The sequence below is a fragment of the Hetaerina americana genome, unplaced genomic scaffold (genome assembly GCF_022747635.1).
Source record: "Hetaerina americana unplaced genomic scaffold, ioHetAmer1.1.p SCAF_64, whole genome shotgun sequence".
In the NCBI taxonomy this organism is placed as follows: domain Eukaryota; kingdom Metazoa; phylum Arthropoda; class Insecta; order Odonata; family Calopterygidae; genus Hetaerina; species Hetaerina americana.
In genome coordinates, this window is record NW_027287250.1 from 2,047,639 (window position 1) to 2,335,186 (window position 287,548).

Sequence of the window (287,548 nt, forward strand, 5' to 3'; positions counted from 1 at the left end):
ACAAATTGTTTCCTCCAGAGCATAATGTCAGCTCTCCGTTGCAATGAAAGTTTACAAATTCCAAATCTGTCAAGCGCTCGATTACGCCACTCTTTCTGTTCGTTCGCGCATCATTCTCAACTTGGAAGGAAATGAAATTGGTTACTTCTTTGCTCTTAGACTTTCATATTTGTTGTTAGTAATTTAAAAGACATTTTGAAACACATAAGGACCGATAATATTTTTTAAAAATATAATAACACAAAAAAGAAAAGGGAACTCGGGTACATTAATCGAGAGCCACGGAGAATCCTTCGAAGAGCCGCAGGTTGCCCCCCCTAATATAGAAAATCAAAATTTTACTTTATACGAATAAGCCTGAGAGTAAGCGCCAATATACGAAAATATTATGAGAAATATTCATGACTTTTTCTTAGAGCGAAACTCAGCGGAGTATGAATTTATCTTTTTTCACAATGCCAGATGAAGATGGGTATGCACTGCGCATCAAGTATTTCGTAGGCTATAACTACATGGAAATGAAATAGGTGAACCACTGCCTATTCTGATAAGAGGCAAATGACTTTTAACGGCATGATTATGTGGGTATATCAGGGTGAGGACATTCATACAGAAAAGATCATGTACAGGATAATGAGTACAACATTTTATGACACAATCGTAAGTTTTGTTCTGCTGCATTGTTTTTTAAAGGTGTGCGTACACCTATGTAGTCATTAAGTGTGCTTCGATGCTACAAAATGACTCCTTTTCTGTCGGAGCTTTTAGCTACTAATTTCGAGTAATCTTACATTGGCTTCCGTGATTTTGTGTGGCAATAATGACCAAGAGCAATGCAGTCTCAGAATACAGACACAATCCTCAAAAGCTTATTTCAGCTCCAATCTTTTTGGTTGTAATATTCAATGCACTGTTTGGCAGTGATACTGCAGTAATATTACTTTTATGCACTTTTCAACTATGCAAAAAGTATAAATACATCTCTTCTTGTGCTCTTCATTAAATGAGGAACACAATGTATACTTCTATATTCTACTATTTCAGGCTTCACTTCGTGGAAGTATTTCATAGCCATACTGAAAAGGCTTGGTATTTTTCCAAAGATTTGAATTAGTAGTAGTATTTAGGGGGAGGCGACCGACAGCTCAGGTCATTTGCACCATAGTAGATGGGCAGGAAAGGATGAAGGTTGGAGAGAAACCCAGCGTCGGCATTAGCCTGCTCTTTACGAAAGACACCAAGGGTCCGCAGCTTAACGTCCCATCTGACGGACGTTGTGCTCAAAGTGCCCTCCACAAAGCACCTCAAGTAGGGATCGAGATACCTCTGAAAAATATTCAACACTGCCGGGATTTGAACCCGGACCCTCTGGGTGGGAAGCCAGTACGTTAGCCCCCGCACCATCTCGACCCCCCACAGATTTAATTTTTTGTAAGGAAATGTTAATTGAGACATAGTAAATTGTAGCCACCATTTTTAGCAACTGCTTATGTCTCAGATATCTTATTCCGTCTTACATTTTGACAAAATGTATTGATATAAATTCCAAATCAAAAGGATGAGTTTTGAAATTCCTATTTTGGGGTGGCTTACAGGCTTAACCTATTAGCACATTTCCATAGCATTCTTGTGGGCACTTCATGATTTTTCAAAAAGAAGGAGTTCCACTCAATTACTATAGCAGCTGCACCTTTTGGGAATGCGCTCTTTCTCTTCCTGTGTTGAAGACAGTTTCTGTGGTTTGTAATGGTAAAATTTTCCCACTTTCCCCTCCACTGGCCAAATGTCATCTTTCAGAGGAAGCTGTCTTAGGCCAATTGGTGCAGTGAGTCTAAAGGCACCAGACATTTCGCCAACTCTCAAGCTCCAACACTTGGAATCACTCCCAGGAAATATTAGAACAGATGAATCATAATGCCATCTTTATGTTACTTAGTCCTGAGCATTTATATTGATATGCACACATGCAAATATGACAATTAACAGGACACTTTTAGTCTTGTTTCCAAGAGCCACAGCATGGCACACCAAGGTAAAACCTTTTCGTCAAGATATTAAAATGGAAAACAATTGTCAGATGACCTCATAATATGGTATAATTTAAGCATTCTATAAATTAGGCGATGGGTAGAGGTGGATGATGCAAAGAGAAAGGCAAGAGAACACAAAACAGAAGTTGATGGAGGGAGTCATCCTCCTGCTGGGGACTTTGCTGCAGAGAAAGATTCAATTGGTGAACTATTAATCTAAGATGTCCTGACAAGATGGAAAGAATACATATGGAGCTATGTAATAAAAATATTAGGCCTGAAAGGTGGGACATTGGAATGGCATTAAATGCTGATAATGTTGACTTATGGACTAGGAATCAGGATTATGAGATACAAAAAGGATTAAGGAAATGTAATTGAAGTTGGTTGTAGGAATGGATAATACTATATGCCCACTAAGCTACGCAGGAATCTAGGAAAACAGATTTCCAAAGAAACTGCGGGAGATGCCAAAACAGTAACTTTTAACGGAGTCATCCGCAAATTGAAATTGTTGCACTGAAATGCTAGGAAAACAGGTTAGGACGAGTTTATATGGGTTAATTTGTGGCATTTATGAGGGAGGAATTTTGCTGAAAGACTTGTTCAATCAGTATTCATTCCATCACAAAAAGCAGCAATAAGTGAGGACTATGTATAGGACTTTTAAGTTTGATTCCACTCAAGAGAAAGGATTCTAAAGGACCATCAACAAAAGAATTTGGAGGAGAGCAAATGAGTAATAATTTAAAGATCCAGATTGAGAGGGGAAAAGTAAAGGCGATGCCACAGCAAGAATGAGGTCACTGGTAGAAAGGAGGGTAAAGAGGAACCAGGATGTATTCGTATGCCCTTTGGATTTTGAGAAGACCTCCGTCAGAATAAACCGGGCACAATTAATAAATGTTTTGCAGAGGGTAGGAGTGAATTGGCAGAGTGGATGGGACTTGCCGGGGATCTGCATGTGCTTCGGGTAAGCAGGGGGAGGAGTGGGGATGGGCAGTGCTAGTCAGGGAAGTCGGACAGGAATGTCCATTATCATCTGTTGTTTTCAACAAACGAGGGCTCTCAAGAGAGTAACTCATGTTTTGGCCCAGTCTTGTTGCCCAACTGTCCCCACGCTCAGTACTACGCGTCCTCCTGTGGCAGTGGGTTTGCAGACTGTGGCTCTTCTACTTTGCTCTCATTGTGAACTGTTCAAACGTGGGCTGCGATAGAAATCCCCACGAGTTGCGAGGTGCAATTGTGGTTAGGATTGCACTGGCAATAAACCGCAAGCTAATTGTAATGCAAAGGCGACTTTGTGAATGATGCATGAAGTGTGGCGGAATAACGAGTGAAGGCAGAGTGAGGCAGTGGTGCTTTCTCAGTTTAAAAATTGCCACAGCACCAATTTTCATGATGAGGACTGCGATGGTTGGCCAAACCTTGTGACTGATGAACTGACTAAAGGCCAGTTTTCTGACATCATGGGCATAATTCCATTCACTCTTAAACTAACAACACCACTGATGCACAACACTGTCGCTCATCACCTAGTCGGTGGTGCACAACACACATTTCCCCATGAATGTCAGCAGCTTTGAAATTTATTGCCAGTAAAAACCTTATCACTTCACGGATTTGACATTTGGCGGTATTTCCAATTGCGATGTTCATTTTGATTCACCATTATATTAACGAACGACAAGTGGTGCATCCTTCCAAACACCGCAGTTCAAGGTGAGTACAGCAAACATTTGGCTCCCCCCAATTCTAAACATAAGTTACTTTCTGGCCACCCCTCATAAATGCAAAAGAGGCATGGGAAGGGCTGAATTGAAAGTAGAAGGGGAAATCTTCAAGTCAGTTAGAGTTAAGACCGATGCACTACCAAGCTAACCTCTGCGACCAACTGAAGCAAAAGATACAGGAAAAAGGTCAGGCTTGGCATTCAAGAAAGTCAAATTTTAAACAAGACAATGCACGCTTACACACCAGTGCTGTTGCCATAGCAAAAATACATGAACTAACAAATGAACTGTTGCCATAGCTGTCTTATTTGCCTGATTCCGATCCATCAGATTTCCATTCATTACCCAAGCTCAAAATTTTCCCCAATGAATGGAGATTCTCCTCAAACAATGAACTAACAGCCAAAGCAGATGGGTCTCTTGCAGGCCCGAAGGAATCTAATTTCTGAGATGGGATCAAGACACTGGACCAGGTCCATTTGAGCACAGGAGGACTAGATTGACAAATAAAAAAGTTTCACAGTGTATGTATTTTATTGCATTCCATTCCAAGAACTTTTCTATTTACCCTCGTATTAGGATATCGGTGGGTCAAGGAAGAGGGAGTGAGAGCTGCATATTGATACATTTGCAATATTACATTCATTTTAGGATAGAAACTTTATCATTGCAAATTGTTCAAGATCTTCCAACCTGGATCCTTTCTTTTCCAGGTGGTGTATTTGTGGGTAAAACTGCTGGAGTGATCTTCCTCGATCTATGCAAGTTTTCCCTGGGCAAGGATTTACTTTTGAAAAACAAAAGAGGCAGTAATTTTATTCCATCAGCACAGGAAGACTATAAAATGATGTTTTCTTATATCCACAAATTTTAACAATTTCACTTTTAGAATCAACATTTTGTTTGAAAACATCAGTGGAACCTCATCCAAGCTTCCTGTTTGTGAAAGTTGAAAATTTTCTCTTTTTCTCAAATTAATGACAAATTTATGTAACTCAATGAAGTCTTTATATTCTGTTGACACCTTTTATGTTATTTCTTAGCAGCACTCACTCATAGTTCATTGACTGGTACGCTAGCAATTGGTCATCAATTGGTACACATGTGCATTATGTACACACATATACATATATATATGTGTACGTATTATGTAAACACAATTTAATACAGGGTGCGTTCCAAAATTAATGCAATCGAATTGCCCGCACCGCTCCTATTGGTCAGAGAGGGAGCGAACCACTTGGAGTAGGTGGGAGGGGGGAGGCGCTAAGCTTTGCCGCGCAACCGATCTCAGCGGTCTTCAAAGTGTGGAACGCGCAGGACGTCAGTGATTGCAAACCTCTGCGTGCCGACCGTGTCACCAAAATAATGGAATCCACGATCGAGCAATGTTAGGCGTTTACTAATTTTTCTGCTAAACTGAAAAAATCTCTTGAAGTGACAAACAAAATGATTCGCGAGGATTACGGGGACTCTGCACTGTCCTACTCTCAGGAGTTTCGAGGAGGTTTTTTTAAGGCCTTCAAAGGAGGGCCGAGGGAAGAGGTCCACGGCGAACCACGCTGACTGGGCGGCCGTCAACCAGCAAAACTGGCAACAATGTGGCTCGTGTCCGACAATTGTTGGACTCTGACCGTCGATTGAGTGTCAAGATGGCTGCCAATGAACTGGACTTGTCGTCTACTGCTGTGATTTGCATCAATACTGAAGATTTAGTAATGGCAAAAGTGTGCGCCAAGCTCGCGCCCAAGGTGTTGTCAGACGACCAAAGGACCAACCAAGCGGAAATTTCAAATGATCTTTGGCAAGGTATTGAAAATGAACCAGATTATTTTGACAACGTCATCACTGGTGATGAAGCCTGGGTTTATTAATACCACCCAGAAACAAAAAGCCAAAGCTCTGAGTGGCACACTGAACAACGCCAAAAAGGCAAGAATGAGCAAATCAAAAGTAAAAAAAATGCTTATCGTCTTTTTCGACAGTAAAGGAGTGGTCCATAAGGAGTTTGTTCCTCACGAACAGATAGTTAACGCTGCCTACTACGTGGATGTGTTAGAAAGACTCTGAAAAAGGGTCATAAGGGCGAGAGGAGACACCTCCGCTACCTTGCAACTCCATCACAATGCGCCTTGCAACAAAGCGCTTCGAGTCCACGACTTCCTGGCCAAACACTAGGGGCCAATGCAGCCCACCCCCCTTTTAGTCCTGACATCGCCCCAGCAGACTTCTTTTTGTTCCCTCGGGTAAAGGCAGCCCTGAAAGGAACCCGTTTGTCGTCCATAGAAGAGATGATCCAATCGGCCGTGATGAAAACCTCGCGAGAGGTCCCCGAAGACGCCTTCCAGGGTGCGTACCGGTCATGGTAGAGGCACTGGAAAAATGTGTAGAGGCCCAAGGATAGCACTTTGAAGAATTTTAAGTGTTTCTGCAAATCTGTCCCACCAATTCTGTTTCACCATGAAGAAATACGGAAAAAAAAGGAAAGGAATTTTAATGCACGACTTGACTGTTGTCTTTATTTTTTCAGCCCGCGGAGCCGTCCTCGTTCTGTAAGTGTCCTGTGATGTGCTCCACGTAGCAGTCCCGCGACCATTACCTGACGGCTTGTCTAAAGAAATAGATAGATGTGACAGAAGAGAATATTTGACACCCATTAAATGATAGATATCAAAGCAGTCACCAATAGCATTGGCATCAACTTTTTGCAATTTACCCCTCAGTCAACTCCAATAATTTCAAATAACAGGGGTCGTGTGCATAAATTGTACTTTATTATTAGGTTTCACAAATTATACATATTCAGAGTTCCACTCGGTAAAAGATCCCAAGCCATACAAGTACGCTACACAACATGCACCATATTGCGCGTGCATACACACACACACATGAATTAAAGTGGCAAGCAACAACATTAGGGTGTTTGTTTACTGACCTGTGATTGGCATGAATTCTCGATGTAAATGAAAGGCTTCCATCTAACCAGTCAAAATATTCCGTCCCACCTGTCATATAACAGTATAAATCAGACAACAAGTGAAACATTTCATCACATTGACCACAGGCAAGTGGCAAATGCAGGAGAAGCCATTACGTATGGTGACGGTGCTTCAATGCCATCATTCATTGCCCTGCTTCAAAGGGGGGAATGGCGCACCTCCCTCTTCAGTCTTTTGGCGCCTCACCTGCCGCACTGCTGCCGGCCACAACCCCCAGCTGGGGGAGGTCATCCCCCCTCAGGACACCCTTGGGCAGGAAGCCAATCAACTTGGCAGCGTGCTCGCGGAGCATCTGCAACCTCTCGTGCTCGATGGCCAGGCGACTGTGGGGGAGGGAGAGGCCGGGGAGGCTATGCTACAGCCGTGCAGACTCAACGGGGTTTCCTGTACCACATGCATTGTACAGCAACGCGCCAAGTGAGGAACGTCTGGCGCTCAGCCTCACTACTCATCAGATCGACATTGACCTAAGCTACATTTTCAGGATAAGGTTTCACACGTTGGTAGTTGATGAAAAAAGGATTCCCGACACAAAGAGAGGCAGAGCTACATCAAACATGAATTGGTTTAGCACAGAGAATAACAGCTAGTAGTAGAGAATAACAGCTATAAATAATCCACTGCAACTGGAAAATCAAGATATTACCGTCGCATTGTAATTTCTTTGTGCTGTCTTCATGCACTGAGTCTGGGAAACTACTTTCTTTGGGCGATAAAGACTGCTCTATGATTTCAATTGATGTAGAAATGCAAGAGCAATACTCACACATTTTGAGATCCTTTAAATAGTTTCCGACTTATTTCCTCCATAGGTAATGTCTGAGAATGTACACAATTTAGTGGTAGCAATTACTAACAAAATTTATTCCAAATAGAATGAATAGGTTTTATCTAAAATATATTGTTAATTCTGATCAGTGTGCATGAATCCTCAAAAATAGAACTACTCACAACTTTTCCTAAATGTTATGCATAAATATCCCATTAAAACCCATTATTAGGAAATATGTTGAAGTAACAGTACCTATAACTTTTTGTAAAAATATGACTTCAATTTTTTTACATTTTTGCTGATTTCAAGCGCATTGGCTTCCAAAGAAATTCCATTTGAGATAGAAATCGTGAAAGTTTTTTTAGCAGACAGAATTTTACTCATTGCTTGCCGTAATATCACAGCGGAGATTTCAGAACAATATTGTCCTAATGGTCAGGATAAGAGATCTAGGTGAACCTGGTGACCAGAGTCAATGTGGGAACGGCTGAAGTTACTTCAACAGTGCAAATGGGGTCAATGGGAAGTGAGCGGAAGAAGTTGCCGAGTTAAACATCAGCAAGGTCACTTTGAAAACATCGAGAGAAGGCTCAAAGGAATCGCATGGATACAGAGTTGGAGGAGGAGCGGGGGCTTCTCTCCCGAGGCAGGCACTCCTGGTGTCGATGGTGCTGGTCAGGGAGGGAAATAGCATAAGACCTTCAGATACTGCCTTGACGGACACCATACTAAAAACTTGACAAATGCCCTCCATGTTTGCCAGTCTTATACCATTTTCTATTATAATATTACAACTAAAGGGCATAAACTTTCCAGTAATATCAAAAGTTGAAAGAAAAATAAGCTAATAAGATAAATAAAGAGGGTTTATGCAGCAACGGGACACACTAGGCCCATCAATTCCGAGTAAGAGATGACTTGATACAACATCAAGAAATATTAAAATTTTACATGCATTGTAATTTTTTAAATATTTACTATTAAATTTTAATTAAATAGTAAATTAGTAATATTTTAATTCTATTAATTTTTAAATATTAATTTACTAAATTTACCCCATTGGGGTTAAAACTATTTACATCATAGAAAGAAAAGCCTTAAGAAGTAAAAAAAATGATTGCTGTGAGTGGATGACATGTTAATCAGATCTGTTGAGCCTCTAAGTAAAAAATAAGACAAACCAGAGGCATTGCAGTCATTAGTTGTTTTGATTAGTTGGCGTAACAAAGCTGTCTCAAGGATATGTTGGGGCAATTGAGACAACTCTCACCATGCCACCCACCCAACACAACGTGAGAAATTCCACCAGGGACAGATATTACTAACGTGAGGCCCAGTTCCTTTCCCTGTGCTGCATGCAGTTTCCCACAATGATCCGGGACCCAAAATATCAGTGCTTTGCATTTGGCTGAAGGGTCACCGCAATTTGAACCTGGGCCAAAGCCAAACACAGCCCGTCTGCTCTGGGGTGACAACACTGCCACCTTCCATTCATTAATGTGGCCATTTTAAAAATCACGCCCATGCTTAATAAGAATTTGCAATGTGAGAACTCTTGAGAGAGAGAATTCAAGGTTTGTGGCATGCCAGGCACACACGGCCCCCGAGGGGGGTCATACCGTGCTTCCTCCTCCCCCTGCGCCTTCTCCTGCTCCTCCCTGGCAGCTGCCATCTGGCACTCCCTGAGCTGGCGCCTCTGCTCCAGCAGCTGCCCCACCGCCCTCCTGTGCTCGGCCTTCCTCAGACGCCGGCGCTCCTCGCTCATTTGCTCCAGTCGGTCCGCCTCCGCCATACGCTCCAGCAACTGCGGGAACGAGGCTCTCATCTCAGTCGGGGGAGAGGTTAAATGGGAGGCACGCAAAATTCAACAGAGGATGGCACAGAGACAGGGGCACATAGAAAAAGATGCATCAGAGCGACACAACACACATTACAGAACTAATATCTGATGCTCACGAAGTCGCTCATGTATTTCCAGCACAAAAAAACAGTAAACACGACATACAATATTTCACAAGTGTTCATCACAAGTCAATCTTTCTTTTAGCATTTACTTCATCTAAATAACTTATCATGATTTTCACACAGAGAAAAATATTTTGCAACTTTTAAGTCAAATTACTTTAATAAGTAAGAGTAAGAGTTTTTAACATTTTCCATTTACAAAGTGCAGTAAAACGTCTTATTTGCACTTTCCTGGGGACCCCAAACAAACGTAAAATGTGGAAAATTGCAAAAAGCAGGAAAAGAAGAATTTTCACTTTAATTACTGAAGTCATTGCCCAAAGGATCATCATCATCATCATTGATCACTTCGATTGGAATTTTTTCATCACAATCAAAATAAAATCCTGCCTTCTTTAAGCAGAGGCACATTGAAGAATCCTTTACACACGATATGATCCAAAAAACTAAATATTGATTAAATCGATACAGCCCTTCTTGAGTTATAAATGGTGTATATAACGCAATTTATGACTTTGTTTTATACATATATACTAGCTGACCCGGTGAACTTCCTACCGCCAAACAATCAATGAACAGTTTAGTTATAACATTTATCAATCAAGAAAGGTTGTACCAATTTTAATAATTTTCGACTTGTTATAATTACATAAGAAAAAAATTCAATAAAACTACAAAAATAAGTATTACAATGGCTTGTCAGAAAGTCATTTTCTTTGTTCAATATATACATATATACATTCAGGCTTATTCTCTTGAGTCAAGCACCTTCAGATATCCAAAAAATTTTATTTTGTTATCAGGTGCAAGACAAATGAAGTGGATGGTTTACCAACACTTGAACATGCCACATATAATTGACCATGAGAAAAACATGGGTTTTCTAGATTCAGACCACAAACACTCAACGAATGGCCTTTTAGTGTGGGTTTCTCGGAAGCCCCCACTATCAGTTGACTCTCCCAAGGAGTGCCCCCCCCCCCCCAGCATACCAGACAATGTACGGTGATGTAGCGTTGGTTTCTCGGAAAACAAGGCAAGACAATGCCCTCTACCCAATTCCCTTGTCGCTACAATGTTGCTACTATGTAGCTACTTTGAAGTCCCTCCCCCCGAAGGCGCGATGCTATATAAAGTGAGGCGGCTCCTGGAGCAGGGACCCATTCCTTTCCCTCGATTCCTCACTTGCTACCCTGTCTATGAGTCCGTCGGTCGTAGGCTCCTACGACCACACCAGAGATGCCCAGCCTTGCCCCACTCCCTACACCCCGGTGCCCGAGCCCCATTGCTTGTTAAGGGTTAAATAAAAGACTCATTAACCGAATACTACTCACTCATTCTGTGCTGCGCTCCCACCAATGATGTCGCGGCCCCCAACCACCCGACATTATTCTGGTGCCAGGTGTGGGGTGGCACAGGAATTTTGAGTCTCGAACCCGTAACGTAAAACGCAATCTTTAGTGGTTGATTAACATTCTAAGATTATTTTTCAATTCCTCATCAGAATGCTGGAATCTTATCTAACGATAATTTTGTTTTACACTTTTGTGTACGTAGTCTGAACCTAAAGCTCTGGCAAAACTAGTTTAACCCTTATTCATTTTCACATTTCGGTGTCACGTGCTACTGTTTACCGTCATGGCTGGGCCTGGTTATTCCCCGTTAAACCCTTTCTCTCCCCATTTTGTGTCGCCTTCCACCAACCTAGATAACTTTTCTGCACTCAATGGAGTGCTGCCACCTCAGCCCATCCTCCAGGGAATAATCCACTCCACAAGCAACACTTCCAGGGGGATCCATGCCTCTTTCATTCCAAATTTTAGCGGTGGCGATGATGTGATGGTCGAGACAGTTTTGTAATACTTACAAACACGAGCCACTTTAGCTCTTGGAATGAAACTCAAAATCTTTGCGTAGCCTTCACTTTTGAAAAATTAGAAATAGCCCCGTACAACCGCATGGTGAGAAGCGCCTCAAGTCATGCATTGCTGACTAATGGTCAGAGTTGCGTACCTATCTGTATGGACAATCGTGTTTACCCTCATGATGCTTCAGTAATAAATCTATGGGACACACACTATGAGGGCATAATTGGCTAGGATTTTATGAATAAGTATCGTAGCAAGATTTCTTTTGAGAACAACACCATTAAATTTGAACCTGATCACATTATGTCTTTAGAATCCGTATGCAGTAGGGGTGAGGAAGTAGATTCAATTTCATATGAGAATCCCCCGTCAGGACCCTGCGAAGAGTCCAAGAGGCCGACACGGTGTTGTGTTTCATAACTTGAATTACTTCGTGGAAAATAGCGATGGGATGGGTTTAAGGACTTCCCATGAGTCCGGGTTAGCTTGGAGCGAGGACGCTGGGGCAAACATTGCTTGCATCCCATAACTTGAATGGCTTCGTGAACCAAGGCAAACCCGACGATCTCCTTGGTACTATAAATGAGCATAATGAAGGAATGGACCAAATCTTAGAGCCTGAACGTAAAGAAGAGAGCCAAAGTGAAGAACTGAGTGAGAGTTTTGTGTGTATCAAGAGAAAAGAAAAGATTCCTCCGCTCTCGTGCGTCATGGCAGATGCTTGTAAGAAAGATTTGGCAGGTAAAGCCGCGGTGATAGAATGGGAAGATAGGAATGTTTTGGTACCCCCAATGTTAACACGAGTTGAAGAAGACGGAACGATTCCTCTTTTGCTATGCAATACAGGTAAAGGCAAGCAGGTTGTCAAGAAAGAAACAGAAATACCAGTAGGGATGATAGAAAAGTGTATAAATGAAACTCTACATGAAAATTTGGTCGAAGAGGTAGAATTATGGCCCGGAAAATGTCCGCAAAGTGACTTGTTGTCTCTATTTATTTTCGAAGACTTGTCTGTTGGAAGCATTAACATCCTCGCAGGGTTTATTAATTGAATTCTCAGATATCTTTGTACATGGACCCACTTCATTAGGCTGCACTAATCTAGTCCGGCATACGATAAATGTTGGCGACGCCAAGCCGATGAAAAACGACCACATCGCATCCCATTCTCACGGAGAGCCTTTCTCGATCGAGCCATCAAAGAAATACTGAAGGCAGGAATAATATCTAGGTCAACAAGCCCTTGGTCGGCACCGCTAATACTAGTCAGGAAGAAGTCCATTGACGGAGGACCTCCAGAATATCGCCCTCGTATCGACTACCGTGCCTTAAATAGTGTGACTAAGAAAGAGGTGTTTCCCATGCCAAATACAGACGAAATATTAGATGAGCTGGGTGGTGCTCGATATTTCTCATCTATGGATCTCTGTAATGGCTATTGGCAGGTCCAGATGGATGAGGAAAGCCGAGAGTACACGGCCTTCAGCACTCCAGACGCCCATTTCCAGTGCAACCAGTGGGGCTTTTGGCTTAGCAAAAGCTCCCTCCGCAGCGCCTGATGTCGAAGGTGTTAGATGGATTGATTCACCATGGTTGCATATGTTATTTAGACGACATCCTTCGGTATGATGCCACACTTAATGGTCACATTTTGGGTCTTCGCGAGATTTTTTCTCGACAAAGAAGCGTGAAGCTACGGTTAAAACCACAAAAATGCAGTTTTTTCAACAGCGAGTTAAGTTTTTGGGACACCTTGTTACAGCCAAGGGCATTAGTCCGGACAAAGTAAAAGTGGCTGCTATTAAGAACTTTCCACCACCTGGGAATGTAAAGTCTGTGCAGTCGTTTCTTGGGCTGGTTAGGTATTATAGAAGATTAATTCCAAATTTCGCAATGAAGGCTAGCGGACTCACACAGCTGACAAAAAAGGAAACGGAATTCGATTGGAAAGCAGAGCAGAAAAAATCATTTGAAGAGCTACGGCCTCGTCTAATAACGCAGCCTGTACTAAAATTCCCTGATTTTATGAGACCGTTCATCCTTTTGACAGATGCATCACTGATAGCTGTAGGTGGTATTCTTGCCCAAGAAATTGAGGACGGTGAACATCCGATTGCCTGTGCCAGCCGACAGTTAAGGAAAGCCCAAAAATCCTATTCAGCTACGGAGCTTGAATGTCTAGCCGTGGTAGAGATGACGAAAAAATTCCGCAATTACCTTTTAGGGGGGCCATTTGTTTTGTACACACACCGTAAACCCTTGAAATGGCTACTTACCCTCAAGGGACCTAAGCCCAGGCTCGCAAGGTGGATCATGGAACTGAGCGAATATACATTCACCATCGAGCACAAACCTGGGCCGAAAGTGTCACATGCCGATTGTCTCTCCCGAGTGCCTTCCACCGTTAATTCGCTTCACACTGAATCGGTAGCATATGAACCCTCGTGGGATAAAGAGAAAATAGCCAAGGAACAGGTTGATTGCCCTCACCTCCAGCCACTGCATGCTTTGGCCCGACAGAATGACCCGCTCTACTTTTCTGCTCTGCTATATAAAGTTGAACCTTCGGAGATTGAGCCAAAATTTACAATGTGTGCACCCAAAAATTTGTGGAAATTCATTTTGATTCGTTGCCACGATAATCCCCTATCAGGACATTGCGGAATCGAGAAAACGCTGGAAATTGTCCAGAGACACTTCAACTGGAAAGGCTGTTATTCGGATACCCTCCAGTACGTCCAGTGTTGCATCGAATGCCAAAAGAGCAAATAACGCGCGAATAAGATTCCATTACGGCCAGTGGTTGAAGCCACCTACCCAATTGAAAAATTAGCTGTGGATGTTGTTCGACCACCACCGCTACCCTCCCGAGGTAATCGATATATTTTAACTTGCCAAGATTACTTCACAAGATATCCTGAAGCCTTTGCGATCCCAGATCAATCGGCAAAAACAGTAGCAGGATTTTTTGTCGAGCACATAATTTGCCCTCACGGTGTGCCTAAATATTTACTGACAGATAGAGGTGCGAACTTCACTTCGGAACTAATGAAAAACATTTGTCGGAAACTGAAAATAAAATCTATCTTCACTTCTCCATAGAACCCCGCCCCGAATGGTCGTCAAGAGCGTGCTCACCATTCCTTTGCTTCCATGATTTCCCACTATGCAGCCCAAGACCACTCTGATGGGGACGAACAACTGGGCTTCCCATTGCTCACTTATCGGAACAGCAAGCACCGCATCACGGGATTCTCTCCAGCTTACTTAATGCACGGTAGAGAACTTAATATGCCATGGGATTCCATTTTATCTCCGATTCCAACATCTTACACGGAGGACCCTCCCCATGATTACAAAATGCAGAGAAGGTTACAGTTTGCGCATGAACACACCATCGAGTCAAACAAGCAATTCACTGAGTTGGAACATCAAAAGTACAACTCAGGTTTGACACTCCCAATTATAGCCAAAGGACAACTTGTCTTCTTGCAAAATAACACGCTCGCACGTGGTCAAGCACGGAAGTTAGTCTCCCGTTGGAAAGGTCCCTACAAAATAGCTAGAAGCTCCGTTACCGCAGACATAGAGGACCTGAAAGACGGAAGACGTCTCCTAGCTCATATGCGTAACCTTTCACCCTTACCGCCAGATCCTGAACCTAATCCCTTACCCCTGTTTTTGGCTGACAGCACGGCACCACAACACGCCGGAAAACCTCCAGCCTCCCCCCCTCCAAAAGAACCCGCTCGTGTCACCTTATCACCATCCAACACCAAAGGCCCTGAAGAGTATATTGCCACTCCAAGTCCTCCCTCCAAGCCCCCTTTCCTCTATAACCTCCGACCCCCACCTAGTAGAACACTTTCCTCTGATCCTAAAATCCATTCTCAACCAGCAACGGGATTGAGCCTGCCTGGTGCAATGGTACCCCAGAGAAGCAAATTGGTGGCCATTTTCGGAAGTGATGTGTCCGACAAGGACTCGCAGAGGCGGAGATGCAGTTCGGACGCCAATGCAGAATGGAGTATTCCAGTCACCCCTGGGAAGGATCTGCACTTGGTGCCATCCCTGACCAGCCCTTGATGACCATGGCCGCCTCCACATGGGAAGAAGATGCCCCATGCACAGAAGACGATGGACGCAATGTTGCCGTCGCGACCACAACCACCTGGCTGCCTCGACACCTGGGAAGGACATCGATCGGCCCCTTTTGCGCACACCCAATTTGGTGATGCAACAAGTTACCCGCAACAGTTACTCCCTTCCTATCGAGAGGCCCCTTGCCGCACTCCCTCAGCACCCAGGAAATTCCCCGAGAGCCAGAAAACCTCTCCGCCACGCCCACCGCAAGCACAATCACAGGCGAAGAGCCACAAACGCCGCCCTGAGAGCTGAAATTCAGAAGTGCCTATAACTGTCTCACTAGTTAGCTAGTCCTTCCAACTTTCTGACCTTCTTCTACGGCTGCACCGAGGAGTCAACGTGGTTCGTGGAGGACAAGACCGGCTGGACAAGCGGACTCGGCATGCTCCTCGATCTATTATTCCAGACGGTGTGATAAGTGCTCACGTGAATATTGGCTTCGAGGAAAGAGGAGAGGGCGTACAAGTAACAAATTTCCCAGGCACAAAGGAGGTGCCACATAAGAAAGACTCAATACGACTGAAAATTTCGCCGACTTCTTAATTAATTTCAAGTGCCGTTTTGTGAAACATTTCTAACGACGGAGTGCTTCTACATTTTAATCTTAGTGATATGTACTTATATTTTAGTGTTTGCTGTATTTCTACGATTTTTTCTACGAACACATCGTAATCTCTCCGTGAAACCCTTTCTCTCCCCATTTTGAGTCGCCCTCCCTAAGGGGTTCCACTAACCTAGATGATTTCGATCCTTGTGATTTTTCACTATGTATTCAGTGTTGCAGCCTGCAATCATGGTTGTTTCGCCAGATCAATACAGAGAATCAATTTGCTCAAAATTTCATTTAGCCCTCAAATGAAAATGCTCTTTTTTTGCCGCACCTTTCCATTAATAAGAACAAAAAATTTACGTCCCAGAGTAACGGAGGAAAACTAAACACATGAGAATCTATGATACCTTGCTGTTCGACTAAGACAAACAGTATTCCAACTTCACACTTGTTTGAAGAAAATGAAATTAGTTTAAACACGCTTCATATTTAGTTCAAAGTCATTTTCCTTCCTCCTAATCGCAACTTATGAGGGAAATGCATCATCTCCTGCAGATGTTCTTCCGAAGTATAAATTACCTTATTTATAATAATCATAACCATTTCATTGCATGACTCTCTTCCTGGCTGGCTGAGAATACGAAGCAAAGTAGCTCACCTTTCCATCACTAGTGTCGCTTGTGCTATCCTGCCCCACTTGAATTATTCCCTAAAACCATTCACATTATTGTTCTCTCTCATCTCTTCTGAGTGAATGTACATGCAACTAAGTCAAAAAGGTTGTTTTTGATAAAGACTTACGTACAAGAACAACAGTTTTATCATTTGAAATTTTTCACTTAAACACATAGTGATGCAAATCGGAGGAAAACTAAAATGAAATCATATAAATACAGGGTTCCGGATATGCTGGAAAAAAATTCCATGTCAGCTAACACCAAGGATGAAATCAAAACACAACAAAAACTGCATGCAAAATAAAATTATTCCCTTTTCAATGTTTCAAAGTTCATGTGTGGGAGGGGGGGGCTTCTTTAATTTGGCATTCTTGCATATTATATCTATGTTATTGGCGTACACTCATGTTGGAACACACACGGCCTTCCATCATATTTCAGGCATATGCACCTGAATCCAGAGATGGGTTCACAGCAACACCTATTCCTTCACTCCTCCTCCAATGACAACTTTAATGCAACCACTCCAAAAAGCTGCTCCACCTCCCCTTTCCCACCTATTGCCCATTAATTTTATTGCCCCTCGAACCTTATTACAATCTATTACATGTATTTCTAAGTCTACATTTTTTTAAATTATTAACATGCAGAGAATTATTTTTTTGTATTCCGGGGTTGGTATGTTTTTTTTCTTTTGTGCACCTGTCGTAATTTGAGTTCCACCATTTCCTCCAAAATTCAAAGCCAATCTGTTTTCTACGTGATGTTAGGGTGTCCTTGGTTTAAATTAAATTTCAATTCCTGCAGCATCAATTCAAGCTATTGCAACAGCTGAAGTAAATTGGAGAAAATAATTATTTACCAAATATTTCACTATAACACTATTTCTAATTTAAATGTGATGGCTGCTAACTTCAATGCCCACTTCCTTATCTCAAATGAAAAAAAGATTGCCTCTTCAACCGGCATGCTTCACTTTAACCTGATAAACTCAGTATCCAACGGCAATCCTACTGACCCCACCAGTGAGAAGGATATCCGTTCAATCAAGTTGACTCCCTTTATCAGGGAGCAAGACACTCACGCATTAGCCTCCATCACCTACTTACTGCTAGTTAAAGTTTCTTTGCTTTCCAGAATTGTCCCAGATTAGCCACATAATTGTCCATTTACTTCTTTACGCTGGAAGGTTATATGCCAATATCTAAAAGGTCAGTTTTCTCATAAATATTAGACAATGCACTTGCATACAACAATAAAATCTTACCTTATCTTATTTTGGAATCTAGGATCTTAAGCACCATTTGAACTGAATAAATTATTGATGCAGTTTTGGGATGCGACATTTCTGCTGCCAAATTTTCAGCTCAATCCATCACATGGTTCCCTTTTCATAGTAGACTGAAGCAACAAACTTTTGTTTATTCAGAAAAATGTAAAGAAATGAGTAGCATGCAGTGATCAAACACTTCTGGTTAAAAGACCTTATGCCGAAAGAAATCAAAGCTGAGTTTGAATGAAGTTTATGGCTTGTCTGCTCCCATGTTTGCAACTGTTAACAATCAAGTAAATGATTTAAATGAGGGATTGCATCCAAAAAGGGGATGAACACCCCCTGGGACTTCTAGCGGAAGTCACTTCCACCAAAATGATTGACAAACTCCATGATATGGTTTTGAGTAAACAATGAATCAAAGTTCATGCAATAGTTTAAGCCACAGGCATATCACAAAGGTATGCACAGCATTTCCAATATTGCATGAGGACTTGGATGCGAAAAAAGTCTCAGTAATAGGGGTGCCATGTTTGCTCTCAAGGGAGAATGAACACAATTATTACATAGGTAATCTAAAGTAGGCTTCAGGACGGACGCAACTACCAAATAAATATTTTGCTTCTCCTAACAAAACACAACCCAACATCTTACTCTAAAACAAGTCCCTCTTCATCTCTGAGTACTTCCTTCCTCCCTTCATCCCATCCAACATCCCTATCCTGTTCCTGCCCTTTCCTCGTTTGCATAACATTCTCCCCTCTATTACAGTCTTCAACATCCCACTGGCGATCAATATGCCCTTCATCCATTTTTCCTGCCTCCTTAGGATTTCTCCCAACAAACCCTCTCCTTGCCTGCCATACTAGCACTTCCTCGTTTGTTTCCCTTTCAGTCCATTTCAACTTTTCCATCCTTCTCCACACCCACATTTTAAAAGCCTCCAATCTACGTCTATCATCCTGCTTCAATGACCATGCTTCTGTGCCATACAATGACACACTCCATGTCAGTTTTAACAAGCCTTTTCTTAACACTTATAAGATAGTTGAACCTCTCCACCTGCTCTAGTTTTGCCCTTCTTTTATTTACATTCATTCTCATTCCATTTCTATTGCACTGAATTTCCAATTCACTCAGCAAAGCCTCTTGGCTGACTGAGAGACTAAAGCTTGGACATCAGCAAATCCAACTGATTTAATGAATTCCCCTCCGACTTTCATTCCTATCTCCATTCCTCCTCATGCCTCTTTAATCATTTGCCCCACACATACATCACCAGTGACAATGGACACTCCTGCCTTACCCCTCTCCCTAGCACAGCCTTCATGGACTCCCCGTCCCCCACTCGCACCTGAGCGGTCTGAGACATGCACAGTTTACGGATTAGTCTCTTGTCCCTCCAATCTGTTCCTGTTTTCTGCAATATACTCATTAGTTTATCCCAATTTACTCTATGAATTTACATTTTGAAATCTCCAAAACAGGCAAAGACATCCTGAATTTATTCTACATTCCTTTGTATTAGTGATCTTATTACTTCAATGGCATCACGTTTACCTCTCCACTTCCTGCCATCAAAAAAATGATTCACACCAAACAAAGAGGTCATCGCCAATAGGTCGAGGATCCATCAAACAAGAAGGTCAATGCCTATTCTTAGTGCCTTCCGAAATCTTAATTATTGAACGGTTAAAAAAAAAGTTGAGCATAACTGGGAAATGTGGTGTAAAAAAATTTACACCATATAATTTGTTTTTATATTTTTTCTAACTTATTGAATAACCTGTGTGTCTCCTTAGCCTTGCAGTATACACTGCCAGGTTGTTTTAGTGTATTAAGTGCTTCATTTGGCGGTCCATTCTTATTTCTCATGATATATTTGATTTGTTTTGAGTGGTTTCTTTCCGTGTACTGTGTCATTTATCCTATATATTTTGCTATTACTTCTCCTCTACTTTCCAGTCTCATTCGCAATTCAGGTTTTGTTTTAATCTTTCATGGGTCAGTTGGTCAGGCATATTTTGCTTGCTTTGAATAATAACTTTTGAGGCAGCTACATAGAGGCAGCTGCAGATGCACGTCCCATGTCAGTGTCATTATTATCATCTTTGCCACCACACTCCCGTGGCAAACTCAGCTGCAAGGCATTAATTATATATATATAATGAACTTGAGGCATCTTTTTGACACAAAATGATGGTCACTAAATACCACGTACAAACAGACTAATGTCTATGCATACCACGCACAGTATACCATTTCTAAGGATAAATTAAGATGCCTTGAATGCTGGTGACTGACTCTTGACCTTATAAAAATATTGTAACTGGTAAAAATGAATCGTCAGAACCAAATATAAAAAAACTCATTTCATGTCTTAACACGACAGGTGTATCTCTACAAGCACCCCACACACACACACACACACGCATACATATACATATGAAGATACTCATAAATGCATCCCCATGGGCTCAAACTTGGACATTCTTGATGAGGCTCCACAATCCAGTGGCCCCTGGAGCCCCATTGGTTGGATTCCGATCACACAGGGCATTAGATTGACCTCTGCTTCACCTCCTTGCTGTCGCTTCAGCTTGTGCATATGTCTGCGTGCCCCGCGAGGTGACGCAGCGAGGGAATTGGAGGGGGGCAACAATGGCAGGGCCCACTTACCTCTTGCCTCTCCTCTGCCTCCTCCCTAGCCTCCTTGGCCAGCCTCTCCATTTGGCGGTGGCGTTCCCATTCCTGTGCCATCCTCTCCTCCTGCTTGCGCAACAGCGCCTCCCGCACACGCAGCTGCACCTCCCCCTCCTCCTTCACACGCATCTCCTCCTCCAGGAGTGACTGGTGGGCTTCCTCCCGCTCCCGCCTCTTGTCCTTCCGAGGGCAGATAAAGGAAACGCGTGCAGTCATACTCCGCAAACGCGCACACACACACACACGGGCAATTCCACTGTGCATGCAAAGCCCTCGGCCCACAAAATGCCTCCCCGTCAAAATGGCCAGCCCCATCGTCATATCTGCTGGCTACGACGTATATTGAGCACATCGCATGTGACCTTATGAGAAAGGAATGACTACCAGAAGGTTTGGAGCACCTGTATGTGCAGCCAAAATTATTAACATTTTACATGACATTCATCATACCCTCACCACATTAGTGTAATGCCCCTCAAGATTTCCCCAGAGAGTAAAATAATTCTTGGAATCTTGCAAAAAATACAGCGGAAAAGAGAACATTTAAACATGTGAAATGGAAAAATGTTAAGAAGAAATACACATAGATTAGATGCATGTTAGATACTATCAGTGGCTACATTCTGCAAGCACACATACTTCCTGTTCCTTGATGATGTCCATGAGTGCCTTGGTGACCACAGCCTTGGCCTCGTCCCTTTTCTTCGCCGCGGCGTGTATTTTGCATTCAAAGTCCTCCTTGTCCCTCAGGAATTGGATTATACGCCTGCAATTCCAAATGGACTTTAGCAATCAATGCTCTCGGAAAGAGGGAAATGAGAAAATCAACAAACTTTCCAGTCATTTGCCGTTGGAAATGTTCCAAATGCATATTATTACTAATTCCTTTGATGATAACCGTTGTTACTCCATGAACCAACCAACCTCAATTGGTGATCAAGCTTCAGCACTTCCCTGCTTTGTGCACGCTCAGATTCCCTGCACAGAAGAAGGCATCGCTATCGTTGCCAAGTGCTTCTTTAACTCTTATTGCACCAAGCAGTCCCCCTTGTATGCACCAGCACACGCCCTCATCAACACGCACCAGCACACCACCAACCATCCTAATCTTCCCATTCCCTCATTTGCCTTCATCCACGCCCTTGCCACAGCTTGCAGGGTATTACATGGATGTAGATGAATCCACAAGTTTCACTACAAGATTGTTCTACGAGGGTCATCCGGAAAGTAGTACCCGTTCGTGAAATAAAGACACGAAAGTAAATATTAACAAACATAAAAAATTTTATTTGAAAGAGGATACTTTAAACTACTTCTCAACATAATCTCCAAGCAAATTAAGGCATTTGTCATAACGTGTGACAAGTTTCTGTATTCCTGCTGCATAGTCCTTCGCCGCCAGCTCATTGAGATACGCGAGGGACCCATCTTGCACAAATTTTTGCATAATGCAGATGGTGTTTAACAATTTCATGAACAATTGTTCGAGAAACATTGGGAAAATGCTCACAGATGTCATCAATTGTGACGCGCCGATCGTTCCTCACGAATTCGTCAACTGAGCTCACCAGTTGGTCTGTAATGACAGACGGTCTCCCCGAACGCTCATCGTCGTGTGTGTTCCCCCTCCCCATGTTGAAGTTGCGACACCACCGCCGAACAGACGACTCGTCCATTACATTGTCTCCATACACCTCCTTTAATTGGCGATGAATATCACATGGGCGAACGTTTCTTGCATTGAGGAATTTAATCACTGCCCTCACTTCACAACTGGCGGCGTTCTCAATTTTTTTAAACATTGTAAACAATCACAGAAACAACACAAGCAATGCTAGCGTCACGCAACTTGGCTCAGAGAAGGCAGACAAGCCACTGAAGCTATCTGACCTCGTCCAGCGGCTACTCGCGTCGTCAGCACTTCATGCGGCACGAACGGGTACTACTTTCCGGATGACCCTCGTAATTAGCAAGCACGAGAGGACATGAGTTGGCCAATAGTTCCCCAAATGCCTCACTTCACTCAATCTGAGCATCTCATCTCTCGTTTCAGGCTCGATCTTGCCAAGAGAACACAAAACTCACAGGGAGGATTTGTATTTTTTAGTACTCTGTAAGTCACTGCTAGGGTGCGTGGCAGGGGGTGAAGACACACCCAATAATTTTGACTTGAATATGACCCTACTGTGGTCAGACAATGTTATCCTGATCCCTTATCGTTCGTCCAAAAAATGACATCTTAAATCTATCTCTCCTACACTAAATCCATCTAAGTTTACAGACAAGGTCTCACCGATCAGAAATTGATGGAGGTAACAATACATTTTCCACATCATAGCGATATGGCTGTACAGCGAGGCTGTACTTCATCATCTTACCATTCTAAGCACACGCTTATTTAAATCTCTTCATCATCCCCTCATCAATTAGGCGACACTGCAATGGTGGGGATTTCTTATGTAACATTGAAGGCATGATATTTTCTTTTTATTTAACAATTAATTATTCAAAGAGGGCATTCATTCTTTAGGCAACTACTTCCGATAACATTTGTGAAACCAAAATAAAATAACATGAATCTGTAGAAATTTCCTATGCCGCTGTCATCGGTGCGCGAGTCGCTGCCGTGAATATTTTCACGAGATGGTGCACACAACGCTCAATCACGGAGAGCCTCCACCGCACCTTACAGCCACCCGCATTGGGTTGCATGACCAAGCGTGCATGTGCCATTTCTAAGAGGATAACCACATGGCATGAACTATGCCTGCTTTTCATCTTTCGTCCAACAGACGTGATTGGCTGGCATTGCCCTCTACAATCTCCCAGAGTCAAGCTACATTGTTCGGCGGGAAAACAAAGCCATGCTTCCTTTTCGTGTCTCACTAAATGCACCTTGTTGACATGCTGCGTCTGCGTAATCCTATTTCTGCACATCACCTATGATGGGTGCTGTAGACATATTGACACTGTCATAATGTCCACATTGAGGACATTACAGACATGCACTGAAGATTGCATTGCTAGTCCTCTTTTGATTCGAAATATGTAAGTTTTTTTAATGAGGTGACCAATCCCAAAAGATGATGCCATGTACTAATGGCTCCGCACTTTAGAAAAATATAGCATTAGCCAAATAGTTCTCACCTAGGTATTCCCTTTTTGCAATAGCTTGCTGCACTGAAGCACAAGGTGATGGCAAGAATAAATAAAGTGACCCACTGGGCAAGCGATACAGACAGAGTAATGCAATTAGCAAAATTAATGGGAATGGTGGAACAATATTCGAAATCTATTTCCATGCTCTTAGTTATCAAAAACAGAAAATAATCTGGTACTGCAGTATAGGATAAATCCTCACTCCCACCTCAATTGAATAGTTCCCTTATTTTTGTTCAAAATCACCAAAAGACATAGAGCTCATCAGTATTGGACTGATTACACACAAAGCCACAAAGGAAAAACAAATGGAATAAGAAAATAACAAAATGACACATCGAGATAATAAACAGCATTAGAGATGCTGATAGCTGAAATTCCACATTATGAGTTTGTCATCCAAGAACTCATCCACACTGTAATACAACTTACTTTGTAACAATTTATACACTTTTCTTTTGAAAATAGTGGGGAAAATAAAAAATTTCATTGATTATGAAAGATTATCATAAATTTAGCAATCAGAATGAAGAGCGCCTCTGATTTCAAGCTAGCTTTCCACCATAGCACAAAACAGGTTTTGTTACTATTTACTGTCCGATTGTTTTCTTGAGACAAAGGGGACGTGCTCTAGTAGTGTTTTTTAATGGTGTAGATGGAATATCATCACAATTTAGGGTGGATGTGATGACAGTATGCAAAATTTCACAGCTATTGGCAGAGAAAGAGGTAGGCCATTGTTAGATAGAATATAAGAGGCATTGATTCCTATTGATGACTCCGGCAGAATGATGACTAATCCCGGTGTGACACTGCAACTAACTTCAACAAGGAACTAATCTCAAGGCACTTGCTGCCATGTGGAACCTCACGCTCTCACTCGACTCATGCATCATCGTCAGGGTCATCTACCCCGAGGAGACGATGCTCGAGTCGAGCTATGAAACATCCGCCAATATGGAACCCCTGACCCAGTGGAAGGCCCAAGAAAACTTCGTCAAGCCGATATGCCGGGAAAGCACCAGATCATGTTAGAACTTAATCACCATTTAAATGTCAAGACATCATTTCTGGGGAGTGCGCGTGTGGTCAATAGAGTATGATTGAAAAACACATAACCCATAAATACAGTAATCAACCCGAAGGTCAGTTTGGCAGGCAATGGTAGAGTTCGCATAGTACTAAGCCAAATGATGTCCATACATTAGCAAGGTAGGAGGGCCAGTGCCTTTCCTTGTGCTGCTTATGGTTTCCCAGGAAGATCTGGTACCTGAAAAATCACACGGCTTGGGTGGAGCAGAGGGTGTCCATACGGACTCGCCCGGGTATCGAACCCAGGTTCTCCAGTCGGTAGTCCAACAATACCCCTGGTCTACCACATCTCCATAGCATAAGAATGGTATGAAATTATTGAGAGATAAAAAAAGGAAAAATTACCCCACATTACATAAAAAGTAATAGACTGTATAATAAGCATTACAGTTTCAGGCTTGACTCTGTGGAATTCCTTCATTGTGAGGGTAAAAAAGAAACTTTAAACTTCCACAATAAAGTCTTTATTGTGGAAGTGTAAAATTATAATGGCAGAGGTGGACAGAAGAGTTTCACCCTTCAACAGATCTATAATTAAAAATTCACAGAAGCAAAAAGATCCATGGCATGAAGCATCCAATGGAAGCAAAATGGCTGATGAGAGATCAAGTGGAGTCATGGTCCGTTGATCTCATTGTACCTGTTTTCCTCCTCCAATGCATGCCGCTCTTTCTCCTTCCAGATCTCCTGGCATCTTTGGAACTCTGCCATTTCATGTTTCGTTCTCTTCTTCTTCCGCATCACCTCCTCCTGCTCCCTGAGGATATCAACAAACAGTCACATGCCGCTTCAATATTTGCCCGGACGAGGCATTCTCACTGCATTGAATACCGCATTAGACTGCACACAAGTACTGCACTGAATAAAGCATGTTCACTTGCTTCCATCCATCACTTTAAAGAGAGGAGGACACCTTAAACAGATTTTAACATAATCAGGAAGGGCATACACACACCAACTACACATGCACGTAGGTGTATGAATGAAAATTTCTTTGAATGGTTCCGCCCTTAAGTCAAATAATCCTGCCAGAGATAGATACAGTCAGATAATTTCACAAAAAATCCCAACAGCCTCGTACTCAATGAAACATGTTAGGAAAAATGTACACATGCTCCATGCTCTCTCAGAAGATATAGAAGTGCTTCGAGTCCAAATAATCCTTTTGAAGTAGGAAACGGTGCCCTGACTCACACACATTAATTGCCATGCTTCTCAGTTTGAAGTTAAAGTAATATGTTGAATATAGACTGCCAAAGAACCAATGAGCATTTTTTATGGAAACACAAGGCAAAAGATACATGTTTAGAACTAACCCCTGATAAATGTTATATCAATGCCTTGACCCACAGAATCAGGTGTCTACATTAGTATTCCAATCAATGCCTTACTATGCCAGGTTTACTTCATGATTTTCACAGATTATTGAAGTTTTAGCAACATCAAGTAGGAGATTAAAGTTGCGGTTAAAGGCAAACGTAATACTGGGGAGCACAGTGCTGCAAATCCCTTCAAATAAAAAAAGTTTTTCCAATGCTATTAAGGCAGGCATCTCCGTAGAGGATGCTAGGAAGAGAATAATATGAAGAATGATTTGTAACAAAAAAATTACATGTTTCTTCCTGACCCTGATTAAAACATTAAAAATAAAAGACCCACTTACTAACGCATGCCTATGCCACTGCATGAGATGCTGAAGGGATATGCTCCATAATGGTAATCCAGACTTTATAGAATTGGAAGTGAATGTAGTTCTTAGGGGGCAGCCTTGAACCATTGGGACTTTACCAACAGGAATTGAAATGATCATTGTTGAAGGGATAAATAATAAGTATAGCACTCTGAATAAAAAAATTAGCTAGCATTAATCCTCATTAATATATTTTTACCAAAAGAGGGAAATAGTTGAATGCATAAAAAAAATTTGGCAATCTAAAATGACATCTAAAGTAAGATGACCTATTAATGGGCAAGAGGAATCACAATTTGTACTGGGGAAGCACCCTTTCCCTCTTCTAAGGGTTGTTTCAAGGTTCAACAGATCACAGGTATGGGCATTGAAGTTCTACAGGTTGTAGTCACTATCAGGCGAGCACTTTTAAGAGCAGCAGCATTCAAGACGCAAGGATTTCTTTCACCCTGCAGATGACACCCTGAGGGCAAAAAGGACAAACCTTTGGTCCTCCTCGTGAATGTGCTGCATGACCTCATCAATGAACAGCTTCTCTCGGAGGAAGTCCTCGTATGCGGCACGCCTCTTCTCCGCACCCTCCCTCTTCTCTTGCTCCCACAATTCTGCGCGGTAGAGCACCTTGCCCTGCGCCTGGTGCCTTTCCCACTCCTTGGCCTCCTCCTCCTCCTCTGACCACTTCCTGCGCATCAACTCCACTGCCACCTCCTCTCGATACTGGGCACAAACAAAGGGGGCGTGTGCAGCAGTGGCGTCCCAAATCGGCACTGGCCCTCGCCACCGTTCCACGCATACATCCTCCGACCAACGCAAGAATCTCACGGCAGTGCAAAAATCAATCTCCTGCACCAAGATTCAAACCTGCTCTTGGCAAATAATTTTTGCACTGCTGTGAAAGTCTTGCATTTCCTCTCATGCACACAAAAAAATACTATTCAATTAATCTATCAGAGCTACTTAATAATAGTCTAACCAGTAATGATATCAATCTGTCAAATAATAATAATACTGCTTTTATTTGTCCGGTGATTTGCTGCATATTCACATACACAAATATAGGACACGTCAAATATATAAATCACAAGTTTGAAAAAATGAAACGTATACATACATACATACACACAAACATCCAATTTCTATGTTCCAAGTCTTAGTGCATGTATTTTTATCAGAGAAAGATCAAATGTGGAGCGTAAACTGTAATTTGATGACTCTCGCCTATTCTTCATTACATCTGTCAGCTCTCAGTTCCTCAAAAACAATTTCGTGCCACTGGATAAAGTCTTCTTGTGAAAGGAGTTCTTCATTGTTGTATTATGACTCCGAATGAGCCCTCGACAGCCAAGATTGGGCATTACTTATCCAAAAACTTGGATGCAGAAATATTTTTGAAATCCACTGGACTGGGTGATCCCTTTTCACAGTCTCCCCACAAGTAGCAAGATACTTTCAAACAAGCCAAGGGGATACTATCCAATAGGGGAGAGCTAATCAATGACTTCAATTCTCATTTGAGGATATGGTTAGGTAGCCCTTACTAAATAATTTACATATAAATAACTCAGCATATCTTCAATTTCATACAAAATCCTCTCTACACACTGAAAGGGGAGAAGCCATTAAAATTCCTTAATCTTGATAAAAGTTATGATCTGAGCTGAGAATTTCTCATAAATATTATTCTTAAAAACAAATGTGCTTAGCTCCACCATCTACATAAGCTATGTAGTCAGGTCATTTTAAAAGTATTCTATTTGACTACAGCAGTCATTCACATGGAATTATATTTGGATTCAACTAGCCAATGGTAAAAATGGAGCATGAATGCCAAATCTTGGTCTGAAAGGCAACCATTTATTCAGTCTCTAATTATCCTATCATTCCTAGTTCATTTATAATTATGCAATTTGAGAATTTTGTAACAAATTAATCATATTCAATAAGTATGAGATAATTGTAGATATGACTGCAACACTGTTTCATCCTCCCCAAGTTTTAATCTTTAAAAAAGACTAATATCTCACCCCTTGAAAAAAATCTTCAAAATCTGAAAGAATATGATGTGCAATGACACAATATTGACAAAGACTAGCCCCTTCTTCGTGCTTATCATGACAATGACTTGCCCAATGTCAAAGGTTTGACTAAAAGATTAAATCGAGATACCATTATTACAAATTCCCCGGCTAAGACCACCCCAATGAATCAGACTCTTTCTCCAAATGCTACATGCATGATTTGATATGCACACTTAAAGCCATGTCTCGTGGGATTTCTTCACACACATGCCAGTACCTTCAACACACACCACACCTCCAAGTCTTCACAAAGAACATGATATGCACAATAATCAATTATCATCATCTCTTCCCAAGGGGTCAATTGTAATTATAATCCTCCCCCTTTCTCTTTCCTTTTCAGGAAAAATTTAGACATTTCAGGGGATCTATATAATCTCCAACTACTTGGTCTATCCTTTGGCCAGGAGCCTGGCTTATGACCCGACCCACATACTAAATTCACCATCAACAAGGCATACATTATTTGATACTTTCTTTGCATAAATGGTTCATTTGCTACTACTAATCATACTTGATGCTAATAACTTCACTTTAATCTATACCTAAGTTTTGCAAATTTTGCGACCCATTTCATGAATACTTCCCATTTATACATACAAAACACAAATAAATGTTGTGAGTACAATTAATAAATAAAAGTGTCATTCATTTGTTCCAATAGTATCGCAAACCCACACTTGAAAAAGCTTTTTCCACTGTATGTCTTCCCTGATATCCTGAAAATCATTCTCAAGCTGACTAATCCTCAATTCAACCCAAAATACATCTGAGAAGGGAAAAGGAATGGTTAGCACCCACCTGCTGGGCTAGCTTTTGCGCTTCCTTCTCCGCTAACTGCGCATGCAACTCCTTGTTGACATACGCAGTCCTCAGCTTGCTTTCCAGTTCCCTCAGCTCCACGCTCTCCTCACGAAGTCTTTGCCTGGCAACAAAGTCATACAGGTGACAGTTTAAGAAAAAGAAATCCATAGAATCACCTCAGTTCCCATGCAGTTATGCAATAGATGAAGCATCAAGGACATTGTCAAAAGGCAGCAGGTTAACACATTATGAGCAAATATGCAAAGGAGCAATATGATTATGAAGATGGCAAAAGAAATCCTGAACTTTCCAACACCTCCTTGGGTGGTTCATACCTAGTTATTTTGATCGGCCGAATGGGCCCGTGAATGGTACACTACCATGAATCCCAATGCAGAAGTACAAGGCTGATCTGAAAAGTTCTCAGCTTGATGATGAAATGACATTTTATGATTTCAAAAAGTTTTATTTTCAACATTCCTTTAACATGTATAACATTCATCCCACATTATTCCCGTGTCAATATCCCATCTCTATAGTGTTCTTCCGAGAGGTTGTGCAAAGAACTTGTCTACATCCACGATTGCCTCTTTTTGTTTGGATTGGATGGAAGACATTGACCAGGGAGGAAACTTTTGCATTTTAAGAAGAGGTGGAACCAAATCCGGGCAATAGGCTGGAGGCTCCAGCCCTTCATAGCAGAGCAATTCCCTAAAAAATGTACCATGGTTGGAATAGCTACTGTTTTACCTTTCACAAGATAATCGATCTACAGAATTCCTTCCGCATCTCTAAAAACCGATATCGTGACCTATCCCAACAATGGCACCATCTTCGCCTTCTTTGAAGCTTAAGAATCAGCTTCTATCCTCTGCATGGATTGTTGTTGATTATAAAATTAAATGATACTGCAAATCACACTTTTTTGTTCTAAATGTAAGGGAATGATATCCAAGGGAAAGAAACTCAATCTTTAAGCGCATCACCCCTGCTAAATACCTACTTTCAACAGGGTTTCCCCAATTACACTGCTTAAAATGAATAACCACTGGGCCTCTCTTGAGACTTTGAGCCCATCTTTGTATTCAGTTGACGAAATGGAACATTAGAGGATAAACTCCTAATGAAATTATGGTTTGTGTCCATACTTGTATTCTGACAAGTTCTATGTCGTGTATACGTGACCTAAAGGATTTATAAACATCACTATCATTAGTATTGCAACCCAACTGGGTCATAGATTCCTTGGGGCAAACTATATATGTTGGTGGACAAGTAGACATTTGAAGAGTACGGAGTTCAAGGACACTGCATTCTGAAAAACTTTGTAATTAATGTTTTTGTTATTAATATCCTAAGCTATATTTTTCTCATTCATAAAATAAAGGAGAATAAAGTGAGCCGTGGTTTTTTAAAAAAAATGGCAAAACTCAGAGAACTACGTACACTACATATTTATTTATCGCGGTTTCCAAATCAGTATATAATTCAACTCATTGTACTTTCCTATACCTAACTCTGTTCACACTTATTCATTTCCTTCTCATGTCTACCTTTCTAATCATCTCATCCATTGTTACCTTGCCTTTTTCCCATTTTTTTCTATCGTACCCAGCTCCTTTTCCTCACTCATGATTTTCCCTGAAGCTTGGTGATATTCCTTTCTAGTCAAAGCAGGTAATGTTTCTGTATTCCATTTCCTCAACCATCTTCCCTCTTTCATCCTCCTGAATCTGACATTACCCTTCAATAGTAGTAAATTATACTCTGGATCGACATCAACTCCCAGGAAACTGTGTCAATTAATCACATTTGCCTAAATCTGTGCCTGAACATAATATAGTCTGTTATCTTCTTGAATCGTTGGGTTTTATCCATGTATACCATCACCTTTTGTGGCATCTAAGCCAAGTGTTGGTGATGATTAAACCCTAACTCCTGCAGATCTCAACTGCTTTCTCCCCGCGGTCATTCCTCGAGCCTAAACCGTAGTCCCCGACCTCGTCACCATCTCTTCCTTCGCCTACCGTCACATTCCAATCCCCCATCACTATCAAATGTTTCCCTGCAGGAACACACGCGATTATGCCCACTTGCTGGCCATATATCCTGTCGACGTCTTCCTCCCTATTATTGCTTGGTGGCATGTAGACCTGAACGATGACCAAGTTCGTCGGTTCTGCTTTTGCCTCTATTAGTAACATTCCATCCATTCCTTGCTCTATGTTCTTACTACCATTTTGTTTGGTATTACGGCCACCCCTCATTCGCTTTCTTCCCCTCCACTGTACAATACTCTTATAAATACCACTCCGGTAATCTCTGCTATACTTCTATCTCACTTCACACAGCCCTAAAATACCTCACAAAATCCTGTCTCTCTCACTCACCCTTGAGACAATGTCATACTAAGCATTCAAATTGTCAGGGCTGACCAACATCGCAATCTAGAAGGAACGCCCTTATTCTTCCTCCAGTCTATTCAGTAGGTCATTGGAAAAACCACATATCCTTCAGTAACTTGCATATGCTCACAGTGTTATAGCCTGTATATTCAGGGGCCTTCTGTGAAGGCTCGGGGGAAACCTGAAAGTCTCATTTATATAGCAAATACATAAATACAGTATTATTTTTCTTAAGAACAACATTGAAAATAGCAGCTGGTTTAGTAATTATACCTTACCAAAAAAATAAGTAACTTTTAATACATTACTGTGCATCATGTTTATCACACAGGGGTGTTTGGAGGGACCTGAATTGTAGGATTTTGCGTTCTCTAGTCACACCTCTACAATGAAGAGTTCCCCTCCTAAAGTGAAATTACACTCAGCAAAAAGTCGATGAAATAGGGACATATAAAACAATTTCTGGCTTGACTTGGTGGAAAATCTTCATATTGCAATTGAAAAATAAACAACTTGAATTTTCAGACCTGAAGATGTTATACCATAATGAAACCTAGGTTGTAAATAAAAATTTCCTACGTGGAAAAGCCAAGTTTTTTTATTTTTCAATTTCAAATAGGTATACGATTATTTATTGCTTGCATACAAAGCTGAAATACATAAGTGAAATCTTCCCCAACACTGGCTGAGAAAGATGGCACCAATGAATTGGGATTTCTTGTCTCATCCAAAATTCATTAAGAATAATTTTGCAAATAGCAATGAGTGGATTTGTTGGTACACAGAAATAAAATGTGAAGCTTAAACCAACCTCAATTTTAATTCCACATATTCTGACTGTTGACTGGATTCCGATCGATTGCCAACCAGCTCATCACTGAAATCCATGCCACCCCTCCTAGCTTGCATCCTCTATAAATAAATACAAAGAGACATAAATGACCAGTAAAATAATCATTCTGCAAAAACTCCAGTCATGTGTGGTGATGACCAGAATACTCTATGCTTAGCATGCAGTTACAGTGATTAGCAAATAGAATTTATACACTATCTCATATTGGTAATAATAATAATAATATACTTTATTCATCTTATAATCATATTCACATATGGTAGATGTCGTCATTTAGGAACATACAGTTGTTCCTAGATAATTTAGTATACAGCACAATATACAATCACATAAAATACTTATTTGAAAATATTTGCATACATACACCTAGTATTCTACTCACGCTAGACCTTATAATTTTAGGCTAGTAAAGTCGAGCTCATAATACTCCTCTATTGAGTATAAAGGATTGGAGGTAAGGCAATCACGGAGCACCCTGCGGAACACCACATTGCGGGCTGACTTTACAGATTTTGGAAGCATATTAAACAATTTGATAGGTAGACCAACTTTGTAAGTCCTGTCTAGCCTAGAGTATGGAAAATCCATATTAGACTCTGCTCTGGTGCTATGGCTGTGAACGTCAGCCCTAGTGGAGTACACACTCGTATTTTCTTTTACATGAACTAATGAATAGAATATGTATAAATTGTAGACAGTAATAATTTTTAAATTTAAAAAGAGAGGTCTACAGTGTTCAAGTGGACATGAATTGGATAAGGTACGGACTGCCTTTTTCTGCATCACAAAGATTAGCTTAATATCAGATGCAGGCCCACAAAGTCTAATGCCATAAGTAATATGTGAGTGAAAGAATGCATAGTAGGCATTAATTAAGTAGTCCTTACTAACATATAATTTCCATTTCCTGAGCAGAAATAAGGCTCGGGCAAGTTTCTTCCTAATGTATAGAATATGAGCACTCCATGTTAACTTGGAGTCTATATAAAATCCCAGCAGTTTCACAGGGACAGTATCCGGTGTAGCACATTTTAGAGTACATATAAGATGCTGAGTTTCATTGGGATTCATATGGAGATGGTTGGCAGAAAACCAGTCCACTGCCTTTTTAAGTATAATAGGAACTCTATTCATCGCATCAGAATGATGGGGGGAACTATGTAGGAAAGTAGTATCATCCGCATAGAGGACACAGTCAGTAATCATATTGGGGCACAAGTCATTAATCATGACCAGACATAAAAGAGGTCCAAGCACAGAGCCCTGAGGCACACCATATTTAATATTTAATGGTTTTGACTGTTTACCATTTACATAAACTGACTGCTTACGATCAGATAAGTAGGAAGAAATAAATTTTAGTTCAGTATCCTTAAAACCATAATATTTCAACTTATTTATGAGAATTGTGTGATTAACACAGTCAAAAGCCGAAGAGAGATCACATAATGAGAGAGCCAAACATTGATTACCTTCAAAATGATTTGCTTTATAACATATTCAACAGCTTGGGTTGTACATTTGTTGGGTCTGAAACCAAACTGAGTCGGTGTAAATAGATTTAAAGATTCAAAATAGTCCAGGATTTGGGTAAATACAACTGATTCAATGATTTTTGCAAGTGGAGAAATAATTGTAATAGGACGATAATTGTTTGGAGAACTGATATCACCACGTTTGTGAATAGGAATGACCTTGGAAAACTTCAACTGATCAGGAAAATAACCAGACTGGAGACAAGAGTTAATGACAATAGCAAGAGGGTATGCTAACCAGTCAATTACAGATTTGATTGAGGTAGGTAATGATTAGTGGGAAACATTAAATTTGTGACGTAATGACCTTGAGAAAAGAATCATAACTGGACCACAAGGGCCTCCTTATGGTTAGATTCAATTCAACGCAGAGATACTACTTTTGCTGATCTCTTTCATTTCACATATTTTGCCTCTTTCCTTTCGCAAATTGTTCACACTCATCATCCATGCTATCCTATTCTTGGAGCGTTGAAAATGCCTTGTCGCAAGACCATCTTCATCTCTTATCTGAATATGCCTCTTAGTATAATTACAGTAAGTGGATTCATATGCAGACAGTTTTAAAAATTACACCAACAATGTATAACGGAGAATAAAATATGTTCAAGGGGCCCAGTAATCATAAATTATTTCCAACATAGCACACACATGTTACACGAACAATTGCTACAAAAATAAATATTCAAATGTTGGACAGTGGCAGAAACCAATGTGGCACTATGGAGCAAAAATTACAATTATTAAATATTGTTAAGGATAGAACTGTGGTGCATTCTTGAGCACTCCTCCTGTCATCGCACTAGCATTGGCAATAACAGAAAAAAGCTAGTTCGTTAATTACCATAGTATTCTTTTTTCACAGCATGGCATCCTCACTCCGGCAGGAAAAAACAACGCAAGGAAAACCTTTAATTGGTACACACTTTACAGTTTTACAGCGCTTATTCAGTTGCAGTTGAATTTCACTTTAGTTTGTTTAACTATTAATCTGATATGAAAGGAACCGTTTCACTGTGCCAGTTCATCTTAACTTAAGTCTACAGCAATGTTTCAGTAATTAATTCAATTTTGAAATCGCTACACTAACATTATTCGAAGAATATTAACCTTAATATTTTCTGTGACGGCCAATCTTTTTCGCTACGTACTATTTATTGAATTCCACGTTAAAGATCTACAATTGTGCCGACACAAGTGTGTATTTCCCAACAGGCGATTCTCACTAACGACCACTCCGTGGCCAGAAGCCTTAGGGTATTAAGCGTTGCTCCTTTATGTATGGGCATATACAAATTGTGCCGTGTTAATATTTACCGTCCAATCGACATGCATCACAAACATTGTGGCTCACCTTTTAAGAACTTGTCTTTCTCCCTGGAATTCAAATGTCTAGTAGTTAGCTGCCTATACAGGCATATTTCTAGGAAAAACAACTTCCCCGATAGCTCTGATGCATTTCACACCGGTCATTCAAGATCCCGCTCCCTGAATTTGAAGTTAGTCTAGTAGGTAACCCAGTGAACAAATACTTGCCCATAAATATGACGTGAAATCTGAAAGGCAACAGCGGCAAGGTAACCCGTTTTACAACGTTAAAATTGGGTGGGATAGCTATCTTAACCACCAATTAGTGTGTGAAACAAGGGTGGCTACCGACAGTTATGGACAAGACAACTGCCGATCACGTCCAAAGTTGTTTGCAAACACATCATTACATAAAACGGGGCGCCATCCTCTGGAGTCACTTTTAAAGGAGACTTCGCGAAAGTAGTATACTCATTCAATTATCCAGTAATAACTTTTTTCTTTCCTTGCGTGTTCATTCGCCCAGTAAAATCAGGTAGGAATCTTATAGCAACAAATTATTACGATTTCGGTTATTCGTAGCGATTTTGCATCTAGCAGGAGTTAACTGAACTTGGCCCACGACTATTTACCGGCCATTGGAGCTCTGGACTTTTCAGTCATACCAACGTAAATATTTTTGCACGAAGTAGCGAAGTTAATCCCCTAAACCATTGCAGTAATCTCACTTCAACGGACATATTATACTCAGTGATATTCCCTGTAATCACTTGAAATTGTAAGACCGGGATGAGTTATGTAGTATATGATATACGGCCCTAGAAAGAATCTACACTGAAGTTAGCCCAAGCGGGAGGTCGTCTTTTACAGCGAAAACTAAGAGGTGGTAACGAAGACTTTTTCGACAATATCTGCTCAACTAGAAAAGTACTTTTCTTGAAAATCACCAAAAACACTCGGCACTCCCTCCGACGACGTAGGCATAAAACCCACATCCATAGCCTAATTTAGCATCCAGGGCCCAGTGCAGTAACCACAGTCGCCCTTTCACACGAAAAAATAAGAAAGTACTTAGCAATATCTCCTAAACTAGAACATTTTTTTTCTAAAATATGGCAAAAAACAATTAACCCTCTTTCCTCTATGAGCAACCTTTCGCTTACCCCATGCTCATGGCCTAGTTTAGGACCGAGGGCCCACTATCGTCACCAGCGTTGTCCTTTAACACGAAAAAAAACAAAGTACTTCACAATATCTCCTGAACTAAAACATTTTTTTTCAAAAATTTGGCGTAAACATTAAACTCACTATAGTTTATCTGCTGCCTTTCGCTTACCCCATGCTCATGCACTACTTTAGTAACCAGGGCCCAATAACGTCAGCAGAGTCGAACTTTCACACCAAAAATAAAGAAGTACTTCACAATATCTCCTAAACGAGAACATTTTTTCCTCTAAATTTTACAATACACACTAGGCTACACATATAATTTCGGCAGTCTTTCGCTTACCCCATGCTCCTGGCTAGTTTAGTAGCCAGGGCCCACCAAAAGTGACTACGACACGACACTGAACTTGACCCATAGAGATAGGTTTTTTTCAAGTTTGTTCTTATATGTACTCAATATTCTCTCAAATACGACCGTTTTTTTCTTCCTCAATGTCACTTAATAGTAATGTTTTCATGAAAAACATACCATTTCAGCAATCTGTTTCTTCATTTATTACTTACAGGTGTTTTTTTCATTTTTGCACCATTTTCCGGCCACGGATTCCTCATTTTCACAGTTCCCCCTGATTCTTCACTTCTCTCCATTTTCTTTCTCTGGCGTCTTGAGCTGCGAAGATGGGATTTGATGAAAAGTTTTTAGGAGGTATGTATGGATAACTTTTTTGTATTATTAGTAGTATTCATTAATACATCACGGTTTTAGTATATCTGCAAGTTATTCCACATCACCCGAAGAGGCTACTCGCTAGATGCGTTTCTCTTTGTGCTTGGAGAAGAAACGAGCGAAAAAGAGATCCCCGGGAGGCATATGAGAAACCGCTTGCCCTTTCCCTTAATGAAAAAGGGAGCATCTCCCGAAACCTACGGTAAAATAGAGGAATTTTTCCAACATTTGCTTTTAGTTTTTTTCCTTTATGTAATCCTTTAATATTTCAGTAGCATGAAATTGTCTTGTTGTAAATTAGCATATTTAATCTTCCCAAGTCATTCCGTCCCCCGCTTCCTCAGATAGACGGAATGGACCGCAGATCCTATATCATCATTGCCGCCTACCTTTTCCTATTTTTAATTGTTCCTACGCTATCTCTTCTGAGGCTTTCCGTCCCCCGCTTCTTCAGATAGACGGCAAGCACCTCAGTGCCTGTGATAGTAGGTTAACGTATATACTGTTGGTTAACCTTTGTATTGGAGGAAATTCAACAAAATATAATCGCCTGTCAACTTATAATGTGCGTTCAAAGCTAAAACGACGTACAACCAAGGTATAGCCACAAGGCCAATTAATCAGCTGTCTGCCATATCTAGTAATTGAATGTCTAGTGTTCTCCATTGAGTGCACAGTATACACGACCAAGCCATATTTTCGTAATCGGAAGCGGTGGCAGTTTTGTCTACGCAAGAAAGATGATACCATCGGGAACACACATCGCACGCGACCCACGTTGTAATTCCACGGATTTTACCCCGATCGCACAAAGGGCATATTTCGTTAACTTTACGGAGGGACTGTAATATATTTGTTTTAATTTGGTTCCGGTACTCGTCGGCATCAAACTTTTATTCAGTTCCCATTTTTTTCGCTATCTGATTTATGAAAAAACACGAATGTTCTCCACAGTTATAGCTATCTCTCTGTTTCTTGAATGGCACCCTTATTACTCTCAGTTTACTTGGACGTATTTTTTCCTTACTTAACGCATTCCGCTTCTTTAAGAAAGTCGTGAATAAATTGTAATGTCTGGCATAATCCATATCCGTGCTGCCCAATGGATCGAAACAACGGGGATCGAGATGGTGCGGGGGCTAACGTACTGGCTTCCCACCCTGAGGGCGCGGGTTCAAATCCCGGCGGTGTTGAATATTTTTCAGAGGTTTCTCGATCCCTACTTGAGGTGCTTTGTGGAGGGCACTTTGAGTGAGTACGCCGTCCGTCGGATGGGACGTTAAGCCGCGGACCCCTTGGCGCCTTTCGTAAAGAGTAGGCTAATGCCGACGCCGGGTTTCTCTCCACCCTTCATCCTTTCCTGTCCTTCCCCTATGGCGCAAATGACCTTAGCTGTCGGTCGCCTCCCCTCAAAACTACTACTACTACTATCGAAACAACTGAATAAAAAACTCCCGGAAGTTTACGACAAATAGGCACCAGTGATTTTGATCTTTCTTGAACGGCATTAATATAATTTTCTCTTTGAACTTAAGCTTGGCGACTAAACCCTCGGACGTGAAGTTCCCTCGTAGGGCATAACTGGAATTTTCGCAAGGGATATAAATAATGTCCCTTTTGTTTTTTTCAAGAACTACGGTGGCGAAGATATCTATAATGAAATTACAAAGCCATTGTTTTGGGGACAGCCAAAGAAAGTCTTCCAAGTACACGCGGGTATCTTTGCCAGCGTATCCCAAAACGTATGACCTTCCTAATTCCGAACCGTTATCGAAGTAACTATTATCAGAAACTATGCTATTGTTGTGGAAAGTAAGAGGCCGATGATTTATGGCTACCCTGTCACTCTTCTTAACCCAATAACTGGAATCACTTGCCTCCTCCATTGGTCCCCCTTGATCTACAAAGATTTCGGGCTGCTTCACGGTCTCCACTTTGAAATCAGTGATCCCTTCTCCAGTAAAAGAAGTTACCCTTAATATTCCCGTTCTTTGTTTCCGTTTTCCCCAAGGCTCCTCCGCCATAAAATTATCGAGACTTTCAAATTTACTGGCATTGCGGCGTTTACTTTGTGCGGGGGGGATTTGTTAAAAAATTTCCTTTGTTCGAGAGAAGACATGGGGTTGGATTGCCCTCAAAAATCTACCGCACGGCAAATGTAAATTATAATCCAGAATCGTGTTTTTCACGATTCCGAACCACCTTTCCACGCTTGCGTTACTATATCGTGGTCCAAATAAAGATAATTCATCTCTGCCCTTCAAAATGTTCGACCAAAGAGGTACAAACGGTAAGAAATGCTTCAAAAAAGTAGATAAAAATTTAGGACTGAAAAAGGGATTCGGATCCCCACAGCACTCAACGTTTGCATTTTCCGCAATGACAGTGAAAAGGAGATAAAAAGGACTACTCTCATAAAGGCGGCTTTTACGGACCCGAGGAATGGAAAACTCACGTAAAATCAGGGAAAAAGATTGTAGATTTAATAAATAGAAAAAGATAGATGGATTTAAAGTATCTTTTTTCCTTGGGCCAATGAAGATAAAAATAGATATTATCGCAAGGGCGTAGACAAATACCATTGGCTGTGCATATATTTCCCTAACTACCTGAATGTTTTTGTATTTCATAGACCCATCTTCATTACTATTCTCCCGCATGATTTTATTATACGTATCCTGTTATTGAATTTTTATCCATGTAAGTCCCTTCTTTCGCGCGATGAACTTGTTCCAGTGCACGATAAAACAAATCTCTGTGTTCAGGTGTGACCATCGGGAATGTTCTTATGCGTCTGATGACGTCACACCCGCCGCCGTACGTCCTCGCGGCGGCTAGCGGGGAATTCTTTGCATGCGTACACTTGTGTTTAGATGAAAACGAAGTTTTCAGGAAATCGGAAGATTGGTGTCATTAATGCATTAAAGGAACAATGTTGGCATGACGACTGCTGCAAAAGCTTTTTCTATTCCAATTAATTGAAGAATGGCACTGGAATCACCTCCGGGAAAACCGATACGCGAAGAAAGAATTCGTCCCCGAGTACGCACCAACCTTGAACCCAAAGGCATGCTCCCCGCTGCGAGGGGGTTCGCCTCGAGAGCGATGGCCATTGTTGATGTCCTCGGCAGTATTTCCCCTTTCACATGATTTTTGACGCAGTGGGACCTCTCCTACAGGGTCGCACCCTAAAGTGGTAGGACTGATTTTTTACAAGAATTTTATTGACGATATACTTACATCGACTTAATAATCTTCAAAGTATGCTCCTTGATCTGCTACACACTTAGTATAACGTTGCTCCCATTCCCCGTACGCCCGCTGGAAATTTTCTTTGGGGATGCCGTTGATGACCCTCGTCGAAGCCTCTTGAACGGCGTTTATCGAGTGAAAACGTCGTCCCTTGAGCTGTCTTTTCATCAGGGGGAAGAAGAAGAAGTTCGGTGGTGCCAGATCGGGAGAATAGGGCGGGTGCGGTAACGTGGCAACGCCGTATTTGGCCAGGAGCTGTCTGACGACGAGCGCGCCATGGCAGAATTTTCGGCACCATCTTGGCGCACACCTTGCGCATGGCCAAATCCTGTGAAATAATGCGTTGGACGTTGGATGCAGATAGACCCAACTTTGGTCTGCAATTTCTTCAGTGGTTAAGGGTCGGTCTGTGTTCAGCAGTGTCCTCACTCTGTCCACATTCGTGTCGGTTCTTGCCGTCGACGGCCGTCCGGAGCGATGGTCGTCTTCAACGAGCTCCCTACCCTATTTAAACGACTAGTGCCACTCAAATACTGTGGAAGGGCTTAAGCCAGTGTCCCCATAAGCCTGCTTGATCATATCGAGGGTCTCAGTTGCCGTCTCCCCGAGTTTCGCACAAAACTTCACGGAATAACGTTGCTCTAAATTCAGATTCATTTTGTTTTTCGACGCGAACAAAAAACCTGCTTCACTAAAAACGGTGTCCTCACTCAAAGACAGCCCGCAGGTGACTGAGGTTGGTGTCGGTCTGTTGCTAAGAGCCCCTCCACCTTACCCTGCCAGGCAGACCCCCCTCCACCGCTCCGTTCGCGCCAGAGAAAACCAGTCCTACCACTTTTGGGTGCTACCCTGTATTTGGGTTTAACCAGGATTTACCCTTATCCGATGGTCACCCAACACCCTTCACCTCCCAATTCGTTTTCGTCCGTCGTTCAAGCCAATAGGGATTGTCCACCCATGAATCCTCTCCACGAATAAAGAAACACGTTACGTTTTTTGTCTAGGCGCGTTCGTCAACTTTCAAAGAGATGTGAACATTTTCCTTCAGTTACAGCAATGATTTCCGTGATAAGTGACCTGCACATTTCATCTTCTCACGTACTTTATCCAATCTTAAAAATGTGTCCCGGTTATACGAATTACATTTTTTTGTGTCATCAAATTTTTCACTTTCTACACTTCAGGTACTTTCTATGTTGTTTCCTTCGTTTCAGAATGAGAGACCAAAAGTGTTCGGGGCGGAGATGTTGGGTGACTCCTTCTTTGTTAGGGTCGCCTCAAAGATTGGGTATAGGCTGCAAGATGGTGCGTAGGATTTTATGAGGATTACTCTTTCATACGGTAATTTTGCTTATTTCTAATATCATTTACTTCGTGGTTTTATATTTAATCCTGCCCGTATCGGAATGTGTGTTTCAGGACAGACAACCGAGGAGTTGAAGAGGAGGACCCAAATTGTTAACGCGATAAACGAAAAAGTCATTGTATTGATTGGTTGCAATGACTTCACTAAGGTATAATGTTCACCCATTTAAACTTGAGAGACGATAACATTAATTAATATGCCCACCATTGCTGACTGATTTCACCACAGGGGACTAAGTTTCACTCATTAAGGGGTAGCTACTGCTCCGTAGTGAGAACTTTATGGAACAGGGGATGCAGAAAAACATTGTTAACCGCGATACCAGCACCTAGGTTTTGGCATTGTTCCAAATATAGGGCGCTTACTGGAGGCATTAAACTATCACCCCTTTATGGGCCTCTTCAGTTTTGGGAACAAGAAAAAGTCACTGGGGGCCAGATCTGGGGAATACGGAACTGCGGCATCATTAATAGTTTTATTGTTAAAAATATGTGCTTGAGTAACAATGTGTGAGCACGTGCGTGGTCATGGTGAAAAAGCCCAATTCCACAAATCAAGCCGTTTGTGATGGAAGGCTTGGTGCATATTGGACATTACTTGCAGGTAATATTCCTTGATTACCGTTCTATCCATTGTCAAAGAACTTATGTTGCTCCATGCCGCTGCAATTGAAGAAAAACTTACACATTCAACCAAACTTCGTGCGCTTTCTTTGGTCTTGGTGCATGCTACAGCTTCCATTGGGATGATTGAGCTTTAATTACCACGTCATAACCGTAAACCCATGATTGGTCACCAGTTTTGACCCTCTGGGGCAAATTTGGACCATTGCGGACAGAGTCATTAGCAATGTGGAATGTGCTTTGCTGTTTTTGGTCGAAATTGAGCACTTTTGGTACAAATTTTGCGGCAACCCGTGTCACGCCAAAATCATTGGTAAAAACCGAATGGCACGAGCCAATTGACACGTTTAGGTCCTCAGTAACTTCTCTAATGGTGATTTGACGGTTGGCCGATACTATTTTCTTTACTTCAACTATGTTTTCGTCTGTTGTTGATGTGCTTGGGCGTCCGGCATACTCTTCTTCGTTCACATATTTTCAGCCCTCTGAGAACATTTCGCACCACCGATAAATGTCTCCATGTTGGTCCAAGGTAGCTTCTTCATATGCCACAGTCAAAATTTGGTATGTCCGCGCTCTCAATTTCATTTTTCCCACAAAATTTGATACAGATTCTTTGACCCATTTTTTGGAAGGGGCAAAAATCGAAGATAAGCCAAAACACGTCGAAGCAAAATAGCTGTCAAAAAGTAACGGAACATTCAAAGTGGCGGAATGTTGCGGAATGATTGAGAGACATAAGTGCCAACATAATGCCACAAAAAAATCAAAGATCAAAAATTAAGGTAACCCTGCGGAAATTAAAAATTCCCGATACTTTTTGAACAGACCTTGTATGTCTAATTTTATATTGCTGTGTTTCCTTGAATCTCTTTGATCGTAGGCTATTAACCTTGGTGTTCAAGGTTAATCTCCTGCTATTTTACAGGCACCTGCTTTGAAATCTATTATTTATTTCCACATTACATTAATAATGTGCATTATATTAAATTATTTCAATGTCTGTTCACATAAAGTTTCTCGTTTTATAGTGATTGAAATTTCATTTATTTTTAGATCGCAGTTTCAATTGATTCTTCCAGGTCTTAATAAAACTTCACAAAAGTAATGTCTTTTATTAATGGACAGTACTAAAACCTTCCAAAGAAGCCTACATATAGTATATTCCTATAGCTGGCTCTGCAATAAAGAATGCATACATTTTTACGTTGACAGAGCAGAGCTGAGAGTGTAGTGTTTATTTAAATATTCAATTGTTGCCGGCTCAACCTTGTGGAAGTTAATTTTAATAAAATTAAGAATACAAAGCATCTTTCCACTGTCCTTTATTTGCGTAAAACCGGTTTCAACGCTCAAGCGTCTTCATCAGGTACCTAATGATGACGCTTGAGCGTTGAAACCGGTTGTACGCAAATAAATGACAGTGGAAAGATACATTGTATTCTTCATTTAATCAGTGTAGTGTTTAATTAGCCAGGAGTGTAACACGCAGACGAAGCAATTGAGGCCCTCGAGGCGATTAGAGATATATGGTTACTCGCCGATAACTCAGCCATGGCGATAAAAACTTCTTAAATAATGAGGCAAGGCATTGGGGTGCCCAAGGAAGGAAATACTACCTCCAAACTGAAGAGGGACGATGAATAAGATTCAATGAGTTGATATACAAGTGGGGCCCGATAATAAATAAAACGGTCTTGGGATTAATTCCCAAACATTGTAACCAGCTGCTTTTTGCTTAAGAATAACATCCACGTGAATTGGCTCTGTGAAATGACACTGGAAGTTATTTCTTTAAAGACACCATTGATGCCATTTCATGGATGCCATTTGAGTGTCTGGCTGCAGATGCCGTGGCATTATGGCATCGCAGAAATAGCATCGACAAACGCATTGCTTTGTGATAAATCATTGCCAAAATTATCTCACAAAACAATGTAAACATGATATTTGGAGTGTTAATTCAGGGAGTTTTAAAGCACTGGATTTTTTTGCTGTGCCTAAAGACTGTGAAAATATAAGTTTTAATAATCCCAAGGTTAAGCCTACGGGATAAATCAAATTATTTTGCAGCCTGCAACGAAGATTGTCCATTGTATTTGAGTTCTCTTTAGAATATTGAAGACAGTGATTGATGGGAGATTTTTAAGTAAGCATGGAATGGGAAAGAAAAGCATTAGGATTATATGAAATAAGTTCGAATTATGGACGAGACAAAGTGCAACGTTGTCACTACATAAGATTATTATTGCTGCTCAAGTAGATAAATGATTCAATGTCATTCCACTAGTTTCACTCCTCGAATCGCGATATCTCTGATTTCAGCTTCTCTCTTTCATACACAAGGATTTTTGTGTTCTTCTTTTTTATGTTTATATTATATTCCCAAAGTACTTGGTCTGTTGTAATCAGATTTGCTTGCAGGTCCTCTTGCATCTTTGCTACTCCTGCGATCTTCGTCTTCGAACCACAGCATGTTAATTTCTTTGCCATTCACCTTGACTCCTTTGATGCCCAATTCTTTTGCTTCCTTCATCGACTCTTCTACATATATGTTGAATAGTGCAGGCGATTGGCATCCTCGTCAAACTCCTTTGTTTATTATGGCTTCTATTTTCCTTCAGCTTCACATTTGCATGGTGGTTATTATTAGTGGTAGTAGTTGCTTATCTGATTACCTTTAAAATTGTGTTTTAGCAAGTCTTATTCACCTAATTTCTGTTACATATTCAGTCGTTCTTGGGTTAAATTATTCCTAAAGACATGGCCTTATTTGTTTTCCTCTGATAATTTATATGCCTATCTTTTCATGAAGAATGTCAACCTACTTTTTATCATCATGATTAATGAATTGCCTTGTTATGTGAAACGTACATCTGTTCTGTATGCTGATGACACCACTTCAGTCTAAAAATATCAACACCTTGGAGATGCAAAGGTCTAGCATGCCAAGACAGGCTAAGGATGGTAATGGTTTGTTATCATTCATTTACATATAAATATTCACAAAACTAAACATTTTGTATGCAGCTTTATATGAAAAATTACTGATGTTTAAACTGCTAAAATATAATGAATTTATATTTTAACAAAATTAAAATGGGAGACCCACATCAGTCAGATCTGTAATTGACTGAGTAGAGCTCTTTATATGTTACGGAAGCTGAACTTTCTCATTCCAAATGAATATTGTTAAACACTTTGCCATGCCTTCTTTCAATGTCGTTTGAATTATGGTGTCGTGTTTTGAGGACATTCCCCCGAAATGTCATAAAAATTTGCTAATACGACAGAGCTATTTGCTCTTTTGCTTATGTACCACAACATGATACCAGCAACCTTTTTTTATTAGGTAAGGAATCATGACTGTATATAGTTTTATCTTTAAGGCTCTGATTCATGTTAAAGTTAATCTATAAACTTAACATTTAAAATCTGACATCCATAGCAACACCCCAAGAGATAAAGCAAATCTAAGTGTTACTTGTTGTAGATTGTCATTTATTTCCAACACATTTCATAATGTGAGCATACGACTGCATAAATATCTGCCCACTCAGTTGAAATTGGACCGTATCCAGAGTTTCAAGAATCGGGCATATAACTGGTTACTTGCTCACTCATCCATTTTACTCATTTGATGAATTCTTTCATGACAATCTCCATATGTTACACACTATGCTTGCTATCTCAATCCAGTAACCTTTCTTAGGAAGAGATATCTATAATTTCAAAAGAGACGCAGGACAAAGTGAAGAAACACCAGTGCCTACAATTCTCACGGGCTTTTTCATTATTAAATGCCCTGATGAGACATTAAATAGTATGCCGTCGAATGCCTGCAACGAATACAATGAGTTGTTTAAATTAAGCGTCAACATCCATTCTGACATTTGTAACCATACAAGCCTTTTTCGTGTTCCTTTTCCATTTCAGGCATTCTCTAAGATTATCAACCTGAAACACCATATCCTTGTTTAAGCCAATAAAAAGCCATACCGTTAAGAATTTCCACCATGTAATTCAGTTGGAAAGCCTATAACCTGTGTGTGTGGAAGAAATGTTGTTTCTGAAGCACGCCATATTGTTTGTTATGATTCACGCATTCGGCAATGGCAATAATACCAAACAAGTGATGAACGAAAGCTATGGTATTAAAGAAGAAACACCTGTAATTCCATTAATGAAATTAAGTATGCTCTTAATATACTCTGTTCTCGTTTATAAGGTAAAAGGATCAAATACTGATAAGGAAAGTCAAATTTTTGGACGCACACTTGAGACATAACGACGCATTAGTTTCTCCGTTCAATAATTCTACGATGGTCAATGCAGATGTGTTTCTTTCCTTTGAGCATCGCTCAAGTCGTTTCTGCTGTACGGGGCTACGTTTTGGTAATAAAATAAATAATTGATAACACTTTTGGGATAATATATGAAATAGGAAAGATATTAATGTATAAGAAAGGATACGAGCCACGGCGCATTAGTGCACACGCCTGGGTTACGTTTCCAAAAATGCATGTTAATACTTAGTTTAGTGTTGGTTTAGATAGCTTATTGCTTGCTCGATTTCCTCTTAACTTCCAAAATTCCGCGTGCTTTGATCGTTCGTGGAATCACTGCAATATGGGTAAATAATAATATGGGTACAGTATACCACAATGCAAATGCTCACTAATGTAAATGGGGGGATTGGATGAATAAAAAAGAGAAAGAACAAAATCTTAACTCAAACACGGAAAGTGAAGTAATATGAATACCAAAACACCATTGATTCAATATTCAAAAAGTTGGTCTCATGTCTCGCATGGCCACACATTATTCTAGGAACGAACGTGAATGTCATGTAAATAATTCTTAATTCATGTGAATCAAGGTCTTCCCCCGATAGATTTGCACGTTCTTTGATAGTTTTTCAACAAATATTTTTCACTTCTCCCTTCCTCTGCCTTATTCTCCCTTATATCACTCACCCTTCCCAACCTGTTGCTTGCACCCCCTGCCACAAGACGTTCTGGTGGAATGCGGGGTATTTATTTCGATTCCAATTGTGAGTAACAGATGAAACTATTGCAGTGCCTCCGTGTTATGATTCGACCTGCCTTGCGAAACCATTTACGCAGCAGCAATCATCCCGTAAGAAGGTTTGGCAGGTTGTATTAGATTTTCACTCATTAATACGAGGGTCATCCGGAAAGTAGTACCCGTTCGTGCCGCATGAAGTGCTGCCGACGCGAGTAGCCGCTGGACGAGGTCAGATAGCTTCAGTGGCTTGTCTGCCTTCTCTGAGCCAAGTTGCGTGACGCTAGCATTGCTTGTGTTGTTTCTGTGATTGTTTACAATGTTTAAAAAAATTGAGAACGCCGCCAGTTGTGAAGTGAGGGCAGTGATTAAATTCCTCAATGCAAGAAACGTTCGCCCATGTGATATTCATCGCCAATTAAAGGAGGTGTATGGAGACAATGTAATGGACGAGTCGTCTGTTCGGCGGTGGTGTCGCAACTTCAACATGGGGAGGGGGAACACACACGACGATGAGCGTTCGGGGAGACCGTCTGTCATTACAGACCAACTGGTGAGCTCAGTTGACGAATTCGTGAGGAACGATCGGCGCGTCACAATTGATGACATCTGTGAGCATTTTCCCAATGTTTCTCGAACAATTGTTCATGAAATTGTTAAACACCATCTGCATTATGCAAAAATTTGTGCAAGATGGGTCCCTCGCGTATCTCAATGAGCTGGCGGCGAAGGACTATGCAGCAGGAATACAGAAACTTGTCACACGTTATGACAAATGCCTTAATTTGCTTGGAGATTATGTTGAGAAGTAGTTTAAAGTATCCTCTTTCAAATAAAATTTTTTATGTTTGTTAATATTTACTTTTGTGTCTTTATTTCACGAACGGGTACTACTTTCCGGATGACCCTCGTAGTATAAACCCTATTTATGGCATATCACATTACAAAATCCAATGTCAGTCCATAAGACCGCTGCTGTGTCTTATATGCACGTAAATTACAGATTATATTTTGAAATGGCGGCCTTTAAACTCACTGGATGTACTTAATATTAACTAAATATCGCGTTTATGAAATCAATTAAATGCTTTATGACTACGCAAGCCTTTCATGGGGGCCGTGTTCAAAGAATACAATATGAAAGAATGCTGTTTAATACATTTTTTTATTTTTCAAAATGGTTTTATTTTATTCAAATCATTTGAAGTGAGTTTCATTAATATTTTAATGACTATTTCATTTAACATTTATATTCGTATTTGGAGCTTCGTCGACGTAGTTCGTTCTGCATTCCCAAGCGCTAAATTACAGTGATTTTACAAGAGGGAGCCGATTATGCTCCCACTTGTGGAGTATTTTAGTACTCCGTGGTCAACCCATTGAGTCGACAGGTAGCTAGCTCGTCGATGCCGTCATGACGTCGGTCGCTTGATGGTAATTGCTATTATATCGTCTTTTTCAGCCAAAGACAACTAAATACCTTTAATTTGACTAGGGCGACAACACAGGGCTCGTTCCAAAAGTATCGCAGTTATTTTTTTAAAGTAAATGATAGAAAATATCTGCACAAAAACTGTATTTTCCCTTCGATAGAGCGCGCGTTATCTATAACGAAACTGTTCGAATTATCGAATGAATAGACGATACGCGTTATGTTAAATGAATATTGAAAATATCCATACCATAACATACTTATTTACCCAATAATTCAAAGAAGAGTTTCGCAAAAATTAATTGCGAGTGCGAGCATGCCTTTTTAATTGCATTCTATTTTATACTATCTCTTACTGCTACAGTGATTTCACCTCATGAATCCATGAGAAATAAAAGAAACATTTTCAGTACCTCATTAATTCTAATACGTAGTATTCTTTGTTCTAATATATAGTACTTCTTTGTTCCAATACATAGTACTTCACGTATAAGTAGAGTACGTTGTATTAAGTACACTTATGTATAAATATATTATAGGATAGGTTGATTACTCCAATCAAAGACATTCGTCCCATGAATCACACTTAAATGAATTAGGTGCATTTTTTATCTCTTCAGGCAAATCACCGAGCTCACTCTTCGATGATAACTCTTCCTAATCATCTAGCACTGGCGCTGAAATATTGCTTAAAGAATTTTCACAACCATTTTCACTCTGACAACGCATTAAGATCCACCGGCAGGGTTTGATTTGCCTGGGTTGGGTCGGTCGGGTCAACTTTGTAAAAATCGCTAAATTTGACTTTCTATTTTAAACCAAAAAAGTATAGCGCCCGCGCGAAAAATTGCAAGTTATTTGAAACAGAAATAAACGCAAATGGGGAAATCAAACTGTCTGTGTCGAGAGAAAATATGTTAAAAATATAAAATTAATAAACTATCATTTATGATCCATCACGAGATTCCATAAAAAATGATGTCTTGATTACTTTTGCATTGCGACGGAAAACAACTTAATTGAAATTGGCCCACAGAGAGCAAGCGCACGACTATCTACCAGTCGTTGAAGCTCTGGATTTTTCAGTCTAACCAACATATATATTTTTCTACTTAGTTACTTCGTGCAAGAATATGTACGCTGGTATGACTGAAAAATCCAGAGCTCAACGGCCGGTTGATAGGCGTGGGCCAATTTTTAGTTAAGTATCCGAGTTAACTGAACTTGGCCTACGAAGAGCTATCCTGCGACTATTTATCGTCCGTTGGAGCTCTGGATTTTTCAGTCATACCAACGTAAATATTTCTGCACGAAGTAAATCCCCTAAACCATTGCAGTAATCTCACTACAACGGACATATTATACTCAGTGATACTCCCTGTATTCACTTGCAATTATGAGACCGGGATGAGTTATGTAGTATATGATACGCGCCCCTAAAAAGACAACTACACTGAAGTTAGCCCAAGCGGGAGGTCGTCTTTTATAGCGAAAACTAAGAGATCGTAACAAAAACGTTTTCGACAATAACTGCTCAACTAGAAAAGTACTTTTCTTGAAAATCACCAAAAACACTCGGCACTCCCTCCGACGACGTAGGCATAAAACCCACATCCATAGCCTAATTTTGCATCCAGGGCCCAGTGCAGTAACCACAGTCGCCCTTTCCCCCGAAATAATAAGAAAGTACTTAACAATATCTCCTAAACTAGAACATATTTTTTTCTAAAATATGGAAAAAACACTAAACCCTCTTTTTTTCTATGAGCAACCTCTCGCTTACCCCATGCTCATGGCCTAGTTTAGTAACCAGGGCCCAAAAACGTCACCAGGGTCGTCATCTCACACGGAAAAAACAAAGTACTTCACAATATCTCCTAAACCAGAACATTTTTTTCTCATTTTTTCCTCTCTTTTTGAAGGAAATGGATAGTTTTGTGCCGGCATAAGTAGCAAACTGTTCGCTAAGTCAAATTGATAAAGGTTGGCTATGAGCGAGGGGATTTCATATGCATCAGTCAAAGTCCATCTTACATCAGGTACAAGAAAAAGCAGACACTGTAGGGCTACTTCAAGTTAACTTCTGTCCAACAACTTTGAAAACATTCAAAAAAACTCAGAATATTCTCCATGACTTCATAAATCTGGTGCAGTGAACAAATGATTGTATATAATTGCTCCATAATAATAATTTTATTTCCCCAATTGACAAGTACATAGTATGGTACAGAATATCATACAATTATGTAATCGTATAGGGTACGTCAAGAAGTACAGTAACTGGATTACTAGTCAGAGAAAAGAAAAATAAAATAAAATTACACCTACACACATAGTTAAGATTTTACACAATATAAAATTCAGAATTACCCAGAATTGAAGTAGTCGTTCACACTGTAAAAACATTTTTCATTAAAGTACATAAATAACTTATTTTTAAAAATAGAGAGTGATTTCTCATTTTTTAAACTAATGGGAAGCCTGTTGAATATTTTGATGCACAGAGAGCGAGGTCCCTTGGACATCATTGTCATGCTAGCAGTCACTAGTCACTACTAATTTTTTACTTGGATTTGTGATGTGCAGGTCCCATTTCAGGTATTTATCAAAATATATTCCCAAAAATTTATACTCGCTAATAATTTTACAGTTATTTGACATTGGCTGAGAAGTACTTTTATCAGAATGGCAGGTTTTTGCAGAGAAAATCATGGCCTGAGTTTTTGTTTAATTGAGAATAAGGTTATTCCCATAGCACCACATGCCCATGTCTTGAATAATGGTTTTACTTAGAGTCATCTAATCTTCAAAGGATTTCTGATACAGCACAAAGCTCACATCATCTGCAAATAAGACACAGTTACCAGGAGGATTTACATGTAATTTTTTGGGTAGGTCATTTATATAAATGAGAAATAAAGTTGGACCCAACACTGACCCTTGAGGAACACCTTTTTCAACACCTAATGGTGAAGAGAGGAAGGTATTCCCATTCTTCTGGACAGCTACCCTCTGTTGCCAATTTTTGAGGTATGTTCCCAACCATTGCTGTGCTTTGCCTCTAATACCCATTTGGTCACATTTGAACAATAGTTTATCATGCTCAACCATATCAAATGCTCTGGACAAGTCAAAGAATACACCCATTACTTTTTGCTTGGAGTTAATTTGTTGTATGATGGTGTCAACTGCATTGAAAATTGCCTGCTCTGTTGACTTCCCTTTTCTGATTCCTAATTGTTTTGGGGATAGCAGGTTATTACCTTCAAGGAATTCTATTAGCCTTTTATTAAACACATACTCAAATATTTTTCCTAGCTGGGGGATTATAGATATGGGCCGATAATTTCCCACATCATTTTTTTCCCCTTTGTTTTTATAAATTGGTATTATCTTGGATACTTTGAGGGCATCAGGATATGTGCCTTCTCTCAGACTCTGATTTACAAGTAAGGGTAAGGGACTTAAAATGCCATCTATACAATTATGAATTATTTTTCCTGATATACCATTTATATCAGTTAAGGCTTTCTTTCCTACCTTGGTAATGTGTGAGCAAAGCTCTGAAATGCCGCATGGTTGAAGAAAAATAGACTTGTAAGACGTAGCAAAGGAGATATTGATATCATGAGGAGGATCTTGTACATTAACCATCGGTAGCTCTAAGAAGGAACTATTGAATTCGTTTGCCAGTTTTATTGGATCCGCTGGTTTATTTTTATCATTCCTAAATTTGTCTGGTAACTCCACTACATTAGATCTAGAATTTTGTTTAATAATATGCCGTGCCATTTTTGTGTTATTGGTTGCATTTAAGATTAGTTTATCATTATATTCTTTCTTTGATTTCTTTATCATAATACGGTACAGCTTTTTTAAGTTAGAATATTCATGGTGCAGTGTGTTATCTGCAGAGGACATATTATATTGTGATTTTGTCCTTAATGCCCTGGACAAATGACTAATTTCTGGTGTGATCCAGTTTTTTTGAATGGGTTTAGGGTGCTTAAATGGTACAAGGGGGAAGGCTGATTCAAAGTGAAACAAAAACGTTCTGTAGAACAGGTCAAAGTTGCTGTTCAGGAGTTATTCTCATTGAACAACTTCCAATTCTCTTGACTCAAGAGAAGTTGAAAGTGGCTGACATTAGAGTCACTAAAGACCCTCTTTAATATGGTAGGGGCAACAGCAGATTTGCTAATTTCAGACACATTGAAAACTGACATAATTGCCCTGTGATCAGACAGAGCTGGGTTAAAAACAACAGTTTTAACTTGGGATTCTGGTTAGTCTGTGAAGATGTTATCCAAGAGGGTTTTAGAACTAGCTGTAACTCTTGTAGGATTATTCACCAAGGATTTTAAGTTATAGGAGGCTAGCCGAGACAGCAGTTCTCTTTGATTATTACCATCAGTAAGGAGGTTACAATTGAAGTCTCCTGTGAGAATTATTTTAGGCCTCTTAGAATAAGTTGTCATATTATAGAGCAAATTGTCCAATTTATCAACGAATTCCCTAAAGGGTCCTACTGGTGATCGATGCAGTGCAAATATAATATGAATTTGCTCATTGACAGTGAGTTTTACCACTGAACATTCAAATACCTGTTCAGTGTTCAAGGACTGCAGATTTATCTTTGGTTTTTCATGCACGATAGTGTTTTTTACATAGATCACCACTCCACCATGGCGTTTCACTTTTGGACAATAGCAGTCCCATATCACATACCCTGGAATTGTGACATCCAGTACACTCATCCAATGCTCACAAAGGCAGATTGCGTCCGGTTTGTCTATTAAAGTTAAGGCTTTAAGTTCTTGTAACTTATTATATAGACACTGTATGTTGAGAACTAGGATCCTGATCTTACTCTCCCCACTGGAATGAGATTTATTATCTTTGCCACTTCGTATTAATTCAGTTCCACTGCAGTCCGGCGCTTGAATAAAAAATGCCTCAGGGTCAGGTCACTTGGCCACTTATCGCTGTACAGCACTTCATCTCGAGTATGAAAAGGCACTCCAATTTTAAAGCTTGCATTTACACCCTTTGACTCAAGCTTAATCACCGTTATAGGGATATTAGGAAAGTTCTTTCTCAGGAAGCAGTCTACAGTATTTTCCTTAGTCGCACCTGCCAGTTTGCCAAGATGTAACCACGCTCTTTTTACGCCAACAAGATCCGTTGACGACGTATTTTTTCCCACTACCAGTATGCGATAGCACTTGCCAGGTTTTTCGTGGTACTCAACCTTGTGGTGGGCACGATGTGTAGCCGTCATTTTGTTGGATTGAGAGACGGAGATACTGTTGTCTACCTTTTCACTATCCACCATCGATAACTTAACTGATTTTCTTTTACCATTTTTGTTACCGTTACCCAGTCATCAGTTTGTTTGTCGCCAATCACACCACTGCCCCCCGGACTCGTGATTACGTCTAAACGTTCGTCAACGAGAGATGCATCTCTCGAGACAATGCTGGATTCTGCGCAATTTTCACTCGTGGGTTTGCAAGATGAATCATAATCGATTCGAACCATTGATATAGCCTTGGAATCAACCTTGGGCATGCAGCTTTCAGTGGAAATACTATTCACAGTATGGCCTTCAAGCGTCAGTTTGATGTGAGTGGGCCCACGATCATTTCTTCCTGGTTTCCCTGCACGTACATCACACTTGAGAGAATTAATTTCACTTTTTTGGGATTTTATCAGTTGTACACAGTCCGTAAGTTTAGATTTCAGATCTAAAACTGTACATCATGAGACTAGGGCTCGACTGGATGTCTCTTTTGTGACTGGTATGGTTTTAGGATGTACAAGGGTCATCCGGAAAGTAGTACCCGTTCGTGCCGCATGAAGTGCTGCCGACGCGAGTAGCCGCTGGACGAGGTCAGATAGCTTCAGTGGCTTGTCTGCCTTCTCTGAGCCAAGTTGCGTGACGCTAGCATTGCTTGTGTTGTTTCTGTGATTGTTTACAATGTTTAAAAAAATTGAGAACGCCGCCAGTTGTGAAGTGAGGGCAGTGATTAAATTCCTCAATGCAAGAAACGTTCGCCCATGTGATATTCATCGCCAATTAAAGGAGGTGTATGGAGACAATGTAATGGACGAGTCGTCTGTTCGGCGGTGGTGTCGCAACTTCAACATGGGGAGGGGGAACACACACGACGATGAGCGTTCGGGGAGACCGTCTGTCATTACAGACCAACTGGTGAGCTCAGTTGACGAATTCGTGAGGAACGATCGGCGCGTCACAATTGATGACATCTGTGAGCATTTTCCCAATGTTTCTCGAACAATTGTTCATGAAATTGTTAAACACCATCTGCATTATGCAAAAATTTGTGCAAGATGGGTCCCTCGCGTATCTCAATGAGCTGGCGGCGAAGGACTATGCAGCAGGAATACAGAAACTTGTCACACGTTATGACAAATGCCTTAATTTGCTTGGAGATTATGTTGAGAAGTAGTTTAAAGTATCCTCTTTCAAATAAAATTTTTTATGTTTGTTAATATTTACTTTTGTGTCTTTATTTCACGAACGGGTACTACTTTCCGGATGACCCTCGTAGTATAAACCCTATTTATGGCATATCACATTACAAAATCCAATGTCAGTCCATAAGACCGCTGCTGTGTCTTATATGCACGTAAATTACAGATTATATTTTGAAATGGCGGCCTTTAAACTCACTGGATGTACTTAATATTAACTAAATATCGCGTTTATGAAATCAATTAAATGCTTTATGACTACGCAAGCCTTTCATGGGGGCCGTGTTCAAAGAATACAATATGAAAGAATGCTGTTTAATACATTTTTTTATTTTTCAAAATGGTTTTATTTTATTCAAATCATTTGAAGTGAGTTTCATTAATATTTTAATGACTATTTCATTTAACATTTATATTCGTATTTGGAGCTTCGTCGACGTAGTTCGTTCTGCATTCCCAAGCGCTAAATTACAGTGATTTTACAAGAGGGAGCCGATTATGCTCCCACTTGTGGAGTATTTTAGTACTCCGTGGTCAACCCATTGAGTCGACAGGTAGCTAGCTCGTCGATGCCGTCATGACGTCGGTCGCTTGATGGTAATTGCTATTATATCGTCTTTTTCAGCCAAAGACAACTAAATACCTTTAATTTGACTAGGGCGACAACACAGGGCTCGTTCCAAAAGTATCGCAGTTATTTTTTTAAAGTAAATGATAGAAAATATCTGCACAAAAACTGTATTTTCCCTTCGATAGAGCGCGCGTTATCTATAACGAAACTGTTCGAATTATCGAATGAATAGACGATACGCGTTATGTTAAATGAATATTGAAAATATCCATACCATAACATACTTATTTACCCAATAATTCAAAGAAGAGTTTCGCAAAAATTAATTGCGAGTGCGAGCATGCCTTTTTAATTGCATTCTATTTTATACTATCTCTTACTGCTACAGTGATTTCACCTCATGAATCCATGAGAAATAAAAGAAACATTTTCAGTACCTCATTAATTCTAATACGTAGTATTCTTTGTTCTAATATATAGTACTTCTTTGTTCCAATACATAGTACTTCACGTATAAGTAGAGTACGTTGTATTAAGTACACTTATGTATAAATATATTATAGGATAGGTTGATTACTCCAATCAAAGACATTCGTCCCATGAATCACACTTAAATGAATTAGGTGCATTTTTTATCTCTTCAGGCAAATCACCGAGCTCACTCTTCGATGATAACTCTTCCTAATCATCTAGCACTGGCGCTGAAATATTGCTTAAAGAATTTTCACAACCATTTTCACTCTGACAACGCATTAAGATCCACCGGCAGGGTTTGATTTGCCTGGGTTGGGTCGGTCGGGTCAACTTTGTAAAAATCGCTAAATTTGACTTTCTATTTTAAACCAAAAAAGTATAGCGCCCGCGCGAAAAATTGCAAGTTATTTGAAACAGAAATAAACGCAAATGGGGAAATCAAACTGTCTGTGTCGAGAGAAAATATGTTAAAAATATAAAATTAATAAACTATCATTTATGATCCATCACGAGATTCCATAAAAAATGATGTCTTGATTACTTTTGCATTGCGACGGAAAACAACTTAATTGAAATTGGCCCACAGAGAGCAAGCGCACGACTATCTACCAGTCGTTGAAGCTCTGGATTTTTCAGTCTAACCAACATATATATTTTTCTACTTAGTTACTTCGTGCAAGAATATGTACGCTGGTATGACTGAAAAATCCAGAGCTCAACGGCCGGTTGATAGGCGTGGGCCAATTTTTAGTTAAGTATCCGAGTTAACTGAACTTGGCCTACGAAGAGCTATCCTGCGACTATTTATCGTCCGTTGGAGCTCTGGATTTTTCAGTCATACCAACGTAAATATTTCTGCACGAAGTAAATCCCCTAAACCATTGCAGTAATCTCACTACAACGGACATATTATACTCAGTGATACTCCCTGTATTCACTTGCAATTATGAGACCGGGATGAGTTATGTAGTATATGATACGCGCCCCTAAAAAGACAACTACACTGAAGTTAGCCCAAGCGGGAGGTCGTCTTTTATAGCGAAAACTAAGAGATCGTAACAAAAACGTTTTCGACAATAACTGCTCAACTAGAAAAGTACTTTTCTTGAAAATCACCAAAAACACTCGGCACTCCCTCCGACGACGTAGGCATAAAACCCACATCCATAGCCTAATTTTGCATCCAGGGCCCAGTGCAGTAACCACAGTCGCCCTTTCCCCCGAAATAATAAGAAAGTACTTAACAATATCTCCTAAACTAGAACATATTTTTTTCTAAAATATGGAAAAAACACTAAACCCTCTTTTTTTCTATGAGCAACCTCTCGCTTACCCCATGCTCATGGCCTAGTTTAGTAACCAGGGCCCAAAAACGTCACCAGGGTCGTCATCTCACACGGAAAAAACAAAGTACTTCACAATATCTCCTAAACCAGAACATTTTTTTCTCATTTTTTCCTCTCTTTTTGAAGGAAATGGATAGTTTTGTGCCGGCATAAGTAGCAAACTGTTCGCTAAGTCAAATTGATAAAGGTTGGCTATGAGCGAGGGGATTTCATATGCATCAGTCAAAGTCCATCTTACATCAGGTACAAGAAAAAGCAGACACTGTAGGGCTACTTCAAGTTAACTTCTGTCCAACAACTTTGAAAACATTCAAAAAAACTCAGAATATTCTCCATGACTTCATAAATCTGGTGCAGTGAACAAATGATTGTATATAATTGCTCCATAATAATAATTTTATTTCCCCAATTGACAAGTACATAGTATGGTACAGAATATCATACAATTATGTAATCGTATAGGGTACGTCAAGAAGTACAGTAACTGGATTACTAGTCAGAGAAAAGAAAAATAAAATAAAATTACACCTACACACATAGTTAAGATTTTACACAATATAAAATTCAGAATTACCCAGAATTGAAGTAGTCGTTCACACTGTAAAAACATTTTTCATTAAAGTACATAAATAACTTATTTTTAAAAATAGAGAGTGATTTCTCATTTTTTAAACTAATGGGAAGCCTGTTGAATATTTTGATGCACAGAGAGCGAGGTCCCTTGGACATCATTGTCATGCTAGCAGTCACTAGTCACTACTAATTTTTTACTTGGATTTGTGATGTGCAGGTCCCATTTCAGGTATTTATCAAAATATATTCCCAAAAATTTATACTCGCTAATAATTTTACAGTTATTTGACATTGGCTGAGAAGTACTTTTATCAGAATGGCAGGTTTTTGCAGAGAAAATCATGGCCTGAGTTTTTGTTTAATTGAGAATAAGGTTATTCCCATAGCACCACATGCCCATGTCTTGAATAATGGTTTTACTTAGAGTCATCTAATCTTCAAAGGATTTCTGATACAGCACAAAGCTCACATCATCTGCAAATAAGACACAGTTACCAGGAGGATTTACATGTAATTTTTTGGGTAGGTCATTTATATAAATGAGAAATAAAGTTGGACCCAACACTGACCCTTGAGGAACACCTTTTTCAACACCTAATGGTGAAGAGAGGAAGGTATTCCCATTCTTCTGGACAGCTACCCTCTGTTGCCAATTTTTGAGGTATGTTCCCAACCATTGCTGTGCTTTGCCTCTAATACCCATTTGGTCACATTTGAACAATAGTTTATCATGCTCAACCATATCAAATGCTCTGGACAAGTCAAAGAATACACCCATTACTTTTTGCTTGGAGTTAATTTGTTGTATGATGGTGTCAACTGCATTGAAAATTGCCTGCTCTGTTGACTTCCCTTTTCTGATTCCTAATTGTTTTGGGGATAGCAGGTTATTACCTTCAAGGAATTCTATTAGCCTTTTATTAAACACATACTCAAATATTTTTCCTAGCTGGGGGATTATAGATATGGGCCGATAATTTCCCACATCATTTTTTTCCCCTTTGTTTTTATAAATTGGTATTATCTTGGATACTTTGAGGGCATCAGGATATGTGCCTTCTCTCAGACTCTGATTTACAAGTAAGGGTAAGGGACTTAAAATGCCATCTATACAATTATGAATTATTTTTCCTGATATACCATTTATATCAGTTAAGGCTTTCTTTCCTACCTTGGTAATGTGTGAGCAAAGCTCTGAAATGCCGCATGGTTGAAGAAAAATAGACTTGTAAGACGTAGCAAAGGAGATATTGATATCATGAGGAGGATCTTGTACATTAACCATCGGTAGCTCTAAGAAGGAACTATTGAATTCGTTTGCCAGTTTTATTGGATCCGCTGGTTTATTTTTATCATTCCTAAATTCGTCTGGTAACTCCACTGCATTAGATCTAGAATTTTGTTTAATAATATGCCATGCCATTTTTGTGTTATTGGTTGCATTTAAGATTAGTTTATCATTATATTCTTTCTTTGATTTCTTTATCATAATACGGTACAGCTTTTTTAAGTTAGAATATTCATGGTGCAGTGTGTTATCTGCAGAGGACATATTATATTGTGATTTTGTCCTTAATACCCTGGACAAATGACTAATTTCTGGTAATCAATAGCACAACTTGCTCCCTCAAACTCAAAAGCACAATCTAAATATAATCATGCACCCAGCCCCCTCTCCAATTGCCTTCACTGCCACTCCCCTCAGTGAACGTCCTTTCACACATTTACCCAATGAACACCATTCCCAGCAATTCCCAATTTGGTATTTTGTCCAGATAAAATTGTCCCTTAGCACACTCGCAAGTTGGTAACTTATTTCAAACAAATGTTTTCAAATACAAATGCTCAGTATTTGAGTCATTCCAAGGTCATCTGAGATCAGTTTGTCTCCTCTGCCCCTTCTCCAATCCTATCCTCCTGACTGCATTATTAATAGCACTCTTGTCATTTAACAATTCTTATTCATCCAAAAAATCCATAAATAGTGTAATATCCTTTCAAATAGCCTCAGTTCTAGTCTTGTTTCATCTTATATTGCCAATTGATGAATTCTATCTATTCAGCATTTTTATTTGTCATCTTATTATGGCTTGTCCGTGTGTCTCAGCTGTCGAAATTAGTCACATTGACATCTTTTGGGCCTGGATCTTGGAAGTCTTCAGCCAGCTCTTTACATGCATTGTCTTCTTACAGTTTCGGGTTCCTATTTGCCTCTCCCATCGTCAGTATCCTCCTAATATGCCAACACTCTTCCATCTCCTCTTCATATATGCCTTTGGTCTTCAGACTGAATGTAATAGCAATATTTACTCATTGAACATGATGAAAAACTAATAGGTTGGATAATGAGTATAATATCATAAATGCTAAAATATTTGTCGAATCGTAGGTCCCTGGATTTAAAAGCATAAAATAACACTAGGTTAATCTAATGACATAGGAAACAGTTTTGACATCATTAAAAGATAATACTTTTTGATAATCCAGGAAATTTAAGCTCCCTGAATGTAATTATAAACTTTATTTATTACACGGACTGAAGCAGTAAATGGTTGCACTATGATTACAATATCATTATTTAAAAATATAAGACAATTTGCAACTCCCTGCGTTTAATGTCATATGATAATAGTATGCCACTGGCTAAGTTGAAGAGTGATCCAAAAATTGAATTATAAGAGAATTCAAGCTTCATGAGTTCCACAGATATATGAATTCTACAATCTTGCAGAAAACGTTTATGTACTTTTTATGTAATTTGTTGGCCTTACTAAAGATCAGCACAACCGATTGAGAGTCGTGGGCCAAGTTCAGTTTAGTAATTCAAACCTCGTTGGCTGTCTTCTCCCAAGAAGAGATATTTTTAGAAAACACTTCCTGTGATTTTTTGCACCATGACAAGCTGCAGCATCTTTTTGAGATCTTTTGCCATGGCTAATGTGTTAGCGCAAGTCACCGCACCACCGACCCCTTGCAGTACTACTCAAATGTGACGTTCGGCGCATTGTGAAGTGTTCTTTGAAGGCCGGTCGGTGGTCGGCCCTTTTTCAAGGGCCATCTACGAGTGGGGGCGAGAACTCAGAGACAGACAGACCTCACCCCTTCCTCCAAAACTGAGGAGGCGGGGAGGGGAGCATCTTCCCAGGAAAGGATGAAATTTCGCTTCCAACGGAATCTCACTAGCTGAGAATTAAGTTGAGCTTTCTGTGATCTTTCCCTGTTGAATATTCTACAATTCAGCAATGGCACGTAGAAGATGTTACGTGTTTGGCTGTGACTAAGGAGGAGGAAAATAATTTACTTTTCGAGGGTAATTTTGAGAGGTAAGTAAATTGACTAATACGATTCATACCCAACGAGATCACGGTAACATGTCCCGAGTTAATAATGGAGTCACTTTTAGCTTTAATAATCGTCAAAAGTTATTTCATGTGCTGGGCTACTATATTTTACTCGGTTGGAAGTCGATTAATGAAGAATTGATTCTGCTAGCCTGAATTAGTGAAGCACTGGGTCTGCCTGCAGTACGCTTGGATTGGCACCATACCTTTACAATTCCATTGTAATGCATGTATTATGCGCAACATGTTGGCTCAGTTGGTGATATTGATCGGGATGTCGAAGGAAATGTTTGAATTTCTCTAAATTTTAGTTGCTTTGCACAAGGTTGACTTGGCAGGCCAATTGCCGTTTCGGTGTTGTCAATGTGCCGTGGTGTAATCCTGATATTCACACTTAGAATTCAGTGTTGTTATTTGCAATATTTATAACTCAACCTTACTTAAAATAGCTTATGTGTAGTATTTATTCTCCCGTGTGGTCCGTTTTTCGATCGAGTGCTTTCAAGTGAACAATGACAATGTCTGTGTAGATAAACTGAGATATCACAAAAATATAGGAAGCGATCAAGAGGGAATAATGGTTTGTTGCGGGTGTATGATTGATAATTTTCAGTGGCCACCAAATTATAGCTGTTCTGGAGCATTGCTTATCTTTTATCAGTCAACCATGTGATTTAAATAAGTTTGGAAAAAGTTAATCACTTCACCCTGCAACCTTTTGTTACAATATCATGTTTAAAAATTGATATTTTAGGTTACCAGTTTTAGTTGTTCGTATAATCTGATTGGTAATAATAACGCTGTGTCTGATGTATTTAGTAACTCTTATCGTGTTTCATTTATGTAGGCTCTTTAAACAAACAGGTTCATTCTTCCCCGACATCATTCCAGAAAATGCATGTAAAATTGGCTGCTCAAGTTTTCAGTAATCATGTTGCCGCAAGAGTACATGCATTAGTTGGAACATGTGAGATATGAGAATTGTTTTCCTTTTGAAATGGGAAGGTATTGTTTGCAAGCCTCGTGCACCTCTTTCTTTTGTTCATGCAGGTGTTTTGGGCATGGGTCGGCTCGCTACACCATGATCTCGATGGAAGTGGATTGTATTTTTGACCTCTTCAATGGAAAAAGGGATAACCAATACAAAACCCCATGAGTCGGCTGCCAGGAATGTGAGGCCTCATATGTATCATTGGCAATCAGCCCTTGCAAGAATCAGGTCTTGGGAGTTCCTGAGATAGAAAACGTTAATCCACCCTCCTTTGCGGGATGGGTTGTTAATAACCATTATAGTGGTAATGTTGCTGTGGGCTGAACTGAAAACTAAGCCATTCTGGCACCTCAACACAAGAAACCTTAATTAGATGCAGTAGAACATTTTTTCAATATTACTTGGTAAAACTGGGGATAATCACAACCCCAATGCACACCTTTTTCCTGACAGCATTGAAAATTGCATTATTTAATGGTTTGCCCTCCAACCAGACACAAAGAAATAGCATGGATGATGGCTGTGATCTTATGACTGGCTTATCCTCTCTTTTTCATGAGCATATTCATTGGATTACATGAGAACCAGCTGACGACAAAGAAAAGTTGATGTTGAGTAACAGAGAGATATGCTCAATGGCATATGTGGGTGCTATGTGGTGTGGGCAATTCTCAAGGTTCATCCTTGAGACCAATGTAGACCACCCCTTACAGCTGAATCTAACTTATTACAGGATACCTTATTATATTCTCTTTTAATGATGGCAAAAAATACAAAACCTGTCCCGCTGAAGAACTTCTTTCTGCTATTGGCCAAGGCATCACTGCAGCTAAGCATACATTAACACTATTAGGTCACAGGAAAATGCTGTCCTATTTAATAGCCTCAATACTGTCTGAAACAGTTGATTTTTCATTATTTAGGTGGCACTCAGTGACTTGATTTTGGAAAAATATTCCTTTCAGTTATCACTGAATAATATTGGCTTAATTTGTTTGCAGTTGATACATATTTTATCTTGTACCCTGTCTTTCACGTTATTCAGACAGTGCACAATATGCTGGCAATACTTATTGGTGGTTTTGAATTTGCTTCCTGGGGATCTCTCCCCCACATGGGTTTCCCAATTGAATATGGGAAATGCTGCCAAGCTGATAACCTCTTGGGTGGCAGTGGATTATTCTACCTTAATATTTGTTTTATTGTGATGCAATGTCTTAAATTATTTCATGGTGATTGCAGCAGTTATAGTAGTCATTCCGTTAGTAAAGGATGGTAAAGAAAGCTTTCCTCTCAATGCTACTTGATCAGATTTCATGTGCATTTCTCATGAGTGCCATTGCCTCGCACAATGCCACAGTTCATATAAAATTCTTTTTCTTTACTGCAGAGCCGGGTACCAGTAAATAAGGAAGCATCGTTGTGAGATTTTAGTGCTGCCTATCGAAAATTGGCATTCCTTCACCATCCATTCCCTGTAAAGATTTGTTGTAAAAATATGTATTTCTATGTAAGGTCCAATTTTTAAGTTATAATTATCGGTTTTAGAGTTGAACTTGTATGCGTTTCTCCGCTCAATAAATATTTTACATATAGGTCTATGCAGATGACTTCCTTTACCGCAAACGTCACCCAATTCATTTCCTAATACCGGGGCTTCGTAAGAACATCTAATAAATATTGAAATTAAATTTAAAATACTTCGCCTTTCCACATAAACCACTTTTATTACGACCTAGGTCATAATTAAAGTGGTCTATGTGGAAAGGCGAAGTATTTTAATTTCAATATGAAGAATTTCCACCAAGTGCCGCCAGAAACTTTCACTCATCTAATAAATACCCAATTGAAGATATTAGCGCCATCTCTCAACCAAGAAGGTAAACACGTCGTAGGTTCATTGTATAACAACTCCCTCTTTGAGCGGGGATTGTAAAGAAAACGGAGATGAGCGTTTTAACAGGTGGTGGAAGATTTGTATTCTTTGATTATTAGGTGGGTTTTGTTTGGGTTGTAATGGCTAGTATTTTAAGTGAAGGTAAACTGACAACTTCGTGCTCTGTGCAAGGCATACAAGTTACGCAGCGTGTACAATTTTTAAATTAAGATTACATTTTGTAAGAAATTTACGTAAATATGAATGAATATACGTACAAAACGCTCGGACGCGGTCAGGCTTTGCAAAGAGTAATGGATCATTCGAGTTCTGAAAGTAATGTTGTGAATGTGAGTCATTTTGTAGTATTATTTGTACAACTCATTTAATTTAGTTGTTTAGTACAATATATTAAATACCTTGATTTCAGATACGCATGGACAACTACACAAATGAAAAAATCATGGAGTACGTTGAGAAAATGACAGTGGCTAACGAAGTAGGTTCGTATAATTTTCTGTAGTAATAACTCCATCCCATGCTCATCACGACTCTACATCATAGGAGACTTAGTGATGGATGTTTGTGTAATCTGGGTCGAGGGAGAAAGGGAATGGGCCTCTTGGCAGAAAGCCCAGTCAGGGAAATGGCGGAAGTCGTGTCTCCGAAAGAGACCGAGAAAATGTTTACCTTCTTTTAACCATGAACATGAAGGAGAGTACGAAATGTAGAATTGAAGAAGGAAATAATTTATGCAGGGAACAAATCCTCTTTAGAAGGCGATGAATAAAGTTGGAAAGGGCTACTCAAAACTTACCTTTAATTGACTGACCAATTGGAATGATGAATACCACTAAATTATTAATGGACATTTCCACATTAAGAAACAGAATTAGGCCGTGACCTGTCCATTTGATGCACCCTTGGTGACAATAATAAAAAAATGTCCCAGGTGTGTGTCAATATAAAACCTAGCATTTGAAAGCCGGTTTTAAAAATTGACTTGAGAAAGGGGTCCCTGGTGCATAGTGAATCGGGCTCACTTGAGGGATAATGAGATGCTACGGGAACCTATATCATTTCGGTATTGAAATTTTATTCCCATTAGTCTACCTTTAATCATTTTTATCTATGTTCGCAATGAGGAGAAAGGAAACTAAAAGATTAAGTTTTAGGCAAATTGGGGATTGAGAGTAGAAACTCTGAGGTAGGAAAGCTTAATCAAATAATATTATTGACTTTTTAATTCCACACACAGTGTGGAATTGCAAAGTCAATAATTTCAATATGTTGTACAAATTCCATAACGTTACGTTGGAGACAAGAAATTTTATGAGGCATAATAGGTTGGTGAAGTGTTTCGATCGCCCGCGGGATGTTGAAGACTGTGATCAAGGGGGGCACCTAACGCGAGGATGGGGTAAGGGCAGGATAGCCATGTCAGGTTTTGCTAGGAGATACAATGACATTTATCATTGCTCCTTCTGTGACTACACTAACCGGTAGAATACAAAAACATCATCTTAAACTACCACTCAAAGGATGAATCTGAGGATGAATACACCCTGGTCAAGGTATTAAACATTACGAAGAACACAGCAACACCAGTTTATGATGGCAAAAATAAGTTTATCATTCCTCTGATAAGCCTTCTTAAATGTATGTATTCTAAATGTAGCCCTGTAAAAAGTGTTATTCCCAAAAGAAGAATGAAAATAGGCTATTAGGATATTCTAAGCACAAAGCTTTCATGTGGCCTCTGTGGTGTAAGAACGTCCACAGAGTTATGGCTGATGCACCCAAGAGTATAACACGTTAATATTTCACCCCAATGAACTCACAACCAGGTATAAATGTAATTTGCCGAGGATGATTTGCGAAACTATTTATATGATTTTAACAAGGTTTTCTTCAATCAAACAGGTACTCTTGCAAAAAGTCAGCCTTCCAAAAACGTCCCACTTCCATTAGAGAGTGCAGAATCAGAAGTGGTTGGTACAATTTGCAAAACTGAAAGAGACAGGAAAATTACCGAGCAATGCACACCAACCAAATCCGGGAGGATGCATCACAGTACTGCTATAGTACCACCGAAAATTATCCCTAATCATGAGTTCATCTTCAAAGAAGAAGATTTCCCTTCATTGTAAAATTTAAATAAATATTGAAACAGTAATAGCCTGTTGACTTTGGCGTTCATCTCCCTCTTTCCATGCATTAAATTGGATATTGTTCAAAATACTTACATATCCAACTATCCATGGTGCACTTTTCTGGAATGAATTTGTACAATTCATCAGGCATACTAATTTTTATACACTCAACATGAATCGATATTTACTGACCAGCGAAAGCCTTTAATTTACATTATTTAAAGCCTTTTGATTGCATTGAACATGATACATGGAAATGGTATAGTTCACATGTTGAGACAAAAGTCAGTAGTTATAAAATGGAAAAGTGCATTGGTTTCCCTCTACATCCAAACTTACTAACAGTAGTAAAGAAAGTCTTAGCATCATGATAAAGGCATTGAAATGGTACACTCATTTCTTATCTGCTGCACATTTTGGTGCTCTCAAGGAAATGTTTCAATAGTTCTAGGTGGGCGGCGAGTCAGAAAATGGAATGTAGAAGCATGAAATGGATTGAAAAGGAAGGAATAAAAACAGGCGGTAGAGGAAATAATGGAGGATGGTAAAGGGCTAAGTACTATCGAAAAAAAGGGAAAGTATCAAGAAAGGGTTATCGAAAGCTGCAAAAGACACTATTGGAACCGTTAACACGAAAAGGACTTGGAAACCATAGATCACAGATGAGATGATTGCAAAGATAGATGAGAGGAGAAAATTGAAGAATGTATACACAGAGTTAGGCAAAATGAAGTACAAAGAGTTATACAATAAATTGAGGTGGGTAACAAATAAAGCAAAAGAAGCATGGTGGAAGACGCAGTGTGAGGATATGGAAAGTCTGCAGAGGAAGGGTGAAATCGGTGCACTGTACAGCAACGTTAAATCTTTATTGGGAAGTAAGAAAGGGAGATCTATAGTAACAGTTGGAGATAAGGCGGGTAAGGTAATAGTCGACACAGGAAAGACCCAAGAGAGATGGAAGGAATATATATAAGAACTTCGACCAACAAAGTTGGACATTGAAAAAGAACATGACATAGAGCAAGATAGCTTAGGTCCAGGCATACTAGCCGATGAGATAGAAAGGGCATTAAGGTAGATGAAACTAAATAAGGCTGTGGGGGTTGATAACATTCCCGCAGAACTATTGAAATATTTACGAAAATGTGGGAGGAAGAGGCTAAATGGGCTCATTCGTAGTATCTATGAGGAAGGAATCTGGCCGGAAGACTTTGTGAGATCAGCGTTAATTCCTATTCCGAAAAAGCTAAAGGCTACATCATGTAAGGACTACAGGACAATAAGTTTGATATCTCACGCAGCTAAAGTTGTTCTAAGGATCATAAACAAAAGAATAGAGAGTAGGGCAAATGATTTCTTAGGGGATGACCAGTTTGGGTTTAGGAAGGGGAGAGGTAGGCGTGATGCCATTGCAGTATAGAGATCATTAATCGAGAGGAATATAGAACACAACCAGGAGGTATTTGCCTGTTTCATATATTTCGAAAAAACGTTTGATAGAGTGAATTGGGAAAAAATAATGAGTATATTGCAGAAAATAGGAATAGATTGGAGGGAAAGGAGGCTGGTCCACAGCCTGTGCATGTCTCGGACTGCTCAGGTGCGGGTGGGGAACGGGGAGTCCGGATGGGCAGTGTTAGGAAGAGGTGTAAGGCAGGGTTGCCCATTATCACCGTTGCTGTTCAACCTGTATGCAGAGGAAATGATTAAAGAGGCATGGGAAGAACTGGAGGTAGGAATGAAAGTGGGCGGGGAATTCGTAAAATCAGTTAGGTTCGCTGATGACCAAGCATTAGTTTGTCAGTCAGCCAAGGAGTTGCAAGCATTGCTGAGTGAATTGGAAATTCAGTGCGACAGGTATGGGATGAGAATCAATATTCATAAAACAAAGGTAATGCGATTTTCTAGAAATAATAAGGCTAAGCTAAACATTAAAATAGAAGGGCAAAAACTAGAGCAGGTAGAACAGTTTACGTATCTCGGTAGTGTTTTGGACCAACACGGTCAAAGAAATAGGGACGTAAGGAGAAGAATTGCGCTAGGCAAAGAGGCTTTCACTAGGCGGAGGGAGTTGATGACTGGGAAGTTGAGTTAGGATGTTAAGAAAAGACTCTTAAAAACTTTGATATGGAGCATAGCTATCTACAGCACGGAAACGTGGTCATTGAAGTAAGAGGATGGACATAGATTGGAGGCTTTTAAAATGTGGGTGTGAAGAAGAATGGAGAAGGTGATTTGGACAGAGAAGAAAACAAATGAGGAAGTACTTGGTATGGTGGGCGAAGAGAGGGGTTTGTTGAGAGAAATCCTATGGAGGTAGGAAAAGTGGATGAAGGGAGTGTTGACCGGCAGTGGGATGTTGAAGACTGCAATAGAGGGGAGAATGTTATGCAAACGAGGAAAGTGAAGGAACAGGATAGGGATGTCGGACTGGATGAACAGAGGAAGAAAGTACTCAAGAGATGAAGAGGGACCTGATTAAGAGTAGGATATTGGATTTTGTGTTTTGTTAGGAGTAATAAAATATTTATTTGGTAGTTGTGTACATCCAAAAACCTACCCTAACCGGTAGATTACCTAATAATAATTGATATTAGCTTATTCTTGTTCCTAAAGTATACTAAGCTTTATCCACATTGAGGTTTGCTTGCACCATTGAAATAGCAGAGGTGTAATTGCATGGATTGGCTTAGACGGCAGGTCATCCATGGAAGAGGCTGACACTAAAACATCGGTGTCACCAGCATAGAGCACTGGGAGTATGCGAGTCAAGGGATTTAGTGTACCTGGGAGGTCATCAATGAGCAAAAGGAAAAGAACTGGTCCCAGGACAGAGGCTTACCTCAGTGTTCTCACTCACTCTCTCGCCCAAATCCTCGCCTCGTGGACACTGTGCATCTACTGGTTGGGAGGGCAGCGTGACATTCAGTCGTGGTGTACGCTATACGCGGATCACTTTCATTGCCTGTAAAATATGCCACCCACGCATAGTTCACATTGCAAAGCAAAACATTAAGAAACTGCTGACCAAAAGGGCAATTTATGTTGCAGTGTTAATGCATGTGAGAAATAAAAAAACAAAATCTCATAACTACTATACTAGTACATGTATACCACACTATAACAGTATTAACACAAGCAGAAGGGATTATGGAATTTGCATCCAAATTGAATCTTTTGACAGGCCACTTATATGTATAATAAGCCCGAGTAGTGAGCGGTATAAAATTTCAAGATGAAGTACATATTGAAATCATTATTGAGTGATAACAATATTTCCTTTCTCTGCCCATGTTATTATGCTTACGTGGCAATTCACATCAGGAATATTCTGATGTGAGTTGAACAAATTATTAATTTGAAAGTTCAATTAGTTTCCAGGTCTCGCACTACTGGTGACAGCACTTATAAGAGGGCATTCCTCAGGCCCTGGTAGACTCCTAACTTGTTGAAGTTATTACTGTGTTACGCAGACAGTTTTAATTCAGGGATCAAACTAATTTTATGATTAAATCAAGTGACTCAATGACATACTTACACATCAAGTGACCATAAAGATATATTTTCAATTCATGAAAGTCACAAATATTCGTACGTAATCAACAGATATTTCATGTGGATGCATGCGGTGAGACTGGTAATATCAGGGCAATTACAAACATAGCGCAAGTGAAACTATTATGTACTGTGTGAGAACATTCTATCAGAGCTCTCTGCTCAGCAAAATGCCTCCCAGACAAACAAATTCTTACTCAAAAGAGTTAATATTCCTTCTTGTGTCTTAAAAAGTCTGTTTGACCCCACCACCTGATTGGGCACGGCTTCTTGTGGCAGTCAACTCAAAATGACTCATGGAATAGCATTTTCATGAGTTGTCACTTAGTTTTTGCAGAACAAAGTGCGATCAAAGAAATACTGATTTTATTCTGTGCAAACCGTTCAACGGATCGAAACGAGACACAGTGCACCATCTGCCAACGCATCTGCTGACTAAAACGAGAAGTGTTGCGTTTGTTTACATTGATTAGTTATGCAGCAGCAGTGGTACGTGTCTTAACCTGTTGGTCGCCGCGTGCAACGGCAGCAATGGAGGAGCTAGAGGAACAGCATGTGTGCGTGAAATTTTGTTTCAAACTTGGCAAAAATGGTACGGAGACATTTGGAATTATTCAGCAAGCCTTTGTTAATGAAGCTATGAGTTGAAGCCAGTGTTTTGAGTGGTACAGTCATTTTGAACCGGGTAGAACCTCGACAGATGAAGATTCGCGAATGGGGCAGCCTCCCACATCAACAAACCCCAACCATGACAATTTGGTGTGGGCAAATCGCCGTTTAACTGTTAGGGAGATAGCCGAGGAAGTGAACAGAAGTTTTGGATCCTGTCAGACAATTTTGACAGGTTTTTTGGGCATGATGCACGTCGCAACAAAATTCGTCCCGCAGGTGCTGACTGGTGGACAGAGACGTGTGGACATTTGCCAGGAACGCCTGGATCGAGCCAATGCCGACCCAGAGTTTCTTAAACCTTCTTTTTGTTTCCAAAGTTAAAATCAACCTTGAAAAGGCGCTGATTCGACTCTATTGCGGACATGAAAACTAATTGTACGGCGGACCTGAAGATAATCCCTACGGCGGCTTACCAGGCAGGGTGCGAGAGCTGGAAGAAACGTAGGCAAAGGTGTGTCATCAGCCAAGGCATGTACTTTGAGGGCGACAAGTTCGATTAACCTTTATCCGTCGAAATAAACAAGTTATAAAATCAGTCCTGTCTTTTTTTGATCACACCTGGTATATTTGTTGCAGTTTATAGCAAGATATTCTTTCTGGTATTGCTTTCCTGCAATACCATTTAAAAATTAATAATTTAATCAAAAGTTACAACTATCCAATTATTATGAGTTATTTTTTACATCAAATCATTTTTTATTGAGACTGTTAATAATAAACACCAAATAAATGGTGCAGCAGCATAATTTGCAGATTTGAATGATAAATTCTATGCAAATCCACGAATTATACTGCAGCACACTGTATTACTTTGCTGCATGGGCCGTAAGCCACTTTCTAGCAAATATATAATGACCAAGGGATAGGCATAACTATGGGCGAATGGCAACAAAGAAGCATGGACATTTATGTCTCACTAAGCATAAAGAATGCTGAGCATTGTTAAAGATTCGGAAGTAGAATTCAAACGTAACATTTTCAGGTTCACTTTGTGGAATTCCTTCATGATGTGGGTAAAAAAGAAACTACACTTCCCCAATAAAGATTTAATATTTCACGATCATGGTTTCGATGCTGCGCATCGTCATTTTACTGTGGAAGTGTAAAGTTTCTTTTTAACCCTCAGTAGAATTTGAAGGCAGAGCACAGACAAAGCAAAGAGTCAAATTTATAAGTGGTCAAATGCACTCAAACCCGTGCAGTCTACCCTTCAACACTTGGGAAGGAAACAAACAACACCTCTCTCGGCCTTTCCCTCACAAGAAACACGTAAACAGCAACCAAACCACCACTCGCATCTAGCTGAATGCATGAGGCACATTGCGGTGCTCTTGACTCCGTATTCCAGTGGTGTGGTGTCCACAGTGCGACCCATTGAGAGGTGTACGTACTCCCACTGGCTGGGAGCGACCTCAAAGCCTCTTCCTTCCTCTCTCTAGTGTTTAAAAAGGCAAAATGGTGGTTTTACTCAAAGCCACTGATTACTCACAATATCAAGTGCTTCTTTTCTAAGTATTGCAAAAATAGAATGGAAAACTAGCCTTGTCAATTCTACTACACTTGTAAGGAACATGTGAAATAACATTGCAACTTTACTGGTCCAAAATGGAACTAAGGGAAATTTTTTCATCCGTTGATTTTGAGAATAATGACTTCGTACTCCATTCAGTGTTCTCTTAATTCCTGCATTTATAATGGATGTATTGAAAGTATTAATTTCTGAAACTGATGTTTTTTCCCAATCTCACTTGATTTTGGGGACGGGGGGATATGAGAAAATTCCATGAACCCATTAGTTTGTTACAATTAGTTTCACCAACAAAAATATTTGAAGTAAACAATACACGCAGTTGGAATCAGGTGATAAGAGCATGCTACAGGTATGAAACTTCACCATACTGCTGCGGAGACATCAATAACTATCCTCCACGGCAGAGCCTCCCACTTCCCCGTCACTGATGCCACTTCCAGATTAAGCGGATGGTGTCACTACAACGTCAATCACATTGCCTTCAGACGAACATCTATCCCCTCAACTAATTTGGTAGAAGTCATCACTCAATAGAGATTAAATTTCTAATGGTTTCAGTATTTTCCTCTTTTTGCTCATGGCGGAATCATTCCTAAAAACAAAATTTATGCAATGGAAAACTTCTCACCAATTATATACGATACCTATATGCACTAGGAAAGGTACACAAACTGTGACATAACGCATTTGTAATACATATATGTTCACATAAAACACCTTTATGCATTAGAAATCAGTTCTGGAACATTCCTCAGATGCAGTCTGACCATTGAGTGTGTTCAAAGCTAGAAAGGGATAAGAAACCAAGAGAACTGATACAGCATGCAGTCAGGAAGATAACAGCTACTCTACATCTGCTCAACGAAGGATTCACATCATCAATTCAGATGAGGTAGGTGAACCTCATGGAGACAGCATCTCCTATTAACTTTACTAGCGCACCAACGTGCACAGCAAGATATTTAAAATGAAATAAGTACCTTTGTGATTCGACACGAACATCACTTAGTGCAGACTTGAAAAATTACTTATTTCATTTTTAATATGCTGCGTATATTCCATTAAGTTATGCCTGTGGTGACAAACTGTACCACAAAGTTCCCTAACAAACTTGCTTGTATGGACTCGCAAGCTTAGCCGTTTGAAAAGTGCCCAGCAATTTATTCCTTGGCACTCATAAGGTTGTTACTAATTCTTTGTAAACCCATTTTTGAGATGAGTAACATTATACAGACCATTTGACAAATAAGCCGTTTATTTGGAGGAAAAACTTAATGGTCAAAATTTAAACAAGTATAAAATTACAAAACTAAGACTTCATTAGCAAAGCATAGGCAAGGATTGAAGAAGCATAGTTTTAAGCTTGCAACAACAAATGTATTATAAATAAAATTAGCCCATCAAAGTTAGAAAATAGTAAATCACAGGGATCAACAGAGGCACTTTCAGCCAAGACTACAGGCATTGTTGAGGGCAACAGCGGAAAGAAGCAAACGGTTAAAATGCAGGCTCAGAAGATGTCTGGGATTAGATGATGCACACGGCTCAAACAAAATCATAAAATCCTCATTCAACGCACCACTCTTGGCTTGACCTTTACATATTGTACTTCTCAAGTATATCACCAAAGTTGTCCCAAAAAGTAATGCAGCAATGTATTAGATATTTATTAAAAATTAATATGAAAAACAAATTACTCTATAAAATCTTTGAGTACTGTTTTGTAAAATGGGCAGTAGTAAGTGGCAAAATACACACATCCTTATTTACAATTTATGGAGTTGTATTCAGCCTCTGTGATATAAAAGACAACTCAACGAAGTGAACTTTACGATTGAATTCCCCTCAGACTCGGCTTTATCACCTGTAAAGGAGAAACACAAAAATATTAAAAGTGCACATTGATTGGCATTCATTGACAACACATTAACAGTCTTTCCAGTCAATGCCAGCAGCATTCACTGTGTCTCTGGTGTCCTAGAATGATCTTAATCAATTGCACTACTCATTCCAATCGAAGTTTTAAAGATGTGCCAAAAGTCATCACAGTATATTAATCAACTCGGCTATGGAGCTCCATTCAAAATGTGAAGAGGGAAAGTTTGAGGATACCAAATGTCATGGATTCCTTGCTTAAACTGACAATCACCCTTTAGCTTCCTATCAATTTTCAATGACACCCGAAGAAAATGCTTCACACCACATTAATAGGTACTTTTCTAACTGCCTAATTCAGTGCAAAGGGTGTATAAGACTCCCAAATGTATGCCGACAAATTTAATGGGAAATATAAACTATATTGGGAAACTAATTAAATCATTTAGATAGCATGTGGTTAAGCTTCGGTTAGCCAGTCAGCCATTGCTGAGGGCATTGCAAAATTAGTGTGATAGGCACGGGATGAGAATCAATGCACCAAAACTAAGGTTATGAAGTTCTCGAGAAAGAGGAAGGCTACATTGAATGCTAAAATGAGTTCATACACTGGAGCAGGTGGAACAGCCAGCCCATCTCCAAAGTACTACGGACTGAGAAAGTCTAGTATTATTGACAAAAGAAAAATTATTGCATTGGGTAAATGAGCTTTCCCAAGGAGGAGAGGGACATGGAATAAGAATGTTAAGAAACGGCTCATCAAAACTTTGATATGAAGTCTGGTTTTGTTCCACTCAGAAACTTGGTCATTGAAGTAGGATGATAGACGTAAATAGGAAGTTCCATTACTTTTACAGTTATGAGAAACTTAGCGTTGGCGCTACAAAAATATTTCAATTTGGAGGATAGATGGCACCATATACACTGATCAATCACAAAAGTCATACATTGTCTCATTTGGTCTAGTTAAGAAAACACCCCATTTCAATTGGAGACCATTTGTAGAGGTCTAATCAAGCTCCTATTGCAGGCAAGGCAGGCCCTCTAATTTGTCTGGGCACATTCCCAGGACATTTCAGGCCCTGAAAAAAATGGGGGCACCCACATGGGAATGTTGGAGACTTTTGATTTGTTATTCAGTTCACCTATTAGAACACCAGAGCAAACATTTAGCTTTACCTAATTTTTCTGCATCCTTAGGCCAAAAATGAGCTAAAATTCTTGGGATATAAGGAAAATGAAAAGAAACAAGCCTATGTTTACAAGTAACATCCCTGCAAAATAATCAAGGGTTTATGAGAACTCAGAAAGAAAAATCTTCAGTTTCATTCTTAGCATGTACATATTAGGGAGGAAGTTGAGCAGAAGACTTGGGTGAGATCAGCTTTAATCCCTATCCCAAAAAAGGGAAAGTCATCCATATGCAATGACTTGAGTCATCTTAAGGGACTGTAAGTTTCATCTTGCCAAGTTAAGGTAGTGCTTCGGATCAATAACAACAGGATGGATCAGGAAAATGATTAGTTAGGCTAATTACAGCTTTGGTTTAGAAAGGAGAGGGGTATGCATGATGCCATTGCAGTATTGAGGCACTGACAGAAAAGAATATAGGAAAAAATCAGTACTGGTCAGCAGATTTTGAGAAGGCATTTGACAGAGTGTATTGGGTAGAATTAATTAATGTATTACAGAAGATCAGATTAGATTTTAGGGATAGAATATTTATCTGCAACCTGTACACGTCTCAGACCACGCGAGCACTGGTAGCAAAACACCCGAGTCAGGATGGGAAGAGCTATGCAGGGAGGTAAGACCACGAAGCATGCTTTTCAACGTGCATGCGGAGGAAATGGTAAGAGAAGCATGGGAGGGGCTGGAGGGTGGACGGTGGAAGGAACTCATCCAATGATATCTGCAGATAACCAAGCCTTGGGGCCAGTCAACTGGGGGACCGCAGTTACTGCAGAGTCCATTAAAGAATCACAGAGATAGGTTTGAAATAAGAAAAAATGGATGACAATGAGGTTCTCAAGAAATATAGGAAGGCTAAGGGGGACATACTATGGAAGGTAAAACAGTTTGCCTATTTAGGAAGTGTTTCAGAAGACTAGGTAATAAGGATGTTAAAATAAGAACTGCCCGAGACAATTAAAATTTGCAAAGAGGCAGAAGTTGACGACAGGTACCTTGAGTAAAAATTCAAAGAAAAGACAAGTGCATACTTGAGTGTGGAGAATAGTATTTTAGGGCTTGGAAACTGGGAATCAGTGAGGCGAGAGGCAAAGTGGTCGTTGGAGGCTGCTCAGGTGTGGAGGGGGACGGAACGAGTGAATGGATGGAAAGGAAATCAAATGATGAAATTCTAGGCGTGGGAATGGGGTGCATGGTGGCGTATGGGGTAAGGTTATCGGGAGAATTCAAAGGAGATAGGAAAAATGGTGGCAAAGAATATTGAGTGCCAATGGGATATCAGACTGTGATCGAGAGAGGAGAATGTTGCCCAAGCGTAGAAGTAGGAAAAGAATACGTGTGTTGGGTGTTATGAAAAAATTTGGAGCTGAAGTGGAGGGCCTCATTATCCAGATTTTAGAGCACTTATTTGGTTTAATGTTTGGGGTAGGAAAAAACCTTGTTTGTCACCTCAATTACATGTACATAGGCTACTTTCATGCAAGCTTTGTGAACTTTGCTAACACTCCATAATTATATATTTGAAATACAGTGGAACCATGCTTAAAAAGCCGGCCTCGGTGATGGCGGGGTAACGTCATTGTCTACAAATCCATGGGTCGCGGGTTCGATTCCTACCTGGATGGGATCGATACCACCCATGCAGGTTCGTTTCCTCCACCTAGGGCTGGGGTGTTTGCGATCATCTCCATTGTTATCACTCTTAATATTCCGATGTAAAGGCCAAAGAGTGCTGTTTTTGAACTAAGGCTAAATAAATAAATAAATTTGCACAACGAGCTAAAAATATTTTTTTTAATGACTCTTAATGAGCGATGTTTTGCATAGTGAGTGATGAGGAACGGTGATGTCCCAGATTGATAGCATACCTGCTACTTCAATTACTATTGAGTACTTCTTCCGCTAGCATTTCAGTGCAGCTAATGTTCACATATTTTTACTAACTTGTGTTCAGACATGTTATTCGTGATTTTTCTGTGCAAATATTAATAATCGTTGTAAATATGTCCCCGAAAGAGAAGCCGCAAGAAGACAGCCATAAGAGAATAGAAATAACCTTAGAAATAAAATGTAAAACCAAAGGAGAGAAATAACGAGGCTGGCTGCTGTAGCACGCACAGACATTTGGGCTGCATCAGCCATTTGCAACATCCTCAAAATCTAGGACAAGATCAACGAGACAGACGCTTGAAAAGGAATGACAAGAATATCTACACAACTGTTGCGTATGTATTCTCAATGATGTTGAAAGGTTCGATTCGGGTGTGGATAAACTAAAAACAATTACAATTTGAAATAAAAGAGAGTATCATTTGTGAGAAATGATTTTTGCCGAATTTATCAAAGAGATGACAGGATCATCGACGGCCGAAGAAGAAATAAGCTTCAGCAAAGAGACAGCAGAGAACTTCATTGGTAATTTCAAGACGCTTGTAGATTCGGAGGGTTTTCTGCTGACACTGGTTCTTAATTGTCACAAAACGGGTCACATCATTTTCTCATGGAGGTGCTATCCCTCATTCATTCACTTGATCTTCGAATATCGTAGTTAACCCCATGTCTCAGTCTAATGGAATGTCAGATAATCTAAGTCTGTAATGAACCTGGATAAAATTAGTCTCATCCATTGCTACGAAACATATAAAGAGTACACCTCACCTTTGTCATTTATCTCAGGAGGAAATAGCCCGTCAGTATTTTTATGGAATATGGTTACTGTTTTCCTATCACTTTCAACCGTTGACATTTTGAAACTCCATGATTCCGGATTACACCTTTAAAAAACGTTTCTACATTAAATGCATAACCAAAAATAAATTAGAAATAAATAAACTATAGTTAAACGTTAATAATTAATTAAAACATATGTCTAAAGTTAAGTAGTCAAATTCAATAATTCTTAGAACAAAGAGATTTTCTGGGAGTTAAAATAACATTAGCACAACAGAATCCAAAATAGATTATCTAGGATAACCAAGGGGTTGAACTTTGAGCATCTTCACTGTTCCAATAATACAAAGTTTCTTCTAACAGTTGTTGCATTATGAAAATGATTAAGGGCATGGTGATGAACATGCTAAATAAGTCCCGCTTAAGCTTTTGAAGTGCATTAATGTAAAATATAATTGAAAAAATTTCTTCATAAATACTGAAATAGGTAACTAAATACAAACATTGTATTAATTTGAAACTAAGTAAATGAATGGCACTATCATTTATTCAGTGAGAGGCAATTAAAAATCCTCCAAAAACTGGATGTGGATTGTAACATGTTGATTTATACTTGAGAACAAGTGTGTTCAAGTGTAAGTCAAAGGGAATGTTTCAGCATAAAATAGTTATCGGTATCCTTGACTCAGTGATATGTATTAAGCAAAAGGGCAAATTTTAATGTTGTAATTTTAAATAAAAATGAATCAATATTGAGAAATGCAACAATAATTGTCAAATCAATAGGGCTATTACAAAAGCAACACAAATCAAATAATATGGGCTAAGGAGGGTTTCAACGTTATGACATTTATCGACCTGAAGTATAAATTCAGCATTAAACAGCTTCGTTTCACACATATGGTAAGTTTTTAATGTAAAATCGGTCAATCTATTTTATATCTTCACTTTGAGATGAAGATAGTATTTTATCTGGCTCAAGAATAAAGAAATTTCTTGACTTATATTAAAAGCCGATGTGTAAAAACATTTGAATGAACAACATATAGTGTGCAGGTATTGCCTCCTTATCATTAATACATACACCTACCCCTTAATTAATGGAATTGATATTTTGGTCTGAAGAGGGACTGACAAGTCCACTTTCTGAAGCCCTGAATCCACATAGCTGCTGTCTGGACTCTTGGCAGTTGAAGACTTTGCAAATTCCAGCACCGACGATGTGATCTTTGAGACTGCAGACAATACCAGCAGAGATAATGATTCATTATCAATGCTCAACTGTGACTTGAGCAGTATTAAAATCTCAATGAAACAGTGGGCGGCCACTAGATGCTCAATTCCTTCCTCTCTTTGCTGTTTTGTTATCTTGGGAGATGACTTTTGCTCATTGAAGGCATCACTCAGCTCGGGAGGCATTAGCTCCAATCCTGCAGTAATTAAATTCTCAAATAAGAATAAAAGAGCAAAACTAGATCTGTTGGGTGATTGCATTGAATCAATATTTCATTTGGATCAAGCACGAAACATTGGTGCAACCTTGGACCTGGCAGCTTGGCCATTTGGACTCCAGTTACCCTGCAAAAATGGAGGCATGTCTTTCGTGCCAACTGTCATTTAATGCCGCAGGAGTCCAGTGCCAATGGCCAACCGAGGGGGACCATTATGCATCTGCATCACTTCTACTTTTCTCAAATACCCTTTCACCACCAATAATGAAAAATAGCAAATATTGATGACAAGAGAAATGTATTCATCTTAGTTGCTTCTCCCCGTAAATTATTTGCGACAAATATTTTGATGACTTTTTAGTTTTATGGCTTTATTAATATTTTTGTTTTAATTTAAAACAAACTGAATAATTTAACAAGAGGCCATAAATTTGAGTAACTATAAAATAGCTAAAACATTACTCTTTGTCTCTACATAGCTAAATCTTATTCTAATAAAATTTGTAACAAAGTACTAATTTTTCAATCCAATCACCTTCTTGATACGTAATGAGCTTGTAATGTACTGGAAGAGCAACTGGTCCAAAATTCAGATTACCATACATGTTGGTGCTTAAGTGAACACGGGAAATGAAAAACAAGGGAAAAATTCTTGAACAATAAGAAAATAATGAGACCACATCAAAATTAAGCTTTAAAAAATTAAGTTAACTCTCTTGCATTGGCAGGCATTCACATGTGAATTTATGGACTGAAGTGAACATGTCCAAGGGCCAGCTTTGAGGCACTGAAAATTTAAACTAAATGCAGTAATCAACAATAAAAAGGTACGCCATATGATATGAATGTATAATTTCAGCATCAAATTACTTTCATGTGTTTGTGAAAATACTAAAAATGTAAAATTAATCAAAAGCATTCAATGGGAGAGTGCAAATGTTCAAAGGAGGATTGACTCCAGAAAAATTCTAAAGACTAAGTTCATGAAATATGAAGTTTGGAAAATATTCATAATAAAAACTATGAGAAAAAGGCAAAGGATACAAACTGTTTAAACCTACCATAAGGCTGTGATAGCAAATGATAGTCTTAATGAGTAATCAATATTTGAGGTGATGATAATTATAAGAGGGGGAGCTTTCAGCTCAGTCACCAGCCGGGTCTGGGTGGTCAAATCGAGTTGAATTGATATTGTAACATAATGAAAAAGCAAACAAAGGAAGGAAACTTACTCTGCAACATATACTTGTAATCTCTTTGCAATTTCAGCAGTCCAAGTTCCCACATAAATCGTATTGCTTCACTGCCTCTAAGTTTTATACTCATAGTCTGCAAAATATCCTGTGCTCCTTTTATAATTTTTGCAATAGATGTCTTGTTGTCTGGGAGTATCTTAAATTTTAATGAAAGAGAACCAAATTAAAAATAAAGATCACACAAATTTTTAGCATTATAACTATATCTAAAGGACACGGTAGTCAAGGGGTAGAACATTGGACTGCTGATTGAAGGCCCGGGTTTGATTCCTGGGCACGCCTCTGGGCACCCTCAGCTTCACCTGAGCTGGGTTATTTTTTGGGTCCCAAAATCCCTTCCTGGGAAACCATAACCGGCACAGGGAAGGGAACCGACCTGCCTACCCTGCTAATGCAAGCATTTCCAAGCCATTGTTGGACTTAGTATTATGTGAACTCTGCCATCACCTATCAAGCCAACCTTTGGATTGATACCCGAGTTTGTGGTTTTTATCCATATATTTTAGAGCATGCAGAAGCAATATACCTACTTTTCTCTGATTATTGGTTACACATCTGTGGTAAATTTTAAATTATCTGGAAAAGCAATATAACAGTACTGGGAATAAATTGGAACTGAGAGTACTTGTTATTGTGGAGAACAAGACAATGTAGCAGTTCTAAAGAACACTAACTATTTTCAAATTTAACCATTTTTCACCATAAAATTCACAGTTGCATCAAATTAAATCACACTTCATCACTGAAACTAAACAATGTAGCATTGTCAGCCCAACAAATTAAATATCAAGATAAGGGTATGTTAAAAAATGAATTTACTATGCATTTGATGATGAAAATATTGAAATAAAAAATATTAAATTTTGAAACAACAATTCTTTAGCTATTCATTGCCATCATACATATACATATGAACGACACAGATTTGCCCGGTAAATTCCAAGAATATGTTCTCAAATCTCCATCAAGAGCAATCTTTTTAATTTCTAGATTTTACAGGTGGCCTGGAATGAGTGTTAGAGTTCACAGAGCATGGTAGCAGGGTAACTGGATGACAAGGAAAGGACACAGTGGATTGGGCAGAACTCCAGGATAAGCAGAAAAACAATTTTATTTATTTATTTAACAACTGGGAATCGAACCCACTACCTCTGGGTTGGCAGGCAAGCAAGTTACCAACCCTCCCCATCTACCCACCACTGAGGCCGGCGAAACGTCGACTTCAATGGGGAAGGAGAATGGAATTAGGATACCAAGCAAGAGGAATTCCTGAACCAGCCACTGAACCAAGGACCTTCAGTAACTAAGTTTCATTATCCCTGATTCAGGAACCCTCTTCTGCTTCAAACTCAATTCCTCCTTCCTCCTCCCCTAACCTTGTACTCATGGGTTAAATGGAAGAAGGGACCATTAGTCTCAATTTTGCCCAAATAAAGACTTTTATCTATCTAACTGTCCTTTTATGTCTTCCAGCTCCCTCCCCTTATCCTACATTCCTGAGAATAAAAATAATGCTAAGGAACACTTTCACCTCTGATCATATTTTGTTCAAAAGGATAATTTAAAAGCTTGCCTTAGGACACCATCTGATTTCAGCATGCAGCAGTATTTTTCCAAGATCATCACTTCCCATCTCTTGGCATAATATTGAGACCATTCTCAAATCGAGAGAATAACAATTTATATTAACAATCTTTACTGGTTGATCAAGAAATATATTTTCCAACTTTTAGGCATAACTTAATAATCCAATGCCATTATCTCCAGCCTCGTTGTAAATACTTCTCCAAGCAATGCAATTCTTCTTTTAAATTCCCTACTACTTTAACAATTTCCTCATCTCCTCATTCCACACCAATTACAAAATGGCCTAGGTAATGATTGCTAACTTTTCGCTAACTGCCTAACCAAGGATTGACCCTCCAGCATATCAAATACACGCAATTAGTTCCCCCCCTACTTTCACTCCAACCTCTGGGCTTTCTCCTTCCTTCCTTACCATTTCTTCTAAATATATTTAGACAAGAACGGGTGATGCTGGGCATCCCTGTCTCACTGCCCTGCCTAGCATCACTCCCCCAACTCTCCATTTTGTATTTGTACCTGGGCTGTCAGGCACATCTTTTATCTCTCCACTCAACTTGTCTCCAACAAAATGCTCATTAATTGTGCCCAGTTTACTCTGATCAGTGCCGGACGGGTGCCAATACCAAGTCTCCTCGCCAAATCCCTCCCTCCCTCCTAAATGCTACCAATGAGCCCATGAAAATATTCAATTGCCCTGGCACTACTTTGCTAAACAAAACATAACGCCATTACATGTACTTGGTTTTCCTAAATTCTGAAGTTGTTCAGCAGGGATATTATACATTTTGTCAGCCTTCTTCGATTTTGCTTCCTTTAATGCTATTCATACTTAGCAGTCAAATATTCCTGGTCCTAAGCTATCCTCATCGACATTTAATTTCCTTCTACACTCAAACTACCTTATGCATTTTATTTATCTTATAGTTCATCTACACAGTCTTTCATCTTGCCAGAACCTCTTCCGATACATTTAATATTTAACCTGTTAACCCTTTAATAGCATGAATGGATTTTCCTTTCTTACATCCAGACAGTTCCTTCACCTTCCTTATCTTCATCTTTTGTTGGCTGCTTTGTTACTTGTTTGAGAAATTCCCATCTTTCTTCCCCTGGACCCATCACCTCATCCTCCCTAAGAATTTTGACAGCTGCCTCCAGGTACCCCTCCCCTTCTTCAAGCCCTTCAATTTAACCTTTGCACTAAATTGTCATCAAAATCTGCAGCTGCTCCAAGAAAACTATGTGAGCTGATCACGCTTTTTCTAAATCTATGCCTAACCATACACATTCCAACTTATAACTTCCTGTATCCTTAGACATTTTCCACGTGTACATTTGCCCACTTTGGTGGTTAAATAAGGTGTTAGCTATACTTATGAAAGTGATTACTCACGCTTCTGCATGAGTAATTCCTCTTTGGTGTTATCTCTGAGGTAATTCCTTTCTTCAAAACCATACTCTCCTTCCTCACCCTTGGCCCACCACTACATTCCAATTCCCCACCTCCATCTTGCGTTTTCTTCCAGGTATATTCCCAAGCATTTCGCCTCGCTGATCATATACACCAACTATTTTATCCTTCTTCCTATGACTTCTCGTCCATACATACTCCACTAGATTGATCAGGTCTGCTCTTATTTCAATTTCTAAAATAGTCTTGTCATTTACCTGTTGCACCTTCACTTGCCTTCTGCCCAGTTACCTGTTCAGTGCCATGGCTGCCCCATACATATTGACCCTGCCCCTCGGCTGTATATTACTCTGCAAATATCACTTCAATAATCCTTGCTACCTCTCCATCTCACCTCACACAGCCCCAACATGTCTACATGTATTTCCCCTCTCCACTTCTCGCTTAACGTCTTCCAACTTCTCTGTCCTCAGCGTTGTCCTAACATTCCTAATCCTTATTTGAAGATATTCTTCCTCTCCTCCACCTTCCTCTCTAGTGCTAGCTTCAAGGATTCCACGAGATGATGGCCCCGGAGGCCTAGCCTCCTCTGCCACTTGGCCGGGTGGGCCAAGTTCTCAAAGTGCCAGGGCTCATTTTCATATTTGGCTCCATCATCATTTCTGGGGATAAATTATTGAGGTGGGCACCGCCACTCAACGGCCGCCCCACTGGAGTCAGATGCCTTTGCAGCCACCTCACTGAGGAACAGATGCTGTGTGGACTATACTTTGTCCTACCCTTCAACCCTTTAGGTTGACCCTACTAGGAGACATCATCAGAGTTCCCTCAAGTACAGTTTTACAAGCCTTAATTACGAAAATCAAATAATTCAAAATTAAACTTTAATGAGAACCTAATGATAATAATGCTAATTAATATAGTGGAAATTAGAATGTTTATATCGCTACTTTGGAATGTTTTTAGCAGTGAAGCAAAGCATCAATTTCCATTTAATTCCTGGTGAATCATATTTTTCCTAACTTCTATTGACCAAGCATTTAAGTTCTGATTTTAGTTATATACCCTCACCTCATTCAGTTTGCCAACAAGAAAACCTCCAGGGAACTACATTATTGCACCACCTTTCCATTTTAGTGTTCACTACAAGGTGAAACAGAGTGCTTTACATTCACCCGCACTTATGCAGTTGAGTAATCATCCTCTGATTTCAATACCCATTGAAATCAGAGGATGTGCAAGATTTGACTGGAAAGTCAAACAAGTAATTGAATCATACCTTAGGCGTGAATCTTCCAGAGGCAGCCTCACGAATGATCATCTTGAAACATGAATTTAACTCAACAAGATCATTACAATCTGAAAAAGGAACTCTACTTTAGTGACAAGAAAATACCCAATGCTCATTGAGCATAAGCTCTAAAACTGTCCCAGACCTTTGCCACTTTATGAATATATTATCTAAAATACCATTGATGTTCAACAGGAGATATCATGATGAACAGAGTTAATTGTTATAATTATAAATTATTAATTTTTGTGCAACAGCAATTTATTTGAAAACTGATTTGATTTCATTATGGATGAAAATTTTTAAATGGTCATCATCAAATACCTAGGTATTAAGCAATCCAATAAAGTGCTGTAAGTATATAGGCACTTGCCTTTAATATACATTTTCCAATATATTCTCTTTACTTTCTGTTGATTAATACTAGTTTATTTTACATGGCTGGTATAGTGTTTCTTTCATAACCATTTTGTACCTATTTCACAATTTTTTAATGGGTTTTAAAAATTCCCTGGCCATCAGATTTCTCTGCCAGCATTTAGATCAAACACTCCATCTATCCTTCACCTTAGCCTCTTAATTACTTCTCAAGCACACAATCCCCTCTCTCCAGGGATCTATCATGCATCCATTTTCCATCACAAAGATTTCAAGAGCTCTCTCCAAATCTTTGCTCCATCTTCAAATAGAATTCCTCCTAGAAATTACACATTGATAGCAAGCTGTCATGGGATCATCATATTTTTTGCCTTATCAAAGAAACTTTCCAAGCTCTTTTTATGCTGAAAAAACTTTGAATTCTACCAGCCATTTTAAAGCAATCTACTACTGTTTCATTTCCATAACACCCACAGACTAGCACTATGGGACAATGCCCTTAATGTGAGGCATGTCTTTTTCCTCAAGAAAAAGGACATAGGAATTAATGCTTTAACTTCAACAAGAGAACCCTGTAGACCTCTCTTTATAAAGCTAGGCATGAGAACAGCATGAAGTACCTACATATATGCATTTGATTCTTATGTACATCAAGAATAATCTATTTAAATACTCTTCTGGATTTGAGTAGAGCACTTTTATAATACAAGGAGGAAAGACATTGTCATCACAATGGAAAGGCATTCAGTCATCAATAAGAAGGTTCACCAAACTACGAGGGTCATCCGGAAAGTAGTACCCGTTCGTGAAATAAAGACACAAAAGTAAATATTAACAAACATAAAAAATTTTATTTGAAAGAGGATACTTTAAACTACTTCTCAACATAATCTCCAAGCAAATTAAGGCATTTGTCATAACGTGTGACAAGTTTCTGTATTCCTGCTGCATAGTCCTTCGCCGCCAGCTCATTGAGATACGCGAGGGACCCATCTTGCACAAATTTTTGCATAATGCAGATGGTGTTTAACAATTTCATGAACAATTGTTCGAGAAACATTGGGAAAATGCTCACAGATGTCATCAATTGTGACGCGCCGATCGTTCCTCACGAATTCGTCAACTGAGCTCACCAGTTGGTCTGTAATGACAGACGGTCTCCCCGAACGCTCATCGTCGTGTGTGTTCCCCCTCCCCATGTTGAAGTTGCGACACCACCGCCGAACAGACGACTCGTCCATTACATTGTCTCCATACACCTCCTTTAATTGGCGATGAATATCACATGGGCGAACGTTTCTTGCATTGAGGAATTTAATCACTGCCCTCACTTCACAACTGGCGGCGTTCTCAATTTTTTTAAACATTGTAAACAATCACAGAAACAACACAGGCAATGCTAGCGTCACGCAACTTGGCTCAGAGAAGGCAGACAAGCCACTGAAGCTATCTGACCTCGTCCAGCGGCTACTCGCGTCGGCAGCACTTCATGCGGCACGAACGGGTACTACTTTCCGGATGACCCTTGTACATCCTAAAACCATACCAGTCACAAAAGAGACATCCAGTCGAGCCCTAGTCTCATGATGTACAGTTTTAGATCTGAAATCTAAACTTACGGACTGTGTACAACTGATAAAATCCCAAAAAAGTGAAATTAATTCTCTCAAGTGTGATGTACGTGCAGGGAAACCAGGAAGAAATGATCGTGGGCCCACTCACATCAAACTGACGCTTGAAGGCCATACTGTGAATAGTATTTCCACTGAAAGCTGCATGCCCAAGGTTGATTCCAAGGCTATATCAATGGTTCGAATCGATTATGATTCATCTTGCAAACCCACGAGTGAAAATTGCGCAGAATCCAGCATTGTCTCGAGAGATGCATCTCTCGTTGACGAACGTTTAGACGTAATCACGAGTCCGGGGGGCAGTGGTGTGATTGGCGACAAACAAACTGATGACTGGGTAACGGTAACAAAAATGGTAAAAGAAAATCAGTTAAGTTATCGATGGTGGATAGTGAAAAGGTAGACAACAGTATCTCCGTCTCTCAATCCAACAAAATGACGGCTACACATCGTGCCCACCACAAGGTTGAGTACCACGAAAAACCTGGCAAGTGCTATCGCATACTGGTAGTGGGAAAAAATACGTCGTCAACGGATCTTGTTGGCGTAAAAAGAGCGTGGTTACATCTTGGCAAACTGGCAGGTGCGACTAAGGAAAATACTGTAGACTGCTTCCTGAGAAAGAACTTTCCTAATATCCCTATAACGGTGATTAAGCTTGAGTCAAAGGGTGTAAATGCAAGCTTTAAAATTGGAGTGCCTTTTCATACTCGAGATGAAGTGCTGTACAGCGATAAGTGGCCAAGTGACCTGACCCTGAGGCATTTTTTATTCAAGCGCCGGACTGCAGTGGAACTGAATTAATACGAAGTGGCAAAGATAATAAATCTCATTCCAGTGGGGAGAGTAAGATCAGGATCCTAGTTCTCAACATACAGTGTCTATATAATAAGTTACAAGAACTTAAAGCCTTAACTTTAATAGACAAACCGGACGCAATCTGCCTTTGTGAGCATTGGATGAGTGTACTGGATGTCACAATTCCAGGGTATGTGATATGGGACTGCTATTGTCCAAAAGTGAAACGCCATGGTGGAGTGGTGATCTATGTAAAAAACACTATCGTGCATGAAAAACCAAAGATAAATCTGCAGTCCTTGAACACTGAACAGGTATTTGAATGTTCAGTGGTAAAACTCACTGTCAATGAGCAAATTCATATTATATTTGCACTGCATCGATCACCAGTAGGACCCTTTAGGGAATTCGTTGATAAATTGGACAATTTGCTCTATAATATGACAACTTATTCTAAGAGGCCTAAAATAATTCTCACAGGAGACTTCAATTGTAACCTCCTTACTGATGGTAATAATCAAAGAGAACTGCTGTCTCGGCTAGCCTCCTATAACTTAAAATCCTTGGTGAATAATCCTACAAGAGTTACAGCTAGTTCTAAAACCCTCTTGGATAACATCTTCACAGACTAACCAGAATCCCAAGTTAAAACTGTTGTTTTTAACCCAGCTCTGTCTGATCACAGGGCAATTATGTCAGTTTTCAATGTGTCTGAAATTAGCAAATCTGCTGTTGCCCCTACCATATTAAAGAGGGTCTTTAGTGACTCTAATGTCAGCCACTTTCAACTTCTCTTGAGTCAAGAGAATTGGAAGTTGTTCAATGAGAATAACTCCTGAACAGCAACTTTGACCTGTTCTACAGAACGTTTTTGTTTCACTTTGAATCAGCCTTCCCCCTTGTACCATTTAAGCACCCTAAACCCATTCAAAAAAACTGGATCACACCAGAAATTAGTCATTTGTCCAGGGCATTAAGGACAAAATCACAATATAATATGTCCTCTGCAGATAACACACTGCACCATGAATATTCTAACTTAAAAAAGCTGTACCGTATTATGATAAAGAAATCAAAGAAAGAATATAATGATAAACTAATCTTAAATGCAACCAATAACACAAAAATGGCACGGCATATTATTAAACAAAATTCTAGATCTAATGTAGTGGAGTTACCAGACAAATTTAGGAATGATAAAAATAAACCAGCGGATCCAATAAAACTGGCAAACGAATTCAATAGTTCCTTCTTAGAGCTACCGATGGTTAATGTACAAGATCCTCCTCATGATATCAATATCTCCTTTGCTACGTCTTACAAGTCTATTTTTCTTCAACCATGCGGCATTTCAGAGCTTTGCTCACACATTACCAAGGTAGGAAAGAAAGCCTTAACTGATATAAATGGTATATCAGGAAAAATAATTCATAATTGTATAGATGGCATTTTAAGTCCCTTACCCTTACTTGTAAATCAGAGTCTGAGAGAAGGCACATATCCTGATGCCCTCAAAGTATCCAAGATAATACCAATTTATAAAAACAAAGGGGAAAAAAATGATGTGGGAAATTATCGGCCCATATCTATAATCCCCCAGCTAGGAAAAATATTTGAGTATGTGTTTAATAAAAGGCTAATAGAATTCCTTGAAGGTAATAACCTGCTATCCCCAAAACAATTAGGAATCAGAAAAGGGAAGTCAACAGAGCAGGCAATTTTCAATGCAGTTGACACCATCATACAACAAATTAACTCCAAGCAAAAAGTAATGGGTGTATTCTTTGACTTGTCCAGAGCATTTGATATGGTTGAGCATGATAAACTATTGTTCAAATGTGACCAAATGGGTATTAGAGGCAAAGCACAGCAATGGTTGGGAACATACCTCAAAAATTGGCAACAGAGGGTAGCTGTCCAGAAGAATGGGAATACCTTCCTCTCTTCACCATTAGGTGTTGAAAAAGGTGTTCCTCAAGGGTCAGTGTTGGGTCCAACTTTATTTCTCATTTATATAAATGACCTACCCAAAAAATTACATGTAAATCCTCCTGGTAACTGTGTCTTATTTGCAGATGATGTGAGCTTTGTGCTGTATCAGAAATCCTTTGAAGATTAGATGACTCTAAGTAAAACCATTATTCAAGACATGGGCATGTGGTGCTATGGGAATAACCTTATTCTCAATTAAACAAAAACTCAGGCCATGATTTTCTCTGCAAAAACCTGCCATTCTGATAAAAGTACTTCTCAGCCAATGTCAAATAACTGTAAAATTATTAACGAGTATAAATTTTTGGGAATATATTTTGATAAATACCTGAAATGGGACCTGCACATCACAAATCCAAGTAAAAAATTAAATTCTGTGGACTATCTTCTTTCAATTCTGAAACATACTGTTAGTATGGACGTTTTAAAAACGCTCTACTATGGTCTATTTTATTCTCTTGTATCATACGGTATCATAATCTGAATATCAGTTAAGTAAAGTATTTATTATTCAAAAGAAATTACTTAGGTCCATGTGCAATAAACCCTATAGAGCCCACTGCAGACCTCTCTTTCTAAGCCTTGGCATCTTAACAGTCCCTAGTGTTTTTATTTATAATTCAATAATTTTTGTAAAAAAGAACATGCATCTATTCCCATCAAATAATGGCACACACGCCTATGGGACAAGGACAAGAAATCATCTGTGTGTAGTGACTGCTAGCATGACAATGATGTCCAAGGGACCTCGCTCTCTGTGCATCAAAATATTCAACAGGCTTCCCATTAGTTTAAAAAATGAGAAATCACTCTCTATTTTTAAAAATAAGTTATTTATGTACTTTAATGAAAAATGTTTTTACAGTGTGAACGACTACTTCAATTCTGGGTAATTCTGAATTTTATATTGTGTAAAATCTTAACTATGTGTGTAGGTGTAATTTTATTTTATTTTTCTTTTCTCTGACTAGTAATCCAGTTACTGAACTTCTTGACGTGCCCCATACAATTACATAATTGTATGATATTCTGTACCATACTATGTACTTGTCAATTGGGGAAATAAAATTATTATTATTATTACAGCCAAAGCCCTATACTCTGTAGCTGAATTTCTTACATTTATTTGTTTACTGCTCCACACCAAATGTTTGGCTGCCCAACGATAAGTTTTCTGTATTTTTTGTCCCTTGAGGTATTACTTGTTGAGCAATTTTAACTTGATCTATGTTGTTATGTATTGTCTTATCTATGTTGTTCAACAAAATGATTTAATGAATGTCATTATTATTATTAGGTTCGGTGCTTCATTTGTGATCTATGATCGCTGCGGTTTTCACCTACATTCACCTCGGCTCCCTCGTCCAGATTAATTAGGTGGCTCACTGTTTGACAACGGTCGCATGATAGGTTACAGTGCCTTTGTAGGATTTTGCACATTTTTCAAGGCCTCTCACTTAAGGACGGACTCCCACATTTTTCAAGTTCCACCACTTATTATCCATCACCATTGATTTGTTGAGTGCATTCACTGATCTTGAATTTAATCTCCATGCACACGGCAGAATTCCACCCACTGTCCACAACCCAGTGGATGCATTCAGAAGATCAAAGCTCAGACCTAATTATCATTATTGTTAATGGTAGTCAACCAGCTAAGATAAGTTTTAGATGGACACACCAACTAACCACTACAACATTCTAAAACCTCAACTAACACAAAACAATGTGACCCAAGTTACAATAAATCCTCCTTCTTTTCTACATACTCTCTACCTCCCTACATTCCATTATATATGCCTATCCTTTCCCACTCCCTACCTCACCGGCCAAACGTTTTCCCTTCCATCACAGTCTTCAGATTTCCATCACCAATCAAAATTCTCAGCATACACTTTTCTCAATTCCTTTAGATTTATTCCAACAATGCTCTCTCCTCTTCCACTATGCCTAATGCTTCCTTGTTTGACTTCCTCCCCATCCATTTCACCATTTTCATCCTTCCCCATGGCCACATAATCTTCTGAACTCGCATCAACGACCAAATTTCCATGCCGCACAAAACCATGCTCCATGCGAAAGTTTCCGCTGCCCATTCTTTTACATCATTACTCAAGGTCCTTGCAACCAACTCCCTCCTCTTTGTAAAAGCATTTTTGCGTAATCTAACCTTCTTTCAATGCCCCAACATCTGGTCACATTTTTAAAACACTCCCTAGATATATGAACCTCTCTACCCATTCTAGTTAACCGCCTCCCATTTTAATGTTTGATTGACTCGTCAAAACGGGACCATATTTAGCACATTGACAGTTAAAAGTGAAATGGCATTGGTTGAGGAACCTGAAAATACACAGGCAAATGTTGGCTCACAGCAGCAGTGAAATCAACTGTTCCTTGCCTTTTAGAATGCTCCACAGCACTTCTGTCAAATCCATGTTATGCCTCCTCCCTTCAGCTACCTCTTCACAGATATCAAGCACATGGCCAACCCCTGAAATGCATCCAGCACAAATTACAACATTATTCAACAACCATTCAAACCTCCATGAACCAATTTGCGAAAGAACCAAGCTCACCATTCTTGGGAGCACTCGGAGGCTTTGATGAGTTGAATGATGGAGGAAGTTTCCCAGCACAGACATATGAATGAACTTGGCTTCGGAGAGAAGAAGTCATGACAGTCAAGTTCACTGTGGCCATCGACAAGAGCGAATGATTTTCTCTCGCTACAGGGTTACTATCCATTAAGACATTTATCTCCTGAAGCTTCTCAATTTCTTGCCACAGTGCGCTGCATTCATAGCCAACTGTGACACTCACTTCCTGTTGAATTAACAAACTTTAATACAAAATATTGAGAGTGCCTTGATAATATAAGGAGCCTGGCTTTTGATGTTCATGCAAACAGAATTATCTTTCAATTTTTGGTTTATTTTTAACAATTAATCCACCATGGAGTCATCAAGATATTCCCACTTTTATGGGCTTTTCAATTGGAATGTCTTGAGCTCCTCACATGAAGACAAGCCCCTTTTTCTTAATGTTCCAGCAATACTATGTTACTGAACACGAATGTGAACGGTGACAAGGCGAGTATCATTACAATACATCATTAATACAATTACAATCATTATGTAACAATCTTCTTTCTTTTCATCCCACATGGCTATTCTAATTTTAACTTTTAATGCAACACTTACTTTCTGTGTGTAACAGCTAGGACCAAATAGAAAGGACGACCACATTACACATTAAATGATTCCATCATGCTACTTATGGTTGAGTGCCTGCAGACTCCAAGTTTACCGCAAGAGATCCGATGTATTGCCAGAGGGGTGACATCCCTGTTAACTCAACACATGTAAGTTTTGCAGCATCACCACGTGTGAGATGAAACTAAACGCACTACAGTTTATAAATTTTCAATTTATTAGGGAATTTTTAGGGAGTATTTTCAACAAAATATTAAAGCTCCATTACTTAATACTGACACAAAACAGTGTTATTGTTGAAATTTATGATAAGGACAACCATTTTCTACACGTGATGAGGGAAAGGATACGTAAGAGTAAGTATTTTTCCTGGAGAGTCGGCTAGCGACTTATAGGATACTTATTTTGGCCCATTAGAAGATGCAGGCTGGTTTTAGAATACATTTTGGAGTAAAAAAGGTGCATCTCATGGGCCGGGAAAATCGGTAATAGAATTTCATGAATGCACTTTTTTCCATTTTAATTCAAAATTTTCTTTCCTGAATCTCAGTCTGAATAGTCTCCAGACATAAATATAGGTCTTTCCATGACATATGTACCCTAAAAAAATTACACTGACATCTCTCAATCCAACTGCCCTACAACTAACAAACAAACACCTTGTACAGCGAAATGTCATCACGTTACTTTGTTTAGGGCCTTAGCATTAGACAAAGCTGTACGTGTTGCAAGTTACGGTATTAAATAGCCATTTTTATTAAGGTCACAATGCTTTCTAATCAAGGTTAAGATTAAAATGATTTCGTTTGAACAATATTATTTGTGCAATGAAAAATTTCATGAGATATTACAAGCCATGATGCATTCGCTGTCTATGCTTGTAAATTATTTTTTTTACATTATTTTACATGCATCAGAAAATATTTTCCAAATACATATTACCCTGTTAACCTTTTCTTCAGTTTTAATTACCATGTCCACAAGATGAATAAGCTTGGATGAAAAATTATTTCCAACCAACTCCATCTCATCAGCATCATCTGATTGATCATCGCATGGATGGCACAATGAGAATGAGTTTAACCTCTGAGGGCACCTAATGGCCGATAAATGACCTGCGCATTCCTATAAAATCTAATATTTTAATTGCACTTCCACAATTAAATATTGATGAAACAAACAAACAATGGCATAATGAAAAAAAGAAATCATGAAATGGAAAGTAACAAAATTAATATAAATGAATCAAGATTCCACTCTGGCCGTCTCAGCTGATGACAAGCTTAAGAATCTTCCAAATGTATTTCTAAAGCATCTTTTGAATATTATTACATCCTTCATGAATTATTATGGTAAAAATTCATGTGACGACTTACCATACGGGAGACAGAATCATAAGGAGGAAAACCAAAGTGAGAATGAGGCCTTTTCCAAGATAAATGCATTTTGAGGGACGATCCATTGTCAGCCAACTCATCCACTATTTCTGAGGCTTCATTCTTGTTACAGTTATAGCAAGCCTTGACCTCGTAGGAAACCTACAACACAAGGTGTGGAATCATCGTCTATTCATCATCTAAAGCATTCACATTAATAATGAAAGAACCATCATTAACATATATAAGTGAAACACCCTTTCCCTGATGCCATTTCCATGTATATAAATTCTTTTGCTGATGAAATTAGTCCTTGAATGGCAAAATACATTGCTATCTATATTTTATCTGGAAATCCAATCGAATTAAAAGAGAAGGAAATCATGAAAGTGGGACATAATAATCAACATGAAATATGGAGGGAAGCTTTTAATCAATTGATATAATTCTAAGGAAAGATAAAGAAATAGCATCTTCAGCACCCAGTAAGTAAAAATAAAAACAGGTTCAAACAACTACAGTTTCTTTTTCGATACTTTTCTTTTATTATTTATGTGCCAATTCCAACTATTTTTGTACAGATCCTATTGTCTAAGGCTTCCGTGACTTCTATCTGATGAAGGATCCATGGTGTCTCGAGGAGTTGGTAGGTTGATGGTCAGACAACTGTTTAGCAGATCACTTCAACCTGAAGATGCCTCCGGGACTGAGGGAGTTGTCTCACAATCAACCTAAGCAATCGCAATCCCCAGGAGTAGCATGGATCCTTCATCAGATCCCATTGTCGTTGCAAAATAACATATTTTCAATCAATACACATAATCAAATACATATTAATGAACAAAATCAAATGAACAACTTAGAAATGTGCAAATTAACAATCAAAATCATCATCTGTGTCGATGTCTCACAGCAATAGGAACCCTAGATAAAAGATGGGGAACTTTTAGTCCAAGGATTCAAGAAATGCAAATGATAGAACAGTTCTACTTCTTACTCTATAATCTGAGGCAAAGGTGTGACACAGGGGAAGAATTTTAATATAATACTAGAATAGCCGAAAGTTACCAGTTATCTGGAGAGATGATCATGAAAATGGAAGAATGTGAACAAAAAAATGGAGATAAGGCTGTTCAGAGAACAAGATAATAACTTATGATGTTGGTAATTGATAAAAACTTAGATGATTCTGGACACTTATTTATTGTAATACTTGATCAGTTTGATATTTTCACATACTAAAAATAAAATATAAACATTCCGTGGCATTCAAGGTGACAATACTGACATTGATTTGCGCAAAATATAAATTTAAATAACTACACAATATGAGCAATCATAAAAAAAACATTTGGGGTAGCATGAGCCTCAGCTTGATTAATAGTCATGCAAGAAACCAGTTTCAGTAAGGATTTGGAGATATCCCATTGCTGAACCACTTAATTATCCTCCACATCAGAGTTGCATCAGTGTATACAGGCATCCATTTCCATTCGTGGCCTGCGGTCAATACATTTGCCTCCAATGGCCAAACATTGAATTGAAAAGGAAGAAACAAATAACTTTGCGTTTCCACAAAATAGAATTTTTACTACCAAGTAGTTTTGTCGACTACAGTAGCCACAGCACCATCATCAGAACTAGGGATGATGCCAGAGTAGAGCAAAACCAGTCCGCAATAAAAATTCTATTTGGTAGAAACACAAAGTTATTTGTTTCTTCCTTTTCATTATAATGGAATTCCACCAAGTATTGGCCCAAACTCTCTCACTCAGAGTCATGCATTTTTTTTTGCATAATCAATAATGCTGGTTGGTGAAGTACCCAACATGTTCATTTGAGGTAATGGGTTGCCTTTCCCTGGCCTTCGGGAGGGGAAGGATTGAGATGATTCCACCCAAATAATATTCTCAAAATGGTTCAGGATCCAGATTGAACCTCGTCTACATCTTCAACCGAGAGCATTACAGCAAAGTAGGTGCCTCGGTATCAATCCACTTTGGCTACGCAGCTGACTGCTGTGCAAGCCAAAGGGGGAGAACTTTGAGGTGAGCGAGCGAGTATGAAATGAACTTAACCACCCCCTTGCGCATCATCACTGAGCATTCCCATGGATGCACAAGTGGGTGGGGGGCAATCACTGCCAGAAATGGAAGTGGTTGGATGGCGCAAGAGAAGTTTTGAGACTTAAGACATGCTAAGAGCAGCTCAGCAGATATCAAAGAAGCCCCTCCTTATTAGGTGCACTCATGCATGATAGAAGCATAATATGCATACAAGATTGACTTGGAAGGGATATTATGAGGAAGGTCATGGATCATCAATGAGAATAAGAGAGGTCCTAAATTGAGACTTTATTGGATAGGTAAAACGGCAGACCATCTGATTCCACACTCCGTGGATACTCAACGGAGATATCATTTGGAAGAAAGTCCACATCAATAATGCCAAAATTATTATTATCAGTAATCCACCGGTTAAGGTAGGTTTATGATGGGCATTAGCTACCAAAAGGTACAGCAAAAATTCCCTTGGCTCTCTTAACAGAACACAACTCCATGTTCAAACTTACAATAAGCCCCTCAATAAATCTGCATACTTCTTTCTCCCTTCATTCCATCCAGCATGCATCTATCCTACTCCTGCCCCTTACTCACTTGCCTAACATTCTCCCCTCTATTACAGTCTTCACAGCATCCCACTGCCGATCAATACACCCCTCATACACCCCTTTTCCTGCCTCCATAGGATTTCTCCCAACAATCCCCTCTCCTCCTCCATCACACCTTAGCACTTCCTCGTTTATTTTCCTTTCGGTCCATTTCACCTTCTTCATTCTTCTCCACACCCACATTTCAAAAACCTCCAATCTACATCCATCATCCTGCTTCAATGACCAAGTTTCTGCAACGTGCATAACCAAGCTCCATATCAAAGTTTTAACAAGCCTTTTCTTAACATCCTTATTCAACGTTCCTGCCATCGATTCCTTCCTCCTCGTGAAAGCCTCTTTGCCTCACATAATTCTTCTCCTCATGTCCCTACTACTTTGACCGTTTTGGTCCAAATCACTTCCTAGATACGTAAACTGCTACACCCACTCCAGTTTTAACCCACCTATTTTAAAGTTTAACTTAGCCTTTCTCTTTCTCGAAAACTGCATAACCTTTGTTTTATTTACATTTATTCTCATCCCATACCTGTCGCACTGAATTTCCAATTCAGTCAGCAATGCTCGCAACCCCTTGGCTTACTGACAAACTAAAGCTTTGTCATCAGCGAACCTAACTGATTTCATGAATTCCCCGCCCACTTTTAAACCTACTTCCAGTTCTTCCCATGCCTATTTAATCGCTTCCTCTACATACAGGTTGAACAGCAATGGTGATAATGGACAACCCTGCCTTACACCTTTTCCTGACACTGCCCATCCGTACTCCCCGTTCCCCACTCGCACCTGATAGCAGTCTGAGACATGTATAGGTTGCGGATAAAGCTCCTATCCCTCGAATCTACTAATATTTTATGCAATTCATTAATTAATTCTACCCAATTTACTCTTTCGCAAGCCTTTTTGAAATCTACAGAACAGACATATACTTCCTGATTGTATTTAATGTTCCTCTCCCCCAGTGACCTCATCACCTGCTTCCACCAAATTTGAAAGCATCTCCTTCAAATGCTTTCAAGCGCAATCTTTAAGCATACTTGCTCATTGAACTTTTGTCACTCTGGATGAAGTTTGTGCATTATATAATAAAATGTTGTTTCGTTAAAACCTTATGTAACACAAATAACCTTTTTTTTCACGTGATGTACAAAGAGAAATTGATGTAAGTTTTTTATTTTAAGACAAAACCATGCTGAACCTGTAAATGGTGAATAACCTAGTATTATTGCTACCACTGCATTGGGATCACGAGTGCCACTCCCCTTCCAGAACTCAAACTGATCATCCCCTTGGTAATCCTTTGCTCCGCTCTCCACCCTCTTGTCGATGATCCTCGGAACTACTTGAGCTGCGTGTGAAATCAAAATTATTGCTCCGTTGTCATCAGATATTCCTGCCTTTCCCCTTTTTGGAATAGGCACTAACACTGATCTCACAGCCTTCCAGCCAAATTCCTCCCTCATAAATACCAGGAATTAGTCCATAAAAACTCCTCCTCCTGCACTTTCCTAAACTTTTACATAGTTCCACAGGAATGTTGTCAATCCTCACGAATACCACGATATTCAAATTTATTTATGAGTTTAGAATTAAGGATGGAGTCAAAGGACTCGGTAAGTCACAGAAGAACACTTATTCAGTTGGCCAATCATTTGATTGATTTCTTATGTGTCAAACTGTTTCAACATTATAATGGCCAATTTTTATATATTCAAAGATTATATCAAACAGGAGAGTCATACATTTAAGTGGAATTTAATTCCTGCTGATTTCATTTCGAAATGACATTGATACATCACATTGTCAGCCAACATTTTTGAAGTTGAAACCGAACATTGTTATTTTCTCATAAACCTTTTGGTTTAATTTCTGACCTGTGATCACACTCGTATCTTTACATTTTTTTCAAAAAAGCTTACTATTCTCAACATTTTTGTATTTTTTTCTTAATTCACCATTAATTTAGTAATTTCTTTAATTTTAGCAGCATAGAAGAAATATTATTTCTGCTGGATTGGGGTGGAGGTTTAGATGTTATGGACAAAAATAAGTCTCCTATACTAATAATACGTCTGGGACAGGGAAGAGGAACAATGTTTGCGAATAGTTCAAAGAAGGCAAGGCAAGTGGTTGCAGGGTGAGACATTGGGAAGCAGTGTGATGCTTAAGATGGCTAAGGTGCGCAGCATATTGTATGGACAATTTAAAGGGAAGATAAGATTAGATATTTTGGATGGACTTTTTAGTTCCTGGATTCACAAATTGTGCTCAGGTTGATACTGTGTTTATGTGGATCTATATTAAAGCACAACGTGAGGTTTAGTTGACAAAAACATTATGAGAGTGTTAAAGGATAATGACATATTAAGAAAAAAGTAAACACTGAGAAGCATTGGTGGGCGGAGAGTGCACGGGGCTAAAAAATGGGTAACTTTAATGAGTAAAAGAAATGACTTTTAAGGATTTTGCATATCATGTCAGTCAAGGATTAGGAACACAACAGTGCATAGCACCAGAGTCCATTGAAAACCTAACCTGAGCCACTAGAATAGGTACTAGAGTTAATGATAGTAATGCCATGCATTCAACAAGAAAATTCCATCTTAGGATACTTTTTGACAAATGTAATAATACTCCGGTGGGAAACATGCGCTCAATTACGACTACCAAAAAGATACTCAACTCATAGTCACTAGTAACTCTTGAGCCAGGAAACTTAGCTGATATGGATAAAATTAAGAAAGATTACAAGCAGCGTGTGTGTATTTAAAAAAATAAAACAAATATTATTTGAATCACATGTAATTTAACTTTTTTCCTCAGTAATTCAAGGAATTTCTTTGAGACATGCCACTAATGATAATTTTTATAAATTCTTGTAACCTCTTCAAAAAGATATAATGCGAATATTGTTTTTCTCATGACTAACTATGTAATAAAAATTATCAAATGCAGTATAGACCATTATCCTTTTGTTAATACATATTCTTGGGATACAATACGATTCTCGCAAATGATTTTATTTAGAAACTCACCCAGTACTATGCCCGATGGCATTTTAAAATGACACATCAGTGTAGGGGGAGCAGCAGTATCAGTTTTCATCAATTCCTTTTCCTGTGTGGACCATGGTTTGGCAGGAAGTTCCGTTACTGAAAAATCCCACAGCTTGGATGCAGCCGAGGGCGCTCAAGAGAGGCATGCTCAGGATTGAACCTGGGCCCTATGGTCGGTGGCCCAGCCCTCTACCCACTGAATGACCATGTCCCCCGATATTTATTAACGCGCACGAAATAACTATATTCTCACCTGTATTATAGTATAATTCCCACATGCAATTACACAGTTTCACCATTTAATTGAAAGTGTGACAGTAAGCAGGAACCACAAAATGAATCCTAACAATTTTTTATCAGCAATAACAATTGCAATCAGCAATTCCATGAAAAAGGCCTATCATTAGCATGAATGCCAAAAACCTTAAATCCTGCCTAGAGCATCGATGAAATAAAAGCACCAGAATGAAAACTGTTTCATCAATGATAATGGCAGCAATACTGATCGGACAAAATATGAGACAAAGCGAGCTCACATTCAACTGTCAACGAAGGGGAAGCCATTATCAGAAATAAATATACATTCATTCAAGGGAGACCTGTACTCAATTCAATGATTGGGTAACGATCAGTTTAGCCACTTCTGGATGGATGTTGAAATGATTTTCCTATAATATCAAGTATTGGGGTTCGCCTACAAAAGAATAAATAATTTGTAGATAAAATGAAGTCGAGAGTTGAACCTGGAAACTATGAATAAGGTGCCACCGACAAATGCCACTCACGTCATTCTTCTGAGCCATTGACGATTGCAGGTGATCCTTAAGCATGACATCCAGGGAGGGGTTGAAGTTCTGCAGAATCAAGTGTGAAGGAGCCAGCGTGCCAGTGCCTCGCACCATCCAGCCGTCATCCCTCCTCCACAGCGTAATCAGCACTGTCTGGCTCACATCACTGGCATCACACAGCACCCAAACAGGGAGCTCCTTCTCCTCAAAAGAGGGGTTGCCTGACAGCGTCAACAAATTGAGTATCCGCCTGTTCCAAAAACATGAGAATGGATTGCGTTTTTGCTTCAGGGGCTTATGATCTGACTCGCACCAGCTGAGGGCTTCAGTTTGAAGGGAGCCATTTGCATTGCCGGTGCCGCATGGACCAGACAGCACCTCAATGAGTGACGGTGCACACATGACAAGAAATTCGTGAGGTTGGAAATTAAACTCTGACGCCTTAACCACCTTTCATTGAGCAAGAACACCAATGATGACACCATGGCTTTCCTTTTATGGCTCTTTCCTTCCCAATGCCTATCTAGTGCAGAGTACTCGGCTATTCAAGCCATTTACCATAACTTCAAGAGCTTAAGCAGACATAGGAATTCTATTCTACATAATTCCTGTGATCAATCAATAAATATTTATTTAGTCTATTTATTACATGGAATAAATTATACTGCAAAGTATCGGACAGACATCACATGCGTCACCATTGTGAGATGACAATCTGTGTCAAGTACAGCATTAACATAAAAATCCATGCCAGTGATAATTGCATTCGAAATCTTAACTAATAACTCTGGCTCTCCTGGTGATTGATTTTCAAATTATAGCAGGTGATGCTTGAGTAATGGTGGAAGCAGAAAAACTGAGAAAGGGAAAACTGCAAATACGTACATCTCATTTTGCAAACACTTAACAATTAAATAATGAATAAATAAATAACCATATCATTCAGCATATTCCAAGAACCCTAATTTAACACTGTTAAATATGAACCAATTTAATTGAATGTATACAAAAAATTAGTAAATACATGCATATAACACGCCCGTCGAATTTCAGCCCCAACTTTAGGAAAATAACTGCATGCCATCCACTAATAAATATGGTATATTATATGGTGCACTATACAGGCACTTCTGCAGAAACCTTAAATACATCATTGGTCACCACCTGATGGGCTGGCTAATGATTTATGCCTTCAAAATTTGCCTTTCCAGGCTAAAAATCCTGTTTTCCATACCCTGACCTAAAAGCACCATGAATAAACCCATTCCAAGAATTATAGACTTAAATAATCTTTAGGTACAGATTACATAACCTTCTAGCATGATGGCTGAAAATCAAACATTTAATTTGACCAAATTAAAAGAAAATTTGATACCAAATACTTCTGCTTCTACTTCTGTTATTTGCATTACGTTTATCAACAACTGAGGCACTTGTATCATGGCAATAATTCTGTTTGCATAATTCCTTAGATATTCATAAACCCAACGTCAAACCAGTAAATTTTAGCAACCAGCACATCTTCAACATATGTCACTTCTAGACCTCCTCAAGTTTTCTAGGTTTTAACACGTATGAAATGAGTTCCTTTGGTCCAAATTCAATGGATGACTGCATATGAAGACACCTCAACAATACTTTTAACAAAGGAAAGAAAATGCAAAAAATTTTTAATTCAAAGGCAATCACAAAATATTCCAAGTTTTTAGCTAAAAATTTTGCCGTTTAATTCACAATTGCATGATACCATCATGAAGCACCTTCAAACTTCCCCTCCCCACAAAAATTGTTCACGGCCAAAAAATTATTCCTCAAACACAGCAAACTGAATTTTATTTACGACAATGAAGTTCATTTATTTCATTAATGTTTTAGAAAATGTGGGTGAAGTAGTAAGGATGTTGAAATAAGATTTGAAAGAGGTAATGAGGTTTTCACAAAAAGCATTGATGACAATGACTGTAAGAAGAGATCTAAATAAAAGATTAGAGAACACTTTAACCAAGTACACAGATATGATGGTATGGTTTGTAAACTTGGTTACTGAGGCAAGTGGAAGGTTCCCATATTCTTCCAGCCCCGGTGGGGTAACATCCTCACCTGCCAACCCATAGGTTCCAGGTTTGATTCCCGCCTAGGTGGATTTTCCTCCACCAAGGGTTTGGGTATTTGTGATTGTCTTCAATGCAATGTACAGGAGTTGGGTGGAAGAAGGGACTATGAAGTCTCAATATCGCCCCAATAAAGTCGTTAAATAAATAAATAAACAATGAAGCGCATACACGAAGGCTGACAATTTACTATGGTAAGACTCGAGATCAATGGGAGATTACCAAGGGTTGAATTTAGCCAAGGTTATCTGCTCTGTGGATGCCTTTGGTGGTGCTTGCTCTCCTTCAGACCCCATGAGCAGCTGTTGAGACTTGTTGTTTTCCCCAGGGGCTGAGCTGCCCAGGTTGACAAAACTCCCTTGCACAAAGCTGAACTCAAACCCACAACCTGTGGCTTATCTGCCAACCTGACTAACCTGGCCGGTAATTGATATAACATGAAATAATATTGGAAAGATTTTCCTAAAATCTGAGATTACTGGCATCGAAGACTGTGTCATTTTCGATGGCAATTCCAGTGATTCCAATCGCTGATAGACTGGCCAAAGATATATTATTTATTCTAGTACCCTGCAAGCCACTGCTACAGTGTATGGCAGGGGGTGAATACACACCAGAGTAATTTTGACCTGAATATGACCCTACCGCGGTCAAACAATGTTATTATGATCCCCTATCGTTCAAGAAAAAACTGACATCTTAAATCTCTATGTTCTGCGCTTTCTCTCTCCAATTTTATTGATATGATCACCTTCCGTAAAATGATGGGGGTAATAATACATTCTTAACATAATTGCTAAAAAGACACCCTTCCACATTATGCAAGAGATATAATCTGCAATTTAACCTTTGCTCCGCGAGGTGATTCCTTATTTGTTTTTGATACACTACTAAGTATATCATAACAACATTTTACTAATCCAGCTCCTCTAAGCTGCACGCTATCCAATTCGGCAATTAATCCGACTTCGTGAGAATCCCATATACTAGCAGCATATTCTCAATGAGGCCTAACCAGCGAAAGATAACATTTCTCTTTGACCTTTCCATCACATTTACCCAGTACTCTTCCAATAGACACTAATTTTTTGTTAGCTAGTCCACATATTCCCCAGATATTATTCACCCAAGAGAGGTTGTGAGGGTAATGCCTATGTATTCACTTGAGGCTACACATTCCATTTCAGTGTCCCCGATGCAGTAGGCATTTGGGAGGGAATCGCTCTTTTTCCAAAACTGACCTTACCTTACTCTTCTTCCCAACACAGCCCATCTGGAATCTCCATTCCACACTTGCACCTCAGCAGTCTGAGACATGCACAGGTTGCAGATTAGCCTCCTCTCCCTCCTATCTACTCCTATTTCACTCATTAATTTTACCAAATGCATTCCATCAAACGTCTTCAGGAAACCTAAGAAATACAAAAATACATCCCGCTTGTATTCTAAATTCCTCAATGTTAGTGACCTCATTACTTCAATGGCATCACGAATGCCTCTCCCCTTCCTGGACCAATTTTGATCACCCCATTAGTATTAATTTGCCTTGTTCTCCATCCTAATAAGGACTGTGGAAGATTTAATTACCAACAACTAATTGGTAGTTTACTATTTCTGTCCATATTCACTCAGCCCAATATCTTTCGTGACAAATTACCTCAATCCATTAAAACCATTGCCACACTATAGTACTCTGGCAGTTTTAAATAAATTCAAAACAAATTTTAAAAATTTTCTGGAGGTTTAATTTCTTGAGTTGAAAGGCAGAAAGAGAGAGATTCAAATTTGGAATTACAAAGTGAGTAATTACATCTAATATTGTTCTACATCCTCAGAATCAGCTAATGTAGGTCAAGTTTCATAATCATACCTTATTAAATGTAACATGGTAGGTCTCAATTACTTATCAAATGGGAAGTGTTGCCAATATATATCTTCACAATGGATGTGGTTTGTTCCATGACCAGACTCACTGGTCCAGGGATGTCAGCATGTTAATGCCTGTATGATTATGGGCTTACTAAAAGTGCTGAATTTTCCATACTCGGTACAATCTCCAATTGTTCTCATCATATTCAATGCACATTTCTCTTTCATGTTTTATTTTCCAACAAAATAAACGTGATATCAAAAAGTGGGTATTTCTTTGGTGCAGTCCTCTTCTCCAAACACCTATCATTGTATGCAAATGTTGTAACACACAATATAAAGGAAAAAACTTACTACCACGCAAAAATGAGCACATCATTAAAAACTTTTCACTATCCATTTCAACCAAACATATTGCAATGTACACCTCCAGAAAGCATTTTAATTCATGCAACAAATTAAATATTAAAGATAAGCCCCAAATCAGTGTGTTACAACTACAAACTTCAAGCACTGATGTAGGCAACTAATTATGCTCAATTCCATAGCGAAACAGTCGACAAACAAGACAGTGATAAACAGCAGTCGCCAGATACGGAAAACAATCGATAAACAATGTGTTATGAATAAAAATTGGCTTGAAATGTTGAACATCGATTGTTTCTAATAGTACTGGAGTGGCCAGTTAATACATAACACATACAGCGTATGGCAGCAGCACTCAGGACATCACTATATGCCCGGACATATCTCGTCAACGATGAGGACTAAATACCTAAACTACTTATGTTATAACCTCTATCACTACAGTGCACATCATTGTTATGTCATTGCAAAAACAACAAAAAAACACCTCTGAAACTTCATATGGTGTAATTAAAATGCCATACTTTATTTGCCAAATAGCAAAAGCAGTGCGAAATGTAATACCCAAGTTGCACAATGTGATACAATGAACCAGCGAAAATAAATAAATTTCTCTCAAACAGCAATGAATAACTATCGGGTCCCATTTTGTTTCTATTTTTATACTCAAGTATATATTCAACGATTTTGTCTCAAATACTTGGATGCATTAATTGAATGAAACTTCGCATAGATAATAAATGCATGTGTATAGGTCGTACACGCAGTAAATAAAAATAATCTCAACTTAAAACAGCCTATTAATTCAGTTTGATTAAAAACAGAACAGATGGAATTACTTGTTGAATAAAATGTATGAACACTTACAATGCTTGATCGACTGATAAAGGCGAATGGTTGTAATATTCATTTATCTTTACTTGCGCCTGTGTCAAGGGACTATTTATTAGGCTGTCGTCCAAAGATGTGTGCAGAGGCGACCCCGTTAACTCAAACTCTAAAATAAAAAAGATCTCTAATGAATTATCAATCAAAATCATTATAACACAAAAGCTGAAGTAATATAGAGACAAAACATGCCTTCTTGTGTATCCTCCTTGGCATTTATTAATGGAATATAAGGTGCAGGCATGGATCCCTAAGAAATAAATTTTCAAATAACTTGTGTCCAAACTCTAAAATAGCATCCAACATATTCAATACCATATTCACGAACCTCTTTACGTATTAGAATAATCTCTTCTTCGGAGTGCAGAAGGAGCGGTACTATGTATCCTGGTGGTTTTACAACTTCCAACTTGACGTTTTCCCGGCTACAAATTGATTTCAACTCGGAAATTAGAGCCATTTTTGGTATAAATAGTATTTAACAATGAAAAATATAGCTAATTCCGATACTTGATCAACTATTTGTTAAAATATGAAACTGCATTACAAAAACCCTTGCTGGAAACATTTAGCACGAATCCCGCGCTTAATAAGAAATATCACGTTCAAGTTAAAACTAATACGGAACTCGGTCTCATAATAAACAACTATTAAATGAACAATATATCCATAAATAACTTTTTTAGAATAAATTATATCACATTTTTTCACATATACGCTTATTGAAATTTTAACCAAGGCTAAACAGATTTTGCTTTGACTATCATTTTCTTCACCGCCAATTTAAAAACAGCTGATTGCATTATGCCCGTGGTGCCCCTACATCATTCGTATATGTCGTGCAACCACGAAGGCATAATTAGTTGTGACTCAATACATATAATTTGTCTATAACTGTGCCTTATCCATACTATAGACAAAGAACATTAGCATCAGTCAAAATTTTACTTTATTAGAATAAGTCTCATAATGTAAGTTTAATACGCCGATATACTAAAATATTATAAGAAATATTTGACTTTTTCTTTGAGCGAAACTCAGTGTTGTATGAATTTATTTATTTTCACTATGCCAGATGGGCATGGGCTGCACATAAAGTATTTCGTAGGCTATAACTACATGGAAATGAAATAGGTTGACCATTGCCTATTCAGATAAGAGGCAAATGACTTTTGAAGGCATGATTCTGTGGATACATCTGGGGGAGGGCATTATTACAGAACGGAATACACTGATCATGTACAGGATAATGAGTGCAACATTTTATGATGCAGTCATAAGTGTTGCTTTGCTGCATTGCTTTGTAAAAGTGTGCATACACCTGTGTAGTAATTAAGTATACTTCGATGCTGCAAAATGACTCCTTTTCTGATGGAGCTTTTAGCTACTAGTTTCGAGTAATGTGATATTGGTTTACGTGATTTTCGTGACAATGAAGCACTCTTTGAAATTAGATATGATGCACAAAACTACACTTACTACTCGCCCTTAAGCCAGATTATGAGATATGCCAACAGTTGTGATTATATTGACCTACTTTCTATCTCACCAGAATCCCTCAAAAAAATGTTATTAAAAATATCAGAAGAATTTTAGAATGCTAATTATTGCTTCATTGATACTTTACGAGTCGATAATTTGTTCCTAATGTCCATTGGGAAAATTTTCTTAATCGATGCCACAATGTCTAATTAATATATATTACTAACATTTATCATTTTGTACCATCATTCTGGAGTGTAACAAACACTATTTTTCTAATATTTTATCCATTTTTTAATTTGAATAGTATTTGATACTTATATTTCATCTACTTTAATTAACCTAGTTAGGTATGTTCGACTAGTGCGTTTCTCGGAAACCTCCACTAAAGATCATCTTTCCCAAGGAGGAGTACACCCCAGCATACAAGACAATGTCCGCTACCCAATTCCCCTACAATGCAGTGCTGTTTTGGAGGGAGGGATGACTACATAGTAGCTACTATGAAGTCATCCCTCCCCCAGAAGGAGCGATGGCCACGCTATCTCGATGCCTTATAAAGCGGGACAATCCTGGAGCAGGACCGATTCCCTTCCCCATTCCTCACCCGATACCCTGCCTCTGAGTCCATCAGTCGAGCCTACGACCACACCGGAGATGCACAGCCTTTCCCTGCACCTCTCCCGACGTCCTCTGCCGCCTCTGAGTCCATTGGCCTAGCTTACGACCACACCTGAGACGCCCTACACCCATAAGTACTCCCTCGTCCCTACTCCCCGGTGCCTGAACCCCACTGTTTAAAAAGGGTTGAATAAAGACTCATAAACCAAGTACTACTGTCTAATTCTGTGCTATACTCCCACCAATGATGTCGGGGCCGCCAACCATGCGGCATGACTATGTAATTTGTATCCATTCGTAAATTTTTTTTATAATTGTGGGACCAATACATGTTTTTTTGCCTTTCTTTGTGTAAAAGGTTTATTCCCGTTAAATAAATAAATACTAAATGATTAACCAAAAGCAATGCAGTCTCAGAATTCAGACACAATCCTCAAAAGCTTATGTCAGCTCTAATCTCTTTGGTTATAATATCCAATGCACTGTTTGGCAGTGATACAGTAGTAATATTACTTTCCTGCAATTTTCAACTTTGCAAAAAGTATAAATGCATCTCTTCTTCAAAAATATAGTAATATCAAATTATTTAGCTGAAGTTGTGCAAGAGGTAATTACAAAGTGCCCCCATTTCACACCTCAATGCATTCCAAGAGAAACAGATATCTCAAAGGATACACCTGAAGAGGAGAAATACCCCTGGACAAAGTCACATAGAAAAATTCACAGAAAAATTATATAGAAGAGAAACATGCATAGAAAGTGTTTGGTGAAGTCACAACTTACATATGTACTTAGCAATGCATTGCGCAAGCTACTTCTATGACCCTATTCCCCGTTGTGCACCAAGCTCAAGGGTGGGCTTTGGATTGGAATCTCAGGTAACAAAAATCTATGTGTTCTGGATAATCTCTTCACATTTTTATGTGTATCAAGCAAATATTTTCATTACTGTTTGGCATTCTACTATTTAAGATAGGTTTTGGATGAATACAAACTAAACACTCCTACATTTCTTGGCCTTACCTAATAACACAAAACCTGTTTCCCCATTTTACAATTAACTTCTCTTCAACTACTCATACATTCTACATCTGTCATTCAATATACTATCACTATTATTCTAACTCTAATTATTCCTCGACTCAGTAATCATTCACTAACTCAGTAATCATTTCCTCGACATATAAGTTGAGCAGCATGGTTGATAATGGACATCACTGTTTTACTCTTCCTAACATTATCCATCCCAACTCTCCATCTACCACCCACACCTATGCAGTCTGAGAAATATACAGGTTGCTGATTTTCAATTATTATTTATTCTTTGCCATGCAATATGGATAAAATCAAGATGAGCTCTATCACACAAGATATAGGACACATCACTATCTGGGAAATCACAAACAAAATAGAATTGTGAAAAAATTACAACAAATTACACAGAAATATATAAAAATGTAACTATCTCTGATAGGTTGGATTTCCCAACAATCTACTCCACTCTTAGGTAATATCCATTAATTCTACCCCATTAACACTGTCAAATGCATTCTTTAGATCTACAAAACAGGCAAATACATCCTATTCATTGTATTCTATGGTCCTCTCTGTTAGTGCCCTCATTACTGCAATGGCATGCCTCTCCCCTTCCTGAACCCATATTGATCATCCCACATAAAATCATTTGCCCTGCTCTCCATCCTCTTGTAGATGATCCTGAGTGCTTTTTTAAGATCTACTTTTGGTGAATGTGAAGTCAAACTTATTAGTCTAGAGTCCTCAGATAACCTTGCCTTTCCTTTTTTGAGGTGGGAACTAACCCACCAAATGAATGAACTCTCTCCATCTCTTGCTTTATATTTCCTTATGGTTTGGCTTTTCCTTCTACCAATAATATGCAATCACTTACCTGCTTTTGGCTAACTGCTCTCCTTTTTACCTTTTCATTTAAAACCACAGCCCCCTCTAACTGGACATTTTCCCTCCCACCATATATTATGCCCTGCAGTCTATACTTATCACTCCAATAATTTGCGCCATCCTTCCATTTCATCTCACATATATCTGAAGTATCTATGCATTTATTTCTTTCTACATCTCCCGCTTTATATTTTTCTAATTCCCATCCTAACGTCGCATGTCCCTATTTTAACTGGTTAAAGAGTCAGAACTCTGTCTGCTCTTCTCTGCTGTCATTTTCAACTTTGCAAAGATTTTGGGTGATGAGGACCCCAGATGCCTTGCCTCTCCTGCTACCGAGCACCATACTTGACCCAGTGGGTTGGATTCTGTAGTTGCCAGGACTCATATTCATATTTGCATCCATCATAAGGTCATGGGATAAATAATTCAGCTCATTTCCTCTGGTCTTCCTCAAAAGTGGTTTTAATGTGAAAATTTTATAAGTATGAAAGAAATTCACAGTAATCAACCCAGGAGTTGGTTTGATGGGTGAGGATAGAGTTTGCACAGCACTAGGCCCAATGGCATGGGAAATTGACACATATAAGGTATCGGCAACAATTTTTTCCGGATGTACCTTGCATGAAGTGCTGAATTCAGACTATTGGTTAAGTGTGTGCATGATTGGATATCATATTGGCGTTGGTAAGACAGTGACAGTGCACACACTATTATCACCGAAAATTTTGTGATGCAAAAGATCTGAGCTAAGCTCATCCTGAAGGTCGTTGGACGGACGACCAAGAGCAGAGTCGAGGGCCTGCTTGCAAAGATCTTGCACAACATCATCATGATGATTCCCCAACCCCCGTACAGTCCTGACTGGGCAACGGCAGACTATTATCTATTCCCAAAAGTGAAATCCTCCCTCAAAGGACTCCACTAAGTGCCATCAAAGAAGCTTGCACGCGTACCCTTTTGGACCTTCCAGAATCCATCTACAAGGCTGCCTTCGAGTTGTGGAAAAGCCACTGGCAAAAGTGTGTCAATGCTCAAGTGATGTACTATGAAGAATTTTGAGGCATCGTAGCAATATCTGAAAAAAATCTAGTTTTTCATACCTTTTTATACAAACCATGTAAGTAGGACAATTAGGGCGGCCAGTTTCTTTCCCTGTGCTGCCTGCAGAGTCCCAGGAAGATCAGGTGAACAGCTATCACAGCTTGAGTAAAGCTGAGCGGGCCCAGAGTCATCTTTCGAAATTGAGCCTGGGTGCACTGGTTAGTAGATCATCACTCTACCTTTTCTCCCAAACAAAATGAATATTTTTGTCTACACTACAGCATTAGGCATGGTTATCATAACCTACCATGTAATTTACTGCATTAGTATCTATGATGCTTTCACAAGTCTACAGATCAGAACTGAGGTTCATACCATACTATAGCTTGTGACACGAGGAGGTAACTATAAAGATACTCAATGAACAACCACCAAGTATTCCAAGATGGATTAAGTTCTGGGAATTCAGTAAGATTACTGAATAATTTTGTCATATTTTTAAAACTTCTACACAATAAAATTCCTTATTACGGATGCCGCCTAATGCATACATAAGCACTTTGAAAAATCATTCACAATATAGAAATGTGCAAGATCCATGGTGATCAGAGGCTTGGCAGAATTGGAATTAAGAATGCATGACAATGGACTGTTTGTTATAAAATAAGTTTGATTAAAAAATATAATGACAACCAAATGTAATGAAATTTTCATTCTGTGAAATGATCTCCTGAAATTTTTACAATTACTTGCTTACTTTACATAATAATGTAAAAATCCCGTTCGATTGTGCACAGCTAATTATTTATCAACGTTATTACCTGATTGCTGTCTACAAGAACTACAAGCATAGCTGTGTACCACTTGTACAGCTGTGCTCTCTTCTCTGGGCCCAAAGTTTGGAAAATTGTGCCTCATTACTTAGCTTTGTTCCTTCATTAATTAAAAGCCTATATTTCCAACACCGAAATCTATCAACAGAATAACAACATGCCGGCTGAAAATATCTCCAAGCATGTGCACATATGCCTGACACTATACTCGTAATTTCAGGATTGTTTTAACGATTGTTCTGAAAAATTTATATGGGCAGGCTTAGCTGAGTTGAAGTACAGTTAAAACCATGATAAAATATCATGAACAAGGTTTCTAAAAAGAAAAATTAAAATGCAATAAAATACTCAATTAAAAAATATCTATTACTACCAGATTACTACTTGTACTTCGGCCAACTCAACTGATACTAAATGACTGTATTTGAGTCAAATAGTCAGTCAAGAGGTTGAAAGTATTGCTGCGTGCATTGGAAATTCAGTGCAATACATATGGGATGAAAATTAGCATAAACAAAGTGTAGGTTATAAGGTTTTCATGAGAGAGGAAAGCTAAGTCAAATATTTAAATAGGAGTTCATACACTAAAGCAGGTGGAAAAATTGAAATATCTCTGAAGTGTTTTGTTTCGAAATGGTCAAAACAGTGGAGATATACGAGGTCTGTTCAAACAGTATCACGAATTTTGCATTTTTGGAGGTTCCGTATATATGATTTATGATTTTTTGGTGGTATTATTTTGGTACTTGTCTCTCCCTTATGTCAAAAAGTTCGGCCATTTTGAATGTTCAGTTAATTGATGACAGCCATTTTGCTAGGATGTGTTTTGTGTAGTCTTCTTTTTTGCCTGTTCCAAAAAATGTATCAAAGAATCTGTATCTGTAAAAAACAAAGTTGCGATACCTTTTGAACAGACCTCGTAAAAAGAAGAATTGCAATAGGCAAAGAGGCTTTCACGAGGAGGGAATTGATGATGGGGATGTTGAGTAAGGATGTAAAGAAAAGTCAATTAGAACTTTGATACAGAGCGTAGTTATGTATGGCATGGAAACATACATGGTCTTTGGTGCAAGAGGACAGACGTGGACTGGAGACATTTGACAGGTGGGTGTGGAGATGAATGGAGAAGGTGAAGTGGGCAGAAAGGAAGACAAATGAGGAAGTGCTAGGCATGGTGGGCGAGGAGAGGGGATTGCTGGGAGAAATCATTACGAGACAGGGAAAATGAATGAAGCCCATTTTGATCGGCAGTGGGATGCTGAGGACTGTGACAGAGGGGAAAATGTTAAGCAAGCAAGGAAGGGGCAGGAATAGGGGATAAGGATGTAGGATGGAATGAAGGGAGGAAAGAAGTTTACGGTATAGAAGAGGGACTTATTTTAGTGTTGGATATCAAGACTTTTCTTAGGAGAGGGAAGGAAGGGTATCATTGCACGAGGTCTGTTCAAAACGTATCGTGACTTTTGTGTTTTTTCAAAACTTATTTATTTATTCATGAATATCTATTTTTTTCCCTTCCAAGTAATCCCCATTTGATATTATACACTTGTGCCAACGTTTTTTCCAATCCTCAAAGCACTTCAAAAAATCATTTTTTGGGATCTTGTTCAGCTCCTCCTTCGATGGAGTCTTTATCTCGTCAATCATAGCGCAGCGTGGTCCTTTCTTGGGCCTCTTCAGTTTCGGGAATAAGAAAAAGTCACAGGGAGCCAGATCTGGGGAATACCATGGCTGCGGCAGCATTAGTGTGTTGTTTTTGGCATGTAAGTAACGATGTGTGAGCAGGGGTGTTGTCATGGTGCAAAAGCCAATTTTTGATCTTCCACAAATCTGGGTGTTTGTGACGGATTGCTTTGTGCGTATTGCGCATAACTTGTGGGTAATATTCCTTATTTACCATTCTACCCTGTGGCAAGAACTCATGCTGTACCATGCTCCTGCAATCAAAGAAAACTGTAAACAAAACTTTCACAATCAACCGAACTTGGCGTGCCTTTTTCGGTCTTGACCCCTGCTGCAGCTTCCATTGGGATGATTGAGCTTTAGTTTCCACGTCATAACCATAAACCCGTGAGTCGTCACCAGTTATGACCCTCTGGAGCAAATTTGGGTGATTGTGGATGGAGTCCAACACCTAACATTAGCAATGTTTTCATAGCGTTGCTGTTTTTGGTCGAAATTGAGCAATTTTGGTACGAATTTCACGGCGACCCATGCAATGCCCAAATCATTAGTAAAAATAGAATGGCACAAGCCAATGGATATGTTTAGGTCCTCAGCAACTTCTTTAACAGTGATTTGACGATTGGCCAATGCTATTTTCTTCACTTCATCAATGTTTCCGTCTGTTGTTGACGTGCTCGGGTGTCCGGCACACTCTCCGTTGTTCACATCTTCCCTCTTGAGAACATTTTGTACCACTGATTAACGTTGCTTCGGTCCAAGGAAGCTCCTCCATATGCCACAGTCAACATTCGGAATGCGTCCACGCACTTAATTTTGATTTTCACACAAAATTTGATACAGATTCGTTGATCCATTTTTTGGAACAGGCAAAAATCGAAGATAAGCCAAAACACGTCCAAGCAAAAAATCTGTCAAAAATTAACTGAACATTCGAAATGGCTGAACTTTTCAGCATAAGTGAGAGACATGCTACCTTGATCAAAAAGTTCCCGGAATAACCACCGTGTGGCGCTCCCATCGTTCCGATTTGAGTTCTGTTTTTTTTGTTAAATTGGTACATCTGTTGTTGATATTCCCTTTAAATCTTAGTGTCATAACTTGACATTTGCAAAAGTTACGTAGCCAAGAGTACATCTATCTCTGTGTGTGTTGGCGATTTTTTACAATTGCAGAAATGGATTTAAATTTGCAACAACGAACTTGTATTAAATTTTGCGTAAAAAACGGATTTAGTGGCGCACGGATGTTGGAAATGTTGGAAAAGTGTTTCGGCAACGATTCTCTAAAAAAACGGTCGTTTACCAGTGGCACGAGCGGTTCAGAAGTGGTCGTGAGTCAATCGAAGATGATGAACGCAGTGGCAGACCATCGACATCGAAAGTCGGTGAAAAAATTGATAAAGTAAAAGAAATGTTGGTCAATAACCGCAAATTAACCATCAGAGAAATAGCGGAGGACTTGAACATTGCCTATGGATCCGCCCAAGACATTGTGGTTAATGATTTGGGTTTCCGTCGTGTAGCAGCAAAGTTGGTGCCAAAAGACCTCAATTTCATGCAAAAAAGAGACCGTGTTGACGTCGCAAAAGACATGATTTGCGAGGCTGAATCCGATCCCACATTCATCAAAAGGATCATTACTGGAGACGAGACGTGGGTTTATGAGTACGACACGCAATCCAGACATCAGGCAAGTGAATGGCGTTCACCAAATGAGCCGAGACCAAAAAAACCACGTCGTTTTCAGTCAAAAAAGAAGGCAATGCTGACGGTTTTCATGGATTACAACGGTGTAGTGCATCATGAATTTTTGCCAGAAGGCCAGACAGTAAACAAAGAGTATTATTTGGGCGTTATGAGACGTTTGCGTGAAGCAATTCGCCGAAAGAGACCAGAAATGTGGGCAGAAAACTCGTGGATTTTGCACCAATGATAACGCACCGTCGCACAGTGCTATCATTATTCGTAATTTTTTGACGAAAAATGCAACAAATACCATCCAACAGCCACCGAATTCACCTGATTTGGCTCCCTGTGACTTCTTTCTGTTCAATCGAGTTAAAAAACCATTACGGGGAACGCGTTTTAGCAGCCGAGAGGAAGTAATGGAAAAATCGCAGGAAGCACTGATGGACATACCGAAAACCGAATATAAAAAATGTTTCGAGGATTGGATCAAGCGCTGGCATAAGTGTGTTGCAGTCGATGGGGATTACTTTGAAGGGGACAATATAGATTTAGATGAATAAACTTGTATTTTTAATTTTCTGAATAAATTCCGGGAAATTTTTGATCAAGGTAGTAAGTACCAACATAACAGCACAAGAATATCGAAAATCAAATATATGTAACCAGTGGAAATTCTAAATTCGTGATACTTTTTGAACAGACCTCGTACTGTTGTGTAATCTGTCCATCCAAAAACTACTTGAACAGGTAGAATATCAAGAATAATAATTGATCCATACCTGCACTAAACTTGTACCACTTAGTTAGCCAACATCTTACCCAATTGATTCTACTTATGATTCTGATTACTGCCACTATTAGGATAAACATTTGAACTACATGCGCAGACCTACATTATCATCAAACTTACAATCCTCGGATGGAATTGAAGCAGGAAGATGGAAATTAAGCACATGCAAATGTAATAACACAAATAAGTCAGTTGTCTGATAGCCATATAGAATGTGTAGACAGATTGACAGAATAGTTGTCATAAATTAGGCAGAGTGATGGTAGAGCTTTGATCTCCAGACATCTGATGGTTCTTCAAATTTAAAGTTCAAGAAAATTTACTGAAATGAACATCTTAAGTATCCAAATCAGGAATAAATTAGAATTAGATTCTATAAAAACATTTTATTTTGAATGCAATATACACAATGAACAAAAATATTGATTCTCTGATGTAAAAGAATCCCTCGAACAAATAAACACTTATACAGTCTTAAAATACAGCATTCCTTCTATTTTCACATCTGATATTTTAGCAATAGGTGTGGCGTTTGTCAAATTTCCCATCAGCATTTGGTAGTGATTGGGGAGTTCAGCTTTTGAAGCATGCCCTGTGAATTCATGCGTACTCGGTGAAGTCTTCCATCATAACCCCTCGGCGGGCGTTTCCTGGGAGTCTGTGGCTGACGGTGGTGGTCGCCGCGGCAACGGGGGAGGTGAACTCCGGGCTGAAGGTGGCTACCACGCCTGCGGCACCACTCCCAGAAGTGACCCCATCTCCCCCAGGTGCAACCACGCCTCCACCACCCGAAGGCTGCATCTCCTGCACCACCTTGGCCCTCAAGCGCTTGATCTGCCTCAGCCTCTCCAGCCAATTTGAGGCATAAGGGCTCTGACCCATTGTCTTCAAGCTGCACGAAATAAGAGACGCCAGCTGGAAAAGGCAATGGAAAAATGTGTGAACAATCAAGCTTCCAGTGAGTCTACACAACTGTCTTAATTTTACTTGCCTATTCCCCAGTAAGGAATGGTTGGCATGACGGTCACTGAACACTAAAAAGAGGCATTTCTGGGAATCATAGAACGTATACTTCATTACACCTTCAGTGCAACTCATTTTATCTACGATACTAAATGTAATTACAGTAATATTTTGGATTTTTAACAAAGTAATTGAAAGTACTTAAGGACCACTATGGTGGTAGAAACATACAAAGTAATAAATTCATGTAACGATATTTTTACTATACAGTTTTTAGAGGATACATGAGGTATGTGCAAAAAGTAATGAGACTTAATAATTTCAATTTCAACGGTATAATGCTTCCTAAGTTCTTGCCACAAGGTCAAACGATCAATAAGGGGTACTACTTACCAGTTCAATACTGTTTGCTTGAAGCAATACAAAAAACTCCCATATTTGGGGCAAAACAATTCATGGTTTTGCACCACCATGATGCCTCTTCACTTCACTAATTACCGTTTGCGAATTTTTGGCCAAAAAAAGCTCTCTAATGATATCACAGCCTCCATATTCACTGTGTGACTTTTTTCTGTTACGGAAAATAAAGAGAACCTTTAAGGGCCATTGTTTTACAAGCGCAGATGAGACTATAATCGCATCGCTGAGAGAGCGAGCCAAAAGCTATACCCGAGATCGGGTTCCAGAAGGGTTTTGGAGATCACCCGTGTTCCTGGGGAGGATCACTTGATAGTGATGGGGGATTGGAACAAAATGGTAGGTAAAAGAAGAGATGGTAGAGAGGTGGGGGACTATAGTTTCGAAACAAGGAATGACCTCAGGGAGAAAGAGAGTTATGCAGGAGACGGGTTAATCATAACAAACACATGGTTCAGACACCACAAAAGGCATAGATATACAAGGAAAATGGCCTTGGATTACGGAAGATATCTGCTATATTATATTATAAGGGTTATATTTAGGAACAGTTCGCAGAGTTTCCTGGGAGCGGATGTGGAATCAGATCAAAATTAAGTGTAGGATCAGATTCCAAAAAGACATGAAAGATGACATAGGTAATGAAATTTGGAAGCATTAACAGGAATGACAGGAAGACAGGTTCAGCACGCTTTAGAGAAAACCATGAGCAAGGGAATGGAGCTGGGTAGCACAGAGGAAAATTCTGAAGGAATAAATGTACTGATATGGAAGGCCACAAAGAAAACTACAGGAACAGTAAATAGGAAAAGGACAAGGAAACCATGGATTACAAATAATTTGTTTAGAAAGATAGATGAGAGAAAGAAATGGAAGAATGAAAATACAGAGTTAGGTAAGGAATTATAAAAATTAGGTAATAAGGAAAGTAAAGTAATATTGAAGTAAAAGGTAAACAAAGGAAGTATGAAAGTATAAATTAAAAGGAAGTATAAAGAGTTAAATAATTAATTGAGATGGGTAAAAAAGAGAACAAAGGAAAGATGCAGGTTGAGGATATGGACATTTTGCAAAGGAAGAGTGACATTGGTGCACTACAAAAGAAGGTCAAAACACTATTAGGAAGTAAGAAGGGAAGATTTGTTTTAACAGTAAGAGATAAGCCATAAAATAATAGTTGACACAGAAAAAATCCAAGAGAGATGGAAGGAATATATAGAAGAACTTTATGGTAAAGAATTAAGGCCAGAAGGGTTAGACATAGAAAGGTCATCAAGTAGTAGTAGTATTTAGGGGAGGCGACCGACTGCTGAGGTCATTTGTGCCATAGGGGATAGATAGGAAAGGATGAAGGGTGGAGAGAAACCCGGCGTCGGTATTAGCCTACTCTTTACGAAAGACGCCAAGAAGGGGTCCACAGCTTAACGTCCCATCCGACGGACGGCGTACTCACTCAAAGTGCCCTCCACTAAGCACCCCAAGTAGGGATACCACTGAAAAATATTCAACACCGCCGGGATTTGAACCCGAGCCCTCTGGGTGGGCAGCCAGTACGGTAGCCACCGCACCAATCCCGATCCCCGAAAGGGCATCAAGGGAGATGAAAACAAATAAGGCCATGGGAGTGGACGACATTCGTATTGAACTACTAAAAGGTTTAGGAAAATATGGGAAGAATAGTGTTTATGGGATAATAGCATTTATAAGAGAGGAATGCAGCTGAAAGACTACATCAGATCTGCTTTAGTTCCTTCCCAAAAAGACATGGAATGGTCAACATGGAAGACACATTCCTTTTCTTGAAGAAATTTTTGTGTTCACTCAAGTACCTCCTGGATGACAAGAGTGACTTTATGCCAGACGTCTCCCACTTGGAAGAAGACTCGATAGACGCTGGAGACACTAGAGAATGACCAGTATTCCAAGAACAACATTCAATTAGCTAATGCTCTCAAGTGCTTCCCTCCCATTACCCCTATTCCCCCTTTCCCTACAACACCTATTTCATAAAATTCACACTATTCCAACTAATAGACATGTGAAGATTTCACTGTTCTTTCCTTAACCCTCCCCGCCCAATTTATTGGGCCTATTTTCCCTGGTCATTGCGACCCCCCCCCCCCACCCCCAAGCACCTTAATCTCCTCTTCCCAGGAAAGCCATGCCGGTTATTGGGACTGTGACCACAGTGGCATTTTTTAAAGATGACAATGAAATGTAAAGACTCAAGAGGACAATTTACCATGTTTTCTAATTCTATGCGATGAACAAAACCTTTTAGCCCTGAAACCCCACACCTTCCTACTCCTGTCCAATCCCAAAACACCTTCTTTTGCCCCTTAACTATTGCCTCAAGACAAAATAGTATAAATGTAAATATGGAAGGTAAAGCTCAAAAAAGTACCTGATGATGTTACTGTGCACCTGGATGGTTAGATTAAAACATTAAGTGTAATTAACAAAACCACATTTTTTCTTTCAATAATTTAAAGAGTTAAAAATAATTTTCCACGAGACAAGAGTCACAGAACTAAATACATTGTAATTTGTGAGAAGAAAGTCAAAAAATAGCAGGCCAATTGGGGGTTCATTAGTGAGGGAAAAATTAGCAAATGATAGAAATAATGCAAACAGTAAATGTTCACAGCTGCTGGTTTCCTTACATTAGCATGGAGAGCCAATTGCCGTGCAAGTATGGCCACATTTTGATTGGATATAATTCTTGGCTCACTGTGTCCTATGTGCTCTGCTAGCTCTTCTTTTGTCTTCACAGTTACCTTGTTGGTCCCATGGTCCAAGGGCTGAATTACAACACAGGCATAATTAAACTGACCCTAAATGAAAGACAGAGCAAACATTGCTAAAGAGACATTTGAATATGTTCATATTAAATAAGATGCCACCAAATATGTAAGGAAAAAATGAAATGAATGCATTTGGTTGACTTCATGAGAACAATGAATATTCATAAATCTAGTTTGCCACAAATCTGAGATGTTAATGTATGCATGTGTATCATATATACATACGTGTGCCACTTTCAAAACTTACCTTTACGGTTTGTATATTGTAATCTTCACCGCTTTCATTGTAGACAATTGTTACGTAATCATTTCCTATGTGTTTCTTCTTCTCATTAAATCTCTCAGTAGTCGTCATCAGAGTTGCAACATGAAAAACTATCTGCAATGGCATTTGAATACTCACAATTATATGGCAATGTACAACAAACATAAGCATTCATTACCATGTTTATTTGACAATTATATCCACCTTCTAAATATGCAACTGATGGAGTGAATAAGAGAAGATGACTAAAGTGCGTAACAATGTTCACGCACTGCCATAAACCTGAATGCATCAATGCATCAATACATAATAAAATTACATTAAGTTACAAATACTCATCCTAAGATCCATCCAAAGCAATGCAAAAATTTCATTTGGCGTGCATTTTGGCATTCTTAGGTATGCACGTTACGTGCCAAAACAAATAAGCAGAGTGGTGCACATTACCTGTGTGACATCATCATGCCAAATGTAAGTGAACTTCCCGTCGTTGCCATTCCTGTCCAGGCCACCCAAGAAGAACGTGTGCGGGTCTATGTCGCTCAGACGCACAATGGTGCCCAGCCTCTGCAAAGGACATGTATTGGCAAACAATGGCGCCTCATTTAAACTACATCAATAGTACAGAATAAATTACAATAAGTTCACAGAAACCTACTTTAGATTATTTGTTAACACATAATACCTCAGAACAACGTTTATAAATATTGCAGTTTACAAGGCAATCTCCTATTTAAAATGAACACACCTGCAGTCACATGCAATCAGATTTTCCCCTTTCAAATTTTCAATTGGAGTACTTTTATTCTTTATCAACAGCGCGGGGATCAGGATTGGTATGGTGGCTATTGTACTGGCTTCCCACCCAGAGGACTCGGGTTCAAATCCCAGTGGTGTTGAATATTTTTTTCTGAGGTATCTCGATCCCTACTTGAGGTGCTTTGTGGAGTGCACTTTGAGTGAGTATGCCGTCCGTCGGATGGGACGTTAAGCTGCGGACCCCTTGGGGCCTTTCGTAAAGAGAAGGCTAATGCCGACGCCAGGTTTCTCTCCACCCTTCATCCTTTCCTGTCCATCCCAAATGGCACAAATGACCTCAGCAGTCGGTCGCCTTCCCTAAATACTACTACTATCAACAATGTTTAGGAGGGTCCAAATCGGAATTTTGTTAATTCCGAAGCAGTGTGGGGGAAATGCCCAGACAGTTACTTCAGCAGTCAATCTCTTGGGTGCTCACAAAAGTGAGAGCCCCTGGAAATGAGAGGGAACCTCGGGACGTAGCTCAACAGGCTAAAGCACTCCATCAGGTGATCGAGGGACCCAGGGTCAGGTCTCAACCAAGGGGAATGATTTTTACACTATGATATCCTTGCAACTCAATGTCATTACTATTTGGATGTAGATATCATACATCTGGTACACAAGATCATATCTGCAACGAATTTGTAAACTTAGAGAGCATCATCTAAATGGTTGTATGATATTTATGTAATTTTTGTGAGCTGTCAAACTTAAGAATGGGCCTCTAACAAGTCTCATGAATCACAATTGGCCAATTATTTACAATTCATTTTCAAATGAATAAAGAATGGACTAAGAAAACCAAAGTTGAATTTGGAGGGGATAATAATTTTAATAATACAGCTTCATCGAGCACATTTTGTCATGAGTAGGAGAGACAAGATGCTCTTCATCATGAAGGATTTCCACAAAGTAACACCCTCCATCATTGCATAGTGCATATTTTGTGATTTCCAAAATGTTGTGTAATCGCTGCTAACATTTTTTTTATACTGCCTGAGAAACACACGATGCATCTGAATGAATGTGTACGTTTATAAAATTTCTTTTACCTGCTGTTCATTATTTACAAGATGGCACCATAAAATCAGAACTTAATCACAAAGATAAGGGGCGAGGGGGCATTTAGAGTAAATACTGTGCCTTTGTTTTGCTATGTCAACCTTAAAAAAAAATGGCTTCCATTGATTTCCTTAGAGTAAGACCAAATAATTAATATTTTATAAAAACTTTGAGCATGCTTGATGATACACAGAGATATTTCCAGATGTAATGGTATTCCAAGCCATACGTAAAATGGCCCTGGCTTGTAAGTGTGCTTTGGCAGGGGCTGCCAACCATTTGTGCCATGCTCACTTTTGAATCCTATGGATTCACTGGGAGACAAATCAAAAACATTCGCACTTTGAGTGAGTACGCCGTCCGTCGGATGGGACGTTAAGCTGCGGACCCCGTGGCACCTTTCGTGTAGAGTAGGCTAATGCCGATGCCGGGTTTCTCTCCACCCTTCATCCTTTCCCGTCCATCCCCTATGGCGCAATTGACCTCAGCAGTCAGTCGCCTCCCCTAAATACTACTACTAAGTTCAATTACACATCAAAATAAATAGAATGCGGGAGAGGAACAACTAACACCCCGGATAATCTATAACCTGCCGACAAACAATATTGTTGAGGTCAAGGCTCATGATCCCCACGACACCAGGTTAGTCGGGAAGCAGTGGCGTTTTTGCCATTGCCCACCTAAAGATCATGCTCTCCTGTAAACTGGCACACACTTGAAGTGCGGATACGTGTGAGCCAGCCTCACAGCAAGAAGCCACTCTGACGGAGGAAGAACTAAGTTCTCATGAAAATAAAGCTAGCAGTCTTAAGACTCAGGGTGGGTGTGCCCTTGTTGCGAGGAATGCGTCAAGTGCACTGAATGCTAATTATCACATTCCATATCACATCCAAAAGTTTTACACCCTCCTCTAGAATACCCTCGACACAGATGAATGCATTCTCCCCAGAAAATGAGACTAAGTTAACAGGAAATTAAGTAATGAATTCAGGAAAAAATAAAAACGAGGAAGCAATCATTTAAAAGAATGTGACTTACCTGAAGAAACTCGGCATATCTAAGAGAACCAAACTGATTTCTCAGAATATCTGCTTCGGAATTAGCTTGGCCTGGTCCTACATAGATCACTCCAATCTTGTGAGTTTCATAAGGTGGAATGTAGTCCAGATTCCTTAAACCGATCTTAGCCATTTTACTATTTGATGGCACCAATATAGGCTTTTCAGAGGTGCTGCCAAAGTGAGCATTATGATAGAGTTGCAGGAACACAAAGCTGGAAATGAAGAAATAAAATGAGATCAACACTCGGCAGGGATGTGGTGAGCAGAGCATTGGACTTGTGACCAGGGTTCGATTCCTGCGCATGCCTCTCTGGGCGCCCTCAGCTTCACACAAGCCACAACACAGGCGACACAGGGAATCAGGGACTGGCCCCCCAACCCTACTGATGCGTCCATTTCACACATGCTGTTGGGCTTAGCACAAGGTGAACTTCACACTCACCTATCAAAGCAACCCTTGGTTGATTAATGCTGTTATCACTTCACAGAGGCATTTTGAGGGATTATCACTCGAAGGAATATTTTACAATTATGGAAAAAACTATGAGAAAATTCTCTAAATAGCAGATTGTCACTAATCCCCACCTATGATAGAACACTATAAAAAGCTGTTTAGATATGCTAACAGACTGGGAAACTGGTGTGTTTTCTAACCAAGCTGTTAACAGAAAGGTCACGGTCAACTATTATGACAACCATCCACACAAAGATGTGAGATAATTCGTCAACCCAAATTTCCCTCCAAATGCTGGTGCTGTCAAGGTTGCTTCCACGATAAATAGCAATTTTTTTACTTACTCTGCTCAGTAAATAATTTCCATGAAAATTTTTCTCACTGTGTTTTTGAAGAAACTGATTGATCTGGATGTTTTTTACCTACGCTGACACAAAGGCACAAGAAATATGTAATATACCCCTTGACTTATTCACTTTGTAATTAATTATGTCACAGCCACAGTGATTCTCAAGATCATCAACAAGAAGAGGGAGAGCAGGGCAAAGGATTACGTTGCGCATTATCAGTTTGGGTTCAAGAACGAGAGAGGCACACCTGAAGTCATTACAGTATTTACATCAATAAACGAGAGGAATATAGAATACAATCAAGTGGTATATAAACGTGATAACTTCAGCCTCAACTTCGTGGAATTCCTTCATGATGAGGGTACAAAAGGAAACTTTGCACTTCCACATAACTTTGTGCGGGAGAGCAAAGTTTTTCTTTCTACGCTCATCAGGTGAGGTACAAGGTCTGTCCAATAAATACGTGAACTGGTGTAAACTGGCGGCCATTGCCAGGACTATAGCCCCACCTAGTAGTGGTGCTGGTTGCCTGAGGGCCCAATGAGCCAGCCGTCTGTGCTTGGCGGATCGTCGAGCTGTGCGTATGGTATGCCTGTTGTGTTAGTTTCCGTCGTCCTTGTTTCACCGTTTGTTTAAAATGGACACCGACGAAATCACGGAGCAATGAATCAACAGCAAGGTTTTGGGAGAAGTGCAGTAAAAAAAAGTATCAAGAAATTACTGACATGTTGACTGCAGCTGTTTACAGTGATAATGCTCGTAAGAAAATATCAGTTTTCAAGTGGATTAGGCATTTTAAAGATGTCCGTCAAGACACCACGGATGACGCAAGGCCGGGACAACCTTCAATCAACTGCATTCGCAACAACACCGATTGCGTGCGGTCCCTTGTCCTTACTGCTTGTCAAAAAACCGTCCGAATGATAGCTGATGAACTGACTTGAGGAAAATCAACAGTGCACACTATTTTAACCAAAAATTTGGGTTTAAAAAAAATGTGTGCAAAAATCGTGCCCAAGCTGCCGACGCCAGATCAAAAGTTGAAAAGAGTTACTGACTGGAATAATTCATTTGAAAATGACGCTGGGTTTCTCAATAGGGTAATCACTGGTGACAAATCATGGTTTTACAAGTATGACATTGAACTAAAATCGCAAAGCAAGGAGTGGGGGGCAAAAGATGAACCTCGAACCAAAAAATCGAGAGAAAACTGATTGAAAATCAAAGCCACGATGCTCCTGGTTGTCTTTGATGTCGAAGTTGTGTCGTTCATCGTGAATTTCTTCCTGAATGACAAACAGTAAATGCAGAGTGTTCTACCTTGAGAGTTCTCAAGCGTATGAGAGATCGCGCGTGATGTGTACGACCGAATTCGACTCGAGGTGATGGATGGACCCCCCTTCACCATGACCACGTGCACCTGTGCATTCAGCAAAGACTGTTTGCCAGTTGCCGGCAAAAAATTCAATCACCTTGATCCTTGATCATCCTCCTTATTGGCCACATCTCAACCCTTGCAAACTTTCCCCGATTTCCAAAATGCAAAAATGTGATGAGGGGACATCACTGGGAAGATGTGGAAGACACAATAAAGCAAGAAACGACGAGACAACTAAAAAGCCTAACTGCCGAGGAGGACTTCCAAGGGTGCTTTAAACCATGGAAAAGAAGATGGAATAGGAGCATAGCAATGAATGGAGAGTACATAGATGGGGACAAAATCGATGTAGACTAAATTTTGCAAAATCAAGTTCTTATGGCCTCAGTTTGAATATTTATTGGACAGACCTTGAACGTCTTTTTCTTAGATTTAGAAAAGGCATTTGATAGAGTGAAATGGGAAAAACTAATCATTATATTGCAGAAAATAGGAATAGATTGGAGGGACAGGAGGCTGATCCGCAACCTTTATATGTCTCAGACTGCTCAGGTGCGAGTGGGGAACGGGGAAACCGGATGGGCAGTGTTAGGAAGAGGTGTAAGGCAGGGTTGCCCATTATCACCGCTGCTGTTCAACCTGTATGTAGAGTAAATAGATAAAGAACGTACTACGGCCGAATGAATGGAATGAATATAAAACCCTTAAGAGTACAGCTTTGGGTTTTATATTCATTCCTGTATGTAGAGGAAATGATTACGGAGGCATGGGAAGAACTGGAGGTAGGAATGAAAGTGGCTGGGGAATTTGTAAAGTCAGTTGGATTCACTGTTGACCAAGCTTTAGTCTGCCAGTCAGCCAAGGCATGGCATGCATTGATGAGGAGAGAATTGATGACAGGAATGTTGAGTAAGGATGTTAAGAAAAGGTTTGTCAAATCTTTGATTTGGAGCGTAGTTACATACAGTATGGAAACGTGGTAATTGAAGCAGGAGGATAGGCGTAGATTGGAGGCTTTTGAAATGTGGGTGTGGAGAAGGATGGCGAAGGTGAAATGGACCGAAAGGGAAACAAATGAGGAGGTACTGGGTATGGTGGGCTAGGAGAGGGGACTGTTGGGGGAAATCATGAGGAGGCAGGGAAAATGGATGAAGGGCATATTAAGTGGCAGTGGGAAGTTAAAGACTGTGAGAAAGGGGAGAATGTTAGGCAAGGGGGGAAGGGGCAGGAATAGGGGATAGGGATGTTGGGCGGAATGGACGGCGATGGAATATATGCAGAAGAGAAGATGGGCCTATTGCGAGGTTGAAAGTCAGGTCGTATTTGGTTAACAAAGACAAGGGAATTGCCACTGTGCTTTTAGGTAGCTTGTGCCCATCAAAAACTGACCTAAAGCGGTAGATTACCAAAAATAATAATAATTCATTATATATTTGACATACAAACATACACTGCATTAAATGTGTCATATACTTTCTGAAATAAACTCACCACTCAAAATGAATTTTTAAGTAATTACACATGTCAACGTACCCACAGACATAGTATATGCCTGATTTATTCAAAAACAGAGCCTGATACTTCTTCTATTGTTACTGGTAAGAAGTAAATAGTTTGAAATCAAGTTTCATTGGCTGATTTATTTACAGTGACTGTCGCCTTAATTTTTTTGGAACTGTGGCAATAAGCACCCAATAAACCATGAGGTATTCAATCCATTATCATTCACATATCTCATTCCTGGGGATTAAAACCTTTTAACTGACATGGACGTTCCACTCAAGCAATCTCATCCATCCGATTTGCCCTACAATTCGCATTAACTGTGACCATTAAGGGGTTTTATCCCCTGGGACCAAATCAGCACACTGAATTGCACCCTGACCACCTATGCTTAGATTACAAATGCAGTCATGTGAGGACATGCACGATAACCTGATGACGCAGGAAGTTAGCACTCAACAATCCAGCTTTTTCGTTTATTTCATTTTAATTAGTGAGAAAAACTGGACAATCTGATGAAAAATTACCAATCACGCCTTCTTTTATAAAACACCAGGGCACCTTAGGTGCCATATTGCGTCAAAGAGAACAGAAGGGAAAAAAAATGAGGCGATTATATTTTGATTCCTCGGCCGAATAAAGGCAGGTGGAACGGACACAGGATGTGGGGGCCAGTTCCTATGACCTCTGCTTCCGCCCTGCACTTCTGGCAACTAGAAAATCATAGGGCTTGGATATTACGTGGGGCTGCCCAATATCATCTGGGATCTTAACCTAGCACTCCTCCTAAGCCTGCAGCCAAATGTCATAACCACCACACCAACATAAGGGGCAAATGGGTGGGCTACAGTACATAAAGAGGGATGTAATACTGAAGAGTTACCAGGTTGCAGGGGATTAACACTCGAGAAGAAAGGAAGGCTGGAGTCAATCAATCTTTGCTCACAAGGACTAAGGAATGGACGAACATCTACCAGTCGAAGAATTCAAAAGAAGTCAGCATACCTAGGATTGATACCGGTTCGTGGGGCTTCCTTGGCCATGGACCCACTGCCACCCCTGGGGGAGGTGCCGCCCACGCGGGATGCAGAGAAATCCCACTCCACCCGTGGCTTCCTCACTGGGCTCATCACTGAGATGGTGTGTCCCCTGTCCCTCTTGAATGCCAGGGGTGGCAGTGACGAGGGGTCGGGACGTGCACCCCCTGCAGGTTGCTGACTTGAGCTGCCCTCTGTGTTCGACCCCATCTGCTGACTGGACCCACTTATGGCATCCTCCTTCCGGTTCGCTGCCGAAGGCTTCAACTAATGAAAGATTCCAGAACAAGTGGTGGTATTATCATTGTATATCGATTGGCTTCTTCACAGAGTTCTTTTCAGCACTACCTGCAGTCCATAGCTCAGGGATATATATGCTTCGGTGAAAACAATTGCAAAAAATATCTTCACAAGGCAATTCATGGGGTGATGAATGTATTTTCTTCCAAACTTGCAGATAATTGCAGATCTGATATTAAAAAAAAACTCCTCATTCTTGATTTCTAAAAATTCTTGAATTCCAATAATTTTATTTATGAGGACAGCAGATGCATGGCATGGAATGTTTACATAGATGGCATTTATTGAATTACAAAAACATTGACGTAAATGTCCTAAAATTTCTCTTGTCCAGTAAAATTCCTTCATTTTACAGTCTGCAGTGATCCTGGGCAACTCCCTGTGTCTTACCGAGATAAAACTAACGTCATGATTGTGCAGGACAACAATAAAACCAATTAATTACAATCAATGGGTAGTGGCAGAGGTGGAAGTATGTATCCATTGAGTTTCCAGCACAACTGGCACCAATCAGTTACTTCCTGGAATTGGATCAATTAGAAGGTAGAATTGAACCCGTCCGACTCACCTTTGAATAGACTTCACTGGCGAGTGTGGCCGTTTTAGCCGCCGCCAACACTGCATGAGAAGCAAGGAGATCCTGGATTGGTGCAGCGGGCACAGTGGGAGACCTCAGGCCATCCTGCCCTCCTCCCACCCTTGTGACCCTGGCGTTGCTCGACACGAGGACTGAGGAGGATGAGGAGGAGGAGGCGGCGGGAGTGGAGGCAGCGGAGGGGCTCCTCCCGGGAAGGGGAGCGTCGGTGCCTGCGGTGGGCTGTAGGTTAGATGAGCGTGGAGGGGCCATGACGGTAGCAGGAGTGGGGGCAGTGAGACCTGGGGCCGAGCCCACGGTACTTCTTGTCACCTCCTGGTTCAGGAGCATGGACGTCCTGGGAGGTGTCGTGCCAGGACCAAATATTTCCTCTGGGATTGCCTCGTAGCTGACCCTGTGGCACGTGTGGTTCATAAGACTTCTAACAAAAATGTTTTCATGCATTTTTCAAAAACTACATTCATTTCATAGATAAAGTTACACAGCACGCAGAAAATGAAATATGCCTGTATATATATATATATATATATATATATATATATATATATATATATATATATATATATACAACAGCGATTCTATCTATCATTTTCAGAACAGGAAATATTATCAGAAACTAAATTCCAATGTTTTGCCTTAATTACAGGAATTTCAAAAGATGGCACATCATACAATAACATACATCACATTATAACAAGAATACTTCAATTCAATGTTTGTCAGATGACAAGATTCCTGTACCTCGGAGAATCTACAGTTTTACAATCATTGTTATCTTTGTTGAAATAATTTTTAATACAATTTTTCACTCAACATTGCCTTATAGGTCTGTGCTAACAATAAATTTTGAATCATCCCATTCTCACAAGCTTTGTTTGAGACCCCCCGAATTCAGCAAGGACGTACTTAAAATATTTCATTCGGGAATAATACAAATGAGCAACAAGTTATTAAATTGAAAACATTGAAGAGTGAAAACTAATAATAGACCATCATAGCTTTAGTTGACTCAAAGGCTACTTCTAATAATAATCCAATCATTATTCCCTCTGTCTGGTTCCTTAGCTTTTGGGTCCCTCAGTCATAAGAGCAATGCTCACTGGTTGAGAGTGACATCACACCTCACCTGGTGTCCTTGGTCAAGGGGATGGGCTTGTTGAGCTTCTTGGGTTCTGGTGGGCAGGGTGCCTCCGGCTTGCCATCCGCCATCCACCTCTCACCAGAGGCCGCCATGCCAGATTCCACTGGGTCACCAACGGCACCCCCCCCTGCAATCACCATGTGCGTGGTTTCACTGGCACCATCCCTCTCGTGAGCAAAGGGCGATGCTGCGAGGAAGGGGTTTCGCCAGTTGCTGTTCATCTCTGGGCTGGAGTTGGAGCGGCGCACTGGATTGCGGGCACGCCCCTCAATGGCAACAGCCACCGATGGGGACGCACGGCCCCTGACGCCCTCCTCCTCCACACCCCCCAATGGGTACGCTTCCCCCTCCTCACACTCCCCCTCGTGCTCCATGGAGTCATCCTCCTTATCAACCTCCTTCTCGGCTTTCCTCCCGGTCACCTTTGCAGATCCCTTGGGTGAAACACACTCATCACTGGCCTTCTCCAGATTTCAATGCAAAAAATAGTTCAAGGTGAGATGCCTGTCCAACGCAGTTATCTTTCCATGGCTCATTCTATACCTCAACACACAAATCATAGTTATCCACACTTTTGATAGCCAGGCCAGAAAATACTTCTTTCGGTTCCAAAATACTTATCTTCGATTGAAAATTAAATGAAATATAGACATGGGTTTCATTGATTCTTTAATCTATTGAACATACTGGCACTGTTGGTCAATGCTTAAGATTGAATGAACAATGAGAGATGAAGAATTACACATGCGAGCAGACGAGGGAAAGGCAACATGGAGCAGGATAAGTGAAGGAAGAAACAGACATACATAGAGGGCACACCTTGAGACAAAATGAATTTTTTAGAAAGATAACAGAAGGGAAGGTTCCCCAAGGAATACCCGAGCGGCAGGTGCATGTGGCCAAGTAAAGAGGAATGTGCGAGGAAGCAGAGCATCCATCAGGGTGTGCACAAAGGGGTCAAATGCATAATAAACGGAGAAGAGTGGAGGCGTGCGGTCAGCAGTGATCCACTGCCGAGTGAAATACTATTGATGAAGTCTATCTTATAGAGAATTCTGAATAGACACCAAATATTAAAGCTTCGACATTACTGCTGTACAATGTGCTAAGTGACATGGCCAAGGCACTAGTCATGAATCACCTCAAGATTTCACACAATGGCAAACCTGTAATTCGTCTTCCTTGATGGAGATGGAGTCACTCTTCTGACTGCTTCCCGAGTTCTGCCGGTCTATGGGAACCGTGGCAGGCGGGTGCTGCCCCAGTCCACTGCTGCTGTGCATGTGAGGAGACGGGCTGCTCCTCTTGGAGTGCAGTGGGGAGGGGGATGGCATGGGACTCGGGCCGAGGTGGCTCGCTCCGCCCTGTCCCACTTGGAAGGATGCGCTCACATCGGATGCCTGGTCGAAGTGGTGGTCCAGTATGGCCTACGGCACAAGGGCGGTAGTCATCAATGACAATCAAGGAAATAGACAAACAGAAACCACAGAAAGTGGAGAAGGATGTTGCGGGAGACGGAGCTGTCTCTTGCCTCAGTGAGCAGCAAAAGCCACCAAGTGTGCATTTAACTTCCATAAAAGTATTTTTAAAAAATAATTTGCATTTAAAACAACAATTAAAATTGTACAAAATGTTTACCATTCTTGTTTGACATGTTACTTAATTTTTTCAGAGTATACATTTTCCATCTTTAGAGATGAAAACCATTTTTCCAATAATATACACCAAACATTTTGTGGAATAATGTTGCAATTTTGAAATTCCTCTGTGCTTGTATTTGAATGCTGTGTTGCTTTGGACAGGTTAAGCTGGGATACCATAGCAAGTTATGAGAAATTACAAAGATTCGGAAAGACCATCTCACGCTGCTATTTTGTGCCAATGCTAGCAACAATTTGAAAATTAAACCACTGCATTTTACCATTTGGAAACTCCACTAGCAATTAAAGGAGTGTTAATCCCCGCAGAGCAGGCTATATGTGATTTGTTTTCAGCAAACTTAATTCACATTCCAGGCAGGTTCATTCCATGATAGAAGAAAAGATGAAGATACTTAACGATACTTAATAATGTATTTATAATTTCCATTGAATAAACCTTAAGCATAATTTTTTTGGCATCACCAAATGACCAAATACACACACATGATGGAATCAATAAGAGCATGGTACTAGTGAGTGTACTGCTGGGGCCATAAGATAATATGGGTCAATAATTAGTACCGTAGTTTTCCTCGGGTGCCTAGTGTTTATTAAAACATGCTTACCATACAGTTACCAGTGAGTTTGAAATAATTGTGTTTTCACTGCATTGGTTTAACATATATGTCAACTTTTGAGCAATGAGTAAACATGGGGATCGAGATGGTGCGGGGGCTAACGTACTGGCTTCCCACCCTGAGGGCGCGGGTTCAAATCCCGGCGGTGTTGAATATTTTTCAGAGGTATCTCGATCCCTACTTGAGGTGCTTTGTGGAGGGCACTTTGAGTGAGTACGCCGTCCGTCGGATGGGACGTTAAACTGCGGACCCCTTGGCGCCTTTCGTAAAGAGCAGGCTAATGCCGACGCCGGGTTTCTCTCCACCCTTCATCCTTTCCTGTCCATCCCCTATGGCGCAAATGACCTTAGCTGTCGGTCGCCTCCCCTTAAAACTACCATGAGTAAACATAAAACTGTGTAAGCTGAATTGCAAATGGGCATCAAAATGACTTCAGCCGTGAGATTAGATGCAGCTCAATGACTTCAAAGATGTGTGCAAGATGTGCCAGGGATGTACGTACTGCATGGGCATCATTTTGGAAAAGCAGATTAGATTGGCTACATAATGTCCTGATGGGTGTGCAAATATCATTCAGAGACACTCATTTAAAGCCACAGCAGAATTATGCTTGCAACATCAGAGCAAGTTGAAGCTCTCAATAGTGAGGATAGGCAGCATAAAGTCCTTGAAAAAGTCATTTTCTTGCACAAATATCATAAGGATGCTAATTCAGAGGGCACCATTAAACTCTCACACTTGCAGAAATAATAACATCAACCACATTTTCTTTGAATTGGTCATTCTATAAATACTTCAAAAGACAACACAATATATTTACTCATTCAATTCATGAGAAGGTTTTCACATATTATCATAACTTACATCATATTCGCTTTCTCCAAGATTTTCGCTATCAATTCTTTTGTGGCCTGTGACAAAATCTTGAAACTTTTTGTCCTCCTTTGACAGGGATGGCAAGAAGAGAGTGCTGATATCCGCTAGAGGAAAGTCCAGTGGAGAGGTTTGGAAGTAAGCTTGATTTTGAATTCGCATTACCCAAGAGACATCACCTAGAGAGTAAAACAGTTGAATAAAAAGTCATTTTACCTTGTATACACAGAGGATAAAGTGAAAGAAATGACTTCACATTACATCCAAGTATTACGCTGGAAAGAGACTCAACTTCATCAATTAGAGTACTTTTGCTCCTAGATATATATGTATTCCAGAGAGTAATTAACATGAACCAGAAAAGTTATTCGCTATTTAAGCATACAGGGAAAAGTACATGGAATTAGTTTAGGATTAAATAATAATTGTTCGAGGGCTACAAACACTTATCAGAATTTTTTTCTAAAGCTACGCGCTACATGGAAGTAAAAATGTAAGGAGAACAAAATTTTAAGAAGAAAATTAGCATACATTTTTTACATTGAATACCTCATCATTTAAATGGATTTACATTTTACGCAAAACTACATTTATATTTTTTAAATGCATAAGAATCACATAATTTATAGATTAAAAGCTTTATGTTTCATTTCTGCTTCAAAATAATTCCTGTCAAATTCTTTGAGCAGCATATAACCATGTATTTTGTGTACTTTTAGCATAGATTACTTGAACCATGCCTATAGTTACATTGCAAGCCAAGACACGGTTCTGTCACCCTCAAATATGTAATTTACATTGAAATCATTTGCAGTACTGTGTACTGGAAACTTCCCTCTCCACTTTTCTGAAAAATTCTGAAGACTAGCCTACACTCTTGAAACCGGCAGCAGTGATGGCGTGATCAGGTGACAAGGTAGAAATGGAAAGCAATAGGATTTCAGCATTTCTACACGCTCATTCAAATAGCTTTACTCCTGATGGTTTCCATAGCTATACTCATTACACAGCCTTGTGCTTCCCCATCGGCTATCTAGCATTACTCCTTGCACAAAGAACCATTGTGATTCACTACTGGCTTTTTTATTATTTCTCACTTTTATAAGGTCTTTTCAACAGTAATTTAACTCCATGTCAGTGTACTTTGGAAAATAAAGTTACTCTTTCAATTTTTTGAACAATATTAATTCAAAGCTGAGTGAATAATTTTAAAGGCAGGTTAACAATTATCATTTCAAAGAATATCTTCACTGCTCTTCGCTGTTGGAATATTAAAGCACTCCAAATTGCACAAGAGTGTCGCATAAAATGGCAGACCCCTTAATTTTGAGCCATAGGTAATTATATTTTAGTCCAACGGCATAATCTGGCACACATAAAAAGTTCAATCAGAGCCACAAGAGTTTTGAACAATACCCATTTGAATTGATTGCACAATTATTGTTTTATAAGAGCCTTGAACTCATAAAGATTTCTTTACACTGCCATAACTTAAAAACCAGAGATCATTCCCACACAAAAACGTCAACATTTTTTTCCATGCTATCATAACTACAGTGGCACTGGACAGTTGGAATGTTAATGATCAATAATCTAATAGTCAAGCTGATTCTTAGGCAGAGTAAAATAGAAATATAAATACATTTCTGATAAATGTATCAAAATTCCCAGACCTGACTTTGAATGACTATTCTGGACTCAAAAAATTCTTTTAAATTTGGCAAAAACATAAAAGTTATTTCATAAATATTTATTTTTCTCCAATGTTCAAGAACACTAATTAAAGCCATTTTTATAGTGGGTTGCACCAATTGGTGCTTTTGTTGCCATGGCTGAGAGAAAATATCCTTAAAACTTATCAATTTATGAAGAGTAGTGGCTATCAAATAATGTGGAACCTTGCTTAAAGAGCACCTTGCATAGCGAATAATTTGCTTAATGATAAATAATATAGGTCTCAGAAATGACTCTCTTAAAGAGTGACTTTTTGCATGAAGAGTGAAGAGGAGAGGGGGATACCCAGAATGATTGCTCTCCTGCTGCTTCAGTGTGTTTAGCACTCGGTCCGCTAGCATCTTAGTGTCACTAATGATTACACATTTTTCAGAATTTGTGTTCAGAGAGAAATTCGTAAGGAGAAAGCCTTGAGGGAACGAAAATAACTGTAGAAATGAAAATTAAAATTGTTCAAAAGATGGAATGAGGTGTGAGCATGGCTGACACAGATACATTAGGTCTACATCAGCAATGAGCACTGTCCTCAAGATTAAGGACAAAATTAAGGAGATAGGTGATTCAAAGGAATGGCAAGTACATCTCTGCAATGACTACATATCGCATTCTCAGCAATGCTGAACGGTTGCCTCTCATATGGACAAACAAAAAGCAATTGCAATATGAAACTATTTACAAGGATATCATTTATTGGAAGACAAAAGTGATTTCAGTCAACCTAGTTAATACGAGGGTCATCCGGAAAGTAGTACCCGTTCGTGCCGCATGAAGTGCTGACGACGCGAGTAGCCGCTGGACGAGGTCAGATAGCTTCAGTGGCTTGTCTGCCTTCTCTGAGCCAAGTTGCGTGACGCTAGCATTGCCTGTGTTGTTTCTGTGATTGTTTACAATGTTTAAAAAAATTGAGAACGCCGCCAGTTGTGAAGTGAGGGCAGTGATTAAATTCCTCAATGCAAGAAACGTTCGCCCATGTGATATTCATCGCCAATTAAAGGAGGTGTATGGAGACAATGTAATGGACGAGTCGTCTGTTCGGCGGTGGTGTCGCAACTTCAACATGGGGAGGGGGAACACACACGACGATGAGCGTTCGGGGAGACCGTCTGTCATTACAGACCAACTGGTGAGCTCAGTTGACGAATTCGTGAGGAACGATCGGCGCGTCACAATTGATGACATCTGTGAGCATTTTCCCAATGTTTCTCGAACAATTGTTCATGAAATTGTTAAACACCATCTGCATTATGCAAAAATTTGTGCAAGATGGGTCCCTCGCGTATCTCAATGAGCTGGCGGCGAAGGACTATGCAGCAGGAATACAGAAACTTGTCACACGTTATGACAAATGCCTTAATTTGCTTGGAGATTATGTTGAGAAGTAGTTTAAAGTATCCTCTTTCAAATAAAATTTTTTATGTTTGTTAATATTTACTTTTGTGTCTTTATTTCACGAACGGGTACTACTTTCCGGATGACCCTCGTAAAATGCCTGGATCATCAACAGCCAAAAATAGTGCGATCAAGGGGGAATCTGTGCGTGGCCCGAGAAGTTTAAGAGAAGAACCGGCATCCATGGAATTATGAGACATGGTGAAGCAGCAAGCTCCGAGTCCAAGGTAGTAGGGAACTTAATCGGTGACTTCAGGAAGCTCGTAGATTCAGAGGGTTAGCGGCCACAACGTGTTTATAATTATGACGAGATGGGTCTCCCCTGGAAGATGATGCTGAAGCGAGCCAACATTTGCACACGTAACAGAAGGAAGAGCCACTGCACTGCCCGGCCACAAACCAATGAAAGGCTGTCTCACGCTGATATTTTGTGCCAATTTACGCAATGATCTGAAAACTAAACTCTGCTTGTTTACCATTCAGGAACTCCTCTAGCAATTGATGGAGGGTTAAGTCCAAAACAGCAGACTGAATGTGATGTGGAGATCATGGGAAACTGTGGCATCGTACCATGCATATGAGGCATTGCCCTGTGTGCATGGTACAATGGGGCAGGGGCTACGTATGCCAGGAATTTATTTTAATATAATTCTGAATTGCATTTTAACAAAATTTTGAATGTTAGCAAAAACTAATGCCTCTAGAAATCTTTCAAGTAAAAAGAAATTATGTACATAGCATATATAATGAACTACTTTGATTATTTTGTGCTTTTATGAATCGAGCTCACATTCCTGGTTACTTCAGTCTGCGATAGAATGGAAGGTGAACGTGATCCATGATCCTAAGTAATTTATGCATAATTTGCTTCGAATAAACCTTGTTCAAAATTTATCTTGGAATGAATGTCATATTGCATTGCATGCATTGCATTGCATTGCATGCATTGTCATATTTTACATTAATTTATATGCAAAAATTTGCTTCACTGAACGAGTGTTTTGCTTTATGAGAAAGATCACGGAACGACTTATGCTCCTTGTATGAGGTTCCAATGTAGTACTTAAGTACTTTTTGTATTCACACTTCATAATGTGTATTGATGGGCAATTAATATTTGATTTCATGCAAATTGAAGGGTAGGAAACTGCACTAAATGGAATAGTGAAATGAAAGGAGGGAAGGGCCAACAAAGCCACTCCTTGTCTCATCATTGCATATACTGCTCACAGTTTTATTGATCATGTTTTATCTATGTGGCTTGGGAGAATTTTTTTAAATTATTACCAAACATGAAATTGATTTATCATCAAATTGATCTTTGAACTTTCTCCATGACTTGCAGATGCATTTCTGGTTGATTTTTCAGTCAAAATCATCGGCTACTATGCATTTCAAAAGATTTTCCAGACTCTATGGATTTTCATGCAACATTATACATTTCCATCACCTAGATTGACTATCTTGACCATCACTTGGTGGAAATTACGTATAAAAATTGTATAAATATCTTTGCATTCATATACACCAGCATCTTTAAATTTAACAACCTGGTTTCAGGAAAAACATCATCACCAACCCGATGATGAAGATGTTTCATTGAAGCTAGGATGTGAAATGAAGAGATGTTAGTGGGCATGGACAGAGAGATCACCTTTATCAAATACTTCCATCACTTCTCCAATCTTTGAAAACTGCAAAGAGAGATAGAAGCTAAGAAGCACCACTCATACCTGTTGGTCTTTTTATGTGTATTTCAGCCCATCCTTGGCACCAACAAGCGCAGAGCTGTTTGTCTTGATTTTCAGATTTTTCAGATCCTTAAAATGAAAAATTGCTAAATTATTAGCAGGTAAAGGAATTTTAAACAGCAGAATAAACAGTAACGCATATTGATGTAAATTATATATTGTGGTTCATAAGCCGTAAGAATTATAAGATAGAAATGCAATCTAAGTCATTTGCAATAATCAAACCCTAAATTTAAACTCCTGATGAGATGATGGAAAAGGTATAGAGAATCTAGGTTCAAACAAAAATGAATTGAGGCTATTTTTCTAGTGAAACTACCTGGTTTTACTAACATTACAATAATAAACACTTATTAATATTACACAAAAACTTTTACTAAAGGAAAAGAGACTGAAGAGCTAATATATCCAGTTGAGCCAACTAGAAAGGTAGGCTTGCAATGCTTCAATTGCTCAGTTTGCATAGTCTGTTTGATAATTTTGTTAATGCTACTATCTCGTGCCAAAACTATGTATTTATTCACCGTGTGCTGACCTGAAATGGCAAACAATTAAAGACACAAACATCAAATTAAAACATGGAATACATCATTTCCAACATCTATTTTATGTTGGAAGGTAGGTCTAAACTCGAAGGTAGATGACAGGATTTAATTTCCTGAAATTCACAAAAATCCTCCATGCTCACCACGTTTGGGCTGCATTTGATTCAGTGAAAGGAGGCTGTAAAACAGTCCTGCTTCATCTCCTTTACACAAAATATTATGAATATTATTCTCTATATCATCAATTCAGTTAGTACTTGCATTCAATACGTGCATTCCCTCCGATTCGAAGTTAGCTGGGTGCCATGGCATTTTAAATTTGAATTTTCTCTCTCACAGGTATAATTGGCTTCTGCCTTAATTAGAGATAACGTCCATCATGATGCTTATCCAGGCAGTACTGAGCAGCTTATTCAGCCGCTGATCTCTGATGAAGCAATCAATCAAAAGTGGCAGATGCAATGTCCAGCATTTTAATTTGTAACAATTTATGAGGCATGATGATGATCAATAATACTTTCCTCGGAGGTGTTTCATCTCCTTGGGGGACAGGAGAAAGGCAAAGGGGGCAGGTCTGGACTATGAGAAGGATCAGGAACACTGATTTTTCCAAGATATCCAGCAAACACATTTGTAATCAGTGCTGGTGCATTATCATGGCTGTATGCCGCCATGATATGTTGTCACACTATTTCCTAAATACATAAAAATGATACGACCCTAACTTTCCCAGCCGAGAGCACCACTTCAGTTTTTATTGGTGTTGGTGATACTGGAGATTTCCACCCGTAGCTTGCAGTTTTGTCAGAGCATGAAATGGCACAGCCAAGTTGCTGACAAGAGAAGAGGGCTTCAAGTGGGAAAATGACTGTAGTGAGATTCTCAAGAAATAGGAAGACTAAGGTCACATGAAAGTTGGAGGGTATAAGTACAACAGCTACAAAAGTTCACCTACTTAATTTTTGTCACAAGGAAGAAAATCCTGCAGCCAATAAAAATAATGAAGAGGAACTCCAGTACCGGTATTTCGGTCACCAGGTGACCATCTACGGGGAGCGAATCGAATGGGAACTTGAACTTGGAAAAAGACTATGCACCAGGCACTGTCCAAAGTCAAGAGGGTGTTCAGGCCATAGCCATTAACAACGGATACACACCCCAAATTATAGACAAATTAGTTAGAAACAAAAAAGAAAACTTGCTAATAAACATACAACACTCCTACCACAATGGGAAGACAACAATAACAAATTTATCGCATTACCTTTCAACCCCTCATTAACCCGAGGCCTTGATAAGGTATTTAAACAAATTGGCACCAAGGTCACTTACTCTAACCGTAATACTCTTCTTACGTGTTTAGGGAACCCAAAAGACCTAACACCACATTTAGACAAATCAGGTATTTACGAAATAACTTGCTCACACTGCCAACTCTCCTACATTGGACAGACGAAACGCATTCCCAAAATCAGATTTAAGGAACACATAGCACACTTTAAGAACGGACGTTTCGAAAGATCAGCGGTCGCCAAACACATTTTTGAAACTGAACACTCCATTACTCCAAACGACTTAACATTATTAAAACCGATACAACACAGTAAACTCGATGCATGCGAGAGTTTACACATTCACTTAAACAAGAATAAACTTATGAACAATGAACCAGGCATCATCAGCAGTTCACTTTTTAACTTCGTTAGTCAATTCAAAAATAGGCAGCCCCCTCCTAATAGCCACCACTCTTCCCCCACTCCTTACCACGTGACCTCAACAAACTCCCCCCCACCTACCGACCATCACTTAACCCCTCCCCCCTTGCCCCTCCAGGTATATATACCTCACCCCCCGACCTGAACACCCACTTGACTTTGGACAGTGCCTGGTGCATAGTCTTCTTCCAAGTTCAAGTTCCCATTCAATTCGCTCCCCGTAGATGGTCACCTGGTGACCGAAATACCAGTACTGGAGTTCTTCTTCATTATTTTTATTGGCTATTGGATTTTCTTCCTTGTGACAACTTGTTCAACAGCCAATAGCTACACATCCTCTAGTGTACTAAGTTTTTGTTTCAGAAGAAATTTGGCAAAATAGTAAGGATGTTAAATTAATAATAACGTTATTAAAAACAAAAGCATTTACAAAGAAATAGGAGTTGTTGACAGGCATCTAAATTAAAGATGCATAGAAAAGACTAGAGAAAACTTAAATAAGGTTTGCAGTTTTGTACGGCTGAGAAACTTAATCATTGAGTCAAAGAGATGAGGGTGGATAGGAGGCCTTTGAGAGGTGGGTGTAGAGAGGAATGGAGGAGGTAAAATGGACAGAGAGGGAAACCATCGATGAAGTTCTGGCACAGTAGGGGAAGGGAGAAATCTATGGAGAGGGATTTGAGGAAGAAAGGATGCACTGATAGGCAATGGAATGGTGAAGATAGCAATAGAGGGGAGGGAGGTAAACAAGGGGCATTTTGGGTGGAGGGATGGAAAATATGCAGAGCTTAAGTGTGAGTTTTAGCAACATGTAGTGAGGGGTTCACGGATATTTTGCCTAATATTGCTTACGGCTTAGGAGTACAGTAGTGCATTCAGCAAGGGTAGTAGACAGGACTACTCATACTTTCCCAGGTTTCCAAGGCGAACAGGTGCTTTGTAATTATTACCTTGCTTTCACGTGTACATATGATCAATGATAACATGAATTGGTGGATTGTAATTTATACATATTATCCTCTGTTCATCAGCCATGTTACTATGACTGTGATCGTATTTACATGCATACGTGCTCATCCTTTTGACTAGCCTCATGTCAGGGCAAATGTCAAAAAACCTATTTGGCCAATAAATTATCACTATAACTGATGAAGATAAATGAAAGAGGGTATTCTTCAAGAGTTTTTAATGGAGATGGCAAATTTATAACTCCCTATCTCTCAACTCTTTGATTTGGAGAAATTTCAGGTCAGGGCAGTGAAAAGGTAATCCTTACCAAACAACATGTGATCCAACTTGGAGGGCTCCGGTTCGTTTATTTCGGAGGCCAGTAAAGGCTGTGGCTTGGCCCCAGGGCCATTGCCCATTGGCCCTCCCTTCTTCATTTCCTCCTGTGGTGACAAGAGGCTGCCCCCACGATTTGAGGACCCCATGAGGGCCGCATGCGATGCCATCGCACTCAGCGCAACTTCCCCACTGGACTGACGGTAGAGTTTGTGGTGCATGTGAAGGTCATCCTTGGTCCGAGGTCCAATAGGTGCGACCTGAATGACAGAAACCAGAGGTCAATGAACAAACATCACTCAAACTGATAATTCTAATTTTCATAAATTACTTTTCTACAGCTGAAACAAGTCATGCCAGCGTGAGGTGATGAACTCTAGTGCTAGCAACGCGAATAAATAATTTCAAATCAATCTCACCGATGAGTGAAAGTCTTACTAAGAGACTATGATAAATGGTCAAAATTTCCAAAAAATATCGGAATTAATGTAATTATAATACCCCACATTACACACATTATAACAGAGTTGATAATTTAAATCTGTTAGTGTCTGATCAAGCATACGACAGTTCATAACAATTCACAGAACCTTAAAACAATTGTACAGTAATAATCATACACATATTGAAATGGATATATGTTGAGTCACTGCAATTATAATGCTAAGGTGAGTCAGAGTCACACAATCACAGTTTCAAAATGGTAATATATAGAGCGCCTAACTTAAAATTCACAAATATTGCAAAATAATGTTTCCTTCAAATTTGCAAAAACTAAGTTGCTTCTAGCATTTAACAATGCGCTCGAGGGATATCTACTTGCACAAATGGTGACATTTATGACTTTTTGGATCACAACAGATGATGTACATAATTAAAAAAATATCAACACACAAAATTCCAAAACATGATTCACATCTTAGATGAATTTTGACATTACAAGTGCCCCTAATCAAAACATGATAGAGTGGAAATTTACTGATTCCATAAAAAATATCCTACATCTGGGCAAATAGTATGCTTCTTAACAAGTAAACTGATTAATATACTCTCCCCTTATTCATGGAAAACAGTCATGAACAACAGTATAAGCAACAATATTGCTTCCTGAAATAACAACAAACTATAATTGGGGAGCAAATTGAGTAGCTTCAGGCGTGATGTGGTGGAAGTCGAACATAATGAATAACTGATCGAAGCACTTTTCCACTTGATACAATTTTTTTATTTTATGACCGGGTTTCGATGTATTACTTCATCATCAGGTGACCTGATGATGATTCAATACATCGAAATATAATTGGGGAGGTTAACTGTAAATGTTAACTCTCCTAAGTTAAATGTAATACAGTCAAATCTCGTTACTATGCCACCTGCAGGGACCGAGAAAGAGTGGCATAGTAGCCAGAGTGGCATAGTAACAAGGGTATGTTAAAACGGCTTTATTTTCTCAAGTTAACCATCAATCCAAAGCTCTTAAGAACTGTCGACCGGAAAATCTTCTTTCGGCAGATCTCGTGCATCTCATTGTCTAGCCAATCGCACGCTTGCATCACACCGGGCTTCCCGCTTCTCTCTTGCATGAACTTCCGGACGGTGCTCCAAGTGTGCTGGGCTTCCTCGACAGTTATCTCGTCATCTTTGCTTCCCACCAGCTCCACACTGCACAGCTTCTCCTCCCCTATCACCTCCAAAGTGTAAGACTCGCCAGTCGCGAGGTGCTTGTCGGCTTCGAGAAAGTCAGACAGCTCGATCTCCCCCTTCTCATGTATCTTTTCCTCGGTAGGCAGAGCTTCCCAGATCTTGAGCAGCTCTGCATCCCGTGCCTCAGTTTGGATCTCTTCAAAGAACTTGGTCTTCGCATAACAATTCCAGATCGTCGACTGGCCAACCCATTCCCAAGCATGCTGGGAGACTAGTAAGGCGTCGAGCAACGTGAACTTGAACTCCTTTCCCTCACCCATGGCCTCAAGCTGGCGGCATAGCAGGAGGTTCTTGTAGTGGCAATTGAAGTTCTTTATGATTCCTTGATCCATAGGTTACAAATTGGCTGTCGTGTTAGGTGGGAAGAAGACCAGTTGGACGTTCCTCAGCTGGAGCTCGGGAGGGTGGCCAGAGAAGTTATTGAGACAGACCAGCACTCCTGCAGCAGTTCCTGCTGGCCGAGTCGTCCGTCCCAAGCACGCAATATCTCCTGGAAAAGCTCTGCCATCATCCACGCCTTCGAGTTTGCCTCGTCCAGGTTGAAGACTTTGTCTGCGGAGACCTGCCTGAGTAAGGGCCGTTGTTGCCACTCAGGAAGGGATTGCGAATCCACCGCTCCAGCTTCACCCTGCACTGTCTTGAACGTGATGCCGCGACGCTTCTTGAAATCATCCAACCAACCGTCGCTCGCCATCAAGTCCAGGATGTGCATCAGCTCGGCCAGTTTCATCGCCTTCTCGTTGATCAGGTTGCCGCTGACAGGCAGATTCTGTCCTCTTGTTTGCTTCAGCCACATGAGCACTCCCTCGTCAAGCTTCAGGTACTGAGTCTGCGTCAACTTCATGTGCTTCGATGGAACTCCAGCTTTGATTGCAACCTGGATTGTACCCTCCTTGCTGAGAGTGCCCTTCACGGTGGCCCTCTTCACTTCGACGCCCCATTTCTTGCTAATATCCCGGGCCAACTTGGACTGATTCGGCTCCTTCTTCACGGCATCGCTGATCTCCTTCAGGGGAAAGTCTGTTCGCTTGCGTTTCTGAGCTGATATTATGGGCTGAATTTTTAAAAAATTGATGTCACTGTTGTGCACGTACGTATTGAGTTATTTCGTGCACAGCTGGACTGTAGTTCGTCGCTTTGCCCTTGGGACGCGAGCGTAATAATCGAGCACCGTGCAGAAATGCAGACTTTTTCACGACTCGTGCCTTGTAACAGTCACACAACAGTGGCATAGTAGCGAGAGTAAGGGGTGGCATAGTAAATTTATTTTGCATTGAATTTCGTCGGGACCGAGCAAAAGTGGCATAATAGCGAGAGTGGCATAGTAGCGAGGTGGCATAGTAACGAGATTTGACTGTATATGTATTAATGGTGTTCTGGTTCCATTCTCTACATGTCCCAGTCTTTGATTCTAGGGCAAGAATAAGATATTGGGATTGACTACTCCAAAAGTTGAAAATTGATCCCAATTAAGATAAAAATTAAGTTTAAACAAATCTAGAGCAAAATAAATTCACAAATGAATTTACAAGTTACTAAAAAATCACAGATATAACGTAACACATTAATGCGTAATGAATGACTGCTCAGGTCTGCCGCTTGATAACTCTATATTTAGTTCAAATAATGAATGCATCCATCGGGATTCCAAGCAACCCCAACATTTTTCAAATCTGGCATGATCAAACCATCTACGACAGAACACATGCATACAATTCAGAGTTGTTGCCTTTACTTTATCACATTAGTTTCACCAATTGTCTGGTAGTGGCACGCACAGTCTTGAAGAACTCAAGAGTAGAGCCAAACCAGATCTGACCTAATTGAACTCTGAGATGAACAAAAAGGAAGTTTAAAAAGATCAAGTCACCACTCTCATAGGAAGATTTGGCAATTAGGTGCACTTACATCACTGCTAACACTCCGTTGGATTGCCGACTTATGTCTCCGCCTTGATGGAGTGAGGTCCAAGTCTGCAATAGTGTCTGTTGGACTTGTTTCTATGAAGAATAATTCATAAACATGGGATTAGGACGGAATGAACTTCAATTTAAAACATCATTTCCATCACATGGCATACTTATGCTTGCATCATGTCTGAATTCACCAATAAGTACACTCTAATGTAAAAGCTTCGAATTGAAAGTTTAACTCTACGAGTTTCCAATTACTCGTGAATAAAAACTGAGTCTAATCATAACAGATAATGAAGTGCCTCCATCAATAAAGCACTATGGACTAATTTGAACAATCACAACTGCACAGAAAGTGCTATGAGTGAATGAATCTATATTTTTTTATCACTGATGATTGCATTTGTCTTTCAGTAATGCATAACTATGGAAGGTGGCAACAATGAATTTTAAATTACGCATTATCTCTTCATCTAAAGTCATCGATGACACATAATAGGCACATAAATTCACACTTTATTAGCACAGATTTACAAATGAGTTGACTGGCATGCATTACCTTATGGTCAATTTTTATTTTCACAAAATCTGAAGTTGTCAAAGTTTAAAGGCACAATGTCTTTGTGAATTATTTTGAAGAACATGATCTATTTATTAGAAATGGGACTAAATCATGAATTTGACTTTCACAGCAGGTGTACATAGAATAATTGGTACTCAACGTAAATGGCTTTTACCATAAAATGCTAATGTTTTTAACTTAAACTCTTTATTATTATTTAAGATTGAAATTTCACATCTATACCATATTCATTTCCGTTATTTCTGTCAAAAAAGTAAATGGATCAAAATTACTGTAGTTTTCATGCTACTTAAGTTTAGACAAGTTCTGAAGACATTTATTGATGCACTTCCATTTGAAGACCGAAGCTGTTCCAAAATTACATTTGCAATAAATTGTGGGTGAATGAATCAAGCGACACTAATGGACCTCACCTTTTTCAGCCTTGAACAACATCCAGCACTTCTCACAGAGCCCATTCTTGAGGGGCTTTTGGCTATATCCACTAGTCGTCACTGTGATCACCTTGTTGCCAAGGATCCAAGTCATGGACTGGCCATCAGCTAGAAGGAAGTCCACAGCGGAGTGCCTGTTTGGACACAAAAACACGTGGCCTCCACACATGAGGATGAACACATATAAACTGACTTCAGTGCAATATTACTCGCATACATGCACATAAATTCATCAGTCAATATTGTATATTTGAAAATAATACTTCATTTCAAACAAAACGTAAAATATACCTAAGCAATTGTAAAAATAATTTGATGATTAAATAGAATTTTAAAAAATTTTATAAATAAAAGAGAAAGGCTTCCAATTTTGTAGCTATACTGAGTCAAAACAGATCTTCCACCATTAAGGCTGGAAAGATATTTTTAGTTTAATAGTACAGAGTATGTTTTCAAATTGTTTAGGAAAGTGAAGGTTAGGCAAATTAGTCTAATAACTGTTCCCAAAGATCCACAGGATACTTGCATTCTATTCACCAAATTCAACCAAGACAGCATTTATTACTTACTATGCAATGCAGGCAACAATAGCAAAGTATTCAACATGAAATTTCACCCTTTCCCCAGTATTTGCTCTTTCAATGGATTTGAAGGCTATAATCAGATGGCAACACAATTGGTGAGCTATTCCTCAATTTTGATTCCTAATTCCTCAAGTTTGATGGTTAGGCTAAGAGCACCATTTTGAAAACTGTGGCACAGTCGCAATAAACAAAATGGCAGTCATCATCATGGACTGATTGTAATCAGTGATTGATTGAGAGAGAGTTAGTGTGCTTACATATTGAAAGAAATTTCATACATGCATGCCCTTCACGAAATCATGCAAGGGATTACCTCTTGGGCAAAGTAGAGCAACTGGAGAATGTATATCTGGCCATCAGATCTATACAAGTTTCGGTGAGTTCCATGTGGAAATTCATGAGGGCCTCATCGATTGCTGGCTTCAAGTCTGCAGAGCGCCCTCCCTCCCGCGTAGCACCAGGCAGGGGCCTCTCCCTCCGTCGACTGCCCTGTGGGGGAGAGCAAAGTCATCAGGAAGAGGCAATGGGAAACACCAGCTTTTATGAGAGGAGACTAACTTAAATGTCTTCCTCTGTCGTTGGAATTTGGTTTTGAGAGAGAGGGACATGAATTTCACAATGAGGATTTAAAAAAAAATTGAATGCATGAAAAATCAAAGTACATAAATGTTTTAATCTAAAATTAGAAGTCATTTTCTGGCTGATACAATCATCAAATTATCCTCAACTTTCCATGTGCATGGGTAGTTCAATAATTTCTTAGAAAAGCCAAGAGACAGCACTTGTAGTATCGGAAAGGTTTGCTTTTGGTAAGCTTCATCTCTCACTAGACTGCGCTCAAAGTTTCAACTATATGTATCCATTATGTGCTTTCATTTACATAGTCAACTGAAGTCGTTTCAGATGCTCTTCAGAAAGGACTTCCTTCGAAATGATTGACAAAATCCACAACATGGTTTTGAGTGATGGACGACTCAAGAGTTAACAATATAACTGAGGCAACGGGAATATCACAAGTACAGTGTTTTCAATTTGGCACAAAAAATTGGGTATGAAAAAATGTTAACAAAATAGGTTCCACATTTGCTCTCAGTGGAGAATAAATGCAGTTGCGTGGTTCATTCAGAGGCTGGTTTGGCAACTTTCCATTGCAATCCTGATGAGTTACCGCATCAATGCATAACTGAGGACAAAACATGGATACACCACTACATTCCAGAGATAAAGGAACAGTGGGTTTTTACTGACAACCTAGAAGGCGAAGATGGTGAGATCAGCAGACGGTCAGCGGATGGCCATGGTTTATCAGGATGCCCACAAAATCATTCACATCAATGAGCGATCACAAAAGACAAACAATAAATGGAGATTACTATGTCTGGTCAGTGCACTGGTTAAGCAAAGAAATCGAGAAAAAACATATTCATTTGGCCAATAAATGGCTCAGCTGAAAAGGATTCACGTTGAACGACGAGTTGGTCCCCAACACAATTGCCTCTTTTGAGGACCTTCTGAATCCCTACTGTTTTGGATGGTTTTAAAAAGTCGGAGAAATGCTGGGAAAAGTGGATCGAGCTTAAAGGAGATTATGTTGAAAAATACAAAAAATCTACCAAATAATTTTTCTGGTTTTTTCCTAAGGACTTTCTGATCGAACCACATCCTAAGATATACTTATAAAATTCAATCATCAGTCATTGACATATAAAAGCAGGGAAATCCTCATTTAGGTGAAGGATAGCAGCAGGCCATCTGTTTTTTCTAACAGCTGACAAGGCCATTCTTGACTTACACTACGGACAATACAACACACCAAATGGATAAAATGAACCAGACCTGTTCTGTTAGACTTGAGCTTCTCTTTCTGTTGGAAGAATCTTCATTGACTAATTCTGTTTTCATAATTTGCCCCTCTTCAAAAGGAACAAGAACATTAGCTTTGAGGCCCTGAAAAAAATGAGAAGCACTTGATAATGTGTATATTTTGCTTAGTATGGAAATACAAATACAATGCTACAGCTATTTGTGATAACTTATTGTTGAAAAAATACGCTTGCCATCAATATGCATTTAAATGACAATACAAATAATTTTTATCGCACAAAAATGTAAGAATGAAGTCAAATGTACTTAAACTCCGCAGGGAGTTCTACAAGCAATGTCAACAGCCAACCATTCTGATAAACAGACCTACTTACAGTTGTGATAAACTTCACAAAGTCTCGACGAAATGGCAGCCGACACTTTAGGAACCAAACAGCAATGACATGGTGGGCCAGAGACACAGTGTAATGGTTGTACTTGAAAGGGTTGGTGTACGGGAGGGCAATGGCGAATATCGACAGGTACTGGTCACCAACAAAGCTTGCAAACACCTTGGGTAGTCTTGTTAGAGCTGCCAGAGATGGAAGGGAGAAAAAATATTTTTATTCATTTGGTTAAGGGCTGTTGGTTAATCAAAAATCTAAATGCTCCGAAGGTATGAAACACTCAATTTTGTTGAGACATTACAACTGTTGAACACATTTTTGCATTGCCTCATAAAAGACATAGATTTACTCGGCTCCGTCCCCTTCCTTTAGAAAGCATTTTCATGAGAACTACTTACATGAGAATAACTCATGATATTAGATGAACCACAAGTCTTTTCTCTTAAAAACCCTCTCCCATAAAATGCCAACCCGCCACAATATCACAAAATACAAAAAGAATACTTCATGGTTAAATAAGACCCACAAGGAGTACCCATTAATTTGCAAGGCAGTATTTATTGAGTGGCTGAACCTTGCAAGGCAGCGGAGCAGATTCAAAAGAGATGAAAATCACAGAGATACACTTTTTTTAGGATCTTCTGCTAGAAAATGCACAACTTCCATTGGCACCTTTCCCTTACTCATTTCACACCAATTGTACCAGATACGTGAATTTTGATATCCTTCCCATTTCTTACTTGATTAATTAAAAAACACTGGTTCTCAGCTATTTTTTTATTTGTAGCCATGACCCTCTAATAATTTTCAAGTTTCATTAAAAACTATAATGAGCACATTATTAACGATTGTTTACATAAAGAAAAAATAAAAATTTAAGTTTCACTAAAACAGCTATGTCCGTAAAGAAAGCTCATGTTCCTGGAAACAAACGGAAAACTATTGATTTCATCAATCAACTCAGCACAGTCAAATGCAATGTCTTTTACACAGGCAGTCACTCGCGTCAAAACTTTAATGTTATTAGAGTCTTTAAGAAAGACTAAGGCGATCAATGCTCTAAATTGGCCAATGATAGTTTGGCTGGTTCCAGAACTAACTACAGCTGGCAGGCATTTACGGTTTTCCTTTGGTGCTTGAATTGGCAAGTGCCAATAAACAAGAAGCTGTGAGATTCCCGGACACAATCCCAGTAATTAATGAAAGTGGTTCCTCCCCTCCCTCAGCTTGTTTGTAATGTCAACGAGACTGGACTATTTTGAGAAAGAATGCCCCGTCGCTCCTTCTACTTTAGGGAAGAGAAAAATGCATTCGATCTAAAGAATTTAAAGATGAACTCACACTGTCCCTTGGAGGAAATGCATCTGGTGGCTTTAAATCGAAAACACTGCTGGTTCACACACTCCATGAGCAATGAAGGCTAGTGACTAGTAATAAAAAGGCCTGGGTAGATTGAGAAATATTCTGGGGATAGCTAATCATTTATTTTTGCTCCATTGTCCTGGCCTACCATACTGGAAAAGAGGGAACCAAAAGCTTTAATGAACCACAAGTGTTAACCGGACATGGAAACTTTAACTCCTACTTAAACTTCATAGGGAAATGTTTTACCCCTCTGTGTAACTGTGGAAAAGAAGACACAGCAGAACACAGAGTGGAGGATTGTGTTTTCTATGAGACAGAGCGGCAACTCTTATGGAACAATATGGAAGAGAAGCTAACGAGCTTTAGGGAAATGATTACATTCTGCCTACAGAACAACAATAACCTGCTCGGAAAATTTGCAATAAGAAAACCAGCAAATAGTGAACCACAACAAGCGAACTAACTGGGAAATATTTTGTGTAAAATTTTGTGTAAAATGTAGCAATGTATTCTATACGTCTATTGAGTGATTTTTTTTTCTTTTCTTGAATTGTTTATCATTAGTTTAACTCCCAACATATATAAGCACCTGTAGATGTTAAAATTTTAGAAAAACTTTCCTTATGTCTGATTATTTTTGTCTGTTTTGTTATGTATGTTGTTTCCTTATGTCTCATTATTGTTTGTAAAAAGGGGAACTAAGATTCAAAGGAATCCCCAGCTAACTGTGAAGTAAAATAAAAGTGGACCCAGGAAACCATTGGTCAAATGGGTCCAAAAATTAAAATTAAGCTTTAATGCAGCTTCCTACTGCAGAAGGACACCCACAGAGTTTAACTGACATCATAGCACCTCTTCCTTATAAGGACAGTTCACTTGCCCCTAATGCAACACGAGCACTTCAGCCCATGGGCTGATGAGCAATGGTTACGTTCAAAGCTTCATATTTAGGGCAAACATTTCAACAACTCTTTGACTCAGTTGGTGGTGATAGGAAAGAATACATTTTTCATTTTGGAATACTAGTGCCATCATGTCAGCCATTGAAAATGTATGGCATGCCGGAGAGTCCAGTGAAACCAATTGCTCGAATGGAGTTAGACGTGGGGTACGACTGGAAGCAGTTCATGCATTCATGACATTTATCAATGTCATTTTGCATGATATAACCAACATCACCATATTGACTATAGAAGTGGGAATGAGTTGTCCGATGAAGACCTGATGAAAATTTCCTTGAACCAAGACGCAGAAGGAAGTGCAGATGCCATGAGGACCTGAGAAACTTGCAGAACAATTGGGAACAAGAGAAGCTCTACCTGATGGACTCGACCCACTCTGCACTTGATCAAGTTTATGAAAATGACCCTAACTTTGCACATAGCAGCAGTGTGAGGCATCAATGTGTTGAGAGGCTCAAGTTGCTCAAAGAAAAACTTCATAGGGTGAGCAAAAAGAAAGGCCAGTCCACTTGGGATGCTTTTATAAAGAAGCAACAGACAGAGCCAACAAGAGTTGAATATGATAAAACATTAGCAGAACCTTAAATAATGTAATTAATGTAATTTTTAATCCATTACAGCAATGTTAAAAATCATTTTTCTTTTTTGAAGAAAGCCATTTCTATTTAAATTAGGTTTTTGATGCTTCTTGAACTATATACATTCTATCATTATTACATACATCAAAGTGATACAAAAACAGTTTCTGGCATAAATACTTTTACTATTCACAAGTTTTTCACTCATTGATTGCACATATTGGCACGGCATTGGTGATGGTTGCCTCTGTCCTTATGCTTTTCTTGTGGGAGGATTCTTTGCACTTTTAATGACAAGTGGCCATGGAAAGGGAATCTCAGCCACTGTGGCTGATTTTCTGTAGATGTGGGAAAACTATACATGGCAAACTTGGCTAAATGGGATAGTTTCTTACTGTGAAGTTTATCAATTAACTCTTCTCTATAACAATTGTTCACTGCAATTTGTTTTATGATACTTCGTTCTTTAAGAGTGTTCTCACAAAGAATCCTCCCAAAAGAAAGGTGAGACCAGCCTTCTATAATAAAAACAAATTAAGCCACCTGTTATGCCACACGAAGGACCAAGTTGAACCCATACACAAGAGTGGGGTGAGCAAACTCCTCTGCAAAGACTGCAACCGGATGCATACATAGGCGAGACGGGAAGGAGATTTGAGACGAGAGTAAAGGAGCACCGAGCATGCTTTGGAAACAACATCTCCACGTCACTCTTCGCCAGACACCTGAGAGATTGTGGCCACAGTAGCGATTTCATCCCTGAAATGCTGCACTTTGAGAAGAAAGGTCACCGCCTCGATCCTCTGGAGCAATTAGAAATCCTTCAGCACATGGATTACGGAGATGTTTTGAGCAACGATTTTCTTTGCCCTTCACGTTCTCCGTTATTTCATTTCCCCTCACCCCTCGGCCAACTAACCTGACACCAAGCAAACCTCTTCAACAATGTAGTAACCCCTCCTCCCAGCCCGCTACTGAATCGGCTGACTAATTACCCAATCCGCTCTTCCCGCTCACATCACCCATTCCCCCACTTTTCTTTCTACATTCTTTTTACCCTCATAATGAAGGAATTCCCCAAAGTTAAACCTGAAACTATTATGTTAATTGTATTACCATATTTTCCCATCGATCAGGCGCACCTTATGCATTACGCACAACCAGAACTTTGTGGTTACAATGAATTTGTATAGATACTGCGTGCCCAGGGCTTCATAGTTATCTTGAACTTGTAGAGATGCCGTGCATCTGTATATATGTATTGTGTGTAAAAATATGTCTATATTTAATACTAATAGGTGTTTACAACCAATGAATACATGGGATCATAGTTGCCAGTGGCTATATCTACCGCAAGTATACAGAAGATTAGAGCCAGGTGATTGAAATCAATTCCAATTAACAGAGGGATCAAAAAGTAAACAATATTTACAAGCCAACACAATATGCCGCCTTACTGCTCTTTTGCTATGATTCCTAAGTCGAAATGAGACACAGGCTTACGTGCCCTTTCATTTGCTTAATAAATTAACTTTCAGCATATCAAGTATAAAAAAAAGAATGAATGAAATAGAATTTTCTCGTTTTGTTGGCTTTACCTCACTTTGTTAGTATTGGCGCCCATCTGTCCTATACACCCTTCCAAGTTCCATGAAAGTGCTGCCTACCTGGTCATTGATTCAAACCTGAATTGTCTTAAGCTTCTATAATTTAAAATTTTTTCAAGAAAATTACCCATGGAGAAGAAAATCGTATTCAGTGATGTTTAAGCTAGAAGTCATCAATTTTGCCAAAGGAAAAGGAAATTGCGAGGCTGCCAGGATTTATCCATTGAAAGATCTTTTAAATCAAAGTTACATTCTAGTTGGGAAAGGTGGATGATGAAAGACTACACAGAATCGGGAAGGATAAAAAGGGTGTCTTATGACGAAATAAGCCGGTGGATCCTGGAAAGTTAGCATGGTGTCAGAGTGACTTGTGTAAAAAATGAATTTGAAGCTTTTGGCAATGTTTCAACACCAGTGCTAGAAGATGAGGAAGAGTTAACTTCAGAGAGTGGACTCGGTGATGTACCTGAAGAGATAATAAATGCACTTAATTCATTTGATTGTGATTCAGGTGATGAATTTCTTGGATTCGAGGGATCTACCTATCCTATCATATATTTATACGTATGTGTATATAATACAATGTACTCTACGTATACATGAAGTACTATGCATTTGAATAAAGAATTACTATGTATTAGAATAAATGAAGCATAGAAACTATATGTTTCTTCTTTTTCTCAAGGGTTTATGAGATGAAATAACTGTAAATGTAGCAGATCTGTACAAAATAGAATGCAAGTTGAAAGGCATGTTTCCAGACTAATTTATTTCTGCGAGACTCTTCTTTAAATTATTGTGTACATAGGTATATAAATGTTTGGATTTTTTCAATTTGCATATTTTTTTGGCTGTGCTTGTGATGTAATGCACTTCCATCAAATGAAATAATTTTTTATGGAGTCATGCATAGCTCTCATTTACTGTTCACGTTTACGCTTGTGTATGATCCATAATGTGAAAGAAGTCTCATTTGCCAGTTGCTATGCGTACAGTGTTCAAGCTGTCATCCTACTTTTGTTCTCTGTAGTAAATTTTGAGATACATACACATAAATTCTGAAATTTAAATAATGAGATACGAATAAACTAAAATGAAATACGAATTCAAATGTAACGAAAAAAATGCTCTCAATCGAGAAGAGAATGTACATTTCAGAGTGCAAAAGGAAGATTCCACTGTACAGGTATTTGAGTTTCCTAAGTAATTTTGACTTGATGTGAGACTGATTTCCTCCAGCTTATAAACATTTACATGCTCATACCTGTAAACTCGGCATCAAAAGGAAGATAATTGGAATCAATAATGCACCAAATCGCTTGTTTGTGGTGCACAGACATATAGCAATGAAGAGACACTCACTGGACAAGAACTCCAAGATGGGAACAGCGACGTGGACAGTGGCCGAAATTTTGGAAAGGTGAAGCAGCACCTCTGGCAGAAGCTTCCCCATGGCATCCCTCATCTCGAGCGCACACACCGAGAGGGCTGACACGCAATCCCGAGCCTTCCGTGATGCCAATCCCACTTCTAAGCATTTGATGAGAAGAGCCTGGATGCAGAAGAAGGGAGCCATTATACACAGCACCAAAGCAATTTGCTTTTATAGTCACCACTACAAAAAACAATCAAGTTCTTAAACTGCAAGTAATGGGAAAAATAAAACTTTTGACTGGAATTTTTGTTATACAGAGAGTATAACCGAGTATCATTCTTTTCAATTTCTTGAATGCACAAAATTGGACAACAGATTTCGGCCATTCTAAATTATTTAATAATAACACACGGAAAAAAGCCAAAAAGGCACCAGCCAACAAATACTTAGGGACTTGGGTTTCCCAAAGGGACCAAAATATGCCAACGTCTGTGACACCATGGAATTAGTAGTGAATGGGTTTCCCGAGGGATGATATTTACATACTTCAATGAAATGATATCAAATACTTCACACAATTCCTGCTTGTGTTCATTTTCATTAACAAACATCTCAAAAATAACTACAAGAATTTCTCTCACACTTATCTATAGGCCCTAACAATAACACCCTTGCTGATAACCTCGTGTCTCCTTCCCAAACTCATGTCACCAAGTACCTCTTCACTTTCCTCCGCCCACAAATCACACTGACAGTCACAACCAACTTTTCAAAGAAGCAGGCAATAAACTTTCTGGGGAATTATTTATCACAATAGCTATGTTTTTCAGAAATCTTGTTGGAAAATTATCAAAAGAAACAACATTTCACCGATTCCACAGTTGCATTTTGGTAATGTTTCACACTTTTCAAACAGAATTCCCAGAAAAATAATTTCCCCCATTCAATTGTTTAAAAGCAGGCACATCAGTGGAAAATTAAGCTTTTAGGCATTTATAAACGAGAAACATTTCACAAATCTTTATAAATCAATCCACAATGTACAACATTTGAAATTAAATAGCGACGAAGTTTTTTTCATATATTCCAAATGATATTCCTTGAAAATACACAACTTTGCTTGTTGTGAAATAAACAGGATACTCAGGGAAAACTATTAAAGTGCAGCCCATATTAGCAGGTTGCAGGCTACCCCTAATGATACTGGTTTTATGCACAACATCAAAGATACACATGAATATAAGCATTTGAGAACTATGCAGCAAACTGCTCTTCCAATGAAATGAGTCACTAATCATCTCATGCCACTCAAACATCCCTCAAGCAATGTATTTACTTGTATGGTAGGATCCAAGTGGCAGTGGTAGGACGCCAATGATGCAATGGCAGGGAACACATGGCCATGGAAGTCTGACTTGGGAAAATGTGATCCTGGAGTGTTTCGAAGAGTTTCAGGCAGGCCAAGAGACTTCTCACTTACCTGAAACATCAGTTCAATTTTCTTTACTAGGAATAAAAAATCTGAAGTTTGGACATCAGTTTAATGATAACATCATTAAGAACATTCATCGACTACAAACAAGTTGACACGTTGGCAAGCAGGGCTAAGATACAAAAGATGAGGTTTAAATCAATTAAATATATTTAAATAAGCTTATAAAATATTACGTATGTATTTCAATATAAACTTAAATAATGTTATGTATTAAAATATCACAGCATAGTAAAAACTGTAAATGACACTACTTCATATTAATGAAAATTTACAGAGTAGAAACTTTAGACAACAGATAAGTTTGTAAAAACTCAATAAAAACTGTTAAAAATAATTCAAAATGATATCATAATAAGACATAACATACTGAAAGAGAGAATAACATGCAAATGAATTCATGAACTAAAAACTTCATGCAATGTGACACACATCCTTTAAAACTACATATACAATTAAAAAAAATCAATTCCAGCCAAAGGATTTATAAATTGTGGAATCCCAGTATTTAAGTGGAGATCCATGATTAACTCCGATCCAACAACTATCATAGTATTTGTCACAGTTCTTTGTTAGCAATGTAATTTACCAACTGACCCAGAGGCTCTGCTCCTCCTCCTATGGCAATTAGGCAATGCTCCACACCCCTCAACATCCACATAAAAGCAAGCACCTCCTGCATCCCTTCTTCAGCAACAACCTCTCTGCCAGTTCCTAAACATGGCTCCCTCCACAAATTTTCCTCCACCGAGTGCTTTAATGTTTCAATCATTGCCTCCCTTCCACCCTCAGACATACCACTACGGATCGAGGCCCTCCAGGCAGCGTGAAGCTGGCTCCTAGGAGGACCCATAGACTCAGGTTGCCCATTAGCGTGGGCTATGCTTAAGCCCTCCCCAACCCCTACACCTGGCCTCCCCTCGCACTTAACACCCAAAAAACACCGCTGTGCCACCTTTAAGGTTCAAAAACACAATACTGCATCCTTTCTGTCTCTTGTGCCTCTGACGATACTTTAATGACAATAATGCAATAATACATTTCTTTGTCCAGCAGGCACAGTGTACAGTACTGAGAATACACGACACTTGTACATGCATAGGACACCTCAATGGGATATAGATCACATTATTCCCAAATAGAAATACATAATACAGTTATGATAGGAAACTAATATACACTTAAGTGTTATATAAATAGTCATTTACACTATATTAACACTGCTCAACCGGATATGCAAATAGACTTTCCTTGAATGGCAACATTCTTTTCTCATTTTTTAAACAGACAGATAGTTAAACAATTTTGTGAACATTGATGCTGGTCTTTGAGCTACCATAGATGGATTTGATTTTTTCACACGTATGTATCTCTTTACATCCTCTGGTATTGTGACGGTGATAACTGTTATTCATGGGAAAGTCACCCTTGCTTTTCTTAGCATACATCACTGCATGATGGATGTTAACGCAAGGTACAATTCATATTCCCAAAAGTTTAAGAAGAAGTTGGCAATGTGCACGATTGATTATGTAAGAGTCTTACTATTTTTTCTGCGCTAAAAATACCTGATTTAAAGAGGATAATGTTCCCCAGATTACAATTCCATTAGGAGTTAAAGAGTAAGTCATAATATAACATTTTTAAGACATCTTGACTTACAGTGTATTTTAAAATTTATATCTGGCAGCAAACTGAATTAATTCTCTCACATACCCAAGAGCTATGTTCATCCTACTTAAGATTAGGGTCGATATGCAATCCTAAAAATTTTAACTTTGCTACCACCATGACACCGCACATCTCACTTTGAAAGCCAAAATTACATACGACTAATTAGAAATGTGAGAATGCGGCAGATACCATAAAAAAAGGATTAGAAGGGTTAAAGTTGGTACCATGATGGGCATACCTTGCCCTCAACAGCGATCGATAAACATTGCATGCAACAAGGATAAGATTTGAACTCATTGGAGGAATTGAATTCTTAGCCTCACTTGCCCACGGGATGCAATCACTTACCAGGAGACAGAGGGAGTGTGCTAGGTTGTCAACATCATTGGCGCCATCCCTTGAAAGGATCAAGGCTTTGTTCTGCATCACCTGAGGTATTTCCTGAAGAATTAGATGCAGCACCTTCCAATCTGTATGGGAAACAAATTATTCTTCTGTAGTTAATCTAAGTATACTACTTTAATTAGAATTTGATTTCCCTTTCAATCGAGTGTAGCCACCAGAGAATATTATTTTCCTGATGTGAAAATTTGGTGTCACCCTCCAAAATGATTTATCACTAAAAAGGGGGAAGCTATATTCTGACCAAAATGGGAAGCATTATTGAGGTCAGCGAGGGAGCCACGTGCGTTTGCTGCAGGAGAGTCAAATGCTCTGAATATACAGTCAATGTAACTTAATAATAAAGTGGGCTGGAAATAGTTTAAGGAGGATTTGAGTATTTTCAAAATTATTTACTTCAGCTGAGAATGAGGGGAAATGGTTGCCCACGTCAGCACCCTAATTTTGCTTGAGAAACTGCTTGCTGATTTGGAAATAGCCATGGGGCACGCAATGGGTGCCGCTGAGGGGTGATGAGGATTCATCTGCTGTCGTGGTATCTGAAGTTTGTGGATTTCAACACTTTGTGTGTCGGTGCCCTTCAAATTCACCAGCCCCTCGGGCCGGCCCTATTTTGTGCCTTCACATGAAATGTATAAGCATTCAATAAAACTCACACACAACTCCTGAACTACTACATATTTTTTATTGGAATTTTAAATGAGCAGAGATTATACGCCAGAGTAACCAAGTAGAGTGTGGTATTGTTCTAAGCACGTCCCTCTATGGAGTGGAATCCTATGAAATACACAAATAAAGCAGTTTTCACTTCTCCTTTTCTTGGCTGCATATACTCTACAAGGTCTCCAAGGTATTTACTTGCTCCCAGCACTAACTATTATCTCTTATTATCCTTCTTCATGTCAATTGAAAGTCTTCCTGGCGTGTGTCCATCTCAGGTGCATGCCTTGAAGAGAAACCGTTACTGTTTTCCTCTCGAGTGTTTGAGATGGGCTCTTCTGTGTCTCTGTGACTCACCCAGTGTGTCTTGCAACTTCATGCAAGAAATTTTTACAAACATTTTATTTTCCATTGAGCAGCAAAGGCACCCTAAAAGAATTGAATAGGGCACTGTTCAACAAACACAGCATTGTCTTCTTTGACCAATTCATGATCTTTCTCATTATTGCTCAATGTGTGTGTCTCTGTTAGAGAGTCCAATGTCCAGCAATCATTTATTGCCTTTACGCACCTGCCCCATAAGGATAACAATCCAAAAAAAATTTTCATTTCTCCAATGGTTATATTGTGCCACTTCAAACTTTTACAGAATCACTGTAATGATGCAAAGGTAGAACACGAACAGTTTTCTTGGTAACCATTATATCTTCATCGCTGTCACTTGGGATTTTGTTATTGCTTTCGTCAGCACTTCCATCATTTCCTTCACAACTTGGGGCATTAACCGGAAATACTTGGTTTAATATATCACTTCCGCTCACTCACCTTCTTTTCTCGGCAGCCACGATTACGTAAGGGGCAGCAATGAATGTTGCAGGTTAAAAAAATAATAATATCTCTCAAAAACACCTTAAAATTTTACAAAAACTTCTAGACTAATAAGGATCAAAGAAATAGCTCCTAATAGTTCCAAAATAATCCACCAGGGCGTGAAAACCCGAAGACTAACTGAACACAAATTAATTTGCAAGCTGCCACTTGATATTGGCGACAAAAACATATCAATATGTGAATGATCGACAAAGTGTAAACAAGGTTTTAAGGTATGCAAGAGTTTCAGTTATAGGAATACTGAGGAATATATGCGTGGGCTTTCAGCAAGAAGTTAAACTAACAATTAAACATGAATGATTATAATTGTACGCATTAACAAATTTTTGTTGTTTTGCGGTTATAATTTAAAATGTATGCCTCTATTTATGGGGGTGCAACATTGGACAGACAAAAATAGGGGATTCAAAAAGTACAATGAAGTTAGGAATGACTTCAGTAGCAGTTTCTCACGCAAAATTAGGGCACTGACATGAGGGCAACCCTTTTCCCTCATTCTCAGTTGAACTAAATAATTTTGAAAACACTCAAATCCTCCTTAAACTATTTCCGGCCCACTTTCTTAATAAATTACGTCTACAACATATTCACAATAATTGACTCTTCTGTAGCAAACACACATGACTCACTCAATGACCTCAATAATGCTTCCCATCCATTTTCTTCAGACGATTCAGGCCCGTGCCCCAAGGCCCCGTTCCAGTTATCCTACCCACCCCTTCTTCCCCCTCCCCTTCCTCTTCACTTCCTTGCCCTCTGTTGCACAGATATTCGGTAATCATTCTCTGTCTGATGGAGATCGAGCCTTGTCGTAAAAACAGTGTTGCATCTTCCACCTTTTCTCTCTCCGTTCTCACTTGACCCTTCCTTAAATGCCCTTCCATCCCCCACCACCTCCCCTTACTTCATTAAAAATTGGCAATTTTTAATTAATTATGATATTCCACCATATCACGCCTGAAACGTCTCTTTTTACCTCCTTACCTTCCACCAAACCTTCCCCCAGTGACCACCCGATATCTCTGGCCGCTCCGACATATAGCAAAAATGCTCCCAACATCCAGAATAGCTCCAGCGGGCACCAGTCATCCATGAATCCGCTAGCGAGCGATCAAGGCCCCCATGACACACCACTTCCCTCTTTTTAACCGTCCCCCTTCCAATCCCTCTTCTTCCCAACCAGCACTGGACGTTTTTATCCCTCCAAAAATAATTAGCCTGAGAGGTTAAGCAAGGAAGGGAAAGGGCACAGTTAGTGTGAAGCCACACCACAGGAATTACTGTTCCAAAAGGGCCCATGAAAATGCTACCTTTGCAATTATCAAGACGGCTGTCAAATCGAAAAACTGTGCTTACAAAAATAATTTGTTAGAATTTGAGCAAATTTATTAAAATTAATACAACTGAACAATCTTTAATTTTTATTGATCTTTAATTTGACTCCATTATTTGATGCATAATATGATGTCTTATTTTGGATTTGAATTCTTTGAAATTTCATCGTTGTCATAAATAGTTTAAATATAATTCAAATTTCCCATTGAGGTGATTTTTCTGATATCATTTTTCAGTTTTAATAACTGGAGCATGGCACACAATGTTTGACATTTCTTGAGTTGTTGAGGTGGATAAAGCATATTAATTTAATGATGGGCAAGTGAATTAAACAGGTGATGTAGGAAATGTGAGAACTGAACAGAAATCGTATTCCATTTTAAATATTGCACACACGTGTTGATTTAATCAAGGTCAGAAATACTGAAACTTTAAAAACTGCAACCACTGATGGCAGGCATAATTCTACCTTGATGTCATGTGCCGTAGTACTTCATCAAAAATAAATCAAAGTTCTTTTTGTCAATACTCTGCACAAAAAATATCACCCACTGTCTTAAATTCAAGGCTAAGAAAAAAATTCTTTCATTTCTCAGAGTTATTACGTGTACAATAAAAAATAACAACTTGTATTACCTTGCATTACAATTACAAAAGTTCCTAGTCATTCGCATATTAATTTCTCAAATTATTCCACTCAATTCACAGTTCAACCATTGGAATTCCATTGACATTAGTCGAGGGGTCTCCTCCAATGATTTATAAATTACATGAATCGAATAAGAAAGAGGAAAACTTGACCTTGATGAAATGTTTATTTAATAAATTGTATGAGGAGCAATCAAAAAGCAATATTCAAAATTGCTTATGAAAGATCAGAGCCCTCAGGATGAATTGTTTCCTCTAAGTGTGACTCAAGAGTAACCCACATAACACAAAATTCTACTAAGTCTTCCAAAAATTATTTTTCCCAAAAATGTTATAAATTTTGGATGGTGGGGGGGAGGTATTGGCTTCTCATTGGGCAGCTATGGCAACTTGAATACGCCCGAGCCTCTTTGGTCACTGGCAGTTGCGTTCGATATTAACCCTCCGGCGCAATCAAGCCTTGTTGGACCCACTCACCTCTCTCTTGAATGAGGCTGAGGAACACAGCCTTGCAAGCGTACGTGAGGGAGAGGTGGGTGATGGTGCAGGAGGGGTGGTGGGCCAGGTGCGCTGTGGAGGGCGGGGCCGTGGAGGGCGGCGGGGCCGAGGTGGTCACTGATGATGCTGGGGGCATCGTTGAGGGAGGAGGGGAGGAGCCAGCACCAGGGGGCTTCTCGCTGTGCCGGTGGTCCACGGCCAGGTAGGGGCTAAAGCGTAGTTTGGCCATCCGCTGTGAGCCGTGGGTGGAGGTGGCAGAGGGAGAGACGATAGAACTCTCCACGGGAGGAGCAGCACCACCGCCTCCGGTGGTCGTTTCGGGGAAACCCAGGTGGAAGTGGGAGTTGGCGCGAATCTGGAGGAAGCACTCGATGATCTGCAAAGCCAGGATTGGCAGCATTAAAGCGGTGGCGCCACGAAACAGCAATTGCATGTGACAGACAAGTGAAATTCTATCGAGGGAGAGGAGTAATTAAAGGCATGCAATGAGGGAGCATTTTGGGGTCACTAGTCCAGCCATATCATCATGGAGAAGTCATTGTGGAAAATTCAGACACTGCCTTGACAAACTGTACACATGGTTGGCATTAGAAGTATTGGGAAAAGTTCCATTGGAGTGCAGTCATTTATCAATGCCAAAATGATCTGCGATCGTGCATACATTTTACCAAAGGTCTGAATTCAGCACTTCGCGTGCATGTTAGTAAAAAATTGTTACCAATACTTTTTACTCAAACCTTGTATTCCCCGATTGCAAGGATTGCTAACATTTTTCGGCAAATGTTTCAACAAACAGCACAAAACAAGCATGTCGTAAATATACAATATCATGATTTCACATGCTCTAAATTTCAATAATTAAGTAACTCTCAAAGCATTTGATTTTGAAGGTGGGCCATTTTTCCAGAGAGCTGGAGGTTTACAGGATTGCAAACCTGAGAATACTACAATATTTGGAAAGGAAACAATTTATACTGAAAATTTGATCAAAACTTAAGGTTTCAAATTAGAAATCACCATTCAATAACAAATACCAAATAAAATGTGAATGATTTTCAGATCCTATGCAGCTCACTTTAGGTTGGCTTTGCATGTGTTTTTGGAACAGTTCCAGTCCAAAGACACAATTTTTTACGGTAAAATCAATGTAAAACATAAGTTAAAACATGATTTATCAATTCAGCCATTGCATACATACCTTGTAACGAAGGCTGCTCACATTGTCAAAAACAGACGGTTTCTTGTAGTGGGCCTCAAGGTGATTAACCAGGAGTTTGTATGCTTTAATTGCATGTGAGGACGGCAGTTGATATAACTTGACACGAAATATGTGGATCAATCCTACGACAACGGTCCGCACATCTGGGACTTCTGCTTCACTCACGAATGGCCCCAGGTCTAGCTCATATGGCCTGCTGAGAATCTGGGAACAGAGTGGAGATGCTTCATTCAACGCATCCATCTCGCTAGGGCACACTCGCCTCCAGTGATGCATGTGCTCCTCTATATCCTTAGCATGGAGAGGAGACACTCAAAATGATGACCTACCTGGCATCATGAGTATTATTCGATCCAGAATCTTACTTGTAATTATTATTATTATTATTATTACTTTTTATTTGCCCAGAGATCACAATACAAAAATACCAGGTGGGTGGTGTATGTACATGATATAAGGCACGTTAAATGAGGAGCAAAGACACACGCTCAGTTAAGATACATAGAGAAAGAAATGATGCTCATAGTTACATAAATGTTTGGTACAAACCCATGAACATTGGCTGTAACATGCACATGCAATATCAAATTCAGAAAAATCATTGATCATTAACATGAATCAGACCATGACCATTGCTAGAAACTAAGAGTATGAACTTACTGGTCGGGAATATTGTTGAGATATTCATCAACCGAGTAGAACATATTGCCCTGTAGATATATATCTTTTTAATTTATGCCTGAATGCAGCAGTTCCCTTTGTATCCTTGATACTTTTGGGTAGTTTGTTATATAATCTGATGCCCATTTCATTGGGTCCTAATTTCAATGCTTTAGTTTTAATGTGGAACACTTGCTTAATGAAACAATTTTTCCCATTTAAATTAATGTCAAATATGACAATGCAACCCATGCCAAAATAAATTATGTACTAGGTGTATTCAAAGAAAGTTATATACACATTATTTAGGACCCTGAATTATTTTCATCTTCTCTTGGGGAATTAACCAACAAGGAATGCAAATTCGATTTGCAGAAAACAAAAAAGAATCAAAATTATTAGTTTATTATTTATGATACATACCTAAGTTTTTCCACTAGAAAGTTATCATGCGACATTTGTTTTTCCAATATTTAAAAATTAAAAGAAAGGGCGACACATCACTAAAATTAAATAAATTTGTAGTGTGCATAGCCATAACTTTATCAGGGTAAAGCTTCTTCATGTATGATGCAACAGCTTTCCATACTTTCTCTTAATGGACCAGAAGGTTGTTGCTTTTCTGTCACCTCCTCCTCTGACTAGCTCTCCTTCACAACTTCTTCTTGTTAAACAAAATTCAACTTCATGCCCTCCTTGGAAACTGTATCTTGATGAAATTAAATTCCCCAAGGAGGTCATCTTGTAGACCAGGAGGATGGGCAGGAGCGTTGTCCATAGCAACCAAGACATGGAGTGGCAAATTCATCTCAAGCAAATACTTTTTTAGGGAAGGACCAAACACTTCATTGATCCAATCAGTAAAAAGGAGGTTGCCTTGCTGTTTGACCTCCACATCAAATTTAGCCTGCTCTTCTGGACTTCACACTTCTTGAAAACTCATGGAGTTCTGAATGGTAAAAAAGCACTGGTTTGATTGTCAAATCAGTTCTTGCATTGGTACAAAATAGCAGCATGAGATGGTCTTTCATTGGCTTGTGACCGGGCTATGCATTTTCCTCAGTTGCTACATAGGTTTACTTTAGCATCTTCTTCAGAAGAGTCATGCTTTTACACAATTAAAAACCCACTGCGGCAGGTTACCCTCGGAATCTACGAGCTTCTTGAAGCCACTGATGAAATTCTCAGCTACCTATGCATCAGACCTTGCTTCTTCACCATGCCTCATAATACCGCGGATGCTGGTCCTTCTCTCAAACTTCTCAGACCATTCCCCGGATCCCCTCTAATACTCCTCCTCTGGCCATAGATGATCCTGGGATCTTCTTAATGAGGTCAACAAAAATCAACCTTGCCTTCCCACTAATGATGTCCAGCTTAATGTCACCTTGCAATTACTTTTCATTTTTCCAAATAAGAAGCAAACTCCCAACATTGTCAAGAATATGTAACTCTAGAGTAGACATATATTCTTGTCACACCCTTTGAAGCATCTACTCCTTAATCTTGTCTTGTTCCTGAAAATAGCTCAAATCATTGATGTAGACTGATTGTATATAGGTCAGCCATACTCACCTCCTTTCAATGATTTTACATATCATTGATACGGTTATTTTATTCTCTTTTTGCTCTCTTCTGGAGGCTTTTCCTTCGAGGGACATTTTTTCAAGGGGTGTTAAACTTTACACAAAAATATCACAAATAGCATATCTTAACCAAAGTTAAAGATGACAGTGAGATACTAGCGACCTGAAGCAGCACACACACACAATCCAAGAGTTCCCCTCTCCTGATTACTCATTATGCAAAATGTCGATCATCAAGCGAGTAATTTTTTTACAATATTTTTTGCTCATTATGCAAATTACTCATTATTGGAGGTGCACTTAAAGCAGGATTCTACAGTTTAATGGAGGAAGGAATTGGCATTTCATAACTCCAAAGGAATGGATCAAATGAAAATTAAACATAAGAGGTCAGTTATAGTCAGTTCACCTACAATTTTTATAACATTTTTAACTTCTTTAAACGACGTATGGCCCACACAAGAATCACTTTAGCCACATTCGGATAGGATCGCTGAGGATGTGGAATTCTTTAAGTCATTAAGTATTAATTCTTAAGTAATTTTAAATGCTATTATGGAAACATCATCAACCACTTCTGACCTGAAGACACTGACTGCAATGCCAGCAAAACCCTCGTCCTAAAAACTGGATCCATGCGGAAGAAATTGTGATTGGAAGTTTTGAATCTACATTTATCTCCTCTACAAGCCATCTGAAGTGGCTGTTATTTTCTTTAATCCCACCCACCTAACCACGATTATGCCCTCTATGACAGCCCAAAACCCTCATTTCCCTCTAAATTTCTACATCCAGTGTCCTGCCTCCCACAAATGAATGTCAACGGTGCTCCCTTTCCACTTGATGCTGTCTCCACTCATCTTTAGTTTGGCCAGCAAATTTCAGTCACACACAGACTCTAACAGGTTTGCCCAAAAAATTTCTAACAAAAGAAATCTTCATTACAGACAAAAACTATAGTTTTTCATGGGTTCATATTTTAATATAAATTGTAATAGTACCAAATATGGCTTTACTTATATGATGAAATTATAGGATCTTTACGTTCATTTTGTAGTGTTGGCTGATGTTGACATGCCTCACTCAAAGGCTACGGGTCAAAGGTTTTTAGCAGAAATAATGAGCAAACCTGGGGAACAATTTTCTTGGAAAATTTTATCTGTTTCCAAAGATAAACTTTGTTTATTCATTTCTTAAAATAATATAAAAATGAAGGTTTGAAAAAATAAGACAAAATTTCATTAAAGATAACTGATATAGAAAAAATACTTTTCCATCATTCAAAATGAAAAGTATTACTTTAATTACATTTCCAAATACTTTGCAAATATACCTTGGAAAAGTTTGGACTTTCCTCAAAATTCACTGACATTTCCTCCTTTTTTCCTGGTCATGACAATTTCCCTGACTTTCTTTGCTTTTTCCTGCCACTGGCCACCCTCATCATACCCTAGGGTTTCAGGTAAACTTTTCATAATAATGCTAAACACCAAAATTAATATTAATCTCACCATTGAAAATTCCCGCACCCATTTCATTGAAGTGCCCAAACGCACATTTGATCGCAGCCTTTTATTAAGCTCTCTATCGATTGTCAAGTTCTGCCAATATTTCAAATTTTACAACTCGATATTGAAAGTCAACTGTCATGTTAAAACTAATGCCTACTAATGGCTATTGCATGCGGTGAATATGAAAAGCCAGCTTTTCTATGAAAACTTTATTTAAACACTATGTATACGACACAAATAATAGCAAATTATGAATGTAACTGAGGAAAAATACAATAAAATATAGTTGATGACTATCAAATAGCTGTGGGATTCTGCAGGAATTCTGGGAAAAGGAGTGAAATGTTCAGCCATCTAACATAATAATGCACACTGAAAACAACAGGAAAGACAGAATGAAATGCTGTGAATTCGGCGTTGAACTGTGCAACTGGAAACAGTGTACAGAAATCGGATGCTGCTCAAACTTTCCCCAGTCCTTTCTCACCGTCAAAAGAACTTCATCACTTGGGAGAGTCGAGAGAAGGTAGCGTCAGGCATGGCTATGAGAGGAGGTGGGCTCCTTACCTTTTCTAATATGTCAAGTAGCTCAAGGCACCTCTTGCTCTCACACTCAAGGCAGAGATCAATCAATAATTGAGCCGCTGCATTTCGAACGGCAGTGTCCGGATCAGAATCCACATGCTGCAAGTGAGGAACAACCACCCTTTCCATGAGATCTTCTTCGTAGAGTGACCTAATGAAATGAAATCGATCATTGCCAATTGAATAAAATAAGTTGAGGCACTGACCAGACACAATGAAAGGTCATGGTGTCAGAAGAAATGAAAGGGCTATTACAGCTGTGACCAGAAGAGAATGGAAAGCAAATGTACCTTCAGATTGATAACTGATGGCTCCAAACAACTACTTCAATTACTTCCTTTTATGTATTCCCCACTTATTAAACTTTGTACGTGATTCTCTTTGATTACATCACATTTTCACATGATCACTGGTGAAGGTATCGGAATTTTAAGTTAGCTTACATTTCAATCCACTTTCAAAAACGGCCTCCTGAGGAACACTAGTGTCTATAAATCCATCCCATTAATCTCTCATTCAGAAAAATCAAGATTATATTGAAATCTAGGAAAATTAATGTTAGCTTTCCAGGGCATTACCTGCAGCACATGTATCAGTAAACAATTGTAACTAGTCTTAATTCCTAATGCTCAAACAATAGTCATATCCAACTAAAAATGGAGATGTAGGCAAAGGAATTCGTGGAGACTATGCTGACTTTACAACGCAGAAGTTAACATTCATGGGATAAAATATGACATCGGAACGACAAACAGTGGAACGGGTCATTCAGAGGATCCTTGGCGATCCATTGTGCATGGGTTGGTTTTTGAGTGAAAGGAAATTAACAAGAGATGATAAAGAACATACCTATTAGTCCTTATGATGTCGGACAAAATATCAAGCACTCTGATGCGTATGCTAGTTCTAGTTTCATATCGAAAGTATTTCTCCACTAGCATTCTAATTTTGTCTAACCAAGTAGCACGAGTTGGCACCATGGAACTAGAAAGGTAAGACACAAGGCGAAGAACTGAGCCTTCCTGCAAGAGTTAAGAAAAAAGAAACAATGTTATTACAAAGAAGTCAAAAATAAATAAATGATGTATCCATTCAAAATACTTTAATGAAGGTCAAAAGGATACTAAAAAAAATTGGGCAATTTCTCAACAATAATATTTTCCACCCGAGTATTTAGTTGAAAATGGAAAGAAAAGGAGAATTAGGGTACACACATTTTAAGTGTTAAGGACAGACGTAAGAAGGAAAAGAGAGCAAGGGTGGTTTAAGGAGAGCAAAGAAGTTGATTGAAATTTGCAGACAAGCTATCATCACACTTTCTCATTATTTTCCATTCTACCCAAACTTATCGTCACACCTAGAACTTGTTGATTTTAAACTGGACTCATTTTTCCAGAGTAACTAAAGCTTACGGTTGATTGTTGCTCTTTTTTGAAAGGAAATCTCACTGCATTTCTGGCAGACATCATTCTCAAAGTATCCAGTATCATTCTCATCTGGAAATCCATCCCAGTGCCAGTTATTAGTGAACTCTGCTTGTTACTAAAGACGTGTGTTTCCAAAAATTATTTTATTTTTTATGGTTCATATTTCCAACAGCCCAATGGTTTAGCAATGGGCTCGCCCCTGTCCCCACTCCTGGCCGATATTATTTATATGGACAATTTAGAAAAATTTTTGTTCTCCTCAGCTCACCCTCTTATTAATATCGTATTTTGTTGGTTTAGATATGTAGACAAAGTCTTCTGCGTGAGGACAGGTTCCGAGAGGCAACTAGGTAAGTTTCTGGTGCATTTAAATTCTGTCGATTCTAATAAACAATTCATGTGTGAAAAAGAGGAAAGAGATTCCGTGAATTTCCTCAACCTATCTATTTGTTAAGACAACGATGGGTTATAGTACTCCATTTTTCAGCAGGAAATGTCTACGGAACAATTCATTAATTCCTCTTCAAGGTATTGCTTTGCCCAAAAGCTTGCGGCATTTCATGCAATGATCCACCGTTTAACCTCTATCCCTAAGGCAAAATTCAATGTAAATAAGGAACTTAATGTAATTAAAACGTTAGCAGTAAACAATGGCTGTTCAGAAGATCTAATTAGTAAACTTTAGCCGAAGAAACTTACAAATATAGCCTTAAGCCACATTTACAACCCTAAACATTTAAAAGATCCTACTACCAAATGGTGATGAATACTCTATCTAGGAATTATTTCTCAAAAAGTAATCAAAATTTTACTTAAAAAAAATTAAATGTGCCCTTTACAGTGGTTCATGCCTTAGGAACCTGATCTCTCACACTAAAGACTAAGTCCCCAAAAACGAGAGGAGTAGAGTGTATGAGTTAAAGTGCTCAGAGTGTAAATGAAGTGTATTGGGCAAACAGGATAAAAATTTAAAGAGAGGATTAAAGAACACCAAACATGATTAAGGAATAAGAGGAAGGGTAAGTTCCTTCCACTTGGAAAAATGCATTGTCGAAGTGCAAGGTTATGCCAGAAGAAGGGTTAAAAGCAAGAGTCACATTACACGCACAGTTGAGAAAATTTTCACATTTTTAGGGTGTAAAAATTGGAGCATCTAATGATCTGTATTAATTACAATTAGAAAATTATAATACAGCATTCTTATGAATTTTTCTTGGGAGCATTACAAAGTTAATGCACATTTTCAATTGTGGACTTTTTGATGGGCATCAAAGGAATTCCTGAAAGTCTCCTCTCTATTAGCATGCTAGATGGAGAGATTTGTGAGCTAAAATGATTCTAACAAATGACACATGCAAAGTCAGAAGTTATGAAATGAGTATAGTTACTGGTCGACCAGCAGAACAGCGCTCAATCAAATCGTAGACTCTTCCAACACAGCCGTTGAACTGATCCTTCTCAATGAGTTTTTCTATTTTGGATATTGTTTCATGTAAATTGCTTGAAATCCTTGATTTATGGTTGGTATGAGCACTTGTTTCTGAAAATATTTGTTTCCAACCAGATAATTAGACATGATTTCACCACCATTAACTTAAATGTAACCAGCACAGAACATATCAAGTTCATTTGAACTTGAAAATAAAGACATTCAGGCTATATTTTTTCAGATAATCTTACAATTTAAAACTTGCACAGCAAAACAATAAAAAGATTTTCGAGACAAATTTACTTTATTTATTTTTCCCTGGCTTCAATACACATTTTACACTCTTTGAGTGTGTTTAGGAGCATTTCCAATCTTAGTAAAGGTTTACATTTTGAATGAAAAATTAAATAAAATAATGACTTTCGCCATCACACAAAGATGATTTTATTATTGAAGAGTCTGATGGAGATTTGATTGAATTAAAAATATTATACACCAAGATAAAAACTGCAAATTTGAAAGGTAATTTCAAGATATCAAAACTAATTTTAAAGCCTTGAATTTTGTCTGATTTAAGTTTAAAAACAATTATGACCATTACTGTAGCCCCATTCACACGGATGATCGCTGATCCTCCACTAATGCATATCCAAATAATAATATGAATCATTAAGCTTTAATATAAGTAAAGGGACATGGTTCACTCACCGATATGAGTTATAGTAAGCTCTACAATAGTTAAAACAAGATCCCAAGCAGGATCATGCAGCTCAGATCCATGTTCATCCACAAGTCTCTGTATACCCCAAATCACTTCAAAATTAACTATGGGATAGTCATATTTCATGGCCTGCAATGTTTTGGAAGGAGGGATTCATAAATATAGGTAGTCAACAATATCATTGGAGTATGCAATAAATATGCATGGAAATTCATCCATAAAATTAACAGAAATATTAACAAACATTGGAATGACACATTCTATCATTAATGAACTCAACTACAAATACTTCCTAAAAGCAAAAATGTCCAGCGAAAAGAGATGTTTTCCAATCCCTTTCACAACAATTTATAGTTAATGTATAATGCACCACTCTCCACTCATCATATTAAATCCCTCTTCACGAATTCTCAAGACCTGGTGCCTGCTCTAATAGGTAACTCTGGAAACTTTTCAACACTAGGGCTTAAGCACACACTCTTTGACACCAACCACAAGTTGACAAGGTAAACAATTGTAAAATGCCAAATGCAAAAAGGTCTCCATCTGTAAAGAAGTGAATATTCTACAAGTATGGATAATTCAAAGTAACACAATTAGGTTATCTAACAAAATAATCTTGGCAGCTATTCAGGTATTTGAAAAAAACAATTACATTTCATATTTACTGAGATAACTCAAAAGAATTGTAGCATGACCTATAAGTAAAAAGATAAAATGATTATCTCCCACTAGGCAATGGTTGAATGCAAAATAATTTAATAATTTAAATTAATTTATATTCTATTTTTTAATGTAGTTTTTTATACATAACAAAATATCACACAAACATCTATGAGGGAGTCTTCACGCTGGTTATTTCGAATACTACCGAGTGACCACATCTTTCCTCTGGCTACATGTTGAGGAGCACTTTGGGTAACTGTAAATTAATTCACAGTAAGTAACTGCTTCTCAGCAGGATGTTCAATTATCACAACTCTCAGGATATCCATAAAAAACTATACCTGGAGCACAATGGCTTATTTCCCAAACATGCACTGTAATAACATGAGATAATTATGCAATGCTTAACATGAAATGTTTTCCAGGATTTAAAATATAACTGTCAAACATTCTTGGCAATACATATCAATTATTTCCATATGCATAAATTCATTCATGGACACATTTTAAAATTACCTGTGCCACAATAACTCCTTACATTATAATCTTTGCCTCAATAACTTCTTTCATCATTCCGTCTTCCTAAACCATTATCTCCCATATACTTCCAATCTTTTGGTTCACCAACCACAGTTGACTATGTGGGTCATTCAATAACTCCTTAGAAAACCCAAGAGATGGTGCTCGTAGTTTCAGAAAAGTCTCGCTTTAAGTAAGTCTCATCTCACATTAGACTACGGTTAAAGTTTCAACTCTAACCATCACGCGGTTTTATTTCCATAGCTGACCGAAGCAGCGAACACTTGTTTATTTGGAAAAATGGAGACAAAATGATTTCCATGCACTGATTAACGTTTCTATTGAAAAGGCTTAACACTAAAAGAGATGAAAGCTGAGTTGGGTGAAGTTCATACTATATCTGCTCCCCTCCTTGCAACTGCTTACAATTGAGTAAATGAGAGTGAATGTGGCTGGACATCCATCAATGATGGACATCATTAGTGGATGTCCAGTAGAAGTGACTTCCTCCAGTACCATTGACTAATTCCACAATATGGTTTGAGTGATCGACATATCAAAGTTCACAAAACATTTAGGGCCACCGGCATATCACAAAGTACGTTTTCAATTCTGTATGAAAGACTGGGAGTGAAAAAATCTCGGCAAGATGGGTGCCGTATGCTCTCGATGGAGAATTTCTCTTCCATCACGACAATGCCACCCAGGTGCACAGCTCACAGTTTTGATGGAGACAATTAAGGCACCAAAGTTCTAAATATTACAACATCCACTGTACTCATCAGATTTGGCAAACAGTGGCTTCTTTTTATTTCCAAACACGAAACAATAGGTTTGGCGGAAAATAATTCACCTTGAACAAGGAGGTCACTGCCAACAGAGAACCATACTTTGACGACCTTCCAAAATTCTACTTTATTAATGGCTTAAAAATGTTGGAGTAATCCTGGGAAACGTACATCACACTAAAGGGGGATTATGTTGAAAAATATCGAAACATCCACCGAAATTAATATTTTTCTATTTAAATAAAATTAAGAATACAAAGTATCTTTCCACAGTGGAAAGATGAATTTTATTAAAATGAATTTCCACAAGGTTGAGCCGGGAACAATTGAATATTTTTCTATTTATCCTAAGGACTTACTGAGAGACCCACATAATACATAACACTCAGCATTCCTCTCATCAAAAAGCTCCTCTGCCTAATGTTATTCTTCTCCTTATGTCCCTACTAATTTGACCGTGTTGGTCCAAAACACTTCCGAGATATGTAAACTGTTTTCCCTGCTTTAGTTTTTGCCCTCCTATCTTAATGTTCAACTTAAGCCTTTCTCTTTCTCAAAATCCACATGACCTTAGTTTTATATACATTGATTCTCATACCATATCATCACACCGAATTTACAATTCACTCAGCAATGCTTGCAACCCCTTGGCTGACTGGCAAACTAAAGCTTCATCATCAGCAAACCTAAAGGATTTGATGAATTCCATGCTGACTTTCATTCCTACCTCCAGTTCTTCCCATGCCTTTTTAATCATTTCCTCCACGTATAAGTTGAACAGCACCGGTGATAATGGGCAACCCTGCCTTACACCTCTCCCTAACACTGCCCATCTGCCCAGCAGTCTGAGACATGTACAGGTTGCAGATTAGTCCCCCATCTCTCCAATCTATTCTTATTTTCTTCAATATGCTCATTAGTTTTTCCCAATTCACTCTATCAAATGCTTTTCAGAATTCTACAAAACAGGCAAATACAATCTCATTGAACTCTATGTTTCTCTCCATCAGTGATCTCATTACTGCTATGGCATCAAATGTGCCTCTGCCTTTCCTGAAGCCAAACTGAACACCCACTAAGCAATCATTTTCCGTGCTCTCCTCTCCTTTAGTTGATGATCCTGAGAACAACTTTAGCTGCATGGTAAATCAAACTTATTGTTTTGTAGTCCTCACATGATATAGCTTTTACCTTTTTTGGAATAGGAACTGACACTGATGTAGCTAAGTCTTCCAGCCAGATTTCTTCCTCATAGATTCTACAAATTAGTACGTAAGGACTCTTTGTCCCACAATTACCTAAACCTTTAAGTAGTTCTGCTGAATACTGTCAATGTCATTACAATACACAAGCCTTTTCCCTTCATCAAGATTGAAGTCAATGAATAACTGATTGAAGCACTTTTCCCCTTGATAATCAAGTATATCAAGTGGAAAAGTGCTTCAATCTGTTATTCATTATGTTCGACTTCTACCACATCACGCCTGAAGCTACTCAAGATTGAAGTCCATAGGAGAGAGGAAGTAAATATGTACATTTGTAAAAAGAAAAGAGCCATATTTACTTGTATGTATGAAGGCAGGATTGAAGTGGGAGTACACTTCAAAGATGTCACGTGCTCCGACCCCCACAATCCCATGTTTATGTGGATGACAGCTCCACGGAGCAGCAAGTAGTCCTGACTGCAAAGTGGATCTTGCAGCAGGCGGCACATGGTGTAGAGGGCACTGTGTCCCATGTGGGTGCCCAACAAATTTCTCATTATCTGTAAAGTGAAAAACCATTCAGACATTTGAAGTCCAATCGTTTAAGTGAGAAATATCAAGTATACACTGTAAAAATTTATAAATCAACTTCCAATTATAAATAAATCGCATCCATTTGTGCAGACATTTTAACTGCATGTGCATAGTTCAGTGAGAGGGTTTGTTTCCATGACATGCAGGTAATAAATCACTCATGGCTCTTAGGTTACCCTCAAGATTAACTATTGCCAACATGAGACAATCAATACTAAGAAAATATCTTTTTGAGAATATTTGGGAACAATGTATGTAGCTCAAAGGGGAAAGAGCCATTGGCTACTCACAACAGGGCCTGCATTCGATTCTTGGTGACTTAATAAAACACTCTCGGCTTTACCCGAGATATGACATATTTTTTGAGCACCAGTTAATCTTCCTCGGAAACAATGCTCAGAGGTTCCCAAAAAGTAATTTTTATAAAGACAATTGGTTTCAATCAATACAATTAACATTTCTAGGAGTGAAGTTTGTTCCATCAATAATTACGAATAATTTTACTTTTCTGGATATAGAAATGTACATATCAGTATTTTTCTGGCATTTACAAGAACTTCCCATTTTCAACAACTGTGAATTCAGGCCACCCAGAACTTTCAAATATACAGCATTATATGCAAGACTAAAGCATTCCCCTATGTTCAGCGTTAAAAGTCTAAACCACCCGAATGGCTAACTTAAACTTCATACTAACTTGATAAGCATAACTCCTACTTTACCTTCCAACAGCTTTGATAAAATGGTTCAATGTTGGCAGTTCGGCACAGTGCACAAATGAATGTGGTCAATGAATCAAATGGCAGGATACTGTAGCACACGACAGCATCAAGGACTTGGATACATGAGAGCACTACTTCTTTAGAATTCGTTCTGAGGCACAGGAGACAAGTATTCCTGGATTTGAAATAAAATATAACATTTTACACAGCATTTGAGAACAAATCAACAAGCACAGCCAGATTTGGAGCACTTTTACATAAATTTGGCTATGGGAATGAATGTGACTGATTTTCTTGCATTTTATGGAGTGTAACTTAATAAAACGCAATAAAAGGAAAGAATACATAGAAAAGGACCAAAACCATGAGAGTAGCAACTTAGAATGTCTGAGTGATGCAGAGGATGGTGAAGTTCATATGAAAATATCAAGCGGTGAAAGAAGCCTCCGGACAACAGCCACGACAAGAAGAGGGAAACTAAAGGGAAGTGCTCGCTTATGAAGGCCTAGCCCCAAGGCCAAGACTGAAGGAAGTACGTATGAAGGCTAAGGACTGCAGGGGAAGACCAAGGATGAATAACATATCAAGAACAGGCGATGGCAGGTATCGTTCCACAGAGCGATGAAGGAATGGAGGCAATGGTGGGTAATTAAGGAGAACTGCTGCGATTGATAATGATTGGGTTGGTGACCCATGATGACAGATTTAGAAAAAGGATTATTAATCCACACAGCTTGTCAAAAATAGACATAGATTATTTTAGTGCAGTTTTCAATTTGTGCAAATAATTTAGTCATGTGTAACAGGGTGAAATGGCAATTCTGAGAGGAAAAAGTGATGGTAAAAATAGGAGGCTTCAACTGGGATGAAGGAAGGAGACTCAAGGGGGAAATAAATTAAATTCAAGAGTGAGGAACGAGACATAGACATGGTGAAGTTAGGAATACCTTTAAAAATGCACAAGGAGGCAACAAACCCAAGTGCAAGAATGATAAATGGTAAGGATTAAGAAATCATGGATTTCAAAGGATGATATTAAGAAGATAGACGAATATTCAATTGTTCCCAGCTCAACTTAATGGAAATTAATGTTAATTAAATGAAGAATACAATGCATCTTTCCACTGTCCTTTATTCACGTACAACTAGTTTCAACGCTCAAGCATCATCATCTGTGATAAAATTAACAGTCTTGAAAGGTTAAAGCATTCCTCAAAAAAGCCCACAGCGGAAGCTACACCATCCGCCTTTCACAGCAGAGTGGTTATATTAAATGAAGAACACAATGCATCTTTCCACTGCCCTTATTCACGTGCAACTAGTTTCAACGCTCAAGTGTCATCATCACACCTGATGACAACGCTTGAGCGTTGAAACTAGCTGTACGTGAATAAAGGACAGTGGAAAGATACATCGTGTTCTTTATTTAATTAAGATAGACGAATAATTAAAAAAATGTAGACAAAAATTGAAGAAGAAAAAGTTGTGAAGAGCACGTAAGGATATGAGTAGTTACAAAGAAAGGGTGGAATGGGCACACACAGTGCACATAGGGAGTATACGAATTTTCAGGATTTAGTGGAAAAACTCTGAGCACACCATTAAAGAATCAATAGGAAAAATAATGAGCCATAAGGTTCTGGGAAGCTTGAAAGAATACACAAAGAGGGCAAAAGATTACTCAGGGGAAGCTCAGTTAATGTTTGTGAAGGGTATATGCGCAATGCCATTACAGTGCACCCAGGCCATATTTGCTCATTAACTGTATTTTGAGGTGTTCAAAAAGAGTATAATTGAGATGAAGTACATATGGCAGCAAATAGAATACATACATAGGAGGCAGAGGCAACTTGTACGTAACCCGAATGCATAGGCCTCAGGTTGCAAAGGCATGGGTATTGGATAGAGAGTCACTAAGGGCAGTGAGACACACAAGTTACCAATCAGCACACATTTTCATCACAACCATAGGTGCATGAAGGACACAGCAATAGAGGTAAGGGAAGGGCTGGAGTGAGGAAGGAAAGTAAGTTGGGAACTGATCAAGTCCGACTTTTGAATGATCAAGCTGTGGGTGCACAGGATGACTTAGGATCACTGCTATGTGGCAAACCTCTCCTTAATGAGCACTTCCAAGCAGAGTCTTTGAGGTGAAGCTTGAAGGGAAGCTGACATAGGGAGTGGCGAGCTCCCATCACTGGTGGCTGTGGTTAGATGCACACTCCATGCCGGCACATCATGCTGTGGCACGGCAGAGTGGATCATGGGCATTAGTCAGTCAGCCAACAAAGGGATTGAAACCACTGCTGAGCACATTGCAGAACCAGTGTGCTAGGTGCGGGATGAGAATCAATCAAACAAAGAAGACGATAGTGAGGTTCTCAAGAAATAGGAAGGCTACGTTAAACAAAGTTGGAGGGCATAAATTAGATCTGGTTGAACACTTCGCTTATTTAGGAAATGCTTAAAATGATATTGAACAAAGCAGTGAGGGCAATGAATTAGTCCAAGTAGTTTTTCAAAGAGGAGAGAGATGGTGAGAAGGATCTTGATTTAAAATGAAAACAAGAGGTTAGGAAAACATTATTTGGGGTTTGGTTTTGTATGACTGCCTAACATGAATTTGAGGCAAGGAAACAAGAGGAGACTGGAGGCTTTTGAGAATTCAATGAGGACAAGAATGGCAAAAATACTTTGGTCTAAGAGGAAAATGAACAAAGAAGTGCTGGGCGTGGTATTGGAAGAAAAAAAGTTGCTTGGAGGTATCTGAAGAGGCAGAAAAAGCAGATGCAAGACATATTGAGTGGCAATGGAAATAATGATGACAGCCATTGAGAAAAGAATGTCCGGTGTGAATGGAAGGAATGAAAACTTGTTGAAGGGAATGAAGGGAGGTAGCGTGTTTATGGAGTCAAAACATGGGGTCCAATGGTGCCTATTTAGTGCATGTGTTAGGAGTGGATTAGAATTGTAGCAGTGCTTTGAGTCCATTCAGCATTGGAAGCACCATTTCAAAGGGAATATTAAAGGTGACAGACAAACTTTACAGCATTTTTTTCAAAACAGGGAATTTTAAATTCTATATTTCAAGTAATATATTTTCCCCCTGATTTCTATATTTAAGCCTTAAAAACTTTATACTGGGCTCTTTCACACCTATCACATATGCCTCTCATTTAAGCAGGGCCACAAGTAGCCCTGCAACATAGGATGGATAAGGAAATTTCCAGTTCTTGCAAATTTTCTTGCATGGCTTCAGCAACAGGAAAATATGCTGATCTTCACTGATATGGTTATAGATTACATTTCCGATGCTTTTGGTATTGGAATGTTAACTATTCCCACAGCATACTAATGTTTTAAAAAGTGGAAGAGAATGTATAAAATTGAAATGGCAAATGCAAAAAATTCATTTTTAAGGAAGCCTTTGAAAACTAAAAACTTGAATGATAACATTCACTGATCATGTGCAATGTGTCACCTGGCGAACTGGGATCTATGACTTCGCTTTATTCAGCACCAGATTCATAAAACATTAACAGGAATTACTATTATGTGAAATTAACCCTCACTTACGAAAATCTATATATAATTGCCATTGACATACTCACTCAACCAAGCCAACAATAATATCTTCATCAACATATCCTGCGTTATATTTTATGAGGTTGACGAGCACCAGGAGAAAATCATTTGTCCTTGGAGTTCCAGCAATAGCAGGCATCCAATGCAGTAAAAATGGGGCGATTTCCTCCTCAAAATACTGGATATCTTTCCCATTTTCGGTAAGGCTTTGAAGAAGATCAAGTCTTGAAGGCAAGTTTGGAAATTATCTTTATTTTTTCCCGTAGTTGCAAAATCATGTTCATAACAAATCACAGACTAATCCTTTATTTCACTTCCAATTAATCTACACTGATACTATTAATACTCTTTATTTGACAGGAAAACATTTAACATCGCAAGACAGGAAACAGTAACTGACTATTAGATATACGCACTTAGAGGCTAGTATATCTGTCTGTGTTAAGGGCTATTCGAGAGAATGATGATTATTAAATAATTGCAATTAAATGAAAAACATACACATTGTTTTCATATATTGAGCAGATAGGGCGTTTACCGGGGATTGGCATCTTCTGGTATGTCATGAGTTTTTATAATCCGGAAGAACTGGGCTCTCATCATACCAAGCTTTTCGTACTGTCCCTGGACTAAACATCTAAAAAAAGCAAAAGCTATGTGCCTATGCTCTTTAGCGACATTTTTCTGCAGAAGGTCTCCAAGAAGAATCCATAGTCTTTCAATTGAATTCTAAAACAAATTTCAATTAGGTTAAAGAAAAGCAACCGTGATGGCAGAATTTACAAAAGAAATCAGATTGCACATACATCTTCCAATCGGTTGTTTAATACCAGGTCACTCAATTCTTTGATTGCTTTAATGCGCTGGTGATTAGGATTGTCAGGACTTATTTCTTTTTCGATTTCTTGGGTCAGAGAACAATCAACACGACCTCTAAAGTTCCCTGAAAAGTGCAAATTTTATCGGTACAGACATTTCCTTCACATATGTTGGCACTTACCTTAATAGCCTCCTACCTTTGTTTATCCGAAAAAACTGCTTCAGCTTTTCATGAAAGGGTTTTTCCTTTTCTTTCGCATTTGTTTTCGACATGTTTTAAGGATCGCATTAACCTCAATAAAATGAAAAACCCCCACTTTGTAACCAGAATATAAAACGAAAAGCTTAACTATGAAAAAAGGTTAAAACAATGGATTACAATCTGCTCATGGCGTAATTTTTAAGTGCATCTGTATTCAGTCTCGCGATTGAATCTATTACGTGCATCTTCAAGCTAATTTCCATTTTTCAGTGATGAAAGTCGGTGATCTTCTGCCTCTGCCATTAAAATTACAACTTGCGCATTGCGCTTGCCCGCTTGCTTGTACTGTCAACGATGAAAAAGTTTTCAGTCGACTATTTCAGTGAGAGAAGCGAAGTACGTGATGTTCTCGTTGCACACAATCATGTTTAATCATGTTTTGTTGAGGTACAACTGTGAGACAATGAAATACGAGAAATATCACTTCTCATCTGCGATGAAAATAGAAATATTTCATCTTGTCACGTCATTTTGAAAAGTATTTAGACATACAGTAGAGCCTATGTATTTATGGCCTAATTTGCCACGTACGAAACAACTTTTTAAAACAATATTTTTCGCTGAGAGATACATCTCTTGATTTTAAAATTAATAATTCTTTCGCCTCCGATAAAAACTATTTTTGTGTTCCCTGACATTCATTTTATTATGCATATCCTTGGGTCAGCGCGGGCTTTCCGCAGTCAACTCAGTTGCGCTTTAATTAAACTCTAGAATTTATAACTTGAAAATCATACTAAAATAAAACAAACTACTAGCTGTGTTAACAGGAGTTATATCCTTATTACAGTTATAAATGATTATTCAAAAAAGGAGTTATTTTGCAAAAGTAAAGAAAAAATAGTTAGCTCTCGCTATTATGCAAAAGCAGTATAGTAGTAGTATATATTTAAGTGGAAATCGCAATCAATATTCGTACTCGCTTCGGCGGTACATATACTAAAATTGGAACGATACAGAGAAGATTAGCATGGCCCCTGCGCAAGGATGACACGCAAAATCGTGAAGCGTTCCACATTTTTTTCAACTTTAAAGTGGTAATTCACATTCATGAAAAAATATAGTTTTTTCACGACTAATAAAAATTTTCATTGAAAATGTACAACTGTTGTATAAATCCTCACATTTTATTTTTGGGATCAAAACAATTTAATATCGCTGTGGAGAATTTCTGAAAATATGAGTACTTTGAAAACCATACGAATAACAATTCCTTTTCTTAAATGCTTTTAGGATCATCGCGAGTGCCTCTTTTGTTCTGTTTGGTATCTGTGATTGCGTGTTCCCCACCATGACAGTCTCGTATGAGTGCAGGGTGGGTGTTGAATGTCATGAAGAATAGAAAGTATGATGAATCAAGAATAATTTATCTCTAATTGGGATTTAAGGGTACAGCCCCCAATAACGTTAAACTCTGCTTCCCCTGACGGGGTCAATTAATTGTGTCGGCGGGGCAACGCTCTCAGATAGGTATTTGAGGTCCGGGTCTTGGTTCCAGCCCCAGTATTACTCCTGGACCAGAGTGTCTGTGATCTCCATTGGTGTTATTCCTTATTTAAGCAATTTAAAAGTCCACTTGACAGTTTTTGGATTAATAGTTAATTATGAGCTCCTAGTAACTCAGGCTGTTACCAGGTACCAATCAATGTAGGATTAAATATTGCATGTAATGCAACTGTAATAAGATGCACAGTTGACGGAAGTAGGCATTACACCTGGAGTAGGGAAAATGTATTTTATAATGGGAAAAAAATATATTTTATTGCTCCGAACGATCAGTTTTAAAATTTTAGTAAATTAAGAAAAGGTACAAAAATAGTTAAATACATACATTAAATAAATATATTTATAAATAAAAAATAAATATTATTCCTTGTGATGGGCATGCTCACTAAATCCAATGAAAAATACTATCGATGGAATGGCAAAATGAAACAATGTTCCAGCAGTGGCTTCTGGTTCAATGGCGGACTGGGCAGGCACTACGTATCGGCTGCCCAATGAGATGAGAGGTCTTCCGGTTCATCTGAGTTGGGGGGCAAGGGGGAGGGCTTCGATGTCGCTCTGGTTCGCTCCCGGCATAACCTTGTCCTGGCCATTCCTCCGCTGTGACCCAAGCAGTGACCGGGCGGCGGCCGTCAGTTTGCGCGAGACCAGGTGAGCAATGTGGCTCGACCTGCGCCACACGAACTCCCTCGTCCGGTCGTGGTCATCGGGGCTCTCCACGCGGACCTGCAGAAGCAACGTGAAGCAAGGAGAATGACAGAGTCACACCATTAGTTATTCTTCCACAGCAGCAGTGCCACCACAGATGCCTCAACAATGGGTTAATCATGCACATTGTCAAATAGTACGGAAATGTTAAAAACAACTTTTTCATGTTTTGTCCATTCAGTTTAGTGAGTTCTGGAAACTATTTACGACTTAATGAAAACCGTTCGAGAAAGATGCTGATGGAGAAAGGCACAGAGCCATTCCACGTTAATTTCTATTCTCAGATAGCCTCTCGATGCAAGTAATCGTCTTCAATGTCTTGATGTGGAATTGATACGTACATTCAATTATGTCCTTCTCTGTCAACCTTTGGATAATTTATGAGTAATCACAGATACGTAAAATCGAAGGTATTGTGTTCTTATAGCATAACTGAACTTGCAAAATACAATTGAATCCCACAGGTGGTGACTATTCAAAGCGCTCTCGTAAGAAAAACAAGATCACATAATTATTTTTTTGAAAGCCACTATTTTATTATTGAATTAAATGGAATCCATCCATAACTTCATTCGAAATGTTGTGATATGAACAAGAACAACGATTTGGACAACATTTCTCTAATAAAAAATTTTTGAAGAGGTTGTTTGCATATAATTGTGGGGGTTCCCACGACTGGCGGTATCCATGTGCACTCATACTACCAGCGTGGGTGAAACAATGGTTATTGGATTCTAAGCGACATTGGTCCATGTCCCTTAGGAATATTGGCACTGATGCACAAGGGTTTTCTTTTCCAGCATTAATGTATCAAAAAGAACAAAGTTCAGTTCAAAACCAAATAGGGACAAAAATAAAAGAATTTTTCACTGGCCTAGCGACAAACAAAAAAAAACCCTTCCTTCGGAAACATGCCTCGTTCTTTACCCGTGGTGATTCAATGGAATAATCCCAATGATATCAGTAGTAGCACCAGGCCTTGTTAACTCTTTTGAAGGGGCTCCATGATCCCCATATTAGGTCAAGCCTTGTTACCCGGACAATGTAATTTTAAACTCCCATGACAATGGTGGGAGCACTTAAGGAGAGGTCATGGTGAATTCACCACTGGACAGAGCGACACATTGGAAGCTCCTCGACCACAACAGTCGGAAAGCAACAATTCAAACTGTACACTCAGCTATAAAATTGCATGGAAATCCAATGATTAGCGGCTGCCGCAATGCTAATGGCTGGTGACCACACACACCCCCCTGTCACCCACCGTCTCGATAGGGTGAGGCGTAATAATTACATGAGTATACATAATTCTGCCAGCACACAACAGTCCACATCAACACAATAGCCCATAAGTCGCTGCAAGGGAGTGTGGCAGTGGCACCAGGCAAAGAGGCCGACATCCATTGGGTCTAATTGGACTCCTTCAGGCAACGAAGATGCACTCACCTGTTTCGGCTGGAGCACCCGGATGTTGTGCAAAGTGGCCGTCCCATCCAGGGACACCCGGAGGCTCATGATGCCGGACATTTCCTCGGTGACCGCTGAGGCGCTCCTCAGTTCCTTGGTCTCGCCGCGCCCAAACTGAAAGAGGAATTCACAACATGTGACAAGCTCCAAAACCTGGCCAATATGTTTTCTGCAGATTTTAATGCCATTCTCTGAGCATAAATCCAGTGGGGTGAAAAATAGAGTTAAATTTGAAATCAGTTTTATATACATGACCAGCACATTTCCACTCTAATAACTAATGCAATCCTTTTTAATTTTAAATTGCATTGCATGAAAATGAAATTGCAGTCTCAATCTGCATTCATGGCTGAGAAACTACATTAGCTGATGACACCGTTTCTAAACCTATGTCAAAACATGATATAATCTATGGGACCTACTTGTTCCTCCTGGCAGTTTCCATGTGTACCTATACCTGTAATGATATTGGAGCCAAGTGTTAGTTATTACCAATCTCCTTCTTACGTAGAAATGGTATTCTTTTTCTCCACAATCATATTTAATCCCTAAACCATACATTTTGACTGCTTTCATATCCCTCCCTTCGCTCTCAAATCCCTCCCTTCACCTACAACTGTGGTCTGATCTCCCACGTCTATGCGTATTTCATGTTTCCTTACTGACTTACTCCTAATAATTTCTTCTAATTGATAATACACACTATCCGCTTCTATCTTCCAGGGCCTACTTGCCGGCATGTACACCTGGATTATGACTAGATTGGTTGGATCCACTCTTATCACTACCGATAGACTACTATCACTCACCTCCTCAAGATTCACTATCCTTCTCCCAAGTGTCCCACTCAGTGCCGCTGCCACTCCACATTCTCTCCTCCCACAGTAAATTGCACTGAAACTACTAATCCAGAAATCCAAGATGTCTCTCCATCTCACTTCACATAAATGTAGCATAGAGCATACCTTCTTTTTACATTTTACCTCAATATTTTCTCGCTTACCTGTCCTCATCATCATCTTAACATTCAATGTATCCATCTTAGCCAATGCCAACTGCCATTGATTATTTAACATATTATCAATTGAGGAATTAAATGGGGAATCACTTCAATTATTTCTCCCTTGTCAAGGATGGTATTATTTTTACAACACAAGGGTGATAATATTATTATTATTATTATCAATGGTAATCGAACATTAAGGTAGGTTTTGGATGGACATAAGATACCAAATGATACAGCAACAATTCCCTTTTCTCTCCCAACAGACACAAACCCCTTCTTATCTCCACATACTTCCTTTCTCTCTTCATCCCATCCAACATCCCCATCCTTTCCCTTGTTTGCCTAACATTCTCCTCTCTATTACAGTCTTCAACATCACACTAACCATCAATACACCCTTCATCCATTTTTCCTGCCTCCTTAGGATTTCTCCCAAGAAACCCCTCTCCTCGCCCACCATACCAAAACCTTCCTTATTTGTTTTCCTTTCGGTCCATTTCACCTTCTCCATCCTTCTCCACACCTACATTTGAAAAGCCTCCAATATATACCTATCATCCTGCTTCAGTGATCATATTTCCGCGCCACACATAACTACGCTCCATATCATGGCTTTAACGATCTTTTTCTTAACATCCTTACCCAAGTTCCCTGTCATCAATTCCCTCCTCCTGACTTGAATCCTCTTCTTATGTCCCTACTACTTTGATGATTTTGGTCCTAAGCACTTCCAAGGCGTGTAAACTGTTGCACCTGCTCAAGTTTATGAACTCCTATTTTGAAATTGAATTAGGCCTTTCCCTTACTGGAAAACTGCATAATCTTTATTTTGCATTCATTTACTCTCATCCCAAGCCTATTACCGTGTATATCCATTAAATATGAATTTGTACCATTTGGAAAAACACTATGATGAAAGTGTGTTTTTTTTCCGTCTGGCGAGAGAGAGGGAGGGAGGGAGAAGGGGTGGGTTGGGATGGGATCTCTGCGGAGTGACCTCCTCTCTCACCTCCTTCTCCACCTTGAGGATGAGCGGCCCCAGGAGGAAGTTGCTGCGCACAGAGGTGTGTGTGGACATGAGGTTGACAGCCACATCTCCGTCCCGTCGGATGGACGAGAGTCCCATGAGGGTCGCCTTTGCCCGCTGCTGCTTCACCTTGTTCTGTTAGCAGAAGGAAAGCAATGCCCATCACACAAAGAAACAGTCACTCGGGAATCTAATATGTCCCTCATTTTTTTAAACACATCCTCTTTCTCAGGAGATCTGGGCTTAATTGACTACGCAAGAATTTAGGGATATAAATAGCCTTTGGATTGATTTCATGTGCATCAAATTAAAATTGATAAATGAATAGGAAAGTTACAATAGCATATTTATTGTGTTAGATGTGACAAGACACCATCTTTAAAAATAAATTAAATAATATGACCAAATAAAGGGAGTGACGTGAAACTTTATTCAGCATTGCTGAGGATGCTTGAAGCATTTGGAAAGCAAGTCACATTTAGCAATTTGAAAACTCAATTGCAAAATTTTTAATTGTATTGTGCTGTTTCATTTTTTTAAATTTAGTCTTAAAGCAAGAAGTAACTTTTGACCCATATATCGCTCAAAGACCTAATATTGAATTAGACCTCTCAGACAAATAGTAAATAATTGCTAAATTATGTACATAATGCACATAATGTAGGAATTGCACATAATGTAGGAATCATTGCATTTTGTAGAGCATCGTAATTCCCTTGTCTATCTGGGAAGACTCCGCATGAGTGCCACTTACTCACAGTTGATCAAGCAATAGTTAATCATACATCCAAGAGATTGCAGTTATTAATGAGTGCTTAAAAATAGGCAATGCAAGAAGCATAAGATGAAGATAAACCACAAGAAAATCAAAGTAATGAGATAGATTCTCAGGAAGTAGGATGATCAAGTTGAACAGTTTTAATAATAGGAGGATCTTAAGAAGAGGGAATAAACTGGAGTAGGTGCAGGAGTTCATATATTTAAGCAGCATTTTAGAGGTAAATTAGAATAATAATGGAGACATCAGGGTAAAAATTCAGAACAGAAGAATTTCTACAATCAAGTGAATTGATTACAAGCATGCTAAGTAAAAAAACGGATAGTGCACAAGACAAGAGAGATAGTGCACATGGAATGTAGTGCTATATGAACCTGAAACTTAGTCCTTGAGGTAAGGCGATGAAGTTTTCGTAGATTTGGAACTTTTGAGATGCAAGAATGGCAAACAATGGAGTTCATAATTTGGACGAAGAGACACTAATGACAGTTTCAGCTATGGCGAGCCAATGGGTGAATAGGCTGGGTGAAATCTGAAGAAGGCAGAGAAAGTGGGTGGAGGAAACATTGTGAGGTATTGCAACGTTCAAGCCGCGATGTCACGAAGGAGGAGAAGTTCAGGGGGCGCAACGAAGGGAACAGGGGTTTGAGACGAAATTAATGCAGGTTTGAGCCACAAAGGATAGAAGAAGGAAATTAGGTAACCCAACAAATGGATACTCTCGAGATGCATTGAAGTAAATATTGGTCATCAAAACTCCCAAACCCTTTAATAGGAGAATTCACTTATGATGATAACATAGTGACTTTCTCCTCTTTAAGTGGCAATCGTCAAATAACACAAAGATTTTACTCGGGAAAAAATATGCAGAAGAGAAAAAGTTGAAAGGAGATTAGAAATCCTTGTCATGTCTTCTCAATATAATGCATCCAACTCGAATAGTATATATAATTTCTGAACCGAAAATAGACCAATTAATTAGTGACCTTGTTCTTGTTTTTATTATTGTTGTTGTTGTTGGGGTTCTTGGGACGACTTGGCCGCGGCTGTGCCTTGTTTCCTGTGGAGGGCTGGCGCCTCTGGGCATCTGGCGCCTCCGACTTTTTCACTGAAGATGGCTGATGGGCCTTGAGCAGGGATTCCTCCTGGAGCTGCTTCCTGCGTGGATGGACGGGAAGAAGGATTGGCGCTCATGACTCGTAGAAAGAGAAGCATGGTCAAGGAGAGTCTGTGGACGGGGCGTCCAGTAATTGCTGCATTATATCCGTCGTCTCTCTTAGATAAGTTATTCTAACAATTCAAGGCATTCATTTCTGGGTGACTTTAATTATCTATAATGACCATATTTTATGAACGAAACAATTATCATGATTCTATACTTGCGATATACCTGTACATTCATTCGCAGATCATGCATGTACATGTCCAGGGTACGTGTATTCCAGTCACAGTTGCAAAATAACTCCTCGCAGACAAGCATTCAAATTGTGTATTTAAGAAATGATTCTGATGTAAATAAAATGGTTACGACATAACATGCATGAATTATACCCTACACATGAGTTTACATACACATTAAGTCACTTATTTAAGACATTTCAATATTTATTTACGAAATAACTACCAAGATCGGCGACATTCGGTAATTCGGCTGTGGAGAGGCTTCAAAATATAAGATCAAAATTGGAAAAAAATACAATGCTTTAGATTCAAATTTGCGGAACATCTTACGATTGCGACAGAAAAAAATTGCAACAGTACATAGGAAATGTAATTCAGGAAGAATGTGAGCATGTTACACCAGCACCAAACCATTGACGTGATTATGGCACACAGAGCCATGTTTTCGATTGCGTGCCAATTCGAAGTTTAATTAAGTGCATCCCGCTTGGTTCATTGCTACATCCAAAGTTTAAAGCAATGGCTGATTTCACCAATGGGAAGAATACATTTTCCCTTCGTTTTTCCATTTCGAAGGTTGTCCGAATACGCCAAACACGAATAGCATTGTCACAGATGAAACATTACTACGTCTATGGGAATCTCGTATTTTCTTTCAGACAAGAAGGGAACATTCTGATCCCACGCCAAATTGGAATTCATAATCATGATAACATGAAGTGTAAGGAAATGGTTTTGATGAAAACAATTTTTTCGAGTGATAATTTCTATTTTCCGCTCGCACTCGCAATGTTGGCACACTTGGGTGTCGCGAACCTGCCGCGAGAGGCAGGGGCACATAGGGACGCTGAGGATCCGTGGGAAACGAAAGCCTTCCATAATAATAAGGTGAAACAAGGGAAAGAAAAAGAGGAAAACATAAGATGACGGCCACCTGAGGATGCCGCTTTTCGTTTTATTCGAGGGCACACTTTCGTCGCCCCGCCGGATGGTTTTCCGAACCAAATCCTCTTTCTGGTCGCCAAGAAATTAGACCAGAGTCTCCGGGGGGGGGGGGCGGTTAAAGCATGCCTGAAGGCAGGATCTTCACCGTACTACTTCAAAAGCGCAGCATAAGGCGGCAGGCGTACTCACTCGAGTGCGTGCGATTTGCTGGAGGACCCATCGAGTTGCTTGGGCACCTTCGGTTTGTTCTTGTTCCTGTTGCTGTTGCCATTCTTAACCCGGGTGGTGGAATGCAGCCTCACATTGACGGGGTCGAAGCTCTTCCTGATGACCTTCTTGACCCTATCGATCACCGTGTCGACGTATCGATTGTACTTGGCGACGTATAGACTAGCGGGAACCCTTCCGCTGCCGTTCAGTTCAAGGGCACCTGGCGAGAAGGAAAAAACACCCTTGAGCATCATTTTACGAGCTTGCTCTGCCCATACGTTCAACACAAGAATACATTTTTACCGGTTTTTAAAAAAGACAGTGTCAAAATGAAGAAATCAAACAAATACAAAAGTAAAAAATAAATGTATAGAATGCTCACAAAAAGACGTTGATTTTTCCGCCCTTTGTGTAATTAAATATGACGCCATGTGTTGAATATACGAAACACAACGAGCCTTGAAGTTAGCTTTCTATTAATTTATATGTAGGCTCGAGATCTTAATCAAAACAGCTGGGAGAGTTTGGGACTCTCCAAAAAATATTTTTAGATTCTTTTTTCAATTATACTACATCAAGTTGACACCGAGTCTGCCCCACAAAATAAGTAGAATTATTTTTTCCCACGGCTGGAGTGGGGAGATTCGTGGCAGGGCATCTTGGGTAAGGAACGCGACCAGCATCTGTTTTCTGCAGGCCGTTACAGTGTTCAAATCGCTGCTAGACTTGGCCCTGTTCGAGGTTCACGTCACGAAGTTCCTGGAAGAGGGCCTTTGGTTCCGAAATGTGAACTCCAAACTAATCAGTAGGCACAAATGGAGCCGGACGCCATAATGCATGTTTTGTTATCCGCGATGATGCGCCACAACAGGGGAGAGTGACTCGGCATATTGGGACATCAGCTATTCATTATTGTACAAGGGAACTGGAGTCATTTACAGCGCCAACCATTGACTTTTCAATCATGTTCAAGAATTAATCACATTTCTCAAAGTAATAAATTATGGTTACAAGTAGGAACCAGTTTATTTGATACATTACTTAATGCGGGTGCAAGTGATGAGTGCAACGCGAGAAAGTTTTGATAAAATTTTTATTTATGAGGTTGCTATTTTAATAGAGATGACTACAGTTAAATGCGGAGTACCAGAGATCATGTCCACCCGCAAATGAAGTTACGCGTAAAGATTCAATGGTAAAAGTATTAGAATTTCAAAGGTTATGGTATTATGAGGTATTGGAGAGAGTTGATTGTGTACCCTCCAGGTCTCATACTTAGTGATTCATCTCCAAGATCGGGGAAGAATCGTGGCATCACTGATTTTAAATGTTTCCGGTGAAATTGAAAAAAAATGAACGATTACTTAAATCTAACGCCTACTTTACCAAAACCAAGCGTAGATTGCAAGTAAGAGTAAATTATTCGAAATGTGCCGAATACAAGTACAACATTTCTAAAAAAGTAATCGCTAATGGCAACTCGAGCAACTTTACTAAGTCTCTTCCTATCGCTCATTAACATGTTACCGAGGTATTTTATGTTATAAAATGATGTTCGGCAATAAATCAGATAAGGTCTATGATACACAATTGACTTCGACGCGTTCCACTTCGCTTTTCTTTCAGTTGCGGATGGGAAAGATGAATATTTTGAACACCCTGCAGCTTGAAAACGGTTCAGAGCCACTGCAAAATAATAATCTCCTCCACCTAGAAAGATTTGCCTTCGAGTCGATCGGTGATATTCACATTTTATTCTCGAAATGGAAGAGCAGATCTTTGGAAAATCAAAAGGCGTCCCGGACCCAGCCTTCACTTGTCTCAATTGGGATCCAGGCACTAACCCCCCTCCCACCCCCGGGCCTTCTTCAAGTTCGATGCTCTGCAGAGCGATGAGGAGGGGCATGATACCCCGGCGCCTTCCTCTCGACGCCGCCGGAAGTGACGCAACTGCTGCGATGTGCCGAGTGAAGCGCGAAATGAAGATTGCCCCATTGATAAAAGAATTTCGCATAACAGACTCAGCACCGGGATGTTCCAGCCGCTGCCCTCGGGGGCTCTGAGTTGGCCGAAGCACTCAAGCCCCGCTGCGACCATGGTTTCTTTGCCTCACTCTTCAACTTAACTTTAACAAGTGCCTAGGTCATGTTTCGGCTGAATGACCTCCAGGCATAATCGATTGCCGGGCCGAGACCGAAAACCGCGACACCTACAAGGCAGGCGCCGATATATGATTTATATTCGACTCTGATTAAATTAAGAACGCACATAAGAGGGACACGAACGTAGTATTAGCGTTTCGGCGGTTGGCATGACCACCTAAACGGTAAAACCCACCTTTGTCGATTCTAGTCGGTGCCACTTCTGCTGGTGATTTCCCACCAAATGCTTACTGCCCCGCCCCGCACGCCTGACGCTTTTTCCTCTCCCTCCATTGGACATTTCGCCACCATTCCTCCCCAGCGACCAGATGTAATAAACCTTTTATCTACGCCCACCATTCTATCAGGAGGCTACGCTCATATTGGTCTTCATAACTCTGTTTTAAAGCTTCCATTGCAAGCTCTAATATTCTACCAATCCCCTCAAATAGCATGTCCATTTATTTCAAAATTATACCAGGAATAGGAAGGCCGGTTCCTCCCGCCCGTGGCTTCCCTGGGAAGAAATGGTATCCAAAATATCAAACAGCTTGGATGTAGATGAGATTGCCCAGAGGTGTCCTCGGGAATCGAACCCAGGCCCTCCGGTCAGTATCCCTGCGCTCTTACCCATTGAACTACTACGTTCCCTCTAACATCCCATAGCAGTAGTAGTAGTTTAATAGGGGAGGCGACCGACAGCTGAGGTCATTTGCGCCAAAGGGGATGGACAGGAAAGGATGAAGGGTGGTGAGAAACCCGGTGTCGGCATTAGCCTACTCTTAACGTAAGGCGCCAAGGGGTCCGCAGCTTAACGTCCCATCCGACGGACGGCGTACTCACTCAAAGTGCCCTCCACAAAGAACCTCAAGTAGGGATAGGGATACCTCTGAAAAAAATATTCAACACCGCCGGGATCTGAACCCGGGTCCTCTGAATGGGAAGCCAGTACGATAGCCACCGCATCATACACTCTGCACCCTTTCATCCCGTCCGACATGACTCCCCTCATTTCCTTCCCCTACCTCACTTGCCCACTTGCACCCTTCCCACCACACTGTCCTCCCCAAGCATTCCTCTCACTCCGCCCCGCATCCCCTCTCCCCGCATTCTTCCATCCACTCCTTGCACCCTTCTCCCTCTCCCTACCATGCTTCGACCACTTCTTCAATTGTTTTCTTTTCCGTCCATTTTATTCTCGAAAACATCCCATCTACATATATTGATGCCACTGTCTTAACAACTATGGTTTCCGATCCATTTAAAAACACGATTCATATGAAAGCTTCCACCAAACTTCTCTTAACATATTTACTCGTGCATCTCGTCAAAAACTGCATTCGTTGCCGAAACCTATTGCCAATCATGAAGAGTCGGGAGTAATGGGATTAGAGCATGATAAATGACCAAATAATTGCAATTTTCCACGCAGAAATTATTGCAACCTTGGTTAGGCGTCACGTAAAGATGATAAAGTAACATGAGCCAGATAGATGGTGGTGCCTAGGTAGAATGAGTGAGAGCTCAGTAAGAGGAATTAGTGAATGGAATGCTCCAGGAAGTGTTCCATCAAGGAAACCGAATGATATTGCTGAAGTCCATTTCAATTAAGTGCATCGACATAAATTCAGTGGAAAGAAACTCATTTATTTCATTTCTCACGGAAGCATCTGCTGGATGCGTGGTACCTCGACGGAAGAGTTCCGGGTTCGAATTCCGCGCACCTTTGGACACCAGGTTAAAAACCAAATGGCGTGATTTTCTGATCTCTAGAACTTCCTAAGAAATAAAAAGCGGTAGAGGTCATGTGGCCTCCTTTTCGTCCTTTTCCAACACGGTCAATTATACACATTTCGAGGAAAGCATATGAGGGGAGCTCTAACTTGACCTATCAAATCTCTCCGCTCCGAAGCTTCCGGAGCTCTGGTTGAAGATTGTGGTTTCCCGGTCAAACAATATACGACTCTTAACGTTAAATATACCTTTTTGAGCAACCTACAATTAGATGCTTTACGTATTATGGCTAATTGACATCGACATCTTCAAGGTCAATGGATTATTTGGAGTGAATTAAACGGCCAACTGTTGAGTTCCATAGTTGCCGGTAAGTAGATGCTTAATGACTAAAGATCGATTTCAATTTTTCGCCAATTCCGCAAACGCTTGATGTGTGGTCAAGTAGTAACTAGAGTTTTAGATATTTCGACAGCTGCGGTCATTTCCCCGCGTATTTAGAGGTCATTACTGGACGAGAAATTTGTTCTTGAAGAAATGCGGGTCTCCGCGTACTTCGCAGCACCGGCCAGGCGGGCGCGGCCGTTTGACCATCATCCACCCCTGATGATACGTGACCGCGGACACCTTTAACGTCAATCAGGCTCAGAAATAGTTTCGTGAGGCCACTGGCTACTTACGATGAAATGCAGTTGAACCACTTCAAAGACGCTCATTTACTTTGGCTGCCGACCACAAATATTCCATAGGACCATTCAATGACATTATTTACCATGAGGAGAGATAAGAACGAAGAGAGAGAAAAATGGGGACCCACCGGAGGAATTGTTTGCCTGCTCGGCCCAATATGGGGAGAGAAGGAACCCAATTTGTTTTCTATTGGGCGCCATTGAATATAAATTTACAAATTCCATAAAATTATTACTGACGCGTATGACTTTATTTCGCACCAAATTTTCGAATAAATAAATATATATATTCATATATATATATATATATATATATATATATATATATAGATTGTACGGAAAAACTCACACGAGCGGCACAATAATGGGCTGACACAATATAACACAAATAGAATAGAATAGCAACATTTAAAAGGACACTCACACGGTAAATTGTTCGAGCTTTCGGCCCTCTCAGAGGCCTTCTTCAAGTGAGACTGAAAATGTGCTGTTGCTGTGGAGAGGGGAAAGAGGTATGGGCGAGGAGGGGAGGTGTGGAGGGAATGCTGGGAGGGAAATTAAAAATGGCGGTTAAGGGTGGGAATTTTGAAAGAACGGAAAGCTAATATGTAGGCGGATTCACGAGTTTTCACCTCTATATTGGTGGCTGAATCAGGTAGGGATTCTAGGATGCTGAGAGCAAAACACTGGTCGAATGAAAGGTTGTGGGAATTGGCGTGTGAAGGGATAGGAAGAGAAGAGAGTGAGGCAGAATTGCAGGAGTACCGGTGATTATTCATTCGAATGGATAAGGGGGTAATGCATTCGCCTATGTAAAAGGAAGTGCAATGTTTGCATGATAAAAGATAAATAATATTTTTTGAGAGGCAATTAGCGTGGGAACGAGGTGAGGGGGCAATCAGGGGATGTAGGGAGAGGGGATTAGGCATAATAAGAGGACAGGTTTTACATCGGGGGCGGTTGAAAGTTGGTGAAATATTAGGAAATTTGTCACGGGGGGGCGCCAAAGGGTTGGTGGATCTCAGGTTTTTGAGATTGGCGGGTCGTCTGTATGCGATAGATGGGCATTGGGGTAGTAAGGATGAGGTCGCGTCATTGTCATGTATAATTGGAAACAGTTCTTTAAGGAGGGTTTTCAGTCTGTTTGATCCGGGGAAATAGGTGGTGCAAAGGTTGAGTCCTGCGTCAGATGTGGGCTTGTTATTGTGTGGTGTGTGTGGTCGGGTGGAGCGGTGGATTTTATTTTGTAGTAACTTTTCTGGGTAACCGCGTTTGAGGAGTGCAAGATATGGATTGTCAAGGTATTTGTTGAGAGTGTTGCAAATTCGGTGACCGCGGATAGAGAGATAGGAATCGAGCGTTTCGTGTGTTGAGGATGACAGCTAGTGTGGTATAGGTATTGCTGATGGTTAGTGGCTTTGATGTGTACTGAAGTAGTGAATTTGTTGTTTTGAAGTGAGGTGTCTGTGTCAAGAAAGGTGATGGTGGAGTCTGAAATGGAAGAGGTGAATTTAACAGCGAAAGATGAATTTAAGGCGGATAAGAAATTGTTGAGAGAATCAGAGCCATGTGTCCAGAGTATAAAAATATCGTCTATGTAGCGGACCCAGAAAAGAGGTTGAAAGGGTTGCTGTGACAGGAAAGTCTCTTCGAGATGACCCATGAAGAGATTGGCGTATTATGGTGCCATACTCGTTCCCATCGCTGTGCCCTTTGTCTGAAGGTAAAAACAATTTTGGAAATCGAATGCATTTTTAGTTAGGACGAAAGTGGCAAGGTTGAGGAGAAATTCCGTCGAGGGGCGCTGGGGTATGGGGAATAGAAGTATAAAGTGAGGTAACGTCGATGGTGGCCATAAGTAGGTTGGGTGTGGAGGGAATAGAGACAGAATTTAGACGGTTGAGGAAGTGGTATGTGTCTTTCGTGAAGGAGGGCAAGGAGAGTACAAGTGGTTGTAGGTGGTGGTCAAGGAATGCGGAGATTCTTTCGGTGGGAGAATTGTAACTGGAAACTATAGGACGACAGGGGATGTTGGGTTTGTGTATTTTTGGGAGGAGATAAAACTGGGGTGTTCTGGTGTTTGGGGGTGAAAGTAGGGATACAGGTATGTCTTGGGAGGTGAGGCCTTCTTCTGGTCCGCATTGGAGGAGAAAAGACCGAATTTCGGTTTGGAAAGTTTGTGTTGGGTTTTTGGTTAGAGTGGTATAGGTGGATGTGTCGTTCAGGTGAGCGAGGGCTTTGGAAATATAATCATTGCTGTTTAGAATTACAACAGAGGAGCCTTTATCGGCGGAGGTAACAACGATATTGGGATTGGACTGTAGGGTTTTCAGGGCATGACGTTCGTTCATGGAGAGGTTATTTTTCGGTCTGAGATGTTTTCTGAAGGATTGATTGGAAACTTTTTCGATAAGGAGACGTATAAAAATTTCGACAGGATGGTTACTAGGAAGGGGTTTTGGCTCATGAGTTGAAGCCGGGTGGAATTTGTTAAGTGCGGGATTGGTTTTTAAGTTACTGAAAGGTTTACTTTGTGATTTCCAGAAGGCGCGCCATCGAAGGTTTCGGCAGAAATTGAGGGTATCAGTAAGTATGTTCATGTGGTTTATTTTTGGTGTAGAGGAGAAGGATAGGCCTTTACTAAGAACGGATATTTCATTGTCTGAAAGGCTGGTGTTTGAAAGGTTTACAATGTCATGGGCATTGTCGGAGGGAGGGGGGGTGTTGGGATCGTTCGGTGGTGGCTGGCGTCTTGGAAAAACCGGAGGGCCTTTGGGAGGAGAGGGAAGGTTGTAAATGCTGCGGAGGTCGGGCTTATATTGAAAGAGTGGGGGTGGTTGAGGAGGAGTTGGCGGGAAAGGGTGAGAGTGTGGAATTTTGAGACCTACTCGGAAATAGGAAATACACAAGTTGGACAGCTTTTTAAGGAGAGTTTGACGGTTTTGTTGGAGGGAACGTAGGGCAGACGAAATTATGGCGTTGAGTTGTGGAATTAGGTGAGCAGCAGCCAAAGAGATTATTTTAAAGAGGGAAAATAGGTTTGATTTGTGTTGTTCACGAATGCATTGGTATTGCATAAGGATAAGGTGGGTTTATTCTAAAGATTTTTGGTAAGAAAATGCATTAAGTTTGGGGTGGATATCAGGAAGAGTAGCAGATAGTGGTAGGGAAATGACTAGACCGTTGGGAATATATATATATATATATATATATATATATATATATATATATATATATATATATATAACGATTGTACGGAAAAACTCATACGAGCGGCACAATAATGGGCTGACACAACATAACACAAATAGAAAAGAATAGACACATAAAAAGTCTCTCTTGTAGAAGGCCCCTGAGAGGGCCGAAAGCTCGAACAATTTACCTTGTAAGTGTTCTTTTATATATATATATATATATAAATATTATATATATATATATATAAAATATATATATATATTTATAAATATTATATATATATATATATATATATATATATATATATATATATATATATATGTATACACATACATACATACATATATTCCGCGGGTTGCGCATATTTGGTTTTTGATTTTTTTGTGGCGTTTTTTGGTATTTATGTCTCTCCCTTATCCCGGAGTGTTCGGCCATTTTGAACGTTGGGACGTGTTTTGGCTTGTCTTCTATTTTTGCTGTTCCAAAACCTGGATCAAACAATCTGAATCAAATTTTGCGTGAAAAACGAAATTAAGTACGCGGGCGCATTCCGAATGCTGACTGTGGCATATGGAGAAACTGCCTTGAACCGGAGCAAAGTTTAACGGTGGTACAAAATGTTCTCAGGGGGCCGAGAAGAAGTGAACGACGAAGAGCGTGCCGGACGCCCGAGCACGTCAAAAGCAGACGAAAACATTGATGAAGTGAAGAAAATAGTGTTGGCCAATCGTTGGAATATAGTTAGAGAAGTTGCTGAGGACCTAAGCATATCGGTTGGCTCGTGCCATTCGATTTTTACCAACGATTTGGGCATGACACGGGCCGCCGTGAAATTCGTACCGAAAAACAGCAACGCATTAACATTGCTAATAAGGTGTTGGACTCTGTTCACGACGACCCAAATTTGCTGCAGAGGGTCATAACTGGTGACGAATCATGGGTTTACGGTTATGACGTGGACCCTAAAGCTCAATCATCCCAATGGAAGCTGCAGCACGAGCCAAGGCCGAAGAAAGCGCGGAAAGTTCGGTCGAATGTAAAAGTTTTGCTTACAGTTTTCTTCGATTACAGGGGCGCGGTGCAACATGAGTTCTTGCCACAGTGTAGAACGGTAAATAAAGAATACTACCTGCAAGTTATGCGCAATACGCGGGAAGCAATCCGCCATAAACGCCCGGATTTGTGAAAAAACAAAAATTAACTTTTGCACCATGACAACACCCCTGCTCTCACATCGTTACTTACGTGCCAAAAACAACACACTTATGATGCCGCAGCCACCGTATTCCCCAGATCTGGCCCCCAGTGACTTTTTCTTGTTCCCGAAACTGAAGAGGCCCATGAAAGGACGACGCTGCGCTACGATTGACGAGATAAGGACTCCATCGAAGGAGGAGCTGAACAAGACCACAAAAAATGATTTCTTGAAGTACTTCGAGAATTGGAAAAAACTTTGGCGCAAGTGTATGATATCAAATGGGGATTACTTTGAAGGGGACGAAATAGATATTCATGAATAAATAATTAATGAAAATACGAATAATGAACGCAATAATGAATTTTGAAAAAACACGTAAGTGGTGATACTTTTTGAACAGACTTCGAAAACATATATGTATGGATATGTATGTATATATATATATATATATATATATATATATATATATATATATATATATATATATATATTACACTTTTTGAAAGACTCACGGACGTGAATAATAATGTATAACACTTAGCACTAGTGGACACAGACAAAAACACAGAAACACACAAAAAAAGAGACTCACTATTTTTCGAATTTTCGGTGGTCGTTGCCACCTTTATCAAGGAGGAGAGGGACAGAACTCAATCTGTGAGTTCTGTCCCTCTCCTCCTTGATAAAGGTGGCAACGACCACCGAAAATTCGAAAAATAGTGAGTCTCTTTTTTTGTGTGTTTCTGTGTTTTTGTCTGTGTCCACTAGTGCTAAGTGTTATACATTATATATATATATCTATATATATATATATATATATATATATATAAGGTAATCTACCGGTTAAGGTAGGTTTTTGGAAGGACACAGAGCTATTAATAAATATTCTGTGACTCTATTCTATTGTTTCAGGCTTCACTTCGCGGAAGTATTTAATATCCATACTAAAAAGAAAGACTCGTACTTTTCGTACTTACGTAAAGTACGAGTCTTTCTTTTTAGTATGGATTCTGTGACTCCTAACAAAACACAAAATCCAGTATCCTACTCTATATCAGGTCCCTGTTCATCTCTGAGTACTTCCTTCCTCCCTTCATCCCGTCCAACATCACTACACTGTAATGAAAGATCTGGTGCTTTCCCGGCGTATTAGTTGGGTGAATGTTTCTCGGGTCTTCATTTGAAACTTTTTGGCGGAACGGCAATCAGCCCTGATGACGATGACCGAGTCGGGAATCGAAACGTCGGCAGCTATGGAGCCATTGACCCGGTGGAAGACCCGAGAAGAATTCACCCATCACTATACTGTTCCTTCCCTTTCCTCGTTTGCCCAACATTCTCCCCTCTATTACCGTCTTCAACATCCCACTACCGGTCAATACACCCTTCATCCATTTTTCCTGCTTCCATAGGATTTCTCCCAACAAGCCCCTCTCTTCGCCCACCATACCAAGCACTTCCTCCATTTGTTTTCTTCTCTGTCCATTTCACCTTCTCCATCCTTCTCCAAACCCACATTTCAAAAGCCTCCAGTCTACGTCTATCCTCCTGCTTCATATGACCACGTTTCCGCGCCGTACATAGCTACGCTCCATATCAAAGTTTTTACGAGTCTTTTCTTGACATCCTTACTCAACGTCCCTGTCATCAACTCCCTTCTCCTTGTGAAAGCCTCTTTACCTAGCGCAATTCTTCTCCTTACGGAAAAAGATAAGGCAGGGGCGGCGGGTTAGAAAATGGAATGTAGAAGCATTTCATGGTTTGAAAAGGAAGGAGTACAAACAGGCGGCAGAGAAAATCATAGAAGATGGTAAAGAGCTAAGTACTATCGAAGAAAAATGGGAAAGTATCAAGAAAGGGTAATCGAAAGCCGCAAAAGTCACCATTGGAACCGTTGACGCTAAAAGGATTTGGAAACCATGGATCACGGATGAGATGATTACAAAGATGGATGATCGGAGAAAATGGAAGGATGTAAATACAGAATCAGGCAAAATGAAGTACAAAGAGTTAAACAATAAATTGAGGCGGGCAACAAATAAAGCAAAAGAAGCATGGTGGAAGACGCAGTGTGAGGATATTGAAAGTATGCAGAGGAAGGGCGAAAGCGGTACGCTGTAAAGCAAAGTTAAATCTTTATCTGGAAGTAAGAAAGGGAGATTAACGATTGCAGTTAGAGATAAGGCGGGTAAGGTAATAGTTGACGCAGGAAAGATCCAAGAGAGATGAAAAGAATATATAGAAGAACTGTATAGTAAAGAGCTTAGACCAACAAAGTTAGACATTGAAAAGGAACATGACGTAGAGGAAGATAGCTTAGGTCCAGGCATACTAGACAATGAGATAGAAAGGGCATTAAGGGAGATGAAACTAAATAAGGCCGTGGGGGTAGATAACATTCCCGTGGAACTTTTAAAATGCTTAGGAAAATGTGGGAGGAAGAGGCTATATGGGCTGATCCGCAGTACCTGTATTTATGAGGAAGGAATCTGGCCGGAAGGCTTTGTGAGATCAGTTTTAGTTCCTATTTCGAAAAAGGTAAAGGCTACATCATGTGAGGACTACAGGACAATAAGTTTGATATCCCACGCAGCTAAAGTTGTTATCAGGATCACAAACAAAAAGATAGAGAGTAGGGTAAATGATTACTTAGGGGATGACCAGTTTGGGTTTAGGAAGGGGAGAGGTAGGAGTGATGCCATTGCAGTAATGAGATTATTAATGGAGAGGAATATAGTACAGAACCAGGAGGTATTTGCCTGTTTCATATATTTCGAAAAAACGTTTGATAGAGTCAATTGGGAAAAACTAATGAGTATATTGCAGAAAATAGGAATAGATTGGAGGGAAAGGAGGCTAATCCGCAGCCTGTACATGTCTCAGACTGCTCAAGTACGAGTGGGGAACGGGGAGTCCGGATGGGCAGTGTTAGGAAGAGGTGTAAGGCAGGGCTGCCCATCGTCACCGTTGCTGTTCAACCTGTATGCAAAGGAAATCATTAAGAGGCATGGGACGGACTGGAGGTAGGAATGAAAGTGGGCGGGGAATTCGTAAAATCAGTTAGGTTCGCTGATGACCAAGCTTTAGTTTGTCAGTCAGCCAAGGGGTTGCAAACATTGCAGAGTGAATTGGAAATTCAGTGCGACAGGTATGGGATGAGAATCAATATAAATAAAACAAAGGTTATAAGATTTTCTAGAAAGAAAAATGCTAAGGTTAACATTGTAATAGGAGAGCAAAAACTAGAGCAGGTAGAACAGTTTACGTATCTCGGAAGTGTTTTGGACCAACACGGACAAAGTAATAGGGACGTGAGGAGAAAAATTGCGCTAGGCAAAGAGGCTTTCACAAGGAGGAGGGAGTTGATGACGGGGACGTTGAGTAAGGATATTAAGAAAAGACTCGTAAAAACTTTGATATGGAGCGTAGCTATGTGCGGCGCGGAAGCGTGGTCATTGAAGCAGGAGGATAGACGAAGACTGGAGGCTTTTGAAATGTGGGTGTGTATTAATTATCACCTTAAAACACCTGCACGACGCTTGGGTGTCTCTCACGGGAGATTTAAACGGAGAAGCGTCCGCCGAGGAACGTAAGTACCTTCTCCGGAGGTAAGTTTAGCGGCGTTCACATCACACTGGAGATCATTAACGTGGCGTTAATCGCTCCGGCTGCCACTCCTCTTTGGCGTTGATTTTATTTTTTTTAGTCCTTCCTGCCAAGAGGGCATTAATTATTCCGGGGAAAGTAACCCAAGGGAATCGGCCGCATTCCTCCGGAGGGGATAAGGGTTGTGGAGGAGGGAGGGAGGGGCGGAAGGGGGGGGGGGGAGGTTGCTCGTTTGCCGCGGCAACGGGATTTCGACCTGGGAACGAGTGTGGGGGCGGGGGGGCTCGGCGGGAGTGGGCCGGCGCCGCGTTCGGATATGTCTCGGGAACACGCGTGCTCATCAAGCGCGATGCTGAAAGTGAATCGAGGGGGCGGAGGGGGAGGTACGTGGAGGGGGGCGACTGTCCCTCGAATGGGGCGGCGAATGGTCACCATGGACGCCTCCGGCCGCATCATCGCCCACACTCCCGCGGCAAGACATCGAAGACAAAAAATAGACAGACCTTTTTCTTATTTGAAGCTTCTGCCTAAGAATCCAAAGCAGAGGCTGGGACTGGGAGGGAGGTGGAAGGAGGAGGTGGGGGGAGAGGAAGATGATCGTGAAATCCTCTGTGGTAACGACAAGTTCATTGATCTGCCAAAGATAGTTATTTCTCCATGATACTGAATAATGAGAACCATTGCTGGCGGTGAAGGAGTTTAATTGAAAGTTGGTGAAATATACTGAAATGCATTTAAAAAATTTAATTATTATTGAAGTCACTTGGTTAAACAATGCCACCCAAATATGAATGTTCGAAACGTTCTGAAAGGAGTCAAATGATTCATCCATCCTCAATGAATAGTGGCGCTCGCTTGGATGACTTTAAATTCTGCCTCGGTACTTGATTCATTCACCTCATTAATTGCGGAAACCATTTACCTTAGCATCTCGGACGTACGGATGGAAGAAATTCGACGAACATCCGGCACGAAATAACTCAAGCAAGGAAGGCGTTTGCGACGACAATCCAAGTACAAGGATGAAAGAATACCTGTACAGTTACAAGTAAGGAAGCAGTGCGTGTAAAAATTGGCACTCTATGCATCGGAGATGTGGGCCAATGGAAAAGCAGACCAGGGAGGGAGAGGAGCTCTGGAAACCTGATTCCGGGGGTCCGCCGCGGAAGGAGGGTGCGGGGGGAGAGTGAAGGCGACGGAGGCGATGCGCGGTTAGGAGCAATCAGCGGAGACCGGGAGTGGTGAGAAACAAACATTAATGCCTCTCCCTCGAACATATCCACGCCGAACGATGGCACGACGGAATATTAACGATTCAAGGAGGCATGATAGGCGAGTGGGTAGAGCGAAAGGCAGCTCACTGGAGGGGACCCGGGTTCGATTCCGGATAGTGACCATTTCAAGGGCGTCGTCCGCATCCAAATCACGCATGCAATGGCGAGGCCAGGCAACTGCGCCATGGAAAATCCTGCCCCGATTCCGAGCATCGGGCCCTGGTCTTGAGCGTGGGACATATCAGCAATGCCCGCGGGGCATCCTTGTGTTTTCAACAGAGCCAGTGTAGGGGTGAGCGAGTGGCGGGGGAGGGGAGGGTGGGCGAGGAGGGGAGATCGGAAGGGATACATCAGGGGCCTTATGAAATCTACCGTTAGCCTCCTTGGCAAAGGAGGAGAACCAAAGGGGAAATGAGGTTGGAGGAGAACGAACGGAGGAGTGTGGGAGGAAGACTTGGGCGTGAGGAAGTACATACATCGAAATATTCATATCTTCCGGAGTATATGAAGAAAATAAACTCTCGAAAAGAGGGTCGATGGTCGTACTTACGACGTATTTTTGCGAAAGAGATTATAATTATAAAATAGGATACTCCATAAAATACCCGATTTCCCTTAATCCTTCACCAGCTTCAGGTTCTGAATTCTCCAACTCCTCCCTTGTCTGATTCACAAATTATCTGATGCCAGGAGGAATTTATGAACTCCTCTTCAGACTACATACTATTGTCAAGTGCCGCATGAACTGCTATCGTGATGCGTCGCAATGTCCAGAAGTGCTCTACCTGGGGTTTAATCCATACACCGAGTTAAACACCAAAGATTTCCCAACCGAATTGCAGTCGTCGTCAACTTCTTCATTACACTCGGAATGCAACCAAGAGGAGGAAATTCTTGGTCTTCAGCATCACTTCCACGGATCACTTCGCAAGGAAACCGTGTCATGCATGCTCTAAAGTGTCTACTGATTTGCTGCAATTGATAAGGGGCTGAGTCGATTTTAAATAGGTTTTTATGTATGTCTACGTAAATTAACATTTACGACAAGCTCATGAAACATTTGGTATGCTTTGAGGATAAAAATGATATATTACTGATTAATTGAAGTTTTTTAAGACATTGGACCAACGCAAATGGATCATGCGATACACACACACACACACGTGCGTGCGTGTGTGTGTGTATCGCATGTATCGTGCGTATCGCATGTGTGTGTATCGCACACAAACACGCGCGTGTGTGTGTGTATCGCATGAACCATATGCGTTGGTCCAATGTCTTAAAAAACTTCATTTAATCAGTAATATATAATTTTTATGGCAATGATCTGATGCCAATCAGATGTGGCAGGTTCAATTCAATCGCATGTGGCGATCAATAAAGGATGATATAAAATGAGAATTTCATGGCATAATGATGATCATATTTTATATTCGTATGAACTATTTAAAACGAACTTGTATCATACTTTCAAGTACAGCAAAATTTCAGCGGGTCTGGACAAGTTTCAATTAACGCAAAAGTTCAAAATAGGGCCCCTCATTCTTTAAACTCCCAACCATATGTTATGGTATATGAATTACTCTCACCAATTACAGACAACTGGAAATATTAAAATCAAATATTCACACTATCCACACCGAAAAGATTCATCGAAGTCAGCAACATGTCAACGACCCTACTGAAATAATAAAAGAAAATGCCAAATAAGATAATCATAACAACAGCCGACGACCATAAATATACTAGTTTCACATGGGCCCTGAGGCCTGTCTGGGTCCTCCCGCCTCCAACCCCGCCTCTCCCCCTCCTCCCCCCCCCCCTTCTCCGCTCCCTAATCTCTCGCCCTCCACCTGCCCACATCCCTCCTAACCTACAAGCCCCCTTTCCCCCCGGATTTCGAGAGGTCGCTTCCCCGTCGCAGCACGTGGGTCCCGGCTACCCCTGGCTTCCACCCAAGCGGGGCGAATTACCTCCATGGAGGGCCACCTCAATCAACTCAACTGCCGCGCGAATTGGGCCGTGGGGGCGCGAACATTTTTCTAGATTGTCCGAAAATTACAAACGAGGACGTTGAAAATTATATTTATTTCTTCTTCGGTCATATTTCTTCTTCCTTTCGTTCATAATCGCAATACGGACGTACCTTTGCAAATTTTACCTCTCCTTCAGCCCTTGCACCTTCCGGAGGACCGTCATTTTACAGTTGAGGAGATTTTAGTTGAATAAAGGTTCACGTTGAAACGGATGACTTTTTTGCTCTTAATGAATGCCTAACGACGAAACAAAGTCAATATGGTTTACGAGAAAGAGAAAAAGTTAAAAAAGTTAAATATAGTATTAAAATAGGAGTCCATAAACTAGAGCAAGAGGGACAGCGTACCTATCTCAGAAGTGTATTGGGCTAAAATGGCAATTAAAATAGCGACATAGACAAGGCGCTGCGTTAGGAAAGAAGCCTTCACAAGGAGGAGGGAATTGATGACAGGGACGTTGGGTAAGGATGTTAAGAAAAGGATCGTTAAAGCCATGATATGGAGCGTAGTTATGTGTGGCGCGGAAACATGGTCACTGAAGCAGAATGATAGGTATAGATTGGAGACTTCTGAAATGTGGGTGTGGAGAAGGATGGAGAAGGTGAAATGGACAGAGGAGAAAACAAATGAGCAAGTACTTGGTATGGTGGGCGAAGAGAGGGGTTTGTTGGGAGAAATCCTATGGAGGCGGGAAAAAAGGATGACGGGGGTATTGATCCGCAGTGGGATGTTGAAGACTGTGATAGAGGGGAGAATGTTAGGCAAACGAGGAAAGGGAAGGTACAGGATAGGGATGTTGGAAGGGATGAAGGGAGGAAGGAAGTACTCAGAGATGAAGAGGGACTTGATGTAGGGTTGGATGTCACGTAGTGTTTTGCTTGGATAGGCTAGGGAATAAATCGTTGGACCGTTTTAAAGGCGGTGTCCCGCGACAACCAATCTTAAACGGTAGATTACCAATAGCAATAATATGTTCCTCGCCGAAACGACGCAGCATTGTTGAGTGAGTGGTGAGGTAAATGGCAGGAAGAACCCCTGATTCAAATCCTGACGATGCCTCGGTGCACACCAAGAAAGTATATTTTGGGTGTCATACCACCCTGGGAACATACAGCCACACCTAATTACCATGAAAACTTCGAACGCCATGCGTGGGTAGGACTTGCCACGAGATGGAATAGTATACCCAATTCCGCCACGGTGAACTTGGAGCCACTTGCGGACTTGTAATCGAACTGGCAAAAGTGTCGACTTATGTCGAGCCGACTCGAGCCACCACGGACAGCGGAAAACCTCACCACGTAAGCGAACAGCACAAGCGTTAATATCATAAAAGAGACTTAAGAGAAAGGCCCTTAAAAACATAAGGGGCGACATTTCCGGGAAAACCTTGCGACTAGGAAAAAAGTGTCTTTCATTCAGAACAGTGGCTCCCATTACTTCTAAGGCGCGGTTAAATCCTCGGAGAAACTGTAACTTATTCTCGGAATAAGTGATGACAAAACGACAAATAATTCACTCGGTGAGATTCGAGGATAAAGGTGTTGAGGATGACGCGAATGCGGCGCCAATTATCTTGCGCATGGGCCGCCGCATTCCTCCCCACCGCTCTTCTGGGCGGCCGGAAGTCGCCCGATTCGGTTTTGCGGAAGGACAGGCGCCCCACCCTCGTGTACCCCCACCCTCGTGCGCATCCCCCCCTTACATGGCCACACCTAGAGTACTGTTCCTATGCTGCCGTTAGAAACGGCAGCATAGGGACAATGCTACTGCTTACGTCAGGCGGCAAAACGTAATTCCAGACCGGTGACGTCCGTCGAGGAGCGCCAAACCATCAAATTGTTATTCAATATATCCAAGAGACTTCTCGGGAATCAAAGTGAGTGATTTATCGTCTACACATCTCATATTATTTTCTGTACTCCGAAATACTTTAATGTAAAAATAATCCATAGGACGGCCATCAGATGGTCGAGAAACCCAGAAGTCATGGTGTAGCATTTGACGTTACTTTTGTTTTTTCAAAATAATAAAAGATATTCAAACCTGCTCCGCGGTAAGGTTGTAGGAGAGAAGTCAACGTCCAAATATAGGAGGGTAACCATATCAAATAAAATAATTATGCTAGCCAGTTCCAACCCGAAGGTGAGTTTGGTTGTTCTCCATATGGCGTGTGAAATGCACACATAGGCAGGATATGGGAGGGGGTTCCTTTCCTTGTGTCGGATATGGTTTCCCAGGAAGACCTGGTACCCGGAAAATCTCACTAATTGGGTCAAGCTGCAGGTGCCCATACAAAAAATGCCCGGAAATCGAACCCGGGCTTTCTGGTCAATAGTCCACCGCGGGACTACCACGTCTCCCGGAAATACTAACTTGAATGGATTGGGAAGAAAAATTTCAATTGAAGTCTGCTTTTCCTGTCTTAGCTTAACATTTTGGCCAATTAAAATGACGATGAAGCACTAGTCTGAGAATTAGGAAACAGCTCATAAAAGCGTATGCATGGCATTTACTTAAATTACGTATTGAAACACGCCCGAAAGAAGAAATACCGAAAGCAGAATATAAGCGACGGGTATGTGGTGCTACGTTGGGACGATTGAAAAGAAGTGGACGAATCAAGTGATAGGAAACCATCTCAAGATTGAATGAAGGAAGAAACCAATTAGAATTATTTTCAATTTTCGATTAGAATTCCAATTAGAATTATTTTAAATAGTTCGTTGAAGGTGGTGGTGGGAGCAGTCATAGGATGCAGAAGGGCTAAAGATTAAGAATAAATGACAAGAAACAGGTGATGGAAGGCGTCGATGCCAAAATGAAAATGTCAGTGCAATAAGGATGTGAGGGAAACGAGAGAATACGAGAGACATTATATTATTGATGAGTGAAACAAACCAATCCATAGATTACTCTTCCATGATGAAGAAAAAGTAATTCAAAAGGGTAAATTAACGACAAAATCAAAAGAGCGTTAGAAAGACAAGAATTATTTAAGGCTGGTGCTAATATTTATTGGAAGGAGCAAAGAAGCGTAAAATTAAGAAAGCAAACACTCGAGAAAATTTTGGCATGAGGGAATAAGAATCGAGAAATAAAAGCATGTAAAAGGGACTGAACTGAAGCGGCACAAGCGATAGAGTCTTTCGACTAGATGAATCACTTTCTGACAGCAAAGAAGAAGATAACTCCAGATACCAGGACACGATTCATATATTAAATACGCAAACGATATTCATAAATAAATTCATACTCGTATGGAACTAATGTTCAACCAGATTTGGGTCAGGAATGCCTAACATATTTTTAGACACAGGAGGTTTGAAACAAAAAATGCGAAAGGAAAACTGGACGGGAAGGAAAGGGGAAAATTTCGAATCAAAGAAATATTAAGAAGGCACTGGCCGGAGTGAAAAGACAATAAACTCGGGGAGAAGGGTGTTTCTGGCAAAAGAGTAGCAGGCTGACTAAAACGATTATTATGGATTAATAATGATGGTAAGTTCTCGAGAGGAAATGAAATAATATTGATGATCCATTCAGCGATAGGAAGTAGATCCGTGATCGGCGTGCGACGAGTGTTTAGACGATCCTAAAAGAGTGAGCCGAATTATTCATGAATGGACATTTGCTATCGCATGTGTCAGAAGTACGCACATAGATGTTATATAATTCAATATACGATTCGTACTACAATAATTTGGATTACTTTGAGGCGGAGAAAATATAAAGTGTTGTCTTTTTTAGCGCAGAAAGCCCTGTTTATTCTACCTGACGTTATGAAAATAGCATCAAAGAGTGGCAACTTGCGCTTAGTCAATGTAGATAAGTTGAGGGAATAGTGCGAATTTTGAATTAGAAAAGGCTGCATGGATTTTTGAGGTGAAAACACTCACTAATTGGAAACAAATTGGAAAAAATGCGACTGACGAATTGCGATAAGCATTTAAAACATTTCGAAATGGTTAATGAGCCTGGTCCAGGAACACCAAACATAGAATCGATGACGGATACACCAAAACTATTGCTTGAATTATCTTATAAGTTAATGAATGTATCCCTTTTTAGAAAATATATTGAAAATAGGATATGACCTGATTGCTTTGGAACGATCATATTCTCAAGAATTCTTACGAAATTTGCAAAGAAATTAACTTAATATTACAACTCATATCGTAAGCAACTCTATATTTCCACATTTAATCTATATTAATAAAACTGAGTATATTGCATAATTTAGTAACTCTTACGTTAATTTTATGTTCTAAATATTTGATTTTCATTTATGCTCCGCATATTTATAAACATTACCTTCTCGTTCTAATTATCAATTTTGTTCTCTTTCATTTTGGCCATTGAATTTTTATAAAGGTGAAAATATATGTCCTCAGTATTTATGCGGCGAAGTAAACTTTATTAATTTCGAATTTCCTTTACCAAAGTACTTTTTCATTCGACATATTTCAAAACTTTCAAAAAATATCTTGGAAAAAATAAACTATTTTGGCAACATCCTCTCCCACGGTTAGCACTGATTCTTTGACTAAGTGTAACATTGAAGTGAACATCTGTTTGCCCCTGTAACATTCATTCATTTAGGGCATTCACTGGGGAAATATTTTGCGCCAGATATAATTCAGGCCATGCCAATTGTATTCCTCATCCACCTAATTAAAGCATCTTGTGGAGAGATAAATGTGGATACAGCGAACATTTCCCACTATGCATTGCGGATATTTTGAATTCTATGCCTTAAATATCTTATGAACTAAGCAATTTCCGTATCAAAGAGCATTGTCAACAAGGAATCCAGAGAAATAGGGAGTGATTTCAATTACTTACATAATTTTAACCTAAAAGAAATGCCGGTTCTAAAAGAGCGTTTTAATAGATTTAAAAATATTCCCATCGACATTTTCACAGTGACATAGGCATCGAATATAGGATATTATTTACAAAAAGCACTAACGCAATGCTACGCAAAGTACTACGCTCTCCCCGGGCCTCATAAATACAAGTATTAAACCGCTGGGAGAGTTACAAGTTTTTTCAGGAAGAAGAATTAATCCCTCATTTAAAATGAATCCCATTATTTATTCTATGATGAGGAAGAAGCACGCTCGGAGAAATCTTCAGCGTGGCAATTGATACGAATACGGGTGGGAAAATATCACTCCCAAGCAAGGGAATTGTGTCCAGATTGGCTGTCGGTAGGAATCAAAAGGATGGTCGCGGGGGAGGGGCGTTGCAAGGGGGGGTCATCTAATGTGGGAGCAGCGGAGCTGCGGACGTGGAGGCATTAGTTATGGATGGAGGATGTGAGTATGGAGGGCAGGCGACGGAGGCGGAGGGAGGTGGGGGCGTGAAACGAAGGGTTCTCGTGGGGGCGGGGGCAAGGATAAGGGGGGAGGACGACGAAGGACGCGCGCGTTCAAATCTCCGCCCCCGGGAGGAGAGTGGGTGGTGATTTGAATGCCGGAGTAGAACGGGGCGCAACGGCACTCGCCCTGCTGCTCCCGCCCGCCCGCCTGCGGAGGGAATCCGTGTCAGTGGGCTCAGCTTCTCTCCTCAAGACGGGCTCCAGCGCTCTCCAGCCGTTTGTCGGTCAGGGCGATAAGTGGACCGCCGCCGCGCCCTCTTCTTCCCTTACGGGCGACGGCGAGAGAGTCAACGCCACTCGGAGGAGGCGACGCACCTGCGTCCACCCTCCCTGATCCCATCCCCCAATTACCAAACGCTGCCCCCTCCATCCCCCCGGGGGCGGCGGCGGCGGTCTTACGTGGGAAGAACCACCCGTCGAGGTCGCCTCCCATGAAAAGGGGGGCCCTTGGAGGGAGGGGTGGGGATCAAGGGAGGGAGGGGGGTTTCGGGGGGTGGCTGGGATGGGAAATGGGGGGGGAGGAAAGGGTTTGGGGTGGGGCAATGGGAACTGGGAGATGAGATGATCCTGAGAAACGGTTGACCTTGATTCGTGCCACCACTGGCTCCTTGACCTTCATTGCGTCCCCCTTTGCCCAACCTGTTCTCCACGGAAACACGCGTCATCGAAGGAATACGCCACGGTGAAAGAAGGCGAAGACCGTTATGAGCGTATTGATATTGAGAAAATGTCAAAATCAATGTCAGCTCGTCCTGCCCACTGCCAGCATGGAAACTCAAAGGCGTTCTCACATTTAACGACTGTTGTAAACGTCCAAGTTTAGACGAGAGGTAGACGCCCAGCAGTTTAAGCAGATTTCATTTTAGTGTAATTATCCGTGGTGGGGGTCCAAGAGATTCGTTGTTACTTAAGTGCCAAAGGTTAAAATATCGTGAAGATATTTGAGCAAAATTCCGTCATCCTGAAACACGTTTGTATTCTGTTTGAGTTCACCTTTAAATTTTAGTCAAAAGTAATCTCTACGATGATGAAACATTATTGATCCTCTTCTCAAAGAATTGAAAAACTTTTCTTAGACTTGTCAATCTTTCAAAAATATCAGTGAAATGAAGCGTGAAAAAATGTCATGAACACTACACACGCAACCATATCAAGCCTTTAACAACATTTTGACGGTAACAGTTGAATAATTATAAGAAAAATGGAACAAAAACAGACAAAAATGTACGACTTAAATTATCGTATGAATAATTTTTAAATATATAATTTTTAACACTCGGAAATCATTGCAAATAAAGTGCTTTTACTTGTACTATGCTAAAGAAAGGGTAGGTTTGAAGTCTCATTCTAAACACGAGTAATTTAGTTAATCTAAGTTTCGCATAGTGGGGGGAAAGGATTTCAGCTTCAGCTGCTTTTTAAATTTAACCAGAAAAACCAACCATCTTTCCCACGTGTACATCTCCAATCTCCACGAACAAGTAGAAATGCTGATGATGGAATCATATACATGCTAGCATATGGGGATTATAAACAGAAATATAGATAGTACCACGAGCCGAGACTTGAGTGAATTAGTATAATTATTATTGATTAAGAAATAATTATTGCCAATCTCACTCACAGGGGATACCATCAATTAATTACATTCGATAAGAATGTTTTCAGCAAATGACCCAGATATTACTTTGAAAATTCAGACAAGTCTCGGCTACAGTCATATAAGTCATTTAAGAACAATACAGCAGTCCATGAGTCATCCGTCACCATTTATTGTCTTTATGGCCCATCAGGTTACCCTAGGGCCACATACAGTCAGTCTCCAAGTAATCAGTTGAAATATTACTTTGAAAAATTTTACATTACATAGTCATTAGTCAATGGGAATGAATGGATTTGACTTCTAGAATCAAAATTGACAAAATAACATCAGGGCCAGGCTGGAAACACACCTGTAAGGGTCCTCCTGTGTCTCGTCCATGTCTTTTAAAATGTACAAGAGATAATTGGGACATATATAAAAAAGTGCAGAGGTTTGGTAAACCATTCCAGGCCCACCGTCAGTAGTCCACGAACGTCCACTGATGAAAGCACTGACTGGTCAGACCTACGGTGATGAGTGCACATCGTAGGCTTGAGTTAACCCAGGCTTTCGGGATAAAGGGCCAACCGCTTGACGGTGGAGGAAAGGACTTTGCGATTTTCATTCTCGCGATGGACAAGTCGGGCGGGTCGACGAAAGGTCGTCCAGCAGCCCTCATTCGCGGGAAGATCGGTCGTTCAAGTCTCCGGCGATTCAATCGGTTCGTCGGGGAATCACAGCTTCCCGAAGCTGTGGCAGTTCAATAAATTATGCAATAAATTAAAAAATAAATTACCCCATTTACACGGTATCTGAGCAGCAAACAGAGTCGAGTACGACCGCTGGGGAAGGTTGGTTTAGGCGATGTAGAGGGGAGTTGGGAAGGGAGGAAGGAGAGCACTTTTGTACGCGATCTACATGCAATCAATCAGTTCTTCCACACGCCATCCACCACCACCGCCGCGTCCTTTGCCCCCCCCCTCACTAGCAAAAGAATGCGGCTCATCTTTTCTCTTCTGCCTCCCTTCCCCACACACTACTCTCTATCCGGATCCCGTCAGTGATTCTCGATGGAGTTACTAATCGGAGGTTGTTGGGACTCACGTGCTCTTGCGGCGACGTCCGTGTCGTAGTCGTCGTCGTCATCGTCCCCTTCCCCCTCCTCCTCCTCATCGTCCTCCTCCTCATCGTCCTCCTCCTCATCGTCGTCGTCCTCCTCATCATCATCATCATCGTCCTCCTCCTCCCCCGCCAGGTCTCCCACACCCAAGTCGTCGTCGTCGTCGTCGTCATCGTCGTCCTCCTCGTCGGCGGGGGGTGCGGCGGGCGCCACGACTGGGGGCGCCACCGCCGCCTCCTCCACCGCGGGGGCCGCCGCCGTCTCCTCCTCCTGCGAGGACCCCGGCTGTCGCCCGTCGTCCTCCTCGAAGGACGCGTCTTCCGCCCCCGACGACGTCACCTCGTCGTCCTCCTCCTCTTCGTAGGCGGCGTCCTCGGAGGGAATCACGGAGGCCTCCAGGGTGGTCACCACGGAGTTGGTGTTGCCGGCGGGGGCCGGGGCGGGGGCCTGGGCGGGTGCTGGTGCGGGGGCCGCTGCGAGGGGCGTGGCGACGGGGGCGACGTTCCCGCCGCCGACGGTGGCCACGCTGGGGGCCTCCACGGCTTGCACGGGGCCGGCCTCGTCCTCGTCTTCGTCGTCAACTGAGGGGTCAGAGGGCGCCATTAGTGAGGTCGGGAACGGGGCTCCCTCCCATGCGAGAGAGATAAGGATCCGATTCACATCCGAGAATTAAATTCTTTTCTTAGGATTCCATTGCGGTAAAAAATAATTACGAATGAGAATTAATGGGTTTGTTCCTCTGTTCCTTTAACAAGACAGTTGAAGCTTAAAGTTCAACAACTGGCTCTCAAAGAAAGAGATGTGCGGTATTCATCTTTTGCATAGTATTTTTCCTCTCAAATTGTATTCGTGGCACATTACCCGTAAAGGCATATGCAGGGAGAGAATTGATATCAGGAGCACTGAATAAAGACGTGATGAAGAGATTAGTATATGGGATGGTTGGAGACGTCATTTGGTGGAAGCGATTAATAATGGAAAAGAATTTACTTCTTCCTTCCACAACCGCTCTTTGCTCTTCCACAAACGTTTGTGGAAGAAAGAAGTTAATTTTTTTCGAGATTAGTAAAGACTTACATTATGAGCAGTGGGCTTTGTGGATGCGAGACCTGATTTTTGAGGCAAGAGAGAGATCTTAGATTGGAACCTTTTGAGATATGGGTGAGGAGAGGTTGGAGAAAAGAAGTTGGACACCGACGAAGACAAACGCTGTGGTTTTAAGTAGGGGGGGAGAGGAGTGAAGGGGTTGCTGCTGGGGAAATCATAGAATAGCAAAGAAAGCGGATGGAGGAAATAGAGAAAGGCAGTGTTTGTTGGAGGCCTTGATAGAGGGGAGAACGTTGGGTAAGCGGGGTAGGAGGAGGAAGCGAGTGGGATTTTAAGACAGCATGAAGGTAGGCAGAATTAACAAAGAAAAGGAGAAAGGAATAATATAGGGCAAACAATAGTTAGTTCCTGCGATATTTAGCAGAAAATAGTTATCAGGGATCATTCAAAGCCTTTGAGTACTTAAAAACCTTTTTGGACCGTCCTGCCCTCAAAGAGGTAGAATAAATTAAAGAATTCCCCTTAAACCTAGCATTTTCCAGATACGTCCACAAGGATTTTAATTTGATTAATAATGTAATAAGTCCGACTATCTTTCAATGCTGACCTCTTGAGCAGAGGGGAATGATTGCAATTTTGGCCGAGAGGGTATTATGAATGGATTACGTTCAGTTTCATTTTTTGAATTACCTCGCCTTATTTCAAATATGACTCTCTGTTTCATGAAAGTTGATGTCCTTGCTTTTTGTGACGGTAATTGAAAGCCAAAGTTAACGCATCATCTCTTCTCTCTGAGTCCTAATTTGTTACTTTATCCCCACATTTTTCCGAATTGAGTTTATCCAGTAGATAATTACATTAATTGACTATCATGAAGATTTATTTAGAAATTCTTCAGTAACTTTTATTTATTCCACAGGAAACTTTGTTATCATCTAATGCAACATATTTATGTCACAAAATCAATATTTTAGTTACTATAATTTTTAGATCAATGGCCAAAATTCGTAGCTCATTTTCTCTGAAAAATGTCCAGTGATTAAAAACTGAAATTAGTCATGATCAATGTTTTGAGCATGCAGATTAGTGTTTCGTTGTTTGAAAGTGCCGGAAATTAGTTTGGCCGTGTTATGAAGCATTAGAAGAACGCTAATACTGAAGAAATGTTAAAGCATCATTTTTTAATAAGCACTTTGAAGGATTGAAGAAGAATTACAGTCCATCTGAACGGGTAGAAAAACTCCTTTCGTACGGTTTTAGATCACCATTGCGATGAACATGGCCGAAGGATAAGTGTATTAGAAAGAAAGGTGAAAGCTTTCTGTAGAAGTAATAATTTATTAAATATCATATAGCTGTACAACAATATTCAAAACATTTCATTTGAATGATATGTACAAAACACCGTTTTCAAACAGAACAAGCAATATGCTTCAGTTCAATAAATACAAGAAATGCCACCTCAATAATTTACTAGCAAATACAATTCACATCTTCAAGTTCGTCAACTTGCATCCCGTTCATTACACCTGAATTTTCACTGCAATTTAATTGCAATGTTTATCTTTGGCTACTGTTTTAATTAACTTAAGACCAAGCTGCAGGCGAATCTGAATGCCAAAAGGCATTCGGATTTAATTGAAATTATCAGTATTCACAGAATGAAGTAATATTAAATAAATGCTAAAGTAAATGACTTCCAAGTGTGAACGTGAAAATAATTAGTGTTGCCGAATGGTCAAATTATCAAAGAACTCTTCAAACAGGTGCGAAATCAATGCGGAACAACGGAAAAACTCTGCGTTCGACAATTAAAAAAAACATAGGAAAGAATGAGGACACATCTAATACAACCACTACCATATGTAATTATAAATTAAGAACTTTTGTACAGTGAACAGGTAATCCGACATCGTTGGCTCGTTATGACATAAAATGCTCTCTGCAACGGAAGCATTTTACTCAAACGTAATGTACAAAAATACAATAAAAAACTAGGAGAGGGAGGTGGCAAATAATAGTTTGAGTGCAGTAGATGGGGACGAAAACGTCTCGAGGAACGAGGTAGTGCGGGTGGGGCGGCCGGGGTGAGGGCTTGCCGCGACCCCGCGGGGCATCAATACGTAAGAAAGTGACCCCCCCCTCCGGCAGCGAGGAGGAGAGTTCTCGAGCGGTCCGCTCCGGCCGCACCCAGGCAGGAGGAGGAGAGAGGGGGGGGGGGAGGGGCGGTGTTTGTTAACTACGCGGCCAACCCACCTCCCAGGATGTCCTCAAAGAACCTTTCGAAGTAATCTTCGTCGTCGTCGTCGTCCGCCTCCTCCTCCTCATCATCATCGTCATCATCGTCATCGTCATCGTCATCGACGCCGACGTCAAAGTCGTCGTCATCGTCGTCGTCATCGTCGTCTTCCGAGGAGGAGGCGGCGGGAGCGGCGGGGGCGACGGGGGCGGCGGGGGCCACGGGCTGCGCCGCCGCCGCCACCACCACCTCAGACGCCGCGGGGATGTCCACGGCCTCCTGCCGGGACGACTTGAAGGTTCCTTCCGGGGAGACCTCGGAGGACCTCTTGAGGGGCGAGGCGGCGCACAGGAGGAGGCACGCGGCCGCCACGGCCAGGAACAACAACTTGGTCATGTCTACTGCGAGCTGCTGCTGCTACTACTGGTGCTGCTCGGGGGGAAGGTCGTTGGTGTTGTGAGAGAGGGAGGGGAGGGGAAGAGAGAAAAAAAGTCCCGCTCAGTGACAAGAACCAATGGAAAATCACAATGCGTTACACTCATTCAAGGATCAGGGAATGGGTTTTCATTTTTTTCTGCAAGTCTGGGAAGTGGGAATGGTGGTGGGGGGGAGGAAGAGGGTGGCAAAGACGAGGGATAATAGCTTATAGCACTTTGACTGATTCTCCAAGAAGGGGGGAACTCTGCACGGCAGTCTTTGATTTTTAGCATCCTACTTGACTTTGAATTTGCGGTAGACTGACGAGGACAATTCAAAACACTTAGCTTCCCTTCCATGCCTCGACACGTCTTCATCATTGCATAAAACCGCTTTCGTGCCTGTCCTCCTGATAACCCGAATTTCTCTCTGTTTGAAAATCACCTATTAGATACACGGTTTTTCAGAATGACCTATCACAGTAAGCTAATTAAGAAGGAAACAGACTTTTACAGACAAGTTAACATTTTCAACAGATGCTAGAGAAATAATTCGGAACTTACAGCAATCAATTGTCGTCAGTACCGCTTCCTAAATATGTAGCTGGTATTGAAAATAATGAACAGAGTTCTGAATAAAATGACTTAACAGCACAGTGGCTAAATACATGTATATGCGATACATACAGATCATCTTCTGGACAATCATCTCGTTAAGACGAGGATTTTTCTCTACCCATCACTTACAGATACCACCCCACCTGCCCACCCGTAATGATAAAGCGAGATAATGAATTAAAAAACAAGGTAGTCACTTCCCGGAGGATGTGCCAAACAGTCGACCTTTGCCACCATCCCCGAAAGCAACCCGAGCAAAGAATAGCAAGATCATGAATTATAAGTAAAGCTTTAGTGCGAGTGACGCCGCATAAGGGGACATCTGTGCTCTAAAATTGACAACGACGAATTGTAACAGTGCGAAATGAAAAAAACAAACAAACCATTGTGATTTAAGAAGGTCGTGGCCTGCAAGATTTAAGTCCGTGATTGAAATTTGAAAACTAAAGTCCAAGCGGGATTTAAAACTTCAAAGGAACACGACCCTTCGTCTATTTTCCCGATCGAATGTTAGAAGATTATAATCTCTCCCCTTCTCACCGAAGTGGGCCATGCGTCCCAAAAGAGGTCTAGAGGGAAACTCTGACAAGAAGACAAATATGAGGCGCATACAAACCAGAGGATTAAGATTTGGGAAATCTTTCGCGTCGATCCCTTCCCGCGGGTGAGACACTCTTCAGTTTAAAGACTCGGGAGGCGCGTCGGGGGTTAATATGGACACTTATCGCGACACTGGCTCACCGTGTGTCACTAGCTCGAACTTTTGGCCGAATTTTTTCGAAGGGAGAGAAGGCGAGGCGGGAGGGGGAAGGCGCGAGGAGGGTGGGGTGGGGAAAGGGGGGGGGGCGTTGGGTGGCGAATGAGGAAACGGGGCTAACGGCAGACTTCCTCTTCGCCCTCCACCGCCCCCTTCCGCCCAAAACACCTCCCCCTCCCGCCCCGCTCCCCTTCCCGATATGTAGGGGCAATGATTTCCCATCCCCTGCCTCCACCCTTACCCATTCCTCAGCCCGCCCTCCGCGACCAAGTCCTCTGGCTCCCCGATAACCGGAGGGGCGCCCAAGGACCTTCGGACGGACGGAGCCGCGACGTGGAGGGGGCGACCGAGTGCCAGCCCCCCCCCCCCCGTGGGTTGCGGGCGGTGGGGAAGGGGGCGATAATGGGGTGTGCTCGGCACCCAAGTGGTCGGAGTCAGTGACCCGAGAAGTAAACACGGAAGGATATCGAGAGGAGCGGTTTTCCACGGCCGGGATGCCCTGAGAAAGCGGATGGAGTATTAGGCGAGCAAAAACCGTTGATCCCCGGTTGCTGCCTAAAAGAATCTTGGATTAATGCCGTTCGACCTCAGATCAACTTGAAAGAATTCTGTCGAGGGCAAACAACCTTTACCGAGAACATTTTAAGTGGGAATAATGCCAACTGATCGACAGATACGGTAGCTATGCACGGAACATTATGAATTGACAAAATTTCGCCCTAGTATTCCAATAATATTCGATTCGAGAACTATTTTAAGACGTTTCATGATTCGAAAATGGTCCTAGTCTTTTGATCGATGCTGTACATGGTGAAATAGATGTCATACAAGAAGAGGATCCAAGCAGGAAACGATCGCGTATCTTTTTTCTAGGAAGCACCAACAGAAAAAGGTTATCCAGCAAAATATCCATAGTGGTTTGTCTTTCTTCACAGGTGTGATGAAACCGTTCGAGTAAACTAGCCACCGAATCGCACCTCGAGCTAAAGAAAAGTGCGTGGAAACATCATTTCTCATGCGCCACTTTGATCCTTGGCACTTCCATTCGGGACGGGATTTCGCGATCCTCCTCTTCGAGACACACGCGAGTCGCCGGAAACACCGGGATTCAAATTGGCGGACGCAGTGCGGCGGGGCACGTCTGCCGGCGGCGGAGGAACACAAACGGGATCCCGATACGGCGACAAACAGAGAGGGAATGTGGCCTTTTTTGAAAGGAGACGTGGGAGCGGTGGCTTAAAAAACCCGCGTGGTCGAGGTGGAGGAATGCAAAGCACGAAGACGGAGGAAGGATACTGTTAAGGGCGACGGGGTTGAGACGAGGACAGCGGATTGGAGGTGGTGGTGCGTTTTACCTTTCGTGCGACGCGGAGGATACGGGCGGGATGGCCACGCGGGCTCACGAGAAGAAGCGTGGATTGAGGGAGGGAGGGAAGGAGAGGATGCCAGGGGCCCAAGGAGGTGAAGATAGGGGGCGAAAGTGGACCCGGGGGGGGGCGACACTAGGGGGATGCGCGGATATGTCGCGCTGGCGCTCACACTGTCTCAAATGGTCCCTCCTCAGGAAGACACTATGTCCAAAAAGCAGGCAGACGATTCAGTCTTGGGCACTACCGTCGAGCAACAGAACCAAGGCAAGGAACCCGGAAGGCTTATATGTAGCTGGTGACGTCGCTCGACCTGCGCGCCGCCGCTGTATCGCCTTGCGCAGAGCAGGAAGGAAGGTCATTGCCGACTGGTGCCGCAAGTGGGAAGGAAGGGGGGGGGTTCTGCGCGGATGGAGGAAGACAAGATCGAGGGTGAGGGGGAGGGAAATTGACGGGGGAGATGGCACGCAGCGGGGATAAAAAGGAAGGTGGTAAGAGAACGGGAAGCAAATGTACTGAGCAAACACTCGCGCCCAGCTCGAGGATCTTACGTTCCCGGCAGAATTAATACCAACAGATGAAAATGGGCGGAGTCGTTGCCTTGGTAAGAGATTGTCAAGAGGGAGCATATCATAATTAGATTTCCAGGAAGATTTTTCAAAAATTGACGGCTTCCAACATTGCTGTGGTTTTAACGCCAAAGAACACCGAAGCTGTTGAAATCATCGCTGGGGATTTCAACGAATGCGGAGACGCCAACGGCTGCTGGAGCTGAATCTAGGATGTCACACTTGTACGAGTAGTACTTATATTTTGGTTACAGGCGTCGCTGAATTATCACGCAATTATTACCAGTGCATGATTAATGAAGAAGAAAATCGACTAAGAAAATTAAGTTTAAAAATGCAACATTTTGATGGTTGGATTGACGATATTTCCGATACTTCAGAATGATATATGATATAGATAGAAATCGAAAATAATAGTAACACATTAATTTTACGCTCGAAATACCAACCAGGTTCAAGAGGTACCAACCACACTTTGATAGTCATACAAGTGATGAGTTAAACCGGTAAAATTTAAATGAAGGAAGACTAATTCCACTAGATTTTTTATCTTTCCTGTCTGCGACGGGACCATGGTCGTAAAAAATAAACATTCTAGTTTAATCTGCAAAGTTTCTTCATTTACGTGTACGCCTAGTATGAAAGACTTCCATCAAGTACCACCAGATACATTGTAAATGTGTTTGAAAAAATTAGTAGAAAATATATCACACTTGAAGGAAAAGCAATCGCATATTGCAGCTGCCAATATCGCTGCATATTGCCGCTCAAGTTTTGTCGAATTAGGAAAAGACAGATAATTAGACCTAAATTTGATTATTCATTTATCCACTTATTATGTTCTGTGCTAAAATTCAGAGAGGAAGCCGACGACCATCTTCGATGAGATGAAATGAACCTCTTCTCTTCAAACCTTATTTGATCAACGCATTGTATATTTCATAAAACAAGTGCTAATTGAGAAATGTTATCTCTAAAAATACGATGAGTCCACATAGATTTATGAAATCACTGAACATATGACGGACATATCCACATTGACCAGAGGATAAGAGGAAAAAAATTCAATTCCGAGTAATTTCAAATTGTGTAGCCAGCGTCAAGTAAAATCTGAATCAATGCACACTTTTTCAAAACCACTATCGTCTAAACTTTGCCATTTATATTCACATTCATATTTTTCAATTCTTTTTTTTCATATGTAGGAAAGCACTATTCCTCGTTCCTCCACGTAAATTATTTCCTTTGGCTTTCCTCCCATTATACTTTCCCTTCATTCTTAAAATTTTTGAGCCCACGCCTCTGTCAGAGTGAGATTTCCCGGTCTCGTCTTAGCCATAACTCGCTTTTAAAGCAACAAATCAGATCTTTCTTTAGGTTATTAATTAAGTGCCGACATAGAGCATCAAGGAGTCCTTAACTTTCTCCTCACCGCAACCATGCATTCCCCTTCCTAAAATACCGCCCCCGAACATGTGCTACACTGGCAGTGCCGCCACCGAGATAAATAATAACAACACATTGCCGCCTGTAAGTGCCCGTTTATGGATATTGCTTGCTTTCACGACCGATCCGGCACCCTGCTTGTTCCCCTCTTCCTCGGAAACCTGCGTTCGGGACCACTCTCGGGTGCGCGAGTGCACTGTGGCTGCATTAGAGGGATCCAAAACCCTGCACCACGGCAGTCAGCAGATGAACATTAATTGCGCGTCGAGACGTAGAACAATGCCCGTCATCTGACCTGCCTAATCACTCCCGAATTCTGAAACACGAAAGTGGGGTAAATATTCTGCGGTCGGTCGGCGAGTTCAGTAGTCTTCGAAGACCATTCCTCAGCGACGTGAATTCGAACGTGACTCGCCCCTCCCTCCCCGTCCCACTCTCACTCCCTTTCCCTTCCACGCTCCTCTTCCTCCGCAGCTTCCTCGGGCCTCACCCGGAGGAGGAGAGATGTAGGCCAAGGACATAAACTGGAGTGGACTACTGGTCCACGAGACAAGAGCGGACTTCCATCGCACCAAACGGAACGTTCGATAACAATATGAGGAAGCTGAGGGATCGCAGCGAGCATTCTTTCGCTCTCCTCGCGCGGTGCCATGGCGCCCACCATCGAGAGATCCCAGACTCATCGCGCAAGCTGGTGCTCGGAGACGCGGCGAGAGATTGGAAGTGCGCATAGAGACAGTCGCGCGAGCACCACTCACCTGAAGATCGTGCTTGGAATCATAATTGAATCCTATGGGTTGAGGTCACCTGCTGCCAACGATGATTTCAAAGGCGTGCGTGAATTTCCTATATTCTGAGTAATAAAGACAGTCATTTCCTTTTTCAACAACAGCGGTAGAGAGAATGTTTGATGTTACGCCAAGGATTACAACTAAAGGAACCACAGTAGGTCATCAATACGGTATGATACAAGCCACCTGGCTCCATCATGGATGATCTCTTGAAACTGGGATGACCAAGCATCCAAAATTTTTATCAATCACCAACACGCGGCAACAGCATTATCGATATATTTGCTGCTAAGAGATTATTACAAACAGGAACATAACTGAGGGTAGCGACCACAAAACTATGTTAGCGGAAATCAAAGCTAAGTTCGTGAAAATAATTATTGAAAAGCGTTTAGTGTTTAAATTCAACAAATGGAACTTAAATGGGCCTCGGAATAAATTAAAGCACTGACTACAAACGTTCGAGTTGGAAACTAACAGCGCTGACGCAGAATGCACTTGAAAAATCATGTTAAAATTATCTGCGACGGAAGAGAGAAATTTATTCAACTCAATTTACAACGTAATGATAAGGAACCACGGTGGTGTAACAGGGAAGTCAGACCATCCTTAAGATGACACATAAAAATTCACCCAAATTAAAAAATAAGCAATGACAAAACTCAAATGAAGAGTCAGAAGAAGAAGAACTCGTAGAAAATCGATCAAAAATGAAAATATGATTCTCAAAGCCTTACACATCTTTGAAAGCAAAACATCATCCAAATATTAAGAGAACAAACCAAAATAAATTTTGATCTTACCTCAGGACAATGCAATACAGCCCTAAATTCTTTAAAGGAAGAAATTTGAAACATTTTTACGGCCAACATAAGCAAAACCAATATCCTAAATGATTTCTGATCGAACGCCTTCACCAAAAATATTACCGCACCAAACTAAGCTCCCCGCATAGCTAAAGATCTCACGAGCGACACATTATTGCCCCAAGAAGAATATAGAAACAGCTCCGAAAAAACATACACCGCCCCAGGTCTGGAAAAAATCCATTCCAGAATACTAAAGGAAGCAACGGTAGACACAACATCCTACATTTATGTAAAAAACAATTTTACAAGTCCATTGGAGATAGTTCAGTAACCCGGGAGTGGAAGATAGAACACATCCGCAAAAACTTAGAACATATTATTGTTAGCAATGAAATGGCTTTTCTTGATAGCAGGAATGTACAGGGTGGGACGGAATGGACTCCCTGATTCGATGGGTTAATTGTCAAAAAACCAACAAAGATAATTTAAAAATGTTTTCATTTCTGAAAGCTAAATTTTATGTCAGTTTTTTCATTAGGTTTTAAAAATCATCTCATGCAGGTGGTTGCGACCTTGGTGAGCAATGCACACGTTGAGTTTCTCAAAACAGTTTCGAAAACTCTTCTCAGCATATCTTGCGTTATTCCGATGATTCCGAGATTAAACTTATTAAAAACACGTAGAAGATGGGTCCTTTTCCGATGACATCAAGAACATAATACGAACCCCAACGTATCACGGGCGGAGGGATCACGAATATAATATTCGAGAGATTGACTGCAAGACAGACAGATTTAAATGGTCATTTTTTCCAAGAACAATTAGAGACTAGAATGATTGTAATCGAAATCCCCCAGGAGTCGGCTCGACGTAATAAGTATCAACCTACAAGGTAGCGACTGCGCATGGTTATACTAGTATATTTATATATTTTTCTGCAGGTTCCCCTCACCTTTCCCCATCCATTTGAAAAACTCTAACCCCCTCATCCCTTACCCTTTCCTCCTGGTGCTGCACCCCCTGCCACACACCTTTTTGGTGGCTCGCAGGGTATTGATGTAGATGTAGATGCGATGAAATCTATCGTTACCCCCTTAAGAGCCTCCAAGGTCCTTGGTCGAAATTTGTAAACCTCAGCTTTGAGATATTTACAGAGAAGAAAAAAATCACATGGGCTACAATCCGGGGAGCAGGGGAGCCATGGAGGAGAACAGGCGGACGGGAAATAGTTCTTTGCGAGTTTTGGCGTGAACGACGGGTGGTATGAGCCGTGGCACCATCCTGTTGAAACCAAAAGGCGTCTCTGTCATATTCCTCACCATAAGTTCCATTTTAAAGGGAAGTAAAAAGTTCTCCAACATCTCACAATAGCGCAAAGAGTTCGCAGTAACATCTGATCCTCGAGATTCAAGAAGTAAGGCCCATAATGCCTATGGCGGACACAGCGCACCACTCTGTCCCTTTGGGGCTATGAAGAGGTCTTGAGTGAAGTTCGCGAGGGTTGTCAGTCGCCCAGAAACGAAACTTTTGCCTATTTACTGGGCCGGGGAGGTGAAAATGCGCTTCATCGCTAGACCACAGAATAGTGTCGGGTTGCACAGAGGTTAAGATGGCCTTGCAAGCATCCGTACGTTTCACCCAGTCTTCTGAGCTCAATTCTTGAACAACCATCATCTTGTAGGGGCTAAAGTAAAGGTCAGAGAGCAAAATTCGCCTTGCCAATCTGGGTGATACTCCAAGAGCAGCAGTATATTTCCGCGCAGAGCGCGATGGAGACTGTTCAATAGACGCTCTCAGTGCCACGATTTTTGCAGGTGTCAGCGCACTTTTAGGTCGCCCAGCTGGTTTTCTAGGAAGGGCAAATCCTGCTGCCCGTACACTAGTAATTCATTTATCAATGGTTTTAGCATCAGGAACCCTGTCATGACGAGTCAAGTCAAACCGCGTACGAAAAGCCCTCTGCGTCGCCACCACACAATGATTATTCTTAAAGAACGTTTTTACGACCAAGTCTCGATTACCTGACCACTGCATAATTATTAATAAAAATGGCCTTACTTTATCCATCTAATGCTACTGCTCCCACTCCGATAATTAACCTGCGCGCTCTTCAGTGATTTTTTAAAACTACGGAGTCCATTCTGCTTCACCCTGTGTATACTTTTCTTTAACCAGCACAGGTTTAGGCAAATCAGATCATGCGAAACGCATCAGGGTCTTCTCATTTGTAATACTCGTGTCGGGAAATGTGTACAAATGTCGATGTTATATTGCTAGATTCTACGAACATTTTTGACCATGTCCCTAACGAGGAAATGATACACATACGAAGATAGTATGGCGATATTAACGAGGAAGGGACAACTGGTTTGAGGACTTCTTATCTAACTGTAAATAAATATTATGGGCTGAATTCATTAGAGGTAGACGTAACCTCAGGAGTGCCGCAGGAAAGTGTTAGAGAGCCCATTACTCTTCTATACTTACATGAATGACGTAAGCTCCCAAGTTAACAGCCATGCGAGTAAAGCCATTTTCAATTACTTGAAGACGACACAATGATTTACAGAGAAATAAGGACACCGCCAGATAGCGCACTACTCACTGACGATTAAAAATAAATATCGGTGTGGTATCCGCATTACAATTCAATATCTAAAATTGTGAAACACTACAGTTTTGGAATAAAAGAAATCATAAAAAAGACGTAAATTACAAAAATGATGTGACCGAGCCAAGCATTCCGGAACAGGTCAAATGTTTGGGAGCTACACAGACGTCAAACCTCTAATGGGCGACCCGAATCGGAAGATAACGAAGGTTAACCTCAAAGAAGCTGGGGCTGCGATTTCGAGGTTATGTAATGAAAAGGTAAGGGAGAGAGGTTATACTACAATTTAGCTGCGCCACATTTGAAATACGCGGCGGCATGTGTCTGGGATGCATGGCTGAGAACGTTTATTTAAAAGAATCAGTTAAGGCTCGGAGAAAACTCTACGAATTGTTAAAAATTGCTGTGAGGATTAAATTTCGCCAGTATTTTGGAGGAATTAGTTTGGAAACCTCTTGATCCACTAAGAGAGCACCAAAGTCTTAGACTTTTAGAAAGGCTCAGGATTTTTCCTGCGACATTGAATTACTACTTAATTCCCATTGAATGAAGCTATGAAACAGTACCGTTATCAACTGAAAGCGCACCTTGTATATACTATATGTACAATATAATGTAATATAAGACACCACATTGTTTTGGGTGAAAATGCAAGAGAAGAAAACCAACTTCAAACCAAAAATTCAATCAAAAAGCCATATCATATTATAGGACAAGCAGACACAGAAACATTATTACACTTATAATTATCTAACTTAATTACAACAATGACTGAATAAGGGGTAGTGAAGCCTTCAAAAATTATTTTGCTTTTTATTTAATGGCGGCGACTTCTCTATTTCTTTGAGCAACATAACTACCTTTCTTTTTGAGCAAAACATCTTCATAAAAGGAAGTTATGCCACCTCACCCTGTGTGTGTGTGTGTGTATATATATATATATATATATATATATATATATATATATATATATATATATATATATATATATATATATTGTCGATCATATTTTTCTTGGGAATGATAATTGAGGTGGTTTCCCGTTGCCTTCCTCAATAGTGTTTTTAACGTGACACCATCACTTACTGGCCGCCCCACTGGAGTCAGACGCCATTGCAGCCACCTCACTGAGGAACAGATGCTGCGTGGACTACCTTCCGTCTTGCTCCTAACCTTCGACCTATCTGGCATGGGTGACCCTTCCAGGAGCAATAATTATTACTCCCGCCAGGACAGCTCTAGAGGTCATCGGAACGCACAAGCCCTTCCACCAAGGTTGTAGTCCGGGGAGGACTTGTAGTCAGGGTTGTAGTCTGGCTGGAAGACTTTGTGAGATCAGTTTTAGTTCCTACTCCGAAAAAGATAAAGGCCACGTCATGTGAGGACTATAGGACGTTTAGTTTGATATCCCACGCAGCTAAAGTTGTTCTCAGGATCATAAACAAAAGGATAGAGAGTAGGGCAAATCCCCTCGTTGACTCGCCGTTGCTGTTTATTATTCCATAATTATCACTCCAGTAATTTCCGCTATCCTTCCTAAAATATTTTTAAAATCCTAAAATATTTTTATCTCCCCTTTACATCTCTCGCTTAATATTCTCCAATTTTCCTGTCCTCAGCATTGTTCTAGGTTAAGAGTATCCGCCCGGCAAGTGGAAAGATCCGGTGTTCGAGTCCCGGTCAAGGAAATATTTTTACTCTTGTGATCCGTTCGATTCCGCCTTCCCCACCTCTATTGTGTTCGTCCTTTATGTGTGTTCCTATCCCTTTTCCTTATATCTGTTTCTATATAAATGAGTATTTATTCGCCGTTTGGCGGGATTTCGTGTTTGAATGTGTATATATACACACACACACACACACATATATATATATATTATATATATATATATATATATATATATATATATATATATGTATATATATATATATATATATATATCTCCCCGCATTACAACCTCTACAACCTAGACGTGGTGGAAGAAGGGCTTCCACGTTCCGATCACCCCTAGAGCTGTGCCGGCGGGAGAAAGAATAATTGCTCCTGGTAGGGTCACCCATGGCAGATAGGTCGAAGGTAGCCGGACCAAAGGTAGTCCACGCAGCGTCTGTTCCTCAGTGAGGTGGCTGCAATGGCGTCTGACCCCAGTGGGGCGGCCAATAAGTGATGGTGTCACGTTAAAAACACTTTTGAAGAAGGCAACGGGAAACCACATCAATTATCATTCCCAAGATTTAAATTATGGACAATACAGAGATTTTGAGTCCTGGCAACTACGGGACTCGGCCCAATCGGCCGTGTGTCGTGCCCGGCAGCGGGGGAGGCAAGGCTTCCGCGGTCGTCATCCCACGAAACCCTTGCAAGGGAAAACCAGCCGCAGCAGGGCAGAAGACGCAGAAGAAGAAGACCACAGTAGTGCAAATAAGAACGTGGAATGTTAGGACAATGATGAGGACAGGGAAATTGGAGGATGTTAAGCGAGAGATGGAAAGGGGAAATATAGATATTTTAGGTCTATGCGAGGTGAGATTGAAAGATAGCGGGGATTACTGGAGTGATAAGTATAGAATAATATACAGCGGCGGGGACGAGAGCCAACGAGGGGTTCCCATAGTAGTAAATGAAGAGGTAGGAAAAATCGTAGTCAACATAGAGCATCATGAGAAAGAAGAGGTCGATAGGATTTACGATCAGTCAGAGGACATAATCACGTGTGTTCCCACAGGGAAACATTTGATAGTGATTGGAATACGACGGTAGGCGAAGCGAAGAAAGAGATGGTGATGAGGTGGGGGACTACGGTTTAGGCACGAGGAATGACCGCGGGGAGAAAGCAATTGAGTTCAGCAGGAGACAGGGGTTAGTCATCACCAACAATAGGTTTAGACACCACAAAAAGTGTAGGTATACATCAAAATGCCAGGGGACTCAGAGAGGTATCAGTTAGATTGTATTCTGGCTGTCCTGTAGGTTCAGGAACAGTGTGATAAATTCGCACAGCTTCCCGGGAGTGGATGCGGACTCTGACCACTCTGACCACAATGTAGTGGTTATGAAGTGTAAACTGCTTTTTAAAAAGATAAGGTACGGGTGGCGGTTTAGGAAATGGGGTGTAGAAGCATTAAATGAATTGACAAGGAAGGCGTATCGGCTGGCTGTAGAGAAAACCATGGATGTCAAGGGGTGAGTGCGTTGATAAGTGAATGGGAAATTAAATGCCGTATTTATGGGATTAGAATGAATTTGAACAAAAGAATTGTTATGTGGTTTTCCAGAAAGAGAAAGAGGGCGGGGGTTTTAATGAAAGTGGGCGAAGAATTCGTAAAATCAGTTAGGTTCGCTTATGACCAAGCTTTAGTTTGTCAGTCAGCCAAGGGATTGCAAGCATTGCTGAGTGAATTGGAAATTCAGTGCGACAGGTATGGGATGAGGATCAATATTAATAAAACAAAGGTTATGAGATTTTCTAGAAAGAAAAAGGCTAAGCTAAACATTAAAATAGGAGGGCAAATACTAAAGCAGGTAGAACAGCTTACGGATCTCGGAAGTTCTTTGGACCAACACGGTCAAAGTAGTATGGACGTAAGGAGAAGAATTGCGCTAGGCAAAGAGGCTTTCACAAGGAGGAGGGAGTTGATGACAGGGACGTTGAGTAAGGATGTTAAGAAAAGACTCGTAAAAACTTTGATATGGAGCTTAGCTATGTACGGCGCGGAAACGTGGTCACTGAAACAGGAGGATAGACGTAGACTGGAGGCTTTTGATATGTTGGTGTGGAGAAGGGTGGAGAAAGTGAAATGAACCGAGAAGAAAACAAATGAGGAAGTACTTGGTATGGTAGGCGAGGAGAGGGGTTCGTTGGGAGAAATCCTATGGAGGCAGGAAAAGTGGATGAAGGGGGTATTTGAGACTCACCTCCCACAAATCCAGCCCCATGAAGCCGCCGCATGACCTTCCGTCCGTCTGTACGAGAAAATATTAGTACTGCTACTTTTGGGACAGGCCTTGTACTCGTATACTGGACTCGGAGTGATAGCTGTTACCTGATGATGATGTAGTTATATTGAAACCGGTCGCATTAATAAATTTTATATTGTGGAAAATTGCCAATTTTTAATTAATCATGATATTCCGCCAGATCACGCCTGAAACGTCTCTTTTTATGTACAGATGAGATGATTTGGAAGATAGACGATATAAAGAAATGAAAACATGTAAACACAGAGTTTAGTGGAAGGAAGTTGAAAGAGTCAAATAATAAATTGAGACGGGTAACCAATGAAGCAAAAAAAGAGTGGTCAAAGATGAAGTGCGGGGACATGGAGATTTTACAGAGGAAGAGAGAAGGGAAATCGGTGAAAACAATCAAAAATGAGACAGGAAAACTCTAATTAAAACAGGAATGATTCAAGAGAAATTGAAAGAATACGTAGACGAATTATATGGTAATAAACTTTTGCCATTAAGCTCAGACGTAGAAAGAGAGTATAACGTATGTGAGGGGTCGAGGCTTACCTAATGGCGAGATAGAGGAAGAAAGGGCATTGAGGGAAGTGAAACCAAATAAGGAGGTGGGGATGGACAACATTCCCGAGGAATAATTTAAAGCCTTAGGAAAAGGTGAGAGAAAGAGTCTTAATGGACTAATTCATAAAATTTATGGAAGGAATTTGGCTGGACTTGAGACTTCGTCAGATCAGTGTTAGTTCTTATTCGAAAAAGGGGAAGGCAGCCACATGTGAGGACCACAGAACGATACGTATGATTTTACGCGCAGATCAAGAGGTACTCTGGATCATCAACAAAAGGGTATAAAGTAGGGCAAATGATTACTTAGGGGATGATTAGTTAGGGTTTAGGAAGGGGAGTGGCACGCGTGATGCTCTTGCAGTAATGACACCACTAATCGAGAGGAATATAGAACACAACCAGGAAGTATTTGCCTGTTTCGTAGATTTCGAAAAAGCGTTTGATAGAATGAATTGGGAAAAACTATCGAATATATTGCAGAAAATAGGAATTGTTTGGAGGGATATGAGGCTAATCTGCAGCCCGTACATGTCTCAGACTGCTCAGGTGCGAATGGGGGACGGAAAGACCAGATGGGCAATGATGGGCAGCAGAATAGTACCGAGATGCCCACTCTCAACTGGTCGTTTCAATATACGAGGGTCATCCGGAAAGTAGTACCCGTTCGTGCCGCATGAAGTGCTGACGACGCGAGTAGCCGCTGGACGAGGTCAGATAGCTTCAGTGGCTTGTCTGCCTTCTCTGAGCCAAGTTGCGTGACGCTAGCATTGCCTGTGTTGTTTCTGTGATTGTTTACAATGTTTAAAAAAATTGAGAACGCCGCCAGTTGTGAAGTGAGGGCAGTGATTAAATTCCTCAATGCAAGAAACGTTCGCCCATGTGATATTCATCGCCAATTAAAGGAGGTGTATGGAGACAATGTAATGGACGAGTCGTCTGTTCGGCGGTGGTGTCGCAACTTCAACATGGGGAGGGGGAACACACACGACGATGAGCGTTCGGGGAGACCGTCTGTCATTACAGACCAACTGGTGAGCTCAGTTGACGAATTCGTGAGGAACGATCGGCGCGTCACAATTGATGACATCTGTGAGCATTTTCCCAATGTTTCTCGAACAATTGTTAAACACCATCTGCATTATGCAAAAATTTGTGCAAGATGGGTCCCTCGCAAGCTTACAGATGAGCACAAAACCAAGCGTATGGCTGCAGCACTGACGTTTTTGGGACGTTATTCTGATGAAGGAGACTCTTTCTTGACTCGCATAATTACTGGTGACGAAACATGGGTTTGTTATGCATCACCTGAGAGTAAACGACAGTCAATGGAGTGGCATCATGCTCATTCACCAAACAAACCAAAAAAATTCAAGACAGTTCTGTCCACCAGGAAACTCATGGCAACCATTTTCTGGGATCGACGAGGTGTATTGCTTATTGATTTTATGGCCCGTGGAGACACTATTAATGCCAATGCGTATTGTGAAACATTAAAGAAATTACGGCGGGCAATACAAAATCGGCGGCGAGGTCTATTGTCTACTGGTGTCATTCTCGTTCATGACAATGCCAGGCCTCATGCAGCTGGGATAACACAAAAACTTTTGCAGCAATTCAAATGGGAAACTTTCGACCATCCACCGTATAGCCCGGACTTGGCCCCTTCAGATTTTCATCTCTTTACAAAGCTTAAAGACTTTTTGGCAGGAAAAAGATTTGACAGCGATGAAGAACTTAAAGAAGGAGTGACCCTGTATCTCAATGAGCTGGCGGCGAAGGACTATGCAGCAGGAATATAGAAACTTGTCACACGTTATGACAAATGCCTTAATTTGCTTGGAGATTATGTTGAGAAGTAGTTTAAAGTATCCTCTTTCAAATAAAATTTTTTATGTTTGTTAATATTTACTTTTGTGTCTTTATTTCACGAACGGGTACTACTTTCCGGATGACCCTCGTATAATCGGAAATATCGGTAACGATTTCGCGGAAAGGCTGGAGGCAGGTGTCAGTGTAGGTGAATAATTCATAAAATCTGATTTACTGATGGTGAAGTATTAGTTATCCACTCAGCCAAGGGGTTGCAATCATTGCTGAGCTCATTAGAAAATAAGAGTGATAGGTATGCGATGTAATGAGAAATAATGCAAACGGAGCAAAGGTTTTATAGTTTCCGAAGAGTAGAAAGGTAAAGTGAAATATCATAATTGGATGGCAAAAAACAGGTAGAACAGTTTACCTATCTTGAACGTGTATAGGATCGAACTTTTCAAAGTAGTGGGGACATAAGAAGAGGATTCAAGACCGGAGAAGGGAATTTATGACAGGGATATTGAGTAAAGATGTTAAGAAAAGGCTCATCAACCCTTTGATGTGGTCCATACTTATGTGCAGCGCGGAAACATGGTCACTCAAGCAGGATGATAGGCATAGAGTAGAGGTTTTTTAAATGCAGGTGTGGAGATGGATGGAGAAGGAGAAATGGACCTAAAGGAAAACAAACAAGGAAGTGTTGGGTATGGTGAGAGGGGATGGATATCACAAGGAGACAGGAAAAATTGATGCAAAGAATATTGACCGGCAGTGTGATCTTGAAGACTTTGATAGATAAAGGCAAGCGAGGCACGAGGATGAAAGGAAAGATGGAGGCATGGTGAAGGGTGAGAAGGGAAGTAAAATGGACGCGGAATCGAACAGCCTACTTTAGATTGGGATGTCAGGTTGTCTTGCTAATCCAAGCTGAAAAATATTGGCGTGTTAATTTTTTGATGATCCAGGGTTGTTACATGGATTCAAACGGTAGACTTTGTAGGCGTTCTTCCAAATACTTTCTTCCTCGTTTCATTTCGTCCAAAGCACCTCGCCTCTTCCCTCCCTTTTCTTTGCTTGCTTAAAATCCCCCCTCTAAATCCATGTTTCACTCTTGTAAACTCCACAGCTCCTCAATACCTCCTAAATTACTCTCTCCCGCGTGCACTGTTTCTGCCTTAGAATTTCTCAACTTCCCATCACCCTTCTCTCTTTCCCTCTATCAAGCGGTTTTTATTTCATTTCCCATTCTTTTCCACGTCCAAATCCTATACGTATCATCTTACCTCAACGACCAGTTCCGAGGACAAATTATGTTCCCAATTAAAGGTGTCACTCCTCTTCCTTTGACTCCTAAATCCTAGCCTTTGTCATCAACTTCCTCCACTCCAGAAAAGCTCCTTTGCCTCACATATTTTGATAAATTACTGGAAATTTGGCCATCGAGATTGATGATTGAAAATTGTCAATCGCATAAATGATCTAAAATCTTTAAACGAAAAATTAAAATTAGGAAAATATAAAAATGTCAATATGGGGTTATTATCAGATATTTTACGAGCTAAGTATTGACGTTAAAATGGAGGAGCCAGCATGTTGTATCCGACAAATGTATTTCATTCCTTAGACATGAAATCCCAAAACAACAAATTCAGGTTGATTGAAACTAATTTCGATAATCTGATCCAAATTACGTGGTCAATATCTGATCACCGTATACCGATCAGCCATAACATTTTGGACGGCCACCACATCACATAAGTATATATCGTCGTGGGTCTCTTGAGTGATACCTTATTCTCTTGTTTTACTTTTTTTTCCTCCTAGTTCTTCTCCATTTCTTTGCCATTCAAAAAGTCCGTTTCCTGCCTTTATCTTCCCGGCTTGCCCAACATTCTCCCTTCTATCACGGCCTTCGACGCTCTTCTATCTTCTTTCTCCAGCCTCTTATTCCGCCTTCTTATTAATCCCAAGACACTTCCTCTCCGCCCATACTATCATCATAACGCTCCGCCGATCGCCCCACTCTCCGTCCAACTAATTTTCTCCAATCCTCTCATCTTCGCTCGTCCCCTTTCCCGAAACCATTTATATTCGTCCAATTTGGTGAGTTACGTTCGGATAGATGTGTGCTTGAATGCAGACTTCGCGCACGGTGGCAACGTTTGAGAGCCTTTGATTTTTCTTAAAACAGCTGTCAATTAGAAATGCGTGTGACTCCAATACCGTTTCCACGGCAGTAATCGCCACGTAATAATAATAATAATTCCTCCCGCTCAAACGAGGGTGGGAGACGAAGGGACTCCATTCACGGTTCCACGCACGTCGAACTCACTGGATGCACGAGCGCTATGGAAGTCGCCCGGCCGCACCCCCTGCGGGGACCGCGCAGTGCGACCCGTTTCGCGTGGCCGAGGGAACAGGAGGATCCTGCTAAGCATCTGGTGCCCGCCAGATTCGTACCTCGGCGATCGAAAGCGAGAACTCCCAAGGCAGTTCTCCCGCCAATCAAGTAATTCGCTTCGCCTCTTTTCCCCAGCCGACTCGTGATTACCACGTGGGTAACGAGGCGGAATCTTGGGAGTCAAATCGAATCGAGGGAACCTCCGTAAGGGCTGCGAACGCCCCCTTCCGGATGTTTCCGCGGGGGGGGGGGGGGGAGGCGAGCGGACGGAGGGAAGTTCGCGGAGCCGGCGGGAAAGAAGGTCAGTGGCTCACCTTTAAATTTTAGGTCAACAATGGGATGGAAATAATCCGAACCATCGCTCGCCATAAAAAATAGCGAAATATCTCAAGCATCTTCAGACTCGAATAGTTGACAAAATGTCATGTGAGCTTGGAATTCAAATTATCCAACTGAATCATCATTACTGCAGTCAGAATTTTTTAGGCACCATAAAATTCAACATTAGCCGGCATCAAAAAAAAACAATTACAAATAGAAAAATATACGCGAATGAAAGGCATTTATTTAATCAATAACAGGAGCTGACAAGTACAAAGAAAGACGGCGCTGATAAACAGTGCTTATTGAAAGTTTACTATTATTACGTTAAAAGGCTGGCAAACAGTTGTTTTTTTATTTACACAGGAGACCGGGAGAGGGTAATCCATGTCTCTTAACGTTTATTTTAAAATGAGAAATTATCTAACAACCTTCATAGAAGTTCTGTTCTGACACTTAGGCCAGGAGAAACAGGTTAAGGAAAATAACCTCAGCAGCACTCCTTGCTTTCTTCGTCAAAGGCGTTGCATTCGTTGCAAATAGAAGAGCGTTGTCTTATCCGGGGCCATTAGGCAATAGAATACTCAATATTGCTGGGGAAAACCACGCAATCGTCGACTCATTTGCACTCCAAGAACGTCTGGAAAAATTGGATAGAAATTTGCAGAGTCGCTAACTTCCGTGATCCCTGTGATCACATTCTTCGCGAAATTTCCCTTAATATGTAAAAATCCAAATTTTTTTATGCTCAAATTAATTATGATTTATTTTATTATTGTATTATACTTGATCTAAATGTTTTCCTCGGCGATGACTCACTATTCCTTTGAGTATTAGAGCACAAATATTTTTAAAGAACTATATTTCTCATAAGTAATCACTGCTCAAAAAATAACTTTCATTAGATAAAAGAAACAGTCCGACCTCTTTGAGTTAATGAACTAAGTTCAGTGTTCAAGTTTCTTCCTTCCGTCAGTTTCAGACTAATAGTTTCTTTCTTCCATCAGTTTTGTGAGCCGATGGCCCTTCGTACATAGAGTCACCCCATGCTGGGACACAGAACAATTACTCCCTGCGCTCACTGTAGTCTTCCAAAAATATGTATTACCAACGAACCACTGATTGAGAACACATTGATACCAAATATTTTAGCCATCTCCCATATCAACTCCTTATTCACTGCCTGAAGGAAAAATAACAGACCCCACTGGGAACTCTAGCCTAACTCCTATGCTACGAAATTAAAAGACTGGAAAAATGCCAGCCAGAAAAGGAGGTTTTGCCCGAAAATTCGGACCTTTGCTCTATGGGAATATAAAAAAATCATAACAGTTGACTGATAGAATGATTAGATCAGATAAACAGGATATTTTCATTGAAATTTCAGTGAGAAACTGAGAAATTCTCGCTGCAGGTAAATATACTTCCACCAATAGATAATACATACCTGTCTCACCTTATCTTACCTTATTTACAGCAGTATGAAGAAGTCATCGCAAAAGGTAAATGCCTGGTATAATGTTCGTTACAAAATTGCTTTGCAGTATGCTTTAACAAATAATTATAATTAACGCTAGAATTATAGTTACGTTTAGGTAAGGTAACGCCGATCGATTTGCATTGCACGGACAGATTGATAAGTCGCGTGACTGCAGTCACCTCCTGCCACGCTCCCTAGCTTTCTTGCCACCATCAGACCTTCGAGTTTGTCTTGGTGAGCGGATTAAAGCTTCAAGTCAGCATACGAGTATCTCAAAAATCTAACTGCTTTGAATATCGATCTTCGATGCATTTATATTGAGAATCTAATGAACAAAAATCACGAATAGCACACCTTTTTTGCATCTTCTTTGAGGAGTAAAACGAAAATTCGCAATTCCGCGATAAAGCTATTTACCACTGGCATAAACATCCAGCTTGTATAAGTGAATTTCTTCGTTCAAGGACTATCTGTTTGCAGATAATCAGCTTTGTAGGTCTTCTGGAATTTAGACATTTTTTCAAACGAAAGAGGGGGAATCAGAAAAATGAAATTGATCACACGGTGGTGAGAAATCCGCTTCACTTTCTTCAGCAGACAGTCGGACGAATGGAAAAGATGCAAACATTTTGATCGATTTGATTGGCAAATACCTCCAATTGAAGACACACTCGATGCCCCCTTATCTTTTGTCCATTTCGGCTTCACTTGCTTTGCTTTCGTAAGAAACTAACTCCGAAGGTTAATTCTCTTTAAATGAAATTTTGAAACATACTCTCCTTTCGGTCTGAACAATCCTCAATCTCCTTTGACCTATCTCTCCCTTAAATCCTTCATATAATAATAATAATCAAAGTGATCTGGTGTGTCGGCTGACTCTATGCAACGGATTGCATCCCACGGTATTTGATTCCCGATCATAGAACAAAGCAGAAATAAATAGTTTAAATCATCCGTGAATCAAATCGTAATCCGCGGAGAGGACTGAATTTTCCTGTCAATTCGGGCACTTGAGAGTGCAACTTGATATGAAAACCAAGGCAGGGAATTCATTGCATTGCATAAAATTTGATCTCAGACTTTCGAACCGAACTGCGACTACTTTGCTTGAAGGCAAAAACAGGTAAGAAGACAGCAAATAAATGACCAGTTCCTCTGCATTGAATGCGCAATTTAATTGCAATGATTAAGTAATGCAATTCTAGACAGAAAAGAGAAAAATGGATCGAGATTCTACATGGAAGGCGGAAACACAGAGACGGTTCTGTTACAACTCATTGTACCTTACTCGATTCGGCGTGACGTCTGCGGCGAGAAGCAGTGAATGACGCAAACAAGAGAGCACCGCTTTTGTCGCATTCACGAAATGGAAGGTGGGGGGGGGGGCTGACGGTTGCGGGTGAACCAAACCATGGCACTTCCGTCTCGCTGGAACAGCTGGACCGACGGATCGAGACATACGGGTGTGGATATCGATAAACATGAGGAAAGAAAGTATTTCAAGGACGTCCCATACAATGCGACACAAGTATATGGATTAGCTGACGGGAAGTCGGCGTATCGACATTGTTTCCTTCTTCGGAATCTCTCTCTCCGGCTCACCGCAGAACGAAAGAATGACTGAGAAAGGCGGCGGCAGGAGGAATCGGGGTGGGGGGGGGTCTTTGATGGCTTCTTTTTTTTTGGTGCGAGAGGGAAGAGAGTTGGGGGGAGAAGCCTATGGATGATGCGTGCCCACGGCGGTGGGCCCCATTTCCCTCCAGGATTCTGTGTTTCGGGGTCACCACGTCTGCCGGTTACGTGTGAGGCGCGGAGGGAGGGGGAGGAGGGGACAGAGTCCGGGACTGGCTTCCCGGGAGAGAGCGCCGCCCCCCGCACCACTCTCCGCCGGACGCGAGAGCACCGCGCACCACGGGATGCGACGACGCGGGGGGATCGAGGCGAGCGCCAAAACGACTGTTGATGCCAAAATGGCCCTGGAGTGGAGGTGCAGAAGGAAGAACCGAGTGCTTACACAATTCATCGGGGGTCGGCCTAAAAACCTGTCCTCGTCTCCGCGTGTGAACGCAAGCCCTTCTGGATATTTCCAGCGTGTGACATGGAGTTACAGCGCATCTAGCAACATCAGCATCCGTTGCGCTCTGTTTAGCCATCCGCTCTTCGATCACGCGAGGAAAAATTCGCTCGTGACAAAAAATGAATGAATCTCACGACCTCTTCGCACATACTAGGGGGAATATGTGGGCAAGCGAACAGAGAATTAGGATTTATTAGAAGAGTACTGGGTAAATGTTCTGTAAAAATCAAATAGAAAGGTTTTCTGTCACTGATTAGTCCTCATTTAGAATATGCTGCAAGTATATGGGATCCTCTCGAAGTTGGATTAATTGCCGAATTGGATCGCGTGCAGTGAAGAGGAGCTAGATTTGTAAAACGATGTTATTATTATTTTTATTAAAAATACACATGAGCCGATAGCCAGTGTCAGGTGGCACACAAGTCGCAAATAATCGCAAAAGATAATATATAAAACCAGACTTTAAAACACAAATATCTTTAACAAAACAAGCGAATCCCCATCCCATTTACAACCATTAATCAGCAAGAAAAAAAAGATAAATTTAAAAAAATTAAGCTATTACATATAATACAATACACCACACATCAATCAAATTATTACATACATTCCTTACATCTATTCTTAAAAGTATACACTCTGTTAGGAAAGGGCTCGATATTTTTGCAGGCAAGGTGTTCCAATCAACAACTGTTCTATTTAGAAAAGAATTTTTTTTTTATTTGTTCTCTGTGGCCGGCATTTTACCTTAAATTTGTGATCATTTCTGCCTATAAAATTTGGGTTCCCCGCCTCTTTCCTAAGATATGCCCAAGCTTTCTCCCCTTCAAAATTCGGAACATTCCACACAGTCTGCTTACTTTCCTTCTAGTTTGTAGAGGTTCCCAGCCCACCGTATCTAGCATGTCAGACACACTCTCCATCCTCCTATGCTTCCCCAGTACATATCGGGCAGCCTTTCTTTGCACATTTTCCAGTTTTTTTGATTTGTCCTTCTTCACGAGGGTCCCATACAAGAGATGCGTACTCTAAAATTGGTCTTACTAGGGTCTGATACGCCTTCTCCTTGGTTGCTCTAACGCTCCCTTTGAGGTTTCTCATCACCCAATGAAGGGTTTTGAAAGCTTTCTTAAAAATGTACTTCACATTTTCCCCCCACCCTAAGTCCTTAGTTAAATAGACATCTACATAATACCCCGCAAGCCGCCGCAAGGGCGGGTGGCGGGGGGTGTTAGGTCACCAACCGTAAAAAGAAACAATACCACATGCAAAACAACAACGTCGAAAATTACACCCAAAGTAGCGCACACACTCATGCAAAAATCCCTTCATCCAACACTCACGCAAACACATATACCGCAAAACAACAAAAAACTGCACCCCAGGATGCAGCACGAAAGCCATCCTACAACACGCAAGCTAGGACACAACAAGCAAGAATGTGAAACATCACTACCACATGAACATGCACCACAAAACACTCTACCCCCCGCGGAGACTGTAAAAGGGAATGCGACCCAACGTTGCAGGTAGCAGGAATTTCCCCCCGCCGAGAGGGAAGAGGGACTGAAAGGGAAACTTAAAAACAGATGAACAGAACACGAATGATGTCATGCGGAAAGAATGGGTTATTATAACAAAACACATAAGGTTAGTGGAAGAGCATGCATTTAAGTAGAACTAATTATTTTTTAGACGCTGAGGGTGGCAAGTGGAATTTTTGCTATCTATAACCCTGCAGTTGCTACCCCGTATTGCCCCTGGGAAGAAGGAGTCCTTGAGTCGGCTAGTTCTGGCATCTATTTCCCGAATTTTATATGCATGATCCAAGCGACCAATGTATGTAGGAGTACGAATACTTGACCTTCGAGTCACATTTGCCGACAACGCGTCTAATGAATCCCAATTTTTTATATGCTTGACCGCAGACTTTACGTATGTGAGTCCCCCAAGTTAAGTCTTTTGTGAATGTGACACCTAGGTATTTTACCGTATCAACTACTGCTAGGTCACCTCCAGCTAATTTGTAAGCAAATCCCGTTGATCTTTTAAAGTAATTTACCACTGAACATTTATTATAATTTAGAGTCAATCCCCAGTTAGAACACCATTTAGTAATGCAATCTAAATCCTGCGCTAGAATAAAACGATCCTCATCCCCAGATATCTCCCGATAGATCACCGTGTCATCCGCGAACATCCTAATTTTACTTTTCACTTCGCGGTTCAAATCGTTAACAAAAATCAAGAAAAGCAACGGCCCGATCACACTTCCCTGAGGTACCCCCGACGTGACTCGAACGCTGTCGGAACTAGCGCCATCAAGGACTACCCTCTGTTCCCGCTCTGAAAGAAAATCTTTAACCCAACTTATGGCGCCCTTGTTTATACCCGCGACCTTTAATTTATGAATGAGTTTACCATGTGGGACTTTATCAAATGCCTTTTGAAAATCTAAGAAGATGGCATCCACTTGCCTACCTCTCTCACCAGATCTCAAAAGTAAATCATGTGTAAATAATCCTAATTGGGTTTCGCAGGAGCGGGTTTTCCTGAATCCGTGTTGATTGTCACTTAAAAAGTTAATGTTGTCAAGGTGTCTCATTATTGAACTGACAATTATGTGCTCTAAGATTTTACAACAGATAGAAGTGAGAGATATAGGTCTGTAATTACTGGGATCCTCCTTGTCACCACTTTTAAAAATAGGCGTTATTTGCGCGGTTTTCCAAATCTTAGGTACTTTGCACTCTGTGAGGGATTTGTTAAATATAAATTCAAGGTACGGGGCAATGTTTGGAGCTAAATGTTTAATCACCCTAGCTGGTATATTTTCGGGACCCGGGGATTTGTTGGGTTTAATCTCATTAAGTAATTTTAGAATTCCTTGTTGGTACACTGTTATTTTTTCCATGGGTGGAGTATGTATTGTTTCTTGGAGATATGCGGTGGCAACATCATTCGTGAAAACGCTTTGGAAGAATGAATTTAAGATGTTAGCTTTAACCTCGCTGTCTGTATGAATTATATTGCTACAATCCCTTAAGCAAGCCACGGTTTGTTTACTCCCATTTACTTCCCTAACATATGACCAGAAAGCTTTGGGGTCAGTGTCCAAGTGCTCGCAAAGTACTTTGCGTTTAAATTCCAGTAAGGCGCTACGTAATTGTTTTTTGGTTTCAATTTTAGAGGATCTATATGTGTCCCATAATTGTGTATTCTCAGGAGATGATGTGTTCACGCCTGCCCTCTTTACCCTAGAGTGTAGCATTCTCTGCTTTCGAAGGGCTTTTCTAACGTCTTTATTGTACCACCTGGGGTCGCGATTTGCTTTAACGTATTTTATAGGTATGAAATCTATGATGCCTTTTTGCATGATATTGATAAATTCTGTCCAAGTTTCTTCCACGTTGACATGACTTAAGCGGGTTTTGAACTCGGGTAGTGAAGAGTTTAATTGATTGGCAAAAGATTCAAAGTCTGCTTTATGGTAATTATAAATTTTTCTTTTTGGTTTAACAATCTTTTTTATTCCTATGTCCAAGTGGACATTAATTGCTTTATGGTCACTCAAGCCCTCATCAGTTGATACACTAATAATACGTTCAGGTGTGTTTGTAAGAAATAGATCCAATATGTTCTTTCCACGGGTGGGCATGCGTACTGCTTGATGGAGGGAGTTTCTTTGAACCAATTTTATCATGGAATTGCAAGATTCGCGATCGCGGGTCCCAGATTTAACGATATTGTTGTCCCAATCTATACCAGGGAGGTTAAAGTCGCCACCAATTATGTTTATGCTGTTATTATATTTACGTGTAAACTTGTGAATTTGATCGTTGAGGGTGTGAAGTGTTTTCAAATCTGAGTCTGGAGGTCTGTAGAAAGAGCATAAATTTATGTTGGGTTGATTGGTCCGTAGTAAGGTGCACCAAACACTTTCTATGTTATTATTTTCAAATGAAACTTGCCTGCTTTCAAAATGACTTTTAACTGCCACGAAAACCCCTCCTCCGGGTCTTGTATCTCTATCGTGTCGGTAAACTTTAAAATCTATTGGGAAAATTTCTTGGTCGTTTATGTCATTGCACAGCCAACTCTCTGTGCCTAATACTATATCAGCGGAATGAGTTTGGATTATGTGTTCTAGATCCGCTGATTTGTTCTTGAGGCTTCTGCAATTTATAACAAGTATAGTTAAATTATTTTGATGTTGAATAACGTCCTTATTTGTGCCTGACTGTAATTTAGGACGCCTTTCTGGGGAAGTGCGTGTCACATGTCTTTCTAAATCAATGCCAGTGTTGTCGGTGACTTTTATATTTTTATTAATAATATTATACGCGCTATCCCCAGATGTTACTGACCCACTAAGTGACCTGCCCTCTATCCTAAAAAAGGCCTACAGTGGTCGAGTATCCTATCCGCTACCTTACTCGCCGCTTCCGCCGTGTAATGGACCCCAGATCGGTTAAGGGGAGTCCTGCAAGATCGGAGGGTTGGTCTGAGGTCGACGAAGGAGGCTCCTATGTCCGAGCAGAATCTCGATAGTCTCTGGTTTATGCCTTCCACTCGGCTCCAAACCAGAGACCCGCGATCCTCCCTCGGAACGATGCGGCAGACCGTTAGTCCCAGCCGAACCCCCTCGACGCCCTGGACGCGCTTCACCTCGGAGCTCAGTTCCCTAAGGGAGCGGAGGACCTCCTCGGATCCATGGTCCGTGACGTCGTTGGTGCCCACATGGGCCACGACCTGCAGCCTAGAGCACTTCGTGCCTTTGACCGCCGCCTCGATCGCCTTCGTCACCTGAGGGACTCCTCCGCCTGGTATACACCAGGCGGTCACCCGTTGATCGGCGCCTACGCGGCGCGCCCTTTCCCTCAATGGGACCATTACACGACGGACATTCGAGCTACCTATTACTACAATTCCCTCCCTTCCCGTTCCCTGTCGTCTTACCCTAGGCAGTGCCCTCGGAGTAGGGGTAGGGGCTGCAGGTACGGTGGTGCTGTCATCCGACAACACCTGGTACCTGTTGGAGACGGGGATGGTATCTGCCTCCGCAGAGTCCAATCCACGCCGCAGCGTTACCTTCCCCTTGCCTCGAGAGACAACCCTCCAATCGTCTGACCTACGGACGTGAGACACTCCCTCGTTGGGAGATGGGACACGGGGTAGGTCTCTAATCGCCCAGCCACGTGTAGCATTCGGACGAATCCGTGCACCCATATGGGCGTGGCGGGTTTTCGTATTCCCACCCCGAGCACCATCTCTCCCGATGGGAGCCCTCCGGCCGGCGATCTCCGATCGAAGCTCCCGCACCATTCTCTCCAGCATGACGATACGGGCCCTTAAAGCCGCGCATTCGCCAGTGCCTTCGAGCATGGCAACAGGGGACCTAGATGAAGCCATCCTAATTAAACTACTGAGTTCCCAACAAAAGCTAACCTGTATACACTATACGATATACGCTAAAATGTATACGCTAAAATTTCTAAGAGGGGTTAGTTAAATTTAGCTCAATCAATAAGTTACGCTGTGTAAGTAAGTAAAGAAAGGAAAGAAAAAAGATGGTAAAGAAAATAAAACACTCACCGATAACCAATTAGATTCGACGGACAAAAACCACCGCAAGCCACTAAGAGTACCCACTAGGAATACCACCAAACTATTAAAAACTAATAATAAACAGCACAAAAACTAAATAAACTAACTATTTCACAAAATTAAAGCTAACACTAAACTACACTTCACTAGGGAAGAACAAACACAGAAGTAACAGCAGGCACGCAGGTAGTCTCAGGCAGGGTCGAACCGGTTCTAGGGAGCGAGCTCGAGCACGTCTGTTCTCGGCAGAAGCCAGGCAGAAAATGGCACACTTACTGCACTGCCAATTATCACTCAGGCAATCCTCCAGTTTACTCTTAGAGCAATTAAAGTGGTACCAAGAGCAACACCCACTACACTGGACTCCATTTCTCAATTTTCTACGGCAAATAATACACTTTACATCCACCGCCATGCCCTTTCCCATTTCGCCCACGGGAGTGTGCCTTCTAGCGGTCGCTAATGTGCTGCTTTAAAACACGTCCGTCTCCCTTGATGGTCCGTGAGTGAGTGTGATATGTTATGATAAAATGAATAGCTTATTCAAAATATTGGAGCAGCTAGGCTGGTAATCACTCACTATACGAATCTTGAATTACAGAGTAAATATCTTGCATAAATTGGAAGGAGGACTCTATAGCAATGCATTTTCAAATGTATTATTGCCCCATCGTACTCTCGGTAGGAGAGATCAAGTCAGTAAAATTAGAAGAGATTAAGTGTAGAACAAATAGATTTAGGATGTCATTTCTCCCACGGACGATATGGGATCAGCATAACACTGTCCGACCGCGGTAGGGGTATTTTGGCTAGTCTGGTGTGTAATCACCCCCTGCCATACACCCTAGCGGTGGCTTAGAAATAGGAAAAATCAAAATCAAAGGAGGGTTTAAATCAGAGATTGCTGGGATTTTGCCGGGGAATCGGAGCGGACTTCGTTGATCTGAGACCCGTCCTCTCATCGTGTCGGGTACCCCTTAATCGCTCCGGGGTCCATTATACTGCCGAGGCATCGCAGTTGGTAGCGCGTAGGTTACACGAACACGTTTCGGGGGTTTAGCATAGCTGGTAGGCAAGAGCGTAGGTCATATATTGGGATAAATAAAGTAGAATCCAGCGCCTTTTGTCAATTCAGTTCAGGTTATGCCTCTCAAGTCCCCAAAAAAATTGAACATACAAACACTTGCGTTAAAACAACATATAACCCACGTAAATTTAATAAAATTGGTGCCTCTAAATACATAACAGATAGCAATGCAAGTGAATGTCATTCTTTTGTCTCTGTTAACCACGAATCGTCTCAAAAGAGTGTTGTTAGCGTACATAAAACCGAAAAACAAGAAGTTATTAGCCATATTAAAATTATAACATTAAACTGCCGTAGCATTAGAAACAAAATATCGGATATTGAACATATTTTTGTCAGTACAAACGCAGACATAGTAGTTGGAACAGAAAGTTGGCTCACGGGAGATATAGCAAACAATGAGGTTTTTCCAAACGGTTTCACAATTTACAGAAGGGACAGACCAAATAGGTTGGGTGGGGGAGTATTCATTGCAGTAAAGTCACATCTTAGTAGCCAACGATATGAATGCGACGTAGATGACATAGAAAGCGTTTGGTACAACATTAAGGACTACAACGGCAGAAGCCTATACGTGACACAAATCTACCGTCAATTGACTGGGAAAACTACTGCGTGGGAAAATCTGCCAAAAACAGAGATTCATGCCAAGAACTCCTTCATATATTCACAAAACACTCCTTAGAACAAATAGTTAAATCACCAAAACGGGGCCAAAGCATACTAGACATCTTTGCGACTTCTATGCCCGAAATCATTACTAACATTGAAATAATAGACGGAATCAGTGACCATAAGGCTATTCTTGTGGAGTTAAAAACTAAGTTCGTCAAAATAAACAAAGAAAAGCGTAAAATATACCTATACAACAAGGCAAATTTTAACGGACTAAGAGAATATTTAAAGATAAAATTACCGGAATACAAGACAAAAACACTGACAACAAATACAGAGAACACTTGGAATTATTTCTTAAATATTTTACGCAAAGGAATAAAGACGTACATCCCGTCCAAACTCAAATGCGACAGTAAGGAACCTAGATGGTACAACGGGGAAGTCAGATCGGCATTAAGAAGGCAAAGAAAGCTACAGTCAAATTTCAAAAAGAGTTTAAAAAGTGACGATATAAGTTTTGTGAATACAACCAAACAGCTACTAAAAGAATGTCGTAGTAAGACGAAAAGTATTATGCGCACAGCACTACACTCTTTTAAATCTAAAATGCTAAGCGAATATCTTGAGGAAAATCCAAAGTCATTCTGGTCCTATGTTAGGGAAATACAGGGTAAACGTCCCACTGTTCACTCTTTGAAGACGGAAAATGGAGAAATCATTACAGATAGCGTGAAAAAGGCAAATATTTTAAACCATTTTTTCCAGAGCGTCTACAACAAAAACACAAACGCACCAAACGATCCTCCACACCCACCCGGGGAACACAAGAGCGATCTTACACTGACCAAGCAGGGAATAGTACATCTGCTCCGTAGTATCAAAGCACACAAGGCACCTGGTCCGGAAGAAATACCTGCTAGAATATTAAAGGAATTAGCTGACGACATTGCCCCATTTTTACATATTGTTTTTCTAAAATCGATAGAAGAAGGCTCAGTGCCTCGCGACTGGAAGCTAGCCCATATAACTCCCATCTATAAAGGCGGCGATAGGGATAAACCAACCAATTACCGACCCATTTCTTTAACATCGATCTCTTGTAAAATATTGGAACACGTTATTGTCACTAACATTATGAAATTTCTTGATAGTAGGAAAATACTAATCCACAACCAGCACGGATTTAGGAAAAGCAGATCTTGCGAAACACAACTCGGTCTCTTCATTCACGATATACTTAGATCGGGAGAAAACAACACCCAAGTTGATGCAGTATTCCTGGATTTCAAAAAAGCCTTCGACAAAGTCCCACACAATAAATTGTTACACAAACTTAAATACTATGGGATCAATGAGAAAATAATTAATTGGATTAGGGACTTCTTGTCAAACCGCAAACAAATAGTAGTCATAGATGGGTTGTGCTCAACGGAGAGAGATGTTACTTCGGGCGTCCCCCAGGGAAGTGTAATAGGGCCTCTTCTGTTCTTAATATACATAAATGACTTAAGCACACACGTTAGTAGCAATCTAAGGTTATTTGCTGACGACACGGTGATATACAGGGAAATAAGGAGCCAACTAGATCGCGAGCTACTCTCTAGAGACTTAGACAATATCTCGGGATGGTGCAATAAATGGGGATTAACACTTAATATAGATAAATGTGCAGTTTTGAAATTTTGGAATAAAGGAAGCGAGGAACAGGATATAAACTACAAAATAGAGGGTTCAGTATTGACTACGGCAAATCAAGTTAAATATTTGGGGGTTGTTCTAACACCACGCCTTTCATGGGGAGCACATATCAGGACAATATGCGGATCAGCTTTAAAGAAACTTGGCTTCATAAAACGGGTGGTGGGGAAATGTAATGAAAAAGTTAAAGAGAGGTGTTATTTTGCTCTAGTTAGACCTCATTTGGAATATGCCGCAAGTATTTGGGATCCGTGGGAGAAAATTTGGCAAAAAGAATTAGATAAAGTCCAGAGAAAATCCGCTAGATTTGTTAAAAATTGTTATGATAAAAACACAAGTGTGACAGGTCTCTTAGGGGATTTAGGCTGGGAACCACTTGAAGTGCGGAGAGAACAAGCGAGGCTTAGACTTTTAGAAAGGTTCAGAACAAACGAGTTTAAATATGACACTGAAGGAATTATAATGGCCCCACACTACTTAGGTAGATCAGACCACAAAGATAAACTAAGGGAGATAGATTCCAAGACAGATAGGTACAAATACTCATTCTTTCCCCGAACAATCAGTAATCATAATAGCAAGAAACCGAAGTCACTTTAGAAATATTAAAAACTTTGAATTTACAAGTCGGAACAAAATTAAACACTATAGAGATGTTAGGTATACTTTCAGGTGCATGTGTATGTTAGTTGGTAGTTTGAGTGTTTGCATGTGTGTGGGGTGTAAGTGTTCATGCATGAATGTATGCCATGTTTTTTTTTATATATGATTTTGTCGTTATTGCATGCGATTTTTTTTTTTTAATTATTTTTTCTTTTCTAAATTATGGGTGGTGTCCTAGCACCCCCCGCCACACGCCCTTGCGGCGGCTTGCGGGGTATTGAGTAGATGTAGATGTAGATGTGTGTTCATTTCATAGACCCCGAGATTCTAACACAGATGTCCTACACAAGCTCGACGAACAAATATTACTATCAGCAGCAGAAAAAGCAACAGTATTACTATAATCGCTGGTGACACAAATCTACCGTCAATTGACTGGGACAACTACTGCGAAGGAAAATCTGCCAAAAACAGATATGCATGCCAAGAACTCCTTCATATATTCACAAAACACTCCTTAGAACAACTTGTGAAATCACCAACACGGGGCCAAAGCATACTAGACATCTTTGCGAAATCTAAGCCCGAAATCATTACTAACATTGAAATAATAGACGGAATCAGTGACCATAAGGCTATTCTTATAGAGTTAAAAACTAAGTTCGTCAAAATAAACAAAGAAAAGCGTAAAATATACCTATACAACAAGGCAAATTTTAACGGACTAAGAGAATATTTAAAGATAAAATTACCAGAATACAAGACAAAAACACTGACAACCAATACAGAGAACACTTGGAACTATTTCTTAAATATTTTACGCGAAGGAATGAAGACGTACATCCCGTCCAAACTCAAATGCGACAGTAAGGAACCTAGATGGTACAACGGGGAAGTCAGATCGGCATTAAGAAGGCAAAGAAAGCTACAGTCAAATTTTAAAAAGAGTTTAAAATGTGACGATATAGTTTATATGAATACATCCAAACAGCAACTAAAAGAATGTCGTAGTAAGACGTAAAGTATTATGCGCACAGCACTACACTCTTTTAAATCTAAAATGCTAAGCGAATATCTTGAGGAAAATCCAAAGTCATTCTGGTCTTATGTTAGGGAAATACAGTGTAAACGTCCAACTGTTCATTCTTTGAAGACGGAAAATGGAGAAATCATTACAGATAGCGTGAAAAAGGCAAATACTTTAAACCTTTTTTCCAGAGAGTCTGCAATAAAAACACAAACGCACCAAACGATCCTCCACACCCACCCGGGGAACACATGAGCGATCTTACACTGACCAAGAAGGGAATAGTACATATGCTCCGTAGTATCAAAGCACACAAGGCATCTGGTCCGGAAGAAATACCTGCTAGAATACTAAAGGAATTAGCTGAAGACATTGCTCCATTTTTACACATTGTTTTTCTAAAATCGATAGAAGAAGGCTCAGTGCCTCGCGACTGGAAGCTAGCCCATATAACTCCCATCTATAAAGGCGGCGATAGGGATAAACCAACCAATTACCGACCCATTTCCTTAACATCGATCTCTTGTAAAATATTGGAACACATTATTGTCACTAACATTATGAGATTTCTTGATAGTAGGAAAATACTAATCCACAACCAGCACGGATTTAGGAAAAGCAGATCTTGCGAAACACAACTCGGTCTCTTCATTCACGATATACTTAGATCGGGAGAAAACAACACCCAAGTTGATGCAGTATTCCTGGATTTCAAAAAAGCCTTCGACAAAGTCCCACACAATAAATTGTTACACAAACTTAAATACTATGGGATCAATGAGAAAATAATTAATTGGATTAGGGACTTCTTGTCAAACCGCAAACAAATAGTAGTCATAGATGGGTTGTGCTCAACGGAGAGAGATGTAACTTCGGGCGTCCCCCAGGGAAGTGTAATAGGGCCTCTTCTGTTCTTGATATACATTAATGACTTAAGCACACACGTTGGTAGCAATCTGAGGTTATTTGCTGACGACGCGGTGGTGTACAGGGAAATAAGGAGCCAACTAGATCGCGAGCTACTCTCTAGAGACTTAGACAATATCTCGGAATGGTGAAATAAATGGGGATTAACACTTAATATAGATAAATGCGCAGTTTTGAGATTTTGGAATAAAGGAAGCGAGGAACAGGATATAAACTACAAAATAGAGGGTTCAGTATTGACCACGGCAAATCAAGTTAAATATTTGGGGGTTGTTCTAACACCACGCCTTTCATGGGGAGCACATATCAGGACAATATGCGGATCAGCTTTAAAGAAACTTGGCTTCATAAAACGGGTGGTGGGGAGATGTAATGGGAAAGTTAAAGAGAGGTGTTATTTTGCTCTAGTTAGACCTCATTTGGAATATGCCGCAAGTATTTGGGATCCGTGGGAGAAAATTTGGCAAAAAGAATTAAATAAAGTCCAGAGAAAATCCGCTAGATTCGTTAAAAATTGTTATGATAAGAACACAAGTGTGACAGGTCTCTTAGGGGATTTAGGCTGGGAACCACTTGAAGTGCGGAGAGAACAAGCGAGGCTTAGACTTTTAGAAAGGTTCAGAACAAACGAGTTTAAATATGACACTGAAGGAATTATAATGGCCCCACACTACTTAGGTAGATCAGACCACAAAGATAAAATAAGGGAGATAGATTCCAGGACAGATAGGTACAAATACTCATTCTTTCCCCGAACAATCAGAAATCATAATAGTAAGAAACCGAAGTCACTTAAGAAATATTGAAAACATTGAATTTACAGGTCGGAGCAAAGTTAAACACTGCAAAGCTGTTAGGTATACTTTAAGGTGCATGTGTATGTCAGTTGGTAGGTTGAGTGTTTGCATGTTTGTGGGGTGTAAGTGTTCATGCATGAATGTACGCCATGTTTTCTTTGTGGATATATGATTTTGTGGTTATTGCATGCGGTTTTTTTTCTTTTTCTTTTCCAAATTACGGGTGGTGTCCTAACACCCCCCGCCACACGCCCTTGCGGCGGCTTGCGGGGTATTAAGTAGATGTAGATGTAGAAAACTCACAAACCAGTTTGATTCACCTAAGAAATAGAAACGTATTTCTCATTTGGGAACGAACGTCCTTCTCCTGTGCTCCCGATCACGATACCGACAAGAATTAACGCAGTGTTGAAATCGGGGGAAAATACGTATTCGCCAATAGCTTCGCACTCGTTTCTCAGGAGAATCATCACGCCCGTCCCCCCTGTACAAATGTCGGTCGGCTCGCCGCAAAGAGAGAGGGATTTTAAACTCATTAATAAATAAAATGAATCTCTCCTCGGGAAAGTGACAGATTTTTTCTTATAAAATTATTATGTCGTATACGGGATTGGAAATGATACACTATTAAGTTTATAGTTGTTTTAGTTGATGCAGGGAGGAATATTTTGGCGCACCTCGCCGGGATCTTGGCCGAAAAACGTTTGGTTCTCGCTTATGAGATGGTTTTCAAAGGCCAGAGATAAGTAATAACGTGTTCCCTTCTTGCTTAACCCTTCTTTATTCTTCCCTCCTTCCTAGCACCAGGATACCAGGCCACCGTCCTCTCAATAATGACCACAAGCGCTTATCTTCCTCTCCCTCCCCTCTTTTCACCTCTTCATTTCTCTGGTTTTCTTCTCCATATTTCCCCGCTTCGTCCCCGCCCACCCTACTCCTCACCCTTTTCTTCTCCCCTCCCGCCTTCCTCAAACAGGTGCAAATATAATGTATTGACAATTTGAATCTTGTCTTGTTCCTGAAGATGGTTCTGCAAACTGATACGCGTTGTACGCTATAAATACATCTGTGGAAAAGTGCAAATTTATTTTACCTCATAATAAGCACTAACGTTAACAGAAGTAAAAATGGCGACGGTATAATTGTCAGTGGAGTAGGGAGTTCATGCCGATCGTCACCAGTTCCATTCACTTTGGCAGCAAGCACCAAAAATAATCAACCTCCGAGTATCACCCGTATCTAGGCTGGAAGAAATTAAAAACTCGCCATAGCTGGCCTCGGAAATACAGTAGAATGGAGGTTATGAGCGAAGTAAGTGTCGAGTTTTACTTAATCGGAAATTCCCAATTTGAGCCTTTCATTACGTGATTTTTGGCGTTGCATTAAGGTGGTTCTGGCTGCAAGGTCACTTATTCCAGTTGTTCCGAACATTTCGTCAATGCATCTCTGAAGAACGTTTTTATCGACTGGGGCGGTGAAAAAGTGGGCCTCTCCAGCTACTTCTTGCATAATTCTTTCCTAAATTTGTCGCTTCTAGCATGGAGCTCTCATGGGCCACCCCCCCCCCTTTCAGCACCAAAAAACGTTCCTTTGAATTGGTGAATTCATTGCAGATGTTCAGAAAAACCGCCAATTCAATAAAGTCACCTTTATTTATCATATTAGCGCAATAATATAGTGCATATCATCTGAATTAGGATTTGTATTGATTCCCTTTCGAAGAATTGAACTGTTTATATATTTTTCACCCAGTCGTTTTATTTCGCAAGCAAGTTTTAACAGTGTACACAAAGTGAACAATTTAAAATAAATCAAAATTCACATAATCATGTTGAATTTTTTATCATTTGGAACTTCAATGTTCTGTCGCCGTAAACATTTGTAATTATATATTATTGATTTCTTTAAACGAAACTATTAAATATATCACGAGTAGAGCTGAAGTCAAATTACACCTTTACATGTATATATAGTATCGTGACGATAAAATATCCCAAATAGGTTTTAGTAATAATATATTCCAAATAGGTTTTAGAAAACTATTGCAAAACCACACCACTTTAACTCGTGATGAATAACTAATACATTAATTTATATTTACGAAATGACGAAAATAATTGGCAAATTCACGTAGCCAAGCCAGAGCTCTTATTGCGAGATGTATTACTCCGGATTACTGCCGTAATATGTGGTGCTGAGGATGCATGGTTGATGCGAGGGAGGGAGGAGAGGGAAACTCGTCGCCGGCATTAGTTTCCGAGCGGCAAGGGACCGCGTGGGTGGTTCGTCCGTCCGGCGAATCGCATTCCGTCCTCCCTCCTTCGAATTTCCTTCGGTAACACTTCTCGCCCAACACCTAATACCTGCTTCTCCGTACGCCTTCCTTTCAGAGTCTTATCCAAATTCCTCATCCCAAGAGACCCTTCTCATCCGCACTCTCCACCGATCAACAAGAACCAGTGGAATACGACCTAAAGCACATCTGATCTACATCTACATCATACCCCGCAAGCCGCCGCAAGGGCGTGTGGCGGGGGGGTGTTAGGTCACCAACCGTAAAAAGGAAAAATACCACATGCAAAAAAACAACACGGAAAATTACACCCACAGCAGCGCACACACTCATGCAAAAATCCCTTCATCCAATACTCATGCAAACACATATACCGCAAAACAACTAAAAAACTGCACCCCATGATGCAGCACGAAAGCCATCCTACAACACGGAAGCCAGGACACAACAAGCAAGAAATTGAAACACCACATGAAAATGCACCACGAAACACTCTACCCCCAAAGAGTCTCTAAAAGGCAGGGAATGCGACCCAACGTTGCAGGTAGCAGGAATTTGCCCCCGCGGAGAGGGACGAGGGATTGAAAGGGAAACTTAAAAACAGATGAACAGAACACGAATGAGGACATTCGGAAAGAATGGGTTGTGATAACAAAACACATAAGGTTAGTGGAAGAGCATGCATTTAAATACAACTAATTATTTTTTGGACGCTGAGGGTGGCAAGTGGAATTTTTGCTATCTAAGCAGACATCTATGCAGACTTCCGCTTTTGGGAGGGGTGGTTTGCGGTTTTGCTGTGGTTGAAGAGAATATTAGATGATCTCAACGTTACCTCTGTTCATCGTGAAAAATACGGAACCAGACTAAAGCATACGCTTGCAAACGATGGCACAGTCATTGGATTAATGCCAGTTTAAAGTAACTACGAGGGTCATCCACCATTGCCAATCATATGGGAGCAATCACCTTATTCTTATGTACGCACGTGTTTCATTTTTATTTTTGGAAAATAAGATCGTGATTTTTGAGCTAGGTTTTCAGGAGGGAATGCCCATGATCCCCCAATGACATCTTCCTCCCTAAAATGACAACGGTCCAAAGCCGTCTGGGCTAGGTTCGCGCGTTCGCATGCCAACCCAAGGGTCGCAGGTCCAGGGTCGCAACCCAAGGGTCCAGCCCTCGGCGTGAACGCAAATATTGAATTGAAGCATTCGATGACAATCCAAGAGTCCTTCACCAGGGTTACTAGGGCCCACCAAATATCTATGGAAGGCAGAAATAATTATTCAAACAAGTTTTCCCCATTTCTTCCCGTCGCCATTGCCTCTTTGCTTCTTCCCATCCCCCACCCCTCTGCCGTCCCTCTCCCTCCCCTGCTCTACCGCCCCCGCGCCCTCTCCGGCCCCTCACGCTGGAAAGGCCTCCCTCCCCCACGCACGCCCAAATTTCCCCTCTTTCCTAATCTGCAGCCACATTGCCTCCGGCGCGACCACTTGGTGCTGCCGGTGACGACGACAACACGGTAACCTGATTCTCCCTGCCCCCCCCCTCCATTCCACGCCGCGCACCACCGACCACCACCCCATGTGTGCCGATCGCATTCCCGGGAGGCGGGGACCAAGCGGTATGGCTCGCTCGAGGAGGGGGAAGAAAGGAAGGGAGCACCTCCGACAATTGGAAGGTCTCCTCGCCAACGGAGCCGACCACTTGTCGTGCCCTCCACTGCATTTGCTCGCCAATCCTCGAACGGAAGGGGGAGTCTATCCTAAAAACTCACAGTTATAAATGCCATTGCCAACATTTCCTTTGCTGATAAAAGAATAAGTTTTAGCCAAAAAAATGGATAGTCAAGCGGTTAAGAAGTTCAGGCAATGTGCATCGGTGGAGTTCACTAGTTACGTGACGCAGAAATATGGAATGTGAGGAAGAGAGACTTGAAAATGTTTGGGATTCGGAGAAGAAGTGGAAGAAATGAGATGGACGGGATGGATATGTAGAAGGAAGTGGCAAATGGAGAGAGGGGGAGGGGTGGGGATCCTTTGAAGAAGGCAAATAGCGAATCGGATACGGGGCGAGCGTGCTGGGAATGACTTGAGCACACTGGAAGACGGGGAAGAAAGTGTTTGGGAAGTAGTGGCAGTGGTTGGGAGTTTTATAGGGTAAGCGACCGACAACTGAGGTCATTTGCGCCATAAGGGAGGAATGGGAAAGAAGGAAGGGCGGAGGGATACCCGGCCTCGGCATTCGCCTTCTCTTAATGACGAAATGCGCCAAGGGGTCCGCAGTTTAGCGTCCCATCGGACGGACGACGTACTCACTCAAAGTGCGCTCCACAAAGCACCCAAAGTAGGGATCGGGATACCACTGAAAAATATCTGCCACCTCCAGGATACGAACCCTGGCCCTCTGCGTGGGAAGAAAGAGGAGAGTTCAGCCCGAGGTGGACCGATGGATACCTGGAATCATGCATAACTGTTATATCTTCGTCAATGACTTCAACACGTGTACGTAAATGGGGGAGTGTGTCGGTGAGATGGCCGAGAGCTCTGCTTGGAATTCCAGAAATTGTACAATTATATATTTACAATAAATGCGATTTAAATCTTTAATTTGACACAAGGCTCTGATCCGTTCATCGAATATCACTTAATTTAATTAAATATTTGCCCTCCATTAGCTTCAACATCAATGCTTCTCTAGTACGAGGCGATATAAACACAAATTCTTGCTCATTTCGCCAAAAGCGTTATATGCAGCCTGTAAGTACTCAAAAATATCGCGATAAACGCACACCAATCAAGTGCATGATCATGGCAAAGCAATTACATTGCACTGGTCAGTGATTTCTTTGATATGGATCGCCATTCTACTCGTCAGTCGCAACACTACGAAAATAGGCACTAATGTCAACACAGATCATGCAATCCCTACGCATAACACCTATTATTACGTTTACCGGCGATTCTCCCCAAAGTACCGGTTCACGTGAGCAGTCGACATAGATTTTTCTATTCGTCAGTTGACAAACTAAATGACGAACGCTGATGAGCAATGATTGCCATCGGCCTTTCATTGTATTTCAAGCTGTCGTCGTCTTTAATACTTCGTCGTTCTGACATTATGGTATTCTTAATTTCTTCCAAGCAATTGAGCATGATTTTATATTGAGCCCATGATTCACGATAAACGTGAGTTGCTTCACGTGGAAGATGCATTAGGATCATTCTCTGCCTGGCTTCTGCCGAGAACAGACGTGCTCGAGCTCGCTCCCTAGAACCGGTTCGACCCTACCTGAGACTACCTGCGTGCCTGCTGTTACTTCTGTGTTTGTTCTTCCCTAGTGAAGTGTAGTTAGCTTTAATTTTGTGAAATAGTTAGTTTATTTAGTTTTTGTGCTGTTTGTTATTAGTTTTTAATAGTTTGGTGGTATTCCTTGTGGGTACTCTTAGTGGCTTGCGGTGGTTTTTGTCCGTCGAATCTAATTGGTTATCGGTGAGTGTTTTATTTTCTTTACCATCTTTTTTCTTTCCTTTCTTTACTTACTTACAAAGCGTAACTTATTGATTGAGCTAAATTTAACTAACCCCTCTTAGAAATTTTAGCATAGTGTATACAGGTTAGCTTTTATTGGGAACTCAGTAGTTTAATTAGGATGGCTTCATCTAGGTCCCCTGTTGCCATGCTCGAAGGCACTGGCGAATGCGCGGCTTTAAGGGCCCGTATTGTCATGCTGGAGAGAATGGTGCGGGAGCTTCGATCGGTGATCGCTGGCCGGAGGACTCCCCTCAGGAGAGATGGTGCTCGGGGTGGGAATACGAAAACCCGCCACGCCCATATGGGTGCACGGATTCGTCCGAATGCTACACGTGGCTGGGCGATTAGAGACCTACCCCGTGTCCCATCTCCCAACGAGGGAGTGTCTCACGTCCGTAGGTCAGACGATTGGAGGGTTGTCTCTCGGGGCAAGGGGAAGGTAACGCTGCGGCGTGGATTGGACTCTGCGGAGGCAGATACCATCCCCGTCTCCAACAGGTACCAGGTGTTGTCGGATGACAGCACCACCGTACCTGCAGCCCCTACCCCTACTCCGAGGGCACTGCCTAGGGTAAGACGTCAGGGAACGGGAAGGGAGGGAATTGTAGTAATAGGTAGCTCGAATGTCCGTCGTGTAATGGTCCCATTGAGGGAGAGGGCGCGCCGCGTAGGCGCCGATCAACGGGTGACCGCCTGGTGTATACCAGGCGGAGGAGTCCCTCAGGTGACGAAGGCGATCGAGGCGGCGGTCAAAGGCACGAAGTGCTCTAGGCTGCAGGTCGTGGCCCATGTGGGCACCAACGACGTCACGGACCGTGGATCCGAGGAGGTCCTCCGTTCCCTTAGGGAACTGAGCTCCGAGGTGAAGCGCGTCCAGGGCGTCGAGGGGGTTCGGCTGGGACTAACGGTCTGCAGCATCGTTCCGAGGGAGGATCGCGGGTCTCTGGTTTGGAGCCGAGTGGAAGGCATAAACCAGAGACTATCGAGATTCTGCTCGGACATAGGAGCCTCCTTCGTCGACCTCAGACCAACCCTCCGATCTTGCAGGACTCCCCTTAACCGATCTGGGGTCCATTACACGGCGGAAGCGGCGAGTAAGGTAGCGGATAGGATACTCGACCACTGTAGGCCTTTTTTAGGATAGAGAGCAGGTCACTTAGTGGGTCAATAACATCTGGGGATAGCGCGTATAATATTATTAATAAAAATATAAAAGTCATTGACAACACTGGCAATGATTTAGAAAGACATGTGACACGCACTTCCCCACAAAGGCGTCCTAAATTACAGTCAGGCACTAATAAGGACGTTATTCAACATCAAAATAATTTAACTATACTTGTTATAAATTGCAGAAGCCTCAAGAACAAATCAGCGGATCTAGAACACATAATCCAAACTCATTCCGCTGATATAGTATTAGGCACAGAGAGTTGGCTGTGCAATGACATAAACGACCAAGAAATTTTCCCAATAGATTTCAAAGTTTACCGACACGATAGAGATACAAGACCCGGAGGAGGGGTTTTCGTGGCAGTTAAAAGTCATTTTGAAAGCAGGCAAGTTTCATTTGAAAATAATAACATAGAAAGTGTTTGGTGCACCTTACTACGGACCAATCAACCCAACATAAATTTATGCTCTTTCTACAGACCTCCAGACTCAGATTTGAAAACACTTCACACCCTCAACGATCAAATTCACAAGTTTACACGTAAATATAATAACAGCATAAACATAATTGGTGGCGACTTTAACCTCCCTGGTATAGATTGGGACAGCAATATCGTTAAATCTGGGACCCGCGATCGCGAATCTTGCAATTCCATGATAAAATTGGTTCAAAGAAACTCCCTCCATCAAGCAGTACGCATGCCCACCCGTGGAAAAAACATATTGGATCTATTTCTTACAAACACGCCGGAACGTATTATTAGTGTATCAACTGATGAGGGCTTGAGTGACCATAAAGCAATTAATGTCCATTTGGACATAGCAATAAAAAAGATTGTTAAACCAAAAAGAAAAATTTATAATTACCATAAAGCAGACTTTGAATCTTTTGCCAATCAATTAAACTCTTCACTACCCGAGTTCAAAACCCGCTTAAGTCATGCCAACGTGGAAGAAACTTGGACAGAATTTGTCAATATCATGCAAAAAGGAATCGTAGATTTCATACCTATAAAATACGTTAAAGCAAATCGCGACCCCAGGTGGTACAATAAAGACGTTAGAAAAGCCCTTCGAAAGCAGAGAATGCTACACTCTAGGGTAAAGAGGGCAGGCGTGAACACATCATCTCCTGAGAATACACAATTATGGGACACATATAGATCCTCTAAAATTGAAACCAAAAAACAATTACGTAGCGCCTTACTGGAATTTAAACGCAAAGTACTTTGCGAGCACTTGGACACTGACCCCAAAGCTTTCTGGTCATATGTTAGGGAAGTAAATGGGAGTAAACAAACCGTGGCTTGCTTAAGGGATTGTAGCAATGTAATTCATACAGACAGCGAGGTTAAAGCTAACATCTTAAATTCATTCTTCCAAAGCGTTTTCTCGAATGATGTTGCCACCGCATATCTCCAAGAAACAATACATACTCCACCCATGGAAAAAATAACAGTGGACCAACAAGGAATTCTAAAATTACTTAATGAGATTAAACCCAACAAATCCCCGGGTCCCGAAAATATACCAGCTAGGGTGATAAAACATTTAGCTCCAAACATTGCCCCGTACCTTGAATTTATATTTAACAAATCCCTCACAGAGTGCAAAGTACCTAAGATTTGGAAAACCGCGCAAATAACGCCTATTTTTAAAAGTGGTGACAGGGAGGATCCCAGTAATTACAGACCTATATCTCTCACTTCTATCTGTTGTAAAATATTAGAGCACATAATTGTCAGTTCAATAATGAGACACCTTGACAACATTAACTTTTTAAGTGACAATCAACACGGATTCAGGAAAACCCGCTCCTGCGAAACCCAATTAGGATTATTTACACATGATTTACTTGTATCTGGTGAGAGAGGTAGGCAAGTGGATGCCATCTTCTTAGATTTTCAAAAGGCATTTGATAAGGTCCCACATGGTAAACTCATTCATAAATTAAAGGTCGCGGGTATAAACAAGGGCGCTATAAGTTGGGTTAAAGATTTTCTTTCAGAGCGGGAACAGAGGGTAGTCCTTGATGGCGCTAGTTCCGACAGCGTTCGAGTCACGTCGGGGGTACCTCAGGGAAGTGTGATCGGGCCGTTACTTTTCTTGATTTTTGTTAACGATTTGAACCGCGAAGTGAAAAGTAACATTAGGATGTTTGCGGATGACACGGTGATCTATCGGGAGATATCTGGGGATGAGGATCGTTTTATTCTAGCGCAGGATTTAGATTGCATTACTAAATGGTGTTCTAACTGGGGATTGACTCTAAATTATAATAAATGTTCAGTGGTAAATTTCTTTAAAAGATCAACGGGATTTGCTTACAAATTAGCTGGAGGTGACCTAGCAGTAGTTGATACGGTAAAATACCTAGGTGTCACATTTCACTAAAGACTTAACTTGGGGGACTCACATACGTAAAGTCTGCGGTCAAGCAAATAAAAAATTGGGATTCATTAGACGCATTGTCGGCAAAAGTGACTCAAAGGTCAAGGAACGTTGTTACCACGCTCTTGTAAGGCCTCATTTAGAATACGCATGCAGCGTGTGGGACCCGAGTGAAAAAGGTCTCATTCGGGAAATTGAGAAGGTTCAACGCCGGGCAGCCCGTTTTGTAAAAAATTCCTACGATAAAACGCAAAGCGTTACCGAAATGCTCATGGATTTGGGGTGGGAATCATTAGAAGAGAGACGATTCAATGCAAGACTGAAATTATTAAATAAATTCAGATCCGCATGTTTCAGCACCGAGGTCTCGCAGATTATTCGTACTCCTACATACATTGGTCGCTTGGATCATGCATATAAAATTCGGGAAATAGATGCCAGGACTAGCCGACTCAAGGACTCCTTCTTCCCACGGACAATACGGGATAGCAACTGTAGGATTATAGATAGTAAAAATTCCACTTGCCACCCTCAGTGTCTAAAAAATAATTAGTTCTACTTAAATGCATGCTCCTCCACTAACCTTATGTGTTTTGTTATAATAACCCATTCTTTCCGCATGATATCATTCGTGTTCTGTTCATCTGTTTTTAAGTTTCCCTTTCAGTCCCTCTTCCCTCCCGGCGGGGGGAAATTCCTGCTACCTGCAACGTTGGGTCGAATTCCCTTCCTTTTACTGTCTCTTTGGGGGGTTGAGTGTTTTGTGGTGCATTTTCATGTGGTAGTGATGTTTCACATTCTTGCTTGTTGTGTCCTGGCTTGCGTGTTTTAGGATGGCTTTCGTGCTGTATCCTGGGGTGCAGTTTTTTGTTGTTTTGCGGTGTATGTGTTTGCATGAGTATTGGATGGAGGGAGTTTTGCATGAGTGTGTGCGCTGCTGTGGGTGTAATTTTCCGTGTTGTTTTTTGCATGTGGTATTTTTCGTTTTTACGGTTGGTGACCTAACACCCCCCGCCACACGCCCTTGCGGCGGCTTGCGGGGTATTATGTAGATGTAGATGTAGATGAGATGCTTTCTCAGACTTTCTTTTATAAACTTTAAAATAATTTCCTGACAAAACTCTTTCTAGGCGTTGGATATTTTACTTTACGTTTTCATTAACTTTTGACCAAGAGAACAATTTTACAAAATTTTAAACGTAAATATGAGTTGAGCTTGAGACAATCATACGGGTGACGAACGAAAAATGAAAGAAACCAGAGATAAATGAAAACTATTGTAAAAGCTTTAACAAAAAGCTCCAGCGAAAACTTTCTCACTTTTTGCCCGAATTCTCCAGGAATTGTGGCATTGCGGGATCTTTATTTTATTAGATCTCTCTGTTTGAATGAAAAAACAGAATCAAATGAATTCTATGCATTTAGTGCTCACATAAATTATGCCAACATTGTCAATGGCAGAGTATTCGTCGAGGAAGGGCGACACACTGCCGCGGAGGAGGAGATCGCACTCATTACGTAAAAGAATGGTTCCATAATGAATAATGTTAGGACAAAACATGGTGACCCCACCTTATGAAAAATTAGCATCATTGCAACCTATGTCTCACACGGGAGCAGCATCTTTATGCCCGAGTGAATGCTGCCCCTCAGTGAGACCTAGGTCGCGTTAAAGCTTATTTCTCATGTGGAGCCATCAAAGTTTTGTTCTAACATTAAATAATTATGGAACAATTCCTCAAAGTTACACCTGGAGCTATTCATCAAATGAATTAAAAAGAATTCGCACTCAATCAGAGATTTGATTGAAAAGCTACTTTGGGGGCACATACTATATACCACACTTGTTTTCTTTGGATATTAAAGTTTTCAGCAGTCTTCTCTTAAAATGTTTACTTCTGGTCCGTATCCCACCCCATTCCTCTCCGTTTACTACCGCGAAGTGCTTCAAGTGTCCTCGGACTCGACTAGTTATGCATCTCCTTGTAAATCCATGTCATTCAGACTTCTGTGCGATGTTATTTGATCCACCTGTACACTCGATTCTACATAGTCTTCGTTACAGCGACGCCAAAGTTACTTCGGAGAGATTCCCGATTAACAGTCGAGGAATCGCGGGCGCTGAAACGATTAGCATGTTTGACATTCTTAGGCCGTATTCTTTTGCAGGGCAGGAAGATGTGAGAGGGGCCGAATAGATACAGTTGCACGCGATAAACTATGGACTAGGATACAAATACCTCCCTCCCCCCACATGAATCCCCTCGTTTCGTCTCAAAAACACACTCGGCTGGCTTCCGGGGAATCGCTTCCACGCCACCAAACGGACTCACACCAAACAGACAAACAAATGGGAAACAATAATGAAACCAAAATAACAATAAGCCTCTCACTCGGGTTTGTTTGTGCCACGCAGTTAACGCCATGGAAGTGCTTTTGTCGGGCACTCCATTTCCCTCAATTTCGTTGAATTTTGGCGAATGACGGCTCGCTGCCGCGGCGGATACAAGTATTTCTTTCTCTAGGGTGTGTGCCCGGTTCCCACGAGGGCCACCGTCCGTCATAGCCCCGAGAAATGGAGTCCGAGGAAGTATCTCCCTCTGTTATTATTTTAAAAAAGCAGAACATAAAAATATAAGAACGGAATTAAATGTAAATAATCAGCAATATCTGGTTTGACACAAGAAAAGTAGCTCAGTCAAGACAGGCACTTTTTGAATACCAAACTTCTGCAGTCAGATCGAAAGAAAAAGGGGCGTGACTTCGCTTGCATGTGTCGCTGTTATGAAGTGATTGCCCTACATGGATGTATTTTGCGAGATTCCACTCCAACGACGGCACAAATATCGAAGGAATCATTCGGAAGCAAAAGTTTTGTCTTACGCCAACATGACACAGAATTAAAAACATCCCGTGAACTGTCGAATCTTCCAAAAAACTATGCATGAGGAAGAACTGCTGCCCATAAGTTATAAGAAATAATATTTGTAAATTCGGATAAACTTATGTTTCTAAGATCATTTTGAGGTTTCTCCATTTACTGGTGAATGGATGCGTGGATACCGTGGGCATTTTGTGACATTTTGAAAATCATAAGCCGTATTAATGACTGTGATACGACATCTCACCACAGAGTGAAAGGGCGCAACTCGAGACAGTCTCAGTGTCACCCGTGCGCCACTTTCACTGCTTCTTCTCGTGTCCCCTCGGAGAGTACGACCTCAAAGATGTTTTCCGCCGCGAGATCCCGTCGCGAAAACTGAGGAGCGCCACTGGGATGCCGGCGCCCCGCACCGAGGCGAAGGCCACCCTCCTCTTCACTTTCAGCTGGAATGAGTTTGAAAAACCACATGGAACGAGTCCACTCGGCTCCTGCCCTTTCACCTGCAGGGCTCCTCAGTTATCATACTTGTCTGTAATAGGCACCAGATCAAGTCGTGGCTAAGGGGCTTACGGTTTAGATAAGGTGGTGATTATCACGTCTGGGTTGACCTCTGCACATTGCACATGTAAGATAGAGCACAGATATAAAGAATGGTTTAGCGCAATGCTAACGATTTTTATTGTTAAACGTTTCATTTGGAGTGCCAGGGCCCACAGCAATTAGCCATAGTTTTCGGGGCTAATCCAAAAAATACCTACGACCGGTATACTACTAATTGTAATGTGAATAATATCTCAAGGTAATCTGTGGGCATTCACCGTAAGCAGAGTCATTCGAATCCTGTTTGAGAGAAAATTTCACTTAAGCATGGGCTAGACTTATACTCTGTATGCGAACAGTGTATGGATGGAAAATTTGAAGAGAGTACCAGCTTGGGTGAAATTAAAGAAAAGATGATTATTTACGCAAATGAAGCCTGTTTAAATGAGTTTATTTAAAACAATGAGTGAGTAATGAGTCTTGAATTCGATGTTTATGAGGGTCTACTTCGTTGAAATTCATGATCGCTAAATGAGTAAACATTCTGCATTTTCGCGAAGACTTTGTTACAACTGATTTCGACGCATAGGCGACATCGACAGGTACGATCGATAGATAGTCTATTTGCTACCGAGCTCTATATCCTCGAGAGATTCATGTATATCTCCTTCTTTTATGGTTTTTGAACCACGTGTTACACATTAAAAGTTTACTATCCTGGAGGTAAAATTCACTCAATCTAATACCTCTTTCGTTTCTATCGCCTAGACTCAATCCTCCGCTTTCTCTCACGCAGCAGCATCACAATCGCCCATAACTATTCTACAACAGTCCACAAGAACTTTTCCTATGCCCGCATATCCACGATACCTTCCTCCTCAAATTTTGATTTGGACACATAAATTTGGGCTGTATATGATGACCAGATCCTTCAACAACATTCCAATCCTCAACACCGTTATTCTTTCATTTATATTATTATTATTAGGTGATCTACCGGTTAAGGTAGGTTTTAAATGGACACAACTACCAAATAAATATATTGTATCTCCTAACAAAACACAACCCAACATCCTACTCTACATCAAGTCCCTCTTCATCTCTGAGTACTTCCTTCCTCCCTTCATCCCTTCATCCCTTCCAACATCCCTATCCTGTTCCTGCCCTTTCCTCGTCTGGCTAACATTTTCCCCTCTATTACAGTCTTCAATATCCCACTGCCAAACAATACGCCCTTCATCCATTTTTCCTATCTCCTTATGATTTCCCCCTACCCAAATTAGCAATTCTTCATTTTTTTTTCCTTTCGGTCCATTTCACCTTCTCCATTCTTCTCCACACCCACATTTCAAAAGCCTCCAATCTACGTCTATCCTCCTGCTCAGTCATTTTTGAGTCCCGTAGTTGCCAGGACTCAAAATCTCTGTATAGTCCATCATGTTAATCTTGGGAATGATAATTGAGGTGGTTTCCCGTTGCCTTCCTCAATAGTGTTTTTAACGTGACACCATCACTTAATGGCCGCCCCACTGGGGTCAGACGCCATTGCAGCCGCCTCACTGAGGAACAGACGCTGCGTGGACTACCTTTCGTCTGGCTCCTAACCTTCGACCTATCTGGCATGGGTGACCCTACCAGGAGCAATTATTATTACTCCTGCCAGCACAGCTCTAAGGGTCATCGGAACGCACGAGCCCTTCCACCACGTCAAGGTTGTAGTCCGGGGAGGGATATATATGTGTGTGTGTGTGTTTGTGTGAATATATATATATATATATATATATATATATATATATATATATACATGTAATAAATAATATGTATCATACATACATACATGTAATAAATAATATTATATCAAGTTTGAATACTAGAAAAATGTTATTTCAAGTGACTTTCATTGTAAGAATTGAAGATTACGAACGTTTTGTCCAAAATGAAAATGTTGTCTATTTTTACTGATTGATATCCTGGGCGATCCCAGGCTTTCACACGCACATCTCGGGTGCACGGGGAGGACTTGCAATCGGGGGGTGGCATCTCCCCGAGAATCCATGAGTGATTCGACTCTTGAGATTCGTAATTGCAGCCCGTCTGGCGCTGGAACGTGGAACTGCTTATAGCTCCTCTGGCTGTTATAATCTGCACATCGCTCGGCAAGGCACTTCGGGAGAGTATGTTTTTCGAATTTCGAACGCCTGCCAAGGAAGAAAATTATTGCTTTGATCATGTTTTTTAGAAGCCATTAGAGTCATTTCTTTCAATGACCCTTCGTGCATTCTGAGGAGCAGTTCGGAATTCCTCCCAGTTTGGCGATTTGTGTGCAAAGGAAAATGATTCCGGGTAAATCGGTGCTACCGTCAAACTTACATTCTAATTGTGGTCTAGCTTATTTGTGAATTAATAATAACCGTCCCTTCGGTGTCAGACTTCATTTTCATATTTTTCCTGTTTATTAAGTATGGAATGATATCTCTACACTTTGAGAGGCTCCGGTTCTAAATTTTATAAATATTGTATGGCACTTTGCTTGTTCATAACAATTCTTAATCAATCAAAAGGATTCACTTTGTTTTCTAATATAGTTGAAAAAAGTTAACTCTTTCTAGGTTGCGCTAAAAATTATCGAAGCGCATTGAAGCTGGATGTTCCATACTGCTTCAGGGAATTACCGTCGCATAGATATGCGTGGAAATTTCCCAGGGATTCATAAGCACATCAGTTAGACTACATTATGCTTAGGCACACATTAAAGAAGGGTTTCATTCATTCGCACAATTTCCCTGAGGCGAATGAAGACTCGGATCATTTTTAAGTAACGATGAAGTGCACCGTCCCATTAGAAAACAGCAGCAAAGACGGATTCGGAAATGGAATTTTGAAGCAATGGCTGGAATGACAAGTGAGGAGCATCAGCGCGTTGAAGAGAAAACCACGAATGAGGGAAAAGAGCGGAGTACACTCGAGGAAAAACGGGACCACATGAAAAATGGGGCATCGAAAGCCTCAAAAGAAACTATACAGGAATAGTAGGTAAATGGGAATGGGAAAACAAGGTCCAATAAAGTTGGACCGGAGAAGGAAATGGAAGAATATAAACAGATACATTAGGTGGAAGGAAGAACACATAAAGATTTCAACGATGAACTGAGGCGCGAAACAAATAGGGCGAAAGTAGGGCGATGGAGGAAGCAGCGTAGGGTAAGTTTACAGAGGAAGGAACATTGGTGTGCTATACAAGAAGGTGAAAAGCACAATCAGAAAGTGAGGTGGGAAAATCATTGCGAAGAGCTAAAGATAAGTCAGGGAAATTGTTAATTGAACCATAGGAGATTCAAAAGATTTCAGTGAAGAATCAGAGAAGATGCCTGATGCTACAGAGACCAAATATTTCAGTAAGCTGCTAAGTTTCAGGTTCATTTCAGTGGAAAGTACTCCAAAGATTTTTTTAAAGACCTAAACATGAAATAACACTAAAGTATGAATAAAATTTTGCGCTGTAATACTTTTATTTTTCAAGTGAAGTTATTTAAAAAATACAAACATCATCTCATTGTAACATTAAACCAACAAGGTTAGACATAAAAAGAGAATAAGACGTAGATGAGGATATCTTACTCGATGCCGAGATAGAGAGGACATCGAAGGAACTGGCGTGGGGGTAGGTAACATTCCCGCGTGACTACTAAAAAGCTTAGGAAAAGGTTGGAGGAAGAGTTTTACGGACCTCTTCGTAGCAATTATGAGCGAGGGATTTGGCCGAAAGACTTCGTCAGGTCAGCGTTAGTTCTTATTCCGAAAAGGGGAATGGCGACCATTTTTAAGGACTCATCTTCTGACGGCGAAGTTTTGTCGCTGCAGCCATTCATCTCTCTCCATCGCCGTTCTTTTCAGTTCATTGTACGTTTTTACTCTCATAGTACTCTTTATATCATCTGTTTATTTTCCCCTTGCCTTCCTATTCCTCAATTCCCTTTTATTTGAAATTATTATGTCTCAGAACATGTCCAACAAATTTACTTTTTTGTTACCAAAAAGACTTTTTATTTTCACGTATGCCTTCTTCGTCAAGGCTCTCCTTCTCTTCACTTCAGAGGTGCATCCATTGTTTCTTGTAGTTACACTCCCAAGGTAGCAGAACTATTCTACTAGGCTTATCATTGATTCCCCGATCTTTAAATTGGCAGGGTTTATTTTCCTGTTTCTAGAAACTATCATAGCTTTGGTTATCTTCACATTTCATTTTGAGGACTGAACAACAATAAGTTTGGATTTACTCGCAGCGCAAGTACTTCTCAGGATCACCAATAAGAGATTCATATAAAAAGAACTCGAGGAATTCATTAAATCAGTTAGAAGCGATAGGTACGGGATTAGAATATATGTTGATAAAACGAAGGTTATGCGGTTTCGAGAAAGAGAAATGCTAAGCTTAACATTAGAATAGGAGGGCAAAAACTAGAGCAGGTGGAACAGTTTACCTATCTCGGAAGTGCTTTGGACCGAAATGGCCAAAGTAGTACATCTGCACAGTAGTAGGTACAGAGTAGTAGGGACATAAGGAGAAAAACTGTGCTAGCCAAGAAGTTTTCACATGGGTGGCCAGTTTCTTTCCCTCCGCCACCCATAGTTCCCCAGGAAGAACTGGCATCAGGAAAGACCACACAGCTGAGGTGAACCGGGGGTGCACAGAGGCGCAAAAGAATCGATCCTGGGCCCTCCGGTCAGTAGTCTACCCCATTAACTACAATGTCCCCCCGACACGGTAGAATACTAAAGATAAAAAATTTCCAAACAGGGTCAAAATTCTTTGGCATAGTTCCGATACTTGATTGTCCAAGCCGAAGATATGCCAAGCCTAGGCCAGGATAAGCAACGCCAAACCTGTTATCCGCCATGTTGTTAATTTCAGTCGTATCGCCTTGTGAAGTGCAATGCGTGACTTATGAATAATACACACCGCGATACGTCGGAGCGCCTCAAAGGGCGCAGACAGTAGTAATATTTTCCAGGCGAAACGGGCAATCAATTCCCCTCATATCGGTCACTCGTTCCTAGGAACGTCAAACTGCCCACTGAAAGAGTGGTCATTCTTTGATAAGGTTTCTGGCTAAAAGACGATCATTTTTCCAATTCGGTGTTTCCGGGTATGCTCGCCTCGAAGTGTTCCGCCGTTTGAAAATTACAGCTGCGAAGGAGACGGTCTGGTTCGCGTTTAGTGCTCACTCTTGTGAGATAGAAACGCTTCCTCGACCGGGTCTTCTACTTTGAGTGCGCACCTCATTTTGATAAATAACTTTTATCACAGGAAATTCGTCCTTCAGAGGCATAGGGGTCACGAGAATCGTGGAAGGACGTCTGCCCGATCTTATTTACTCCGCCTCGTGGTTGAACGGAGTGCCATCGGGCAGTGAATGCTGTGGCCTCGGGGAGTGGACGCTATTCGGGAAACAAGCGATCGCACTTACGAGGCAAGTAAGCAGCGGCTCATGATGTGGGCTTCCGTTCTTGAGTGAGATTTCTGAAAAATTCTACGAAAGAGTCCTGACAGGACGAATTTAGTGTTTGATTAAATGTCATATTCAAAAGAGGAAGTATAAGAAAAACAATGAGAAACAAAATGCAGTAAGAAAGAATGAAGGGGATCAATGAAATACCCTCGGAACAAAATCAAGAAACAGAATAATGAATGACACAGCTTTTTGGCCTATGTTGTGTATACGATGAGGAAAATACAAATGCACATTATAACTGACATAATGGTCCCTGCGCCGCGAAGGAATACATTTTGAAATTTTGGAATAAAGGAAGCGAGGAACAGGATATAAACTACAAAATAGAGGGTTCAGTATTGACTACGCAAATCAAGTTAAATATTTGGGGGTTGTTCTAACACCACGCCTTTCATGGGGAGCACATATCAGGACAATATGCGGATCAGCTTTAAAGAAACTTGGCTTCATAAAACGGGTGGTGGGGAGATGTAATGGGAAAGTTAAAGAGAGGTGTTATTTTGCTCTAGTTAGACCTCATTTGGAATATGCCGCAAGTATTTGGGATCCGTGGGAGAAAATTTGGCAAAAAGAATTAGATAAAGTCCAGAGAAAATCCGCTAGATTCGTTAAACATTGTTGTGATAAGAACACAAGTGTGACAGGTCTCTTAGGGGATTTAGGCTGGGAACCACTTGAAGTGCGGAGAGAACAAGCGAGGCTTAGACTTTTAGAAAGGTTCAGAACAAACGAGTTTAACTATGAAACTGAAGGAATTATAATGGCCCCACACTACTTAGGTAGATCAGACCACAAAGATAAAATAAGGGAGATAGATTCCAGGACAGATAGGTACAAATACTCATTCTTTCCCCGAACAATCAGAAATCATAATAGTAAGAAACCGAAGTCACTTTAGAAATATTGAAAACATTGAATTTACAAGTCGCAACAGAGCAAAGTTAAACACTGCAAAGCTGTTAGGTATACTTTAAGGTGCATGTGTATGTAAGATGTAGATTGAATGTTTGCATGTGTGTGGGGTATAAGTGTTCATGCGTGAATGTATGCCATTTTTTTTGTGGATATATGATTTTGTGGTTATTGCATGCGGTTTTTTTTCTTTTTCTTTTCCAAATTACGGGTGGTGTCCTAACACCCCCCGCCACACGCCCTTGCGGCGGCTTGCGGGGTATTAAGTAGATGTAGATGTAGATGAGATCACGCAAATGTGAAAGCTTTCGAAAAATTGAACTGATGGCCCATACGACAAAGATATGTGACAATAATACTCTTTGAAAGAATGGAGACGAAATTGGAAGAGTTATTAATTGGGAACCAATTTGGTTTCAGAAGAAGAGTAGCAAGAGAAACTATTCTCGCTCTCAGACACGTCATGGAGAAGAATATATAGAAAAATCAACAGACCTATATTGCACTCGTGAGAAATATTTGGGCAATGTGCATCGGAATACGATACGATATATTTATCCTAATATAAATGAAACTGGTTACAATGAAAGGGGATTGATATGCTACGCTCTGAATAGAGAACGGGCTTTGATTCCGCGTGGTGCTGGTTAAAAAGGGGCTAAAATAAAGAAAGCGGAAGAACAGGGTTGCTCATTATCCTCTTCGATATTGCTAGTATACATAATCGACAAGTATACTTTTCCACCGCTAAGAGAACTGAACGATAACAGCAGTAGAGAATAGAAGATTAGAGGCGATGTGAATGTGGCGCCATAGAGAGGAATGATGGAAATAAAATGGATTCATTCATATTAATAACCAAGCAGCAGTTTGCAAAAGTCTAATTTATTTAATTCCTTCTTTCAAACCGCCTTCACCAATGTCTCACCGAATGTCGCCGATAGCTTAACAAATCGTTCCCCACAACCCGATGCCCAAAATTGAAATCTCGTATGATGGAGTATACAGTTTGCTGAATAATATTAGCCCAAATGAATCGTCCGTACTTGCTCGTATATGTGATAAACTAGCGTCAGAAATTGCTCATATCCAGAAATCACGAATAAGACGTTGATAGTGGAAAACAAGGTTTACATTGACTAAAAACGGCTAATTTAGCAGCTATATTTAAAAACAGAGATAGTGAGGATCCGAGCGATTCCAGGCCTACTCCCCTCGCATCCATCTCATGCAAGGTCATACGGCATATGTGTAATTGCTAGTTAGTTCGATAGTTGGACTCCTCCATAGCCAAGAGTTATTCATGAAAAACCAGTACGGTTCCTGAAAGGATAAATCCTGCGAGACACAACTTACGCCTTTTGTGTGTTATATTTTTGGTTCGGGAGGGAGAAATTTTCGCGTGGATATGGTTTTTCTAGATTTGAAAAAAGCTTTTGACAAAGTACCTCAACTCGCAAAGCTAGAGGTCTAGGGTGGAGATGGAAATACCCGAGGTTGGATTAAATACTTATCGAATGATCGCGCACAAAGGGTAGTCATTGATGCATTTGACTCTAATACAGCAGAATTCACTTCAAGTGTTTCCCAGGGAAAAGTTATCGGGCCCCTTTTATTCCTTCTTTACGCTAACGATATTGACTCCGTGGATTAGAGTAAGACACGTTTATTTGCAGACGATGCTGTGGTCTACAGAGATACGATGCGTAATCCTGAGGATAAAGTAGCTTTAACAGATGACCTTAATGCTATACAACGTTGGCACGACACTTGGCAATTGGAATTATATTTAAAATAGTGCGTAGTGATGAATTTTTGGAATAAGAGCAGTTATCTCTCGAAGATGAGGAATGCCCAAAGAGAAAGGGTGGACTCAATTAAATATACTTAGGCGTTACCCTCACTCACGATCTCTCCTGGGTGAAGCATATACGGGGAATATGTGGACAAGCTAACTAAAAATTAGGATTTATTATACGAGTGTTGGGAAAATTTGATGTGAAAAATTCGAAGAGAAATGCTTTATGTCGCTGGTTAGGATTCATTTAGAATATGCTGCTAGTATATAATGGGATCCTCACGAATTTGGATGGATTCCGAATTGGATCGCGTGCAGCGTCGAGGAGCTAAATTTGTAAAACGTAGTTATGAGAAACTTATTAACGTATCCAAAATATTAGACGGGCTAGGCTGGGAATCACTCACTGGAGCGCAGGTTAAATATTAATCTCTTGCATAAATTGGAAGGATGTCTCTTAAGCAGTGATGTTGAAAATATATTGTGACCCCCATCGTACTACGGTAGGGGAGATCATGTCAATAAAATTAGAGAGATCTAGTGTAGAATAGACGGATTTTAGATGTCATTTTTCCCACGAACGATGTGGAATCAGAATAACGTTGTCCGACCGCCGTCCGGGGGGATACGTTTTTGCGTCAAAAGTAGTCTCACGTGTAATCACCCTCTGCCACACACATGCGAATGAATAAAATCCAATACTTAGAATGATAACCTAACAGCAATTCAGCCTTTCTTACCTATCGACCGAGGCTTGAAAGAGGATGTCGTGTTGGCACTGAATTATTACGCACTAAATTCACTTAATGGCAGTATAAAAAATGAGCAAATAATAGAATATTTTCATCTTTGCAGTTCCTAAATTAATTAATTACATAACGTAACTTCACGGCCGACAACAATCATCATAATAGCCAAATATTCCCCACGGCTACCGGTTGCATGAAAGGCAGAATTTATCGAAGAAACCCATTCGAAAATTACAAATTGAAAACGAGAATACAATGAAACACTAATCGCCAACAAGTAGAAAATAAAATGGCTAGGAGTTTTCTATTCTCTCGTTATATTTGAAGCTGCGGAGAAGGCGAACGCCCCAGTGAAAGGTTCTAGCAAGGCGAGAACAAGATTTTACTTTATGTGCTATTAATAAGTAATTTTTTTAGAAGTACACTTGTTTCAAAGTGAAACTTACTACTCCCGGAGAGGCACAAATGTCGACGACAGAATGCGGGCGGTGCATATAGTGTGCCGGTGGAGTGGTTGTGGAAAAATTGAAGAGAAAGGGCGAGGAATTAGAAGTACATAAATGGGGGGGGCATAAGTATCCGGCCTGACCTAGAGATGGCGGTAGTTGTTTGAAAAATATCACTGTATTAAAAATTAAAAATTTATAAAGCATATCTTTAAAGTTTGAAGACGCTCCGTTGTTTAGTATTTGTTTGGCAGCCATCAGTAGTGAATGTTTTAAGTGAATTTGCAAAAATGGAGAAAATCGGTCATCGTTATATGATACAATACTTTATTTGAAAGGCCTCAGCCCAACCAATATAAAAGGTGAACTGGATTCTACTCTGGGTGAGTCTGCTCCTTCGTTTACAACAGTAAAATATTGGGTGGCAGAGTTTAAACGAGGCTGTACGAGCTGTCAAGACGAACATCACATTGGTCGAGCAAATGAGGCGACGACTCCAGAAACAGCGAAGAAAATCCACAAAGTGATGCTGAATGATCGTCAACTGACAGTGCACGAGCTAGCAGACATAGTAAGCATTTCAAAAAGTGTGGCAAATCGCATATTAACTGAACATTTGTACATGAGAAAGCTGTGGGCAAGATGGGTGATGCATTTGCTCACACTCGAGCAAAACCAGTATCGTGAAGATGTTTCAATATGGAGTGTTAAGCAAAGTTTCACAGCAACAAAGCAGAATTAATTTTTGCGCCGTTTCATGCACATTGATGAAACATTGGTGCATTACTTCACACCCGAGACAGAAGAACAATCAAAACATTGGATTCAATATGGAGATCCGGCTACAAAGAAGGTAAATACCGTTCCATCTGCAGGCAAGGCCATGGCGTCGGTTTTCTGTGCATGCGCGTGGGGTAATTTTCATTGACTATCTTGAAAAAGGAAAAACAATCAAAAGCGAGTATAATACAAACTTATTGCAGCGTTTGACCGAAGAAATCAAGCAAAAGCAGCAGCATTTGGCTAAGAACAAAGTATTGTTTCATCAAGACAATGTACCAGTTCACAAATCTGTTATAGCAATGGCCAAAATTCATGAACTAAAGTTTGAATTGCTACCTCATGCACCCTATTCGCCAGATTTAGCCCCCTCAGATTATTTTCTGTTTGCAGATTTGAAATAATAGTTTGGTGGTCTATAAGTTTCCAACCGTGAAGGAGTGACGTCGGCAGTTAATGGCCATTATGAGGAGCAAGACAGTTCTTGTTATAAAAAGGGAAATCTAACTTATTGAAATCTCTGGGATAAGGGTATAGAGCTGAAAGGAGGTTATGTTGAAAACTAAATACCTTTTTTTTCCAAAAAATTTCTTTTTTCTTTGTTGGGTCGGGTACTTATGCCCTCCCAAGTACAGGAAGAATGCGAATTGGAACACCGGCATTGGAATGGTGTTAAAGGAGTTTGATTTGTTGGTCTAGCCATGACGAGAGAGAATGGAACCATCAAAACGCAAGAAGAATGAATGCGACGGAGGCGAGGATACCGTGCAAAGAGAGCAAAGGTAATAAGTCAAAGGGGCGCCGGAAGCAATTCAAAACGATGCTTTTATAGACTTAGTTCACCCAGACGCGGAACGGCTCAAGGGATGTGAGTGCCTGCTTAAATTATTTGGACTGATGTGCCTCTTCGCACTGAAAATGTTTTTCAATAAAATTGCACTACCCTTACGCTCAACAATGTCAATAGTAATCTCTCTCAGAATAATTCACTGGACTGAATGGCATGGCCACCGCTTTAACTATTGTGGTCCAAAGGAAAATGTCCTTCTGAAAGTTTTTTCAGGGAAAATCACAAAATATCGGGAGTTGATCCCCACAGAACCAGTCCGAAATGAAATCGGTTCTGCGCTAGGGGTGCCGCCGAGATGGGAGAGTGGGGGGACGAGGGAGAGGATGTGGGAGGGCATCGCTCTGCCATTGGCCAATCGATGGCCACCACCTTGAAAGGGGGCGACCGCCGGAGGCCTTCGCGTCCGCGGTAGGAATCCAAGTGAGGTGCGACTCGCGCATCATTGTTGAGCGGGATAAGGATCCCCCCCCGCACAAAAAATCCCACCGCCCCCCCCCCCCCGGCGCCCCTCCACAAGCAAACAACGCTCCCTCCAAGCACATGTCCCGGAATTGGGGACAGCGCCACCATTGCCCACGTCCAGAGGGTCCCGCAACTGGGCGCGGAGGTGGGGTAAGGGAATGCGGCCTGCGGGGACGATCAAGTCCCGTCACACTGTCCAATCGAAACCCACCACGGAGCGGAAGACAATGCGCCACCACCATCGTCCGGGGAACACATAATATGCGCGTTGGCTGGCGACGAATCGAAGCTAGCCGTTTCGGCGCGGCAAGTACTCATAAAATACCCGAGCAGGCATTAATATCATAAATCGTATTATTTCGGGTAATGCAGCTTACTCTAGGGCTCGCGGATGTTTCGCGTGTGCGGTTTCGTAAGGTATCTGCGGGTGTTTCGGTTTGTACGTGATTCAGTGCATGCCGAACAAATGCATCAGCACTTTCGCTTTCAACGGGACGCATGCTGAGCATAGAAAGGAACGGAGTCCGGACCCCCCCTCCCCCCGTGCTCGAATTCGCGTTTCCGAAAGACAACGGATTCGGAAAGTTACTCGCCTAAGACCTTAAACACTATAAATGAGCTTTTATTTACTGTTAGCAACAATACATTTGTAAGATTATTCAAATAATGTAGATAATGATAACTAAGGTACAGACACTACGGCAGCACAAAGTACTACACACACACATGTATATATTATTATTTTTTTTGGTAATCTACCGCTTAAGGTAGGTTTTAGGATAGACACAACTACCAAATAAATATTATATTACTCCTAACGAAACACAAAATCCAGCAACCTAGTTTATATAAGGTCCTTCTTCAACTCTGAGTACTTTCTTCCTCCCATCGCCCCGTCCAACATCCCTATCCTGTTCCTTCCCTTACCTCGTTTGCCTAACATTCTCCCCTCTATTACAGTCTTCAACATCCCACTGCCGATCAATACGCCCTTCATACATTTTTCCTGCCTCCAGGGGATTTCTCCCAACAAACCCCTCTCTTCGCCCACCATACCAGTACTTACTCATTTGTTTTCTTCTCGGTCCATTTCACCTTCTCCATTCTTCTCCACACCCACATTTCAAAAGCCTCCAGTCTACGTCTATCCTCCTTCTTCAATGACCACGTTTCCGCACCATACATAGCTACGCTCCATATCAAAGTTTTTACTAGTCTTTTCTAAATATACTTACTCTAAGTCCCTCTCATCAACTCCCTCCTCCTTGTAAAAGCCTCTCTGCCTAGCGCAATTCTTCTCCATACGTCCCCACTACTTTGACAGTGTTGGTCCAAAACACTACCGAGATACGTAAACTGTTCTACCTGCTCTAGTTTTTGCCCTCCTATTTTAATGTTAAGCTTAGCCTTTTTCTTTCTAGAAAATCGCATAACCTTTGTTCTATTAATATTGATTCTCATCCCATACCTGTCGCACTGAATTTCCAATTCACTCAGCAATGCTTGCAGCCCCTTGGCTGACTGACAAACTAAAGCTTGGTCATCAGCAAAACTAACTGATTTTAAGAATTCCCCGCCCACTTTCATTCCTACCTCCAGTTCTTCCCATGCCTCTTTAATCATTTCCTCTGCATACAGGTTGAACAGCAACGGTGATAATGGGCAACCCTGCCTTACACCTCTTCCTAACACTGCCCATCCGGACTCCCCGTTCCCCACCCGCACCTGAGCAGTCTGAGACATGTACAGGTTGCGGATTAGCCTCCTTTCCCTCCAATCTATTCCTATTTTCTGCAATATACCTATTAGTTTTTCCCAATTCACTCTATCAAACACTTTTGGAAATCTACAAAACAGGCAAATACCTCTTGGTTGTGTTCTATATTCCTCTCTATTAATAATCTCATTACTGCAATGGCATCACGCCTACCTCTCCCCTTCCTAAACCCAAACTGATCATCCCCTAAGTAATCATTTACCCTACTCTCTATCTTTTTGTTTGTGATCCTGAGAACAACTTTAGCTGCGTGGGATATCAAACTTATTGTCCTGTAGTCCTCACATGATGTAGCCTTTACCTTTTTCGGAATAGGAACTGCAACTGATATCACAAAGTCTTCCGGCAAGATACCTTCCTCATAGGTACTACGAATCAGCCCATATAGCCACTTCCTCCCACATTTTCCTAAATATTTCAATAGTTCCGCGGGAATGTTATCCACCCTCACGGCCTTATTTAGTTTCATCTCCCTTAATGCCCTTTCTATCTCATCGTCGAGTATGTCTGGCTGGACCTAAGCTATCTTCCTCTACGTCATGTTCCTTCTCTATGTCTAACTTCGTTTGACTAAGTTCTTTGCTATACAGTTCTTCTGTATATTCCTTCCATCTCTCTTGGATCTTTCCTGTGTCAACAATTATCTTACCCGCCTTATCTCCAACTGTTAGCATTGATCTTCCCGTCTTACTTCCCGATAGTGATTTAAACTGGTGCGCTATAAAGCAATGTGCTTTATAGCGCATCAGTTTCACCCTTCCTCGGCAAACCTTCCATATCCTCGGACTGGGTGTTCCACCATGCTTATTTTGCTCTATTTGTTGCCTGCCTCAATTTATTATTTACCTCTTTGGACTTCATTTTTCCTAACTCTGTGTTTACATTCTTCCATTTTCTCCTTTCATCCATCGTTGTAATCATCTCATCCGTGATCCATGGTTTCGTAGTCCTTTTCGCGTCCAAGTGTTGCTCGGAGCATGTATACCTGAACAATGAGCAATATCCTTGGTTCTACTTCTATCTCTAATAGTAATATTCTATCCGTTGCCTGTTCTATGTTGAATACGCTTCTTCCTACCTCTTTATTTAATATTATAGCAACCCCTCGTTGGCTCTCGTCCCTGCCGCTGTATATTATTCTGTAATTATCACTCCAGTAATTTCCGCTATCCTTCCACCTTACCTCGCATAGACCTAAAATATTTTTATCTCCCCTTTCCATCTCTCGCTTAATATTCTCCAATTTCCCTGTCCTCATCATTGTCTTAACATTCCACGTTCCTATTCTAACTAATGTGGTCTTCTTCTCCTGCGTCTCGCTTAATATTCTCCAATTTCCCTGTCCTCATCATTGTCTTAACATTCCACGTTCCTATTCTAACTAATGTGGTCTTCTTCTTCTTCGTCTTCTGTCCTGCTGCTGCCGGTTTTCCCTTGCAAGGGTTTCGTGGGATGACGACCGCGGAAGCCTTGCCTCCCTTGCTGCCGGGCTCGACACACGGCCGATTGGGCCGAGCCCCGTGGTTGCCAGGACTCAAAATATCTCTATTGTCCATCATGTTAATCTTGGGAATGATAATTGAGGTGGTTTCCCATTGCCTTCCTCAATAGTGTTTTTTAACGAGACACCATCACTTACTGGCCGCCCCACTGGGGTCAGACGCCGTTGCAGCCGCCTCACTGAGGAATAGACGCTGCGTGGACTACCTTTCGTCTGGCTCCTAACCTTCGACCTATCTGGCACAAATGTGGGTCGCGGTAGACCAGGGGGTAGACCGTTTGACTACTGACCGGAGGGTCCCGGGTTCGATTCCCGGGGAAGTCTCTGGGCACCTGCAGCTCCACCAAAGCTATGTGATTTTTCGGGTACCAGATCTTCCTGGGAAACCGTAACCGGCACAGAGGTAGGAACTGATCTCCCTACCCTGATGTGTGAATTTTACACGCCGTCGGGTTTAGTACTGGGTGAACTCTACCATCACCTACCAAACCGACCTTCGGGTTGAATACTGTGTTTATGGCTCTAGTGGCCAAAGACAAAAACACAGAAACACGAAGAAAAAAAGAAACTCGCTAGGGTTTGAATTTTAGGTGGTCCACGCCACCTTTCTCAATGAAGAAAACGACAGAACTGAGGAAAAGAAGGGGCTGGGAACGCTGGATGGAAGGGAAAAGTGGGGAAACGTTTGCGAGGGGAAGAATTGTGAGGGGAAAAGTTAGGAGGGGGATTTTTGGAAGGGTTGGGATAATATGGAATGCGAAGGGGGCGGAGGGGAATGAAATACGTGAAGATCGGGGTAACTAATATGTAATATTAATACCTGGGCAATCCCAGGAATCCAGGAGCCAGAACGACCTACTCCATTGTTTTGAGTTTCAGTGGAGGATCAGAGGGTGGGAGGGATACTAAGATGGATACACTATAGCATTGCTCAAAGGGAATGTTGTGTTCGGAGGCGTGTTTGGGGATTGGGAGCACACCAATCAGGGAAGAATTCTTGCATAAGGCCAGTTGGCTATTGATACTAATATTGAGGGGTGTGGTACACTGTCCAATATAAAAGGCAGGGCAAAGTTGTCACTTCAGAAGGTAAACTACATTGCGATGGGGAATAGGGAATTGGTGGGAGAGTTGAAAAGCGGGTGGGAGAGGGATCGGATTCTGTATGGAGGGATGAGAATCTCTACCACACGAACAATGCGAGTACTTCAGAGAGCTCTCCCTAAGGACGTTGTAATATCCCTCGCGAATATCCCAACGTCATATAATGCGAAAGGGGGAAATGAGCAGAGAAAAGTAAGTGGTAATAGATGGGAACTTACACGAAATATCGATGAACTGCATCGATATATCAGACGACTGTCGATGCGATGATTTGGTATATAGATTAAAAATTATCGATACAATCCTGTTTCTAATTAAGCAGCCATACCAGGGGTCAAAATTTAATGTTTGTATGCAATGACTATGTTTTCCAAAACTCCTCACCCTTACTACTCTCAAAAGTGAAAATAGGGGACGCAGGTTCAAAAGAGGCGAAAGTTATAGCCGGAGTTCCACCAGGTAGTGTTCTAGGGCTATTACTCTTCCTAATTTACGCAAGCGATCTACCGAATAATTTACATTCCCAAGTAAGACTCTTTGCTGATGATTACATCATATACAGACGGGTAGAGCATGTAAATGACCGCGTAATGCTTCAAAAAGCAATCAATCGCCTTGGTGACTGGGTTACAAATAATAATATGGAGATTAATGTCATTAAAAGTAAGCATATAACGTTTTCAAGTAAAAATAACGCACAAAACGGTATTTACGTGCACCCTCTTCGAAGAAAGAATCCCGTGGAGCAGGCATTGTATATATTCAGTCGTTTACTTAACTGGGGATCTTGCGTGGGATGTCCAAGTGGACAATGTGACAAGGAAGGCATTCAAAGTGCTTGATTGGGGAACGAGAAATTTAAAAGTAAGCCACAAAAGAAATGGCATATAAGGTACTGGTCAGCCCTATCCTAGAATACTCGTCCATGGTATGGGATCCATATGAGGTGGAACATATTCAAAGGTTGGAAAACGTTCAAAGAGAGGCAGCAAGATAAATACTCGGAAGGTACAAAAGAACAGTGTGCGTTGCGGAAATGTTGGATACACTGAAATGGGAGAGTTTGAAAAATAGAGGGAAAAGAAGCAGGTTAGGCGCGATGCATAGAATTATTAAAAATGACGAAGCGTGGGAAGATTTGTGGAAAGAGATAGAAAAACAAAACTTTAATGGGAAAAAAACGATCACAGTTTTAAAATAAAAATAAGAACACAAATGAGAAAAAATAATCTCTTTTAAACAGAACTATTGTTGAATAGAGCCAGCTGCCTGGAGGCTTGTTTGGGCCATTTCCATTCAATTTTAGAAGTTTTAAAAATAAATGTGCAGCAGCCACTGGGCGATGAACTATAGTATATTGGTCAGTGATTACTATTATACTATTGCACTTTTTAAACAATATTGTCCTGTGGTACGTGATGTGTTAACGCGTTAGAAGTTGTATATTCAAAAGTGAATGATGTGTGATAACGGTGCGTGATTTTGGACGGAATATTAAGTTGGAATAGAGTGCGTGATTATGGACGATGGTGTGCGACGATGGACGGCGTGTTTGATGTATGGCGTGAACCAAGCCCACGTGTGACGGTCAAGGTGCGGTTGGTCATCTTAATAAGTGTCGTTGCACGATATAAGAGCATTTTGCGTCATAACTGTCCTTCTTGTGTGTACGTATGTGTGTGTGTATGTATGTGCATTGAAAGAGTGAAAGATGACCAGACTTGGCCGTTGCCACCAGGACAAAGTTTCTTTGAAATTTGTCAAGGTATAAACAGCCTAAGTGTTTAAAAGTTGGCTTTAACATCGTGGACTGTGGCGCGTCACGCACGACTACGAATGTCTGTGACATTGTATGTGCGGTATTCCGTCACAACATTTTGTTCCTTTAAAGCTCCCAAAATTTCTGAGTTTAAGAGGACGCCGCGACAGCTTAACTGGCTAAAGCACTCGACCGGACATTAAGGGATCCGGGTTCTAATCCCGGTCAAGGCGAATTATTTTTACCCTCTGCAATTGTTGCATTGAAATGCACATTAGCATTAGCGAATGACTCCGTTAAAAGTTACTGTTGCGGCATCTTGCGGAATATAATAACATTCTTTCCTGGAGGCCGCTTCACACGATGCTTCTTCCAGTTACCTTCGGACGTCCAATTGTTGGAAGTCACAGACGAAACCTTTTCTGCAGTCCAACTCTCCTTCCTACTATCGATTTTGGCAAATGCGGGAATGCCTTTTGTGTTTTCGTCGACACCAATGTTTACGCTTGCATTCAAACAAGCATTTAGCAGACGCCATGTCGTATTTCATCCATAGTTCTGACGAGGATACGGCTGTGGTGGCATTGGGGGAAATATCAAATGCCAAACGTTTCCAATCCCGAAAGCGAAAAAAAGAAATCTTGGCAAAGAGTTGCTGTCTCAGGAGAACGGCATACAGAGGGAGGACTGTGGCGATGTTGCGCAATGAGCAGCTGAATGGGGACAATGGCAGTCACAAAAATCATTTGCGTAGCCCCCCCCCCCCAAAGTAAACTGGGAGCAAATGTAAAATCTTCCTTTGTCCAAAAGCTCTTCTTCGCCGGCTCATTATGCCGTCCCGGGGGAATGTTTTCGCCCGCAAACCCAAAGCTGGTGGGTTCGATTCCCGACTAATTGGGTTTTCCTCCACCTTGGGCTTGGGTGCATGTAATTGCGTCAACTGTCATATAATTGTTCTAAGTCCGATGTGAAGGCCGAAGGGCTGTTTTCGGAATAACGAAAAACTAATAAATAAATCGGGAAAAAATGGGTTTGTAAAAAAATGTAGATTTCAGTACCACAAACAGTAGTCTCTTGAAAAATCCCATGCTCATCTGTGATTGGTGTTTGAAAGATGGTATATCGTACTAATTTTGTTTGCTGTACTGAAAATCATTCATTGCGTAAAAAAGTTGTGTATTCATCGTGTAAAATCTTTTGAATCGAATGGATTTCTCCCATTTACACGATGCGACTTAAAGGAGGTGTCCTGATGTCAATATTGAGTTAAGTTGTGCAAGTAAACCTTGTATAAAAAAGCTATAGGAACTCCTTTCCCGTTCTCGAGCACCCGCAGGGGTGGCCGCCACCCTGGATGTTCAGTCAATTGATTTAACACCCCTCCCTATCCTCCCCATCTCCTTTCCCCCTCCCCCCACCTGTCTTTATTTCCCCTACTTTGCTGAACATGGCACAGAGCGCAGAAATGCGTCGGTCCATTTAAATACGCCCGTTGCAGTTTACCAAGCATTCCATTCCAGCATGAATGCTTCATCTACTTTTCCCTCATGTCCCCCTCGCCTGTTCAAGTCTAACCGGTACGTTTATCCAAATGCCCGACAGGGCCTTGAAAAACATGCGAGCGTGTGCATGTCATCTGAAAAAAATGCAAGACTTTTGCATAAAAAACTGAAGCAAAATTACCGATAATCAGAAAACAATCTGCACCATAAATATCAAGTTAATATCAAATGTAACTCATCGATATGGAATTAACCGATGCATCTCGCCCAAACTTAAAATCAGTCATTCCGAGGGCGTATCAAAGCTTCTGCAGTCGCGTTGCGAACTATGCAGGCGTGGATATTTCGAATTTTTCTCTCTCTGCCTGCCAACGCGTATATCGGAGTTGAGGGTCGCTCATGTCAAAATGCAGGACGCGTCTCTTGATGGGCCTGGGATGATTCCATTCGCCGTGTCGGAGGATGTGAGAGCGAGACCCCTTCTTCATCGACACACGCGGCTGTCCCCTAAAACACTGACTCGAATTCCGCGAGGAGGGACTCTTGGCGCCGTGAGGGGAGGGGAAAAAGGAAGCGGAGGGGTGCTCGCTCGGGAGCGAAGAGCTCTTCCCCGCCAGCGAACCGAACAACCGACAATTTTTAGCCACCCTAACGCCACTAATTACTCCGATGGCTGGCGACCCACCACTCCCTGCCACACACCCACGTGGAGACTTCCGGGATGTACGATATGTGGATGAAGAAAAGAATCGCGGAAAGGTCGACGACATACATACGTGAACGTGGCGATGATTATCGGCAGTTATTTCAAACAATATCAGATATACCTATCAACAAGCAGGTATATCGTGAAATGAGGACAACATCGTTCATATTGCAATCAAGATATTACGATCAATGTTCATGGTAACGAAAACATTGATAAGCATTGAATATATCGTCAATTACGGTTATCGAGTGCCACCTGTCACACATTTTTAGGTCGGCAACATCGTGCCCTCGTATCGACGATAACTATAGACCCACATTTCACCCCTTCCCTACAATTATTCATTTCGACCTCGTAGATGCAAAAACACTTCGATGGGTCGTGGGCATATGACACGCCCCTCGGCACCGGGAGCGACGTCACATCGAGTTGGTCATAAATCGAGAATCGGCCTCGTCGTGGCATCCGAATATTTTGATTCACACCGAAAAGGACGAACCAAAGTTACTCGAGGAAGAATTTGCCCACAGTCGCCATTCGCGGGGAGATACGGATGTCGATATCACTTAACTCACGCTTTTACTGGTGTGTTCATATGAAATCTCAAAAGTTTCCGCTAGAGTCAAAAAGAGGCGAATAGAGTTGCATGCACACTCGGCCGAATCTTGGTTATTGGTCGCGACTATTCGTATTCGCAGGTGAAAAAAGTGCTAGTGCTTGACAACAATTGAGGATCGAGATGGCGTGGTGGCTGCCGTACTGACTTCCCACCCTGAGGGCCCGGGTTCAAATCCCGGCGGTGTTGAATATTTTCCAGAGGTATCTCGATCCCTACTTGAGGTGCTTTGTGGAGGGCACTTTGAGTGAGTACGCCGTCCGTCGGATGGGACGTTAAGCTGCGGACCTCTCGGCGCCTTTCGTTAAGAGTATGTTAATCGCTAAGCATGGTAATGTTTCTCTCCACCCTTCATCCTTTCCTGTCCATCCCTAATAGCGCAAATGACCTCAGCTGTCGGTCGCCTCCCCCAATATACTACTACCACTTGATAACAATTGAGGGAGGGGGAGGAACGGACCAACGAGGTCACGTTGGACACGAGCCGATCAAAAAGGGCGAAAAAAGAACGAATTGCGCTTTACTCGACGAATCCGACCGGAACGCCGGCGTAACCATTGTTCTAAAAAAGAAACATGTACGTTAGGACCCATGAGTGAATAGTTTCAGAGGGAGGTGTGGAGCGAGACATTCAATCTGGGTGGATCGAAAAGACGTTCTCAAGAAGAGCATGAAAGAGACGGAAACTAAATAAGTACGTATATGAGAACAGGACAGTGCTGAAGGTATTGATGAGAGAACACGTTCATTGAGGGATTGCAAGCAAGGGACCTAAGGAAGTTTCTTTCTCAATTCATCCATCCTAAAAGTGAACAGCGTGAGGAGCATTATTTAAATACGAATCCATGCAGGTAAGCATTGGAACCACGCGACTGTCTCCGTTACACCTCTGCAAAGCAAGCACTTACCTTTCGGTGACGTTTCCTTTACCTCCATTTCAGGCATATTCGACTTCTTTCTCCGAATTGAACAGATACTGATGAAAATTCTATCCCTCAGCCAACAGTGAAAAAGTATTGCTGGTTACTGTCACTTAAATAAAGATAATAAGTACAGAATATGTCCAGACTTTCAAAATACATTGCAATAAGGAAACTACGACGACCTTCCATTGAATATATATTTTTATAAAACCTGTGGCTCTAGTAACGTGATTCAAGAATTAATATTACCTTTCTTAGATATCAAGGCACTGGAAATAATTTTTTCATTGCACATCGTCTTCATTGCAACACTGGTAGAAGAATTGTGGTAGTAGTATATTGGGGGAGGCGACCGACAGCTGAGGTCATTTGCGCCATTAGGGATGGACAGGAAAGGATGAAGGGTGGAGAGAAACCCGGCGTCGGTATTAGCCTACCCTTAACGAAAGGCGCCAAGGGGTCCGCAGCTTAACGTCCCATCCGACGGACGGCGCACTCACTCTAAGTGCCCTCCACAAAGCACCTCAAGTGGGGATCGAGATACCTCTGAAAAATATTCAACACCGCCGGGATTTGAACTCAGGCCCTTTGTGTGGGAAGCCAGTACGATAGCCACCGCACCATCTCGATCCCCCAGAAGAGTTGTGATACCCTACTTCCGATCTTCATTCGGTCGCAGACACTAGATCACCAAGCTATCGCTTCCCTAATAAATATCATTCCAAGTTTAAATTTAACTTTAAATTAAAAATAATTTAAAGGCGGTTTTAAAAAGTTGAAACTTTCTCTCACGACTGCTTCATATTTATAATTTTCGAATCTCGTCGAAATATATGTCATTTTGGATTCACAACAACTCCTGCTTTACGAAAACATACAAGGGACGCACGCGCTAAACATATTATTCTACACGACACAGCCACATGGAGCATTGAGATAACATTGATAATACGTAAACAGGGTTTTACCAAGCCCTAAGTCACGCACTGTCTCCAATATTGTT

General features: G+C 40.7%; 5 protein-coding genes, 1 long non-coding RNA gene and 1 other non-coding gene across 10 annotated transcripts; 2 read left to right on the forward strand and 5 right to left on the reverse strand.

The window, feature by feature from the left end:
- Positions 1 to 6,280: 6,280 nt before the first annotated feature.
- On the reverse strand, positions 6,281 to 36,246 carry LOC139695788 (meiosis-specific nuclear structural protein 1-like). 4 transcript variants are annotated; one of them, XR_011702391.1, is made up of 10 exons: positions 35,687 to 36,245; positions 32,756 to 32,856; positions 29,537 to 29,660; positions 27,142 to 27,374; positions 25,608 to 25,724; positions 21,356 to 21,482; positions 20,693 to 20,896; positions 9,154 to 9,338; positions 6,699 to 7,085; positions 6,281 to 6,374 (listed from the first exon to the last, which is right to left on the reverse strand). XR_011702391.1 is itself a non-coding variant. In XM_071594574.1 (10 exons), exons 3-10 carry the CDS (start codon positions 32,851 to 32,853, stop codon positions 6,929 to 6,931), a joined length of 1,245 nt encoding a protein of 414 aa, XP_071450675.1. In that variant the 5' UTR covers positions 32,854 to 32,856; positions 35,687 to 35,888; positions 35,993 to 36,245; the 3' UTR covers positions 6,534 to 6,928. The 4 variants fall into 4 exon arrangements, 3 of the variants coding, with proteins under 3 accessions (XP_071450675.1, XP_071450677.1, XP_071450676.1); XM_071594574.1 differs by lacking the exon at positions 6,281 to 6,374 and having other exon boundaries at positions 6,534 to 7,085; positions 35,687 to 35,888; positions 35,993 to 36,245; XM_071594576.1 differs by lacking the exon at positions 6,281 to 6,374 and having other exon boundaries at positions 6,534 to 7,085; positions 32,756 to 32,842; positions 35,687 to 36,246.
- Positions 36,247 to 64,995: 28,749 nt separating this feature from the next.
- Positions 64,996 to 67,078, forward strand: LOC139695790 (uncharacterized). Its single transcript, XR_011702392.1, has 3 exons — positions 64,996 to 65,252; positions 65,333 to 65,405; positions 66,826 to 67,078. It is a non-coding gene; the product is annotated as an uncharacterized lncRNA (long non-coding RNA).
- Positions 67,079 to 74,157: 7,079 nt separating this feature from the next.
- Positions 74,158 to 85,612, reverse strand: LOC139695791 (uncharacterized). The gene is made up of 5 exons (XM_071594578.1): positions 85,537 to 85,612; positions 81,236 to 81,395; positions 79,643 to 79,982; positions 78,541 to 78,656; positions 74,158 to 74,680 (listed from the first exon to the last, which is right to left on the reverse strand). The coding sequence occupies exons 1-5, from the start codon at positions 85,576 to 85,578 to the stop codon at positions 74,604 to 74,606; spliced, it is 735 nt and encodes a 244-aa protein (XP_071450679.1). The 5' UTR covers positions 85,579 to 85,612; the 3' UTR covers positions 74,158 to 74,603.
- A 7,104-nt stretch (positions 85,613 to 92,716) lies between these two features.
- LOC139695795 (uncharacterized) lies at positions 92,717 to 106,839 on the reverse strand. The gene is made up of 5 exons (XM_071594582.1): positions 106,667 to 106,839; positions 101,451 to 101,703; positions 94,939 to 95,100; positions 92,927 to 93,173; positions 92,717 to 92,841 (listed from the first exon to the last, which is right to left on the reverse strand). Exons 1-5 carry the CDS (start codon positions 106,837 to 106,839, stop codon positions 92,717 to 92,719), a joined length of 960 nt encoding a protein of 319 aa, XP_071450683.1.
- Positions 106,840 to 117,168: 10,329 nt separating this feature from the next.
- On the reverse strand, positions 117,169 to 181,920 carry LOC139695787 (tuberin-like). Its single transcript, XM_071594573.1, has 32 exons — positions 181,600 to 181,920; positions 181,390 to 181,526; positions 181,122 to 181,312; positions 180,610 to 180,807; positions 176,999 to 177,173; positions 176,042 to 176,242; positions 172,492 to 172,633; positions 171,743 to 171,894; positions 169,777 to 169,949; positions 168,910 to 169,078; positions 164,565 to 164,789; positions 163,346 to 163,742; positions 159,281 to 159,402; positions 157,103 to 157,246; positions 155,754 to 155,943; positions 149,868 to 150,064; positions 149,506 to 149,616; positions 147,983 to 148,158; positions 147,065 to 147,219; positions 146,064 to 146,155; positions 142,444 to 142,711; positions 138,890 to 138,976; positions 134,025 to 134,212; positions 132,049 to 132,309; positions 130,868 to 131,316; positions 129,715 to 130,135; positions 128,815 to 129,113; positions 124,102 to 124,336; positions 121,648 to 121,767; positions 121,183 to 121,314; positions 120,795 to 120,965; positions 117,169 to 117,666 (listed from the first exon to the last, which is right to left on the reverse strand). Exons 1-32 carry the CDS (start codon positions 181,673 to 181,675, stop codon positions 117,352 to 117,354), a joined length of 6,369 nt encoding a protein of 2,122 aa, XP_071450674.1. The 5' UTR covers positions 181,676 to 181,920; the 3' UTR covers positions 117,169 to 117,351.
- A 659-nt stretch (positions 181,921 to 182,579) lies between these two features.
- LOC139695804 (U6 spliceosomal RNA) lies at positions 182,580 to 182,686 on the forward strand. Its single transcript, XR_011702396.1, has one exon. It is a non-coding gene; the product is annotated as a U6 spliceosomal RNA (small nuclear RNA).
- Positions 182,687 to 183,437: 751 nt separating this feature from the next.
- LOC139695796 (uncharacterized) lies at positions 183,438 to 221,366 on the reverse strand. Its single transcript, XM_071594583.1, has 8 exons — positions 221,287 to 221,366; positions 217,974 to 218,385; positions 214,655 to 215,251; positions 190,692 to 190,932; positions 189,143 to 189,314; positions 187,361 to 187,513; positions 185,325 to 185,459; positions 183,438 to 183,896 (listed from the first exon to the last, which is right to left on the reverse strand). Exons 2-8 carry the CDS (start codon positions 218,350 to 218,352, stop codon positions 183,687 to 183,689), a joined length of 1,887 nt encoding a protein of 628 aa, XP_071450684.1. The 5' UTR covers positions 218,353 to 218,385; positions 221,287 to 221,366; the 3' UTR covers positions 183,438 to 183,686.
- Positions 221,367 to 287,548: the final 66,182 nt, after the last annotated feature.

What these genes read in the sequence shown, in the direction of transcription:
- LOC139695788 (XM_071594574.1), bottom strand. Translation starts at nt 32,853, where the DNA reads ATGCAAGCTAGGAGGGGTGGCATGGATTTCAGTGATGAGCTGGTTGGC. An exon ending in CGCAAAAGCTAGCCCAGCAG is followed by an intron (nt 27,375 to 29,536) that starts GTGGGTGCTAAC and finishes GTTTGTGCCCAG; the next exon opens with TATCGAGAGGAGGTGGCAGT. An exon ending in CAGGGGGAGGAGGAAGCACG is followed by an intron (nt 7,086 to 9,153) that starts GTATGACCCCCC and finishes CCTCCCCCACAG; the next exon opens with TCGCCTGGCCATCGAGCACG.
- LOC139695787 (XM_071594573.1), bottom strand. Translation starts at nt 181,675, where the DNA reads ATGTCGAAAACAAATGCGAAAGAAAAGGAAAAACCCTTTCATGAAAAG. An exon ending in CACACTCCCTCTGTCTCCTG is followed by an intron (nt 157,247 to 159,280) that starts GTAAGTGATTGC and finishes CTGATGTTTCAG; the next exon opens with GTAAGTGAGAAGTCTCTTGG. An exon ending in AACGGAGTGTTAGCAGTGAT is followed by an intron (nt 142,712 to 146,063) that starts GTAAGTGCACCT and finishes TCTGTCATTCAG; the next exon opens with GTCGCACCTATTGGACCTCG.
- LOC139695795 (XM_071594582.1), bottom strand. Translation starts at nt 106,839, where the DNA reads ATGATTTTGATTGATAATTCATTAGAGATCTTTTTTATTTTAGAGTTT. An exon ending in CAATGGCTCAGAAGAATGAC is followed by an intron (nt 95,101 to 101,450) that starts GTGAGTGGCATT and finishes CTTGTGTTGTAG; the next exon opens with GTTTCCTACGAGGTCAAGGC. An exon ending in ATGATTCTGTCTCCCGTATG is followed by an intron (nt 93,174 to 94,938) that starts GTAAGTCGTCAC and finishes TTAATTCAACAG; the next exon opens with GAAGTGAGTGTCACAGTTGG.
- LOC139695791 (XM_071594578.1), bottom strand. Translation starts at nt 85,578, where the DNA reads ATGATCATTCGTGAGGCTGCCTCTGGAAGATTCACGCCTAAG. An exon ending in CTGGAAGATTCACGCCTAAG is followed by an intron (nt 81,396 to 85,536) that starts GTATGATTCAAT and finishes TTAAAATTTAAG; the next exon opens with ATACTCCCAGACAACAAGAC. An exon ending in TCAATTCCATTAATTAAGGG is followed by an intron (nt 78,657 to 79,642) that starts GTAGGTGTATGT and finishes CGTTTTTTAAAG; the next exon opens with GTGTAATCCGGAATCATGGA.
- LOC139695796 (XM_071594583.1), bottom strand. Translation starts at nt 218,352, where the DNA reads ATGACCAAGTTGTTGTTCCTGGCCGTGGCGGCCGCGTGCCTCCTCCTG. An exon ending in CTTTGAGGACATCCTGGGAG is followed by an intron (nt 215,252 to 217,973) that starts GTGGGTTGGCCG and finishes CTGACCCCTCAG; the next exon opens with TTGACGACGAAGACGAGGAC. An exon ending in TCCTCAAGGTGGAGAAGGAG is followed by an intron (nt 185,460 to 187,360) that starts GTGAGAGAGGAG and finishes TTCCTCTTTCAG; the next exon opens with TTTGGGCGCGGCGAGACCAA.